General features: G+C 45.1%; 1 protein-coding gene across 2 annotated transcripts; it reads right to left on the reverse strand.

Annotated features, from left to right (window-relative positions):
* Positions 1 to 62,531: 62,531 nt before the first annotated feature.
* On the reverse strand, positions 62,532 to 226,767 carry STON1 (stonin 1). 2 transcript variants are annotated; one of them, XM_077485601.1, is made up of 4 exons: positions 192,896 to 193,095; positions 87,694 to 89,622; positions 80,317 to 80,519; positions 62,532 to 63,262 (listed from the first exon to the last, which is right to left on the reverse strand). In XM_077485601.1, the coding sequence occupies exons 1-4, from the start codon at positions 193,002 to 193,004 to the stop codon at positions 63,188 to 63,190; spliced, it is 2,316 nt and encodes a 771-aa protein (XP_077341727.1). In that variant the 5' UTR covers positions 193,005 to 193,095; the 3' UTR covers positions 62,532 to 63,187. The 2 variants fall into 2 exon arrangements, with proteins under 2 accessions (XP_077341727.1, XP_077341728.1); XM_077485602.1 differs by lacking the exon at positions 192,896 to 193,095 and adding an exon at positions 226,323 to 226,767 and having other exon boundaries at positions 62,534 to 63,262.
* Between the last annotated feature and the right edge of the window lie 37,942 nt (positions 226,768 to 264,709).

The following is a 264,709-nucleotide window of genomic DNA, read 5'->3' on the forward strand; positions in this document are numbered from 1 at the left end:
AAAAATTACTTCTTCTCAAAATGTTATAACCAAAATTAAGAGATACTACTTTTTCCTTTTTTTTTACATTTTTGGTCTTTTTTCATTTGTTTAGCAAAAAATAAAAAACCCATTGATGAATAAATACCACCAAAAAGAAAGTGCTATTTATTTGAAAAAAAATGATAAAAATATTTCGGTACATGTTGCATGACCGCGCAATGGTCATTCAAAGTACGACAGCGCTGAAAGCTGAAAATTGGCCTTGGCAGAAAACGGGTGAACGTGTGGTTAAATTGAAGTGGTTAAAGGAAGAATACACATGGCTCTTGTGTTTATTTGCTTATTCTGGGTTTCAGCCCCGATTGATGACCGGAAGACAGGTACACGCTAAACGAAAAAGGTCAAAACTATGGTAATAAATATAATAATAAACATGCATTCCTTATGTAGCGGATGACATTTGGGATCAAATGTCATACGCATGTAAATTTAGTTTTTGGCCTCAGAACAATAAAGGTTCTGAGGGTTAATTGTGTACGTAGGCCTTAACACAGTGTTTCTCAACTCCAGTCCTCAAGGTGCCCCAACAGGTCATGTTTTCAGACTTTCCATTATTTTTGCACAGGTGATTTGATCAGTTTCACTGCCTTAGTAATTATCACAGCCGTTTCATCTCAGGGAAATCCTGAAAACATGACCTGTTGGGGTGCCTTGAGGACTGGAGTTGAGAAACATTGCCTTAACACCAGTCTGGCCAGGCTGTATCTGGAAGTTCTGCCTGGTCATGTGAACTGTGTGGTGCACATGACACTTTAGAACCAGGTCTGGCTGGATGTTTAGGTATCGGCCTTCTTGGAGCCAATCAGTGGGAGTGCCGGGGCCCGCTGGAGAGTCTGGGAAGGGGTACTTAAGGGGGTGTTGGTCACGTGTTCGGGGTTCCAGAGTTGTTCGTGAGACCCGTGTGGTCTGGTCTGGTTCCAGGACCGGGGTAGCCCGTGAGGGGTCCCGGTTCACGGGGTGTTTGACACCCCGCAGCATGTTCCTATTAGTTGCCCCTGATAGACCTGCTTGGTCTGGGGTAGGGATCCGTCCATTCCCGAGTCTCGGAACCTGCTGGACCGAGGCGCAGTAACTGAGGGAGGATTCAAAGTGTCCGGGTGTGCTCTCGGCTTGAAGGGACACCGCAGCTCGTGGAAGTGACCGGGGGAGTACTCTTCATAAGGAGGGCCAGCAAGTGGCATCCTGAGAAGTGCCTGGTTACTGAGTTGAGAAGGACATTGATGAATTCACACTTTTCCAGTACCATTGAGGAGACAGGAAACGTTCCAGGTATGGAGGAAAAAGGTTCCTATTCACCCTTAGTTAATTGTTCAAGTTTGAGTCAACGTGCTGACTGCCATGATCTCTGGCTAGAGATCTGTTCAGCCTTGAAGTACCCAGCTGCGAGTGGCTACTCTCTGGGTGGAAATAGAGACTTTTCTAGACCTGCAGTTCAAGGTGCCTGAGTTCTTCACCCGTACCCTCTGTTCCCTAAGAGACTGTGTTAATTGAGAGTTCTTACTGCAAAATAAAACCTTTTAAAGAGGACTTCATCTGTGTCAGTTTTCAAGTCGTTGGGTATCAACCCTGGGAACCCCTAGAAGTGGAAGAGCAGGCCAAGAGAAGTTAAGCCCATAAAGTCAAAACCGCCCTGCAATGGGTTATGGCTGCTACACTTATACCAGTGATGGCGAACTTTGGCACCCTAGATGTTTTTGAACTACATTTCCCATGATGCTCATCTACATTGCAGAGTGCATGTGCATTATGGGAAATGTAGTTCCAAAACATCTGGGGTGCCAGGGATTGCCATTGCTGCCTTGTACTGTAGATGCCCCCTGTGTATGATTGAGTCTACTATATAGACATTTTGAATTGTTGGGGATTTAAATCTCAATTTCCTAGGCGGAAACACTCCTAAATAATGTGCTTTGCGATCGCTTATACTTCTAAGGTTATGTGAGGAATTACCAGATGAAATCTACAGCTTCTCATTGTTTAGTTATTATGCCTTAGAGAATTCTGGTCACACTAATCATGAAAAATTGTCTTTGCGGGTTGCCGCGATCGTCCAGCTTACACTGCATGTTGATTTCCATTATTTCAAGTTTGTTGCGTAGGTCTGGAAATAATTCCTCGAGCTGAGAGCAGTGCTTGTCAGGAGACAGGAATAATACGCTCACATCTTCCGGCACAGAGGCTTTGTAGTCTCTGTATTACGGTGGAATGTTCTGGTTATTATCTTTAGTTCCCAGTACAGTCTACCCTGCTTTATGCCGTGTGAACTTTTCGGAATGGGAAATTTACCGTTGCTCTGCTCCTTTTTATATTCTTCCTTTACAAAGTTACTGCAAAAAAAAAAAAAATTGGAATACCAAATAAAGCTTCATTTTAAATCTTTCATGAAACTTCCAGGCGTTACAGTTAAAAGCAAACAGCAGCAAAAAAAAGAAAAAAAGAATTTAACCAGTTAGAAGAAATTTGTGCTGCGGCAGGTAGAATTTTCCTGCTTATGTAGCCACCGCGCCTTAAAGAGGAGCTCCAGTCTGAAAAAAATAAATAAAAATTAAGTCATCAGCTACAAATACTGTTGCTGCTGACTTTTAACCACTTCAGCCCCGGAAGATTTGGCTGCTCAATGTCCAGGCCATTTTTTTGCGATACACCACTGCGTCGATTTAACGGACAATTGTGCGGTCGTGAGACGGTGTACTCAAAAAAAAGTTACGTTCTTTTTTTCCCCACAAACCGAGCTTTCTTTTGGTGGTATTTGATCACCTCTGAGGATTTTATTTTTTGCGCTATAAACAAAAAAAAAAGCAACAATTTTGAAAGAAACAATATTTTGTACTTTTTGCTATAATAAATATCCCCAATTTTAAAAAAAAGCTATTTTTTTCTTAGTTTAGGCCGATATGTATTTTTTTACATGTTTTTAGTAATAAAAATCGCAATAAGTGTATATTGATTGGTTTGTGCATCTACAAAATAGGAGATTTATGGCATTTTTTTTATTTTTTACTAGTAATGGCAGCAATATGCGATTTTTATTGAAACTGCAACATTATGGCAGACACATCAAACACTTTTGACACATTTTTGGGTCGATTGACAATTATACAGTGATCAGTGCTATAAAAATGCACTGATTACTGTGTAAATGTCACTGGCAGCAAAAAGGTTAAACACTAGGGGGCGATCAAGGGGTTAACTGTGTTCCCTAGTGTGTGCTCTCAAGAGTCTAAAGTGTAAGCGCCGAACTTATATGTATATTAATCTAAAAGTGAAAAAAAGGGGAACAATGAACACCAATAAGTGCACACACCTATAGCAGATGAACACAACGTAACCCCCAAATATGGGGATAATTATGACATATGATTAGAAAACTGGATAGTGAATGTAGTGATAATCAAAACTTATGTGTCAATCCAACTGGACATATACGTATATATCTCCGTGGAAAAATAACCCAAAAGATCACACTGTATCCTAATGCGACCCAAAGACTAAAAAGTGACAGCAAAATATATACCGGTAATAAGAAACATCAATGTGAACACATAAAAATGTAAATAATGCAGGTGATAAAGTCCATTAAATAAAAAAAGTGCATATATAAATCCCAATAAACTTCAGTGTCCACAGAGGTCCCACGTTACTATGACCACTGCCTATTTTCCTCTGATAGCATTGACCGACACCACAAGCTATTATTGACCCTTGAGACATATGCCTACTTGGGTCACGTCCATCTGGTAAGCCTGCGCTTCTTAAGGTGGTGGGAGCTTCACAGGGTGGAACAACATTTGGTCATAGTAACGTGGGACCTCTGTGGACACTGAAGTTTATTGGGATTTATATATGCACTTTTTTTATTTAATGGACTTTATCACCCGCATTATTTACATTTTTATGTGTTCACATTGATGTTTCTTATTATATATTTTGCTGTCACTTTTTAGTCTTTGGGTCGCATTAGGATACAGTGTGATCTTTTGGGTTATTTTTCCACGGAGATATATACGTATATGTCCAGTTGGATTGACACATAAGTTTTGATTATCACTACATTCACTATCCAGTTTTCTAATCATATGTCATAATTATCCCCATATTTGGGGGTTACGTTGTGTTCATCTGCTATAGGTGTGTGCACTTATTGGTGTTTATTGTTCCCCTTTTTTTCACTTTTAGATTAATATACATATAAGTTTGGCGCTTACACTTTAGACTCTTGATACTCTCCCAGCTAAAAACATCCCAGTTTTAGCGTGTTAGCAGCCTTCGTTTTAGTTCTATTTTTTTAATTGCTGACTACTGCGCAGTATTGTTGTATATATTTGGTTTTCCTAGTGTGTGCTCTAACTGTAGGGGGAGGGGACTGACTATAGGAGATGAGAGATCGTGGTTCCTATCTAATAGGAACTCATGATCTGTATCTCCTCTCCTCACAGAACAGGGATTTGTGTGTTTATACACACACACACGTCCCTGTTCTGCCTCTCGTGCCTGCGATCGCGCGCGGCTGGCGTTCATCCCAACCATCGGTCATGAGCATCGGCACCCCCGCAGTGCAGCGGGTGCACGCGCACCTGCTGTCACTCTGAGGCCGCGTACACACGGGCGGATTGTCTGCCCAACTAAGTTCGTCAGACAATCCGACAGACAGTCCGTCCAACTTTTGAATGAACGGACTTGACCACACACGATGAACAGACAGTCCGCTGAAAGCTTGCGCGATGACGTGTACAGCACGTACGACGGGACTAGAAATACGACGTCCAATACACTGCAATGCAACCTTTGGCGTGTAAATCCTTTCTGAGCATGCGCCATACTTAGTCCGTCCAACTTGCCTACACACGAGCGGACTGTCCGCTGAAACCAAGTTTGGACGGACAAAATTACGGAAATTCCGAAAGAAAAAGTCAGCTGAAGCCCACACACGAATAAGTTGGACGGACAATCCTCTCGTGTGTACGCGGCCTTAAAGGAGCTACAACGGTTTGCGGAATCGTGCCGACCTGCTGCAGTATGACAGCGGCTGGTCAGCAAGTGGTTAATATAAGGACACTTACCTGTTCAGGGATCCCGTGATGAGAGCACCCGAGCCAATTTGTCAATCGGCTTCAGGTGCAGGCATTGTAAATAAGGGAAACTGGCAGTGAAGCTTTCTGGCTTCACAGCCGGTTTCCTGTTGCGCATGTGCAAATCACACTGTGCTTTCTAAATGGTGCCGCCATCTTCTGTGTCCCATAAGGCAGCGGGGTGAATGAGGGGCCAGAAATGCACATGAATCTCCAATTGGCGATCTAACCCAGAAGTGGGAGCGGGTACCTGGTTTTGACCCCCCCCCCCCCCAAAAGTGCCAAATGTGGCAGTGGAGTGAGGGAGGGTGTGAACAAACGAAGCTTCCCCTTTTGGATGGAGCTCCGCTGTAATCAGTAGTATCTATTGTGACAGTGAGAGGCCTATCACTGTGAGAATGTAGGAAAATGTGACACGGGATTTGCATTTAGGGTTAATGCGAAGTTCCTGATTGTTGTTTCTGAGCAGAGAAAGCTGTGTTTTGGCTTTCTCTGGATTCTGTAGTTCTGGATCGAAACTTTAAATCCTGTGTCCAGAATTTATCAGGTGCCTTCAATCTGTATGAGTACACAGGTGTCCTGGGTTGTTATATAATCAGGTCTGAGCATAGCTCAGAGCTCCCAGTGTGGGAGACTGAAGGTCTCACCCAGGGGTCAGATTGCCCCGGCCAGAAGACGGGAGACAGAGGGTCTTAATGAGGGATCAGAGGAGCCCCTTGCCAGAAGACAGAGGGTCTCACCCAGGGGTCAGAGGGCCCCCGCCAGAAGACAGAGGGTCTCACCCAGGGGTCAGAGGGCCCCAGCCAGAAGCCAAGAGACAGAGGGCCAAATCCAGGAGACACAAGATCTCACTGAGGGGGTCAGAAGGCCCCAGCCAGAGGACAGGAGACAGAGGGTCTCATCAAGAGGTCAGAGGGCCTCAGCCAGGAGACAGGGTATCACCAAGAGGTCAGAGGTGCCCCAGCCAGAAGCCAGGACACAGAGGATCTCGCCGAGGGGGTAGAGATGCCCCAGCCAGAGGCCAAGAGACAGGGGGTCTCACAAGAGGTCAGCGGTGCCCCAGCCAGAAGCCAAGAGACAGGGGGTCCCACCGAGGGGTCAGAGGTGCCTCAGTCAGAAGCCGGGACACAGTGGTTCTCACCAAGGGGTCATAAAACCCCAGCCAGAAGTCAGGAGGCAGAGGGTTCCACTGAGGGGTCAGAGGTGCCCCAGCCAGAAGCCAGGAGACAGCAGGTCTCACCGAGGGGTCAGGGGTGCCCCAGCCAGAAGCCAAGAGACATAGGGTCTCACGATGAGTCAAAGGAGCCCTAGCCAGAAGCCAAGAGATGGGGTCTCACTGAGGGGTCAGAGGGCCCCAGCCAGGAGACAAAGGATTTCACTGAGGGGTCAGAGGTGCCCCAGTCAGAGGCCAAGAGACAGAGGGTCTCATTGAAGGGTCAGAGGTGCCCCAGTTAGCAGCCAAGGAGACAGGAGGTCTAGTTCCAAGAATCAAGTCAGCTCCTATTGGGGTGTGAGGAGAACCCCCAATCCAAAGGCCAGATGTGGGCCAGGCACTAGGGCACTAGGGCTAAGGCTAAGAGAGCCAAAGTGATCCAGGAGTGCTAGGCAAGACAGTCAAAGAGACTGGTAAGAGGAGCAGCGGTGCTGCAAACAAGCGAGCGTGTGGCTCTGTATTTTAATTGTTTGGACTTTATGTGGAAGAAGCCCCTGCGTGGACAACTAATGTGCATGTGAACTTTCTGCTTATTTAACAAGAGAGCTGCCATGCCCTAAAATACAGTTTGAGACTGGCACTACTCATTGTAAAAGCACCTGCCACTTGCGTATAATCTCCTCAATACTACAGACTTCAAAGTGGTTCTAAAGGCAGAAGGTTTTTTACGTCAATGTACTCTATGCATTAAGGTAAGCAACCTTCAGCATGCAATTCCAACTCCAGCCCCCTCCTTATACTTACCTGAGCCCGATCTCAATCCAGCAATGTGCAAGAGAGCAGCGGCTTTCTTGGCTCTCTCTCTCTCTCTACTCACTGGACAAAAAGGCATCAGCGGGAGCCATTGGCTCCTGCTGCTGTCAATCACAGCCAGTGAGGAGAAAATAGGGGCAGGGCCGAGCCCCACTCTGTCAATGGAGGGAGTATGCTCAAGTGCCCCCAGAGCTAGAAGCTTGCTATGGGGGCATTTGGCAGGGTGGAGGAGCACCGGCGGGGGAGCTCAAAAGAGATCAGGACGGCTCTGTGCAAAACCATTACACAGAGCAGGTAAGTATAACATGTTTGTTATTTTTAAAAAAAAATTTGCCTATAGAATTACTTTAACCACTTGAGCTCCGGACGATTTTAATTGTGTTCTATCATTGGTATAACTGGGCCTCATTGTTGGTGTCATTGGAGGAGTTGTGTCTCGTTGTAGTCACTGGGCCACATTGTTATGTCATTGGGAGATATTTTGCCCCATCTTTGGTGTCAATGGGAGGGATTATGCCCCATCATTGATGTCATTGGGAGAAATTGTGGCCCATCATTGGGGTCGTTGTGAGAAATTGTTCCTCTTCATTGGTGTCAGTGAGGAGAATCATGCCCCATTGTTGGTATCAGTGAATGAAATAGTGCCTCAAGGGACAGTTAAAAGCAAGGAAAGGCTGCATCTAGCCCCCCGGGCCACAGTTTGAAGATCACTGGTATAGAGCCCTGTGTTGTTCATCAATCTCAATCTTCATTGAGTTCCTATTTCCTTGCAGCTGCTTCTCCCCTCCTCTTTCTTAAAGAGGAACTGCAGTCTGTTCACATAATTTGGAATAAAAACATCTTTGCCATTCTGAAGCTTCCCTCCAACCACTAACTATATTTAACTAAAATTTTAAAATACTACTCAATTACTTCTGTAAAGTTTTTTTTTTTGCTATTATTGCTATATATAATACGTAACCAATGTATGGCGCCTATTAATTGAACGCCTGTATATAAACACTAGATGCCCCTTTAAAAAAGGAATTAATCCATTTCTGACATAAATAACATAAAAATAATAAAGGTGTGACATTCATATACAAATATCAGCAATCATATGTGAAAACGATCTTCCAAGAAAATTCCATAAGAAATATAAATTAATTAATGAATTAATCTGTTAAGTGTGATATAATCCCAACACCAAAAAAAAATCTTCCAAAGAAATTTTCCAAATCCTTCACCACTTGTGCTCAAAATATGGATTTACACTCACCAGAGGTGTTTGGCCTCTTTTTAGGTGGGTCAAAAAATGCTTTTTTTTTTTTGCTCTCACCAGCTGTTCCTCCAATTTGTTTGAGGAAACTCGTGCATCAAATAATCAGACGGGAGATAGATGGAAAATATCATAGAGTAGCATTTAATGAAAATGAATTGGTAGTATTAAAAGAGTTGGTTACACTTACAAGTATCGGTGCCCGGAAGTCGGCGCCTACATATACAGCATGTACAGGGATAGGATATCGCCGCCTCTACCAGCATAAAGCCGTCATGCGTTCCAAGCCTCACTCTCAATTTTCTGGGCCAGACGTGACGTCACACAAGACCCGGAAGTGACGGTTCCACACTATGCTCCGACATACATTTCGCCCAAAATAGCGTCTTCAGGAAGTGGGACCTTTTTGTATAATGCCGCATACACACGACTGGACTTTTCGTCGGACTAGGTCCGACAGTCTTCCCGACGGACTTTCGGTGGGGGTCCGATGGACTTTCTGAACGAACGGACTTGGCCACATGTGATCAGACTAAGTCTGTTCGAAAGTCCGTTCGTTTTGAACGTGATGACGTAAACGGGACTAAACAAGGAAGTTCAATGGCCAGTAGCCAATAGCTGCCCTTGCGTCGTATTTGGTCCATCGAACTAGCACACAGACGAACGGTTTTCACGATTTTTAGTCCGTCGGACAGATTTGAAACATGTTTTATTTCTAGGTCTGTCTGACTTTTGGGGGAAAAAAAAGTCCGCTGGAGCCCACATTGAATTGTCCGACGGATTCCGGTCCACCAGACCAAGTCTGCCGGAAAGTCCGATCGTGTGTACGTGGCATTATTAGTACAATGACAGTGCAAATTTTTAGCACTGATCACTGTAAAGTGTCAAAAGTGTCAGCCAGTGTCAGAATGTCAATATCACAGTCCCGCTATAAGTCACTGATCGCCACCATTACTAGTAAATAAATAAATAAATAAATAAAAATATTCCATAGGTTGTAGACGCTATAACCTTTGTGCAAACCGATCAAAATACGATTATTGGAATTATTTTTTTACCAAAAATATGTAGCAGAATACATATTGGCCTAAATTTGTAAAGAAATTCGATTTATTTAATTTTTTTTTTGGGATATGTTTTATACCAAAAATTAAAAAATGTGTGTCTTTTTTTGTTTATAGTGCAGAAAAAAAAAAAAAGCAGCGGTGATCAAATACCATGAAAAAAAGCTCTATTTGTGGGGGGAAAAAAGGACATACATTTTATGTCCTCAAATTACAAAGAGCTTTTTTTCCATGGTATTTGATCACCATTTTTTTGCGTTATAAACACACAAAAAAACAAGCAATTTTGAAAAAAAAACACAAATGTTTTACTTTTTGCTATAAAACATATGCAATAAAAAAAATCAAATTACAGTGTCGTACACTGTACAGTGTTACACGACAGTGCAATTGTCAGTTACAGTAACAGTGTCGTAAGGGGGGGTAAATCTTCCGCAGTGGATAATTAGCAAACTCCACATATTAGATCAAAATACATAGCTCAAAGAAAGAAAAAAAACACAGAAGCGATCAAATACCACCAAAAGAAAGCTCTATTTGTTGGGGAAAAAGGGACATAAATTGTATTTGGGTACAGCGTCACACGACCGCGCAATTGTCAGTTAAAGTAATGCAGTGCCGTATAGCAAAAAATGGCCTGGTTGTGAAGTGAGGTAAATTATCTGGAGGTCAAGTGGTTAGGGGGGTGAGCAATTGGGGGCAGTAAAAACAAGGCTTAACTGCGTTTGTTTATTGCCCCTAACCACAAATGACCGAAAAGCCCTACAGCTGGCGGATTCCATGCATGAAGAATTGTTCAGGTTTTCCACTACTATCCTGTGATTTATAACGGTAATATTTCCCCTTCTTACCTTACTTCATATTTATTCTCTGATGAATACAGGCATTGGTTAACACCCATATATCTTTTTAATTAAGGGAATAAAAGGAAGCTGCTCAAAGTTCCTCGCCCGCCCCGCCACTTATCTTGGCGCTGGACTCATTTGCATGTAACAAAGTCGGGTTATTACATCGTTCATGCAATCACTTATTGTTTGCTTGATAAAGTGCCTACTTTTACATTGATAGCTTTTCTCACCAACCATCAAACATGTACTTGATCAAGCAAAAAATGTGAATACTAAATACATCCCACGCCTTCATTGGGCATGCTGGAGCTAAATGAAGCTGGCAGGAAAGTACGTACTTCAGGTTCCAAGTTCCTTCAATTAGCCGTTCTGGAAGAGAGGCAGACCCGGTGGTCAGCGGTCAGGTACACTTGTTATTACTTGAATCAAGACATTGAAGTTTCTCCAGGGAAATGGAAAAGGAGGATGTTGTTTTAGGAGCAGAAGTTCTGGAAATGACTAAATACAACATGTTGGGGGTCAATTCACAGTTAAATAACCGCTAATAAAATGGGGTAAAATAAAACTTGCGTCAAATCAGTTTTGAAAGTGCAATTCACAAAAAATGTTGCGTTTAAATAACGAATGCTGTATTTTTTTCGAATGTGTGGTAATTACTGCATTTTTTTTATGCAGTAATTTACCGCATTGAGCTGGTTGCTAAGGAGCGGGCTGGGAAGCCGGCCGTCGAGTACCTAACAACGGATGACTCATCACCTGTCAGCGGGTTTCCCGCTGACAGGTGAATGTTAAAAAAACATGACACCCCCCCCCCCCCCATCCTGATCTGCCGGGCTGCATGCTTGGGTAATTGTCTGGTATAAAATTTGGGGGTGGGGTCCGTCTTTTCTTTCAATTTTGATGTGAGGTTCCCCTTAAAACCCATATAAGACCCTTTCTAATCAGATGTAGTTAATCACAAGAATCCCCGTTTACATCAGTGTCAACAGAGTTCCCCTTTAGATCTGAATCCACAGAGTTCCCCTTTAGATCTGAATCCGCAGAGTTCCCCTTTAGATCTGAATCCGCAGAGTTCCCCTTTAGATCTGAATCCGCAGAGTTCCCCTTTAGATCTGAATCCGCAGAGTTCCCCTTTAGATCTGAATCCGCAGAGTTCCCCTTTAGATCAGAATCCGCAGAGTTCTTGCAGGCACTGTTGGATTGGTACCCACAACTTTTTCTCTGGGAGTGGGAATTCCTCCTCTGCCAGCGCACGCAAAAGCATAATGCAGCATTTCTCGAAGCAAGGCCTGGAAGTGCTCCATTCTGACAGCCCTCAGTGACGGTGGTAACATTTCCGCCATTTTGTGTTTGTACCGGGGGTCTAAGTACGTTGCCACCCAGTACTGCTCCTTGACCCTTATGCTTTTTATACGGGGGTCCCTGTTAAAACACTGGAGCATGAAGGCCCCCATTTGCACTAAACTGGAAGCGGTGTAGTGGCCTGGCTCCTGCTCATCATCCAGGATAATGTCATCCTCCTTGTTCTCCTCTCCCCATCCACGCACAACAACAGGGATCCCAGAAAGGTTTAAAGCATGCTCTTCTTGCTCCTGCTCATCCGCCCCAGCACCATCCTCCTCTGACTCCTCTTCAGACTCCTGTTGTTGACTTGTCTCAGGGTAGCCCCCCCTGGGAATTCATCGAGCATTGCGACTTCCTCATCTTCCCGCTCCTGCTCCTTCACGGCTTGATCAATGACACGACGCAATGCACGCTCCATAAAGAAGGCATAAGGTACCATGTCACTGATGGCGCCATGGCTGCGACTGTTTGGTGATCTCATCAAATGGCCGCAGAAGTCTGCATGCATCGCGCATGAGCAGACACTGGCACGGTGAAAAAAAAAACAGCTCCCCAGAACCTGTTCTGCCGCAGAATTCATACAGGTAGACGTTAACTGCACGTTTCTGCTGGAGCAGCCTATCAAGCATATAGAAGGTTGAGTTCCATCGCATCGGACAATCGCAAATAAGACGCCTGACCGGCAGATTGGGTCGCCACTGAATGTCAGCAAAGCGAGCCATGGCCGTGTAAGATCTTCTGAAATGGGCCAAGATTTTCCTTGCCTGCCGCAAGATGTCCTGGACCCCAGGTTATTTGACAACGAATCGCTGCACAACCAAATTTAAGACGTGTGCCATGCATGGCACGTGTGTAATTTTGCCCTGTTTCAATGCGCTAAGCAGATTGGCACCGTCACACACCACTTTACCAACTGTCAAATTGAGCGGTCTTAGTCACTGATCTGCCTGTGAACGCAAAGCTGAAAGGAGTGCAGGGCCAGTGTGGCTCTTGGCTTCCAGGCACAACAGATGCAGCACGGCATGACAACGTCTCACCTGGCATGTCGAATAGGTTCTGGGGAGCTTGGGCGGCGCAGCGGAAGAGACGCTAGCAGCGGAAAAGGAGGAGTCAGCCGAGGAGGAGAGGGAGGAGGATGGAGTAGGAGGAGGAGAAGAGGCAGGCCTGCATGCAATCCGTGGCAGTAAAATCAAATCTACACGGGTGCCACGGGTTACATGCTTGACGGCCATCAGAAGGTTCACCCAGTGGGCAGTAAAAGTGATATACCTTCCCTGCCCGTGTTTGCTAGACCTCGTGTCTGTGGTCAGATGTATCTTGGCACCGACACTGTGTGCCAGAGATACATTCACTTGCCGCTGAACATGGCCATATAGCTCTGGGATGCCCTTCTGTGAGAAATACTTCCTTCCTGGGACCTTCCATTGTGGTGTTCCGAGTCCACCAGTTTATATGGCAGTAGTTGGCGGACTATCAGTTCTGACAAGCCAGCCGTCAACCGTTGGGCAAGAGGGTTATCCGGCATCATCATTTTTTTACGCTCGAACATTTGGCCCACGGAAGCCTGCCTTTTTGCAGAAAAACGTGAGGATGGTGTGATAGAAGGTGGAGTGGAGGCCAATTGTGAGGACAGAGGAGAAGGAGAAGTAGAAGACGAGGCTGGACGGTGAGAGCCGTCTTTGTGTGTGGCTTTGTGTGTTCCGTTGCTCCCACTGGGCTCGGTGATGGCAGCTCATGTGCCTTCTTAAGGCGGTCATCCCTAGGTGAGTGTTGGGCTTACCGCGACATATGTGTTAACTGCAAATATTGCAGATGGCAACACTATTTATTGTCAGCAGCGGACACGTTAAAAAAAGCCCACACTGCGGAGCCATGTGCCGGCGTCCTGGGAGCGCCAGATGTGACTGTACATGGTTGATGCCTCGCTCCTGATACGTTCTGTAAGGATTAAGGGGTGTCAAAATAAAATGTTTGACCTTATGTCTTACTAATTACTTGTATTTCTCTCTGTAAAATAAGGATTCATCATCTTTAGTCACGTACTCATCAAGAAGAGGCCGCATCAGCCCTAAAAAGCAGTCTACGCCCAGAAGATTGTCTTATCAGCTGATAACACTCGGAGAATTGTCTTTACTTTGAAAATGTTGTTTTTTTTACATTTGCTGATGTTTGCCCTTTTCTGTCTATAAAAGATGTAATAAAGAAGCCTCAGAGCCACAGTCAGTCAGAGACAGTCAGAGTTAACGACGGACTTCTGAGCAGAAATACTGAATAATATCTCTGTGTCTCTTTGCTTGGATAAGAACTCTAACTAACAATTGGGAAACGGTAACATAACCTGACAAATAGGTGACTTGTTGAGGTCACACCTAACATTTCTGGCGCCGCGAACACGGACTCGCTGAAGAAACTACAAGAGGCGAACGAACATAAGGACGGAACAAAGAGGCTGGGCACATCAAAGAACCACAGACAAATCCTGCGCAGGTAAGAAAAGCTTTATTTTCTTATAAACTCTGTGCTTCTTAGATTTGTGCCCACCTGATCTGTCTGAATTGTTCTTCAGGTAAACACCAACCTCTGTAGTAAGTGGGTCTTGAACTTAATATTTTGGCTTATGTTACCGTTGTTTCTTGTCTGTCTACTTGTCATCTGTCTGTTGTGACTGAGATAAGCTCTGTTTGTATGGTGTGAATTGAAACATATATCATCCCAATGGGTAACGGAATGCGCCCTTAACTCGTAAGAGTACTTTGGGGGTCCGACACTTAAGTTTGATATACGCTTTTTGATTCATGAGCCTAAAAACGGGTTGAAAGTATAAGTCCTGACTGCCTCAATAAAGCAGGAATAAGAAACGAATGCTGAGAGATTCCATGGTAATGGGACGGAAATAAGGTCTCCACAAAGTCCCGGAGACCTAGTCATATGTGTTTGGCCACCAAAAGGGAATGCTTGTATATGTTGTAGCCGTCAGTCTGGTCATAATATTTGTCAGTTGGCTAGCATATAAGGTAATTCGATTTCAGAAATCTCATCTAGGAGAGGTTTTTAGTATTTTGGCACCCTAGGAGGAGAAGGCAACGAGACACTTAGTAAGTGATCCAAACGCCACCTAGGCAGGACTGTCAAAATGGGCCAGACACATGGTAAACCCCAGGAGGAATCTCAGAAATGTTATGCTGTTAAAGACATAATTACAATGTTGTATGGGAAGGATAAGGCACAGGGCACAAATAGGATTCTCAAGAAATTGGGGATGGATGGAGAAAATGGGCTAAGTGTAGAAGGTTGGGAAGAAATAAAGAAAGACAGACAGGGAGAGATATTGCAGAACGGATGGGTATCACAAATACAATGTTTAATTAAGGTTTCCAACAGGGCTAAAGAGGAGGGATGGGAGTATTGTCAGGAAAAGGGTGGATGGGATATGAAGGTCCGACGCAAAAGTCTTCCTTCTGCTCCCGGCGATAGGGTAAATACGGGAGATACTCCACCTCCTTATAACACTACCACACCAGGTAATGAAAGACCAAAACTTTATCCTTCCTTAAGAGGAAGAGGATGGGTATGCCGAGTATGCGGTATCCAGAACCCAGACTGGGCACAGGAATGTGTACATTGCGGCGCTCAAAGACCAGAGCCCGTAGCTCCAGTCCATAGTCGGACTAGGGTAATACAAGTAAATAATCCAAATGCGGGTCAAGCAGGACAGCCACCTACAGTGACCCGACAAGTCGTTCTGAGGACATGGACACCTTGGTCGGCTGACACTCTTATGGCATTAATACAGAATGCTCCTGATCCCGTAGCAAAACCTGCCGCATTCTGTAGATTCGTGACACAATTACTAGACACACATAAAGCAACTTGGCAAGATGGGGAAGATATATGTAGACATAAAATGACACTGACAATGTTTAATCAATTTATGAATGAAATTGCTCCACATAGACCACAAGGGGATCCAGCGGCAGATCCGCCAGGAGTACATCCTCGTCATATAGACTCTAGACCCCTGTTTATTGCTCAGTTACGAGAATTTTGCCAAGGGAAACAGCAGGAAAGGGGTTCGACAGCGCCCATAAAACAGGCCCCAGGTCAGACTGTTACAGAATTTTACCTCAACATGGAAAGCATGATGGCTGACGAAGGTCTAGATTTAGCCTTACCCGTCACCATTAGGGCTTTCAATCGACAGTTTATGGAAGGACTAGTACCCCAAATAGGTGACAAACTGAAGGCATGTACTCCCGAATGGAGAGCCATACGGGACAGAGGAACATTGTTGCAGAAAGCACAAGGCATAGAGGCTGATTTAGCAGAAACTAAACCCAGAAGGACACCGGGAGTTAACACTGTTGCCCGGGTCAATGAAGGAGGGAATTCCTCCCGTAAACCTCTTACCTGTTATTACTGCAACAAGGTGGGACATATAAAAAGAGACTGTAGGAAAAGGATAAAAGACGAACAGGAAGGAAACACGGACAGAGACACGAGGGACTACAGACAGAGGCGTACCAATGATAGGGACGATCCGACCGCATGACTTGCCCCAGTCCTAGCTGAATCAGAGAACAAAATGCTCCACATGTTGATGAAGGTGGAAGGTAAACATATTCCTTGTTTGGTTGACACAGGAGCGTCACGCAGTCTGTTGTCTGATTCAGTAGTCCCTCCACACATGACGTCCCGTGACACCATACCCATAAGTGGTTATGACGGTCTTTTGTCCGATGCCCCACTGACTAAACCTTAAAAAGTAAAAATAGGGGGAATGGCAACCGCCTGACACTTGTGTATTGTTGCAATATGTAGATGACCTATTGTTATGTTGTCCGGATAACGATACTTGTTTAAAAGCCACTCTCTCATTGTTACAATTCCTGGCTGAAAAAGGGTGCAAGGTGAATAGAACTAAGTTACAGGTATGCCAGAAAAAGGTTGTCTTTTTGGGCCACTGTATATCCCAGGGTACTCGACATCTCACTGAAGACCGAGTCCAGGCCATAAGACAAATGAATATCCCACGCAACTTTAAGCAACTTCGTATGTTTCTGGGAATGGTATCATATTGTAGACAATGGATACCACATGCCAGTTCTCTGATGCAGCCATTATATGATTGCTTGAAAATAGTACCCTATGTACTCACAGAAGCAGGTCATGAATCTTTTAGCACCTTAAAAAGGTTACTAATTTCGGCACCTGCGATCGGGATCCCTGATTATACCAAAACATTTCATTTTTACATTGCTGAAATCACGGGACACGCAACAGGGGTGTTGACACAACAACACATCAAACAAAGGCCGGTAGCATACTTCTCGGCGGCTCTCGATCCTGTCTCTAGAGGATCACCGTCCTGTGTACGAGCAGTTGCAGCAGTGTCAATTATCATTGACAAATCCTCAGAAATTGTCTTAGACAATCCTGTAGTGGTACATACCACACATGACATACACGCCATCTTATCACAGGTCCAACCAAAACACATATCAATGGCAAGGCAGCTGCGTCTACAATGCACTTTGCTCCTACCCCCCAATGTTACCTTTCAGCGATGCACTTCTTTTAACTTAGCACAGCTTTTACCATTACAGACAGATTTGACAGGGGGGAGTAATGATGATAATGGTGTAGACACAGCACAAGATACTCAGGATTCTGACACACTTTCATTTCATGACATAACATCTGATGAACACGATTGTTTCCAACTTATGGAACAAGAAACCACGGGGTTCCCACATGTCACAGACATACCCATTGCAAATGCAGAACACACACTGTACATAGATGGTAGTAGATTTGCCGATGACAAAGGTAAATATCACACAGGTTATGCTGTGGTAACGGACACACAGGTAATTGAGGCAAAGTCACTACCAGCACACATGTCGGCATAAGAAGCGGAACTAACCGCTCTAGAGAAAGCCCTAGAACACTTAGAGGGACAAGAAGGGAACATTTACACTGATTCCGCATACGCCTACGGTGTGGCACATGATTATGGCCACATATGGAAAGCTAGAGGTTACCTTACAGCAGCAGGCACACCTGTTAAACATGGTGAAGGAATCAAAAGAGTCCTGAACAATCTTCAAAAGGTTATAAGAGTAGCCATCATGAAGATAGCGGCACACACGAGCGCAAAAACAACTGAGGCAAAAGGAAACGCATTTGCAGATTTAACTGCAAAGAAGGCAGCTCTAGGGGAAGTAAGCCCTGAGACCTTAGCCACGGTACAGGTGAGTATGCCCGAAACCACATGGCAGCAGCTAATGGAACTACAGGAACAAGCAGGGGCTATTGAGAAGGACCGTTGGGTTAAGGAGGGAGCTGCACCAGGCCTTGACAATGTATGGAGAGAAGGAGACAAAATATGTCTACCCGCTTCTCTATACCCCGCAATGGCAGCGGCTGTTCACTTACCCACTCATGTCAGCTCCAATTCTATGTATAGGATTGTAAGCCAAGGATGGCTAGCCCCTGGATTCAGTAGTACTGCAAGGAACTACTGTGCTGCATGCCAAATCTGTCTGATTAATAACCCAGGACAGAGAGTGAAAACCCCACGTAAACATCAGGTCCGGGCCCAATATCCTTTCAGAGACTGCAGATTGACTACATACAAATGCCTAAGAGCGGCCCCTTTGAATTTGTTCTCGTGTGCATCTGCCTATTTTCAGGCTGGTCCGAAAGTTATCTTGTGAAATCAGCTACGGCAAAAGCCACCGCCAAGAAACTGATTACTGAGCTGATACCTAGGTTTGGTCTCCCAGAAACAATAGAATCAGATAGGGGGACACATTTCACGGGAGAAATAATGCAAAATGTGATGGCAATGTTAGGGGTTCAACAAAGTTTTCATACTCCTTACCACCCACAGAGTTCAGGATCAGTAGAAAGAGTAAATGGTACAATCAAGCTGAAAATACAAAAAGCTATGCAGGAGTTGAACAAACCATGGCTTGAGTGCCTAGCTTTAGCTTTGTTCTCTATTAGGTACACCCCAACAGGAAAAACAGGGTTATCCCCATATGAAATACTGTTTGGAAGTGCACCTAGATTAGGTTTATATTTTCCTCAAAGTATGCAATTACAATGTGATAGTTTAACTACGTATGTAATACAGTTGCAACAGCGTCTGACTAAAATCCACAAGAGTGTGTATTCTTCTCTTCCAGACCCTAATTCTGTCACAGGTACTCACGATCTACAACCAGGAGACTATGTGTATGTAAAGAAACATACCAGAAAGACACTGGAACCAAGGTTTGAAGGTCCTTTCCAGGTGCTATTGATTACAGCAACCTCAGTGAAATTGGAAGGGAAACCTACCTGGATCCACGCTTCTCATTGTAAAAAGGAGCCAGTTGGCAAATGACAACATGTATCTTTTTATTGTTTCAGTAATTCTGGCTAATAGTTTGGTTACCTCACAGAATAAAATACACAAGGATGAAGGATTTTCTAAAAAAAATGTTATTACTGAAGTTTAAATATGCTTATGCCCAGAAGTCAGGATATGAGAAATGTTGGATTTGTAGCAAATTACACCCCAGCACAGCAAGTATACCACTGATGGCAGTTCCTATAAACTATACTGATCTTGCTAACAGTAGCATTAACATAATTAAAACAAATACCAGTGAGACAGTAATGTTTAAGTCAAATGGTCTCGCCTTTTTCCCTGATTGGTGTTTCAACTTAGGGAACACAACGGGAGGAAATGGAGAATGCCAAGACAGCAAGTTTAATTTGTCCATTGTCGTATTAAATGGAAGCTTCTATCCCAGTAATTCCAGCACACACCAGACATTATCTGACTTCCTCACTAACATTGTGGATAATAATGTTAGGTGGTTAGTATCCAACTTATCCCTCTATGGATACACCTCTCGTTATAGAAATGATATCAGTTCAAGATCAGTAGCTCTAGGAAATAATATATATATCTGTTGTGAGGATAAATGTTATACTTGGATACCTAGAAAAGCTCAGGGATGGTGCTACCTCGCAAGTTTAGTACCAGTAATGGGAGTAGTAGGTGATGAACGAGGTGATCACCTATTAGAAGCTAGCATGCATCCTAGATATCCCCTCAGGTATCGTAGTAAAAGAGAAATATTCCTGAAGAAGGACATGGCATGGGCTTGGTTCCCATCCTGGACAGGATGGGGTATAGACTTAATGAAACGACTAAATAACTATACAGGAATTATTAATGATGTTTTGGAGAAAAACTCTGATGACATTACTAAGTTAAATCTGGAGACCAGAGCCATCAGACAACAATTAGAATTACATGAATTAGCAATTGAAAGTATGAGTGCAGCATTGACAGGACTCTGTGAAACTACTGAGGACTATGAGTGCTGTACTTGGATACATAACACCAGCATTGAGGTACCTGATTATTATGACATCATTGCACAACACCGTACGGAAGTAAAGAATTTACAAGAGAAGGCCCGAAATATTGGTCGCGACTGGGATCCGTTTGGTGGAACTTTTAGTTTCTCAGGGTTATTCTCTTGGGTTAAGAAGGCAGCAATGACGATTATAGTGGTGCTCTTATTCGTATTTTTCTTTTATGCATGCTTTAAACTGCTCATATGCTTTTGCAAGAAAGCCAAGGTAAATGATGCGGAAAAGATGTAACTTTTGTGAAGATAGGTAGATTTAGTTTCTTGACATCACCCATCTGTCAGAAAAGCCACTCTTCCTGAATTTTAGATGTTGGTACTGTCCAGGGGGATGGGTGTATACCCCTCTGACAACTCGCGGTCAGGGAGAGTACTCTGGATATAGGCTGACTAGAACTTGTTCAGGTGGACCCAGGGCAAGAGGGAGGGGTGATGTCAAAGGGGGAAATGTAAGGATTAAGGGGTGTCAAAATAAAATGTTTGACCTTATGTCTTACTAATTACTTGTATTTCTCTCTGTAAAATAAGGATTCATCATCTTTAGTCACGTACTCATCAAGAAGAGGCCGCATCAGCCCTAAAAAGCAGTCTACGCCCAGAAGATTGTCTTATCAGCTGATAACACTCGGAGAATTGTCTTTACTTTGAAAATGTTGTTTTTTTTACATTTGCTGATGTTTGCCCTTTTCTGTCTATAAAAGATGTAATAAAGAAGCCTCAGAGCCACAGTCAGTCAGAGAAAGTCAGAGTTAACGACGGACTTCTGAGCAGAAATACTGAATAATATCTCTGTGTCTCTTTGCTTGGATAAGAACTCTAACTAACAATTGGGAAACGGTAACATAACCTGACAAATAGGTGACTTGTTGAGGTCACACCTAACAGTTCGCAGTCTGCTTTGTCCTTCCTGTGCAATCTAAGTTCTTCCTGCTTCTCCTCCCTATCTGCTGGTCCATATCTCCCTCTGAACTCCCCTCCTCTTCCTCTCTTGTGGGCACCCACGTGACATCACTAGACACGTCATCATCGACGTCACCTTCCCTACCGCTGTAATTAGAGATCTCGGAGTAGGCAGCAACAGCGGGGACCAACCTCTTCCTTGGGCTGATCTGAGTACTGTAGTCAGACTGCTGAGTGGCAGTTGTTGCTACCTCCTCTTCCTGATCCAATACCAAGAGTGGCTGCGCATCGGAAATGTCTTGATATGGATCGGAAAATAATTCCTGTGACTCAAGCGGAAGGTATGTAGTGGTGTTGATAGTAGTTTCTTTGGGGGTGCACATAGCAGAGAGTGAAGAAGAGGGTGCAGATCGAGAGGATGAGGAGGGTTTAGAAGAGTAAGACTGAGTGAGCCACTCAACCAAGTCTGGTGCGTCCTTTGATGTAATCGCATGCCCCTTCTGCAATTTGCCACTTTGGCTCAAGCCTGTTGCTCCTGCCCTACCCCTACCACCCCTGCAGAAGGGCCTGCCTCTTCCTCTGCCTGTCATTTTTTAAATGACCCTGTGACAAAAGTCTCTAGAGAAGTGCAGTATGTATGTGGAAGAAGGTATATAACACCCCGCTTCAATCTGTCGTTTTTGGGGGCCACTGGTCTATCACACCAGTTATAATACTTTTTTTTTATTGCGTTTGTCACTCTTTGTAGTATGGCTGCAGAACTGCTCAGCGGTCACAATGCTGCACAGTGGAAATGCACTATACTATGCTTTCTATATGTGCAAGTATTTTATACGTGTATTACACCCCTATATACTGCACACCAAATAGTACACCTATACCAGTCCTTACAAGGACCTTTGTGGACTTAGTAGCTAGTGATTTGCAGACTGTCCCTCAGCCCCTACACTGATAAAAGACTGCTGCAGAATAGGGCAGCAGCAGTGCACCACAACCCTATATATATCGTACACCTATACCAGTCCTTACAAGGACCTTTGTGGACCTAGTAGCTAGTGATTTGCAGACTGTCCCTCAGTCACTACACTGATAAAGGACTGCTGCAGAATAGGGCAGTAATCTGCAGCACAGCCCTGCACCAGCACCCTATATATTGTACACCTATACCAGTCCTTACAAGGACCTTTGTGGACCTAGTAGCTAGTGATTTGCAGACTGTCCTTCAGTCACTACACTGATAAAGGACTGCTGCAGAATAGGGCCGTAATCTGCAGCATAGCCCTGCACCAGCACTAGGGTTGCCACCTTTTCTTCAAGCCAAACCCGAACACTTTAGCGGTGCATGGCAAATTTTTTTGTGCTATACTCTATAGGATTTTAAAGACCAGGAGGAGAGCAATAATGCGTCGCACTTAGCACTCCGAGGCAAACAGTTTGTGTGGCCAATTTTAACAGGTGGCAATGGATTGGTGTCCGACTATCTTGGTAACTTGCGAAGCCACAGTTCGATCTGAATAATGTGACTGGGTCTTAGGCAGAAATTCAGACACAATTGAAAACCTGAGCTATTCAAGTGGACCCCACACAGGTGGCAATCCTAGGCGACATAATACAGGGGTCAGTATCACCCCCCCCCCCTTTTCAATACAGGGGACAGTGTTAACCCCCATAACATAGGGTCAGTGTCACACACTTAATATAGGGGTCAGTATTACAACCTCCATAATACAGGGACCCCCATAGAGGAACCCATTAGATCAGAATCCCTTTATATCAGTCCTCCCCTTAGAGACCCAAAAAATATAAAATTGAAAAAAAAATGCAGCACAACCTCAATAATTGTGAATGATGGTGGAAACCCCCAAGGATAATCCAAGTATTAATACACTCCAATCTTTAAAAAAAAAAAAACATACGTATTGTTAATTTCCATACACATACAATAGTGTATGAATAATGGTGTAAATCCAGTCCACAATGTGTTGTGCTAATATCCAATTTATAAACACCTTTTGAGTTGGATACGTTGTATATTAGCACAACACCTTGTGGAATGGATTTACACCACTATTCATACACTATTGTATGTGTGTGGAAATTGAACAATATGTATGTTTAAATAAGATTGGAGTGTATTAATACTTGGATTATCCTGGGGGGTTTCCACCATCATTCACAATTTATTTTTTCACATTTGAATTGATATAATTATAAGGGGAGGTTGCACTGCATGTTTTATTTTTATTTTTTTAGATCAGGGTCCCCTATATCAGATTCCCTTTAGAGACCAGTCTCAGAGGAGAGGGGGGTCTGGCAGAGAAGAGAGGGGGGTCTGAGAGAGAAGAGAGGAGGGTCTGACAGAGAAGAGAGGGGGGTCTGACAGAGAAGAGAGGGGGGTCTGACAGAGAAGAGAGGGGGGTCTCACAGAGAAGAGAGGGGGGTCTGGCAGAGAAGAGACCAGTCTCTAAAAAGGGGGTTTATATAAGGACACTGATCCTTATATCATAATGTGGGTCTCTAAAGGGGGTGCTTATATAAAGAGAGTTCCCCTTATCTAATAGAGGTCTCCAAGTAGGGGGAGGGGGTGCTGATATAATAGGGGGTCTCTAAGTGATCAACAGCAGTCAGAACCCCCCTCCCACAGACTCCCTCCATTAGCTCAGATTCCCCTTCCCTTATATCGGTCCCCCCCTAGATAGATCAGGGATCCCCACATCAGTGTCCCCTGCCCTGAAAGACCCCCATTAGACTGCCTTACCGAGAGCTGCTTCGAGCCAGGAAGTGTGGGAGCTGGAGCATTCACTCACAGGCTGCTGTTAAATGATTAGGGTCCCCATCACCTGAGGAGGGAAAGAGGTGGGGGGAGGGAGGTAAAAAAGGGGCAGGAGAGAGATAGAGATACAGGAGAGAGGGGGGTCTGGCAGAGAGGAGAGGGGGGTCTGGCAGAGAGGAGAGAGAGACAGGAGAGGGGAAGGGGGGTCTGGCAGAGAGGAGAGGGGGGTCTGGCAGAGAAGAGAGGGGGGTCTGGCAGAGAGCAGAGGGGGGTCTGGCAGAGAGGAGAGGGGGGTCTGGCAGAGAGGAGAGGGGGGACTGGCAGAGAGGAGAGGGGGGACTGGCAGAGAGGAGAGGGGGGACTGGCAGAGAGGAGAGGGGGTACTGGCAGAGAGGAGAGGGGGGTCTGGCAGAGAGGAGAGGGGGGTCTGGCAGAGAGGAGAGGGAGGTCTGGCAGAGAGGAGAGGGGGGACTGGCAGAGAGGAGAGGGGGGACTGGCAGGGGGGACTGGCAGAGAGGAGAGGGGGGACTGGCAGAGAGGAGAGGGGGGACTGGCAGAGAGGAGAGGGGGGACTGGCAGAGAGAGAGACAGGAGAGGGGGGTCTGGCAGAGAGGAGAGGGGGGACTGGCAGAGAGGAGAGGGGGGACTGGCAGAGAGGAGAGGGGGTCTGGCAGAGAGGAGAGGGGGGTCTGGCAGAGAGGAGAGGGGGGTCTGGCAGAGAGGAGAGGGGGGTCTGGCAGAGAGGAGAGGGGGGGGTCTGGCAGAGAGGAGAGGGGGGTCTGGCAGAGAGGAGAGGGGGGACTGGCAGAGAGGAGAGGGGGGACTGGCAGAGAGGAGAGGGGGGACTGGCAGAGAGGAGAGGGGGGTCTGGCAGAGAGGAGAGGGGGGGTCTGGCAGAGAGGAGAGGGGGGACTGGCAGAGAGGAGAGGGGGGTCTGGCAGAGAGGAGAGGGGGGTCTGGCAGAGAGGAGAGGGGGGACTGGCAGAGAGGAGAGGGGGGACTGGCAGAGAGGAGAGGGGGGACTGGCAGAGAGGAGAGGGGGGTCTGGCAGAGAGGAGAGGGGGGTCTGGCAGAGAGGAGAGGGGGGACTGGCAGAGAGGAGAGGGGGGACTGGCAGGGGGGTCTGGCAGAGAGGAGAGGGGGGACTGGCAGAGAGGAGAGGGGGGACTGGCAGAGAGGAGAGGGGGGACTGGCAGAGAGGAGAGGGGGGGCTGGCAGAGAGGAGAGGGGGGACTGGCAGAGAGAGAGACAGGAGAGGGGGGTCTGGCAGAGAGGAGAGGGGGGTCTGGCAGAGAGGAGAGGGGGGACTGGCAGAGAGGAGAGGGGGGTCTGGCAGAGAGGAGAGGGGGGTCTGGCAGAGAGGAGAGGGGGGCCTGGCAGAGAGGAGAGGGGGGACTGGCAGGGGGGTCTGGCAGAGAGGAGAGGGGGGACTGGCAGAGAGGAGAGGGGGGACTGGCAGAGAGGAGAGGGGGGACTGGCAGAGAGAGAGACAGGAGAGGGGGGTCTGGCAGAGAGGAGAGGGGGGTCTGGCAGAGAGGAGAGGGGGGACTGGCAGAGAGGAGAGGGGGGGTCTGGCAGAGAGGAGAGGGGGGTCTGGCAGAGAGGAGAGGGGGGTCTGGCAGAGAGGAGAGGGGGGACTGGCAGAGAGGAGAGGGGGGTCTGGCAGAGAGGAGTGGGGGGAACGGCAGAGAGGAGAGGGGGGACTGGCAGAGAGGAGAGGGGGGTCTGGCAGAGAGGAGAGGGGGGACTGGCAGAGAGAGAGACAGGAGAGGGGGGTCTGGCAGAGAGGAGAGGGGGGACTGGCAGAGAGGAGAGGGGGGACTGGTAGAGAGGAGAGGGGGGACTGGCAGAGAGGAGAGGGGGGTCTAGCAGAGAGGAGAGGGGGGACTGGCAGAGAGAGAGACAGGAGAGGGGGGTCTGGCAGAGAGGAGAGGGGGGACTGGCAGAGAGGAGAGGGGGGACTGGCAGAGAGGAGAGGGGGGACTGGCAGAGAGGAGAGGGGGGTCTGGCAGAGAGGAGAGGGGGGTCTGGCAGAGAGGAGAGGGGGGTCTGGCAGAGAGGAGAGGGGGGGTCTGGCAAAGAGGAGAGGGGGGACTGGCAGAGAGGAGAGGGGGGTCTGGCAGAGAGGAGAGGGGGGACTGGCAGAGGGAGAGACAGGAGAGGGGGGTCTGGCAGAGAGGGGAGGGGGGTCTGGCAGAGAGGAGAGGGGGGACTGGCAGAGAGGAGAGGGGGGACTGGCAGAGAGGAGAGGGGGCACTGGCAGAGAGGAGAGGGGGCACTGGCAGAGAGGAGAGGGGGCACTGGCAGAGAGGAGAGGGGGCACTAGCAGAGAGGAGAGAGAGACAGGAGAGGGGAAGGGGGGTCTGGCAGAGAGGAGAGGGGGGTCTGGCAGAGAGAGAGACAGAAGAGGGGGGTCTGGCAGAGAGGAGAGGGGTGTCTGGCAGAGAGGAGAGGGGGGACTGGCAGAGAGAGAGACAGGAGAGGGGGGTCTGGCAGAGAGGAGAGGGGGGTCTGGCAGAGAGGAGAGGGGGGACTGGCAGAGAGGAGAGGGGGGTCTGGCAGAGAGGAGATGGGGGACTGGCAGAGAGAGAGACAGGAGAGGGGGGTCTGGCAGAGAGGAGAGGTGGGTCTGGCAGAGAGGAGAGGGGGGGCTGGCAGAGAGGAGAGGGGGGACTGGCAGAGAGGAGAGGGGGGACTGGCAGAGAGGAGAGGGGGGTCTGGCAAAGAGGAGAGGGGGGTCTGGCAGAGAGGAGAGGAGGGACTGGCAGAGAGAGAGACAGGAGAGGGGGGTCTGGCAGAGAGGAGAGGGGGGACTGGCAGAAAGGAGAGGGGGGTCTGGCAGAGAGGAGATGGGGGACTGGCAGAGAGAGAGACAGGAGAGGGGGGTCTGGCAGAGAGGAGAGGAGAGGAGAGGAGAGGGGGGACTGGCAGAGAGGAGAGGGGGGACTGGCAGAGAGGAGAGGGGGGACTGGCAGAGAGGAGAGGGGGGTCTGGCAGAGAGGAGAGGGGGGACTGGCAGAGAGGAGAGGGGGGACTGGCAGAGAGGAGAGGGGAGTCTGGCAAAGAGGAGAGGGGGGTCTGGCAGAGAGGAGAGGGGGGTCTGGCAGAGAGGAGAGGTGGGTCTGGCAGAGAGGAGAGGGGGGGCTGGCAGAGAGGAGAGGGGGGACTGGCAGAGAGGAGAGGGGGGACTGGCAGAGAGGAGAGGGGGGTCTGGCAAAGAGGAGAGGGGGGTCTGGCAGAGAGGAGAGCAGGGACTGGCAGAGAGAGAGACAGGAGAGGGGGGTCTGGCAGAGAGGAGAGGGGGGACTGGCAGAAAGGAGAGGGGGGTCTGGCAGAGAGGAGATGGGGGACTGGCAGAGAGAGAGACAGGAGAGGGGGGTCTGGCAGAGAGGAGAGGAGAGGAGAGGGGGGACTGGCAGAGAGGAGAGGGGGGACTGGCAGAGAGGAGAGGGGGGACTGGCAGAGAGGAGAGGGGGGACTGGCAGAGAGGAGAGGGGGGTCTGGCAGAGAGGAGAGGGGGGACTGGCAGAGAGGAGAGGGGGGACTGGCAGAGAGGAGAGGGGAGTCTGGCAAAGAGGAGAGGGGGGTCTGGCAGAGAGGAGAGGGGGGACTGGCAGAGAGAGAGACAGGAGAGGGGGGTCTAACAGAGAGGGGAGGGGGGACTGGCAGAGAGGAGAGGGTTGTCTGGCAGAGAGGAGAGGGGGGTCTGGCAGAGAGGAGAGGGGGGTCTGGCAGAGAGGAGAGGGGGGTCTGGCAGAGAGGAGAGGGGGCACTGGCAGAGAGGAGAGGGGGCACTAGCAGAGAGGAGAGGGGGGCACTAGCAGAGAGGAGAGAGAGACAGGAGAGGGGAAGGGGGGGTCTGGCAGAGAGGAGAGGGGGGTCTGGCAGAGAGAGAGACAGAAGAGGGGGGTCTGGCAGAGAGAGAGACAGGAGAGGGGGGTCTGGCAGAGAGAGAGACAGGAGAGGGGGGTCTGGCAGAGAGGAGAGGGGGGTCTAGCAGAGAGGAGAGGGGGGTCTAGCAGAGAGGAGAGGGGGTCTGGCAGATAGAGAGACAGACAGGAGAGGGGGGACTGGCAGAGAGGAGAGGGGGGACTGGCAGAGAGGAGAGGGGGGACTGGCAGAGAGAGAGACAGGAGAGTGGGGTCTGGCAGAGAGAGAGACAGGAGAGGGGGGACTGGCAGAGAGAGAGACAGGAGAGGGGGGGCCTGGCAGAGAGGAGAGGGGGGGCCTGGCAGAGAGAGAGACAGGAGAGGGGGGTCTGGCAGAGAGGGGGGGGGTCTGGCAGAGAGGGGGACAGGAGAGGGGGGTCTGGCAGAGAGGGGAGGGGGGTCTGGCAGAGAGGGGAGGGGGGTCTGGCAGAGAAGAGAGGGGGGTCTGGCAGAGAGGGGAGGGGGGTCTGGCAGAGAGGGGAGGGGGGGGTCTGGCAGAGAGGGGAGGGGGGTGTGGCAGAGAGGAGAGGGGGTGTCTGGCAGAGAGGAGAGGGGGTGACTGGCAGAGAGGAGAGGGGGTGTCTGGCAGAGAGGAGAGGGGGGTCTGGCAGAAAGGGGAGGGGGGTCTGGCAGAGAGGGGAGGGGGGGTCTGGCAGAGAGGGGAGGGGGGGTCTGGCAGAGAGGAGAGGGGGGGTCTGGCAGAGAGGAGAGGGGGGGGTCTGGCAGAGAGGAGAGGGGGGGGTCTGGCAGAGAGGAGAGGGGGGGTCTGGCAGAGAGGAGAGGGGGGGGTCTGGCAGAGAGGAGAGGGGGGGTCTGGCAGAGAGGAGAGGGGGGGTCTGGCAGATAGGAGAGGGGGGGTCTGGCAGAGAGGAGAGGGGGGTCTGGCAGAGAGGAGATGGGGGGGTCTGTCAGAGAGGAGATGGGGGGGTCTGTCAGAGAGGAGGGGGGGTCTGGCAGAGAGGAGAGGGGGGGTCTGGCAGAGAGGAGAGGGGGGGTCTGTCAGAGAGGAGAGGGGGGGGGGTCTGGCAGAGAGGAGAGGGGGGTCTGGCAGAGATGAGAGGGGGGGGTCTGGCAGAGATGAGAGGGGGGGCTGGCAGAGAGGAGAGAGGGGGTCTGGCAGAGAGGAGAGAGGGGGTCTGGCAGAGAGGAAAGGGGGGGTCTGGCAGAGAGGAGAGGGGGGGGTCTGTCAGAGAGGAGAGGGGGGGGTCTGGCAGAGAGGAGAGGGGGGGGGTCTGGCAGAGAGGAGAGGGGGGGGGTCTGGCAGAGAGAAGAGGGGGGGGTCTGTCAGAGAGGAGAGGGGGGGGTCTGTCAGAGAGGAGAGGGGGGTCTGGCAGAGATGAGAGGGGGGGGTCTGGCAGAGAGGAGAGAGGGGGTCTGGCAGAGAGGAGAGAGGGGGTCTGGCAGAGAGGAAAGGGGGGGTCTGGCAGAGAGGGGGTCTGGCAGAGAGGAGGGGGGGGGTGGCTGACAGAGCAGATGAGAGAGACGGACAGGAGACAGACACACAGCATGGGTTAGAACTCCGGAGCATGCAGGGCTGTCACGATAATCCAGACACAGTGCAGCCCTGCATCCACATGTGACCAGCAGCTACGGCTTGAGACAAATTCTTCAGGGACCCGTCACCTTCATGTTCCCCATCCGGTCCATCCCACACATGACCTGCAGCCTACTCGGCCAATCACAGAACACCCGCTGCTGCCCTTTGCTGAGCTGGGCTCAGACTCGGAGCGCACCGATGTTTAGGCAGTGTGAACTGAACATTGATAGCATTGATGTTTGTTGCGGCCGCGCCGGCCGGAGCCAGAGATCCGGCTGCCACAGGACGGTTGATGTGTGCCCGGGTTTCCGACGGGTGGAAACCCGGGCACATGTGTCCAAACCCGGACTGTCAGGGTCAAAACCGGACAGGTGGCAACCCTAACCAGCACCCTATATATTGTACACCTATACCAGTCCTTACAAGGACCTTTGTGGACCTAGTAGCTAGTGATTTACAGACTGTCCCTCAGTCCCTACACTGATAAAAGACTGCTGCAGAATAGGCAAGTAATCTGCAGCACAGCCCTGCACCAGCACCCTATATATTGTACACCTATACCAGTCCTTAAAAGGACCTTTGTGGACCTAGTAGCTAGTGATTTGCAGACTGTCCCTCAGTCCCAACACTGATAAAAGACAGCTGCAGAATAGGCCAGCAGTCAAGTATAATATTCTTTCTATATTTGTAAGAAAGTATATTATACGTGTACAACCTTATATACTGTACACCTATACCAGTCCTTAAAAGGACCTTTGTGGACCTAATAGTAATAGCTAGTGATTAAACTGACTGTCCCTGCTGCACACAGCGTCCTGTCCCTACACTGACAAAAGTCAGGCTGCTGCACAGCAGTGCACTGAACCCTATATACTGTACTACACCTATACCAGTCCTTAAAAGGACGTTTGTGGACCTAATATCTAGCGATTTGTGTCACTACAGTCTCTCCCTGTTCCACACAGCGTCCTGTCCCTAAACTGACATAAGACAGAATGTAAAATGGCCACCAGATCCCAGATTTTTCAGACTTCATTTTTTCAACAGGATTACGCTATGGGCACCTCTCTCTCTTATTTTTAACTCGCGCTATCAAATATATCAGTGAAGGAAGCTACATTTACCACCAAGAGGGATCCTCTGAAGACAGCTGCCTGTGATCTTTCCATGCTGTAACTGTATGGCAGTAAGGCGAGGGGTTTGCACCCACATAGGTGCTATCAAAGAGGATTGGCCAGGCACCGCCTTTTGTTTCACAGTGGAGAGATCTACTATTCATTTTGAAAAATATTTTCAGACTGTCACAATATTTTTTTTGGATCACATTTTTTAATTGTTAATGAGTATTACAATCTTGCTTGGATTGCACTTATATATTGTATATTTCATTGCGCACATTGGACTTTTGCCACTTTGTTTCACTTGTTTACCATTTATTTGTTGGATGTTCATCGTATGTTTTGAATTTAGCTTTACAACTACCGCTGTCTATTGATTTTAGCAAGTGTATTTGTGGTATTCCCTACTTGGCACTATAACACTTATGCAGCTTTCTACTGCACATACCTTTATTGCATCAGCATTTGCACAGCGCTACACCACCATTTACTCATAGCACTCAGAGTTTAGACAGACAGCAGGCATGGAAAGGGGGTGATTGAGGCATGGTTCTAATTCTGCTCTAAAAGCCTTTTAAATCTTTCATCTAAGAGATGTTCATCATCGTGGCGGGCCAGATGTTGCTCTCAACATTAATTTCTCAATATTCCTGCTTCTTTCTTTCTACTGGCTGTGGCATTGCTGCCAAGTAAAGAGCATATATTTAATTGATCACCTGGCACTTGATTCCTTCCATTCGCCCACACTCCTCAAGTTGGGTGGGTCCTACTTGTAGCACTCACATCCAAAGGGGGTACCAAAAAGTTATTTCTCAAGCTAGTGTATCTGGAGCCATGCACACAGTCTGTCATTCTCCTGGCTCATTAGACAATCTAGGGGTATCCTTTTCTTATGCTTTATTAAACTTGAACTTGGATAGGTGCAGTGTAACTGTGGGATACTCCTGAGGAACAAAGTAACAACCTAAGGACTACTCTCACTTCTTCAAACTTCCAGAACAATCCTATAAGTAGCAAATGTTGAACTGGGCTACACAGGGACACTAAGGAACAGGGGCGGACTGACCATTGGGCCACTCGGGCAGTGAGGGCCCCATGCCACTAGGGGGCACCATCAGGGTTGCCAGCCTCAGTAAAACTAGGGACAGTATGTAAAAATTAGTGGGGTTTTTTTACATCTGTCTCTGAAATGTCCCTTACCGACATCCTTTTGGTCTAAAAATCCTGAGATTATAGCTGCCCCACCTCTCCAGTACCTTCTCAGCCAATAGAAACATGTCTGTGTATACTGTGTGATTGTGTACTGTGTGTGTGTGTTTGTGTCTACTGTGTGGCCCCATAATCTCTGATTGCCTGGGGGCCCCATGAGTTGTCAGTCCACCCCTGCTAAGGAATATCTACTTTTAAGCACTGGCTGACATTTATTCTAGAGGGATAGTGTAGCATACCTGGTGATGGATTCTGAAGCGCAGAGGTAGGCCTCTCTGACAGCTCTGGTTCAGGAGCCCTGGTAAGGTAACGGGGACCGCCATAGCACAGAGTGGCACACGTGCTTGTAAAGTCTCTTGCCAGCATGTGCTGATGTGTGTTAGGGTGCGCAGAGATGACTGGCTGGATGCACATAGGCGGAAAGATCAGAGCTGGAGGCAGGCACGGGTCAGCTGATGCAGGTGTGAGAGCCAAGGCAAACAGTCCAGGTCCGCAATGTGCGGGCAGATCAGGGTACAGACAGCGGGTAGCAGAGTGGTCGGGAACAAGGCTGGGGTCGGTAACAGCAAGGCAGATCATACAAAAGAGCAGGCAATAGTCCAGAGACTAGCCAGGGGTCAGGACAGGTGACATTCAGGCAGAGTCAGGTACAAAGGAGGTCTGCATCAGCACTCCGCACTCACCAGAAAAATATGACCTTTTTTCTCGAAGGCCAAAATCGCTTATGTTACGTATATTCCCAGTTAGATATCATGTCCACCAATGATATCCAAACCGTCTGGAGAGCTGAATACCATCATCATCTCCTCTAAAGTGCTCCTGTGCCTTTAGGAGATCCTGTGTATATCTCGTTCACAAGGGGAAGATGTAAAGGAACTCTCATAGTGTAGTATATTTGATTTTTATTAAAAAAAACAATTAAAATTGCACTTACATCCATCAAATCATAATCGGGCATGGCATAGAAACTAAAAATGCCAGTCTGTGTTCCAGCTGCGCTTCAAAGACCGGAAATGAGGTGTCCCAGAAAGTCCCACCCAATGCGTTTCGTCAGCACCTGGTGTCTGATAATGTTAGGCATTGCTGATGAATCGCGTTGGTTACCTTTTGGTTATTTCATTTGCAGCAGGTACTTTATTGTGACTTTCATGAACTTTAATACACATGATTTTTTTCATTTATGAAGTTTGAGCATGATTTAGTCTTCTTAATATTTAAAAAAAAAGTTCTCAGCTTTTTTAACACCTTCCCAACTGGTCTATAGCAGAATGACAGCCGGGGTGGTGGCTTTACCAGCCTGACTGAATGTCATATGACATCTTTCACATTTCGCCACCCATGTGCGCCCTCCAAGGGTGTGCAGCGTGGCGATCGTAGTGAACCGTGTCCCTCGAACACATTGTATCACCGATCAGGGTAAAGCGCTAATGATGTAGGCTCTTTACCAGCTGGTCACATGTAAACAAATGCCAGTTATCTGCATTTCCTTTCCTCAGCGCTGTCAGTGTCTAAGGAAAGGAAAGCCAATGATGACTTTCCAGGTACAGGGGACAATTACACTGATATTCAGTGCCCTGAGTATCAGCGCAGCCCCATCAGTGCAGCTAATTAGTGCTCATCAGTGCCACCTCATCAGTGCCCATCACTGCAGCTAATTAGTGCCCATCAGTGCCACCTAATCAGTGCCCATCAGTACAGCCTCATCAGTGCCCAACAGTGCAGCTAATTAGTGCCCACCTGTGTCACCTTATCAGTGCCCATCAGTGCAGCCAATAGGGATGAGCCGAACACCCCCCGGTTCGGTTCGCACCAGAACTTTCGAACGGACCCCAAATTCGTACGAACATTAGAACCCCATTGAAGTCTATGGGACTCGAACGTTCAAAATTAAAAGTGCTAATTTTAACGGCTAATATGCCAGATACTGTCCTAAAAAGGGTTTGGGGACCTGGCTCCTGCCCCAGGGGACATGGGTCAATGCAAAAAAAAGTTTTAAAAACGGCCGTTTTGGCGGGAGCACTGATTTTAATGACGATTAAAGGGGAAAAAACAAGTGAAATATTCCTTTAAATATGGTGCCTGGGGGGTGTCTGTAGTATGCCTGTGAAGTGCCACGTGTTTCCCGTGTTTAGAACAGTCCCTGCACAAAATGACATTTAACGGAAATAACGTCATTTAAAGCTGCTTGCGGTTTTAATGTTATATCTGGTTCCTGCAATATGGTTGAAAATCATTGAGAAAAATGGCATGGGTAGCCCTCCCTGCCCATTACCAGCCCCTTTGGGTCTTGTACGCATATTAAGGGGAACCCCGTACCCATATTAAAAAAAGGAAATGCGTGTGGCCCCCAGGCCCTATATACTCAGAACAGCAGTATACAGGCAGGGACTGTGTAGGTTTGTTGTGTTAAGTTGAATCTGTTTGTAATTTTCAACTGGTACATTTTTAAAGTGTAGCTCCAGTCAAAAAAAAATTTTTGAAGCTTTTTGGAAAACATAGGGAAGGGTTATCACCCCTGTAAAATTTGTTTTGTCGTCCATCTTTTTTCATCTTACTTGCTGTTGTCTCCTTCCGTTTGCAAGTAGGAGATGTTTGTAAGTTGGATGTTTGAAAGTAGGGGCCTGCCCTATATGCTCTGCAGAAATGGCGGAACAAGGTGTTGGTTTTGCCACAACATTGTAAGCCCTCAAAGTGACTCTTGGTGGGCGCTGGAGTGCCCTGCTGTGAACTATTATATCAAGAATTGTAATTAGATGCCATTGTTGAACAGTGGTAGAAAAATTTACCTTTGGTGGTTGTGGTGCTGGTGCCACAACACTATAAGTCCTCACAGTTACTCTGGGTGGGCACAGGAATGGGCCCTCCTGTGAAATATTATATCAAGAATTGTAATTACATGTCCCTGTTAAACAGGGGCAGAAAAATTGGGCCTTAGGCACTGGTGCTGGTGCCACGACACTGCAACCTCGCCCATATACTCTAGTTTTATTGCAGGAATTAGCCCTGCTGCAAAGCATTGCATCAAAAATTGTAATTAAACGCCCCTGTTAAACAGAGGCAGAAAAATTGGGCCTTAGGCACTGGTGCTGGTGCCACGACACTGCAACCTCTCCCATATACTCTTGTTTTATTGCAGGAATTAGCCCTGCTGCAAAGCATTGCATCAAAAATTGTACTTAAACGCCCCTGTTAAACAGGGGCAGAAAAATTGGGCCTTAGGCACTGGTGCTGGTGCCACGACACTGCAACCTCTCCCATATACTCTTGTTTTATTGCAGGAATTAGCCCTGCTGCAAAGCATTGCATCAAAAATTGTAATTAAACGCCCCTGTTAAACAGGGGCAGAAAAATTGGGCCTTAGGCACTGGTGCTGGTGCCACGACACTGCAACCTCTCCCATATACTCTTGTTTTATTGCAGGAATTAGCCCTGCTGCAAAGAATTGCATCAAAAATTATACTTAAACGCCCCTGTTAAACAGGGGCAGAAAAATTGGGCTGATGGCATCACCCAGAAACAGAAATGTTCTTCCAACATATCATCGGAGGAGGAAGAGGATAGACAATCAACATAACAGGACAGTCACTCAGCATCAGCATAGGCAGTCTTGAAGGGATGTGATATTTCAAAAAAAATTATTCGGTTACATCAGCTTCAGGTGCTTGGTAGCTGTGGGTGATCCAAGACTGATTCATCTTGATGAAGGTCAGTCGGTCAACTGATTCGGTAGACAGCCGCACCCTGTGATCGGTAACAAAGCCACCAGCAGCACTGAAGGTGCGTTCCGAAAGAACGCTGGATGCAGGACAGGCCAGTAGCTCAATTGCATACTGTGCAAGCTCTGGCCAGTGATCCATCCTCAAGACCCAGTAAGCCAGAGGATTTTCGGTGGGAAAGGTGTCCAAGTCTGACCTTGCCCCTAGGTATTCCTGCACCATGTAAATCAGACGCTGGTGATGGTTGCTGGAACCGATCATACCTTGGGGCTGCGGACTAAAAAATTGTCTGAAAGCATCAGTCAGACGGCCACCTTCTCCACCGCTCCTTCTGACCGATGCCTCAGCAATAGGTTGTCCAGGACCAGGAGTTTATAACCTCCCAGTCTCTGGGAACGCGTTGCACAGACCTTTCTGCAAGGCCTCCCGGAGATGTCTCATTCTCTGCTCCCTCTGCGATGGCAAGATAAGGTCGGTAACCTTACCCTTGTACCGTGGATCAAGGAGAGTGGCCAGCCAGTAATGGTCCCTCTCCTTGATCCGAAGAATACGAGGATCCTTCCGCAGGCTTTGCAGGATCAGGGAGGCCATGCAGCGTAGGTTAGCTGAGGCATTCGATCCGGAGTCCTCTGGGTCACTAAGGACAACATGATCTGCAGCTACCTCCTCCCAGCCACGTACAAGTCCACGTGTTTCTTGGGACTGTAAATCATCCCTACAAGACTGCTGCTGCTGCTGATGCTGAGTGCCAGCCTCCACCTCCATGCTGACACAATCATCCTCCTCCTCCTCTTCCTCCTCCTCATCCTCTTCCTGTGTGATGGGTGGCACAGCAGGAACACTGTCTGGATAAAGGGGGCCTTGAGAGGCAAGGAAGTCCTCCTCTTCCTGCCTCTGTTCTGCCTCAAGTGCCCTGTCCATTATTCCACGCAGCGTATGCTCCAAGAGGTGGACAAGAGGTACAGTGTCACTGATGCATGCACTGTCACTGCTCACCATCCTTGTGGCCTCCTCAAACGGTGACAGGACAGTGCATGCATCCCTGATCATGCCCCACTGGCGTGGTGAGAAAAAACCGAGCTCCCCTGACCCTGTCCTGGTGCCGTAGTCGCACAGGTACTCATTGATGGCCCTCTGCTGCATGTGCAGCCGCTGCAGCATGGCCAACGTTGAGTTCCACCTGGTGGGCATGTCACATAAAAGGCGGTTCTTGGGCAGGTTCAACTCCTTTTGGAGCTCAGTCAGCCGAGCACAGGCATTAAATGATCGGCGGAAATGCACACAGACTTTCCTGGCCTGCTTCAGGACATCCTGTAAGCCGGGGTACCTGCCCAAGAACCGCTGCACCACCAGGTTAAGGACGTGAGCTACACAGGGCACATGGGTCAGTTGTCCCTGTCGGAGGGCGGAGAGGAGGTTGGTGCCATTGTCGCAAACCACCATTCCTGGCTTAAGCTGGCGTGGCGCCAACCACCTCTTGGCCTGCCCCTGCAGAGCTGACAAAACATCCGCCCCAGTGTGGCTCCTGTCCCCCAAACAAACCAGCGCAAGCACGGCATGGCATAGTTTTGCCTGCGTACTTGCGTAGCCCCTGAAACGCCTACGGAGCACCGCTGGTTCTGAGGACAGAGCACTGGAAGAGGCCATGGAGGAAGAAGAAGAGGAGGGGGTGGAGGAGAGAGGTGTGTCACAACCAATAGTAGCATTTTGGAGGCGTGGTGGCAGAACAACCTCCAACACTACTGCACCTTGTCCTGCATCCTTCCCAGCTGCCAGAAGAATGACCCAATGGGCCGTGAAAGACAGGTAACGTCCCTGTCCATGCCTGCTGGACCATGAGTCAGCGGTAATATGCACCTGACCGCCCTGTCCAGCGAGGCAAGGACATTGCCTTCCACATGCCGGTAGAGAGCCGGAATGCCTTCCGTGAGAAAAAGTGGCGTTTGGGGACCTGCCACTGAGGAACCGCACATTGTACAAACTCACGGAAGGGGGCCGAGTCTACCAACTGAAAAGGCAGCAGTTGAAGTGCTAGCAATTTAGCCAAGCTAGCATTCAACCGCTGGGCATGTGGATGGCTGGGAGTGAACTTCTTCCGCCGGTCCAGCAGCTGGGGCAGGGACATTTGCCTGCTATAATCGGACGTGGGTGTACTGCTAGCAGAGTGCCCGGAAGCACTTGGCTGTGACACACCTAATTCTACACCTTCATTCCTCTCAGAGCAGGTTTCAGAGAGGACTGAAGGTCTAGTGGGGTTGGAGATGCCAGCTGATGAGGAGCAAGGAGAGGGCCGCTTTGTTCTTTGGTGTGGGTCTTTGAGGTACGCTTGCCAACGAGCTGCATGGCAGGTCAACATATGTCTGGTCAAGCATGTGGTGCCCAAGCGGCTGATGTTTTGGCCACGCGAGATACGCTTGAGACATATGTTGCAAATAGCAGCGGTGCGATCTGATGCACTCGTCTCAAAAAAGGCCCACACCAAAGAACTTTTAGAATAACGTGCAGAGGCAGCGCCCTGCACAGGCGGAGCTCTGCGGTGTGATTCAGTCGGTGTGCTGCCCCTAAGCTGGCCCCCGGAGGGCATCCTGCCTCGTTGGACATGTGCCTCCTCCTCCTCCTGCTCCTCTCTCCTACCAGGCACCCCCGTGGAGTCAGTGCCCTCATCATCCCCTCCCTCTTCATCGCTGTAGCAAACCTGGCAGTATGCTGCAGCTTGTGGAACATGACTGCCAGATTGCTGTCCTTCTTGAGCATCCCCTCTCTCTGCATTCACGCTACTGCCTTCCTCTAGCTGAGTGTCATCATCAGAGGCTACAAAACACCGGGCATCCTCCTGGAGCATGTACCCAACACTGTGCTCAAAGAGTTCAGGAGACTCCTCAGGAGGACGTGGTGGGTCTAGGGAAGGAGTCACTGATGATGACATTGAGAGGAGGGAAGACGATGCGTTGGCAGCTGCTTTGCTAGTACCCTGAGAATGGGTGAGAGAGGATGAGGAGGATGAAGAGGGCTTGGTCATCCACTCTACCAAGTCGTTGGCATGTTGCGGCTCAACATGTCCAGCTGCCGAAAAGAAGGACAAGCGTGTCCCATGGCCACGTGCTGATGACAATGCACCGCGTCCACGACCAGCACTGTTGTCTCTAGACACAGAGCCTGCTTGCCCTCTTTTATCGGCTCGCGCCTGTCTGCCTCTCCTTGCTGGCCTTCCAGACATGGTAATGGCCTGAAGGGAGTTGGGTAAAAAAGCAGTTGGGTAGTGTATATTGTGCTAGAGGCACACAACACCCACTAACTCCTGCAGATGCCTTTATTATAGAACACCAGAAATAATTTTTTTAGCAAAGACCCTAGAGAATACAATGGTGGTCGTTGAAACTTTTTATCTCGCACGGTATTTGCGTAGCAATATTTTTAACACGTTTAAAAAAAAAACAGTTTTGTGCTAAAAAAAAAAAACAATAAAGTTAGCCCAATTTTTGCATAATGTGAAAGATGAAGTAAATAGATACCTAACATGTCACTATTCAAAATTGCACGCGCTCGTGGAATGGCGCCAAATGTCGCTACTTAAAATTCCCCATAGGCGACGCTTTAAATTTGTTTACTGGTTACATGTTTTGCGTAACAGAGGAGGTCTAGGGCTAGAATTATTGCTCTCGCTCTAACGTTCACAGCGATACCTCACATGTGTGGTTTGAACACCGTTTTCTTATGTGAGCTGGACTTACGTATGCGTTCGCTTCTGCATGCGAGCACATGGGGACAGGGGCGCTTTAAATTAGTTTTTATTGTTCATTTTACTTGATTTATTTTAGTTTGACATTTTTTTCCCCAAAAATTAATTTTTTGATCACTTTTATTCCTATTACAAGGAATGTAAACATCCCTTGTAATAGGAATATGGCATGACAGGTCCTCTTTACAGTGAGATATGGGTCAATAAGACCCCGCATCACACCTCTAGGCTGGGAAGCCTGAAATAAAAATAAAAAAGATTAATGCCTTGATCGTATTGGCGAGTCGGTAGAAACACCGGAGGGCGGCGGGGGGGGGGGGGGACGTCTATGGCTGGGTATTGCAGGGTATCACCGAGTATGGCTGGGTATGGCAATTTATGGCAGAGTATTGGCAGGGTATTGCAGAGTATTGGCTGGTATTGCCAGAGTATTGGCGGTATGGTATTGCAGACTGCAGAGCATTGGCTGGGTATTGCAGAGCATTGGCAGGGTATTGCAGAGCATTGGCAGGGTATTGCAGAGCATTGGCAGGGTATTGCAGAGCATTGGCAGTGTATTGCAGAGTATTGGCAGGGTATTGCAGAGTATTGGCTGGGTATTGCAGAGTATTGGCTGGGTATTGCAGAGTATTGGCTGGGTATTTCAGAGCATTGGCTGGGTATTTCAGAGCATTGGCTGGGTATTGCAGAGCATTGGCTGGGTATTGCAGAGCATTGGCTGGGTATTGCAGAGTATTGGCTGGGTATTGCAGAGTATTGGCAGGGAATTGAAGGGTTAAATTCGGTGAGCAGCAATGTAGGCACTGCAGATGCAGCCCACAGCGCTGCTGACACCGATCTCTTCTCCCTCTGCTGTACCGATCAGTAACATGACATGACGCCGGTTTGTTTACAAGTGATCACTCCGTCATTTGACGGAGCGATCATGTGGTAAACGGCTGCGATGTGGACCTGTGGACCCGGCGGTCACGGATGCTCTCGAGTGCGTGCCCCAGGGGGCGTGCGAGAGCGAAATTCTGGGAGGACGTCATATGATGGCCTCTCAGAGTTAAGAAACCGCCCTGTAGCCGTCATTCGGCTATGGGGCGGTTGTTAAGTGGTTAACATTGAATCAATTCGTATTGCTAATATTATTCAATAATATATATATATATTGTGGCAGCACGCAGGTAAAGTCACCTGGTTGTATCCAGGATGGGAAATATGTGTGCCCTAGATTCAGGCTTTATGCAGACTTGTTTAATTAGAGGGGAAGAGTTAATGAGCCCAGCTGAAGTAAGTGGGCTCATTAAGACCTCTACAAAAAACCCCAGCATGCTTAGGGAGATGCTCCATCCTGGAACCAGTTTTGTGTTTGTATAGACTGGGGAGTGTGACACCTAGGGTTGCCACCTTTTCTTCAAGTCAAACCCGAACACTTTAGCGGCACACTTTTTTTTATAGTATAAACTATACATTTATTTTGCAATTAAATAACATTTCTAATCATATGAAGTTAATCACAAGAGTCCCCCTTTACATCAGAGTCCACAGAGTTCCGCTTTTACATCTGAACCTCGCAGGGGAACTTGTAAGGGGGAACACTGTGGCCTCTGGTGTAAAGGGGAACCGTGTTATAAAGGGTGCTCTGAGAACCCTTATTTACCTTAGTGTACTCACTCAGAGGCAGAAGATAGAAGGGGGAGACTTCAGTCACAGACAGGGATGGATGGTGAGCTCACTCACCCCTTGCCAGTCAGCACCTCTCATCCAGATGTATCTGAGGCTGCTGGACTTCAAATTTCCAGCCTCCCACTTCCCTTTTCCGAAGCACAGCACTGGGGATTGGAGTGTGGGCAGACACATAGGGGTAGGGGAGGGAGGAAAAGGAGCAGATCAAGCCCTTTCTCCTCTCCCGTCTGTATGTGGTGGGAACTGTTAGTGTTGGCTTTGGGCAGTGTGAAAGAGAGTGTAACAGACACTCTCAGCTTAGACAACTGCAGCCAGCAACCTTGCTGTGAGGCCATAGTCCAGTCTGAATAATGTGTCCGGGTTTCAGGCAGTCTGAAACCTGGACGCATGGTTCCAAACCCGAACTGTCCGGGTGAATCCCGGACAGGTGGCAACCCTAGTGACACCTGTTCTGTGCGGTGAGTTAACGCCTGTGTGGCAAACCTCTACAACAGAGACAGGGACTGGTGCAGCACAAGGCTGCACTCAGTTGGTAGACAGGGAATCTAAGTGTGTAATTAGAGGTCAAGCTGACCAGGATTTATTTTCATGTTTTATTTTTGTTTGGCTGTTATATGTTTCACTGCATGTAGCATAAATAAACCGCATCTTTTGTTTTTTTGCACCTACAACGCTGTCTGCTGTGCCTAATTTTGTGTTGTGAACCCATCCAGGGGGTCACACACACCCGCTGCCGAGCTAACCCCCTCACAGTTGGTGGAGAATTTTGGCAGTTTTTTTTTAATTTATTTTTTAAAGCCAGCATGGAGGAGATAATGAGACAGCTGGCTCTAGCAAATGCAAACCAGCAGCAAGCAAATGCAAATCAGCAGCAAACAAATGCAGGTTTACAAAAGAGCCTTGCAGCTCAACAACAGAGCCTTGCAGCCCAGCAGCAGACAAATGCAACTTTGCAGCAGAGTCTGGAAGCTCAGCAGAAAGCTCACCAGCAGAGTCTGGAAGCTCAGCAGAAAGCTCACCTGCAGAGTCTGGAAGCTCAGCAACAAGCCCAGCAGCAATCTGAAGCCCACTTCATAGACCTGTTGCAGAAGCAAGAGCAGTGTTTTCAACAGCAAATAGAGACATTAATACAGCAACGTCCGCAGACCAATGAGGCAAGTGGTTACAATAATACCTCATCCTTTGGTGTGAGCCGTTTACTGACAAAAATGACTGGAGAGGATGATCCGGAGGTGTTTTTGACCACATTTGAAAGGACTGCTGAAAGGGAAAAGTGGCCTAAGGAGCAATGAGCTGGACTGGTGGCCCCTCTGTTAACTGGGGAATCGCAGAAAGCTTATTATGACCTAGAGCCTGACCAAGCAAAAGACTATGTGGTGCTAAAAACAGAAATATTGGCACGGCTGGGTGTCACCCTGGCCGTCCGGGCTCAGCGTGTGCATAATTGGACTTTTCAGGTTGGAAAACCCCCCAGGTCTCAAATGTATGATCTCATTCACCTGAGCAGGAAGTGGCTGCAGCCAGAGACTTTGACCGCACCAAACATTGTGGAATGTGTTGTTATGGATCGTTTCCTGAGAGCTCTTCCTACTGCCATCCAAAAATGGGTAAGCCATGGAGACCCAGAAAATGCAGATAAACTTGTGGATCTGGTTGAGAGGTACTTGGCTACAGAGAACCTGACCACCTCTTCCAGGGACTCACGGACTTTCCACCCTAAGACCAGATCATCCCCAGTGGCAGGTAAGATGACTCCAAGGGGTGAGGGTGGAGAGAGTGAGAGGGTGGGAGTTCTACCTAAGGTCTGGCGGGAGCAGCCCGGGAAGCCCAGGCTGCAAGAGGCAGCGAAAAAGATTATTTGCCACCGCTGCCGGCAAGAGGGACATATTGCAGCCAATTGCCCAGTTGTGGATGAGCCTATACAATGTGACTTTATAAGGGAGAGACGTCAGTCGCTGTTTGCGACAGTTGCATGCACTGCCATTCGGGGACCTGAGAAACATTTATGTAAAATGTGTATTAATGGTAGAAATGTTGATGTGTTGCTGGATTCAGGTAGCCTGGTAACATTGATAAAAGCTGAATTAGTTACTACAGAGGTCTCTGGGAAGAACAGGGTGGCTGTTATTTGTGTGCATGGGGACACCCGAGAGTATCCTGTAACTTCAGTGTTTTTTGAGACCCCCAAAGGTAACCTCTCTCATCAGGTGGGGTTAGTGTCTCACTTACCACATGATGCTATTGTGGGAAGGGATTTTCCAAAATTCTGGGAACTCTGGGATTGTCCTGAGCCCCCCATTGGTGCCCCTATAAACCAGGAAGATGACCAGAGTTCCTCTGGGAGTGGTGAGGACTCTCCTGAATTTCCCTTGTCGGTATTGGCGGGGGAAACTCGAGAAACTGGGGAGGAGCCAACATCCTCAGATGAAAACATGCCGTATGTGGAGTTTTCGGATCTTGAGGTTCACAGGGAAAATTTTGCCACAGAACAGTTAAAAGACCCCACCCTAATAAAGGCACGGGAAAATGTGGTGAAAATAGATGGCGAGTTAGTGAACCCAGATAAGATTTGCACTTACCCGTACTTCACTATGGAAAGGGACCTGCTGTATCGAGTGGCTCAAAGGGCAGAAGAAACCATTGAGCAACTTGTGGTGCCCAAACCTTACAGGAAGTTGGTGTTAGAATTGGCCCATGGGCACATTCTGGGAGGTCATCTGGGGACCGAGAAAACCAGAGAGAGGGTATTGCAGAGATTCTATTGGCCTGGGGTCATGAAGGAAACAGAAAATTATTGTTCCTCCTGCCCTGTGTGTCAGAAGTCGGCACCTATGCCACATTTCCGTAACCCGCTGGTACCTCTTCCTATCATTGAGGTCCCCTTTGAGAGGATCGCAATGGATTTGGTAGGTCCGATAATGAAGTCTGCTAAGGGGCTTCAGTACATTTTGGTTATATTGGACTATGCCACCCGTTATCCGGAAGCAATTCCTCTTCGAAATACCTCGGCCAAAACCATAGCCAAAGAGCTATCTCTTGTTTTTAGCCGCGTGGGTATTTGTAAGGAACTGCTTACGGACCAAGGTACACCCTTTATGTCCCGGGTTATGAAAGAACTATGCAAGTTGTACAAAGTAACACAAATGCGTACATCTGTGTATCACCCCCAAACAGATGGGTTGGTTGAAAGATTCAACAAAACCCTAAAACAAATGTTAAAGAAGGTGGTGGATAGAGATGGAAAGAATTGGGACTGTCTAATACCCTATCTAATGTTTGCCATTAGGGAGGTACCCCAATCCTCTACGGGTTTCTCACCCTTCGAGTTGCTCTATGGGAGACACCCAAGAAGGCTGCTGGATATTGCCAAGGAAACTTGGGAAAATTAGAGTTCTCCTCACAGGAGTGTGATTGAGCATGTCGCCCTGATGCAAGATAGGATTACACAGGTAATGCCAATTGTAAAGGAACATTTAACCCAAGCGCAGTTAGCACAGCAGAGGGTGTACAACTGTGGGGCCAAGACCCTTACTTTTTCCCCGGGGGATAGGGTCTTGGTGCTAGTCCCTACAGTTGAAAGCAAATTTCTGGCCAAATGGCAAGGTCCATATGAAGTAATTGAAAAAATTAGTGAGGTGAACTACAGGGTTAGACAGCCAGGAAGGCGAAAGCCGGAGCAGATCTATCACGTCAATCTGCTGAAAGCCTGGAGGGATAGGGAATCCCTAGTCGCAGAGACTTTGTCACAAGTACAGCCTGATTGCTTAGTTCCTGAGGTTGGAAGAGCAGACACCTTATCGAAACCCCAACAACAGGAGGTTAAAGAGTTTGTACTTCGTAACAAAGAGATTTTCTCTGAGCTGCCGGGACAAACATCTGGCGTAGAGCATGACATTATCACCCCGCCAGGAGAAAGGGTAAAACTAAAACCTTATAGAATACCAGAGGCCCGACGGGAGGCAATACGTGGGGAGGTTCAAAGGATGCTGGAATTGGGTGTGATAGAGTAGTCCCAGAGTGACTGGTCCAGTCCCATCGTACTAGTGCCCAAACCTGATGGGAGCTGGCGGTTTTGTAACGATTTTCGACAATTGAATAAAGTTACAAAATTTGACACCTACCCCATGCCCCATATAGATGAGTTGATTGACCGGCTGGGAACAGCCCGATATATGACAACTCTTGATCTCACCAAAGGGTATTGGCAAATTCCCCTGGCCGAGTCGGCCAAGGAGAAAACTGCGTTTGTAACCCCAGATGGGGCATTCCAATATAAGAGAATGCCGTTTGGGTTACAGAATGCACCGGCAACATTCCAGCGGAAAATGGACAAGATTTTGAGGCCCCATCAGAAATATGCTGCAGCTTACTTGGATGATGTGATTATCCATAGCACAGACTGGGTCTCACATTTGCCAAAAGTACAAGCAGTCCTAGACTCTATCCGGGAAGCTGGGTTTACGGCCAATCCAAAGAAGTGTACCATTGGACAGGAGGAGGCCAAATATCTTGGGTACAATATTGGGAGGGGGGTGATAAAACCCCAAGTCAATAAAGTCGAGGCCATACAGAGTTGGCCACGTCCCAACAGCAAGAAACAGGTACGAGCCTTTCTGGGAATCGCTGGCTATTATCGACGATTCATTCCCCATTTTGCTTCTCAGGCGGTGCCCCTCACCAACCTGACAAAAGGGAAAGAGTCTGTCATGGTTAAATGGTCCCCAGAGGCTGAAGAAGCATTTCAGTCCTTAAAAACAGCCTTATGTAGCCAGCCAGTGTTGTACTCACCAGACTTCTCTAAGGACTTCGTGGTACAAACTGATGCATCAGACGTTGGGTTAGGAGCAGTGTTATCCCAGGTCTGGAACGGGGAAGAGCACCCAGTCATTTACCTCAGCAGGAAGTTGAAGTCCCATGAGGTAAATTACGCCACGATTGAGAAGGAATGTTTAGCAGTGAAGTGGGTTCTAGATTCCCTTCGGTACTATCTGCTAGGTAGGCACTTTGACCTGGTGACTGATCACGCTCCTTTAAAGTGGATGGCTCAGAACAAGGAGACCAATAGAAGGGTAAATAGGTGGTTCCTGGCCCTACAAGAATTTAACTTTACAGTTAAGCATCGCCCTGGTGTTAAAATGGGGAATGTGGATGCTTTGTCTTGGATACATGCGTGTCTGACTGCTTGTGTTACAACCCCAAGGTTGAAACAAGAGGGGGGGGTATGTGGCAGCACGCAGGTAAAGTCACCTGGTTGTATCCAGGATGGGAAATATGTGTGCCCTAGATTCAGGCTTTATGCAGACTTGTTTAATTAGAGGGGAAGAGTTAATGAGCCCAGCTGAAGTAAGTGGGCTCATTAAGACCTCTACAAAAAACCCCAGCATGCATAGGGAGATGCTCCATCCTGGAACCAGTTTTGTGTTTGTATAGACTGGGGAGTGTGACACCTGTTCTGTGCGGTGAGTTAACGCCTGTGTGGCAAACCTCTACAACAGAGACAGGGACTGGTGCAGCACAAGGCTGCACTCAGTTGGTAGACAGGGAATCTAAGTGTGTAATTAGAGGTCAAGCTGACCAGGATTTATTTTCATGTTTTATTTTTGTTTGGCTGTTATATGTTTCACTGCATGTAGCCTAAATAAACTGCATCTTTTGTTTTTTTGCACCTACAACGCTGTCTGCTGTGCCTAATTTTGTGTTGTGAACCCATCCAGGGGGTCACACACACCCGCTGCCGAGCTAACCCCCTCACAATATATATACACTATTCTATAATATACCATATTCAATAATAGGGTTTGTGCAGGGGTTTATTATTGTTTTTAGGACATCACCTGAGGCAAGTCATTTCTTTGGGTATATGTAAGGGTTTACAACCACTTTCAGTACCCAGGCTGAGAGCGGGCACCCGTTCTCCTTTCCCTCATTTGTCAGGGCAGACTTTGTGGGAAATGTAGACCTTCTCATACGCTGAATATGTCAGATTTGTTCTCGGAGGTTTAAAGCACCTGCAGCTCTGGAAGTTCATTGTTCTATGTGACAGTTTTGTAGACCTGTCACAATACAACTTTGGCGTCACTAATGAATCACACCTGTGGTTACTAATTGCTACAAGAATAGAAGGGAACATTTTTAGCTTATCTAGAAAACTGACAGTAATGACTCTGCCTGGATATACACAATCAGAGGACTGGTACAAACCTCCAGGAACAAAAGCGGACCTGTCCTGGAAGAAATTTGGCTGTTGCCATTGCAAGCTTAGACAATGTTTTCTGGCTGTCGTGTCTATGATCTGATTTTATTAGTTAATCACTTGACCTTCGGAAGATTTACCCCCTTTCATGACCAGGCCATTTTGCAATACGACACTGTATTATTTTAACTACCAATTGCACGGGCGTGTAATGGCTGTACCCAAATAAAATGTATTTTTTTCCCCACAAATAGAGATTTCTTTTGGTGGTATTTGATCACCTCCTGCAGTTTTTAATTCTTGCGCTATAAACAAAAAAAGGCCAACAATTTAAAAAATATATATATATGTTTTACTTTCTGCTATAAAACATATCCAATAAAAAAAAATCGAATTTCTTCATCAATTTAGACCAATATGTATTTTGCTACATATTTTTGGTAAAGAAAATCACAATAAGTGTATATTGATTGTTTTAGAGGCTACAAACTATGACATATTTTTTTATTTTTTTTTACTAGTAATAAGTGGCAAGCGACTTATAGCAGGACTGCGATATTGCCACGGACAAATCAGACACTAACCGACACTTTTGACACTTTTTGGGGACCACTAATCACTAATAGAGTGATTAGTGCTAAAAAATATGCACTGTCACTGTACTAATGACACTGACAGAAAAAAGGGTTAACATTAGGGGCGATCAAAGGGTTAACTGTGTTCCCTGGGTGTGCTTGCCAACTGTGGGGGATGTACTTTGACAGGGGGAATGTAAAGATCCGTGTCCCTGCTTAGCGGGAACACAGGGCTAGCACATTCCCCTCTTACAGAACGGTGGTCTGCCTTGTTTACATAGGCAGAATGCCGTTCTGCCTTTCTCCAGAACGATTGGAGGGTCCTGGCGGACATTGCGTCCCCCGGCAGACATTGCGTTCCCCAGACCTGCTGATTGGCTTCCGCTGTGTCCAATCACAGCTGGAGTGGGTCACTGGAGGCATGCACACCAGACCTGGATCACGTACTAGGTATATAACCTGGCACAGAGCGGTCGCCCTGCCGTAGTAAATGTACATGGGGCGGCCGCTAAGTGGTTAAAGCTAAACCCTAGGATAAGCAAATATTGTCTTCATATAAGAGGCAAAGGCATTCCTAATTTAATCTTGGCATGCTTTGTATTTATTGCAGATCTGGGCCAGAAGTTTCCTGTAATAAAGACCGGTCACTGCTGCGCTCTCTCCTTGTACAGGGTGACTGGTCTTGTCTCCACCCCCTCCTGTAATGTTCTGCAGACAGCCTGTAGTGGGTGGAGTCTCCTGGGTCCCTCCCACAGCTCTGCTCTCTGCCCAGGCTATATACAGCACAGTGATGATATCACTGCTACTTTTACAAGGTAATAACTGGGCTTGCAAGTGCATTTGGTGCTCACAAAAACCATTTATATCCTTGGCTGAGAAATATATGAGAATAAAAGTTTTTGTCACCGAAGCTCAACCTTAAAGTGTTACTAAACCCACAAGAGTAAAATCAGTCTGTATATGCAGTAAAGCATGCTTATTATACTTACTGTGGAACCTAAGGGGTTAATCTTCTGCATTGTGTAAAAGGGTTGCTTGATCCTGTCTTCACTGATCCTCCCCTTCCTAAACTGTCCCCAATCCATCTTCTGATAAAACAGAGCCTTGGGGGCACTCTGCACATGCTCGGTTTGGTGTGTATTGCTAGAATGTTTTTTTTTTCTGGGGGGTGATCAGCACAGGGCCAATCAGCACTGTTTGGAGAGAGGGTCAGGGGTCATGCAGTCTCATAGGACAATTGTGGGAGAATGAAAACTACTCCTACAAGCTTAAGGCCCCTTTCACACATGCGGATGATATGTCCGTATTTCATCCATCCGTTTGCGGATGAAATACGGACATCCATTCATCCCTATGGGATAGCGGGTGTCTGCGGATGAGCATCCGCAGACACCCGCTATTGTCCGCCTCCGCAAATGTCCGATTCTGCAGACGGAGGAAAATCCTATTTTTCTGTCCGTCTGCAGAGCGGATCGGATGAACACGGACACACGGTCCGTGCTCGTCCGATCCCCATAGAGGAGAGCGGAGAGCTGACAGGGCGGTCCCCGCACAGTGTGCGGAGACCACCCTGTCCGCAGCCGGCTCAGCGGGGACAACGGAGCGATCCCCGCTGAGCGAGCGGATCATCACGGGGTGGATCTTTACTGATCCGCCCCGTGTGAAAGGGGCCTAAAGCGGAGGTCCACCCTAAAGTGGACCTTCCGCTCATTGGAATCCTCCCCCCCCCCTCCGGCGCCACAATTGGCACCTTTCAGGGGGGAGGGGGTGCAGGTACCTGTACAGTACAGGTATCTGCACCCACTTCCGACATAGCTATCTGCAGAAAGGGGCGTAGATTCTGCAGAATCTACGCCCCTTTCCGAAAGTCCCCCGCTGCCTGCTGGGAAACACACAGATCCCAGAGGCAGCGGGACCATCCTTATTGCGCAGCGCGACTCGCGCATGCGCAGTAGGGAATCGGGAAATGAAGCCGAAAGGCTCCACTTCCTGATTCCCATACCCAAGATGGCGGCGGCAGCACCCGAGAGACGATCGGGTGCCAACATCGCGGGCGTGCTGGGCGGGTAAGTGTCCTTATTTTAAAAGTCAGCAGCTGCAGTATTTGTAGCTGCTGGCTTTAAAAAAAAAAAAAAACGGTGGAACTCCCGGCGGACTCCCGCTTTAACTTAACATTGATAGAAGGCACAAGACTGCTCTAACTGCTGATGAGAAAAGGTATTTAGCAGTTTATATTTACTAAATAATTATTGCATTTCCATGTTCTGTGTACTGTGGGAGACCAGATATAGTGAATGTCGGGTCCTGGGTTTAGTAACACTTTACCAGACCTGATTTATTAAAGCCTAATTTTGTTACAAAATTGTGCTGACGGTTGCTGTCCTAATGAAAACTTTCCATTCTCTGCCACCAAATTCATACCACTGCATCAGCAATCTATCAGCGCTGCAGAGGTTAATACAGTTCTTAAACTTGCCATAGGCACTTGTCAAGAGTACTAACTGTGCCCACCTTTTTTCACCCCCTCCTCCATTCACAGAAGCTGTAGTATAGCTTCTTGCAATGAAAAGCACTCGATCAATGGAAGAGGTGGACCTTTTAGACACTAGACAGCACTCTTGATGAGTCCTTATGACTGGCCCACAGGCTTAAGGAAAGAAAATCATTAGATTTTCATAGAGTCCCCCATTTACGCAAACAGCGTGGATGACGTAATCGCCACTGCCAGCTACTGTATTCAGGCAGTTACAGTTCCCTTGGTTGCAGCAGATCCCAACAAAGGCAAACACAACAGTTTTCAAATGATCTCCAACTGAGTTCCAAAGAAATGTTTCACAATTTATATCATAAGCAAAACACAAGAAATCTTTATGCATGATCAAATTAAACTGTCAGGAGGCCCATAAACTAAGAACAGCCCAGGATCTAAGATACAATAATCCAATTCTGGCTGGCCCCATATTATCCTTCCCGTGTCATAGTAGGCAGTATACAAGTGTAGCCGGCTGAAAAAGGAGTCAAATTTAGTGCTGCAGGGTGGTAGAAGACCTAGCTGATTTATAGTTTACTTGTTCATTTGGTTTTTCCCCTAAATTCAGTGTAGCCGTGGTTTCTCCCTTTGGCCAGTAGGTGTCACTGGTACCTCTGGTATTAGTATGAGAAGCTAGAGTAAAAAAGGCTTATGAATATTCAACCAGTAGGTGCATGCTGGGGAAGGGTTTAAATATGTGGGGGAAGGTCAAGTGATCACTCTCTTCCACCCAGGCCCTGGCTTGGGATGGGTGTACTTGGAGTAGCTTTGTGATTAGCCCTGAAGCCTGAGGTCTATACATGTACTTGAGGCTTGGAGTGGGGGGCCTAGCCTGAGGAGCCATGGAGGACATCCAGATGTTATGAGTTGCTGGAAGAAGCTCAGGAATGGAGCTTGGACCTCACTGAAGTAGGTGCTGTTGGCTGATCTTTTAAGTGCTCTACAGTCAGGAGCTGCTATCACAGATTGTCAAGTTGGTTTAAAGCAGGGATCTGCAATTAGCGGACCTCCAGCTGTTGCAAAACTACAAGTCCCGTCATGCCTCTGCCTCTGGGTGTCATGCTTGTGGCTGTCAGTCTCGCTATGCCTCATGGGACTTGTAGTTCTGCAACAGCTAGAGGTCCGCTAACTGCATATCCCTGGTTTAAAGGCGCCTCATCTGTGAGCATTTTGTTCTACTTTTGTGGAGTCATGCACATCTGCTTGTTTTGGGATGTCCTATACCTTATCTCTCTCTCCCTGAGCAATAAACCTCCTTCTGTTTTCATCTAACCCCATCCCATCTGTTCACATGGTCTAAGATACCTACACCCTGAGATGAAATGTCAGCCCACCCTGTCTTTGGGGGTTACCACCATGCTTCCATGGGTCAGGTTGGTGCTACACAAAGCAAACAAGAATTAGGACTTGGAAATCCCACTGGTTCGGTACACGGCGGTGCTACCCCCAAATTAAATGGGTGGGTGTCGCCAAAAAAAACACTGTACCAAAAAAGAAAACAGCAAGGCATATACACCATAGCAGCTACTGCCCAAAAATAGTTTATAAAGATAAAAAATCTCAATACAAACAATCTAAATAGCAAAAAGGCTGTAAACCGGTGCTCACAAACCTACTCCAATCCCCCCCAAGAACCCTTTCCAACCATCCAACCACTAGTAAACAACCTGAGATCCCAGGGAAGAGCTACACAAACCATAAAGGTAAACGAGTTTCCTGTGTTCCTCTTCTTACATCTCCTGCACACCAGATCCGTCTTATGTCAAGCCTTCCAAGGTTCTGCGTTGGTATTAAGTTTGTAAGTGATTATAAACACTACACCCAGATAGCCGTGAACGTCTCATTTATCTTTTACCTCTGAAGTTTCCAATCTGCTTTCAAATCATGTCTTCTAGCAGAGACTAGAATCCATCCACTCAGCCAGACAATTCATGCATCAAGAGGAGAAATAAAGATTATTTCTTCAAGATATTTAAGAGCTCTGGTACCAAGGAGCTCATGGTGTGCCTAAGTACTGCCGGCTCCGGCTTCTGTTTGAAGTAAGAGCAATTGTCTAAGGTTCCTTCTGAGGGGCACTCTACCCACTGAGTACATGGGCACCATGAAATACGGAGGTTGCAAGAGAATAGGGTTGGGGAGGGGAAGGTTCACGATACACAGCCTTTAAAGGGAATGTTCTGTGGTAATGTACTGTATATATTTAGTCAGGACGTGAAAAAAAAAAAGTAGAATTTATTATCTGTATTTAACTAAAGTGGCCTTTCCCAACTTCTTCAACACAGAAGAAATAACTTGAAATAACTTTCCAGTCTCAGGGAACCCCTGCTAATATTACTATATCTACAACTCATTAGTGTGATGGTCAGTGGGAAAAATTCTCCTTACACTTGTGTACATTGGGAAGAATTACCCCCTTACAGATAGCTAAAAGATGGCATTACTAGGAACTTATCTAAGAGGCAGAAATTATTATTTGCTCAAGGAACACCTAGAAACCTCTGGAGGAACCCAAGGGTTCCATGGAATCCTGAATGAGAAACCCTGATCTAAAATATATCTCTGGGCTGTTTTTTTAGTTTTAGATAGAATGGGGAAGGGTTATTATGCCGCGTACACACGATCAGACTATCCGGTGGACCTAGTCTGACGGACAAACCGCTGGAAAGTCCGCCAGACTTTCCGAACGAGCGGACCTGCCCACACACAACCGGACTTTCCGCCGGACTATGGTGGGAGTCCGTCGTACTTTTGAAAGGAACGTTCTTGCCCACACATGGAGGAAAGCCCGTTCATTTTGAATGAGGCACCAGGTAGATGGGACTATCGCAGGAGGTCAATGTCGCCGCCTCCATGGGCGAGATTGACACCTCGCTAGCCCCGTCACCTGGTATGGACTTAAAGGGGAAGCCCTACACCAAAAAAAAAACGGCGTGGGGGTCTCCCCCAAAGTCCATATCAGACCCTTATCTGAGTACGCAGCTCGGCCAGTCAGGAAAGGGGGTGGGGATGAGCGAGCACCCCCCTCCTGAGCCGTACCAGGCCGCGTGCCCTCAATATGGGGGGGTGCTTTGCGGAAGGGGGGACCGTGTGCGCCCCCCCCACCTCAAAGCACCTTGTCCCCATGTTGATGAGGATAAGGGCCTCTTCCTGACAGCCCTGGCCGTTGGTTGATGGGGTCTGTGGGCAGGGGGCGCATCGGAATTAATGGGGGGCCCCCAGATACCGGCCCCCCACCCTATGTGAATGAGTATTGGGGTACAATGTACCCCTACCCATTCACCTGGTGAAAAAAATGTAAATAAAACACAACACAAGGTTTCAAAATAATTTATTGCACAGCTCCGGGGGTCTTCCCGCCGGACTCCTCCGCTATCTTTCGCTAGCTATTTTACTAGCGGAGGAGCCCGGCTTTCTTTTTCGTCGCCGCCCAGGGGTCTTCTTCTGACTTTGGGGGTCTTGTCCCCCTCTTCATTTCTTCTTGCCAGGCCTCAGCTTTCTTCCTTTAGCTCTTTTACTAGCGGTGGCCCAGTCTTCTGTTGCCGCCGCCTCTTCTTCTTCCTTGAGATGTTGACTCAACGCTCTCTCTGGCCACAATGGCAGGCGTGCTCCAGAGTCCAGCATTTGCGTCCACAGACACGAATGCCGCACTCGGCCCCGCCCCCTCGGTGCCCACATCATTGGATTTGATTGACAGGGAGCCAATGGCTGCGCTGCTATCAATCTATCCAATCAAGAGCCGGGACCCTGTGGAGAAAAAGACAGCGCATCCATGCTGAAGAGATGAAGGGGCTCAGGTAAATAAATGGGGGGGGGGTGGGCTGATGACTGCCAGGTGTTTTTTCACCTTAATGCTAATGTTGATTAATGCTGATGTATATGTATTAAGGTGAAAAAACACAAGGGTTTACAACCCCTTTAAGGGCCTCATGGAACTGCTTGATTTTGTGATATCATTATTTGGCATGAACAGTTTTCCTATACCAATTGTGAAGCCTTAGGCCGCGTACACACGCGCGGACTGTTTGCCCAACCTTGTTCGTCAAACAGTTTCGTCAAACAGTCCGCTCAAAATTTGCATGAGCGGACTTGCCCACACACGAGCGGACTGTTTCAACGAACTGTTTGCCAAACAGTCCGCTCAACTTTTGAAATGAACGGACTCGCCCACGTAAGGAGGAGGCAAATCCGCCCATTTCGAGCGCGTGTACAGGTAGGCGGGGCCCGCGAAGGAGACATCGCGGGCTCCGCCGCCTGGAATGGGCTTAAAGGGGAACCCCAACGCCGAAAAAAATCGGCGTGGGGGTTCCCCCAAAGTCCACACCAGACCCTTGTCCGAGCACGCTACCCGGCCGGCCAGGAAAGGGGGGCGAGCGAGCGCGCCCCCCCCTCCTGAGCCGTACCAGGCCGCGTGCCCTCAACATGGGGGGGTGCCTTGGGGAAGGGGGGGCGGCGCGGCCCCCCCACCCCAAAGCACCTTGTCCCCATGTTGATGAGGACAAGGGCCTCTTCCCGACAACCCTGGCCGTTGGTTGTCGGGGTCTGCGGGCGGGGGGCTTATCGGAATCCGGGAGCCCCCTTTAAGAAGGGGGCCCCCGGATACCGGCCCCCCACCCTATGTGAATGAGTATGGGGTACAATGTACCCCTACCCATTCACCTGTGAAATAAAGTACAAAAAAAAACACAACACAGGGAAAAAATATTTTATTGCACAGCTCCGGGGGTCTTCCGTCTTCGGGGGTCTTCTCGCCGGACTCCTCCGCTATCTGTGTGTAGCTCTTTTACTAGCGGAGGAGTCCGGCTTTCTTCCTCCCCGCCGCCGGCCTCTTCTCCCGACTTCGGGGGTCTTGTCCCCCTCTTCGGTTCTTCTGCCGGGCCACCGCGCCTTCTTGTAGCTCTTTTGCAGGCGGTGGCCCGGTCTTCTGTCGCCGCTGCCTTCCGTTCTTCTGTCGCCGCCTTCGGTTCTTCTGCCGGGCCACCGCGCCTTCTTGTAGCTCTTTTACAGGCGGTGGCCCGGTCTTCTGTCGCCGCTGTCGTCGCCGCCGCCGCCGCCTTCCGTTCTTGTTCTTCTTCTTGTTCTTCTTCTTCTTCTCCTGGAGATGTTGACTCGACGAGCTCTCCGGCCAGAATGCCAGAGCCGCGCTGTGCGGTCACTTATATAGTGACAATGGGGCGGTGTCACATGGTATATGTCACATGTCACGCCGCCCCCCCTTCCCCAAGGCACCCCCCCATGTTGAGGGCACGCGGCCTGGTACGGCTCAGGAGGGGGGGCGCGCTCGCTCGCCCCCCTTTCCTGGCCGGCCGGGTAGCGTGCTCGGACAAGGGTCTGGTGTGGACTTTGGGGGAACCCCCACGCCGATTTTTTTCGGCGTTGGGGTTCCCCTTTAAGCCCATTCCAGGCGGCGGAGCCCGCGACGTCTCCTTCGCGGGCCCCGCCTACCTGTACACGCGCTCGAAATGGGCGGACTTTCCGAGCGGGAACAGTCCGCTCATTTCGAAAGTACAGCGGACAGGCCCACACACGGGCGGACTGTTCGCTCAAACACAGTTTCAGCGGACAGTTTTTCGGAATTTCCGAAAGACTTTGTCCGTCCAACTGTCCGCTGAAACTGTCCGCTGAAAGCCCACACACGAGCGGACTGTCCGCCCAAACACTGTTCAGCGGACAAGGTTGGGCGAACAGTCCGCCCGTGTGTACGCGGCCTTAGGCAAAACTTAAACATGAGGCCCCACTCACACCACAAAATAATTCAAGCGCTAAAAATTAACTGTATAAATTGCATATATTAAGAGCATTAAAGTGCTGGTGTCAGTGTCCTCTATCTCAATGCTGGTGTCAGTGCTGGTGTCGGAGCACTCTCGGTTCACTCTATCTTGGTGCTGGTGTCAGTGTACTCTGTCTTGGTGCTGGTGTCAGTGCTCTCTATCTCATTGTTGCTCTCAGTGACCTCCTTCTCTCTCCATGATGGTGTCAGTGCACACTCTATTAATGCTGGAGTCAGTGGTCTCTAGGAATGAGCCATGAACATCGGGTGTTCACCGAATAGCCAACAATTTGGTGTGCGCAGCAAATTCCAAAAACCGTGGAACACCCTTTAAAAGTCAAGAGAAATCAAAAGTGCTAATTTTAAAGGCTTATATGCATGGTATTGTCAAAAAAAGTGTTTGGGGACCTGGGTCCTGCCCCAAGGGACATGTATCAATGCAAATTTTTTTTTTAAACGCCCGTTTTTTCGGGCTCAGTGATTTTAATAATGCTTAAAGTGAAACAATAAAAGTGAAATATTCCTTTAAATTTCGTACCTGGGGGGTATCTATAGTATGCCTGTAAAGAGGCGCATTTTTCCTGTGTTTAGAACAATACCACAGCAAAATGTCAACATTTTTTAAAGAAAAGTCATTTAAAACTACTCACGGCTATAATGAATTGTCGGGTCTTGGCAATACAGATAAAAGTCATTGAAAAAAACGGCATGGGGTCCCCCCAAAAAACCCATACCAGGCCCTTTGGGTCTGGTATGAATATTAAGGAGAACCTCGAACCAAAATGAAAAAAATAAATAAGTGGGGGTCCCCCCAAATTCAATACCAGGCCCTCGTGCTGAAGCATCGTGCTGAAGCATCATAAGGCGGGTGCCTCCCAGATCTTTTTTTTTTTTTTTTACGTTACGATGGTGGAGCAATTGAAGAAGATGAATGGCTCTCGTGGGACATTTTTATTTTTTATTTTTTAATAAAGGACTTGTCCCAAGCTGTGTCTTGTGGTTTTTTAACTTTTTGACACTTTTTTTGTGAAATGGTAGGGGTACAATGTACCCGTTACCATTTCAAACAGGGGGACCGGGATCTGGGGGTGCCCTTGTTAAAGGGGGCTTCCAGATCCAATAAGCCCCCCACAACCACCGGGCATGGGGGCAAGGTGCTTTGGGGAGCCTGATGGCATGTGGCCTGGTACGGTTCAGGAGAGGGGGGCGCTCTCTCGTCCCCCCTCTTTTCCTGCAGGCTGCCAGGTTGTGTGCTCAGATAAGGGTCTGGTATGGATTTTTGGGGGGGGGCCCACACCATTTTTTTTATTTTGACGGGGTTCCCCTTAAAATTGGTCTGGTATGGATTTTGAGGAGGACCTTTACGCCATTTTTTATAACAAATTTGGTACAGCGTTCCCCTTAATATCCATACTAGACCTGGAGGGCCTAGTATGGATTTTTGGGGGGCCCCATGTCGTTTTTTTTCAATTACTTTTATCTGTATTGCCGAGACCCTACAAATCATTATAGCCGTGAGTAGTTTTAAATTACTTTTTTCCTTTAGAAATGTCATTTTTTGCAGGCACTGTTCGAAACATGGGGAAAATGTGCCACTTTACAAGCATACTATAGACACCCCCCAGGTACAAAATTTAAAGGAATATTTCACTTTTATTGTTTCACTTTAAGCATTATTAAAATCACTGCTCCCGGAAAAAACAGACGTTTTAAAAACGTTTTTTTGCATTAATACATGTCTCATGGGGCAGGACCCAGATCCCCAAACACTTTTTATGACAATACCATGCATATAAGCCTTTATAATTAGCACTTTTGATTTCTCCCATAGACAATTCATTATAGCCGTGAGTAGTTTTAAATTACTTTTTTGCATTGATACATGTCCCCTGGGGCATGATCCAGGTCCCCAAACACTTTTTATGAAAATAACTTGCATATTAACCCTGAAAATTAGCACTTTTGATTTTTCACATTCGTGTCCCATAGACTTTAACAGTGTTTGCGTGTTTAAACGAATTGTTTGCCTGTACGCTGCTGCGAACCGAACTGGGGAGTGTTCGACTTATCCCTAGTTGCCTCTCTCTTATTGCTGGTGTCAGTGCTCTAAATCTCGGTGCTGGTGTCAGTGCGCTCCATCTCGAGGCTGGTGTCAGTGCGCTCCATTTCGAGGCTGGTGTCAGTGCTCTCCATCTCGGTGCTGGAGTCAGTGCTCTCTATCTCAGTCCTGGTGTCAGTGTTCTTTATCTCACTGTTGCTCTCAGTGACCTCTCTCTCTCAGTGCTGGTGTCAGTGTACAAAATGCTGGAGTCAGTGCTCTTTATCTCATTGTTGCTCTCAGTGACCTATCTCTCTCTCTGTCAGTGATGGTGTCATTGCACACTCTGTTAATGCTGGAGTCAGTGCTCTCCATCTTGGTGCTGGTGTCAGTGCTCTTTATCTCATTGTTGCTCTCAGTGACCTCTTTCTCTCTCAGTGCTGGTGTCAGTGCACACTCTGTTAATGCTGGAGTGCTCTCCATCTCAGTGCTGGTGTCATTTCTCTCTATCTCAGTGCTTGTGGCAGTGCTCTCTATCTCGGTGCTGGTGTCAATGCTCTTTATCTCATTGTTTCTCTCAGTGGTCTCTCTTTCTCTCTCTCAGTGCTGGTGTAAGTGCACAATCTGATAATGCTGGAGTCAGTGCTCTCTATCTCAGTGCTGGTGTCAGTGTTCTCTATCTCAGTGCTGGTGTCAATGCTCTTTATCTCAGTGCTGGTGTCAGTGTTCTCTATCTCAGTGCTGGTGTCAGTGTTCTCCACTACTCTCCATACACGTCTACCACTCTGCATACCTTCACTACTCACTGTACACTTCCGCCACTCTGCATACCTCCACCACTTTCCGTACACCCCCTCCACTCTGAGTATACTTTCTCCACTCTGCGTACACTTCCTCCACTCTGTGTACACTTGCTCCACCACTCTGCGTACCTTCACTACTCTCTGTAAACTTCCTCCACTCTGCATACACTTCCTCCACTCTGCGTACCGCCACCACTCTCCATACACTTCCTCCACTTTGCATACCTCCTCCACTTTCACCACTCTGCGTAGCTTCATCACTCTCTGTACACTTCCTCCACTCTGCGTACCTCCACCACTTCCACCACTCTGTGTACCTTCACCACTCTCCATACACTTACTCCCCTCTGTGTACCCCCACCACTTTCCGTACACTTCCGCCACTCTCCCTGTGTATTTCTACCACTCTCCATATATTATATACCACTATACACAATTACTCTTTAAATGTCAGAACTAAATATCTCCTCCTATACCTGCCCATTATGAAAGCTAGCACTAAGCACCTTCCTATTATACACTTTGCTGTAATGATTTTCTCTTTTTATATAAGTAATGCTATTTTTATCCACTAGGAAAAAGGATGTTTTGCACCAAACTTGGCAATTTCTCCCATTGGTAAGCTGTGGGTGTGCACACCTTCTATGGGGCTCTTTTTGTTGTATATTTTATTTTCTGGAGAATATTAGAGGAAGAGTTGGGACATGTGAAGCTGGACAGGAGACAAGACATCTTCTGAAACATCCTTACCCTAAGCCAAGGTCTCACCTTTGCTCCTTCTGAAGCCCTCAATCCATTCCAACTTTTTGTTGAACTTAACAAATTCACGAGAAACTTGACAGTTCAACGATATTATACCATGAAAGCTAATAAACATGGGACTATTCCATCCACCCCAGCTTCCACCCCTATGGAGGTCACTCCAGTACCCGGTTCTTCCTCAGATAATTATGAATTTACTTCCTCTGAAATGACTGCCTTATCCTATCTGGAACAACTATATACGGAAGATGAAGACTAATGTTGATCTTTTAACCCAACATATGAGAGAAGAGAGGTAGAGCATCACCGCTCTGAGAGTAGTATGTCTATCAAAACATGCTTTATTTATAATTTAAAAGATGTGCACTCACATTTGAGTAGATAAAAACAGGCATAATAGATCTCCGCGGCCGTCCTCAGCTATCATCCGGTGTGTCTTGCTGGACTGTAGCAGGGGATCAGACCCCGGTCGCTTCCAGTGGCGTCCGCCGCTCCGGGGTGTTTGTGTCCTACAATGAACACGTCAGCAGGTGGAGAACGTCAGCAGGTGGAGAACGTCAGCCGCTTGAAATCGGGGGGCATAGCTACAGCGATCGTGTTCGGAGCATGCGTGCTCCTTCTTCTATGACTATGACTGTTCACTAGCAGCTCCCACCAGCGCTCCATCCTCCTCCTTTTAACCCAACATATTCCCACCTCTCTGTCTATCCAACATACCTAATTTCGTCCTTTGTCTATTTTTAATCCCACTTTTGCCAAAGGCCCTTTTATCCAAACCTTTTAACAGATAGTGCATAAAGATATTCTCAGATTATGCCAACAGACCCCCAGAGTTTCTTCCTCTTCTTACAATCTTACTTCATCTGAACACACTGCTCTCATGGGTCTTACTCAAAATCATGACCTTATCATTAGATATGCTGATAAGGGTGGTTGTATTGTAGTCCTAAACAGATCGGACTACATAAAAGAGTTTCTTTGCCTACTCTCAGATACAAACACCTATATCATTTTGCCTCAAGATCCACTCCCAAAATTAAATTTCTGAAGCACACAAAATTATCAACAGGGCCTCTTCCAAGGGTCTCCCCCAAAAAATATATAAAAAAACTAATTTTTTTTCCACAGTTTAGGCCGATATGTATTCTTCTACATATTTTTGGTAAAAAAAAATCGCAATAAGCGTACATTGATTGGTTTACGCAAAAGTTATAGCGTCTACAAAATAGGGGATAGATTTGTGGCATTTTTATTATAAAAATTTTTTTATTAGTAATGGCGGCGATTTGCGACATTATGGCGGACACATTGGACACTTTTGACACTATTTTGGGACCAAAATAGTGGTCCCAAAAAAACATTTAAACAGTGATCAGTGCTGATTACTGTGTAAATGACACTGACAGGGAAGGGGTTAAACACTAGGGGGCGATCAAGGGTTTAAGTGTGTTCTAGGGAGTGATTCTAACTGTGGAGGGGGTGGGCTTCAACTCACATGACAGCGATCACTGCTCCTAATCACAGGGAGTACTGATCTCTGTCATGTCACAAGGCAGAACGGGGAAATGCCTTGTTTACATAGCCACTTCCCCATTCTGTGGCTCTGTGATACGATCACCAGGAGACCGGCGGACATCAAGTCCACGGGTTCCGCAGGCACGGCCATGCTGTACTGATACGCCCATTTGCCCACCGCTGCTATAATGAACCTCTATTGCCCCAGTGATATCTGTTTGGATGAAATGCATAGGGTAGAGCTATCACACCCGCCAGGGTGCTCGATACTGTATACATGTTATGCCTTGTTACTTCTCTTACATGTGAGTAGCTCCTTTTTTTAACAAATTTGGTTTTACATTTTGTACAATGAGCAAACCCCTTTCCTTTTGGATGTGGTAACCTGGATTGATTTGTTTTGTGAGTATACTGTCCATTATCTGCTGTATGATTGGAGCTTGAGGAGTACATAGTGGTGATATGTGTGGCTACCTGGCGCTGACTGATTCCAAACTGGAGCAGAGCTGTGACCCATCCATCTATTCGAGGGTTCTCTCCCTTAAGCGCTGTCAGACCTTCTTTTTATAGCGGTCTTAAGAATCTGGTAAGAGGCTTTGCTATCCCTCTTGGTGGAGCACATTTTGGAGATCACTGGAAGCACAAGAATTTTTGGATTATCCTCTTATTTGTTTTTGTTTCATTCATTTTTTGGGTCATTTGTTATGAAATTTGAAAATCTAAAATTCAATAATTCTAAAACCCGAAGGAAACAAATATTCAAAAATTTGAAATAATAACTAATAACTATTAAATTATAGGTATTGAAATTTCCTTTCAAATTTGGCTGTTAGTAATGAATATGAATGTATCCGAAGTTCAAAATTATCCGAAATAACTAAACAAATGGAACGGAATGCATTAATAATAATAATAATAATAAAAAGGTTTATTATTTGTTAAGATCCATTCATTTAGATACGGCATTTGTTCTTTCGGATAATTCGTAACTTCGGATAAATTTGTATTTGTTACGTTCGTTTGAAAGGAAATTCTAATGCCTATAATTTAATAGTTAGTAATAGTTAAGTTATTAGTTCAGATTTTTGGGTTTTCAAAATTTTCGTTCTTATTTTTGGATTTTCGTTTTTTTTTTTTTTTTCATTCTTATTTTCGGATTTTAGAATTTTGAATTTCTGAAAATCCGATAAACGGGTTTTCGTTAATTTGGATATTAACAAATTTGTCGAAATTCGTTAATAAACTAATTTGGAACTAAACTAATTGCACATGTCTAATATACAAACGTATGTGTGTTTGTGCTCTGGGGTGCACACCCTAATGCAATAGGCTGCGCACCCCAATGATTATATTAAATAGTGCAACACATTTTGTGGGACTTCACTAGCGTGCGCATATGAAATCGGCGGTCAAACCACACGTGAGGTATCGCCGCGATCGGTAGAGCGAGAGCAATAATTCTAGCCCTAGACCTCCTTTGTAACGCAAAACATGCAACCAACCTGTAGAATTTTTTAAATGTCGATTATGGAGACTTTTTAGGGTAAAAGTTTGATGCCATTCCACGAGCGGGTGCAATTTTGAAGCATGACATGTTGGGTATCAATTTACTCGGCGTAACATTATCTTTCACGATATAAAAAAAAAAAATTGGGCTAATTTTACTGTTGTCTTATTATTTTATTCAAAAAAGTGAATTTTTTCCAAAAAAAGTGCGCTTGTAAGACCGCTGCGCAAATACGGTGTGAAAAAAAGTATTGCAATGACCGCCATTTTATTCTGTAGGGTGTTAGAAAAAAAAACAAATATAATGTTTGGGGGATATAAGTAATTTTCTAGCAAAAAAAAACTGTTTTAAACATGTAAACGCCAAAACTGAAAAAGAGGCCTGGTCCTTAAGTGGTTAATGTGTAGATACGATGAGTCTTTTGATTTTTTTTTCTTGATTTTTTTTTTCCACACAAAAAAACTTCCTTCATTGTCTGGAATTGTGCCAATATTAGCGGCGCAGGATATTTCTATTGTTAGAATTAAATACAGACAAATTTTAATTTTTTTATATACGGCTGTAGTTATTGCTATGAATTGTACATTTAATGTTGAAATGTATTAATGCGCACCATCAATCATCAAATCCTAATACAGCACATTTGGATAAATACATAAACAATGCAGTGCGTCGTATATAATAAAAATAGAAAGAATTACGTTTCAAACTGTCATATAGATGACAATGGCGCCATCGCTGTCATCTGTGTATTGGAGGGTAAGTCACATTTATAAGTCTCTACACCTGTACAGAGTACACAGCAATGGAAGTCCTGTGCATTGTACAGACCGCCATGACATGTGTATAGGGAATACAATGTATGAATCGATTTCTCTGGGATCACTGTGTTATACAATCGCCGGCTTTGTCCAGATCTTCTCCACTCACTGGAATAAGTTTCCTCTCAATCTCCACCTGCAATAAAAGAAAAACAGAAACGTTTATCCATGTAAATCACATTACAAAGAGGTTTGTACAGGGAGTAGAAAAATTGTATTTATCCAGTTCAGCTTAAAGTGGTTGTAAACTCTTACAACACACTTTGACCTACAGGTAAGCCTAGATTAAGGCTTACCTGTAGGTCCAAGAAACATCTCCTAAATCTACACGGTTAAGGAGATATTTGCCGAAAGACAGGCACCACTGTTTACAGCGCATGCACCGTAGACAGCGGCGCGCAGGCACACTGAGCATGCCGCGGTCAACAGGGATATGCCGCGAGTGGCGGCTCCCGTGCGCATGCGCGGGAGTGACGTCATCGCAGGTTCGCCGAATGACAGCGGCGGAGCAGCGAGACCCACCGAGAAGATGGAGGCTCCGGACTACAGGGGACAGCGGTGACTTCGCTGGCTCCTGTGTCAGGTAAGTGACACATAATGGGCTACTATGCGATGCTTAGTAGTCCATTATGCTTTACCTTTGCAGGGAATGAAAGAGGAAGTAAACTCATCAGGGTTTACTTCCTCTTTAAGAGCAATTTATTTTATTTATTTTTTCTTCGCATACATGTAAAAATCTGAATTTTTGGCAATATAATGACCTAAACCCCCAGAACATTGTATATTTTCTGAAAGCAGAGGCGACAGGTAATAGTTGCAAATTTTTGTTTCGCATGATATTTGCGCAACTGTTTATTAGCCGTTACAGCCCCAGAAGATTTTACCCCCTTCCTGACCAGAGCACTTTGTGTAATTCGGCACTGCGTCGCTTTAACTGACAATTGCGACGTTACACCAAAACAAAACTGACGTCCTTTTTTTCTCCCACAAATAGAGCTTTCTTTTGGTGGTATTTGATCACCTCTGCGGTTTTTATTTTTTGCGCTATAAACAAAAAAAAGATCGACAATTTTGAAAAAAAAAAAGCAATATTTTTTACTTTTTGCTATAATAAATATCCTCAAAAATATATTAAAAAAAACACATTTTTTTCCTCAGTTTAGGCCGATATGTATTCTTCTTTGTATTTTTGGTTAAAAAAAAAAAAAAAATCGCAATAAGCATATATTGATTGGTTTGCGCAAAAGTTATAGCGTCTACAAAATAGGGGATAGATTTATGGCATTTTTATTATTATTATTTTTTATTAGTAATGGCAGCGATCTGCGATTTTTTTATTGTGACTGCGACATGGTGTACACATCGGACACTTTTGACACTATTTTGGGACCATTGGCATTTATACAGCGATCAGTGCTATAAAAATGCACTGATTACTGTGTAAATGACACTGGCAGTGAAGGGGTTAAACACTAGAGGGTGATCAAGAGGTTAAGTGTGTCCTAAGGAGTGATTTTAACTGTAGGGGGTGGGGGGGCTACCACTGACATGACAGAGATCACTACTCCTGATGAGACGGATGCAGTGATCTCTGTCATGTCACTAGGCAGAACAGGGAAATCCCCGTTCTGTGGCTCCGTGACACGATCGCGGGACACCGGCGGACATCGAGTCCGCGGGACCCGCAGGCATGGTCACGCTGTATGCGGAAGGGCGTGCGCCCACTAGCCCCACCACTTAAAGGGGACATACAGGTATGCCTATTTGCCCACCGCTGCCATTGTGCCAACGTATATTGGCGCGCAGCGGTTCGCAAGTGGTTAAATGCAAATTTTCAGGAAAAAAATATATAATAAAAAGAATTTTAGTGCAAAACCACACAATATATTACCCATTTTTTGGTTAAAAATATAAAAGATGAGGTTGCATCGTAAATAGATATCAAACATTCCATGACTTAAAATTCCGTGTGCCGGGGATATTGCCAAAAATGATGGTACCCAAAAATCTATAGGTGGCACTTTAACAGCTCATTAGTTTAGAGTTAACTAGGAGTTCTTCTGCTAGAATTATTGTTCTCACTCTGACGTTTGCGGCAATATGTCACGCGTGTCACATGCCACAAAAGAAAGCTGTATTTGTGGGAAAAAAAGGACGTCAATTTTGTATGGGTGTAACGTCGCACGACCGCGCAATTGTCATCTAAAATGACGCAGTGCCGAATCGCAAAAAGTCCTCTGGTCAGGAAGGGGGTAAAATCTTCTGGGACTGAAGTGGTTAAGAAAAAGTAGAACACATTTTGGCCACTAGATGGAGCTGACAATCATAGGAAATCATTGTATTAGAGAAAATACTGGATACATTTGTGCAGCCTGGGTGAATGCTTGTGACATTCATCCAAATAATGGTTAATAATGGCCAGTTGATAAACTCCCATGGTTTCCAATATCGCCTCTATGCCGACGACACCCAGATCTATCTCTCCACTCCTCAACTCACCCCCCCGATCTCCTCACAGATCTCCAACTTACTGAATGACATATCAGTATGGATGTCACACCCCTTCCTCAAACTCAATCTTTCTAAAACTGAACTTGTTATATTTTCTCCTTCACGATCCCCCCCCCCCCCGTGACTTCACCATTAATATCAACAACACAACCATTGGTCCCTCCACTCATGCCAGAGTCCTGGGTGTAATCCTTGACTCTGACCTCTCCTTCAGCCCCCATATCCAATCACTGGCTGAATCCTGCCGCCTTCACCTCCGCAACATCTCCAGAATTCACCCCTTCCTGACTAATGACACCACAAAGCAACTTCTTCACTCCTTGATTATTTCCCGCCTTGACTACTGCAACTCTCTCCTTGATGGCCTACCCTTACTCAGGCTCCTCCCCCCTTCAGTCTATTATGAATTCTGCTTCCAGACTAATACACCTCACTAACCGATCCGTGACTGCTGCTCCTCTCTGCCAATCCCTTCACTGGCTTCCTCTACCCCACCGTATAAAATTCTAAATGCTAACCATAACATACAAAGCCATCCACAACATCTCCCCCATCTACATCATCAACCTCATCTGCAGATCTCGCCCAAATCGCCCCCTCCGCTCCTCCCAGGACCTCCTCTCTAATTCCCTTGTTACTTCCTCTCATGCTCGCCTTCTGGACTTCTCCAGAGCCTCTCCCATCCTCTGGAACTCCCTGCCCCAGTCTGTCCGATCAGCCCCTACCCTGTCCACCTTTAGGAAATCCCTGAAAACTCATTTATTCAGGGAAGCCTATCCCACACCCACCTATCCCACACCCAACTAACTGCCCCACCCCCATCAGATCATTCTCCGCATCTATTACCTTTTGTACCACCACCTCCTCCCTTTAGAATGTAAGCTCTACGAGCCGGGCCCTCCTGTACCTTTTGTATTGAACTGTACTGTAATTGGGTTGTCCCCCTATACATTGTAAAGCACTGCGTAAACTGTTGGCGCTATTAAAATCATGTATAATGATAATAAAAATAATAATAATAATAAAATAGATCCCACTATTTACTCAATAACTGCATATTCTGGTATCCGTTTTTGTAACAAGCCATGCTACCAGGGGTGGACTGACAACTCATGGGGCCCCCAGGCAATCCAAGATTATGGGGCCACACAGTATACACACACACACACACACACACACACACACACACACACACACACACAGTATACAATCACACAGTATACACAGACATGTTTCTATTGGCTGAGAAGGTACTGGAGAGGTGGGGCAGCTATAATCTCTGGATTTTTAGACCAAAAGGATGTCAGAAAGGGACATTTCAGAGACAGATGTAAAAAAAAAAAAACATAGATTTTTACATACTGTCCCTGGTTTACTGAGGCTGGCAACCCTGATGGGGCCCCCTAGTGGCTCGGGGCCCTCGGGCAGTGCCCGAGTGGCCCAATGGTCAGTCCGCCCCTGGATGCTACACATCTACAATGTCCAAATGCAATTTTTCTATCGCAGGTGTAACACGGCTCTTTAAAACGAAATGATAATTTTCAGGTGAAGCATCTTATTATGATAATAGTTTATGACTATGGCACCTTCATGCAGACAGACAGAATGCGGGCTTTGCACAGATATATAAATAATAAGTGAACCCCGAGACGAAACGAGTCGTTTTGTAACGGTGATAACAATTCCGCAGTTGTAGCTGTATGAAAACTTTCCTCCCAATAATGCAGAAGGGTTAGGCATTAACATATAATCAGATTTTGGGTCATCGTTAAGCAGCGTCAGCCGAATACTCCGACGCAAGTAGTTTTGCTGAATGATATCATCTTTCAAAAAATGATGACTCAAGCAAGTTTCCAGTCACCGTTTCATTAAGAGAAGCATGTTCTCCTTGCGCTCCCACCGCTACATTTTGTCTGGCTGGACATTCGCTCCTCTACCCGTCTGTGCGCGATCTATTAATGCGTTCTGGAAGCATTACCTTATACGACACCGGCAAGATTCCTACATAACACTCCTACCCTTACAGACATTTTTTTTTAATACTGGAGTTAACCATAGAACAATGAGCCTCATGCAATGATTAAAGTGTTACTAAACCCACAAAAGTAAAATCAGTCTGTATATGCAGTAAAGCATGCTTGTTATACTCACTGTGGAACCTAAGGGGTTAATCCTCTGCATTGTGTAAAAAAAAAAGTCTGTTTGATCCTGTCTTCTCTGATCCTCCCCTTCTTCTACTGTCCCCAATCCATCTGCTGATAGAACAGAGCCTTGGAGGCACTCTGCATATGCTCAGTTTGGTGTGTATTGCTAGAGACATTTTTTTTGGGAAGGGTGCATGTGATCGGCACAGGGCCAATCAGCACTGTCCAGACAGAAAGTCAGCCTCATAGGACAGTCAGATAAGAAAGAAAACTCCTCCTGCAAGCTTGTGCTCAGCTACACACTGATAGGAGCCACAAGACTGCTTTATACAATGATCGGAAAAGCTATATAGCAATTTATATTTACTAAAATAATTAAATTTCCATGTTCTGTTTACTGTGGGAAACCCGATGTAGTAAATGCAGGGTCCGAGGTTTAGTGACACTTTAAGTTAGAATCCCAGACCCTCAACCCCATGAGTACAACTGTCATTTTTTTATTTTTTTTGTACACCACCCTCCTATATGGAAAAATAGAAAAAACAGACTGCGCTTAAAGAGGAAGTAAACCCTGATGAGTTTACTTCCTCTTTCATTCCCTGCAAAGATAAAGCATAATGGACTATGCATTGCATAGTAGCCCATTATGTGTCACTTACCTGACACAGGAGCCAGCGAAGTCACCGCTGTCCCCTGTAGTCCGGAGCGTCCATCTTCTCGGTGGGTCTCGCTGCTCCTCCGCTGTCATTCAGCGAAGCCGCGATGATGTCACTCCCGCGCATGCGCACGGGAGCCGCCACTCGTGGCATATCGCCGTTGACCGCGGCTCGCTCAGTGCACCTGCGAGCCGCTGTCTACGGCGCATGCGCCGTAGACAGCGGTGCCTGTCTTTCGGCAAATATCTCCTAAACCGTGTAGGTTTAGGAGATATTTCTTGGACCTACAGGTAAGCCTTAATCTAGGCTTACCTGTAGGTCAAAGTGTGTTGTAAGGGTTTACAACCACTTTAAGACAGATATGCCCTGTTTCCCCGAAAATAAGACCTATCATGATTGTCGGTGATGGCTGCAATATAAGCCATACCCACCAAATAAGCCCTACCTTGTTTCCCCAAAAATAAGCCCAACCCTGAAAATAAGACCTACAAGGACTTTAACTAGGGCTTATTTGGGGGGTAGGGCTTATATTGCAGCCATCACTGACAATCACGCTAGGTCTTATTTTTGGGGAAAGGGTATATAAATAAATAGCTGCAGCTCAAAATTGTGAGATATACACAAATTACAAATATAGAAAAATAGAAAAAACAGGCTGCGCTTAAGACAAGCACTCTATATGGGCTTCTCTGCAATCAGTAAACATGTGCGTTTCATTTCTATTATTTTTTCGGAAGAAAGTTCAGTTTTCGAAGATTTGGATTCATTCAAATTTCCGGATCACAATAGTAACAAATTTCAACGAATTAGAAATAACGAAACAAAATAACAAATTTGAACTCAGAAAAGAATAGCATAGAATAGAACCGTCTTCTAAAATTTGAATTGAATAAAAATATAACGATTATACTAACCGAATCTGAATATACAAAACAAATTCCGAAAACAAATAATTCTAACAGAACGAGTACGACGAAACAAAATTATTAAAGTGGAGGTAAACCCCATTCATGAAATCAGACCTGGGCACATACAGTGCTTTGAACAAGTATTCATACCCCTTGACATTTTCCACATTTTGTCATCTTACAACCAAAAACATTGTATTTTATGTGATAGATCAATACAAAATGGCACATAATAGTGAAGTGAAATGATGAATGATTTTTAATTTTTTTTTACAAATAAATATCTGAAAAGTGTGGTATGCATTTGTATTCAGCCCCCTTTACTCTGGTACCCCCAACTAAATTCTAGTGGAATCAATTGTCTCCAGAAATCACCTAATTAGTAAATAGAGACCACCTGTGTGTAATTTAATCTCAGTATATATACAGCTGTTCTGTGAAGCTCTCAGATGTTTGTTAGAGAACCTTAGTGAACAAACAGCATCATGAAGGCCAAAGAACACACCAGGCAGGTCAGGGATAAAGTTTAAAGCCGAGTTAGCTTGTAAAAAAATATCCCAAGCTTTCAACATCTCACGGAGGACTGTTCAATCCATCATCCAAAAATGGAAAGTGTATGGCACAACTGCAAAACCTACCAAGACATGGCCGTCCACCTAAACTGACAGGCGGGGCAAGGAGAACATTAATCAGAGAAGCACCCAAGAGGCCCATGGTAACTCTGGAGGAGCTGCAGAGATCCACAGCTTAAGTGGGAAAATCTGTCCACAGGACAACTATTAGTCGTGCACTCCACAAATCTGGCCATTATGGAGGAGTGGCAAGAAGAAAGCCATTGTTAAAAGAAAGCCATAAGAAGTCCCATTTGCAGTTTGTGAGAAGCCATGTGGGGGACACAGCAAACATGTGGAAGAAGGTGCTCTGATCAGATGAGACAAAAATGTAACTTTTTTGCCTAAAAGCAAAACGCTATGTGTGGCGGAAAACTAACACTGCACACCATCCCCTGAGCACACCATGCTCACTGTGAAACATGTTGGTGGCAGCATCATGTTGTAGGGATGCTTTTCTTCAGCAGGGATAGGAAAGTTGGTCAGAATTGGTGGGAAGATGGATGGAGCCAAATACAGGGAAATCTTAGAAGAAAACCTGTTAAGAGTCTGCAAAAGACTTGAGACTGGGGTGGAGGTTCACCTTCCAGGAGAACAACGACCCTAAACATACAACCAGAACTACAATGGAATGGTTTCGATCAAACAAAGCATATTCATGTGTTAGAATGGCCCAGTCAAAGTCCAGACCTAAATCCAATTGAGAATCTGTGGCAAGACTTGAAAATTGCTGTTCACAGACGCTCTCCATACAATCTGACAGAGCTTGAGCTATTGTACAAAGAATGGGCAAAAATGTCACTCTCTAGATGTGCAAAGCTGGTAGAGACATCATCAAAAAGATACAGAAAACTAAAAGCAGCGTATGATGGAAATCGCATGAAAACGTATTAGTCTTTAGATAAGTAACATGATGAATTTATTGCAAGAGTCAAATATAAAAAGTTGCAGCAACAGTCAGTAGTAGTATAGATACTTGTAGATGGTTGCAGAAAAGTCATAAAAGCATATAGCTAAATAAGATACTGGTATAAATAATAAATGATACCACTGCTGAGTCCGGATGAGAGGGGGCTAACATCAACCAATCGGCTTCAGGCTGGACCGTGGAAAGGGCTGTCACAACTCTAAATAGATGGTATGAAAATCCCAGTATGACAGGGGGGAGGATGGTGTCTCAAATGTTGTAGCTGGCAGATGAAAGCGCTCAGCCTACAAACACACATACAGGAACGGTAAGGAGGATCCTCAGATGGGCACAGCAAGCCCTACCGTGAGACGTGGGATGACACTCCTATGAGGATGCTGTGTAGCTGAGCTGTGTAAAGTCTAGACAGCGACAATCACAAGGGGGAAGGAAGCCAAAAAAGCCGAGCAGGCAGACTAGGAGCCGGACGCACTGGGTGACGCCAGCTTTACCACGGAAACAAAGGGAAGGCAGAAACAACAGGAACTCATCAGTAATCAGCAGTGGAACATCAAGGGGTGTGAATACTTTTTCAAGGCACTGTATATCTGTAGTGTTTACTTATCTCTCTCCAGAGCCCTATGTCCTTTGTCTTTTCACTGTTCTGTTTCTCTCTTATCAAAACATACGAAAAGACAAAAATGTGTAAGAACGTGCAAATACCGTTAAAGTCTATGGGACATGAACGTGAATAATCAAAAGTGTTCATTTTAAAGGCTTATATGCAGGTTATTGTGAATTACTACACCACGCTATATGCTAAATAAATATACAGATGACGTAGCAATAATGATTGATATTACATATACATTGGTGACAGTCCCAATTTTGTGATATTTAGTGCCCGTGCACAAAAATAAATCCGGTGCTTCTTATGCCACGTACACACAACCGGACTTTGACAGTAAAGGTCCAATGGAACGAATCCATCGGACAATTCGATCACGTGTGGGCTCCATCGGACCTTTGCTGTCCAAAAATCTGATGGACTTTAGAAATAGAGCATGTTTCAAATTTATCAGCAGGAACTCCGCCGGACCCAGTTCCTATCAAGAAATCTGTTCGTGTGTATGCTAGTCTGATGGACAAAAATCGACAGTAGGGCAGCTATTGGCTACTGGCTATGAACTTCCTTATTCTAGTCCAGTCGTACGTCATCACATTCAAATCCATCAGACTTTGGTGTGATTGTTGACCAAGTCCGTTCATTCGGAAAGTCCGTCAGAACTCCACCGAAAGTCAGTCGGGAAGACCGTCGGAGCTAGTCCAGTCGTGTGACCGCGGCAGAAGTGCTCAAACAAGGTGTCCCCACATGGATGCGCACTCACCCCTCGGTATGGACCAGCTATCTCTAGTTTGGTCAAATAAATGTGTGGGGAGACCCCTGAAGATTATTTTGCAGACGGTTCCTGGAATGAATGTGCCTCATAAAGATAGATATGAAAAAAAAGTGCTTCATTGCGCAACACCGTTTAAAAATGTTATTTTAAAATCATAAGGCCTCTTTCACAGTAATGATCTGCCCCGTGAAGATCCGCTCACTCAGCGGGGATCGCTCTGTTGTCCCCGCTGAGCCGGCTGCGGACAGGGCGGTCTCCGCACACTGTGCAGGGACTGCCCTGTCAGATCTCCGCTCTCCTCTATGGGGATCGGACGAGCACGGACCGTCTGTCCGTGTTCGTCCGATCCTCTCTGCAGACGGATAGAAAAATAGGATTTTCCTCCGTCTGCAGAATCGGACTGTTGTGGAGGCGGACGAAATCGGGTGTCTGCGGATGCTCATCCGCAGACACCCGCTATCCCATAGGAATGCATGTATGTCCGTATTTCATCCGCAAACGGATGGATGAAATACGGACATATCGTCCGCATGTGTGAAAGGGGCCTAAGACACAAAAACAGTCAAACTCACATGTAAGGGTGCTTGTAGCCTGGCACCCAGTGTGAATTAGCAGGTGATTTATTAGGTAAATCGACCCATAGACAATAGTGGACTGCTGCCGCAGTTCTAACTCGAATTCCGTTTGGAAATGGTGGGCGGAAGTGGGTCGCGATGACGCTATTAAGCCTCGATGCGTTTCAGCCAAACAATAAGCCATCACCAGGAAGCTCCCTGATGATGGCCATTGATTGGCTGACATGCTTCAGTAAAAGAATCTTCAGGGGTCTCCCAACACGCTGAATTGACCAAACTAGAGATAGTTTGTCCGTACCGAGGGGTGAGTGCACATCCATGTGGGGACACCTTGTCTGAGCACTAAGGAGCACGGAATTTATTTTTGAGCATGAGCACAGGATTGGGACTGTTACCAATGTAATGTCAATCATTATTGCTACGTCATTTGTATATTGATTTATTTATTTATTTAGCATATAGCGCGGTGTAGTAAATCACATATTGTTTATTTGCACAGCAAATTTTTCACTGCAGCTGTATATTTAGATTTAACAGCTTTCCAACCAGCAGAATAGCACGGCTGGGTGAAACGACGTTATCTTATCGTCGCTTCGCCTTTTGGCCATTAGGAGGGCGCGCGTGACCGAAACACGTGCCCGACCCCGATGCGAGTGCCCGGCGGGTGCAATGACAGAGCGAGAACCGGGATCTGTGTGTGTAAACACACAGATCCAGTTTCTTTCAGGCGAGAGGAGACAGATCGTGTGTTCATACTATGTATGGACATCGATCTCTGTCTCCTGTCTCCTAGTAGTCAGTCCCCTGCCCCCACAGTTAAAACACACACTAGGGAACACAATTAACCCCTTGATCACCCTCTAGTGTTAACCCCTTCCCTGCCAGTGACATTTACACAGTAATCAGTGCATTTTTATAGCACTGATCGCTGTATACTTGTCAGTGGTTTCAAAGATGTGTCAAAAGTGTCTGATATGTCCGCCATAATGTCGTAGTCCCAATAAAAATAGTAAAAAAAAAAGATAATAAAAAGGCCATAAATCTATCACCTATTTTGTAGTTGCTATAGCTTTTGCGCAAACCAATCAATATACATTTATTGCGATTTTTTTTGATTTTTTTTTTATCAAAAGTATGTAGAAGAATACATATACATATGTGATATTGTATTTTGTTATATTTTTGTTATAAATTGTGAATAAATTCTTTTTTTATATATATATCTTTATGTCTATTACTAATTAGGCACCGCAATAATCCCCCTCTTTCCTAACCACCATTTTTTTCTAAAATATTTGGGGATGAGGTGCCATATCTGAAAAGGACCCCGTTGCCACATTTTTCCCATAAATTTGTAAACAACAAATCTCAAAAAGAGGCTCGGTCCTTAAGTGGTTAAATAAGTGTTTAACCACCACAGTACCACTTGCAAGCAACAGGTAGCAATAGATACACCAGAACTTCTACTAGGTACAGTATATAGCTAGGCCTATTATACTTGTAGTGAATTATTTATATTTACATTATTTCAGAGCAAAATGTGCACCAATATATTTTGTGAGCTTTGTGTGATTTGAGTATTGTGCTTCTACACATGCAAGCTGTGACACAATTTTTTTATTTTTTTTAAACAGTGTAAAAATAAAAAATAAAAGGTAAAATAAATAAGAAATTTTTTTTTTTTTTTTAAATGCACCCCGTCCCGATGAGCTCGCATGCAGAAGCGAACGCATACGTAGACATACCATTATATGTCAGCATATATACCTAGATTTAGGGAGTAAACTTGCCTTTAGATAAAAAAAATTCATGAAACTGAATGGGTCACTCGCATTTAAAAAATAAGAGGAAGATTAATAATAGGAAGATTTGGAGTTGCTGCCCTATTGCAAACAGCCAGGTGGCGCTATGTAAATAAAATAAAGTTCCCTTTAAAAAAAAGAAAAGTGTGTGAGATATGAGAGTAGACATGTGCAATTTGTTTTGTTCTGAATTAGTTTTTTAACAAATTTGGACAAATTCCTTAATTCGGAAATATCCAAGTCAACGAAAACACATTTTAACGATTTTTTCGAAATATTCGTAAATTCAAGATGTGAAAATCCGGAAATCTGAAATAATAACTAACTAATAATAACGCAACTATTAAAAACTATTAAATTATAGGTATTGGAATTTCCTTTCGAATTTATCCGAAGTTACAAATTATCCGAAATAAGGAATGCAGTATCTAAATGAATGGAATGGAACGATTTAATAACAATTAATAATAATAAATAATGATAATAAAAGCGTATTATTATTATTATTATTTATTATTAATTAGTTCTGACGGCATTCCTTATTTTGAATAACTCGTAACTTCAGATAACTTTGTATTTGTTATGTTCGCTAACAGACAAATTTGAAAAGAAATTCCAATACCTATAATTTAAGTTCGTTTTTATTAGTTAGTTAGTTATTTATTAGAATATTTGGATTTCTTTCTTATTTTCGGATTTTCGAATTTATGAATTTATGAATTGTGATCATAACGAATGACCTGAAAATCGAAAATAAAAATTAATTAAATAAAAACGAACACATTTTTCAGGAGTGCACATTTCTATATGAGAGCTGGCCCTGTTATTGTTGTACATTGCCACCTTAAGTAAATTTATACTTGGGAGAGATCTATACTATACTATATAAAAAAAAATATATAAAAAAAAAACACTTGGTCTTTTACTGCCGTCCCGTCCCTACTGATCACTACATCACTATAGGAAACTTTGGGAAACCACCCAATTTTGTTTTAAATTTTTTCTCCTAGCAGGGGTGTCAAACTCAATTACATCACAGGCATCAGCATTATGGTTGGCTTCAAAGGGCCAGTTGTATCTGTATGGCTATGTAGCACTTTCCCCATAGGGGCCGCATGATGATGCTTGTCCCCTGTTATTGGCAAGACCTTGTAAGCCTCTTGACCCCACTGATACTCTAGGTTCAAGCATACACTATATTGCCAAAAGTATTGGGACACCCTCTAAATCATTGGATTTAGGTTTTCCAGTCACCTCCATGGCCACAGGTGTATAATAAAATCAAGCACCTAGGCATGCATCTACAAACTTTTGTGAATGAATGGGTCACTCTCAGGAGCTCAGTGAATTCAAGTATGGTGTTGTCATAGGTCTACAATAAGTCCATCTGTGAAATGCCCATGCTACTAAATATTCCACGGTATAACAAAGTGGAAGCAATTTGGAACAACAACAGCCACAAAGTGGTAGGCCACATAAAATCACAGAGCAGGGTCAGCGCATGTTGAAGCCCACAATGCACAGAAGACGCCAACTGACTGCAGAGTCAATAGCTACCGACCTCCAAACTTCCTGTGGCCTTCAGATTATCACAACATTAGTGCATGGAGAGCTTCATGGAATGGGTTTCCCTGGCTGAGCAGCTGCATCCGAGCCTTAGATTACCAAGTGCAATGCAAAACCCTGGATGCAGTGGTGTAAAGCATGCCCCCACTGGAGTCTAGAGCAGGGAAGACGTGCTCTCTGGAGTGAAGAATCACACTTCTCTATCTGGCAATCCGATGGATGGGTCTGGGTTTGGCATTTGCCAGGAGAACAGTACTTGCCTGACTGCATTGTGCAGGGCAGCTGATAAGGGGGGACCACCAGTCCTCCTGTACCGGGCCCGGATCTGCCATCTCGGGGGGGGGGGGGGGCGGAGGTAGAGTGGGCAGGGACTCCCAAATCTTGTCCACCAATAAGCTCACTCCCCACTGTGCAGCTTGTTAGAAAACAAACGCCTCCAGCCCCTTGTTCAGTGGAAGCCAGGGGACAGTAAGCGGACTAGTTCTTCATTTTCGGGTTTAGGCAGATTAATCCGCCGCAGCGCACTACACAGTTGAAGCCCGGCCTCTTCAATATGAATACACCCCGGCCATCTGAGAGCACTGCGGCAGATTATACCGCCTAAACCCGAAAGTGAAGCAATAGTCCGCTTGTCTCCCGGCTCCCATTGAACACAGGGGGCCCGGCGAAGTTTTTTTCTAAATAGCTGCATAGCGGGGGATGAGCTTATTGGTGGACATGATTTAGGTGTCTCCACCTACTCCCGCCCCCCCCAGTTCCCTCTAGCCCTAGTTGCCCAACTCGGTAGTGCACAGGAGGAAGTGAGGACCAGATGTACCAGCAGTACTCCAGGAGAAACCACCTGCAGGAGAAGCATTGCACCCGGACCCCAGGTAAAAGAAGCTGTTCAGACCAGGTACTGGAGGGGGGGACTAATAGACAGTGCTGCATTTTAACTCTTAGGTAATACCAAGCACGTTTGGAGCAACTTACTGAGGGGCATTGCTGTAGATTATGGTACACTACTTTTGCCCTCTGATAGTTAACCACAGTGGATAATTTTTCAGGGGGTGTTTCACAGGTGGCAAGGAAGCATTATATTGACTTCTCACCATCTGATTTAATCCCTAAAAACCTGCACCACCTCGCTGTCAACTGTGTTCGTTGTACATGGTTGTGAGGCATCACCATTCAGTGGATGCCTTTGGCCACTGAAAGTGATGGGAGGATATTTTTGTATACCCTCATTTGCTGCCCCTGCCGTTACCCCCTCCTAACCACTGCATTCTGTACATTACATATCCCAGACCCCTGCATCACCTACTCTTGACCTCTGCACTCTGTATATTAAACACTCCCGACCCCTGCACCGTAAATACCCCTGACTCCTGCAAACTGACATTATATACTCCTGAAACTACACTGTGTAAGTTACATAGTCCTGACCCCTGCCCTCTTTACAGTAAATATTCCTAAAACCTGCATTTTGTAAATTATATACATACACCTGATACTTACTCTCACACTGTTAGTGCAGTTTTGCCACATCCTTATTTCTCCAAGGCACAGTCCACGCTGCCACCTTTTTCTCTGCTTGCTGCCTGCGGGCTAGGGGGAGCGGTGATCGGGCTCAGGCCCCAGGCCCTGTCAGGTAGGCTGTATGGGGTCCCTTGATTTCTAATAGCAGCTCTGGGATTTTGGCAAGTGCAAAGTTTGGTGGAGGGGGATTATGATGTGGGGTTGTTTTTCAGGGGTTGGACTTGGCCCCTTAGTTACGGTGGAGGGAACTCTTAAGGCATCAGCATACCAAGACATTTTTGAACAATTTACAATTACAATTTTGTGGTCCATAAAGTCATGGATGAGCGAGTTTGGGGTGGAGGAACTTGACTGGCCTGACCTCAATTGGATAGAACACCTTTGAGATTAATTACAGAGGGTACTGCAAGCCATGCCTTCTATTCCAACATCAGTGCCTGACCTCCAAATGCTCTTCTGGAAGAATGGTCAAACATTCCCATAGACACACTCCTAAACATTGTGGACAGCCTTCCCAGAAGATTTGAAGCTGTTATAGTTGCGAAGGGTGGGCCAACTCAATATTGGGGTGTCATTAACAGCTTGCCAACCGCCCACCATCATATGACGGCTGTCGTTCTGGGCGGACGTCATATAACGGCCCTTCGGAACGACTGCTCCCGCGCACCCATGGGGGCACGCATCGCAGTGATCGGTAAAAAGGGAGTCTCTTTATCATGTGATCAGCCGTGTCCAATCACGGCTGATCACGATGTAAACAGGAAGAGCCGTTGATCGGCTTTTCCTCACTCGGGGGGGTTTGTGCTGACTGGACCACCAGGTATGCCACCCTAGACCACCAGGGAAATGCCAATCCGTGCCCAGGCAGCTGCCAATCAGTGCCCATCCCCAATGCCTGCCAATGCCATCAGCGATACCTATCAATGCCATCTATCAGTGCCGCATATCAGTGCCCAGCAGTGCCGCCTATCAGTGCCCAGCAGTGCTGCCTATCAGTGCCACCCATAAGTACCCATCAGTGCAGCCTTTCAGTGCCCACCAGTGTTGCCTATCAGTGCCCACCAGTTCCACCCATGAGTGCCCATCAGTGACGCCTATCAATGCCCCCGGGAACCCCAAAGCCAAAGACTAATACTGCAGAGTCAATAGAATCTCAATTTAAAAGAGCCCAACGTCCTATTCATTCCTGATAAGACGTTCCATACCTTTTGCATCCTAATGATATCCAAATAGCATTGGTGTGCGCAGCCTATTGTATTAGGGTGTGCACTCCTGAGCACAAATGCACATGTGTGTATATCAGCAGAGCAGTGGAAGGTGTGAGTAGAGCAGAGATTGGTGCCAGTAGGGCAGTGGACTGTGTTAGAGGTTTTTTATTTTATTCTTTTTTTTAAAAAAAATATTTATTTATTTATTTATTTTACTATTTTTTAGGAGCCCCGTTGGGGGGGTTTTGGTGAAATATCAAGGGTCTAAACTGACCCCTGATGTCTCACAAACAAACATAGTTTCTATTCTTCAGTTAAGAAGGAACACAGAAGCAATCGGTACAGATCACTCACTGTGTTCATCTAGAAAAGGAAGGGGTAAATTAAATATTTACCAGCCCCTTCCCCCGGTCTCCATCCTGAAACATCCCCCCGGAGCCACTGGTGGGACAAGTGAAGAGGGAAGCTGGCATCACTGCAGGGAGGAGACGGGGGGCAGGAGGCGGGGGGGAATCAACACTGCATAGGGTGATTAGGGTGTGCCCAGGCACACCAATCACACCCTGTGCACACTCCTATGAATACAATAAAGTGCATGAAAAGTTTACACGGTAATATATAAATTAATAAATCAAAAATAATTAAAAAAACAAGGTTCCTGAAGGGATCAAGGCTCTGTATAAGTGCATCAGAGGATAATCCTGTACGCACGCCTATGCCAAATAGAATGAATTAAAATATGCATGCTACACAGCATCGGGCGCCATATCTTATATTTTAAGCCTTTTTCATTGTCATTTCTGCTTTTCTATTTGCAGTAGCAGAAATCTTGTACGTGTTTTTCCCCCCATCCATTTTAAACCACCCTAACAATACAAATGCTTTGATAAAATGGCAGAATGTTTCTCAAATTGTCTACCTCTATTGATCCCACACAATGGTTTCATGTTTGTGTTTAAGTGTCTGGAGAGCCGTATCTTCAGCGTTCCTGTGCACATTAAAATTACAGACACTTTCGAGTTGACAGCCTTGTGAGGTTTGTACACATTTGCTGAACTGTATGTTTTGCACTTGTTTTTTGAACATGGAAACAGCTGACACAGGAAAGCAGAGGCGATGATGAACAGCCTATATTTATGCAAAGCATTAAGCGAATGTTTTATATTAGACGGCGTTGCATCGCCATGTCTCCGCCAGAATTGCCTGTTGAGAAGTGGCTGCCGCTGAATCTCCCATTGATCCAAAATTCTCACCGGTAGTAAAATTACAACCGTCTGGATCTAATCAGAATGTATAATGCTCCACCTGCCATTCTTATGACTCTCTCGATAACCATTTGTCTGTAATGTAAACCATTCGAAATAAATGTGCAAATCAATAATACCTGTATGTTGTAGCAAGCTTTCTGCAAGACATGTTTATGAGGCTGGATATCACTCTCGATGCCCATCGATTTCACCTCCGCCCCGGAGACGCATGTAGCCGGCGTGACAAACTGCACCGTCGCCACGGGATTCCAGTTACGGGGGATCTCCTGGTCCGATCCCAGCTCAAGCTTGCAGGATAAACTGTGTGGTTGATCTGGACCTGTGGAAACAGGAAATAATGGGATCCAACAGAATAATTCTTCCTATGGTGATGCACATATGGTAAGAAAACAAGACCAACCTGGAATGATACCAACTATGTGAGCAATTGTTGGGGCTCATAGACACTGGCGCAAAATGTATTGTGTTAAGATCCGTAATGTGAACAGAGCTGTATGTTATGTTATTCATAATCTGGGGCTGCGCTCAGCTTGATAAACCAAATAGAAAAATCTGCATCCACAGTCCTGCATATGGACTGTATTTAATGCTGTATGCATGAAAAAGTTTATGCTAACTTTAGCCTGCCTCCTAGAAACTTAGGACATTAAGCAACCTAGGACACTAGGCGACAGGAGCCTCCTTCATCCTGGTAACCTAGGACACTACGCAACAGGAGCCTCCTATATTCTAGCAACCTAGGACACCAGACAACAGGAACCTCTTGCATCCCAGTAACCTAGGACACTATGCAACAAGAGCCTCCTGCATCCTAGGACAGTAGACAACAGAAGACTCCTCCATTGTAGAACAATAAGCGACAGGAGCCTCTTGCATCTTAGCAACCTAGGACACTAGGCGACAGGAGCCTCCTGCATCCTAGCAACCTAGGACACTAGGCGACAGGAGCCTCCTGCATCCTAGCAACCTAGGATACTAAGCGACAGGAACCTCCTGCATCCTAGGACAGTAGACAACAGGAGACTTCTCCATCCTTGAACTCTAGGCTACAGGAGCGTCCTGCATCAGATAACATGGAGATGTGAATTACAATAACAAGTAATATAACCAATAATTGTATCTTCATCCACCTGGTGTTTGTTAGCATTGTACTTTGTAGTGCAAGAAGGAGGGACAGTGAGTATATACAGTGGGTAAAATAATTATTGAGCACGTCACCATTGTTCTAGGTAAATATATTTCTAAAGGCGCTATTGACAGGAAACTTTCACCACATGTCAGTAACAACCCATGTAATCCATACATACAAAGGAACCAAAACAAATAGGTTCAGAAATTACGTTATGTGTAATAAAATGGAATGACACAGGGTAAAAGTATTGAACACATGAAGAAAGGGAGGTGCAAAAAGGCATGGAAAGCCAAGAGACCAGCAAAAATCTATCAATAATAAGAAAGCAATCTTGCCCCTTGTCAGTGCAAATTAATATCAACTGGTTCAGTCTCAACTGATTGCCTATAAAAAGGGGTCTCATTACCAAGGTGTCACTCAAGAAACATCCCATGATGGGTAAAAGCAAAGAGCTCTCTCAAGACCTTCCCAACCTTATTGTTGCAAAACATACTGACTGATGGCATTGGTTACAGATGGATTTCTGAACTTCTGAATGTTCCAGTGAACACTGTTGGGGCCATAATCCGGAAGTAGAAAGAACATAATTTAACCATAAACCGGCTACAACTAGGTATTCCTTGCAGAGGAGTGAAAAGAATTATCAGAAGGGTTGTCCAAGAGCCAAGGACCACTTGTGGAAAGCTTCAGAAAGACCTGGAATTAGCAGGTACAATTGATTTAAAGAAAACAATAAGTAATGCACTCAACCTGGTGGCCATGGCCGATGGCCTGTATGCTCGCACACTACGCAACACTCCATTGCTGAAGAGAAAGCATATTGAAGCTCGTTTGAAGTTTGCTGCACATCATTTAGACAAGCCTGTGAAATACGGAGAGAGTATAGTCTGGTCAGATGAGACCAAAATTGAACTCTTGGATGCCATAATACACACCATGCTTGGAGGTCAAATAGCACTGCACATCACACCAAAAACATCCCCATACCAACAGTGAGGTTTGGAGGTGGGAACATCATAGTGTGGGGCTGTTTTTCACCATACGGTACTGCCAAACTTCATATCATTGAAGGAAGTATGAATGTATAAATATACCAAGACATTCTTGATAAAAAATCTGCTGCCATCTACCAGGATGATGAAGATGAAAATGAGGGTGGACATTTCAGCAAGACAATGGGGGGTTATTTACAAAAGGCAAATCCACTTTGCACTGCAAGTGCTCTTGTAAGTGTAGTTGCTGTAGATCTGAGGGGAAGATCTGAAATGAGGGGAAGCTCTGCTGATTTAATCATCCAATCATGTGCGAGCTAAAATTATGTATTTTATTTTCCTTACGTGTCCCCTGTAGATTTACAGTGACTGCATTCGATTTTTAAAGTGAAAGCAAAAATTAACATTTCCTTCCAACATAGTGCCTGGGGGGTCCCCTTAGTCTATCTGTAAAGTGGCAGATCTGTACCATGTCTAGAATCTGCTGCAGCAATAATTGCATTTATAAAGCCCAAAAAAAAATTTAATTTTTCCTGCAAGCTGTTTTTATTTTGCTCAGCAACAGCTGGGGAGCCAGTGTGTATGATGAGGCCACAATGTAGCACACTGAGGACAAGATAAGAGATTTTTTTGGTTACATTCTGGTGTCACTTTGACTTTGTATAGAAGTAACGGGTGCGTAAAAATTGGTCTTTGGGTGGCGGTGAAGGTAATCTTGATGAAAGCAAGAATTGGCCTTGCTGTAAACGATTGCAATCATATGCACCTGTCAAACAGATGCAGAAACATTATTCTTTGGGTGTTAATTGTGCCCATGAAACCTATACCAAAAACATTCTTCCAGATGAAATGATTGAACACCCCCAAAGCTAGGCAGCCTCGAAGTCCTGCAGAGATTTCACATCCCAAAAAGACTTAATCATAACATGGGCATCAGAGGCTTCATAGCTGGTAATCCACGACTGATTCATTTTTATAAAAGTCAAACGGTCCACGGAGTCTGTGGACAGACGCGTTCTATGATCAGTAACTAAACCTCCTGCAGCACTGAATGCCTGTTCTGAAAGCACACTGGATGCAGGGCAGTCCAACAACTCAATTGCATACTGGGCAAGTTCTGGCCAGTGGTCCATTCTCATGACCTAGTAAGTCAGTGGATTGTCAGCTGGAAAGCTCTCCATCTCCGTTTTGGCCCTGAGGTAATTGCCCACCATGTGATGCAGACGCTTCCGATAGGATGTGGAAGCTGACAGCCCTGGGCGGTGAGGACTAAAAAAAATTCAAAATGCCTCACTTAGGTGGAATCCTTCTCCAACGCTCCTTTCTTGACCAGCAGAAGACTCAAAACTAAGTTTTTCCACGACACTGTAACCTACTGGAGTCAGGAAACCGTTCAATAAAATCCTCTTTAACGTGACCTCAAGAGATTTTATCTTCTCCACTCTCTGTGGGGACGGGATAAGTTCTTTCCCTTATAATGGTGGTCAAGGAGGGTTTCCAACCAGTAATCATCCTTCTCCTTTATGCCACATATTCTTGGGTCTTTTTGCAGGCTTTGAAGCATGAGGTTGCTCATGCGCCTCAAATTTGCCAAGGCTTGAGAAGCAGACTCCTCTGGGTCACTCAGGATGATAGCATCTGAAACTTCCTTCTCCCAGCCACTTACTACTCCCAAGACTCCTGGGATTGGAAAGCCATCGCTTACAGATTGACGCATGTCTTCCTCTTCTTCGAAGCCTATGAAAGTGCCAGAATACTCCTCCTCATCCTCCTCCCCTCTTTCCTCCTGTGTATTCTGTGACATAGGAATGATGGTGTCTGGATAAAGTGGGCCTTGAGAGGAAAGGAAGTCTTCCTCCTGCTGTTCTGCCTCCAGTGCCTTGTCCATAATGCCATGCAGATTCTGCTCCAGCAGGAACACAACAGGTATTGTGTCACTGATGCATGCACTGTCACTGCTCACCATCTTTGTGGCCTCCTCAAATGGTGACAATACAGTGCATGCATCCTTAATGATCAGCCATTGGCATGGGGAAAAAAAGCAGAGGCGGCCCGAGCCTGTCGTCATGCCGTGCTGGCACAGATACTCGTTGAGGGCCCTCTGCTGCATGTATAGCCGCTGCAGCATTCCCAAAGTTGAGTTCCACCTGGTGGGCATGTCAGAAATCAGGCGGTTTATAGGCAGGGGAAATTCCAGCTGAATTTCAGCCAACCGAGCACTGGCTATGTATGAACGCCTGAAATGGCTACAGACTCTTCTGGCCTGCTTTAATTCATCTTGCAACCCTGGGTACATACTTTGGAAACGCTGCACCACCAAATTCAGGACATGTGCCAGTCATGGCACATGTGTCAACTTTCCCTGTCTAAAGGGCAGACAGGAGGTTTGAGCCATTATCGGACACCACCATTCCTGGCTCCAGCTGGCGTGGTGTGAACTACCTCTTGGCCTGTCCCAGCAGAGCTGCAAGAATCTCTGCTCTGGAGTGGTTCCTGTCCCTTAAACACACCAGATGAAACACTGAGCCCTATCCTGCATCCTTTCAAGTTGCAAGCAATGTTATCCAGTGTGCTGTGAACATAATATTTTGTCCCTGCCCATGCTTGCTGGACCACGTGTCAGCTGTAAGGTGGATTTTACAGCTAACTGCCTTACCCAATGATGCCAGATCATTCCCTTCCACATGATGGTAGCGAGATGAAACGGCCTTACATGCAAAGTAGAAGCAACTTGGAACCTGCCATTGTGGTACAGCACATTGTGCGCATTCACGGAAGGGGGCAGAATCCACCAGGCTGAAAGGCAGAAGTTGGAGAACCAGCAGCTTTGACCAGCTTGAATTTAGATGCTGGGCATGTGGGTGGCAGAGACTGTATTTTTTTTTCCGCTTCAGCAGATGGGGCAGAGAAATTTGCCAGCTACAGTCTACAGCTGGTGGCGTACTGCTGGCAGATGTGCTGCTAGGACCTGGGACGCCCTGTGCTATACCATCATCCCTGTCAGTGGAGGCTGCTGAAAGGTAATGACTCAGTTTTGCAGGGGCAGACTGAAGTGGGTAAGGAGGAGGGACAGATTTGTGCCCCTTTTGTGTGGCTTTAAGATGCTCTTGCGAACAGGCTGAGTGGTTGGAAGTTAAATGCCTTGTTAAGCATGTGGCAATGATATGCATACGGTTGGTGTTTTTGCCACGTTTGATGTGCCTGACACAGTTTGCAGATAGCAACAGTGCGATCTGCTGCAGATGTGCTGAAAAAGGCCCAGACAGCTGAGCTTTGGGGAGTAGGCCAGGAGATAACAGCTGCAGAATGTGATGGAATAGGGAGGCTGCTCTCTACTCTTTCTTGATCTCGACCTCCTTGGGGTTGTGCCACCTCACCTTCAGTTTCCTCCTCTGCTCTATCTGGCACCCAAGTCGCATCAGTGACCTCATCATCATCATCTCCACTTATTTGTTTTGATGTCTTTGTATGTATGGATTTCATGGGTTGTTACTGACATGTGGTGTAAAATTAAACGTCAATAGCACCTTTACAAATACATTAGAAAAATAGCAACATGTTAAATACGTATTTTACCCGCTGTATATACTGTACAGTTTGTGCATGTATGTATGTATATATATATAATTATCATACAGTATCTCACAAAAGTGAGTACACCCTCACATTTTTATAAATATTTTATTCTATCTTTTCATGTGACAACACTGAATAAATTACACTTTGCTACAATGTAAAGTAGTGAATGTACAGCTTGTATAACAGTGTAAATTTGCTGTCCCCTCAAAATAACTCAACACACAGCCATTAATGTCTAAACCGCTGGCAACAAATGTGAGTACACCCCTAAGTGAAAATATCCAAATTGGGCCCAAAGTGTCAATATTTTGTGTGGCCACCATTATTTTCCAGCACTGCCTTAACCCTCTTGGGCATGGAGTTCACCAGAGCTTCACAGGTTGGCACTGGAGACCTCTTCCACTCCTCCATGTGTACACTACTCCAAGTGTACAAGCTGTACACTCACTACATTGTAGCAAAGTATCATTTCTCCGGTGTTGTCACATGGAAAGATATAAAAAAAAAATCCAAAAATGTGAGGGGTTTACTCACTTTTGTAAGATACTGTATATAAGCAATAAAGTTGTTCTTTCTTCAAGCATTGATACATGTAAATATACAGTCAGGCAGAACAAAGCAGTAATAACACATAAGTGAGCACTAAACACACACCATGTGGATCAGCTTGTAGACAGGTGCAGTTTGTTTTCTCCACTGCAGGTGGCGTTCAACCGTAGCGGCTCCTCAGCTGTAGAGGAAGTTACGAGGAACGGGGTTCCATTGAGGTCCTTGGGGAAGCAATCCATTTGGGTTCTGTCACCCTATGTGACTCTGGTGACCATCTTACGTCAGGCAGAGCCTATTTAAGGCCCTGGCTCCCAGGTTTGGTGCACTTTATGCGAGTTGGTAGTGTAGGGAACGGTATACTGTCTGCTAGGGACAGTACTAGCGTTGCCACCTTTTCTTCAAGCCAAACCCATACACTTTTGTGGAGCAAAGCAACTTTTTTTTTTTAAGGGCGAGCACTGTGGTGTAAAGGGGAACTCTGAAGTAAGGTTGTTTCTGCTCACCAAAGCTCTTATTTATTTTAGATTTCCCAGAATTCCCCCTAAAATCAATCAGGGCTCCCAAAGCCCCTCTTACATCAAAGTCCGTAGGATACCCCTTACATCTGAGTCCCCCTTACCTTAGTGTACTCACTCACTCAGAGGCAGGAGAGAGAAGGGAGGGAGGAGACTTCAGTCACAGATATTGGATGGTGAGCCCTCTCTCCTCTCCTGTCCATGTATGGGGTTGGGGCCTATACGAACACCTATGTACTTGGTGGTTGTGGTACTCAGTTACTTGGGGAACTGCAGTCCATTTTGAATAATGTGTCTGGGTTCCAGGCGGACTGAAACCTGGACACACGGTTTAAAACCAGGACTGTCCAGGTCAATCACAGACAGGTGGCTACCCTAGACAGTACTAGCAAAAGAAAGGTCCCTGACGAGAAGGGAAAGCACGGAGTCGCAACTCTCCTAAATGCCTTGCTGATTGAGACAGCCAGGCCGCATTTTGCCCTCTCAACAGACATTGTCAGTCCGGCTGATATCTGCTCTTGTCACATTGCTAGAAACCCTGAGTGCACCCGGTTGGGCATTCCTCCCACCTGGTTTGTGGTGGACTGTTTCCGCATTTTTGCAATACAAGTTTTATACTGCCCCTGACCGTGTGACCTATTGCCGCTGCACCACACCTACAAGTTTTTTTTACATAGATCAATAAATATGACCACCATATTTTTTTTCTAATGAAAATTTACTTACTAGAATTTTTATCTGGGAGTCTGTCAATCTTCCATACAACGGCCTTGTAGGCATACTCGTACTTAGCTGTGCCGATTGTCACTTGTATCACTGGCTCAGATTCTATTTCATATGTGGACCCTAGGCAAGCTCTGCGGTTCATCTTGGTCTTCAGGGACCTCTGTCTCTGAAGACTTGCCGTCCGTAGTGCTTTTACCCACGGTGCGGGAACTGGGAAATGGATGGTTATATTTTCACAAAAATGTATCTGCGGAGAAGCCAAGACACTAGCAGACATGTTCAGGAAAGCTTGGAGCTCCACATAGGCCCCCTGGACCACAACCAAGCTTTTCAAAGAAAAAGGAAGTTCTTCTACTATACAAGGAGTTTTAAACCGCATCAGCTCAAACCTACATCCGTCTACGGGGGTGAATTTAACTATCCTAGACTTACTAAATTCGTGCTTTTTAACGCATTTATGGAAATGATACTCAGCGATATCGATCAGTTTTTCATCATTGTCCTTTCCAAAATAATTTTCAGACACTCTTTGCAGCTCGGAATCGTTCATGGTCAAAAAACACTCAACACCACTGTTAATGAAACAAAGACAGTACACTTGAGACATCACTGCCTTGTCTTGTAGTTTTCCATCTTTGGTGACTTCTGCCCAAAAATTGTCCACTATTTCCACTGACATTTCCGGCTCTTCGTAAGTTCTCTTTTGCTTGAGTACTGGCGAGATCATCATCAACTCTTCCTCTATCGTTACAATAAAATCTGTTAAATCGCAGTAATCAGTGGTGCCTAATTTTAACATCTGCTCAATTTCGGCTTCGTGGACCACTTCGAGTTTTGGATGGTATTTCCTTTTCTCGGCATAAGTTATATTTTCTATCTTAACTGAGTGTATTTTCTCTGAAACTCCTAAGTTTTCCAGCTTGGGTTCTGAAAGCCTGCAGAATTGATGAAGCTGAAACTCTTTGAACGGTTTCTCAAGGCCCTTTTCATAATACATTTGCAGAATTCCACCAGACAGAACTTTCAGGTAAATAGGTCCCCACTGCCTGGAAGACATCATGTTCTTTTTTTCCGGAATCCTCAACATGAAAGGCCACCCATCTTTCTTCTGACTTCTAAAGATGCTTTGCGGAATAAATGAAGGCCTGTTTCTTTCAGCACAAGCAAGATGAGGCTTCAAATTGTCAGGTGGGTCAGTCTTTAAATGCTGAAGCCTTTCACACACGTAGCTGAAAGAACACTGGTTAAGGCTTCTCTGGTTATTAGATGTGTCTTTCTCTGTTGCGTTGTTTTCTTGTTTCGCAGGAATTTTATCTTTTATCTGAGAGTCTATTGCATTACCAGCGTCAACGGAACAAATGATATCTGTGATGTCATTGTTCCAAAACGGGCTTGAAAATGCACAGTCGTTTTGTGATTGCTGTAAATGAGGACTCCTTGAGCTACCTAAATAATTCATCGTTTTCAACTTCGGACTTGAATCAGGTAGACTTGAAAACACCGGTGATGGAATGTTTGATGTTTGATTTGCTGCCAGCAAAGTTGATGCCTCAGACGACGTAGAAGGTTGAACCGGCAAAACCTCTGGAATGGGGTACAAGTTAGAAGATCCTGCCTTAGGTGTGCATGGAGTGGCTGGACTGTCTTTGATGGGTGTGCACAGAGGGGAGTTAAAAGGGGGTCCAGGGCTTGTGAAATCAATGATGGGAGATGTTTGAGGAGTGTTGGAGTTGGAGGAAGACACGCTGGTCTGGTCGTGTGGCAGACTCAGTTTCAGCCCTCTTGATCTAGGAATGTAATGGTTGTCGTGTGGAAGCACCAACGACTTCTGGGGAGTTTGGAACAGATTGTCATCATCAAAGGTCACCCAACTTTCCGGATTAGTTGAGCACATTTTCTTTGTGTTGATAGTCTGAACGTCAGAATTGCCTAGGAAATACAAGAAAATAAAATTAAATCTTTGTAATAAAATGCAAAGTATAAATAAAGGCAAAACTTTTTAAAATGTATATAGAAGGGTGCGCTGTCTCTTTAACGACCGCCCCACATACATCTTAGCCCCTGTACACACGGTCGGAGATTCCGACAACCAAATCCGTCGGATTTTGTCCGTCAGATTGTGTCCGAAACTGTTGCATACACACGGTCGGACTAAGTTGTCGAAAAATCCGATTATTCAGAACGTGATGACGTAATTTAGTTACGACGGGACTATGTTCAGGCTAGTAGCCAATAGCTTTGATGTAGGAATTTGATCTGAGCATGCGTGGCACTTGGTCCGATCAAAATTCTCTACACATGATCGGAGTATGTCCGATCAAACCTGTTGGTCGGGAAATATTTCCAACAAGTTGGAAAATTGGGTCCGACGGATATTCTGACGGAATCAGTCCAATGCATACCACACAACACAGTCCGATAGGACACATTCCGACAGATTCTCCGACCGTGTGTACAAGGGCTAATACAGCTCAAATATCTGGTATGTGATCAGCGCTTCCGGGTAAGGCGTGCATGTGCCCGCCTGTCTGGCCGTGCTGTGATTTGTTCCAGCACAAGCAGATCAGTGGGCCATGAGTGATCGCCGGGACCCGCTGATTCATTCACAGAAGAGAGCTCTGTGTTGTAATCAACACAGAGCTCTGTACACTGACAGGTGATCTTGCTGTTTTTTTATTCCCTACAAAGCAGGGGAAAAAAAGATTGCTTAGTAAAAGCAGCACATATTACACATAGTTAGACACACAGTGAACCCCTTTGATCGCCCCAAGATGTTAACCCCTTCCCAGCCAGTGTCATTAGTACAGTGACAGTATATAGTATTAGCACTTATCACTGTATTAGTGTCACTGTTGATGTCAGTGTCAGTAATGCCACGTACACACGGTCGAATTGTCCTGCGGAATTGGTCCGGCAAACAATCCGCCGGACTTTATAACAAAGGACTTGGCCACACACAGACGCTCCAGTGATTTCTAACACGATGACGTACAGCACATACGACGGGACTAGAAAAAAAAAGTTCAATAGCCAGTAGCCAATAGCCTCCGTCTCGTACTTGCTTCAGAGCATGCATCGTTCTTAGTCCGCCGGACTAGCACACTGACGAACGGATTGTCCGCTGAAAGCCAAGTCCGGCGGACAATTTTTGAGTCAAAACTACTTTCTAAGTCCGCCGGACTTTACGATGAAAAAGTCCGCTGGAGCCCACACACGATCGAATTGTCTGGCGTACTGTGGTCTGGCGGACCGAGTCCACCGGACAATTCGATCGTGTGTACGTGGCATTAGTGTAACCCCCAAGCCAGGGTCAGCTAGTGTCAGATTGTCCGACACACTATCACAGTCCAGCTATAATTCACTGATTACTAGTCAAAAAAAAAAAAAATTCCAGTATATAGTATATACCAAAGTTTGTAGACACTATAACTTTCATGCAAACAAAATAATATACACTTTTTGGGATTTTTTTTTTTTTTTTTACCAAAGACATGTAGCAGAATACATTTTGGCATAAATTTATAAAGAAATTAGATTTTTTTTTATTATTTATTAGATATGTTTTATAGCAGAAAGTAAAAAATATTGGGGTTTTTTTTGTTTGGTTTTTTTTTATTTTTTTATTTGTGGTCTTTTTTCATTTATCTAATAAAACATACTCAGTGGTGATCAAATAACAACAAAATAAAGCTCTATTTGTGTGAAAAAAAAAATGATACAAGTTTCATTTGCGTATAGTGTTGCATGACCGCGCAATTGTCAGTTAAATTAGCGCAGTGCCGAATAGCAAAAAATGGCCTGGTCATGAAGGGGGTAAAGCCTTTCCAGAGGGCAAGTGGTTAAAGTTGTAAAATACCAATAGAATGTTAATTATATAAAACACAATAAAAAAAAAGTGACTATGTCCCATTGGCACATGCAAGAATCCACTTCAACCACAATTGTAGTCTTTAGAGTACGTTGGATCACTAGTGCCAGCAAATCCTTCAAAACCTGCTCATGCTCTACCACCAATATACAGTAAACGCCATCTTCTTACCAGAATGTTGGACCCCCCCAATTACAGAGGTCCAAAACGCTTGAAATTAATGCCACAGCGGTCATGCCAGAAAACACTGATAGATATTTTTTTTACTCCAGGAGTACAGGTGCATTTAAAAAAATTAGAATGTTAGCAAAAAAGATTATTTATTTCAGTAATTCAATTTAAAAAGTGAACCTCATATATTATATAGATTCATTACTCTCCTAGATTGTAAGCTCTAACGAGCAGGGCCCTTTGATACCCCCTTTCTTGAATTGTATTGTATTTTTAATGTCTGCCCTAATGTTGTAAAGTGCTGCGTAAACTGTCAGCGCTATAGAAATCCTGTATAATAATAATAATAATACACACAGAGTGATATATTTCAAGCATTTCTTTCTTTGTTTTGATGATTATGGCTTACGGCTAGTGAAAACCCGAAATTCAGTGTCTCCGAAAATTAGAATTTTGTGAAAAAGTTCAATATTGTAGACTCATGGGGGTTTATTTACTAATTGTAAATTGACTATGGCCCCTTTCACACTGACGATCCATACAGGTCCACCTGTCAGTTTTTCAGGCGGACCTGAATGGATGCTCCATAGAGGTCTATGGAGCGTCGGATGTCAGTGGTGACAAGTCCGCTGACATCCGACCCGCTCCGATCCGAAAAAGTGTGACGGAGGAAAAAGCTATTTTTCCATCCGTCATCGGATCGGGTGACGACGGACACATTCTTTTTTTACATTTTGCTATAATAACTTCCTCAGTTTAGGCCGATACGTATTCTTCTACATATCTTTGCTAAAAAAAAATCGCAAGGGCACGTACAGGCAAAAATCACGTACCTGTACGTTGCCCTTTAAGAGGCAGCGGTGCGCTCACGCACCCGCGGGAAGCTCCGTGAGCTCGGTCGCCCGTGGACTCGATCGCCATGGGGATACCAGGGATCACCTCACGGAGAGGAAGAACGGGGAGATGCTAAAGTAAACAAGCATCTCCCTGTTCTGCCTAGCAACAGTGACACTGATCTCTGCTCCCTGTGATTGGAGCAGAGATCAGTGATGTGTAAAACACAGCCACGCCCCCCACAGTTAGCAACACGCCCCTAGGACACACTTAACCTCTACACGGCCACCTAGTGGTTAACCCCTTCACTGCCAGTGTCATTTACACAGGAATCAGTGCATTTGTATAGCAGTGATCGCTGTATAAATGACAATGGTCCCAAAAATGTGTCAAAAATGTCCGATGTGTCCGCCATAATGTCGCAGTCACGATAAAAATCGCTGATTGCCGCCATTAAAAAAAAAAAAAAAATATATATATATATATATATATATTTATATATATATATATATATATATATATATATATATTAATAAAAATGCCATAAAACTATCCCCTATTTAGTAAACGCTATAACTTTTGTGCGAACCAATCAATAATCGCTTATGTAGAAGAATACGTATCGGCCTAAACTGAGGGAAAAAAATATTTTTTTCATATATTTTTGGGGGTATTTATTATAGCAAAAAGTAAAGTAAAATATAAGTAAAAGTAAAAAATAAAAACTGCAGGGGTGATCAAATACCACCAAAAGAAAGCTCTATTTGTGGGGAAAAAAAAGGATGTCAATTTTGTTTGGGAGCCACGTCGCACGTCGCACGACCGCGCACGACCGACCAATTTGCTGGTCAAAGACCAGACCACTTTTTGCGATTCGGCACTGCGTCGCTTTAACTGACAATTGCGCGGTCGTGCGACGTGGCTCCCAAACAAAATTGACGTCCTTTTTTTCCCACAAATAGAGCTTTCTTTTGGTGGTATTTGATCACCCCTGCGGTTTTTATTTTTTGTGCTATAAACAAAAATAGAGCGACAATTTTGAAAAAAACGCATTATTTTTTACTTTTTGTTATAATAAATATCCCCCAAAAATATATAAAAAAACATTTTTTTCCCTCAATTTAGGCCGATACGTATTCTTCTACATATTTTTGGTTAAAAAAATCGCAATAAGCGATTATTGATTGGTTTGCGCAAAAGTTATAGCGTTTACAAAATAGGGATAGTTTTATAGCATTTTTATTAATAATTTTTAATTTTTTTTTTTTTACTAGTAATGGCGGCGATCTGCGATTTTTATTGTGACTGCGACATTGTGGGGGACCCATCGGACATTTTTGACACATTTTTGGGACCATTGTCATTTATACAGTAATCACTGCTATATAAATGCAGTGATTCCTGTGTAAATGACACTGGCAGTGAAAGGGTTAACCAGTGGGTGGCAGTGTAGGGGTTAAGTGTTCCTAGGGGTGTGTTACTAACTGTGGGGGGGTTGGGCTTTCATTTAGTGTACACTGATCTCTGCTCCAATCACATGGAGCAGAGATCAGCGTCACTAGTTGCTAGGCAGAATGAGAAAATGTTGTTTATACAGCATTTCCTCCATTCCGCCGCTCCGTGAGACGATCGCGGGGATGCCCGCGGCGATCGAGTCCGCGGGTCCCGCGACCGGACTCACGGGGGTCCCGACCAGCGCGGGAGCGCGCCGCCGGCGGCGCGCTCCCGATGGCACGGCGGCAACGAATATTGGACGTACATGTACGCCAATATGCCTGCCCGTGCCATGCTGTCGACGTACATCGTCGTGCGCTGGTCGGGAAGTGGTTAAAGCGACGCCAAATCACAAAAAGTGCTCTGGTCTTTGGCCAGTGAAATGCTCTCGGGCTAAACTCATTTGATTTTAGTACGACTAAAACCAAAACAATTGCAGATGACTAAAATACAACTAAAACTAAATTGTCATTTTAGTCAAAAGACTATGACAAAAACAAAATCAAAATTTAACGCCAAACATTGGTGTCAGGGAATGCAGGGAAGGTGTCAGTAGGACAGGGGAAGACGGGGCTATCAAGAAAGAAATCTCCTTCACTACAAGCAGTAATAGTTTTCTTCTGTTCTATTACTTTGTAGCAGAACTTTATGGTATTATTTTCTATATGTTCCATTTTTCCATCTTCTGTGAATAGGACGGCTCCAGGCGCTTTCTTCATTACACCTTATTACAATGTTGCAGCTCCGGCAGAATCATTCTAGAGGCTTCATACAATTTAGGTCAAAACATTACTTTGATTTTTATTGTTAATGAGGATTTTGCCTTTCTCAGAATAATCCCGTAGATGGGGGGAAAAAAAAAGACCCAGATGAAAACTTTATGCCAAAAATGATCCCACAGAAAAAGTGAAATGAGATCCGTAGATTTCAGTGCCGGTATATCAGCTCAGGATTCGTTTTTTTTTGGTGCCCAACTAATTATGTGTTAGGGCTTGTTTACTAGCTTTGGTCTCTGAAGAGAAATTTGCGTTCAGATCGCTCTTCAGAGAGTATAAGGAGGCATTGTAGTACCGCAACCCTTTGATCGTCGCACTAGGGGTATAATTCCTGCTGCGGCACCTCCAGTAGCAGTTTGGGGGGGGGCAGTAAACGCACAACTCAACAACAGGCTTTTACCACCCACAGAATGTAGCAAGAACAAGCCTTTAAAAGCGCATCTGAAAAGCGATTTGAACGTGGATCGCTTTTCAGAGGAGCAGCCGTCCTTGCCACTAATGTACACAAGTCCTTGAGGCTTGTAAAAGGGTGGGTGTAAAAGCAGGCAATTGAGCAGTGGCGGCTGGTCAGTGGTGGTGCGTCCATAAGAAAGCAACGGCATTGGCCCCTCTCTCCAGCCACCCCACTCTATCACCAATAGATAGATAGATTCATGCATTGTATGAATCCATCAATGGCCGCCGCTGCCACCCCCTGTTCAGGCGCCCGGCCCCTTTTCAGGCACCTGGCGCCTGAATTACAGCGGCGGGGGGGTGTTTTGGAAGCACCCGATTAGAACCATTGGCTCTAATAGGCATCAAAAAAGGTGCCCAGCATTACGCTCGCAGGTCACTCAGCTGTGTTAGAAAAGCGAATTAATATTTGCTTTCCTTACACTAAACTGCCTCTCTGCCAATCAGGTGCTCGGATCTGTTACCTGTCATCTGATTGGCTGAAATGACAGGCGATGTGATTGGGCGCCTATCAGGCGTCCAATCATAGCAGAAGACGGGAAGAGGGGACAGGAGAAGACATTGAGCAGCATTGAGGAGCTGTCCCACCGAGACAGGGTAAGTGCAGATGGTAGGCGGGGGGCACACTGGCAGCATTTGATATGGCACAATGGGAGCATTTGATGGGCACATTGGCATCATTTGATATGGCACAGTGGCTGTGTTTGATGGGCACAGTGGCTGCGTTTGATGGGCACAATGGCGGCAATTGATGGGCACAGTGGCTGCGTTTGAGGGCTCAGTGGCTGTATTTGATGGGCACGGTGGCTGTGTTTGATGGGCACAGTGGCAGCAATTGATGGGCACAGTGGCTGCGTTTGATGGGCACAGTGGCGACAATTGATGGGCACAGTGGCTGCGTTTGGGGGCTCTCAAGGAACTTACAATGTGAGGTCCCTAACTCACATTTATACACACACATACTAGGGCCAATTTGGACAGGTGCACATAAGTTGGGTTCACGCTGGTGAGATGCTGGAAACCATGCGATTCAGTGCTGGTTCCCGCATCACACCTGAATCGCACACTGGTTCACACTGCTCTCTGCGAACCGCCGGGGGTGTCAATGTAGAGTTGATGACCCCCCAGGTCGCTTCGCAAATCGCAGTGCAAGATGTCAATTAGTGCAGGAACCGGATGGCATAAGTGTGAACAACTCTGCACTATCTGTGCTTTTAAAAAAAAATAAAAAATACTTCAATAAAACCTGAATTTAAAAAAAATACTTTGGATGTTATGACGCCTCTATGTCTTTACCTTAATGTGCAACTCTGTACTATCTGTGATTCCAAAAAAAAAAAAAACCTTCACTAAAACCTGAAAAATAATACTTTGGATGTTATAACACCTCTATGTCTTTACCTAAATATACACCTCTGTACTATCTGTGCTTTAAAAAAAAAAAAAAAAAAAAAGAACCTTCAATAAAATCTGAATTAAAATAAAAAACAAATAAAAAAATACTTTGGATGTTATGATGCCTCAATGTACAACTCTGTACTATCTGTACTTCAACAAAAAAATAAAAATAAAAACCTTCAATAAAACCTGAATAAAAAAAAAAAAAATACTTTGGATGTTATGACACCTCTATGTCTTTACCTTAATGTGCAACTCTGTACTATCTGTAGTTTATCACATTGGTATTGGAGCTGGGAGACTCTAATAAATGCACCACCTCCTTTAAATATGACAAAACAATATACCCAGAGAGCACAGAATTGGAGTTTTAAGGTGCAGAAAAATCAATCAAAAGCAATATTTGCAAAAAATCTAGAAAATGTTATTACATAGCTAAAACAATTTGCTCAACCATATCAACCCAATGGTCAAGGTACAAAAGTGTGATTGCCTCTACATGTTTCACCACAAACGTGGCTTCTTCTGGATCTTTTGTGGAACCTTGTTATTTAATATTTACCACTAAAACAGAAAAAAAATTAAATCAGTTTGGCATCTTTAAGGATTATCTATCAGATAATCTAAATGTGATGTTCATAATGTAAATGTACCATTAGGTACCAGTATTGGGTCCCTGTATGGATGTATTATTAACTATTAAAGATGCCAAACTGATTTTATTTTCTTCTGTTTTAGTGGTAAATATTAAAGCGGAGGTCCACCCTAAAGTGGACCTTCCGCTCATTGGAATCCTCCCCCCCCTCCGGCGCCACAATTGGCACCTTTCGGGGGGAGGGGGGTGCAGGTACCTGTACAGTACAGGTATCTGCACCCACTTCCGGCGTAGATTCTGCAGAAGGTACGCCCCTTTCCGCAGAATCTACGCCCCTTTCCGAAAGTCCCCCGCTGCCTGCTGGGAAACACACGGATCCCAGAGACAGCGGGGACCATCCTTCTTGCGCAGCGCGACTCGCGCATGCCCAGTAGGGAACCGGGAAATGAAGCCGAAAGGCTCCACTTCCTGATTCCCATACCTAAGATGGCGGCGGCAGCACCCGAGAGACGATCGAGAGATCGGCTTCGGGTGCCAACATCGCGGGCGCGCTGGGCGGGTAAGTGTCATTATTTTAAAAGTCAGCAGCTGCAGTATTTGTAGCTGCTGGCTTTTAAAAAAAAAAAAACGGCGGAACTCCCGGCGGACTCCCGCTTTAAATAACAAGGTTCTACAAAAGCTCCAGAAGAAGCCACGTTTGTGGGGAAACATGTAGAGGCAATCACACTTTTGTACCTTGACCATTGGGTTTATATGGCCTGAATTTTACAAATTGTTTTATATTAGCATTTTCTATATGTTTTGCAAATATTGCTTTTGATTGATTTTTCTGCACCTTAAAACTCCAATTCTGTGCTCTCTGGGTATATTGTTTTGTCTGTACTATCTGTACTTAAAAAAAAAAAAAAAAAAAAGAACCTTCAATAAAATCTGAATTAGAATAAAAAAAATATATAAAAATACTTTTAAATGTTATGCCTTAATGTACAACTCTGAAATATATGTACCTCAAAATAAGTAAATAAATAAATAAACCTTCAGTAAAACCTGAATTAAAAAGAAAAAAACCCCCATAAAAGTACATATTTTTATTATTACAAAATTATGCTAAAATATACATTAAACTGATCACATTCATACTCAGGATGAGAATAACAACATGGTCCATGCCATTTAAGGCCCAGATATCATTTTCCCATAATTACATATCATGCTTATTCTATGTTAAGCGATATTATATATTCTAACCCTTATTGTTGTACTAAAAACATGGCTATGGCTGCATTTCACAACCATCATTTTCAAAAGGGACAATTTCTAACCCTGCAGGAAAGCGTGTTTAAATGTAGACCGGGGAAAAAAATTTTTTTTTCCAAAGCCCTGTTTATCAGTGGTGTTTAATGGAAAACGAGCAGACACAATAATGAAATGGCCCAGATATACAACCATCAGAAAGAGCCATATGCATAAATATTAATGCAGCTAATGCTACCCCATTAGTGACTAGAAAGTTGATTTTCCTTACAGTCATAATACATAATACCAAAGTGTTTCATTATTTTCACATACATAAAGGCATGTTGCGAGAGCGGAATAACAAGTGCTGAAAATAAATTTTTCAGTGCTTTCTTTTTTTTTTTTTTTTTTTTTTTTATTTGGACTTTTCCATCCAAAATATATGAAATATCTCCACAATCAATTATTTAGAGGCAAATCTCTTTAAATCACAAAGCGATAGGCTAGAAGCTGAGATGGCTGCACCTGGGTCCTGGTATGTAAATAGAAGCTTTTCATTGCCAAGTTTATTAAACCGTGAAGCAAATCTGTAGAACAGTAATACGGAGGATTCCAGGGCAGATACTTTTTTTTTTTTTTTTTTTTTCTCCTTTAGATACTGCATAATATATTTCTCCAAAATGAGCAGTAATGCAAGAACATAAAATAGGTCTTCTAGAAACAATATGCTGAAATAAAAAGTAATTTAAACAGCGGGTGGTGGATACTGTACTTTTGTATTATTAAAAACTTAAAGCTGAACTCCAGGCAGATATACAAAAAAAATATTATTATAAATGATTATGAATGTATTTAAAATATTAAAAAAAAAAATATTTGCTACAAGTTGTGTAGTATGTAAGTGTGTGGTGTAATTTTTAATTGCAACTGGTGCTAGCCTCTTGTAATCCTCTGCACAGCAGCACTCAGACTAGGAGCCGGAGGGTAAGCACTAGGCATAGCTCCCAACTGTCCCTGATTTCGTGGGACTATCCCTGATTTGGAGCAATGTCCCTCTGTCCTTCTCATTTGTCCCTCATTTTGGTCTGATCTATATAGTTGTATATAAAATGCACTATTCATCTTTCAAAACATTTTTTTTTCCAGTGCTAAATCATTCATCCAATTTCTAAATTGTTGCATTTGTAAATTAATAAAAAAAAAAAAAAAAAAAAAAGGCAATATAAAGTAATGGTAGTGGTAAAAAAGTACTTTGTGGGTTTAACAAATCAGGTTTTTTGTTTTTTTTGTTTTTTTTTATTTTATAACGTAAAAACTTTTTTTGCATTGATACCTGTCCCCTGGAGCAGTACCCGGGTCCCCAAACACTCTTTATGGTAATAACAAAAGAAATAAGCCAAAGCGCCAAAGATAAAAAATGAAGATGCATTTAATCACTTCAGCCCCAGAAGGATTTGCCCCCTTAATGACCAGGCCATTGTTTGTGATTCGGCACTGCGCCGCTTTAACTGACACTTGCGCATTCGTGCGTCGCTGTACCCAAACAAACTTGATGTCCTTTTTTTTCCATTTATTTTATAATTATACTATTGGGTTCAGATAGAACCTCTGTTTCTTTATTATTATTCACTATAGCAGGGAGCGCCACAGCTACCTTTACCACTTTCAGTCCTTTTTTTTTCCCACAAATAGAGATTTCTTTTGGTGGTATTTTTTTTTTACCTCTGCGTTTTTGTTTTTTACGATATAAACAAAAAAAGACCGACATTTTGAAAAAAAAAACTAAAAAATGTTTTTACTTTGTGCTATAATACATATCCAAAAAATAAATTAAAAAACACATTTATTCATCAGTTTAGGCCGATGTATATTCTTCTACATATTTTTGGTAAAAAAAATTTAAAATCGCAATAGGCATATATTGATTGGTTTGCATAAAAGTTATCCCGTCTACAAACTATGGGATAGATTTAGGGACTTTATTTTTATTGTTTTTACTGGTAATGCCAATGATCTGCGATTTTTAGCGGGACTGCGACATTTCGGCGGACAAATCTGACCCCAAATTACACTTTTTGGGGACCAGTGACATTATTACATTGATCAGTGCTATAAAAATGTAAAAATGTCACTGGCAGGGAAGGGGTTAACACTAGAGGGTGATCAAGGGGTTAACTGTGTTCCCTGACTGTGTGTTCTAACTGTACGGGGGATGGGCTTCCAGGGACATGACAGAGACCGCTGTTCCCGATCACTGGGAACGGAAGATCTCTGACATGTCATCTGGCAGAACGGGGAATTGCCTTGTTTACGTAGGCAGTTCCCCGTCTTGCCCCTGTGCACCACGATTGCGGGTCGCCAGCAGACATAGAGTACGCGGGCATGCCCCTGCAGCGGCACACACACACCCGATATCTTGTATGCAAAGACCGATGTACACCTACAGCGGTTTGCATCGGAGAGCTGGCCTGCCTCAGTATAATGACGGCGGGTGGTCGGCAAGTGGTTAAGGGGGCATGGCAGGGGGCGTGTCCTATGCCTACATACTTTTGCTAATAGGTGTCCCTCGTTCTCATCTCAGAAAGCTGGGAGGTGTGGCACTAGGAGCCTAGCTGAATGAGAACATGCTGGCAACAGGAATGAACAGAGAGAGTTTATCAGACTGTGGTTGTTCTTGTTGGAAGAACAACAGCATGGTTGCTTATAAGCTGACAATGCTGTATGCATTATACCAATCTGTGCAGCAGATGGCGCTGTAGTATTATAGTGTTATAGTATGTATTCTATGAGATAACAAAATGTATTGTCAGTCTATATTCAGTGCACTTGTTTGTTGTTCCTGTTTCCTGTTCCATGATAAAGACATGCTGTAAGATATGTTCTGCTATTTCTCCATAATAGCAAACAACCAGCTTCCAGCGCATTATATCAATACTCTGCCAAAAATTCCTTCATTGTCATGGAGGTCTGCAGAAGATCAACAGTACTGAGGTGTAACAAAAAATAACATAAGCAGAAAGCAAGGATTTTATTTAACCACTTCAGCTCCAGAAGATTTACCCCCCCCCCCCCACCCCAGCACTGCTTTAATTTAACTGACAATTGTGCGGTCATGTGATGCTGTACCCAAATAAAATTGATGTCCTTTTTTTTCTTTTGGTAGTATTTGATCACCTCTGCAGTTCTTATAAACAAAAAAGGCCGACGACTTTTGAAAAAAAAAAACGACTTTCTGTTATAAAACATATACAATACAAAAATGTAAAAAATGTAATGTCTTCTTCAATTTAGGCCAATATATATTCTTCTACATATAACTTTGGTTAAAAAATCCCAATAAGCGTATATTGATTGGTTTGCCCAAAAGTCATAGCGCCTACAAACTATAGGATATATTTATGGAATTGGGCATTTTTTTTTTTTTTTTTACTAGTAATGGCAGTGTTCAGTGACTTATAGCAGGACTGTGATATTGTGGTGGACAAATCAGACACTAATTGACACCTTTAAAACTTTTTGGGGACCAGTGACACTAATACAGTGGTCAGCGCTAACAAAAATATGCACTGTCACTGTACTAATGACACTGGCTGTGGAGGGGGTAACATCAGGGTTAACTGTGTGCCTTGACAGTGCTAGGTGCTTTTACTAGGGAAAGGCATTCACCCATGTTCCTGCTTTGCAGGAACACAGGAGCAATGCCTTCCCTAATGAAAGAACAGTGATCTGCCTTATTTACATAGGCAGATCACTATTCTGGCTCTCTGCCAAATGATTGGCGGGTGTCGGCAGACATTGAGTTTGCAGTACCCACAAATTAGCTCCCGCTGAGTATAATCACAGTGGGAGTAGGTCAGGATCACGTACTAGGTAGAGCCACCTTGCTGCCGTATATGTAAGTTATAAGGTTGGCAAGCCGTTAAAGGCAGAATGTTATTAAGGTATTTCCAGTGCTGGATCAATGTTTTTCATTGATTTTAAAACTGAAAATACTAAATCTAACCACTAGATGGCTCTATATATAATAAGAAATGTTCTGCTTAGGCAAATAGATCTTTCACTCACTTTGTTCACCATAGCAGATCATTGTATCAGGCCGGTGTCGGAACTATGATTGCTGTGACCGATCAAATTTGTACACAATGAATGGCTGTTTTTCATAGCCATTCATTTCGTACTGTTGTGTTGATCAAACAAACAGGGCCAATCACAGTTCTGTACCATGTGATAGCTTTGGCCAATCACAGCTTCACAATAGTACACAATGAATGGAAACCATTCATAAAAATTATTTCTTATAACCGTGATCATCACTGTTATAAGCAGACACTGTGTGTTAAAAAAAAAATCCTGATCACTTCCCCTGATCACTAACACTGTACTGCTCTGGACACAGTGTATAAAAAATAAATTGTAAATCTGTCCTCACAGGACAGAGTATATAGCTCAGCCTCACAGATCAGGGTATATAGGTCAGCATTACAGATAGGGTCCCTGTAATGCTGAGCTATATACCCTATCTAGGGTTGCCACTTTTTCTTCAAGCCAAACCCGAACACTTTAGCAAAAATATATATTTTATACACTATAAAAGTGGTCTCCAAACTGCGGCCCTTTACTTGCCTTTATCGGGCCCTTGAGTCATTATTCCTACCATTGGCACCAACAATGGGCAGTATTCCTTCCACTGACATCAACGATTGGGCCTCATTTCTTCTAATGACAACAAAAATTGGGAACATTTCCTCCCATGGACACCAACTGTTTCTCCACCTAATACCAAAGATCGGGCAGTGTTTACTCCCACTGGGCACAGTCCGGCCACCCTAAAGTCTGAAGGACAGTAAACTGGCCCTTTCTTTTGAATGTTTGGAGACCCCTGATCTATAGGATTGTAACAGGCCTGGGACACCTTTGGGCACTCCAAAGAGAATAGTAATGTGGCATGCATAGTGCCCCATCGTCCTCCTATCAGGCCCTGTTCTAAGTCACATTCCTGTCTGAATATTGTGTCCGGATTTCAGGTGGACTGAAACCCAAACACATGATTGAAAACCCGAACTGTCCAAGTGAATCCCGAACAGGTGGCAACCCTAACCTTATCTGTAATGCTGAGCTACAGTGCCTTGCAAAAGTATTCACCCCCTTAGCTTTTTACCTGTTTTATTACATTACAGCCTTTAGTTCAATGTTTTTTTAATCTGAATTATATGTGATGGATCAGAACACAATAGTCTAAGTTGGTGAAGTAAATTAGAAAAACATATACATAAAACTATTTTTCAGAAATGAAAAACTGACAATGGGACAATGTTGTTGAGAAGTACAAGTCAGGGTTAGGTTATAAAAAAATATCCAAATCTTTGATGATCCCTAGGAGCACCATCAAATCTATCATAACCAAATAGAAAGAACATGGCACAACATAAAACCTGCCAAGAGATGGCCACACACCAGAACTCACGGACTGGGCAAGGAGGGCATTAATCAGAGAGGCAGACTATTACTAAGGTAACCCTGGAGGAGCTGCAGAGTTCCACAGCAGAGACTGGAGTATCTGTACATAGGACGACAATAAGCCGTACTCTCCATAGAGTTGGGCTTTATGGCAGAGTGGCCAGAAGAAAGACATTACTTTCAGCAAAAAACAAAATGTCACGTTTTGAGGTTGCGAAAAGGAATGTGGGAGACTCCCAAAATCTATGGAGGAAGGTGCTCTGGTCTGATGAGACTAAAATTGAACTTTTTAGCCATCAAAGAAAACGCTATGTCTGGCGCAAACCCAACACACGACATCACCCAAAGAACACCATCTGTGAAACATGGTGATGGCAGCATCATGCTGTGGGGATGTTTTTCAGCAGTGGGGACTAGGAAACTGGTCAGGGTTGAGGGAAGGATGGATGGTGCTAAATACAGGGATATTCTTGAGCAAAACCTGTACCATTCTGTGTGTGATTTGAGGCTAGGACGGAGGTTCACCTTCCAGCAGGACAATGACCCCAAACACACTGCTAAAGCAACACTTGAGTGGTTTAAGGGGAAACATGTAAATGTGTTGGAATGGCCTAGTCAAAGCCCAGACCTCAATCTAATAGAAAATCTGTGGTCAGACTTAAAGATTGCTGTTCAGAAGCGCAAACCATCCAACTTGAAGGAGCTGGAGCAGTTTTTCAAGGAGGAATGAGCAAAAATCCCAGTAGTAAGATGTGGCAAGCTTATAGAGATTTATCCAAAGTAACTTGGAGCTGTGATAGCTGCAAAAGGTGGCTCTACAAAGCATTGACTTTAGGGTGGGTGAATAGTTATGCACATTGACTTTCTCTGTTATTTTGTCCTATTTATGGTTTGCTTCTCAATAAAAAAAAAAAAAAAATCTTCAAAGTTGTGGGCGTGTTCTGTAAATTAAATTATGCAAATCTTCAAACAATCCATGTTAATTCCAGGTTGTGAGGCAACAAAACACAAAAAATGCCAAGGGGGTGAATACTTTTGCAAGGCACTGTATATACCCTATCTGCTTCTTCCCAGTCCTTATCCGACAGATTGGGTATAAGAACCTGCCATTTATCCCGGACCTCTAGAGGCTTTTTATTAATGGAGGTATATAGTAGATGGGAATATACAGTGGGGATCAAGCCTCTAGGACCCTGTGACCTCAGTACACCAATCATCGGGTAGTCAGAAAATGTAGTACCAGAAACACCAAACTGGGTCTGCAGAACATGACGAAGCTGTAGATATCTATAAAAGGCAGTGCATGGAAGAGCACATTTGTTCTGCAAATCTGTAAATGAGGCCAACACATCATTAGAATATATTGATTGCAGAGTGGCGATATTCCTGTGCTCCCAGAAAACATAATCCACAAATTTCTGTAGATGAGGAAACGTGGGATTATGCCACAAGGGTAAAGCCAAAACATAGTGTCTCTGAATTCCTACAGCTGTTTAGCTTCCCTCCAAACAGTACGAGCTAGGGCATGGGCGTCCGCAGCATAGGGCAAGGGGGGGCAATTGCCCCCCCCCCCCCCGGGAATCGTAGGAAGGTGTTAAAGACAGTTACCCTGTGTTGCAATAGCCGCCACCGTGGCCGTTGTGGACTTTTTTTTTCTGGGGCTGCTCTCTTTTCTGACTTATCACAGATACAGACATCCGTCCCTCCCTCCCTCATCCCCGGCCCAATCATCACATTAGCTCTGCCGCTCGGGCCTCTGCTCGACATCTCGGCTGTTCCGTGATTGGCTGCCTGCCTGTGTATGTATGTCGCTATGCAGATCCGGCCGGCGCAGCGCCGGCTCCTCCTACAGGTGCGTGCCATCAGTCAGTGGCCGAGAATACGCTGCCAGTGCCTGGGCCTATCGCATCACAGGAGGAAATCCTGAAGAACCACAGGTAACAGCAGTGCCAGTTAGGAGGAGAATTTATATATATATATATATATATATATATATATATATATATATATATATATATATATATATATATATATATATATATATATATATATATATATTGCTTGGAAAGTTGGACAGCTGAGCTATTGCTGGAAGAGGTATTTGTGTGTTATATAATCTTTTTCACTTTGTATGGAAGTTACTCAGTCTCAGGCATACCATGCCCATATAAATATAGCCTAGAGAATGTACATCTTTGTATATTGCAATGTATTGCAATACATCTGTTGTGGCCATATTTTGATCTTGTATTGCAATATAGAAAGATGTACATTCTCTAGGCCAGTGATTCTCGACCAGGGTTCCATGGAACCCTAGGTTTCCTCCAAAGGTTGCTAGGAGTTCCTTCAGCATTGGGCAATTTCTGCCTCTCCGATAAGTTCCCACCGACACCATTGATCATTTAGCTATCTGTAAGGAGGTAATTCTTCCCAGTGACCACAAGTGTAAGGACCATTCTTCCCACTGACCATCACACTATTGTATCATGAGTTAGATTTCTAAAATTTAGCAGGGGTTCCCCGAGACCAGAGAACTATTTCAAGCTGCTTTAGGCTATATTTATATGGGCATGGCCTGGTACACCTGGCCTGAATAACTTCCAATACAAAGTGAAGCTGAAATATCTTAAGAGCTATTTCACACTGCTGCGTTATCGGTAAAGCGCCACTAGTTTTACCATGGTTTTAGCGGCACTATTTGGTCGCTAGTGGGGTGCTTTTAATCCCCACTAGCAGTTGAAGAAAGGGTTAAATGTGACTGTGTATCATCGCTGCTGAAGCCCCCCCTGAAAAAAGTTCTACAGACGCCCATGAGCTAGGGTCAAGATCAGCACTCGTCTCTTTTCCAGGAGATACAAGGGGGCTTCCAACGCTACAAGCAGATGATTTCCTTTTAACACATAAGCTAAATGCGATTCCACTACATTTGAGGTGACAGGTTCCAGCCAATCTATCAAGTGGCGTAGCTGTCCAGCCAAATAGTAGTGGTACATATTAGGTAGTGCCATCCCCACTTCCACTTTGGGCCTCTGTAGAAGCGAAAGTTTCAATTCCCTCCTATTTTTTGGCCATATAAATGCAATAAACTGTGCCCAAGGTTTTGAAAAACGACTTTGGCACAACAGTTGGTATATGAGAGATTACATATAAGCACTTAGGCAAGAGAATCATCTTGATCAGTTTTATTCTGCCCGCTACAGACAAAGGTAGTTTGGCCCAAATGTCAAGCTTATGCTTGAATATTAAAAGAAGAGGAACATCCAGGTTAGAGTTTAAGGCTTCCATAGGTGATAATGTATCTCCAGATATTTAAAGGAGGACACCATTTTAAGAGGGATCACCAAGTCTGTATGAGAGGATACTTGGGGATGCAAGGGCAGCAAAGCTGATTTCTGCCAACTGATTTGGAGACCAGAGTAGACTCCATGGGTATTAATGATCTGCATAGCAGCCTCTAGCGATGTTGATGCATCTTGCAAATATAAGATAAGGTCATCTGCATATAGTCCTATCACGTCGGACCTTTCTCCTAGGTGACCAAAAATGCAGCAAGCAAGATCTTTAACACCACAAGCGCAAGGGACCAGTGTGAAGACATACATAGAATTTAAAGGGATACATTTTTCTTGAGCTTTTCTTGCGCTAAAGATGCCGATAATGACCGACAATCGATTCCTCAGCCCGATAGAACACCTTTGGGATGAATTTGTGCGGAGATTGCGATCCAGGCCTTCTCATCCACAATCCCTGTTTTTAACACATACTGTTAAGCCTTGTACACACGGTCGGAGAATCCGTCGGAATGTGTCCTATCAGACCGTGTTGTCGGATAATCCGACTGTGTGTGGTATGCATCGGACTGATTCCGTCGGAATATCCGTCGGACCCAATTTTCCAACTTGTTGGAAATATTTTCCGACCAACTGGTTCGATCGGACATACTCCGATCATGTGTAGAGAATTTTGATCGGACAAAGTGCCACGCATGCTCAGATCAAATTCCTACATCAAAGCTATTGGCTACTAGCCTGAATGTAGTCCCATCGTAACGAAATTACATCATCACATTCTGAATGATCGGATTTTTCGACAACTTAGTCCGACCGTGTGTATGCAACAGTTTCGGACAAGATCCGACGGACAAAATCCGACAGACAAAATCCGACGGATTTGGTTGTCGAAATCTCGGACCGTGTGTACAGGGGCTAAGACAACTCAATTTGGTTGTCTGCGAGCTGGTGGTAAGTAGGCTTTGTTTTTTTCCTGGGCATTCCCCAGACTTTGTTGTTACTTGTCATCCACATCAGTGCGTGACCTCACAAATGCGCTTCTGGAAGAATGGTCAAACCTTACCATAGACACACTCCTAAACCTTGTGGACAGCCCTCCCAGAAGAGTTGAAGCTGTTATAGCTGCAAAGGGCGGGCCAACTCAATATTGAACCCTACAGGCTAAGACTGGGATGACATTAAAATTCATGTGTGTGTAAAGGCAGGTGTCACAATACTTGTGACAATATAGTGTAGGTCATGAAAAGCATCCAACGTGTTGCGGGGACAACAACAATCTCCCTTCATCAGAGCTACAAGAATAACCATAAAATCTAGTCATAACGATGAAGGGTTGTTTATGTTTTATGTTTATTCTTGAGCCCTGATGAAGGGAGGTGTGCTGTTGTCCCCGAAATGCGGTGTATTTTATTTTTTATTTTTTTTACAAGTAATTTACCAACAATTACAATGATCTTGGATTCTTTCAGCCGTTTTTGGTCTGGCGCTCCTTTCTGTAACTCAGTGGATTGAGCTGCCTATGACTTCATCAGCCTTTACCTGGGAATACGGTGATCATGCTAACATGCGGTTTTCCTTGATGGTGATTTATTTATATTTTTTTCTCATCAGATACTCACCTTGAATGTTATAGAATAGTCACATGTTTATTAGACTAGTTGCTCTGCATCTAGGGGACAGACACTTTACACGGTAAATCAGCAGTAAGGACTGGCCGTGATAGTACGCCGCGCCTTGTGATTATATCTTCACTGGCTCTCCTTCAAGTCACACTTTTCAAAGACAAAATCCTACATAAATACACATCATCCTAATTTTGAAGACAGTGTAGAGCATTAGAGAAAACACTTGTTGCCTTGGTAACCGCCGTTTGATTTGTAGCCGGAGTTACCCTCTCAGAAACAATATAATTCATGGAGAAAGCCTTAAGAGATAACTAGGGAAAAATGACATCAATATACTCTTCCTATTGGCCAATAAATATTCTTATAACAATGCAATAGCAGTAAAATCGTGTAAACCAGCGCATTATCTGTTTAATGCAAATGCAGGAAATTTGTGCTTAAAGCGGTATTAAACCCAAAACCAAAAATTGGATTTATTGCAGTTTACCACTCATTAGATGTGGTGGCTGCATTCCTTTTCTTAAAGTGTTAGTAAGCCCACAACAGTAAAATGAGTCTGTATATGCAGTAAAGCATGCTTGTTATACTCACTGTGGAACCTAAGGGGTTAATTCTCTGCATTGTGTAAAAAGGCTGTTTGATCCTGTCTTCTCCGATCCTCCCCTTCTTCCACTGTCCCCAATCAAACCTTCTGGTAACACAGAGTCTATGGAGTCAGTCTGCACATGCTCAGTTTAGTGTGTATTTTAGACTTTTTTTTTTCTTGGAGGGAGCATGTGGTCAGCACAGGGCCAATCAGCACTGTCCAGACAGAGGGTCAGGGGTCCTGCAGCCTCATGGGACAGTCAGAGGAGAATTAAAACTCCTCCTATGGGCTTTAATCAGACACTGATAGAAGTCACAAGACTGCTATATACTGCTGATGAGAAAAGGTATTTAGCAGTTTATATTTACTAAATAATAATTGCATTTCCATGTTCTGTGTACTGTGGGAGACCAGATATTGTGAATGCAGGGTCCTGGGTTTAGTAACACTAACCACTTAAAGTGGAGTTCCACCACAAAAAACAAAAATGCATTAATGTGCTTGAAAAAAATAATAATAATTTGGACATTTTTTTTTACTCACCTCTAAATGCTTGTTGCTAGGGGGTCCCTCGTAGTCTGCCTCCTTTGGTGCCTGGGCTCCTGACATCACTTCCCTCTGTGCAGGAAGGGAGATCGTCTCTTCCCCCTCCCTCTTGTCAATCATCTGAGACACGTGACCGGTCCCAGGAGATTGCGCGGCCAGTGATGGCGCACGGCTCGTGCATGCGTGGTGGGTGCCCGGCTGTGAAGCCACAGCCAGGTGCCCACAGTTAAAATGCTGGTGCCGCGGAGAAGAGGGGAAACGAGCGGGACTTCGATCACCCGCATCGCTGGACTCCAGGACAGGTAAGTGTCCAATTATTAAAAGTCAGCAGCTGCAGTATTTGTAGCTGCTGACTTATTTTATTTTTTTTTAAGTGGGAACTCTGCTTTAAGGACCAGAAAAATTTCCCCCCTTAAAGCAGAGTTCCACCCAAAAATGGAACTTCCGCTTTTCGGAATCCTCCCCTCCTCCGGTGTCATATTTGGCACCTTTCAGGGGGGAGCAGATACCTGTATAATCCAGGTATTTGCTCCCACTTCCCGGAAAAGATAGCTGCATTTATGGCATCTACAAACAATGGGATAGATTTAGGGACTTTTATATTTTTTATTGTTTTTACTGGTAATGGCGGCAATCTGCGATTTTTTTTGTGGGACTGCGACATTGCGGCAGACATATCTGACCCCAAATTACACTTTTTGGGGACCAGTGACATTATTGCATTGATCAGAGATATAAAAATGCACTGATCAATGTAAAAATGGCACTGGCAGGGAAGGGGTTAACACTAGGGGGCGATCAAGGGGTTAAGTGTGTTCCCTGGGTGTGTTCTAACTGTAGGGGGGGTGGGCTGCCTGGAACATGACAGAGATCGCTGGAAACAGTAGATCTCTGTCATGTCATCTGTCAGAATGGGGATCCACCTTGTTTACAAAGGCAGATCCCCATTCTGCCTCTGTACTAGGCAATCGCATGTCGCCGGCGGACAGCGAGTCTGCCTGACCTGCAGGCACGCTCCCACAGCGTTCAGTGGGCATGCCCCCGAGCCGACATACAATGATGGCGATTCGCGCAGGGGACCCAATCTGCTGCAGTACAGCTGCGGCGGCTGGTCCTTAAGTGTTTTTTTCCCTCTGTTCTCACCTGATCTGCCCAGTAACACACCTGTATTAGAGTGCCTATACTCTGGATGAAGGAGCACAGCAGGCACCTTTGGACATCAGCGTTGTTAATCTGAGGGGAGGGAGAGGAGTGTTAGATTTAGATACACTAACAAATTGATACCAAACTCAAGCTAATATTTTATAAATAATTACAGCAAATAGTTAAAAAAAAAATTTGTATAAACATTTTACATAAATAAATAAAAGCTGATCATTGCAAGCACCCCTGTCAGTGGTAAATGGTTTGTCACATCCTTATAATGGCTACATCTGCAGGGGAGCTTTTTCTGTTGAAAAACAACAGACCTACTGGCTGGATCACCAGATTAAAGCGGGAGTCCACCGGGACTCCGCGTTTTTTTTTTTTTTTTTTAAAGCCAGCAGCTACAAATACTGCAGCTGCTGACTTTTAAATAGTGACACTTACCTGTCCAGCGCGCCCGCGATGTCGGCACCCGAAGCCGATCGCTCGCTCGGCTGCCGGGTCCCGCCGCCATCTTGGGTATGGGAATCAGGAAATGGAGCCTTTCGGCTTAATTTCCCGGTTCCCTACTGCGCATGCGCGAGCCGCGCGGCGCAATCCGGACGGTCCCCGCTGCCTCTGGGAGCTGTGTGTTTCCCAGCAGGCAGCGGGGCACTTGCTGAAGGGGGCGGGCGCTTGCGGAACGTACGCCCCGTTCCGCAGAGAGCTAGCCCGGAAGTGGGTGCAGTTACCTGGATTATCCAGGTAACTGCACCCCCCTCCCCCCTGAAAGGTGCCGATTGTGGCGCCGGAGGGGGGGGGGGGATTCCGATGAGCGGAGGTCCATTTTAGGGTGGACCTCCGCTTTAAAATAGAAGAAAGAAAGCCTAAAAAAAGAAAACCAATGCAGCCATCACATCTAAGGATTGGTAAGCTGCAATATAATATTTTGGGTTTATTACCACTTTAGGGCTATGCTTAGAAGTGCAGTTGGGGTGGTAAAAATGCTTAGTTAAGCCCTCATAGGCTGCAATTAACAGTGGATAAGGGGGTCTACATGCCGCAGTCGCGATGCTTCCTGCACCCGTAACCCGCAACCATGTGCAATGTGTGTGGTTTCACCATGTTTGTCGGCAAGAATGGCGTTGAAAACCAAAATCACATTGATGCTTCACCACCTGTCAGTGACCTCATTTTTAATAAAGGACTCATCAAAAACCGTCTCATGTTTTTTTTTTACACTGCACTGCTTTTTTGTGGATCAATGAGTAGGGGTACAATGCACCCCACACTCATTCACATATGGGGGGTTGGGATCCGGGGGTCCCCTTTCTTAAAGGGGGGCTTCCAGATTCCGATAAGCCCCCTGCCCACAGACCCCCACAACCACCAGCCAAGGTTGCAAGGAAGAGGTCCTTGTCCTCATCAACATGGGGACAAGGTACTTTGGGGTGGGGGTGAGCCTCGCAAAGCACCCCCCCCCCAATGTTGAGAGCATGTGGCCTGGTATGGTTCAGAAGGGGTGGGGGTGCTCACTCATCCCCCCACCTTTCCTGACCTGCCGGGCTGCATGCTTGGATAAGGGTCTGGTATGGATTTTGGGTGGGGACCCCACGCCATTTTTTTGTATTTTGGTGAGGGGTTTCCCCTCAAAATCCATACCAGACCCAAAAGGCCTGGTATGAATTGAGGGGGACCCCACGCCATTTTTTTTATTTAATTTGTTGTGAGGTTTCATCCATACTAGAACCAAAGAAATTGTTTTGACTGGTCACAGGAAAAGTCACACTCATCTCAAAGTCGGATCAAAATCGGATCCCGTTCATTAAAGTCGCATGAAAGTCGGACGGAAGTCGCAGGGCAAAGTCGAATCAAAAGTCGAGGGACTTTCGTGTTGCACAAGTGTGAAATGGGCCTTAAAGTGCTTTTAAAGCCTTACAACCAACTTTGACCTACAGGTAAGCCTAGATTTAGGCTTACCTGTAGGTCCAAGAAATATCTCCTAAACCTATACGGTTTAGGAGATATTTACCCAAAGAAAGCCACCGCTGTCTACGGCGTGCAGGTGCACTGGGGCAGACCGCAGATCGCGGCGATATGCCACGAGTGTCGTCTCCCATGCGCATGTGCAGGAGTGACGTCATCTCGGCTCCGGCGAATCACAACGCCGGAGCCGCAAGACCCGGAAGTCGCTCCGGGATCCATGGCAGCGGCGAAGAGGAAGACGGAGGACCGCTTCGGGGGGCTTCGTTCTCAGGTAAGTTATTCATAATGAGCTAGTATGCTATGCATACTAGCTCATTATGTCTTTGCCTTACAGGGTGTGCTTTTAAAAAAAAAAAAAAAATAATTGCCTTTACTTCCTCTTTAAAGTATACCTGTCACAGCTCTATAGAACGGATAGCAAATGCACCACCATCATGGAATATTTTTATAATATATCTATACACTGTATATTAACATATTACAATATATTCTAGAAATATATCTATTGCACACAAAAGATGCTTAAAAAAAAAGATGCTTGGAAAAACATAACATCCATCTAGGATGAGACTCGTTCAATCAACCAGAGGCCAACTGTCCAAGTCATTCAGCAACCCATAACTGCTGCTTTAGACTTCTATGCCTTATTACATGTTTCGAGGGCGCACCCTCTTCCTCAGAGCACTTTTCCAAGCATATACGGTGTACTGTATTTTTTAACCAGCAATTTTTTCACACACATGCTAAAATCGGCATGTTTGGTTGTAAAATTACTCATAACCACTAGAACATCATAGATTTTCTGAACGCAGAGGCCCTATAGATTAAAACCACGATAGCTGCAATTTTTTATTTTTTTTTGCATAAAATTTGCACAACTGTTTATCAGAACCATAATGTAAGAATACAAAATAAAATGCTGAACTGTATTTTAGTCTACACAAACAATATCTAATTCTCATTTTTTTTTGCACAAAATAAAAAATAAGGTTGTGGCAAGTTGTGCCAAATTTGTCAAGCCTCGAAACTGCAAATAACAGTATTCTAAACTAACAGCCAACACTTTAAATGTCCTCACAACTTATCAGTTGAGTTGACCGTAAACTGAGGGACTTAGAATTATTGCTCTCACTCCAGCATGCACAGCAATATATAACATATGTGTGTTAATCGTTTACATACACACACCTGCATTCTACACGTGTGTCTGTGTTTGTATTAGTGTGCATGGGGCGACTTGGGTGCTTTTATTTTTATTTTTATTGTATTATATTTTAATTCCTTAAACACTTTTTTGCACTTAACAGGCACTTTTTATGGAGACAGCAAGGGTCTATTTAAGTAAAAACACACCCCTGGCAGTGCTATTAGCTTGTTTATTGGCAATTAAACGTAATAGGTGGACTCATTTGGACCAACGGGAGGCCTGGTTTGCAGAGGAGGCAAGTGCAAAGTTTTACTTTTACAGGAAAAGTGAAAAAAAAAAAAAACTGTAATTCCAAGTAATATGCTATACAAAAAAAATGGCAACCACCTTGATTTATAACTAGCCTTTGCAGTACGGTGTACATGGAAGGCCATTGCACAATACAAACAAAAATTTCCCAGCACGCTTATGCCGCGTACGCACGATCATAATTCCGGGCACAAAAAGACCCATGAGAGCTTTTCATCGGAAAATGCGACCGTGTGTATGCTCCATCGGAATTTAGCTGTCCGAATTTCCGCCAGCCAAAAATTGATAGCATGTTCTCAATTTTCCCGACGGAAAAACTTTCTATCGGTAATTCCAATCGTGTGTATGCAATTCCGACACGCCAAAAATCACGCATGCTCAGATTCAACTACGAGACAGAAGCTATTGGCTACTGACTATTGAACTTCCTTTTTCTAGTCATGTCGTACGTGTTGTACGTCACCGCGTTATAAATGATCGGAATTTGATGTGACCGTGTGTAGGCAAGACAGCTTGAGCCGAATTCCGTCGGAATTCCGTCGGGAAAACCATTCCGACGAGAATTCCCATCGTGTGCACGCGACATTACAGTGCACTCGGAAAGTATTCCCAGAGCTTCACTTTTTCCACATTTTGTTACAGCCTTATTCCAAAAATGGATTCAATTCACTATTTTCCTCAAAATTCTACAAACAATACCCCATAATGACAGCATGAAAGAAGTTTGTTTAAAATCTTTGTAAGTTTATTAAAAATAAAAAATTAAGAAAAACACATGCACATAAGAATTCACAGCATTTGCCATGAAACTCAAAACTGAGCTCAGGTGCATCGTGTTTCCACTTATCATCCTTGAGATGTTTCTACAACTTGATTGGAGTCCATCTGTGATAAATTCAGTTTATTGGACATGATTTGGAAAAGGCACACACCTGTCTATATAAGGTCCCACAGTTAACAGTGCATGTCAGAGCACAAACCAAGCCACAAACTCCAAGGAATTGCCTGTAGACCTCACAGACAGGATTGTATGGAGGCACAGATCTGGGGAAGGGTACAGGAAAATTCTTGCAGCATTGAAGGTCCCAATGAGCACAGTGGCCTCCATCATCCTTAAATCAAAGAAGTTTTGAACCACCAGTACTCTTCCTAGAGTGGGCTGCCCGGCCAAACTGAGCATTCGGGGGGAGAAGGGCCTTAGTCAGGGAGCTGACCAATCACTCTGACAGAGCTCCAGTGTTTCTCTGTGGAGAGAGCAGAACCTTCCAGAAGAGCAACCATCTCTGCAGCACTCAGACATGTATTGTAGAGTGGCCACTACTCAGTAAAAGGAGCCTGAAGGACCCTCAGACCATGAGAAACAAAATTCTCTAGTCTGATGAAACAAAGATTGAACTCTATGGCCTGAATGGCAAGTGTCATGTCTGGAGGAAACCAGGCACTTCTCATCACCTGGCCAATACCATCCCTACAGTGAAGCATGGTGGTGGCAGCATCATCCTGTGGGGATGTTTTTCAGTGGCAGGAACTGGGAGATTGTGGAAAAGATGAATTCAGCAATATACAGAGACATCCTTGATGAAAATCTTCTCCATAGTGCTCTGGACCTCAGGCTGCGGCGCAGGTTCATCTTCCAACAGGACAAAGACCCTAAGCACACAGCCAAGATAACAAAGGAGTGGCTACGGGGCAACGCTAAAGATCTAAAAATGGCTGTGGGCCGACACTCCCCATCCAACCAGGTGGAGCTTGAGAGGTTCTGCAAAGAAGAATGGGAGAAACTGCCCGAAAATAGGTGTGCCATGCTTGTAGCATCATACTCAAAAATAGCAAATGCTGTGAATGCTTATGTACATTTGAATTTTTTTTTTTTATAAATTTGCAAAGATTTCAAACAAATGTCTTTCAAGTTGTCATTTTGCATTTTGAGGTATTGTTTGTAGAATTTTGAGTAAAATAATTAATTGAATCCATTTTGGAATAAGGCTGTAACATAACAAAATGCGGAGAAAGTGAAACGCTGTGAATACTTTCTGGATGCGCTGTACCAGCTAGCCTGCAAAAAAATAAATAAAAAAAATTGACCCTGTCTAATAATTCATGCTAAAGACAGAGAGTTTTGTACACATATACTGTATATGTGGAAATTGCAGTGCCTGGTCAAGACTCCTCTGTATACTGCAGTCCCAACTCTACACTTGAGAGTCTCCAAGTTGAAGCATATATAGCAATGGATAAATTAAAGTGGTTGTTAATCCTTTGCAACACTTTAACCTACAGGTAAGCCTGTAGGTGCTTGAAATATCTCCCAGACCTGCACGGTCTAGATATTTGCAAATCGCCATACGGTGATTTCTTCTGCGCATGCATCGGAGTTAGAAAGGGCACGCGGTGCCGTTTCTAGCTCGGATCATGCTGTTAAAGGCGGCTCCCGCACGTATGAGTGGGAGTGACGTCACGCAACTCCGGCCAGTCACAGAGCCTGAGTTTGCAGCCCTGGAAGGAAGAGGGGTTAAGAATGGACGCTCGCTACTAGCGAGGAAGACGGGGACATTGCGGGCTTCTTCTGCAGGTAAGTGTCACATAATGGGCTACTATGCGATTCATAGTAGCCCATTATGCTTTACCTTTGCAGGGAAACAAAGAGGAAGTAACACCCATTAGGCTTTAATTCCTCTTTAAGGGCAGGTTTGCCTGTAGGTAACCCACTCCTCCTTAAACCTAGAGCTGGACAGAACCACCTCTTGAGGGAGTCTAGTCCACATTTCCACAGCTCTAACTGTGAATAAAACATTCTGTATTTGGAGATTAAAGTGTTACTAATAAAAAAGGCTGCTTGATCCTGTCTTCTCTGATCCTCCCCTTCTTCCACTGTCCCCAATCTATCTCCTGTTAAGACAGAGCCTATTGAGTCGCTCTGCACATGCTCAGTTTGGTGTGTATTGCTAGAGAGTTTTTTTTTTTTCTTGGGCGAGTGCATCTGATCGGCACAGGGCCAATCAGCACTGTCCAGACAGAGGGCCAGGGGTCCTGCAGCCTCATGGGACAGTCAGAGGAGAATGAAAACTCCTCCTACAAGCTTAAACCAGACACTGGTAGAAGTCACAAGACTGCTATATACTGTTGATGAGAAAAGGTATTTAGCAGTTTATATCTCTAAATTTGGGATTTCTAAAAGGCAACCAACATAACAACCATATAAATCTCTTTTCCTCCAGACTTAAAGAGTGCCCCCTTTTCCTTTGTGATGACCTTAAAGTGAACAATGCTACACCAAGTTCACTATATGGACCACTTATGTATTTATACATGGTGAACATATCCCCCCTTAATCTCCTCTTCTCAAGAGAATAAATTCAGTTCCTCTAATCTTTCCTCATAGCTGAGCTCCTCCATGCCTCTTATCAGTTTGGTTGCCCTTCTCTGCACTTTCTCCAGTTCCCCTATAACCTTTTTGTGAACTTGTACCCAAATCCAGGAAACAAGATATACAAAAAGATGGCATCCACCCCAATTTATTACTAGCCTTTGCAGTAAGGTGCACCTGGAAGGGCAACTCACATTACAAACAAAGTAAAATGTTTCAGCACAATACCAGCTAGCCTGCAAACAAACCAAACTGGCCCTGTCTAACAATTTACGTTAAAAAACAAGGGTTTCGTTGAACACATATGCAAATATAAGTGCAAGCCGCAGTGTATATTGTGATCCTAATGCCGCGTACACCCGACCGGACTTTTCAACAGACTAGGTCCGACGGTCTTCCCGACGGACTTTCGCTGAAGGCCCATCGGACTTTCTGAAGGAACGGACTTGACCACACATGACCGGACTAAGTCTGTTAGTTTTGAATGTGTTGACGTAAACGGGACTAAACAAGGAAGTTCAATAGCCAGTAGCCAATAGCTGCCCTTGGGTGATATTTGGTCCATCAGACTAGCACACAGACAAATGGTTTTCCCGATTTTTAGTCCGTCGGATAGATTTGAAACATTTTTTATTTCTAGGTCCGTCTGACTTTGGGGAAAAAAAAGTCCGCTAAGCCCACACACTATCAAATTGTCCGGATTCCGGTTCGCCGGACCAAGTCTGCCGGAAAGTCAGATTGTGTGTACGCGGCATAACTCTATATTTTTGAGAGTCTCCAAGTTGGAGCACATATAGCACTGGATAAGGGCCACATTCAAAGCCCAGCAAGAGCACAATGGCAACTGAAGGCATCCAATGTGTCCCTACGCCAAATCCAGCCAACAAGCTATACCCAAACCTGCCCTTAATTTATCCATTGCTATATATGTTCCAACTTAGGGATTTTCAAGTGTAGAGTTGGGACCGCAGTGTACAGAGGAGCCTTGACAAGGCAGTGCAGTATCCATGTGTATTTGCAAATGAACCCTCTGGTTTTAATGTGAAATGTTAGACAGAGCCAATTTGCTTTTGTTTTTTGCAGGCTAGCTGCTAAGTGTGAAGAGAAAGATTTTGATTGTGATATAATCCAGCTGTCTTTATCTTCAAATTCTTCTAATTATTTTGAAATGCAATTATGTCTGAAGATATCCTCTGCTTATGCAAAAACACAACCACGAGCATACTTATTACTGTATACCGGTATGCAGCTTGGCTGCATTGCAGTAATAATGAATGGAGAAGGTTCAATTTAAAACTCTTTAAAACACATATATTGTTTAAGATGCAGCGCCATTCATTTCAGTATATATACTTGCTGGAAACAACATCAAAGACAGATCAAGAAGGATTTTTTAATCACGCTCTGCAACAAACTCATCATAGTCTACTGTACTCCATGGGGTGCTACAGTTAACAGCAACTCTGTACAAATAGAAATTGATGAAAAGTCCACAAGTAGCTTGGTTACAGTCAACAGCCAAAGTCTCAGAGAGACATGAATCACCCTCAAATTACCTTGAAAAAAGGGTTCCTTTGTGGTACTCACACTTTTATGTGTTGGATTTGTCAGAATTTCCTCAAATTATTGTTGTTTTTATGAAAAAACTTAGAGATGTGAGACCTCCGGATGAACTGATGAGAAGACAGGAAACATGAGAGATGTATGCCTTCACAAGCAAAGCCGCCTGGGGTCTAGGAACCAATAAACCATTATAACATGTGAAGTAAATTACGTCAGGCTTGTGAATTACAAAGTCCTCTCCAGATGGTTTTCTTTAAGACCCCCTGGTCCTCTTTCCCATAGCTTCTAATTGTCCCTCATTTGGAGAGATTTTCCCTCTGTCTCTCTTTTCTCCTCAACTGGCCATGTTTTTGGTCTGATGCTCCCCTACTGAATTGATCCACATACAATATGTGCACAGGTAATCAGATGAGGAAATCAAAAGTTATCACTGTTTGCAAGTGTAGCCACCTTGCCTTAAGCAGGGGTGTCAATTAAGTATTTGCTAGGCAGTCTAAACTGGCTGATAGTTCAGCTTTCTTGGGTCTCTCCTTGGCTTGGCTACTGAGGAGTGCTCCTGGCAAAAATATGTGAGGCTGCACTAAAGAGAGCTATGAATATCTTCCTGGCTAACTACTGGGAGGTTTATTGCCAGTGGTACAGGCTGAAAGAGAGGTAAATATTCAGAAGTGACCTTAAGAAGTCAGCCCCCCAAGACCTGCATAGGGGAAGGATGTAATGGCTGTGGGATCCTCTTAGGCTTGCTGCCTGAGAAGGGTGACAATGTGCCTGGACAGAGGCCTAAGTTTGAGGGCTAGTATGCTGAGAAATGCGAATGAGCACCTTGGAGGAACTTCAGCCCAACTGGGGTACCTGAGAAGCTGTGTGAAGCTTGATCCACAATTGAAGTGTGGTGACTTCTACCCAAGGAGTCAATGGCTGAAACAACTTGTGTCTTGCGGTCAGGAGCCAATTTCACAGAATGCTGGGTTGGGTTGAAGGTCCTCTATCTGTGAAGAAGATAAGCGTTTCCTGTCTGTTACCTAAAGGCCATGGGTGTCTTTTGCCCTAGCCCTCTCTGCAAGGAGTGCTGAATCAGAGTCAATAAAACTCTATTTATTGCACTGAAAGGTGATTGGCACCCATCGGTTTATATTATTCCACTGTTGTCAAAGACTAGACCCTGAGGTGATATGCTAACCCACGCTGCTTATGAGGTACCTCATATGGTTATGAGAACTTTGAGACCCTTGTGTTCTAATGCACCACTTGATTATTTTAGTAAGAACTAAAGCTCAACTGCATTATTGTATTCAGTGTGCAGTTTGCTTTATAAGAAAAAACACTTTACACCTGAATAGACCATGAAATAAGGAAAATAAGAAATGGTTTTGTGCTTCCTGAATTTTCATAAGACTGTCGCAGTCATGGTTCAGGTGCAGAAGCCGATAGCTATAGAAGTGGAAAGGCACACACAGAAATGGGAAGGATAATGCACAAGCAGGTCCCCCTGGCATGTGATGCTGGCTCACTCGACACACAGAGTCTAGTCACTAGCTGGTCTTCACCAGAGCTCCTGATGGTAAAGATGGGTTTCACTGCACGTACAAGGTCACAGTCCTCAGAATCCCCACACCAGGAGGTGAGCCAGCTGGGGTCTGGAAGCAGGTAGGGATCAAGTAGAAGCCTCGTCAGTAAACAAGTCAAAGGTCGGTAACAAGTGGTTGCAGGCTGGGATCAAGTGAAAGTGTGGCCAATAGGCAAGCCAAAGGTGGGTACAAAGTGGTTGCAGGTTTTAATCAAGTGTAGTTGAGGAACAAGCCAAAGTTCGGTAATGAGTGGTAATGAAGATACAGGTGGCAGCAGGAGTGTAAGGAGAAAAATATTGACTGGAGAAGAACACAATAATCTGGCATACAGGAAGTGCAAAGGCATAGCCTAAATAGGAAATTTATGGGAGGAGCAAGGAGTTCAAGGTTCATCAGAGACAAGATAGTAAGTAAAGTTGTCTAAGGGATCAGGCAGGGAGCTGTCCAGCTTCTCAGACAGCACACTAAGAAGAACTACAGTCAGACACAACAGAGGTTTTGGTTTCAGATCTGGGTCCTGACTGAGACTTTCTGAGACATTAAGATCTCCCGCACCTCCTTTCCATGGCTTCCAACTGTCTCTCTTTTGGAGGGATTGTCTCTCTTTTCCAACCAAATCACTCTGTCCTTCATCCCTCCTTAACTGCCCTTCCTTTTTGATCTAACCTATAAAATACTGTTTAACTTCCAAAAGTGTTATTATACAATGAATCTTTCATCTAACCTCTAAATTATTGTATTTGTTGTTTTATGTTGAAAAGGAGTACATGTTGGTTTAACCCAGCCAATTTCAACAAGAGGTTGCTGGGAGTTTATTTAGCTGTGGAAAGTTACATAGTAGGTGAGGTTGAAAAAGACACAAGTCAATCAAGTCCAACCTATGTGAGTGATTATATGTCAGTATTACATTGTATATCCCTGTATGCTGTGGTTGTTCGGGTGCTTATCTAATAGTTTTTTGAAACGATTGATGCCCCCCGCTGAGACCACCGCCTGTGGAAGGGAATTCCACATCCTTGCCGCTCTTGCAGTAAAGAACACTCTACGTAGTTTAAGGTTAAACCTCTTTTCTTCTTTTCTTCTCATTTTAATGAGTGGCCACATGTCTTGTTTAACTCCCTTCCACCAAAAAGGTTTATCCCTATTGTGGGGTCACCAGTATGGTATTTGTAAACTGAAATCATATCCCCTCTCAAGCATCTCTTCTCCAGAGAGAAAAAGTTCAGTGCTCGCAACCTTTCTTCATAACTAATGTCCTCCAGACCCGTTATTAGCTGTTACTCTTCTTTGTACTCGCTCCATTTCCAGTACATCCTTCCTGAGGACTGGTGCCCAGAACTGGACAGCATACTCCAGGTGAGGCCGGACCAGAGTCTTGGGAGAATTATCACTTTATCCTTGGAGTAAATCCCTTTTTTAATGCATGCCAATATTCTGTTTGCTTTGTTAGCAGCAGCTTGGCATTTCATGCCATTGCTGAGCCTATCATCTACTAGGACCCCCAGGTCCTTTTCTATCCTAGATTCCTCCAGAGGTTCTCCCCCCAGTGTATAGATTGCATTAATATTGTTGCCACCCCAATGCATTATTTTACATTTTTCTACATTAAACCTCGTTTGCCATGTAGTTGCCCACCCCATTAATTTGATCAGATCTTCTTGCAAGGTTTCCACATACGGCGGAGAAGCTATTGCCCTGCTTAGCTTAGTATTGTCCGCAAATACAGAGATTGAACTGTTTACCCCATTCTCCGGGTCGTTTATGATCAAATTAAATAGGATTGTTTCCAGCACAGAACCCTGGGGGACCCCACAACCCAACCCTTACCATTCAGAGTATTCCCCATTTATCACCACCCTCTGAACTCACCCTTGTAGCCTGTGTCAAATGCTTTTGCAAAATCCAGATACGCCACGTCTATGGGCCTTCCTTTATCTAGAGGTTGCTAGGAGTTTCTTTAGCTGTGGATACTTACATAGTAGGTGAGGTTGAAAAAAAGACACAAGTCCTTCAAGACCAACAGCACCGGAGCAGCGAGACCCACGGAGACCCATCAAGAAGATGGATGCGCCGGACTACAGGGGACAGCGGTGACTTCGCTGGCTCCTGTGTCAGGTAAGTGACACATAATGGACTACTATGTGATGCATAGTAGCCCATTATGCTTTACCTTTGCAGGGAATCAAAGAGGAAGTAAACCCATCAGGGTTTACTTCCTCTTTAATAAGCTCTTAAAGCGAAGCCATGTCTCCTCTGGAGGATACAGTATCTGGAGCTGTGGGTGATTTGATGGTGCCTGCATAGCTCTAGGACCAAAGCTACTTGGCAGAGCCAGTTGCAAGACACCAGTGATCTTTTTAGCTGTCTGCAATGATGGCATTCTGACCACCACTGCAAAAGAGGCATTCTTCCCACTGACCCTCAGTAAACTGGTTATAGCAGAGGTATCCTGACATCTGAATTTTATGGGTTCCTCTGAGGTAAAAACTTGTTCCACTCTTTAATCTCAGAAAGTTGGGAAGTATGCCTTTCTACTACAGTTCTCTTGCTGAATTTAGCCACAAATGTACACAGGTGGGCAGAATAGTAAATTAAAAGTTATTACAGTTTCCATATGTTGAGGCTTGGTGCAACTCCTTCTTACCTTTCTGTCCTAGGCACTGGTGCTATTATGCCATTATAGTAATCACCAACCTAGGTATAGATGGAGATGGCCCCGTTAAGTACAGTAGGGACAAGGAAGGCGTTTACAAAAGAAGTTGTTAGCCTGGAAAGGTGACAGGAATCAATATCCCCTTTATTAGCTAAGAAAGGTAGAGATGGAGACCTTATTGTGGTGGACATGTTGGGGGTTTAACTTGTTCCCATAAAATTGAACTCCTCCTTTAATTTAGAGACTTTTTGACTTCTGCCAATATACAATATATCCACTTAAAGCGGGATTCCACCCTAAAGTGGAACCTCCGCTGATCGGATCCCTCCCGTGGGAGTCTACGCCATTTCCTGCCCTGCCGCGCTGTCTGCTGGGACACACATGGGTCCCAGTGATAGCGGGGAGATTTCCTATTGCGCAGCGCGGCTCGCGCATGCGCAGTAGCGAACCAGGAAGTGAAGGCGATTCGCTTCACTTCCTGATTCCCTCACCTAGAATGGCGGCGGCAGCAGCCGAGAGCCGAGCGATCGATCGGCCTCGGCTGCCGGCATCGCTGGAACCCGGGACAGGTGAGTGTCCATTTATTAAAAGTCAGCAGTTGTAGTATTTATAGCTGCTGGCTTTTAATATTTTTTTTTTTTTTTTTGTGGAATCCCTCTTTAACCACTTCCCACCCGGCCAATGCATATATACGGCCGGGTGGGAGCCGTCTACTCCTAATAGGACGTTCAGGAACGTCCTTCAGGAGTAGCGGGATCGCGCGCGCCCCAGCAGCGGCGCGATCCCGATGTGCTCGTGTCACCCGGACACGGCACATCTCAGATCGGCAGGAGGGCTCTGTGATTGGCCCTCCTGATCACATGACGGCCGTGTCCAATCACGGCCGTCATGTGATGTAAACAAACAGCCGGTTGCTAGGCAATCGGCTCTCCTCTCCTCACACGGAAGTCACCGCTGAGGAGAGGAGAGCAGAACGCTGCAGCCGGCTGATGATCAGTGAGTATGGGCTGCTTTTTACAGCTTTTTACTCACTGATCATCAGTGTAGTGTAAACACACAACACACCACACAGTACAAACACAGTCCCCCACATATGTCCCCAAAACACACATGTCCCCAAAACATACATGTCCCCAAATAATAAAAACACATGTCCCTAATAATAAAAACATGTCCCCCACATATGTCCCACTAAAATCACATGTCCCAATGATTATCTGCACACATATGTACGTGATCACCTGCACACATATGTACATGATCATTTGCGTACATATGTCCGTGATCACACAAACCAATTATTATACACTTAACGGAATTTTTTTTACCAAAAACATGTAGCAGAATACATTTTGGCTTAAATTTATGACAAAATTTGATTTTATTGGATTTCTTTTCAAATAGAAAAAAGAAAATATTGTTTTTTTTCCAAATTTCCGCTATTTTTGCGCTTATATCGCAAAAAAAAAAAAACGGAGTCGTGAATAAATAACACCAAAATAAAGCTCTATTTGTGCGAACAAAATGATAACAATTTCATTTGGGTACAGTGTAGCATGACCGCGCAATTGTCACTGAAAGCGATAGAGCGCTGAAAGCTGAAAATTGGGCTGGGAAGGAAGGGGGTGAAAGTGCCCTGTATTGTAGTGGTTAACAACCAGTGACATACCCATATGTCGCTGGACTTTCGGTGGTTATACTGGGATGCCTGCCTGCTGGTGGTCAGCTCTCTTGTAATAGCAATCAGAGCTGCTAACTAGACGCTTGATTGCTATAACAAGCAGTGGGAGGGGATGTTACCCCTACCGCCATCTTCAGCAGCTCTCGCGAGCTCTCTCATCCCACCGGGGATCAGCTTTGATTGCCTGTTCATGATAATAAACCAGAAGCAATGACATGACAACAGCACCATATTTGAAAAATTCTTGGTGTTTTGAATACTTTCAAGGGCAGAGGAGGGATTTGGGGTCTTATAGACCCCGGATCCCTCCATAAAGAGTACCTGTCACATGCCTATTGCTGTCATAAAGTATTCCTTGTTACAGTAATAAGTGATCAAAAATATTTTTTTAAGTGCCCAGTCCTGCTGTGCTAGTGCGCAAAGGCAAGCGGCACGGCGGCCCTGCATGCACGCAAACAGTGAAAGTTCCACACATGTGAGGTATCGCAGGGAACGTCAGATCATGAGCAGTAATTCTAGCACTAGACCTCCTCTGTAAATCTGAAGTGGTAACCTGTAATGGCTTTTAAAGTGTTTCCCATGGATAGTTTACATCATAAACGATCCAGTCCCTGATTATACTTGCTGACTTACAGGAGCAATCTGCTGCCCATGGACAGTATCTTTAACCTCAATTTGAAGCAACGTGTAAGAGTCACCAGCAATACAATATGGCTTTTTAAGCATACTTTTTCTCAAAGTCATAAAAGCATTCAAATGCACCATAATAAGTCATATACAGTAATACTGGCAATGACAGTAAATTAAATATTAATACTTTTCTATGTCCTAAATGACCCTGATTGCATCCAGCCCACCTGCTCTGCTACCTGACACATATAGAGACTCAGAGCCCTCTACAAAGGTACAACTTGTACTGTTTGTCCTTCACACATGGCTTTGTATTCAGCAAAATTCTGCAGGAAGGATCAGCTTTGGTAAAATAAATAGTACAGCTCCTCACAAAGCGCATTAGTATGCGCAGTATGCCTTTCTAATTGTAAGCCATCAGTGCAGTATAAGAATAAAGTCATAATAAGAAGAATAATTAAATCTAAATATAAAGACTTAAAATGTGCGCCAGATGTTGTGACTTTGAGAACTGTGAACACAACAACTAAGATTATGGCTCAGTGATTTTAAAGACATAGAGCGGAAATATTCTTTAGGGCTCATCCATACCATAGCGCATGCATTAGCATGCTTATAACACACACCTTGACATGTTTTTAAGTTGTGTTGCACTGCAATGCATTTTTAACAAGTGTTGCAGTTCCTTTTCTTACCCTTCTTACCCTTTCACTTTCATTTCTTTCTTTTTGGATTTCTATATTTTTACCCTATGCTGCAGTGCACTGCGATGCATTACAGCGTGTTGCAACGCCCTGTCCAAAAATCCTACATGTCCTATTTTTTTTTAACACACACCAATGCAGCAAATTGGTGTGAACTAACGGATAAAAAGGAAAATGGTGCACTGTTCAAAAAATTTAAATAAATGAACCCCTTGCTCCATATATATACACACAGTATTTCACCAAAGTGAGTACACCCCTCACATTTTTGTAAATATTTTATTATATCTTTTCATGTGACAACACTGAAGAAATGACACTTTGCTACAATGTAATGAAATGACACGTAGTGAGTGTACAGCTTGTACAACAGTGTAAATTTGCTGTCCCCTTTAGATAATTCAACATACAGCCATTAATGTCTAAACTGTTGGCAACAAAAGTAAGTATACCCCTAAGTGAAAATGTCCAAATTGGGCCCAATTTTCCCTCCCTGATGTCATGTCACTCGTTAGTGTTACAATGGCTCAGGTGTGAATGGGGAGCATTGCTGCAGAGGTTGAAGTGGTGGGGGGTCAGGCTGTCAGTGCTCAGACCATACGCCACCCACTGCATCAAATTGGTCTGCATGGCTGTCATCTCAGAAGGAAGCCTCTTCTAAAAATGATGCACAAGAAAGCCCGCAAACAGTTTGCTGATGACAAGCAGACTAAGGACATTGATTACTGGAACCATGTCCTGTGGTCTGATGAGACCAAGATAAACTTATTTGGTTTAGATGATGTCAAGTGTGTGTGGCGGCAACCAGGTGAGGAGTACAAAGACAAGTGTGTCTTGCCTACAGTCAAGCATGGTGGTGGGAGTGTCATGGTCTGGGACTGCATGAGTGCTGCCGGCACTGGAGAGATATAGTTCATTGAGGGAACCATGAATGCCAACATGTACTGTGACATACTGAAGCAGGGCATGATCCCCTCCTTTCGGAGACTGGGCCACAGAGTAGTATTACAACATAACAAATCCAAACACACCTCCAAGACGACCACTGCCTTGCTAAAGAAGCTGAGGGTAAAGGTGATAGACTGGCCAAGCATGTCTCCAGACCTAAACCCTATTGAGCATCTGTGGGGCATCCTTAAAGGCAAGGTGGAGGAGCGCAAGGTCTCTAACATCCACCAGCTCCGTGATGTCGTAATGGAGGAGTGGAAGAGGACTCCAGTGGTAACCTGTAAAGCTCTGGTGAACTCCATGCCCAAGAGGGTTAAGGCAGAGCTGGGAAATAATGGTGGCCACACAAAATATTTACACTTTGGGCCCAATTTGGATATTTTCACTTAGGGGTGTACTTACTTTTGTTGCCAGCGGTTTAGACATTAATAGCTGTGTGTTGAGTTATTTTGAGGGGACAGCAAATTTACACTGTTTACAAGCTGTACACTCACTACTTTACATTGTAGCAAAGTGACATTTCTTCAGTGTTGTCACATGAAAAGATGTAATAAAATATTTACAAAAATGTGAGGGGTGTACTCACTTTTGTGAGATACTGTATGTGACATCACATACATCACATAGAAGCATGTAGGCTGGATGCAAGGGGTGGATCAGCAAGATAAGTGTACCAGGACAGATAGATGTGTCTCATCTCTGCTTCCTTTCACCACTCTGCATATCATGCATATCATAGATGAGAAGAGGATACAGCAGTGGAGCAGATGAGCAGGAGGATACAGCGGTGGGGAAAATGAGCAGGAGGGTGGGACAGAAGAGCAGGGGGTACAGTGATGGGGCAGAGAAGAAGGGGGTTTAGTGGTGAGACAGAAAAACAGGGGGATAGAGCAGTGGGGCAGATTTGAAAGGAGGTGTATTGGTGGGACAGATGAGCAGGGGGTTACAGTGGTGGGGCAGGAGAGCAGGGGGAACAAAGGTGAGACAGATGTGCAGGAGGTACATTGGTGGAGCAGATGAGAAAACGGGTTACAGTGGTGGGGCAGATGAGCAGATGGGTTCAGTGTTAGGACAGATGAGAAAGTGATTCAGTAGTGAGACAGAAGAGCATGGGGATACGGCGGCGGAGCAGATGTGCAGGGAGTTACAGTGGTGGGGCAGATGAGAAAAGGAGTACATTGATTGGGCAGATAAGCAGGGGGGTTAGAGTGGTGGGGCAGATGGGCAGGAGGTAGAGTGGTGGTAGGATTGAGAAGGGGGTTCAGCAGTGGGACAGAAAAGCAGGGGGAGAACAGTGATGGGGCAGATGAGCAGGGGGTAACAGTGGTGGGAAAGATGAGCAGGGGGGTTCACTGTTGGGGCAGATGAGAAGGGGGTTCAGCGGTGGGACAGAAAAGCAAGGGGGTACAGCAGTGGGGCAGATGTGAAAGGAAGTGCATTGATGGGACAGATGAGCAGGGGGTTACAGTGGTTGGGCAGAAGAGCAGGGGGTACAGAGGTGAGGCAGATGTACAGGGGGGTACAGTGGTGGGGCAGATGAGAAAGTAGGTACATTGGTGGGACAGATGAGTAGGGGGGTGCAAAGGAGAAAGAAGGTACATTGGTGGAACGCATGAGCAGGGGGTTACAGTGGTGGGGCAGATGAGAAAGGGGGTTACAGTGGTGGGGAAGATGAGCAGATAGTGTAAGTTCCGTGTTAGGACAGTTGAGAAGATGGTTCAGCTGTGAAACAGAGGAGCATGGGGGTACGGTGTTGGAGCAAATGTGCAGGGAGGTACAGTGGTGGGGCAGATGAGCAGGGGGGTACAGTGGTGGGGCAGATGAGAAAAGGGGTACACAGGTAGGGCAGATGAGCAGGGAGTTACAGTGGTGGGGCAGATGAGAAACGGGGTACATTGGTGAGGCAGATGAGCAGGGGGTTGCAGTGGTGGGACAGAAGAGCAGGGTGGTACAGTGGTGGGGCAGGTGTACAAGGAGTTACAGTGGTGGGACAGATGAGCAGGGGGGTACAGAGGTGGAGCAGATGTGCAGGGTAGTACAGTGGTGGGGCAGATGTGCAGGGAGGCACAGCGGTGGTACAGATGAGCAAGGGGGGTACAGAGGTGGGACAGATTAGCAGGTGTATATGCGCTGATCTGAGGAGTGAAGGTGCATGAATTGTGGCTGATTTAAGGTGTGAGGGTGCAGGATGTTAATTTCTCACTACTATTCTAGTAGTTCAAAACATTTACTTTATAAAAAAATCCTTTTTGTGATTGAGAGTGTGAAGTTGACATTTTTTTGTTATAAAATCGGCACGATCAATTTCTTTGAAAACATTTTTCGGCACACTGTGCTCAAAAAGGTTGCCTACCCCTGTCCTATGTAATGGCGTAAATGGACTCTGGTCAAGTTTCTTTCCCGGAGGGAACTTATTCATCTGAGTATTCATCACCATATTGAAATCTTTTATCAGGACTGGTACTCTTGGCTTATCAACCATAAATTCCAACAAGTGTTTAATAACTTCTAGTTTAAAGGGGGTGGGACATACACATTCATAAGTATACAAAGCGTCTCCGCTAGCACACAATATAGGAATATATAACATCCCTCATCATCTATCCTCACTTTTCTACCGGAGAACCTCATTGATCTATGCATAAAAATACTTGCTCCGCTTGAATATGATGTAATAATGATCCCTTACATCTTAATCGTAGAACTGTTTATTTTATTAAGTGTGTCTCCTGTAGATGCTCCAACAGTTGAAGCAAACTTAAGCAGAGCTATTTTTTTTAGTGAATCACCTAATGCCCTAACATTCCATGAACAAATCGTCACTCCGCCATTCATTTTTGTTTGAAAATAAGAAAAATTATATAAATTAATACGTCTGTAAATTTGTGAATCACCCTATATAAGTGAGGACCATATTCCTTTACCTCATAACTGCATTATATCTAATATTTAAATGTTATCAAAAATTTTCTCAACGTACCCTCATATTTAGATTCCACTATACCTTTTCCATAAAAAAGTAACTGTGTCTGTTGTTTTCCCCCTACTACCCCCCTCCCTACCACCCCCTTTCCCCATTCCGAGACCCCCTCTCCTCCCAAACACCTCTGGGGCATTAGTCCTATGTTTTAGTATTTTAGAAAACAAATAAATTCCAAGACCATCTGTGTATTAAAGCTCATGCCTCATACCTACCAGAATCAACTACTACTATATAGACTGCTTATTTCTCTCCAGCCAAGAGGCAGCCGCAGCCGGTGCATCAAAAATATGAACCACCCTTTTTGTTACAACTCTCAGTCTTGCCGGATATAACACAGCATTCTGCACATTTAGCTGCCGCAACCGCCTCTTGATATCTATAAATTTCGCTCTCCTTCTCTGCACCTCTGCAGAAAAGTAAGGAAAAAATAAGACTCTCCCTCCTTCAACCAGTTGCAGACAGGCTCGCACCGATATACATCGGCACAATGGCAGCGGTGGGAAAATGGGCGTACCTGTACGTCCATTTTAAGAGCCGGGGATAGCAGGCGCGCGCGGGGACTCGATGTCCGCCGGTCTCCCAGCGATCGTGTCACGGAGCCTCAGAACGGGGAAGTGCCTATGTAAACAAGGCATTTCCCTATGCTGGCTTGTGTGCTATGACAGAGATCACAGCTCCCTGTCATCGAGAGCAGTGATCGCTGTCATGTGACTTGAAGACCATCCCCCCACAGTTAGAATCACTTCCTAGGACACACTTAACCCCTTCATCGCCCCCTAGTGGTTAACCCCTTCACTGCCAGTGTCATTTACACAGTAATCAATGTATTTTTATAGCATTGGTCGCTGTATAAATGACAACAGTCCCAAAATAGTGTACAATGTGTCCGCCATAATGTCGCAGTCCCGATAAAAATCGCAGATCGCCGCCATTACTAATAAAAAAAATAATAATAATAAAAATGCCATAAAACTATCTCCTATTTTGTAGACGCTATAACTTTTGCGCAAACCGATCAATATACGCTTATTGCATTTTTTTTTTTAACCAAAAATATGTAGAAGAATACATATCGGCCTAAACTGAGAAAAAATTTTTTTTTATATATATTTTTGGGGGATATTTATTATAGCGAAAAATAATGCTTTTTTTTCAAAAATTTACACTAATTTTTTGTTTATAGCGCAAAAAATAAAAACCACAGAGGTGATCAAATACCACCAAAAGAAATCTCTATTTTTGGGTACATCAATTTTGTTTGGGTGCAACGTCGCATGACCGTGCAAATTCTCAGTTAAAGCGACGCAGTGCCAAATCGCAAAAAGTCAGGAAGGGGATTAAATCTTCCGGGCTGAAGCAGTTAAACATTACATCTTTCAGTTCTCTTGCCTTTAGTAATATTGTTTCTCTATCCTTGAAAAAAAGGAGTTTTACTAATACAGGTATTGGCATCCCTCCCGAAGGGGGTGCTCTCAATGGGATTCTATAGGCCCTTTCAATTGCAAATAGAGGGGAACGTTCTTCTCCCCAAAGACCTCCCTAAACTATTTCTCCAAAAAGTCTTTCATACTATTCCCTTTACTTCTCTCTGGTAGACCAATTATACGAACATTGTTTCTCCTCATACGGTTTTCCAAGTCTTCCAATATATCATTTTGTTTCTCTACTGTCTCCTTTAGAAGTGCAATCTCCTGCTTCATAGGTGTCATTGCATCTTCGACTCCACTGACCCTACCCTCCAGCTCCATAGTGCGCTCCCACACTTTCTGTAAATCATGTCTGACAAATGTAATTTCTCTTTTAATAGATTTCAGCTGGTCCATCATTTCCAACAGAGCAGACTTACACCCATTAACTGCCAACAATACTTCTCTTAAAGGTCAGTCAGACTGGTTTGAGATGAACGAAAGGCAACAGTAACTCAAACAACCACTCGTTACATACAAGGTATGCAAAACACCATCTTTGAATGCACAACATGTCGATCCTTGAAGCAGATGGGCTATAGCAGCAGAAGGCCACACCAGGTGCCACTTCTGTCAGCTAAGAACAGGAAACTGAGGCTACAATTTGCACAGACTCACCAAAACTGGACAATAGAAGATTGTAAAAACATTGCCTGGTCTGATGAGTCTCGATTTCAGCTGCGACATTCAAATGGTAGGGTCAGAATTTGGCATAAACAACATGAAAACATGGATCCATCCTGCCTTGTATCAACAGTTCAGGCTGGTGGTGGTGGTGTAATGGTGTGGGGGATATTTTCTTGGCACATTTTGGGCCCCTTAGTACCAATTGAGCATCGTTTAAATGCCACAGCCTACCTGAGTATTGTTGCTGACCATGTCCATCCATTTTTGACTACAGTGTACCCATCTTCTGATTGCTCCTTCCAGCAGGATAATGCACCATGTCACAAACCTCAAATCATCTCACCGCTGGACAATGAGGTCCCTGTACTCCAATGGCCTCCACAGTCACCAGATCTCAATCCAATAGAGCACCTTTGGGATGTGGTGGGAGATTCGCTTCATGGATGTGAAGCCGACAAACCTGCAGCAACTGCGTGATGCTATCATGTCAATATGGACTAAGATCTCTGAGGAATGTTTCCAACACCTTGTTGAATCTATGTCACAAAGAAGTAAGGCAATTCTGAAGGCAAAAGGGGGTCCAACCCGGTACTAGCAAGGTGTACCTAATAAAGGGGCCGGTGAGTCTATATAGCAAGGGGTTTATTTATTTTTACTTTTTTTAACAGCGCACCATTTTCATTCATTATTTTTGTTGAGTGGTTTAAGTTCACCATTTATAGTGGTTGCGGCAGTTATTAGCTTTAATGACATGCAGCAGCACATAAGTAGTCTATCATTGGTGTGAACAGAAACTATAAAAATTATGGTTTGTACTTGTCCTTGTGTTGGAACTGCATTGGGCTTTGTTGCTGAAGGATAGTGGCTGGATCTTGTCTTTATCGGGCCAAGACCAGATCCTGCCTGCTGCTGATAAACATTAATTGAGACAAGAGGATACTGATAGATTAATGAGTGGAGGGGAAGATACAGCATTATTTAATAATAAACTTGCTCTATCACCGACACCATACTCACTGCAAGTCTAGCAGTACAGAGTCTTACGGAAAGTTCTTACAATAGAGGTTTTGGCAGAAAGGAAAGCTTGCTGTTGTCAATAAGTGATCCATCAAGGGATTAAATCATAGACGTGCCAAGTGATTGCTGTAAATACTCAGAATGCCAAATATCTGAATGAGGTTAAAAAACTGTTAACCTACATGATGTTTACAAAGAAAAGCACCATCCACCTATTGACAGATGGGCTCTGTTTAAAGGGAATCTATCAGGCAGCACAATGCCTGTGTGAGAAGGCTCTAACAGAAGCATTTAGCAACTCAGGTACCACATACATACCTCCCAACTTTTTGAGATGGGATCGAGGGGCACCTATTAGCAAAAGTACATAGGCATAGGACACACCCCTCCTGCCACGCCCCTTAATAGGACAATTATGCAAAAAAGAATTGTTAAAAAGTACTTTTTATTACTACTACTATTCCTTTATATTGCCTTTTGACATTTACAAATGCAGCAATTTAGAAATTGGATGAAAGGCTTAGCACTGGAAACACTTTTTGAAAGCTAAATAAAGCATTTTATATACAACTATATATATCAGATCAATATGAGGGACAAATGAGGAGGAAAGAGAGACAGAGGGACTTTGTTCCAAATCAGGGACAGTCCCTCGAAATCAGGGACAGTTGAGAGCTATGCACATAATAGTTCTAGGGTTTGAAGTCAAATGTGTTAAAGAGGAACTGCAGTCTGCTCACATAATTTGTAATAAAAGCAGCTTCCCTTCAACCACTTTGCATATTATTTTATATATACTCTGATTCCTACTTCTGTACTGAAATCTCCCTCCACTGAATCTGGCTGCAACCATTTTAACTGTGGGCAGCTGATGCGGCTGCTGCCTGTTCACTTCCTGGATTTACAAAGACACACAAAAGGCACACCTCCAGCTCGTCAGCCCTGCAGCCCTCATTTGCCTTCTTATGACTCATCCCGCCTCCCATCCTGGCCAATTCTCACGACAGTTAGAGAGAGAGCTGTGTATGATGTCATAAGCCTAGGCGTTTTACCAGACAAGAAACAGGAAGTGGGCTGTATAAGGTGTTTACTGGCAGAAAAAAAAAATGTTTTACTACCCAAAGTTAAAACAACAAGGGCAGAAGATTTAATAGATGTAAAGATGAAAACATGACTAAAGGTCCGCTTTAAGTAAATTACTACCTTGTATGCCACATTTAAATCGGGGAAATAGCTGTGTCCATCAGAGCTTCCACACAGAGGAATTTTGCTTCATGTTAATGTCCCTGTTTTAAGATACACAGGTCAAAAAATTTAACACTTATTAATCAGAATATAGCATCAAGTCAGTTAAACTCCTGGGATATTGATCTATTCAGTTAAGTAGCAGAGGGGGTTGTTAATGAGTTTCAGTTGCTTTGGTGTTAATGAAATAAACACAACAGGTGCACTAGATGGGCAACAATGAGACAACCTCCAAACCAGGAATGGTTTTACAGGTGGAAGCCACTGACATTTTTTTTTTTCCCTGCTCATCTTTTCTGACTGTTTTTCACTAGTTTTGCATTTGGCTAGTGTCAGGGTCACAACTGGTAGCATGAGGTGATACCTGGACCCTATAGGAGGTTGCACAGGCAGTCCAACTCCAGGATGGCACATCAATATGCGCCATGGCCAGAAGGTTTGCTGTGTGTCCGAGCACAGTCTCAAGAGCATGGAGGAGCCTCCAGGAGACAGGCAGTGACTCTAGGAAAGCTGGCTAGGACCATACAAGGTCCTTAACCCATCAGCGGGACCGGTATCTGCTCCTTTGTGCAGGGAGGAACAGGATGAGCACTGCCAGAGCCCTACAAAATTACCTCCAGCAGGCCACTGGTGTGAATGGCTCTCACCAAACAATCAGAAACAGACTTCATGAGGGTGGCCTGAGGGCTCAACGTCCTCTAGTGGGCCCCGTGCTCACTTCCGGGAACCATTGAGCTTGATTGGCATTTGCCATTGAACACCAGAATTGGTAGGTCTGCCACTGGTTCCCTGTGCTTTTCACAGATGAGAGCAGGTTCACTCTGAGTACATGTGACAGATGTGAAAGGGTCTGGAGAAGTAGTGGAGAATGTTATGCTGCTTGTAACATCATTCAGCATGACCAGTTTGGTGGTGGGTCAGTGACGGTCTGAGGAGGCATATTCATGGAGGGATGCACAGACCTATTCAAGCTAGACAATGGCACCCTGACCTTTCATTAGGTATCGGAATTAAATCCTTAGACCCATTGTCGGACCCTACTCTGGTGCAGTGGGTCCTAGGTTCCTCCTCGTGCATGACAATGTGTCTTCTTAGTGTCCAAAAATATGGTAATGGCACAAAGCATTCCAGAATATTTTTGACAAACACATTTATCTTTACAGTGTAGGCAATGCAGGAAAGGAAACACACAGTACTTACATAGCATTGTCCAAATAAATCAGGTGACCAATTGTCACCTTTTACTGCTTCCCAATCTATCTCAACTTCGGGGACCTCACTCTCCAATACTTTCCTCTGTAGGGGAAATCTGTTAACCTCCACTCTTTTTCCATCACATACTGCCCAGAAAAAAACTATGCTGCCCACCTCCTAAGGATGGGTCCACCCGTGCCCAAGAAAAGGGGCACCTAAATCCTGGTACAAGTCATAATTCTAGAAAAAGCCATTCAAGCCAGCAGTAAGAGTTCCTACCAGTCTGTGTGAAATTTCCAATTTCTTGTGCTTGCATTTTGTGCTTGCATTGATTGCTGATTCCCCCATAAGTTGACCCTACTGTGTGTCACTGTTTGGCTTAGTAGGGACCGACTGAGGTTGGGGATGATCTGAATGCTTTTGTTTTTCCATTATATAATAACATATGCATGTATATTAAATAAACACTTGTGTACACGTGATAGCACCAAAGAACATCTAAAATAATACTATAACATTAGAAGCCAATGCAACTGCCAGGCAACTTTGAACCCTACAGCAAAAGGGCTGAAAAAAGCAGATTTATGTATTTTTGCTTTAACAGTGTTGGGCAAATGATTTTAGATATGTACACTATATTTTCAAAAGTATTGGGATGTCTGCCTTTACACGCACATTGCCATAAATACATGGATGAGCGAGTGTGGGGTGGAGGAACTTGACTGGCCTGCAGAGTCATGACCTCAACCTGATAGAACACAGTGAGATGAATTAGATTGGAGACTGGGAGCCAGGCCTTCTCATCCACACCGTGCCTGACATCACAATTGTGCTTCTGGAAGAATGGTCAAACATTCCCATAGACACACTCCTAAACCTTGTGGACGGCCTTCCCAGAAGAGTTGAAGCTGCTATAGCTGCAAAGGGTGGGCCAACTCAATATTGAATATATATATATATATATATATATATATATATATATATATTAGTAAAACCTTGGTTTGCAAGCGTTTTGCAAGACAAGTCATTTTTAATAAATTTTGACTTGCTATACAAAGGATGTCTTGATAAGTAGCGTCAAGTCACAACTGAGTATAAAAGAGCAACTTAAATGGTTGGTGATTAAAACAGCAACATCTAAGTATGCAGACATCTGGGGTAAAGCTGTCTACATAGACCATCCTCCGCACCACCATCAACGTAATCTCTTCCATGTTGCGCTCCACAAGCAGTTCAAGCTTCACTTTCAGATCGCTCTACTGCAGGGTAGTCTTCCCGGTCACGATTGCAGACTGACAGCGGTGAGAGCCGGTGGTGTGGAGGATGGTCTATGTGGACAACTTTACCCCAGATGCCTGCATACTTAGATGTGCCTCTTTTAATCATCACCAATATGAGTTGCTAAATGTTGTACCTTCATTAAATGTAACCATATTACTACACTTAGAGGTGCCTCTCTTCTCATTTATACTCTGGAGCTCCTGCTGGATTTTTGCTTCTAATCCCCATTGTGGAGGCTTCCATTTGTGGATGGACATTTTATGGTTACACAACCTGATCACATCCCTATAATCTTTTTATATGGACTATAAACTGAAGGACTTATGTAGCACTAACCCCCAAAGGAGCTGCTGGTTTGATTGGGCTTACCGTCACCTTCTCCTCCTCGATCTGTGTCTAGGGGTTCCCATGGTAGATGGCCCAGTAAACTCAGAGACTGATGACAGATCCGCATAAAGGGATTTTTATTTGCAAAATGTAGACAACGAACAGTCTCTCAAAATGGGATCATAGGGTCAGGAAAGAAGTTCGGGTACTCTTAGTGTCAAAGTCAATAACGAAGGACTTGCTTACTTTGAGTAAATCCAGAGAATAGCCATTCACAACTGGATGTTCACTCAAGTTGGACAGTCCTTCTCTCACAAGGCCTAACAGCCAACAAGGTGCTTTACTCAGGAACAAGTCTCTGCCACAGACGTTGTTGTAGAACATACAGGAATACGTCTCTGCCACAGACGGTGTTGTAGACTTCAGGAAACTAACACTTATGGAACACTCGTGTGATACCTGGATCTTTCAGCCAGCTTGGCAATATCCACGAGACTGGATTTCCTTAAGTACTTCAGCCCTTCCAGGCTCTTGCTAAGAAACCAACCCGTATGTGGTCTTCTTCTGAAGAGTCCTCCCCTGGATAGCTATGAAGTTACTGGGCCTCTCCAACTACCGGAGACTGCACCGGACCACCTCGGAATCCTGCTTTAGTTTCCTTGCCTCAGGCTAGCCAGGCCCGAGACAACAAGTTGGGTGGATCCGCACCCCAGGCCATAGCCTTCCTGGGGGCTGGTCAGGAGGACCAGGACCATGGAGTCAGAACATCCTTCTGGACCGGAACCCCAAACCACGTGACATCCGCATCTTAAGTACCCTCTCCCAGAAAGCACAGCAAGAGTGACACTCCCACTGGGAGAGTAACTTAAAGCACCCAACTAGACTGTGGTTACATGCCTGCCAGAAGAGACAGTGCCCCTTGTGGCCAGGCTGAACATCCTATAGCCCAGTCAGACTGATGCTGAGGTCCAAATTTAGAACAATTGTACCTGAACCAAACTGCAGTTCAGGTGTAACCTTAACTTTCAAAGCTGCACTGGACTGTACTGAAACGCACTAGAACACATCAAAAACACACTGGACCTTAGTATAGGGAGAAAAAAAAAACAAAAACAGGAAAAAAGAAGAAAAAAAAAGAACCTGGAATGCATCCGGAAACGTATCAAAAATACAACTGCTCCCTCTATACCTACAATGGATAGAGTTCTTAGTTTTTGAAGGTCTGACGAGTTTTCAGAGAACAATATGGTTTAATATTAGAACACGGCTTTCTATCTAAGATATTCAAGGTTAATGTAAGCTTTGCAGAAATTCAGTTATGCTTACTTTGGAACAAAAATCAAATAAGAAATAGTTTTCCATTACAAATCTGAATTTAAAAAAAATAAAAAAACACAGATCCTGCATAATGTATAAGGTTACCAATTGCTGGTGCTGTGTGCACACCATAGTGGTATGGGCCCACCTATAACAACTCAATAATGACAAAGTCCTAAAAATCGAGTCATGAATTTGCTTTCATTTGACGGCTTCAGATACATTTAATTGCTATTTTTATGCTTTTTGGTGTATGAAATGCAGCCGTCTACTGCCAGCTAGTGGTTCTAAGTGCAATTATATTGTTACAACTGTTATATGGCTGCTTCTCATATATACAAAGAAACTGAAGGTAAAGTGTGCAGATTGCACTTTCCCTTATCAACCAGTCAGCAATCACCTTTTATTACTTTAAAGTGATGGTACACTCAGATGGGTTGCAGTTACTACCCCATAAGAACTTGCATACATCATACATACATCATACATACATACAGCGTGTTAGAATTTGACCATTTCTGAGTACGTAGAACCACACTATAAAATAAATATGTTTTCCATAGTCCAGCATGCGAGCTGGGCTGGCACCCATTTGGAAGGTGTGTGGGGGTGTTAGTCAGGCATGTACTGGCCATTGGGACTACAGGGAGTTTCCCGGTGGGCCGATGGCTCAGTGGGCCACTCTGATGCAAGGGGGCTGGTGATGGGACACTCTGATGTAAGGGGGCTGCTAATGAGGCACTCTGATATAAGGGGGTGCTGATGGGACACTCTGATGTAAGGGGGCTGCTAATGAGACTCTCTGATATAAGGGGGTGCTGATGGGACACTCTGATGTAAGGGGGCTGATGGGACACTCTGATGTAAGGGGGCTGATGGGACACTCTGATGTAAGGGGGCGCTGATGGGACACTCTGATGTAAGGGAGCACTGATGAGACACTCAGATGTAAGAGGGTGCTGATGGGACACTCTGATGTAAGGGGGTGCTGATGGGACACTCTGATGTAAGGGGGCTGCTCAGGGGACACTCTGATGTAAGGGGGTGCCGATGAGACACTCTGATGTAAGTGGGCGCTGATGAGACACTCTGATGTAAGGGGGCACTGATGAGACACTCTGATGTAAGGGGGTGCTGATGAGACACTCTGATGTAAGGGGGCTGCTCAGGGGACACTCTGATGTAAGGGGGTGCCGATGAGACACTCTGATGTAAGGGGGCTGCTCAGGGGACACTCTGATGTAAGGGGGTGCCGATGAGACACTCTGATGTAAGTGGGCGCTGATGAGACACTCTGATGTAAGGGGGCACTGATGAGACACTCTGATGTAAGGGGGTGCTGATGAGACACTCTGATGTAAGGGGGCTGCTCAGGGGACACTCTGATGTAAGGGGGTGCCGATGAGACACTCTGATGTAAGGGGGCTGGTGATGGGACACTCTGATGTAAGGGGGCTGGTGATGGGACACTCTGATGTAAGGGAGTGCTGATGGGACACTCTGATGTAAGGGGGCTGCTCAGGGGACACTCTGATGTAAGGGGGTGCCGATGAGACACTCTGATGTAAGGGGGCGCTGATGGGACACTCTGATGTAAGGGGGCTGGTGATGGGACACTCTGATGTAAGGGGGCTGCTGATGGGACACTCTGATGTAAGGGGGCTGCTGATGGGACACTCTGATGTAAGGGGGTGCTGATGAGACACTCTGATGTAAGGGGGCGCTGATGAGACACTCTGATGTAAGGGGTGCTGATGGGACACTCTGATGTAAGGGGGCTGCTCAGGGGACACTCTGATGTAAGGGGGTGCTGATGAGACACTCTGATGTAAGGGGGCGCTGATGAGACACTCTGATATAAGGGAGTGCTGTTGAGACACTCTGATGTAAGGGGCTGCTGATGGGACACTCAAAATGTAAGTGGGCCGGTCTGGATGAAGTCCAGGGCCAAATTTCTTTCCCAGTCCAGCCCTGGTGTTAGTAGAATAAGCCTACCTCGAGCAGCGTTCTTTTAGTTATACGTGGAACCAGACATTGTTTTTGTCACGTACCTAGTAGGCGAGCCCGGAATGCAGGGAGCGGCCCCTCGTATCCCCTGGCTAAAGAACCCCTGGAGGTGGTAACAGGGATTCAAAAGTTCAGAGGGCACAAGTGCCTGGCAGGTAGAGGCAGGTCCGAATAGACAGCAGAACACCGACAGCAAGTAGACAGGGCTGATGGCAATCGGCTGGTGTAGGCAGGCACAAGTGGGTAGACTGGCAGGCAGACGATCGTCAGCGGAGACAGCAGTCACAGAAAATCCGAACTGGATGGCAGGAACAGCGGAGTCGGGTACAGGCCGGGTCAGCAGCAAGCGGTCAACACAGTACAAGAGGATGAGGCAGAGACGTGGTCAGACAAGCAAGAAGTCGTAGGCAGGCAGCAACGGATCGAGGTCAAGGAGCAAGCCGGGTAACAGGAATCTAGGCAACAGGTACAGGTACTGAATAGCAGGATCTCCGAACACGCTGTAGACTGGACAGCAAGAAGGGAATGGAGCAAGGACCTTAAGAATCCTTTAGGGCGCCAAAACGGTCGCACGACGAGTCAGCGTGCCCCCGCGAGTGGCCGTGCGCACGTTCGTGACCCCGCGTGCACGCGTGCGCTCGTTCGTGCCGACGCGAGTGCGTCCGTTCGCTTTAACGCGCGTCAACGGGGAACGGCGGGTTCTCGACAACAGGCTTCTGCGGGTAATTCTCCTGTGTGCGACCGAGACGCCAGGACGATCGTGACAGTTTTCTTATCCCAGAGTAAGAGAAGTGCATGATTTGTGACCGAATTATCCTTCATATTTCTTTTTTCAGTCCCTGTGTTTAGGGATCTTATAAAAAGTAATACTGCCCATCATAGCAGCTTGGAACAAGCCATGCAGAGTTCACAAACCTCTTGAAACTGATAACAGGTGCTTCCGAATTCAGATGCTGTAATAAAAAAATGCTTGGGATAAACATAGGTCTATACGCTAAAAAAAAAAAAAAAAATCAAGGGGAGTTTAAATAGCACTGCCACTGACCGCCAATGCTTGGGGTTATTATCACAGTCACTGGCACCAACACTGTGGGGTTATTATCGCAGTCACTGGCACCAACACTGGAGGTTATTATCACAGTCACTGGCACCAACACTGGGGGTTATTATCACAGTCACTGGCACCAACACTGGGGGTTATTATCACAGTCACTGGCACCAACACTGGGGTTTATTATCACAGTCACTACCACCAACACTGGGGGCTATTATTACAGTTATCAATGCTGTTATTATGTTAATATCACAGTCATTGGCATCAATGCTTGGGGTTATTATCGCAGTCACTGGCACCAACGCTGGGAGTTATTTTCACAGTCACTGGCGCCAACACTAGGAGTTATTATCACAGTCACTGGCACCAATGCTGGGGGTTATTATCACAGTCACTGGCGCCAACTCTGGGAGTTATTATCACAGTCACTGGCACCAATACTGGGTGTTTTTATTACAGTCACTGGAACCAACGCTGGGAGTTATATCACAGTCACTAATGCTGGGGGTTATTATCGCAGTCACTGGCACCAATGCTGGGGGTTATTATCACAGTCACCAGTACCAATGCTGGGGGTTATTATCACATTCACTGGCACCAACGCTGGGAGTCATTATCACAGTCACTGGCGCCAACACTGGGAGTTATTATCACAGTCACTGGCGCCAACACTAAAAAAATCAAGGGGAGTGTAAATAGCACTGCCACTGACCGCCAATGCTTGCAGTTTTTATCACAGTCACTGGCACCAATGCTAGGGGTTATTATGACAGTCACTGGCACCAATGCTGGGAGTTATTATCACAGTCACTGGCACCAATGCTGGGGGTTATTATCACAGTCACCGGCACCAATGCTGGGGGCTATCATTATGGTCACTGACAGCAATGCTGAGGGTTATTATTGTGGCCACTGACACCAATGTTGGGGGTTAATGTTGTGATCATTGGTGCCATTGCTGGGGGATATCATTGAGGTCACTGGCACTAATGCTGGGGGTTATTATTGCAGTCACTCTCACCAGTGCTAAGGGTTATTATTGCGACAATTGGCACATGCTGGTGGTTATTATTGCGGTCCCTAAAACAGATACAGTAGGTTATTATTCCATTTACTGACACCAATGCTCAGCATAGGGTGCAGTTTGGCATCTGCTCCCTGGGCTCCAGAATACCTTGTTCCAGCACTGCAACCATACTAAAGAGTCAATTTCTTTTAATCAGATTTTTTTTTTCAACCTCTTCTCAAAGTTTTCTGTGCTGTAAAACCTCCAACTGAAAATTACAGAGGTAAGTGCTCGTAGCCTGCAAAGATTAAGCAAACATTTTTGCTGGTTCTGGTTTAGGATCATTTATAGAACATATGGATAACAATGATAGGGAGAAATTAGTGGGGCAATCAATTATACAACAAAAAGAGGAATACAGAATTGAGCTTCTGAACCCCAGTGTGCATTCAACCACATTAAGATTTGTGTGTTTGAGAAAACTTAGGCCGCGTACACACGGGCGGATTGTCTGTCCAACTTAGTCCGCTGAACAGTGTTTCAGCGGACAATCCGCTCGTGTGTGGGCTTCAGCGGACTTTTTCAGCGGACAATCTGACGAACAAAGTCTTACGGAATTTCCGTAAGACAGTCCATTCAAACTTGGTTTTGTCCGTCCAAACTTGGTTTCAGCGGACAGTCCGCTCGTGTGTAGGCAAGTTGGACGGACTAAGTATGGCGCATGATCAGAAAGGGTTTACACGGCCGAAGGTTGCATTGCAGTGTATAGGACGTCGTTTTTCTAGTCCCGTCGTACGTGCTGTACACGTCATCACGCACGCTTTCAGCGGACTGTCTGCTCATCGTGTGTGGTCAAGTCCGTTCATGCAAATTTTGAACGGACTGTCTGTCGGATTGTCTGCCGAACTTAGTTGGGCAGACAATCCGCCCGTGTGTACGCGGCCTTAGGCTACTTTCCCACTGCTCTGTTGCAAAAATGTGGTAAAAACGCATATGCCTTTGTGCTGTGTTTCCAGTGCGTTCGGCTCCTGTGAAAAAAAAGACATGTAACGCAAGAAACTGCACCAAAAACACAACCGCGGGTGCATTTTTTATGCGGTTTCCATTCACTTTAATAGGGAGGTGTGTTTTTTTACCGCACCAAACATGTGACAAAAATGCAGCTAGCAGGATTTTACAAAATGCAGCGGACCCACAACTGGTCAGTGTGAACAATTCCATAGGATTTTATGGTCATGCATTATTCTTCTGCTTTTCTTTTTACACAAAAGCGAAAGAAAAAAAGAATGTTCAGAGTGAAATAAGGATAAAGCCCCTTTCACACGTTGATACGTTTTTCCTGCATTTTTACTCTGCAAGAAAAACACAAGAAAAATATTTCCCTTTAAATCCTATGGGACTTTTCACTGCGCTGTGGAAGTGGTGCATTTTGAAAGGTCCTGCAGTGTTGAAAACCGCACCAAAAATGTAGCTTCCCATTGAAGTTAATGAAAATTGTGGTAAATGTGCAGCAAAATCACTGTGAAAATGCATAGCGATTTGTGTTTTCGGTGCGTTTTTGAGTTACATGTTCATTTTTAACAGGTGCAGGCAACCCAAAAATGCGTCAAAAACACACAGGAAATGCAAATGAAACACAGCAAAAACGCATATGCATTTTTACTGTGTTTGTGCAACAGAGCAGTATGAAAGGGCCCTAAAATGTAAAAATTGCACCCAACTCGCAGGCAGTTCACACTGCCCTATGCGAACCACTGGGAGTGTCAATACAAAGTTAATCACCCCCCCCAGATCAGTTCCCATATTGCAGTGCGAACTGTCAGTTCCAGGGCTTTTCAATTCCAGAAAAAAAGTAGAATATGCTGCATTTTTCCTGCACTGGACTGTACTGAAACGCACTAGAACACATCAAAAACACACTGGACCTTAGTATAGGGAAAAAAAAAAAAAACAGGAAAAAAGAAGAAAAAAAAAGAACCTGGAATGCATCCGGAAACGTATCAAAAATGCACCGGGACGCATCAAAAACGCGTTAAAAACGTGAATGCAGAAACACTTCCGGAGTGGACCTGGAGTACGTATTTGTGGTGTGAACTGGCCCTTGATGCAGAAAAAAAACCCACATTGGACTGCATCTGATGTGAACTAGCCGTAAAAACGCATACAAAAACATATCCCAGCCTGGGCTGGTTCACACCACAAAAACACACGCCAGATCCTTTCCGGATGCGTTTCAGCATGCGTGTTTTTTTAACACGTTTTTGATGCATTCCGGTGTGTTTTTGATACATTGCAGGTGCTTTTTTTCTTCTTTTTTCCCCTACACTAGGGTCCAGTGCGTTTTTGATGTGTTCCAGTGCATTTTACTGCGTTCCAGTACAGTCCGGTGCAGAAAAAATGCTGCATGTTCTACTTTTTTTCTGGAATTGGAATGCCCTGTAACTGACCTCTCCGGTGTGAACTATGCCATTGGAAATCATATAACCTACTATCCGTGCGTTTTTGATGCAGGACAAAAACGCACTGGACTGCATGTGGTGTGAACTGGCTCCCTGCAGACCTTCACCCAAAAGTAGCACTCAGCATCATTATCTCCCCTCTCTTAGTGTGTCTTAAAGACTCCACATATCTCCATAAAGAGGACCTATCATGCCCCATTCCTAGTACAAGGTATGTTTACATTCCTTGTAACAGGAATAAAAGTGATCAAAAGAAAAAAAATTGAAGGGAAAGTGTAAAAATATAATTTTTTAAATAAAATAAACAATAAATAAATTAAAGCGTCCCCGCGTGCTCGCACGCAGAAGCAAACGCATGCGTAGGCCATGTCCTCATATGTAAACAACGTTCAAACCACACATGTGAGGTTTCACCGCGAACATTACAGCCCAAGACCTTCTCTGTAACTTTAAACATGTAACCTGTAAAAAAAATGTGTTGTTTACGAGATAAAATAATTTTTTTTTTGCTAGCAAATTACTTAGAACCCCCAAACATGATATTTTTTTTTCTAACACCCTAGAGAATAAAATGGTGGTCGTTGTAATACTTTCTGTCACACCGTATTTGCGCAGCGGTCTTATAAGCGCACATTTTTTGGAAGAAATAATCTTTTTTTAATTAAAACATAAGACAACAGTAAAGTTAGCCCTTTTTTATATTGTGCAAGATGATGTTACGCCGAGTAAATTGATACCTAACATGTCATGCTTCAAAGTTGCGTCCACTCACGGAATGGCAACAAACTTAGCCTTAAAAATCTCCATAGGCAACATTTAAACCTTTTAATTTTTACAATGTTCTTTTTAAAAAACAAAAATTGTGCCCCTTTTATTCCTATTACAAGGAATGTAAAAATCCCATGTAATAGAAAAAAAGCATGACAGGACCTCTTAAATATGAGTTCTGGGGTCAAAAAGACCTCACATCTCATATTTACACTAAAATGCAATAAAAAAATAAATAAACTGTAATTTGGAAAAAAAAAAAATGTTGCTTTAAGAGCTATGGGCGGAAGTGACATCGCTTCTGCCCTGCAATGGTATGGAGATGGATGGGGGCCATCTTCCCCTCACTCGTTTCCATACCTAACACTGAAGAGGACCCGATCGCCTCCGCTACTGCCAGCGGCTCCTGTAAGCGCCAGAGGGCACCGGAGAACAGCGGGTCCCCTCTCCCGCCGCGAATCCGCTGCAGAGACCACTTTTATCTGAAGGCGGACCACCTGCTGAAAAAGAGGATACAGGGGTTATGGCAGCTAGCTGCTGCCATAACAACGATATTCCTGTTCAAAATACTTGTGCCTCTTCTAAAGATGATGCACAAGAAAGCCTGCAAACAGTTTGCTGAAGACAAGCAGACTAAGGACATGGATTACTGGAACCATGCCCTGTGGTCTGATGAGACCAAGATAAACTTATTAGGTTCAGATGGTGTCAAGTGTGTGTGGCGGCAACCAGGTGAGGAGTACAAAGACAAGTGTGTCTTGTCTACAGTCAAGCATGGTGGTGGGAGTGTCGTGGTCTGGGGCTGCATGAGTGCTGCCGGCACTGGGGAGCTACAGATCATTGAGGGAACCATGAATGCCAACATGTACTGTGACATAATGAAGCAGAGCATGATCCCCTCCCTTTGGAGACTGGACCAAGAGCAGTATTTCAACATGATAACCCCAAACATACCTCCAAGATGACCACTGCCTGCTAAAGTAGCTGAGGGTAAAGGTGATGGACTGGCCAAGCATGTCTCCAGACCTAAACCCTATTGAGCATCGATTGGGCATCCTTAAACGTAAGGTGGAGGAGCACAAGGTCTCTAACATCCACCAGCTCTTGTCATGAAGGACTGGAAGAGGACTCCAGAGGCAACCTGTGAAGCTCTGATGAACTCCATGCCCAAGAGGCAGCACTGGAAAATAATGGTGGAGACACAAAATATTGAGACTTAGGCCCCATTTGGACATTTTCACTTAGGGGTGTACTGAATTTTGTTGCAGAGGTTTAGACATTATTGGCTGTGCGTTGAGTTATTTTGAGGGGACAGCAAATTTACACTGTTGTGCACTCACTACATTGTAGCAAAGTGTAATTTCTTCAGTGTTGTCACATGAAAATATATAATAAAATATTTACAAAAATGTGAGGGGTGTACTCACTTTTGTGAGATACTGTAGACCAGAGCACTGTGGTAGACAATGTGCATAGATACCGGTCATAGGACCAAATGTATTCAGATTCCTTCTATTAAAGTGTGTTCAAAAACCACAACTCGCAGAAATTTCATGACATCTGGTCTGGCTGGATGTATTATTCTATGGAACTTGATAGCCCCTGACTGCTGTACCATTTAGCAGCTTCCGCTAGTGACTTTGGTTGGTACCATACTATTGCAGCTACTTGACGATACATACCCAGCACGGTATTTAGTTGCATATCACCTGACTATATATATATACCGTATTTTTCGCTCCATAAGACACACTTTTTCCCCCAAATAATGGGGGAAAGTGCCTGTGCGTCCTATGGAGCGAATATTATCCCCTCCCCCGTTGCCACTGCTTAACATACCAGGCCATTATCTGAGGGCACGGCCGCAGATGGGAGGCAGCTGGCACAGTGGGGTCAGAGCGGCAGTGATCATCTTTTTTGGACCCGGCCGGGTCACAGCAGCACGCATGATGATCATATAGCAAGGGAAGGGTGCCCGGCCCGGGAAGAAGAAGTCAGCCCAGGAGGCTTTGCAGCAGGGGAGCAGTCCTAGTGTGCGGAGGTATTGCGGCCATCTTAGTACACCCACACAGTAAGCCTAGAGTTAGAAGTCGGCAAGCGGACATCTTTATACACCCACCGGAGTCTTGCTTTTCACAGTTATTTTTAACAGTAAACTCAGCGGCTTTCTGACAGGACACCTGCAGCCATTAGTAAAACTATGGTATAGTGTACCCGCATTGGTTGCCCCCTCAATCACAGGTCCCAGCAAGCCACAACAGAGCCAGTCAGACCAGCAAGCCACAACAGGGCCAGGGACCAAGTGCCAGCCAAGCCACCCACTGCAGGGACCAGGTGCCAACCCATTTGGTTTAGAATATTTTTTTTCTAGTTTTCCTCCTCTAAAACCTAAGTGCATCTTATGGAGCGAAAAATACGGTATATAGACCTTCGATCTTTTGATTATTTTTCATACCTCCTCCATGGTCTTACTTCTCTATGGAGCAATTTTAACCCCGTGATCACAGTTGTTTTGTTTTTTTACTTCTCCCAAATATGGTTACTGCCATACCCTATATACTTCTGTTCATCTGTGTCCATTCCTCTACGCTATGTTATGCTACTGGGCATCAATCATTTTCTACTTTGTTATACATACTGTATTATGTTGCAACTCGATTGCCCTACTAGTACACACTGGTTTTTGCACAGAGACATTGCTCCTGCATGACTATTGGGTCCCCATACAGTAATTTGCTACACACTAATCCCAACAGGTGCTAGACTTGTGCACAACAGAAATTTTCATTTAGTTTCGGTTCGTTGTCATTCGTAAAATACATCATTTTGTTCTGTTATATTCGTTATGTTACGTTAATAAGTTTTCGGATAATTCGTTATTATTCGGAGAGTGTCGAATTAATTTGTTCGTATTCGTTGAAATTCGCTATTTATGTATGTATAGACATTCGTGATAATGAATAGTAGTTTGAAAAGTCGTTTGTTTATTGAATCTTTTAACACACACAATGACAACGTCTCTTCTCCTCGGCTCAAATACAATACAACACCCTTCTAACTCAGTACTCAGGAATGCACTTTGCCAGTAATCCAACCTCCGGCACAAAATGAATTAGCTAATTGGACTATAAGATTTATTTTGAGCTGCCCTTTTGTTTCATTAGATCTTTAAATAATTACCAAATTCATTTGAATTCAATCGAATTCATTTGTTATATTTCTTTCGTATTCGTTGTTATTCGTTATTTTTTTATTCGGACATTCGAATGTCCGAAAGATGCAAAATTCGGCCGAATTTCGATTCGTTACGAAACGAATTGCACAAGCCTAACAGGTGCTGAAGCGACCACCAGCTGGAACCGTGTCAAGTCAGAGCAAAAGAATGTCACTGGTATGCCTGATGAAGGGGTCCTGCGTGGCTCCAAAATGTTGCAATCTGCTGTAATGATGCTATCGCAGATTAAAAGTTCTGGACCAACTCTGAAGATTCTTGGTGTGCTGGTAACATTCTTTTTCTCATACGGTAATTTGCTAGCCTTTTCCTGCTGTTCATAGCTGTGGATTGCTGACAAATTGGCGATTAGATTTATGGACACAAATTTTCTGTTCTTTGTTTACTGTACTGTTTTTTCATTCCATTGTGCTGAAAATTATTACTTCAATAAAAAGAGATTATACAAAACAAACATAATTCTATCTCTATACATGCATACCCTGCTTTTCCTACTCACACTTTACGTACACTTGCGAGTACGGACACATTGGCGTCTATGGGAAATCTTGGTCAGCTTGACAAGTGACTGCTCCCGAACCATAAGTGACAGGGGCACCAAACTTGGGAAGCACCGAGGGGGTACCCAGGACTACAACATATCCGATTTTGAGGTCGGCCAGCTTGTCTAGGTAATCTACCATGTCTCAGTCCTGGGTCCCCAAGTTTGATGTCACTGACACTTATGGTTCGGGAGCAGTGCCATGTCAATTTAACCAAGATTTCCCATAGACGCCACTGTTAAATGTTAAAAATCAGGAGCAGTGCAATATCAAGCTGACCAAGATTTCCCAGAGAGCTAATGTATTTACATGCATTGAGAAGTGAAAAAAGGTATTGCTTCACTTGAAGTAGATTTTTATGTAGCACCCTCTACCATAGGTAGGTGCTAAAGGTATAGTGTTGTAGGTTCTGTCAGTACAGGTAAATTTAAGCAGGGCTATGCTGCAAGCTAGGCCTGTTTGTTTTTGATCTGGTGGCAGGGAATGGTCAGTGGGTGTGACCACCTAGAACTGGAGTGGCAGGCAGCTCATGTGAGGAACCCCGACCAATCCCCAACTGGAATTGGCAGGGGGCAGGCCTCCCATATAAGCTGAGGTAACAGGCCACTGGGAGGAGTTGTCGGCCAGGAGAACCCACTGGCACCAATGCTGGGGGTTATTATCACAGTCACTGGCACCAATGCTGGGGGCTATCATTATGGTCACTGACAGCAATGCTGAGGGTTATTATTGTGGCCACTAACACCAATGTTGGGGGTTAATGTTGTGATCATTGGTGCCATTGCTGGGGGATATCATTGAGGTCACTGACACTAATGCTGGGGGTTATTATTGCAGTCACTCTCACCAGTGCTAAGGGTTATTATAGCGACAATTGGCACATGCTGGTGGTTATTATTGCGGTCCCTAAAACAGATACAGTAGGTTATTATTCCATTTACTGACACCAATGCTCGGCATAGGGTGCAGTTTGGCATCTGCTCCCTGGGCTCCAGAATACCTTGTTCCAGCACTGCAACCATACTAAAGAGTCAATTTCTTTTAATCAGATTTTTTTTTTCAACCTCTTCTCAAAGTTTTCTGTGCTGTAAAACCTCCAACTGAAAATTACAGAGGTAAGTGCTCGTAGCCTGCAAAGATTAAGCAAACATTTTTGCTGGTTCTGCTTTAGGATCATTTATAGAACATATGGATAACAATGATAGGGAGAAATTAGTGGGGCAATCAATTATACAACAAAAAGAGGAATACAGAATTGAGCTTCTGAACCCCAGTGTGCATTCAACCACATTAAGATTTGTGTGTTTGAGAAAATTTAGGCTACTTTCACACTGCTCTGTTGCAAAAATGTGGTAAAAACGCATATGCCTTTGTGCTGTGTTTCCAGTGTGTTCGGCTCCTGTGAAAAAAAAGACATGTAACGCAAGAAACTGCACCAAAAAGTTTCCATTCACTTTAATAGGGAGGTGTGTTTTTTTGCCGCACCAAACATGTGCCAAAAATGCAGCTAGCAGGATTTTACAAAATGCAGCGGACCCACAACTGGTCAGAGTGAACAATTCCATAGGATTTTATGGTCATGCATTTTTCTTCTGCTTTTCTTTTTACACAAAAGCGAAAGAAAAAAATAATGTTCAGAGTGAAATAAGGATAAAGCCTCTTTCACACGTTGATACGTTTTTCCTTTTTACTCTGCAAGAAAAACACAAGAAAAATGTTTCCCTTTAAATCCTATGGGACTTTTCACACCACTGCGCTATGGGAGTGGTGCATTTTGAAAGGTCCTGCAGTGTTGAAAACCGCACCAAAAATGTAGCTTCCCATTGAAGTTAATGAAAATTGTGGTAAATGTGCAGCAAAATCACTGTGAAAATGCATAGCGATTTGTGTTTTCGGTGCGTTTTTGAGTTACATGTTCATTTTTAACAGGTGCAGGCAACCCAAAAATGAGTCAAAAACACACAGGAAATGCAAATGAAACACAGCAAAAACGCATATGCATTTTTACTGGGTTTTTGCAACAGAGCAGTATGAAAGGGCCCTAAAATGTAAAAATTGCACCCAACTCGCAGGCAGTTCACACTGCCCTATGCGAACCACTGGGAGTGTCAATACAAAGTTAATCACCCCCCCCCCCCCCCCAGATCAGTTCCCATATTGCAGTGCGAACTGTCAGTTCCAGGGCTTTTCAATTCCAGAAAAAAAGTAGAATATGCTGAATTTTTCCTGCACTGGACTGTACTGAAACGCACTAGAACACATCAAAAGCACACTGGACCTTAGTATAGGGAAAAAAAAAAAAAAACAGGAAAAAAGAAGAAAAAAAAAGAACCTGGAATGCATCCGGAAACGTATCAAAAATGCACCGGGACGCATCAAAAACGCGTTAAAAACGTGAATGCAGAAACACTTCCGGAGTGGACCTGGAGTACGTATTTGTGGTGTGAACTGGCCCTTGATGCAGAAAAAAACCCACATTGGACTGCATCTGATGTGAACTAGCCATAAAAACGCATACAAAAACATATCCCAGCCTGGGCTGGTTCACACCACAAAAACACACGCCAGATCCTTTCCGGATGCGTTTCAGCATGCGTGTTCTTTTAACACGTTTTTGATGCATTCCGGTGTGTTTTTGATACATTGCAGGTGCTTTTTTTCTTCTTTTTTCCCCTACACTAGGGTCCAGTGCGTTTTACTGCGTTCCAGTACAGTCCGGTGCAGAAAAAATGCTGCATGTTCTACTTTTTTTCTGGAATTGGAATGCCCTGTAACTGACCTCTCCGGTGTGAACTATGCCATTGGAAATCATATAACCTACTATCCGTGCGTTTTTGATGCAGGACAAAAACGCACTGGACTGCATGTGGTGTGAACTGGCTCCCTGCAGACCTTCACCCAAAAGTAGCACTCAGCATCATTATCTCCCCTCTCTTAGTGTGTCTTAAAGACTCCACATCTCTCCATAAAGAGGACCTATCATGCCCCATTCCTAGTACAAGGTATGTTTACATTCCTTGTAACAGGAATAAAAGTGATCAAAAGAAAAAAAATTGAAGGGAAAGTGTAAAAATATAATTTTTTAAATAAAATAAACAATAAATAAATTAAAGCGTCCCCGCGTGCTCGCACGCAGAAGCAAACGCATGCGTAGGTCATGTCCTCATATGTAAACAACGTTCAAACCACACATGTGAGGTTTCACCGCGAACATTACAGCCCAAGACCTTCTCTGTAACTTTAAACATGTAACCTGTAAAAAAAAATTGTTGTTTACGAGATAAAATAATTTTTTTTTTGCTAGCAAATTACTTAGAACCCCCAAACATGATATTTTTTTTTCTAACACCCTAGAGAATAAAATGGTGGTCGTTGTAATACTTTCTGTCACACCGTATTTGCGCAGCGGTCTTATAAGCGCACATTTTTTGGAAGAAATAAACTTTTTTTAATTAAAACATAAGACAACAGTAAAGTTAGCCCTTTTTTATATTGTGCAAGATGATGTTACGCCGAGTAAATTGATACCTAACATGTCATGCTTCAAAGTAGCGCCCACTCACGGAATGGCAACAAACTTTTAGCCTTAAAAATCTCCATAGGCAACATTTAAACCTTTTAATTTTTACAATGTTCTTTTAAAAAAAAAAAATTGTGCCCCTTTTATTCCTATTACAAGGAATGTAAAAATCCCATGTAATAGAAAAAAAGCATGACAGGACCTCTTAAATATGAGTTCTGGGGTCAAAAAGACCTCACATCTAATATTTACACTAAAATGCAATAAAAAATAAAAATAAACTGTAATTTGGAAAAAAAAAAAATGTTGCTTTGAGGCCGCGTACACACGCGGGGACTGTTCGCCCAACTTTGTCCGTCCAACAGTTTCGGCAAACAGTCCGCTCAAAATTAGCATGGACGGACATGCCCACACACGACGAACGAACAGTTTGCTGAAACCGTGCGCGATGACGTGAACGGCACGTACGACGGGACGAAAAATACGACGTCCTATACACTGCATTATAGCTTTCGGCGTGAAAATCCTTTCTGAGCATGCGCGCAACTTTGTTTGACGAACAAGCCTACACACGGGCGGACTGTTCGCTCAAACAAGGTTTCAGCGGACAGTTTTTCGGAATTTCCGAAAAACCTTGTCCGTCCAACTGTCCGCTGAAACTGTCCGCTGAAAGCCCACACACGAGCGGACTGTCCGCCCAAACACTGTTCAGCGGACAAAGTTGGGCGAACAGTCCGCGCGTGTGTACGCGGCCTAAGAGCTATGGGCGGAAGTGACATCGCTTCTGCCCTGCAATGGTATGGAGATGGATGGGGGCCATCTTCCCCTCACTCGTTTCCATACCTAACACTGAAGAGGACCCGATCGCCTCCGCTACTGCCAGCGGCTCCTGTAAGCGCCAGAGGGCACCGGAGAACAGCGGGTCCCCTCTCCCGCCGCGAATCTGCTGCAGAGACCACTTTTATCTGAAGGCGGACCACCTGCTGAAAAAGAGGATACAGGGGTTATGGCAGCTAGCTGCTGCCATAACAACGATATTCCTGTTCAAAATACTTGTGCCTCTTCTAAAGATGATGCACAAGAAAGCCTGCAAACAGTTTGCTGAAGACAAGCAGACTAAGGACATGGATTACTGGAACCATGCCCTGTGGTCTGATGAGACCAAGATAAACTTATTAGGTTCAGATGGTGTCAAGTGTGTGTGGCGGCAACCAGGTGAGGAGTACAAAGACAAGTGTGTCTTGTCTACAGTCAAGCATGGTGGTGGGAGTGTCGTGGTCTGGGGCTGCATGAGTGCTGCCGGCACTGGGGAGCTACAGATCATTGAGGGAACCATGAATGCCAACATGTACTGTGACATAATGAAGCAGAGCATGATCCCCTCCCTTTGGAGACTGGACCAAGAGCAGTATTTCAACATGATAACCCCAAACATACCTCCAAGATGACCACTGCCTGCTAAAGTAGCTGAGGGTAAAGGTGATGGACTGGCCAAGCATGTCTCCAGACCTAAACCCTATTAAGCATCGATTGGGCATCCTTAAACGTAAGGTGGAGGAGCACAAGGTCTCTAACATCCACCAGCTCTTGTCATGAAGGACTGGAAGAGGACTCCAGAGGCAACCTGTGAAGCTCTGATGAACTCCATGCCCAAGAGGCAGCACTGGAAAATAATGGTGGAGACACAAAATATTGAGACTTAGGCCCCATTTGGACATTTTCACTTAGGGGTGTACTGAATTTTGTTGCAGAGGTTTAGACATTATTGGCTGTGCGTTGAGTTATTTTGAGGGGACAGCAAATTTACACTGTTGTGCACTCACTACATTGTAGCAAAGTGTAATTTCTTCAGTGTTGTCACATGAAAATATATAATAAAATATTTACAAAAATGTGAGGGGTGTACTCACTTTTGTGAGATACTGTAGACCAGAGCACTGTGGTAGACAATGTGCATAGATACCGGTCATAGGACCAAATGTATTCAGATTCCTTCTATTAAAGTGTGTTCAAAAACCACAACTCGCAGAAATTTCATGACATCTGGTCTGGCTGGATGTATTATTCTATGGAACTTGATAGCCCCTGACTGCTGTACCATTTAGCAGCTTCCGCTAGTGACTTTGGTTGGTACCATACTATTGCAGCTACTTGACGATACATACCCAGCACGGTATTTAGTTGCATATCACCTGACTATATATATACCGTATTTTTCGCTCCATAAGACACACTTTTTCCCCCAAATAATGGGGGAAAGTGCCTGTGCGTCCTATGGAGCGAATATTGTCCCCTCCCCCGTTGCCACTGCTTAACATACCAGGCCATTATCTGAGGGCACGGCCGCAGATGGGAGGCAGCTGGCACAGTGGGGTCAGAGCGGCAGTGATCATCTTTTTTGGACCCGGCCGGGTCACAGCAGCACGCATGATGATCATATAGCAAGGGAAGGGTGCCCGGCCCGGGAAGAAGAAGTCAGCCCAGGAGGCTTTGCAGCAGGGGAGCAGTCCTAGTGTGCGGAGGTATTGCGGCCATCTTAGTACACCCACACAGTAAGCCTAGAGTTAGAAGTCGGCAAGCGGACATCTTTATACACCCACCGGAGTCTTGCTTTTCACAGTTATTTTTAACAGTAAACTCAGCGGCTTTCTGACAGGACACCTGCAGCCATTAGTAAAACTATGGTATAGTGTACCCGCATTGGTTGCCCCCTCAATCACAGGTCCCAGCAAGCCACAACAGAGCCAGTCAGATCAGCAAGCCACAACAGGGCCAGGGACCAGGTGCCAGCCAAGCCACCCACTGCAGGGACCAGGTGCCAACCCATTTGGTTTAGAATATTTTTTTTCTAGTTTTCCTCCTCTAAAACCTAAGTGCATCTTATGGAGCGAAAAATACGGTATATAGACCTTCGATCTTTTGATTATTTTTCATACCTCCTCCATGGTCTTACTTCTCTATGGAGCAATTTTAACCCCGTGATCACAGTTGTTTTGTTTTTTTACTTCTCCCAAATATGGTTACTGCCATACCCTATATACTTCTGTTCATCTGTGTCCATTCCTCTACGCTATGCTATGCTACTGGGCATCAATCATTTTCTACTTTGTTATACATACTGTATTATGTTGCAACTCGATTGCCCTACTAGTACCCACTGGTTTTTGCACAGAGACATTGCTCCTGCATGACTATTGGGTCCCCATACAGTAATTTGCTACACACTAATCCCAACAGGTGCTAGGCTTGTGCACAACAGAAAATTTAATTTAGTTTTGGTTCGTTGTCATTCGTAAAATACATCATTTTGTTCTGTTATATTCGTTATGTTACGTTAATAAGTTTTCGGATAATTCGTTATTATTCGGACAGTGTCGAATTCATTCGTTCGTATTTGTTGAAATTCGCTATTTATGTATGTATAGACATTCGTGATAATGAATCGTAGTTTGAAAAGTCGTTTGTTTATTGAATCTTTTAACACACACAATGACAACGTCTCTTCTCCTCGGCTCAAATACAATACAACACCCTTCTCACTCAGTACTCAGGAATGCACTTTGCCAGTAATCCAACCTCCGGCACAAAATGAATTAGCTAATTGGACTATAAGATTTATTTTGAGCTGCCCTTTTGTTTCATTAGATCTTTAAATAATTACCAAATTCATTCGAATTCAATCGAATTCATTTGTTATATTTCTTTCGTATTCGTTGTTATTCGTTATTTTTTTATTCGGACATTCGAATGTCCGAAAGATGCAAAATTCGGCCGAATTTGGATTCGTTACGAAACGAATTGCACAAGCCTAACAGGTGCTGAAGCGACCACCAGCTGGAACCGTGTCAAGTCAGAGCAAAAGAATGTCACTGGTATGCCTGATAAAGGGGTCCTGCGTGGCTCCAAAATGTTGCAATCTGCTGTAATGATGCTATCGCAGATTAAAAGTTCTGGACCAAATCTGAAGATTCTTGGTGTGCTGGTAACATTCTTTTTCTCATACGGTAATTTGCTAGCCTTTTCCTGCTGTTCATAGCTGTGGATTGCTGGCAAATTGGCGATTAGATTTATGGACACAAATTTTCTGTTCTTTGTTTACTGTACTGTTTTTTCATTCCATTGTGCTGAAAATTATTACTTCAATAAAAAGAGATTATACAAAACAAACATAATTCTATCTCTATACATGCATACCCTGCTTTTCCTACTCACACTTTACGTACACTTGCGAGTACGGACACATTGGCGTCTATGGGAAATCTTGGTCAGCTTGACAAGTGACTGCTCCCGAACCATAAGTGACAGGGGCACCAAACTTGGGAAGCACCGAGGGGGTACCCAGGACTACAACATATCCGATTTTGAGGTTGGCCAGCTTGTCTAGGTAATCTACCATGTCTCAGTCCTGGGTCCCCAAGTTTGATGTCCCTGACACTTATGGTTCGGGAGCAGTGCCATGTCAATTTAACCAAGATTTCCCATAGACGCCACTGTTAAATGTTAAAAATCAGGAGCAGTGCAATATCAAGCTGACCAAGATTTCCCAGAGAGCTAATGTATTTACATGCATTGAGAAGTGAAAAAAGGTATTGCTTCACTTGAAGTAGATTTTTATGTAGCACCCTCTACCATAGGTAGGTGCTAAAGGTATAGTGTTGTAGGTTCTGTCAGTACAGGTAAATTTAAGCAGGGCTATGCTGCAAGCTAGGCCTGTTTGTTTTTGATCTGGTGGCAGGGAATGGTCAGTGGGTGTGACCACCTAGAACTGGAGTGGCAGGCAGCTCATGTGAGGAACCCCGACCAATCCCCAACTGGAATTGGCAGGGAGCAGGCCTCCCATATAAGCTGAGGTAACAGGCCACTGGGAGGAGTTGTCGGCCAGGAGAAGTGGAGAACGGAGTACTAGACAGCAGCAGGAGGGCACCCCCAACTGGGGGGGGTGCACCGATCATGGGAGGAGGCCCGGGAGAGCTATGAGGGAGCTTCGTCCTTACATGATCATGGGTGAAGTCCTCATCTTTACACAGTCATTGATGAGAAGTTCCTGGAGCAGAGGGGCAGGAGAAGCTGTCAGAACATACGGTCCAGTTATGTTCTCCATCATGGACTCGTGACAGAAAACGGTCGGTGAGTGTACTACAATGGAGGGCTGGATGTGGAGACATGCCAGGAAGTCTGGGAGGGAACTTCATCCTTACATGGTCATGGATAAAGTCCTCATCTTTACACGGTCATTGATGAGGAGTCCTGTAACAGAGTAGAGACTGTGGGGAATAGTGTCAAATCAATGCGGCCCGAGGGCACAGGATTTGCAGGCTGGACTAGCTGGGAACAGTAGTCCACCGTTCAGCACATGCTATTAAACTAATAGGCCTCCAGGAGAGGTACTGCAGACCTCTGGCCTAGTAGCAGCATCAAATCAGAGTCAGCATTAGAGACTATTCAGAGTGGGTTCTTTCGCATATAGAAGAGGATGTGACAAGAAACATAATGTGCTACAGAATAAGTTTGTGCAGGAGGGAAGGATTCCTGGGAGCAATGGTCTGCAGGAGTTACGAGGAGGAGGAGCAATAATCTGTGTCAGGGAAGTCGTCCACGGAATACAGCTGACATTCTCAGGCACGCACCTGTGGGCAGGTGCCGACAAAGTACACACAGATCTCCCACAGGCGCATCAGTAGACGCGCGTGCGCGAACGCGTTCTTGTGCACGCGCCTGTCACCAGAACTGGCACCAAACGGCCTATTTAAACACAGGACTCAGTACTGTCTGGTTGCTGATTGGTCTACAGTGTTACCTGAAATCTTGTTACCCTGTGTTGTTCCTGAATACCATTCCGGCTTGCTACCTGACTTCACTCCTGCCTGCTGTAATACCTGATCTGCCTACCTGTTGCCGAGCCTGCCTGTGACCTGGCCACGCTCCTGTCTGCTGTTGTACCTGACCTACCCGTCTGCTGCCAAGACATGCCTGTGATCCGGCTACGCTCCGGCCCACTAGCAGCCAAGGTCAGGCTTTCCACCTGTGTGTTCTTGGCTACTACCTACACAGATTTCAGGACTTATTCCAGGCAATCTTACTCCACCATGTTCCAGCGCCAGCTGTCCCACTACCAGCGGCCCTTGAGCCGGAGTTGCACGGGAGGCCTTCCTCTACACGTAAGGCTCACCACCAGGTATGTGACAATGTGCATGGGGATGCAGGGAAGAGACTGTAGATGTTATACATGTGCATCATTTCTTCAAGGCTCAAATGAAGTTCTAATTTATAAATATGATGGCAAAGTAATTCAATCTATGGGCATCCCATATATCCTTCCCCTCAACCAAGTTATATCCCTCCAATAAACAAAAAAAACAAAAACAAAGCAAATGACTGTTCATTGTCTCAGAAGTGATATATGGTCTCGCAGCAGGGTGATATGGTGGATGTTAGTTACTAGTGGCAACTACACCGTTACATTTGTTTTACATACAAGCTCTGGTCCCATTGTGTACTTAAAAGTGGAGTATTCCTGTATACAACAAAGCAGAGCTTTTTTTTTTTTGTTAAACTGTTACCAAGAGCTGCCCAAAAATATAGACTTTAACTACCTTCCTTCCATGGGCCAACAACACTACTGAATTGAAATACTAAGCAGCGTTGTCTGTAGGGTTGCCACCTTTTCTTCAAGTCAAACCCGAACACTTTAGTGGCGCATGCCAATTTAGTAAAAACTATAGATATATTTTGCTAATAAATAACATTTATAATCATATGAAGTTAATAACAAGAGTCCCCCTTTACATCAGAGTCCACAGAGTTCCCCTTTTACATCTGAACTCGCAGAGTTCATATTCACTGTAAGGGGGGGGATCTGCAGACTCTGATGTAAGGGAGATCTCTGGGGACTCTAACATAAGGGATGCTCTGGGAACCCTGATTTAAGGGGGAACACTGAGAACTCTGATGCATGGTAAGAACTCTGATGTAAAGGGGGGGGGGCACTGTGGCCTCTGGTGTAAAGGGGAACTGTGATGTAAGGGGTGCTATAAGAACGCTGATTTGCCTTAGTGTACTCACTCAGAGGCCGGAGAGAGAAGGAGGGAGACTTCAGTCACAGACAGGGACGGATGGTGAGCTCACTCACCCTTTGGCAGTCAGCACCTCTCATCCAGATGTATCTGAGGCTGTTGATTTAAAATTTCTGGCCCCATCTTTCCTTTTCTGAGGCACAGCACCGGGGATTGGAGTGTGGGCAGACACGTGGGGGTGGGGGAAGAGGTGAAGATTGAGCCCTCTCTCCTCTCCTGTCTGTTTGGGGAGGGGGGGGGAATTGTTAGTGTCGGCTTTGGGCAGCATGAAAGAGAGTGTTACAGACACTCTCAGCTTAGAAGACTGCTGGGAGGCCATAGTCCAGTTTAAATAATGTGTCCGGGTCTCAGACAGTCTGAAACCCGGACACATGATTCCAAACCCGAACTGTCCGGGTGAATCCTGGACAGGTGACAACCCTAGTTGTCTGCTTTGGGTGTTGAATCCACAGATGGTCTACAAGACAAGGAACCAACATTACCTACATCGGCACAGTCCCCTCTGCTCATCTCTCTAACCCCAGTGTTCATGGGAATTGTAGGCCGATGGCTACCTGGGCATCAGGGTGGCACAAGAAGCACCCATGAAGATTATCTGCCCTAGGCAGGAGCAATGATCTGAAAACACTTTGCACACTGATGAGGAACATTGGAGGAAGGAAGAAATGGCATTTGCACTGGTATTTAAGGTAACATGCTACATATGAGAGTTGTTAAAGAGCGTTTACATCTACTTTAAGCCTGGAACACAAATCTCCAGACCACATATGATCCATGTTCTCATTTACTCATCTAATCACAAACATGTGTGGTATTTAGTTTAGCAACGCAACAGGAAATACCATTCTACAGCCGAAAATAAAATGAAGACAGAATCTGCTTTAGGAAATATTAGTTTTTCTTTAGAACATTTCATCCCTTTTTTATAAAAGGCTTTCTGGAATATAAACATGGAAACAGGATATTTCTGATCAATTTGGCACATGCTACTTTAAGATTATACAGCTGGAACATTCTTGATAGTTGTAAAAAAAAAAAATTATTATATGCACCATCTTTTGCTGAATATATATATATATATATTTTTTATGCCATGCAAGAATTTCAGAATTGGTTCTGAGTAATCAGCTTAACATATCCACAGTTAGATCACCTTCAGAACGAGAAGAGAGAAAATTGGAAGAAATAAGCTACATTTTGCTTAAATAGCTTTTCAATTGGCATTTTTCTGGCTTAAGAGCAATTGCAGGAAAAAAAATAGAAAAAAAGTCTACAATTTCAGGAATTCCAGCAATGAAAGGAAGTAAACTGTGGCTTATTTCAGGGATGTCATTACACAGACAGTTGGGGGTAGAATAGATTTAGTCCCTTTCTTATGTTTAGTTTAATTCCTTTTGAAACAAATTACATTGGTTGTTTGATCCAATTCAGTGGTGTGCAGTTTTAAATGTTAAAAATGGGCTAAAATGTAAAGCCCTAAAAAAAAAAAAAAAAAAAAAAAAAAAAAAAAAATAACCTTAATCCAATACACAGTTTATAGAAGCATGAAAGCTGATAGGAAAGATTATGTATTCTGGTATTAATAGAGCTTGGCTGTAATTTTTACATTATTGGTGATCCCATTGCCAGATTACCTAGACCTCCTGAAGAAAGAGTGGACCCCGGTGCACAATTCATCTCTGAATCCTGGGTTGAAGTCTGTACAATCATTTACAGTGGCAGGATAAGTACCACTATTCTTTGGCAAACCAGAAATATAAATTGCAAGCAGATCAACATGGGGTTGCAGGTGAAAGGAATGTCTTCACAACATAACGGAGAACCCAGTTTACACAGTTGAATAGAATAGATGTAGTCTCCTGTTTTGCTTACTTCCCTTTAGAATAAATTACATAGGACAAAGAACTTAAAGAGGAACTTCACTTGGAATGTTGGGTTGTCCATGTCCAGTCCATGGAGTCCAGCACTGTGTTCCCACAGCTGATTCTTCATTGGACTTCAACTCTCTAGTGCTGCCATCTTGAATTTGGGGGGCATCTGTGACTTCCTGTCTCACAGCTGCCAATGGGTGAGGAATGTGACACTGGCCCTGCAGTCTCCTGTGTTGTGTCCCAGAAGGTTGCAGGAGGAAAGTGTGTGTGTGTGGGGGGGGGGGGGGGGGGGGAATAGGCAAGCACATGTCATTATCACTTGGGCAAGGATTGCGGAAGTGGGAGTGAGTACATGTCAAAAAAAGGTACTTACTCCCTGAAAAAAAAGCTGCAAAAGTTTAAAGGCTAAGGGGAGGAAGATGAGCTGCACTCTCCTTTTTGGAAGGAGGTCCACTTTAAAGAAGAACTTAACTCTGGAATTTGTTCCAAAAAGAAGGACAAAGGGCATATACTGTAATTAGTCATCAATATTGCCTGTGATTTTCCTGTAGCAAATCTTTCCATAATTACTGACTTACCATGCCTTTTTCTGCACTGTCTCTGTGTAGAGGGGACCATCATGGTGCAGGCAAAGTTTTGCTTCCTCAATTTAGAGCCTTCAGAAAGATCCACAATAGTGACATCACCAAACCTCACTCCAAACCTCAAAAGACTAGCAGTCGGAGGCAGCGGTGACTTATGCCGCGTACACACGGGCGGACTGTATGGCGTACTTAGTTCGTTATACAATCCGACAGACAGTCCGTCGTACTTTCGACTGAACGGACTTGACCACACACGGATGCACAAACAGTCCGTCGAAAGCTTGCGCGATGACGTGTACAGCACGTACGACGGGACTAGAAATAGGAAGTCCAATACACAGCAAAGCACCCTTCCGCCGTGTAAATCCTTTCTGGGCATGCGCCATTCTTAGTCCGTCGAACTAGCATACTGACGAGCGGATTGTCCGCTGAAACCAAAGTACGACGGACAGAATTACTTAGTTCGCCAGACTGCACGCTGAAAAAGTCTGCTGAAGCCCACACACGAGCGGACTGTCCGCTGAAATGTGTTTCAACGGACTAAGTATGCCATACAGTCCGCCCGTGTGTACGCGGCATTAGATCTCACACTGCAGATATACAGCTTATAGACTTAGGGCAGAGTAGTGCCTAGGCACCCTCACATACTAGGAAGTGCACTGCTATTCTTCAGGAGGCATTTAAGGCAAACTTTTCTAAGGTACTGCTTGTGAACAATTACTATTTTTGAATGGCCCATATAACAAAGCAAATCTTCACTTTTTGACTTCAGGTCCAGTTTAATGCCCTACACTGGCTATACAAAAAAAAGGAAATGATATTGAAGTTCAGATAGAACTTTTAGCGCTTATGCCACGTACACACGATCGGATTATCCAGTGGACTTGGCCCGGCAGACAATCCGCCTGGGGGTGGGCTCAGGCGGACTTTTTGTTCCCAAAAGTCCGGCGGACTTAGAATGAAGTCTTGACTCAAAATTGTCCGCCAGACTCTGCAGTCCGGCAGACAATCTGCCTGTCTGTGTGCTAGTCCACCGGACTTTTGAAATGAACGGAGTTGCCCACACACGGAGTAAAGTCCATTCATTTTGAACGTGGCTCCAGGTAGACGGAACTAGCGAAGGAAGTCAATGTCGCCTCCTCCATCGGCGAGATTGACACCTCGCGAGCCCCGTCACCTGGTATGGAATTAAAGGGGAACCCCTACGCAGAAAAAATGGCGTGGGAGTCCCCCTAAAGTCCATAGCAGACCCTTATCCGATCACGCAGCCCGGCCAGTCAGGAAAGGAGGTGGAGGTGAGCGAGCCCCCCCCCCAAGCCATACCAGGCTGCATGTCCTCAACGTGGGGGGTGCTTTGGGGAAGGGGGGCCTTGCAGAACCGTAGAGCGGGACAAGACCCCTGAAGTTGGAAGAAGACCCCTGAAGTCGGAAGAAGACCCCCAGACGGCGGCAGCGGCGAAGGAGAGAGCCAGGCTCCTCCACTAGTAAAAGAGCTTGCAAAAGAGCAGAAGATAGGGGAGGAGTCCGGCGAGAAGACCCCCGAAGACGGAAGAAGACCCCTGAAGCTGTCTAATAAAGTACTTTAAAAACCTGTGTTGTTTTCTTTTTTTTTTATGTACACTTTTTCCCCCAGGTGAATGGGTAGGGGTACATCATACCTCATACTCATTCACATAGGGTAGAGGGCCAGAATCTGGGGGCTCCCGGATTCTGATAAGCCCCCCGCCCGCAGACCCCAACAACCAATGGCCAGGGTTGTCAGGAAGAGGCCCTTGTCCTCATCAACATGGGGACAAGGTGCTTTGGGGTACGGCTGGGGGAGGGGGCGCTCGCTCATCCCCACCCCCTTTCCTGACCTGGCAGGCTGCGTGTTCGGATAAGGGTCTGCTATGGACCTAGGGGGGACCCCACGCCGTTTTTTTGGCCTTTAAATCCATACCAGGTGATGGGGCTCGCGAGGTGTCAATCTCACCGATGGAGGTGGCAACATTGACTTCCTTCGCTAGTTCCGTCTACCTGGATCCACATTCAAAATGAACGGACTTTACTCCGTGTGTGGGCAAGTCCGTTCATTTCAAAAGTCCGGTTGTGTGTGGGCAGGTCTGCTCGTTCAGAAAAAATTACGGCGTACCTCCGCTGCAAAGTCCGGCGGGTTGTCCGCCGGACTAAGTCCGCCGGATAGTCTGATCGTGTGTACGCAGCATTAGACTGACTTTTCATGTTTTGTGGGTCCTCATTACCATATTACCTAGACCCCCTTTCAATGACAGGATAGACTTTATTGTCCTTCAGACTTTTGGGGGGCTGGACTGTGGCCAGCATCAGTGTAAACTTTCCTGCCCTCAGTGGGCATAAACATCACCACATTTAGTATTAAGGGAGGAGTATGTCCCATCGTTGGTATTAGTGGGAAAAACGGTGCCCCATTGTTGGTGTCAGTTGGCAGAATAGTGTCTCATACCTGTGAGGGACCCAAGGGCCAGATAAAGGCAAGCAAAGGGCTGCATTTGGCCCCAAGGCCACATATTGGAGACCACTGCTTTAGGGTGTTAATGCCCTTTATAAATCATTTTGAAACTTGGATTTTAGCCAGTCGTTTACAATGGCCGTATGGGTGCTTTTATTCTTTGCTAACCCAACAATGTCATTACTATCAGATGAACATACTACATAGAGCTTTAGGATGTGTAAATATCTCTCCAAGATGATATGGGCCCAATTTTACCCAGACCAACCATTCTCAACCAGGGTTTCAAGAAACCCTAGGGTTCCTCCAGAGGTTTCTGGGTGTTTCTTGAGCTGTGACTGATCTACCTACCATTTGATTGCACCTACATAGTTCTAGGGCCAATGCCACTAGAAAGAGCTAGCAGTAGGACACCAATGATCTGTTTAGCTGCCAGTAAGGGTGGCATTCGCTGCCACTGTAAGTTCTTCCCACTGACCACCAATGTAATGTGTATTCTCCCCACTGACCATTCATGTATTGAAGCCACAGTTCCCCTAGAATTGGAAATAGTTTCACATGTTTCTTGAGGGTAACATAGTTGAGAAAGGCTGATGTAGACGTTCTCATATCAGTTTGACAAGGGGATCATATTTTGGAATTCCTCTTTAAAGAGAAAAGTGCTTCTCTATATGCACTCATATTTGTAAAACAAAGCCCAACAAATCTGGCCTAGTGACTTGGAGCCAAAACCAAGTTCGAGTGTAACTGAGTTCCGCAGACTGAAGCTATTGTTGTCACTCTCCGGCTGTTCCTCAGTGGACTTTTACAGGCCTATTTATACATTAAAATTGTATGGGAAAGTGTGCAAATAATTTTCCTTGCAGCAAAATAAATGTGCTTGCTCAAAATGGCTGAATAGATGTAGTAAATTTATATAACAATGAACATACTTACTTGGTTCTATAGTTGATTGCCTTAGTTACTTGGTTCTACAGTTGATTACCCTAGTTACTTGGTTCTACAGTTGATTACCCTAGTTACTTGGTTCTACAGTTGATTACCCTAGTTACTTGGTTCTACAGTTGATTACCCTAGTTACTTGGTTCTATAGTTGATTACCCTAGTTACTTGGTTCTACAGTTGATTACCCTAGTTACTTGGTTCTATAGTTGATTACCCTAGTTACTTGGTTCTACAGTTGATTACCCTAGTTTTATAGTTTCATGAAACCCTTCTATACGAACACATCTTATTTCCAATTGTTACCATTCTAAATGAACCACTTTTATCTGTGCAATTTCTAAAAATGAGAAAAATGAAGAGCACAAAGTTTTGTCACGTAGACTTATTATCCCGTATGATCTAAATGTATCATATTCTTACACTTAAAGATAAATGTGAACTGGTATATTTATATCAAAGTAAAGGTAGCAAGAACAAGTCACATCTTTTCTTTTGTATTCTTTAGCAACTACAGAGACTTTGGAAAAGTAGCAGAACAGAATAGTTTTGGAGAAGGATTTATAATTTCTGAAGCCACCTGAGGCTAGAGTTCAGTGCTTGTTAGGATCCAGAAAAGCCTGGAGCCTGAATGCTGAAGACTCAACGGAGTCTGCACTGGCAAGCATGGAACTCTGCCAAACCTAACCCAACTAAAAACCAGAGCCTAGCAGCAATCACCGTAATTAAATGTAATAAATATGCTAATTTAGATGGCAGCCATCTGCAGATGGCTTTAGCTCCCAACAATGTCCTTTGAAAGGTGATGCTTGCTGTAATCATACAATGAGCTGGGGAACCCTACATATACTATCACTGAGGCACCTCTACCTAGCTACATATCGAGGCTCCTGGTATAAAGTGGATACAAATCAGTTCTAGGAGTCACTACTCTAAATGAAGACCAGTTTGATGACAGTTGTCAGCAAAAATAGTGTCCGCATTGGAAGATGTCTTTTTGCCTCCTGTTCAGGTGACAACTCAAAAATTTTGGTTTTCCTATCATATTCTGTACTTGAGAATATGTACCAGAATTTACCAGAATGTAGAGGATGAATCCTTCCAGTGGGAATACAAACAGCACCCTAAAAGACCCTTACTACTCTTTCTAAAAAGATAAAAAATATGGATTTTCAATATGCTTTAACCACTTGCCGACTGGCCACAGTACATATACTGCGGCAGGTCGGCTCTATTGCACAAAGCAATGTACCTGTACATCATTTCGTGCAATAGCCAGCAGGGGCACGCATGCGCGCTGATTCGCCAGAGGGGGAGCCAATCAGCAGGTCCAGCGGATGCAATGTCCGCAGAGCACCTGCGATCGCTCCCCAGATCAAGGCAAATCGCCGTTCTGACAGGGATGAACACAGTGATCTTGTGTTCCTGCTAAGCAGGAACACAAATCTCTGTGTTCATCCAGTCAGTCCATCCACCACACAGTTAGAAAACACCCCTTATGCCCCATACACGCGGTCAAAAATTCTGCCGGAAAATCCGATGGTGTGTGGGCTCTATCAGACTTTTTCTGTCGGAATCTCCAACGGAAAAAGTTTGAGAGCTGGATCTAAAATTGTCCGACAACAAAATCCGATCTGACTTTTTCCAATCGCGTGTAGAGAATTCCGACGCACAACGTGGCAAGCATGCTCAGTATAAAATTTAGAGATGAAAGCTATTGGCTACTGGCCGCTACGTAGTCCCGTCGTATGTTTTGTACGTCACCTTGTTCCGAATGATCGGATTTTATGACAACTTTGTGCGACCGTGTGTATGCAAGACAAGTTTCGGCCAAAATCCGTCGGAAAAAATCAGATGGATTTTGTGGTCGGAATGTCTGACCGTGTGTATGGGGCATTATTCACACATTTAACCCATTGCTCGCCCCTGATGTTAACCCCTTCCCTGCCAGTGTCATTAGTACAGTAACAGTGCATATTTTTAGCACCGATCACTGTAATAATGTCATTGGTTCCTAAAAAAAGTGTCAGTTAGGTGTCTGATTTGTCCTCCGCAATGTTGCAGTCCTGCTAAAAATCGTTGATCGCCGCCACTAAAATTACTAGTAAAATAAATACATAAATAAAAATTCCTTAAAAATATCCCATAGTTTGTAGACGCGATAACTTTTATGCAAACCAACAAGTATACGATTATTGGGATTTTTTTAACCATAAATATGCAGCAGAATACATATTGGCCTAAATTGATGAAGAAATTAGATCTTTTACAATTTTTTATTATATTTTTTTTCGCAGAATGTAAAAAAAAAATGTTTTTTTATTCAAAATTGTCAGACTTTTTTTTGTTTCTAGCACAAAAAAACAAAACACAGAGGTTAACAAATACCACCAAAAGAAAGCTCTATTTGTGGGGAAAAAAAGGACATCAATTTTATTTGGGTACAGCGTCGCACAACTGCGCAATTGTCAGTTAAAATAACAGTGCCATATCGCAAAAAATGACGTGGACATTAACGAGTAAAACCTTCCGGGGCTGAAGTGGTTTAAGCTGAACTCCAGAAAAAAAAATTGTCCTTGCATATTGTTCTGATGACAACTCAAAAATTTGGGATTTATTATCAGTTCTGTACCAGAGAAAATGGTCACCTGAACATACACGATGGGGGTTATTTACTAAAGGCAAATCCACTTTGCACTACAACTGAACTGCAAGTGCACTTGGAAGTAAAGTCGCTGTAGATCTGAGGGGGATATGCAAAGAAAATAAAAAAACAGCATTTTAGCTTGCACATGATTGGATGATAAAATAAGCCGAGCTTCCACTCATTTCAGAGCTTCCACTCAGATCTACAGCGACTTTACTTCCAAGTGCACTTGTAGTGCAAACTGGATTTTCCTTTAGTAAATAACCCCCTATATGTAGCACACTTCTAGGCTAAGGATACTAGGTAAATTTAGTATGGCTTGCTCTGTAGTCAGAGGAGCTGCATTCTGCTGCCCTGGTCTCCTCTAGCTCTACAGTCAAGGCATTTAAATGATTTGAGGCACAAAATTAACCATTTAGAGAGGAGGACCACATCCAAAGTCCGCAGTCTCCGCTCTAATTCATCCCAAAGGTGTTCTATCAGGTTGATGTGCAGGCCAGTCAAGTTCCTCCTCCCCAAACTCACTCATCCATGTCTTTATGGACCTTGCTTTGTGCAATCATTTGGTGGAGGGGGGATTATAATGCTTTTTTTTTGTTTTTCAGGGGTTGGGCTTGGCCCCTTAGTTCCAGTGAAGCGAACTCTTAAAGAGGAGCTGCACCTAAAAAAAAAATATTAAAAGCCAGCAGCTACTAATATTGCAGCTGCTGACTTTTAATAATATCACACTTACCTGTCCCAGGTTCCAGCGATGTCGGCGACAGATAACAAGCGATCGCTCGTCTCGCTGCAGCCACCGCCGCCATCCTCTGTCAGGGAATCGGGAAGTGAAGCATGAGGGCTTCACTGCCCGGTTCCCTACTGCGCATGCGCGAGTTGCGCTGCGCTTCTCTTATGGTCCCCCGCTGTGTCTCTGGGAACTGTGTGTTTCCCAGAACACAACGGGGGGGCGGAGCCATGCGGGGGTGGGCGGAGCCATGCGGCGGTCTGGCCGGAAGTGGGTGCAGATACCTGGATTATCCAGGTAACTGCACCCCCCTCCCCCCCGAAAGGTGGCGATTGTGGCACCGGAGGGGGGGAGGGATAATACTAGCGGAACTTCCCCTTTAGGGTGAAGAACCGCTTTAAGGCCTCAGCATACCAAGACATTTTGGACAATTTTATGCTCCCAATTTTGTGGGAACAGTTTGGGGATGGCCCCTTCCTCTTCCAAAAGTGCACAAAGCAAAGAAATGGATGAGTGAGTCTTGGGGTGGAGGAACTTGACTGGCCTGCACACAGTCCTGAGCTCAACCCGATAGAACACATTTGGGATTAATTTGAGCGGAGACTGCAAGCCAGGACTTCTTGTCCAACATCAGTGCCTGACCTCACAACTGCACTTCTGGAAGAATGTTCAAACATTCCCATAGACACACTCCTAATTCTTGTGGACGGCCTTCCCAGAAGAGTTGAAGTTGTTATAGCTGCAAAGGGAGGACCAACTCAATATTGAACCCTACAGACTTATGCCCCGCCCACACGTTCGCTAAATTCCGAGGGAAAAATTCCGATTGAATTATGTTGTCAGAAAATCTGATTATGTGTGGGCTCTATCGGAGTTTGAGAGCTGGATCTAAAATTTTCCGACAACAAAATCCGATCGGACTTTTTCCGATCACGTGTAGAGAATTCCGACGCACAAAGTGCCACGCATGCTGAGAAAAAATTTGGAGACGAAAGCTATTGGTTACTGGTCTCTACATAGTCCCGACGTACGTTTTGTATGTCAATTCGTTCTGAACGATCAGATTTTACGACAGCTTTGTGTGAAGGTGTGTATGCAACACAAGTTTTGGCCAAAATCCGTCGGAAAAATTCAGATGGATTTTGTGGTTGGAATGTCCTATTGTGTGTATGGGGCATAAGACTGGGATACCATTAAAGTTTATGTGTGTGTAAAGGTAGGTGGCCCAATAATTTTGGTAATATTGTGTATAAACTTTTAGCGGTTGGCAAGTGGTTAAAGCGGTGTTTCAGCTGTAAATAAAAAAATAATTAAAAGTCAGCAGCTAAAAAAAAAAGTAGCTGCTGACTTTTAATAAGGAGATTTACCTTTACAGGGCGGCCGCGATGTTGGCCGCCGAGGCCGACATGTCCCTCGGCTCACGGGGTCCCAGTGCCGCCATCCTCACTAAGGTAAACAGGCAGTGGAGCCTTGCGGCTTCACTGCCCGTTTCCTACTGCGCATGCGCGCGGCACTTTGTGAATGGAACGCGCTGTGTTAGGGAACACACAGTTCCCAGAACACAGCGCGCCCCATTACCCAGAAGACAACGCGAGGAGGGGAGAAGACCGGAGATCACCACGGAGTAGGAAGGAGGCAGATTAGGAAGACTGCCTAGCAACAGGGATTTCTGGTAAGGTACATTTTTTTTTTTTTCTATTATTTTTATTATTTTTTTAAGAATATTAATGCTTTTTTTTTTTTAGGGTGGCCCTCCACTTTAAGACCGGGGTGCAGCTCTGAATAGAAACCAATCTATGCTTCCAGACTTTTTTTTACATCAAACCAGATTCTGAGTGCTCCAGTTTTAGCCAATCACCCCCAATATTTGCTTATTCCAGAGTTCAGCTTTAATTATGGCTTAGCCAGGAAGTTATATTATCCGGTATCCAATTTCTTAATCTATTCAGAGAACTTTCTACTACCAATTTATTATTATTTTTTGTTATATAAATTTTAAATAAATGCACAAAAGCCTTGAAAATAATAACCGCAGCATCAGTTAATGCGACTCCCCGTAAATCTAGATCTGAGCCCACAACTGGAACAATTGTATTCAATGTTTCAGGGGGAATTAATAGGTTTGTGTGAGTTTCTGAGCCTAGAAGAGCGCATTCTGCTGTCAATGATAATAGTTTCTGAAGCTAAACTTCAGCCTTGAGCTATTACAAAACAGTGGCAGACATAAAGTATTGAACATTTTACCGGATTACGTATGTCTGGAGACTATTCAACTAATAGCACAGCATTTGAAAATAAAGAAGAGAAGTGATGAAGTTTTACTGGGAGCCTGACTACACAATGAGGGTAGGAAATTAGCTGGCTAGCGGCAAAAGCTGTTAAGCCCGCCGCAGCGACGTCACTAATGTACTAGATGCTTAGGAAATGCATTATGAACCGATAATGAGCACATGAGATATCTAAGACTGTATCTGGGCTTCAGGAACTGGAGTAAGACTGCGCTCTGTATTTCAAGAAAGTATTATGCGTCAGCCCATAGCGGAATTCATCTGTTTGCTAAGCTGCCTATACTAAGCTGAAATCAGTTTGGGTGTCACTGCAGGTTTAAGTCGTCATCGCTCATTTAAAGCCCAACTCTGGGCAACAAAAAACGTGTTTTTTTTTTTTATGCGCTGCACAGGTTAACCGCTTCAGCCGTGGAAGATTTTACCCCCATCCTGACCAGAGCACTTTTTGCGATTCGGCACTGCGTCACTTTAACCGACAATTGCGTGGTCGTGCGACGTTACACCCAAACAAAATGGACGTTTTTTTTTTCCCACAAATAGAGCTTTCTTTTGGTGGTATTTGATCACCTCTGCAATATTTATTTTTTGCGCTATGAACAAAAAAAGAGCGAAAATTTTGAAAAGAAAAGCATTATTTTTTACTTTTAAATGTCCCCAAAAATATATTAAAAAAAACATTTTTTTTTCCCAGTTTAGGCCGATATGTATTCTTCTACTTATTTTTGGTAAAAAAAAAAAAAAAAATTGATTGGTTTGCGCAAAAGTTATAGTGTTTACAAAATAGGGAATAGTTTATAGCATTTTTTTTTTTTTTTTTTTTTTTTATTAGTAATGGCAGCAATCTGCAAATTTTATCGTGACTGCGACATTATGGCGGACACATCAAACACTTTTGACACTATTTTGGGACCATTGTGATTTATACAGCGATCAGTGCTATGCATGCACTGATCGCTGTGTAAATGACACTGGCAGGGAAGGGGTTAAACACTAGAGGGTGATCAAGGGGTTAAGTGTGTCCTAAGGAGTGATTCTAACTGTGGGGGGGGGGGGTGGGCTACCTAGGACATGACAACGCTCACTACTCTCGATTACAGGGAGCAGTGATCTCTGTCATGTCACAAGGCAGAACGGGGAAATGCCTTGTTTACATAGGCATCTGCCCATTCTGTGGCTCTGCGACATGACAGCGGACATCAAGTCTGCAATCCCGCGGGCACAGTCATTAAAGGCCATTAAAGGGGACGTGCAGGTACGCCCATTTGCCCACCGCTGCCATTGTATCGATGTATATCCAATGCATTAAGGTGAAAAAACATCTGGCAGTGACTGGCCCCCCAGCCCCCCCCCCTCCCATTTTTACTTACCTGAGCCCTGGAATTTCACCCAGTGGAGATGCGCTCTTTCTCTTCCCAGGGTTCTCGGCTCTTGATTGGATAGACTGATAGCAGCACAGCCATTAGCTCCTGCTGCTGTCAATCAAATCCAATGACTCGGGTGCTGGGGGGCGGGGCCGAGCCCAGCATTCATGTCTATGGACGCAAATGCTGGACTCGGGAGCGCGCACGCAAGGTAACCCCCTCAGGAGAGTGCTTCTCCTAGGGGGTTATCTGATGCAGGGTGGAGCCGTGAGAGCCGCTGAGCGACCCCAGAAGAGGATGTTCGGGGCCAGTCTGTGCAAAACAAGCTGCACAGTGGAGGTATGCATGACATGTTTGTTAAAAAAATGCCTTTACAATCACTGTAACTGCCAGTGGTGGCCCGTCCATAGAGGCTGCACAGGCGCCGCCTCCCCAATCCTGACTATGGATTCCAATAGCAGGGATGTTTTTTTAAGCACCTGATTAGAGCCAAAGGCTCTAATAGGCTTCACAAAAGGGTGGGCTCGGAGTGCAGAGCATTGCGCTCCAAGTCCACCAAGTTGTGTGATGATAGCAAATCAATTTTTGCTATTTTCACACTAAAGTTCCTTCCAGTCAATCGGGAGGCAGGTAGTGAGGCCTGTTTACCGATTGGCTAAAGCATCAAGCAATCCTGTTGGATGCCTAGCACTTAGGCAGAAGAGAAGGGAGACATGCGGCAGAGGAAGCCGCTGGGGGAGTGGACACCGGAGGACACTACAACTTGCCACATAAATCATGTAAGCGCTGGACCGCCAGCCACCCAGGGGGGGTGGTAGTGCTGCAGCGCCGGCCACCAGGAGAGGGATGGTAGTAGTGCCGTGCCACAGGCCACCCAGGGGGTGGTTGTTTGCCGCCCCCAAGAGAAGAATTCCCCAGCCACCACTGGTAATTGCTCATTTTTGTCCAGGGCAGTGGTCTTCAAACTGCAGCCGGAGGGCCAATCTTTATTCTGCCCTTGAGGCACTATTCCTCCTAATGATATGATGTACTATTGACACCATTGACACCAACAGAGGGGCATAATTCCTGCCACTGACACCAATGATGGGGTATTATTCCTCCCACTAATATCAATGATGGAGCACTATTCCTCCCACTGACATCAACAATGGGGCACCATTTCTTCCATAGACACCAACAATGAGACACGACCCAGATAGCAAGCAATTGTGCTGCAAGTTTGAAAATGACTTGCTAAGCTATTGCTAGACTTGCCAGGCTTCGCAAGTTTGTTGCACCATTGCAGCAAGTCCGCATTGCATGTCTCCAGATCAACTTTCTTTGCAAACATTTTGCAAGTTTGCTGCAAGTTCTGATTCAGTTATGTTGTGCAATAGTCATCCCACCACAGGGGTCACTGTGGCTGAATTTTCATGTTGTAGACTTGCAGAGCTCTTGCTGTAGACTCACCACTGCAACTTTGCTCTAGACTTACCACGCAAATTTGCAACAAGTTGGAAAAGTGTCAACTAGAACTTGTGCTTCAAGTGCTCTGCAAGTGTTAAACTTGCCAGTGAAAATGTGCAGCAAGTTGACAGACTTACAATTCAACACTGTCACCAATTTGTGGCAAGTTATCCTTGCTATCTGGGTGTTTCTTCCACTGATATCAATAATGGTGTACTATCCCTCCCACTGATACCAATGAAAGGACACTATTCCTCCTCCTACTGACCACCAAGCCTGATTCCATGTTTATTTTCACTGTACTGGCCCTTAGCTTGAAAAGTTTGGAGACCACTGGTCTAGAGGATTGAAGAACAGAGATATACCTACCTATTCCTCTGATCTTCCCTACACAAGACTGGTCCATGTGGCTGCTGTCCCTCCCCACCCAGCAGTCTAGCGATCTTGTGTGGCGGTGGACTGTTCCTGACATCATCATGCCCATAGCTCTGCTCAGGACATGTGGACGTCAGGAACAGTCCACTGCTGGACGCAGGGGAGCACCATTTGACAGTGGAGTGGTGGATCAGGTGAGTATACAGCTATCTCCTTTCCCCTGGATAAAATGAGCAGTTGACCTGTGCAGTGCAGGCACAACCCCACTGCATGGGAATAAATTTTTGCCCGGAGTTGGGCTTTAAGTGCCTTATTAGGCCAGCATTTATTATATAACTGCATGCAAACAGCAGTGATTGATGCCCACCCATATGTGGCAATAAATGGCATTTCTTTATTGGTTTCGTTGACCCAGTGCTGTCTGGTTTTGCTCATCAAAATGTTTTAAGACAGGTGATAAGCTTACTGCCCTCTAAAAAGTGATCAGTGGGTAGTATAAAAGCAGCCGACAGGCATTCACTGCCACCTCCTGACTCCTGTTTTTTTATTTTTTTATTTCAATGTTTACATTGCGGGACTGCGCCGCAACTGCGAGCGAATTGTTTAATAATCATGATCCCACATTTGTGATGTGATGCAGAGCGGATGGCAAGGCATGCACTGGACCCTGAATAAATGATTTTATTATATATATATATATATATATATATATATATATATATATATATATATATATATAAAACAGCAAGAAACCAAGTCTCACAGTAACTCTGTAAACTTTAAACAAAGTGTCCTCGAGTGTACTCTGTAGTAATACCTGGTGCCTAGCATGAAATGTTAAGCCGGCTGACATTGGGGCCCTTCTGTGAAGTGATGCATATGAAGCTGCCCCTTTAAGAATGTGCAATGGATGGCTGATGAGCTGCTAAGTTAGGAGCAGTCTCTAATGCATTAACTGTGTCAGTGATGAGATACACACAGATGATTCAGCTCACCTCTCCTGGTCCTTGCTGGCTTTCCCTAGCTGTATGCACTCATGGCAATGGGTCCTGTCAAGTCCAACCCCAGCTCAGCAAGCAATCTCTCAGTGGCTCAGCCTCACTGGTGCTATGCTCAGACACCAGCAACAGGTCCTTTCTGGCAAAGGCACAGACACTCCAGTGGTGGGTCGGCACCCTCTGGTCCCCGTGCTGCAAGAAACTCCGGCGCTAGTCTTTACCACTCAGTTATTTTATTATGCCCCATTAAGAACTTCAGTTCTCAGAAATCCGTGATTGTCTTTTAATAGCCATGCCAGATAATTATTACATCATCAATACAGCGACCGTAAAAGTCCAGATGACTCTCCTTTACTTCTGATTGCATACATAATGGTTTTTATATATTTTTGTTTAATAAACTGACTTACAACACGATGTGGCTGCTTGGCAGCCCTCTACCCTTCTTATGTTTGCAAATTTGGGTTCCCCAAGCCTTATGTGAGGAGGTAGCCTAGTTTCAGTCTGTGCTAGTGTTTCTTGTCTAGTTGTTGCTACATCTCTGGGATTTTTTATACATTCAGATATATTGTTACCTTTTGCTTTTATTTTGTTTTTATTTTGATTAATTCAGATATATCGTTACCTTTTGCTTTGACTACAGAGCATTGTGGTATTCTTATGACAAATATCACTATTTGTATAATTTGAAACATTTTGTCTAACCCCCATTCAATCACTATCGGTTATTTTCCTCTGGGGTTTTTGAACCCTTGTTTGTGGATGTGTGCCACAGGCAATTCTCTCTGATCTTTTCTGTATAGAGGGGTTCTATTGACACTAATGCCACGTACACACGATCGGAATTCCGGCCAGAAAAAGACCGATGAGAGCTTTTCATCAGAAAATGCGACCGTGTGTATGTTCTATCGCAATTTAGCTGTCCAAATTTCCGCCAATCAAAAATTGATAGCATTTTCTCAATTTTCCCGACAGAAAAACTTTCTATCAGTAATTCCGATCGTGTGTATGCAATTCCGACACGCCAAAAATCACGCATGCTCAGCTTCACCTGCGAAACAGAAGCTATTGGCTACTGGCTATTGAACTTCCTTTTTCTAGTCCCGTTGTACGTGTTGTATGTCACCACGTTATAAACGATCGGAATTTGATGTGACTATGTGTAGGCAAGACAGCTTGAGCCGAATTCTGTCGCAATTCCGTCGGGAAAACCATCAGAGCTTTTTCCAACGAGAATTCCGATCCTGTGTACGCGGTATTAGGAGGTTATTTATTAAAGGCCAGTACAAATGCAAACTACAAGTGCAAAGTGCATGTGGAAGTGCAGTCACTGTAGATCTGAGGGGGACATGCAAGGGAAATCAAAAACAGCATTTTAGCTTGCACATGATTGGATAATAAAATCAGCAGAGCTTCCCCTCATTTCAGTGCAATTTCAAGTGAACTTTCCACTTGTAGTGCAAAGTGGATTGGCCTTTCATAAATAACCCCCTTAGTATTCCATCTCAATTGCATCAGTTGTGATTAAATTACATCACCAAGGGGGTTGCACATAAAGTGATTGTAAACGGTCACCTTGTAAAACAACCCCTTCAGTTTAAAACAGAAATTAAAGGCAAAACATTTTTGTATAGATATAAAAAAAATATATAATTTTTATAAGTGATCACATTCCCTCTGTTCCCGGCTGCATAAGAGCTGGGGGGAGGAGAAGCAGTAGCACACTGAGCTTCCCAGCGAATGGCTGTGCAGCGGGGGCATGTTAGGACAACTCTGATCACTGGAGGAGAATACACTGAGCTCCCAGCATAGCTAGAGAATGGACCACGGAGTGCACTCCTGCTCAGTGTGGTCAGTTTTTAATAGGAAAGCAGAAGGACTGGCAGGATCACCAGGGATTTCACATAAAGGAATCAATACAAAGAGAACAGGAGACTTTCTCATACAAGTACATGGTACAGCAGTCACATATCAGGAATATGAAGTGTTGGGTTAACAAATGCTTTAAAGTGTTACCAAACCCACAACAGTAAAATCAGTCTGTATATGCAGTAAAGCATGCTCGTTATACTCACTGTGGAAGGGGTTAATTGTCTGCATTGTGTAAAAAAAGACTGTCATCTCTGATCCTCCCCTTCTTCCGCTGTCTCCAATCTATCTGCTGATAGAACAGAACCTTGGGGGCAAGCTGTTCATGCTCAGTGTGGTGTGTTGCTAGAGTTTTTGTTTTATGAGGGAGAGTGCATGTGATCGGCACAGGGCCAATAAGTACTGTCCAGACAGAGGGTCAAGGGTCTTGCAGCCTCATAAAACAATCAGGGGAGAATGAAAACTCTTCCTACAAGCTTTAACTAAACACTGATAGAAGGCACAAGACTGCTCAAACTGCTGATGAGAAAAGGTATTTAGCAGTTTATATTTACTAAATAATAATTGCAGTTCCATGTTCTGTGTACTGTGGGAGACCAGATATAGCGAATGCCGGGTCCTGGGTTTATTAACACTTTAACCGGTTCCCGACCGGCGCAGGCATGTATGTCGGCAGAATGGCATGGACAGGCAAATGGGCATACAGGTACGTCCCTTTAAATTTGCCGCCGTAGTGGTGCGCGTGTGCCAGCCGGGACCACCGTGAGTCGGGTCACAGGACACGATCATCGCGGGGATACCCACGATCGTCTCAAGGGAGGAAGAACGGGGAGATGCTGATGTAAACAAGCATCTCCCCGTTCTGCCTGGTGACACTGTCACTGATCTCTGCTCCCTGTGATCGGGAGCAGAGATCAGTGATGTTTCACATGTAGCCACGCCCCCACAGTTAGAAACACGCCCCTAGGACACACTTGACCCTTACCCTGCCCCTTAGTGGTTAACCCCTTCACTGCCAGGGTCATTTACAGGAGTCAGTGCATTTGTATAGCACTGATTGCTGTATATATGACAATGGTCCCAAAAATGTGTCAAAAATCTACCATAATGTCACAGTCATGTTAAAAATCGCAGATCGCCGCCATTACTAGTAAAAAAAAAAAAATTATTAATAAAAATGCCAGAAATCTATCCCCTATTTTGTAAACGCTATAACTTTTGCGCAAACCAATCAATAAACGCTTATTGCGTTTTTTTTTTTTTACCAAAAATATGTAGAAAAATACGTATCGGCCTAAACTGAGGGAAATTTTTTATTTTTTAAATATTTTTGGGGGATATTTATTATAGAAAAATGTAAATGTAACAAAATGTTAAAAAAATGTGTTATTTTCAAAATTGTCGCTCTTTTTTTGTTTATAGCGCAAAAACCGCAGGGGTGATCAAATACCACCAAAACAAAGCTATATTTGTGGGAAAAAAAGGACGTAAATTTTGTTTGGGAGCCACGTCGCATGACCGCAATTGTCAGTTAAAGTGACGCAGTGCCGAATCACAAAAAGTGCTCTGGTCAAGAAGGGGGTAAAAGGGGCTGAAGAGGTTAATATTCAGTTCAAATAGTGCTATAGAAGAGGCTGTTGACATCCTTCAGGAGGTATTCAGAGACTGTAGATGTGCTACAGGTGTGGTTGAAGACTAGAGACATGTTATAGGACTGTGATGGCGAACCTTGGCACCCCAGATGTTTTGGAACTACATTTCCCATGATGCTCACCTACACTGCAGAGTGCATGAGCATCATGGGAAATCTAGTTCCAAAACATCTGGGGTGCCAAGGTTCGCCATCACTGTTATAGGAGATAGTCAAGGACTGTTAGAATTAATCTCATTTGATCCCACTACTGGTTCATGGGGGCCAAGGAATGCACAACAAGTACCAAAGGGCTGTATGCCCCCCTCAAGCTCCTGGTTGGACAATAGGGCATATCCTACTCTGAGCCATGGTGATACCAGAAGTAGCAGAACTATTGCTTTTATTGTTGTACTAAAACTAATAGTACTTTACCATAAGAAATGTTACCCAGATCAGGACCAATACTTACTCAGCGTAACATTATCTTTTACAATATAAAAAAATTGGGCTAACTTTACTGTTGTCTTATTCATTAATTAAAAAATTTTATTTTTTACAAAAAAAGTGCGCTTGTAAGACCGATGTGCAAATACGGTGTGACACAAAGTATTGCAATGACCGTCATTTTATTCTCTAGGGTGTTAGAAAAAAAATGTATAATGTTTGGGGGTTCTAAGTAATTTTCCAGCAAAAAAACAAATCCCAAAAAGAGTCTCGATCCTTAAGTGGTTAACCTCTATTCTAAACGTACTGTATGTAGCAGAATGCACCTAGAGGGGAGGCATCTGCAGAGCTGCAAAGGCAAAGTGCCTGGGCCAATACAGTGCATGAGACCTCTTCCCCATGACATCACTGTTCTTCATTCATTACATGACCAAGCACAAGGAACGAGCAATGAAGGGTTCTTGAGACCTCTTCCCCATGACATCCCTGTTCTTCATTCATTACATTTCCAAGCACAAGGAACGAGCAATGAAGGGTTCTTGCACTCTACAATGGCACACGAGGCTAACTTGCTCATGTCTGCAGGATTAGCTGACTGCATGGCTCCGCACAGCCTGGTATTCTGCTGTATTAATAATGTAAGACAGAAAGCGGGAGGGGGATAGCAGTTGGTAAAAAGGACCACCTGGTCCCAAACTGGCACTGAGGGCCATTCATTTTTAACTATGCCACTGGTCATGGTGTGACCGCTTTCCATTTTAGGATAAAAATCAAAAAGTACGCCTTGTATTCCTAACAGAGCACAGTGAATAACTTGTTGTTGTTGTTAAATACAAAAGCTTGAAGGCAATTTGGGTTCATTGTAATGAGAACTAGAGAAGCAAAGGTACTGTGCAAGTACGATTTGCTTTACTAATCCATTTAGAGTTCATTTATAACACAGGAACACTGTCCAATTATTTTGCCACTGCTGCATACCGCTTCTCTCAAAATGGTGCCATGTTAATTAGCTATAAAATGACTTCAGCTCTATGAGGACATTTTGTGGAATCAGTAGGAGTGAGACAAGCAAAGTTTCCATGGTGTTTTGTAGCGTAATTAAAGTATCACTGCCTTTGTTTCCCCAGGTACAGCACAGAGAAAAGCAGAAAAATGCTTTCAGATCCCACACAAAGCAAACGCTTATTAGATCAGATTTTGTCCAAACCACGAAACTAATTCGATGTGTCTGCTCAGGTGGCCAAACAACTACTTATAAATAGACATAAGGGAATCTTCTTATACATTATAGAAATATTGGGAAATGTAGAGGTCCTTAGTGGTCATACGTGTAGGATCTACATCATTGAGTACTTTATAAGGAGATATTTGCCTGTTAACCCAAAAACCCAAAGAGTGAATTGTGTCAATACATGACGTTTGTAGAGTAGGGAGTGGCGAACGGTTTGGCCCGAGCATGAGTTTGGGCCCAACATAACCCCTTTACCCCATCCAAGTTTAATCCCTCAATAAAATAAAACCAAATCCGATGGACTGTTCATTGTCTGGAGAGTGACTGGAAGTAAATACCAAGCTGAGGCAGGGAGACAGGTGGACCTACTACACTCAGCCGCCCCACGAAGGTACCGCTACACTGTTATGGGACTGAAGCAGTGGTAAAAAATGGCATGGGGTAGTTGGAAACAATGACTAGGTAGGTTCCCCAGTGCACCATCTAAAATGTTTGGGCACCTGCATCACACTAGCCCCAACTGTAGTATTGGCTGAATGTTAATTGCATGTGGACCACCATGGTAAAGTCTCTAGAAAGTGTGCAGTGCTCCTATCCAGGCCTTGGGCCTGCGAAGACATCCAAGTGACTGTATTGGAACATGCTAGTGCTTCAAGAAAGCTATTGAATGAGAGGCCCACTGTAGCTTTGAGGAACTGGCTTAACAATCTGAACACTGGGGAGGGGGTCCTTCTACAGTGATGCCACCCAAAAAGGGAGTCCACAGCTGGATCCATAACTTGACGGTGTTGAGAAGCAGCACCATTATGCTCAGGAGCACAAAGGAAACTCAAGTAAAGTTTCTTAATCCAACTAAGGGGCTTATTTCAAGTTTAAATGGTGTAAACTAGGTACAATGAATAATAAGATGTCCAAAACATGGGTACAATTTTATAGTTGGTTCTACATCCTGAATGATAACCTCTATTTTCCGATTTTCTCTGAGAAGTTTCAGCTTACAGGACAAACTTTCTTTCCTACAATTCTTCTCACAGGGAGATTTATTACATCCTGTATGAACAGGAAACAAACTGTTTAATTAGAAAGATTCATATTGATTTCCTCTGCAAGATAGAATGATAGACACAAGCCAAGCTAAAGTATGCTGTAAATAGACAAGTTAACTTCTTTGCAGGCTATCTAATGCCGCGTACACACGGGCGGATTGTATGGCGTACTTAGTCCGTCGAAACACATTTCAGCGGACAATCCGCTCGTGTGTGGGCTTCAGCGGACTTTTTCAGCGTGTAGTCCGGAGTACTAAGTATTTCGGTTTTTTCGAAATTCTGTCCGTCGTACTTTGGTTTCAGCGGACAGTACGGTCGTCAGTATGCTAGTTCGACGGACTAAGAATGGCGCATGCCCAGAAAGGATTTACACGGCGGAAGGGTGCTTTGCTGTGTCTTGGACTTCCTATTCCTAGTCCCGTCGTACATGCTGTACACGTCATCGCGCAAGCTTTCGACGGACTGTTTGTGCATCCGTGTGTGTTCAAGTCCGTTCAGTGGAAAGTACGACGGACTGTCTGTCGGATTGTATGACGGACTAAGTACGCCATACAATCCGCTCGTGTGTACGCGGCATAAGCCTATAAGAAATACAAGAGATGGAGAGACTTAGTAGGCTAACTTCTTAGGAGAGCCAGCCAATCAGCAACCGTGTCTGAAACCTGGTTTTCTCCCACAGCAGAGATCATTTGATGAGTGCTTTGGCATTTTGTCACCTGGTTGGTTCCATAGGAAGCCTAGAGAACCCGTTTGTACAAGTAATAAAAGTATTTTTTATGTTTCTTTTTACTATTTATGAATTTAGGGTAGCAAGATGTGGTGGGGATATTATTTTAGGCCAGGTCCATTTTAAAGTGGACTGTAAAGGTGTCCAGGTGGAAGTACATGGATGTATGGTTTCGTTGCTAGTTTTTACCAGTTCCTTAATCTCACTCACCTGCTCAATGCAATGGAACCAGTCAGGGAGTCCTGGGGCCTTAGTTTATCTCCAGAGCCTAGGGATCAGTGTCTTGGCTTTAATCGGTAAATGGATAGTCAAGGATCCTTTGTATTTAGAGGAGGACATAACTGTATGGTGTAGGAGAAAAGCAGCAGGTCGAAGGGCAGGTAGTGGTCTGTTTTCTGTTTAAGCACGGAATGTACATCAGTCCAAAAGGGGCGTATCTGAGGGCAGGACCATCAAATCTGTAAAAGCGTCCCTTTTTCAGATTGGTATCTCCAGCAAACGCCTGACACGTCAGGGATGATGGTATGGAGACACATCAGTGTATGGTACCATAGCCTATGAAGTTTATAATTTGTTTCCTAGATGTTTATGTAACCTTTGAGGAGATTGGTGTTTATACAAGCCCAATCCTTGTTAGTTGAATTAGCCTCAAGGTCCCTCATCCAAGATTTCCATGTCACGAGTACCTTTATTTTGACAGGTACCCACTTCATCTTCCTCAACCGTACCTAGGTGAGGATGACGTCAGCTTGGCCTTCTCTTCCCCGGCCCACAGCCTCTTGTCATGTAACACATCCCAGGAGGCTGCAGAGCAGTCTTACGATCTTGTGCATGCACAGTGGGGAACTGACTGTGAGACAGCTGGTACCCACATCCAAAATGGTGGTTCTGGGGATCCGAAGCTGGTTGAAGAATCAGCTCCAGGAAAGGCAGCGATAGACTCCATGGGTTGGTAAGTACCTGTTCGGTAAAAGTCAACAGTTACAGTTTTTGGAGCTGCTAACTTTTAATTTTTAAGAACAGGAGTAAAGCTCCTCTTTAACCTTTAAAGAAAAAAAACGGACAAAATTTGTAGAAAGGTACAAATGTCTGTTTTGAAACAAATGTATTTAATCTGGAAATCCTTAGAAGATCAATCCACCCAAAACTAAAAGTTAAACCAGTGTTTCTCAACTCCAGTCCTCAAGGCGCCCTAACAGGTCATATTTGCAGGCTTTCCATTATTTTGAACAGGTGGTTTGATCAGTTTCAATGCCTTAGTAATTCCCACAGCCAAAATCCTGAAAACATGACCTGTTGGGGCGCCTTGAGGTCCGGAGTTGAGAAACACTGAGTTAAACTATTGGCAATTTACTATATCTCATGGGGTCAGGGCCGTCTTAATAGCATCATGGACCCCTGGGCAAAGTAATGCACTGGGGCCCATACCATCTTGCCCCAAATTATGCACCTTCTCTCAAGAATTAAAGTATAAAAATTTCATAGAGTAAACATATATTTATTAGTACTTTAAATACAATCACCTGAATCAAAGATCAGCAGTGTGTGTAGCTCTCCATGGCAAAATGTCAGGTTGGGCCTAACAGTGAGAATGGCTTGGGGGGGGGGGGGATTAAACAGACCCAGAGCCTAGTCCCTGTATACACTCTACACATATGCCAAAGCCCTTGTACCCACAAAATACTTCTAATTACTGTGCTATAAGTGACAGTCTTGAAAACACGCATAAACCTCAGGACAAGGGATCATTTTATAAAATTAAAACTTTCATTAAGATATGCTTTTCTGCTCACAAAAAGATATAATTTTGCCTTTCTCAGCCTACCTTAAAGTAGAACTTTATTAAAACCAGCAACGTTTTAGATAATGAACATTTTGGTCAGGGCTGTGTAATGTACAGTATATGTATATCTAGTGCAGGAGTCAGGAGTAAAGTTGCCCATAGAGTAATCTTTTAAATAAAATTAGATTAAAAAAAAGAAAAGTGATCCGAGCCCACAAGAGCACCCCCTAGTTCTGGCTATGATGGGACCCCCTGCAACTGGAATCCCTGGGGTGCCCATGTATTAAGATGGCCCTGCACGGGGTCAAATTCCAACGGTCAGGTTTTCAAGTTTTCATACTGTTGCCATCCTTGTTTGATTTTTTTTTTTATTAATGAAGAATGCAGCAGGAGGTGCTGGAAGAAGCAATCATAGCTGGGAACTCATAGAACTCCCAACAGAAAGGAACAGATTGATGAACTATGGCAGGGAGATGTCTCTGTTAGAGTTTCCAAAACATATTAGAAGCCAGAAGCTGACTCGGTCCACCAGACGCAACCTATATCTAAAAATATCACTTTCGGGTGGACTGACCCTTTAATAACACAATGCAAACAGCAACTAACAGTCTCTCTCCGTCAGCACATTCTTTCTCTGGAAGGGAGAACAAAAACTATTGTGGGAACATTTCAATAATTTGGTGTATGATGAATTCTGAGCCAAGTTACGCAAGAAGATCAGACCAGTTCCAAAAGTCATCCATTGGCCCACTATCTTGCTATAATTTATTAAGTTTGCTTTTTTTAATATGAAAAAATCGTCAAGTGACACGACTAGTAAAGAATTGGCTGAAATTCTGCACATTGGAAATGTTTCCTAAAATAGCAAAGCAGCTAAACAGCGCTGAGAAATGAGGGCAGGGATAGTCATTTGCATTCCACTTACAAGAGACACGGAAGGGAAGTTGTTTAGGCAGTGTACTGCAGAACACTATGTTCAGCGCCGTATTTCTAAGACACAGAACAAGTTCTTGAACTTCCAAAGCAGCAGTTCTCTTATCGTATGAATTTTCTCAACGTTTCACTTCTTCTAAGCCCAAAGAAGACACGTTTTTATCTATATAGACCGGGGTTCTCAAAACTTTTTAAACAAAGGGTCGGTGTACTGTCCATCAGACCTGTGGTCAGTGGGGAGGAATAGTGCCCCATTGCTGGTGTCAGTTGGAGGACTTGTACTCCGTTGTTAATTTTTTTTTTTTATTGAATTTTTTCCATTTATATAACGAAAAAGTAAGAAGATACACTATATTACCAAAAGCATTGTGACGCCTGCCTTTACACAGGCATGAACTTTAATGGCATCCCAGTCTTAGTCCGTAGGGTTCAATATTGGGTTGGCCCACCCTTTGTAGCTATAACAGCTTCAACTCTTCTGGGAAGGCCGTCCACAAGGTTTAGGAGATGTGTCTATGGGAATGTTTGACCATTCTTCCAGAAGCACATTTGTGAGGTCAGGCACTGATGTGGACCAGAAGGCTTGGCTTGCAGTCTCCACTCTAATTCATCCCAAAGGTGTTCTATCAGGTTGAGGTCAGGCCAGTCAAGTTCCTCCACCCCAAACTCGCTCATCCATATCTTTATGGACCTTGCTTTGTGCACTGATCCAAATCATTTGGTGAATGGTGTGGGGTTGTTTTTCAGGGGTCGGGCTTGGCCCTTTAGTTCCAGTGAAGGGAACTCTTAAAGCGTTAGCATACCAAGACATTTTGGACAATTTCATGCTCCCAACTTTGTGGGAACAGTCTGGGGGTTGCTCGTTCCTGTTCCAACATGACTGCGCACCAGTACACAAAAAAGGTAAATAAAGACATGGATGAGCAAGTTTGGGATGGAGGGCCTTGACTGGCCTGCACAAAGTCCTGACCTCAACTCAATTGAACAGCTTTGGAAAGAATTTGAGTGAAGACTGCGGGCCAGGCCTTCTTGTCCAACATAAGTGCCTGACCTCACAAATGCGCTTCTGGAAGAATGGTCAAACATTCCCATAGACACTCCTAAACCTTGTGGATAGCCTTCCCAGAAGAGTTGAAACTGTTGGGCTAACTCAATATTGAACCCTACGGAATAAGACTGGGATGCCATTAAAGTTTATGTATGTGTAAAGGTAGGTGTCCCAATACCTTTGTACAGTATATAATATAGGGTAAGCTATTACAGGAACCTGGCCTGTGGAACTGCACCAAATCCTCTGACATTAGACCAGTTGGTGGGCCATCTTAGAATTGGTCATAAGGTAGAATGGCCCTAGCCTAAATTTACAGCATAGCCTACAGAAGAAGGCCCAGAATGGCCCCCAGAACTCAAGTAAGGTGTGGTTTCAGTTTAATCAGGGGCAATTTCATGTAAACTTTAGGGATGGCTTGAAATTCCCTCTAGTTTTTTTATGTTTTCCAGTGTGCCCTCCTCCAGCAATGACAGGTCCATTCACTACCCTGCCACTTAAGATCCCTTTCACCCTGGAGTGTTTTTCAGGTGCTATAGCTTTAAAAATAGCGCCTGCAAAACACCCTAAAACAGCTGCTCCATTCACTCCAGTGTGAAAGCCTGAGGGCTTTTAGAACTTTCACACTGAGCCTCCACTGGCATCAGCGGTAAAGCGGTGCTATTTTTAGCACCGCTTTACTGACGTTTTAGCATCGCTATTCGGCCGCCAGCGGGGGGGTGCTTTTAACCCCCCCCCACTAGCAGCCGAAAAGGGGTTAAATCCGCCTGCAAAACGCCGCCGGGGGAGCAGCGGTGGAGGATCAGTGAGTTCCAAAGAACCTGCTGGCAGGACTTTTTCTGCCGCCCTGCCATCGCACCGCCCCAGTGTGAAAGCCCTTGGACTTTCACACTGGAGAGAATGGAGCAGCTGTATTAGGGCATTTTGCAGGCGCTATTTTTAATGCTATAGAGCCTGCAAAACGCTCCAGTGTGAAAGCAGATTTAACCACTTTTCGGCCGCTAGCGGAGGGTTAAAAAAGCCCCCCTAGCGGCCCGAAATAGCCCCACTAAAACAACGTTAAAGCGCCGCTAAAAATACCGCTGGAGCCGGTGGCGACTCAGTGTGAAAGGGGTGTCACCATCTTCTCCTGGTCTTCCTCCAGGTCTGGAATTTTCTGTCATTAGTTATTGGTTGGCCATGGATGATGCTGCATACAGCAATTACACCATCCAGGCTCTTGCTCCCATTGTTGGCTACTAGGGATGAGCTCCGGCGTGTTCGCATACACCACATGCAGAGCCCACCAGGAAGTCGGCGCAGCGCTAATCACAGGCAGTGAGACATTGCCCGATCTCTGCAGCCACGCATCGGGGCAATGTCTCACTGCCTGTGATTGGCACAGCGCTGTGCCGACTTCCTGGCGGGCTCTGCACGTGGCGCATGCAAAGACGCCGGAGCTCATCCTTATTGGCTACATGGAACGGACTGAAATTGCACATGTGCTGCAGAAAATGTACAAAAAAATTGTTAACAGGAAAGGAGAGCACGTTTGTGGCCGAAGATACATAAAGAGTCTCTTCTGCCACAAAAAGCTACCTGATAGCAATTATAAGTTGAGTTTGACTTTAATAAAATAAGGCAATACTAAAAAGTTGATTTCTAATTGGCTGTCATTGGGTGTCTCAACATTGCAACGTTGCACATTGCTCTGTGGTAAACAAACGCTACCATGTTAACTCAACAGATACATACATCCCCCATTCATTTCTAAAGAACGCTAATGTTATTACAGATCCAAGATTTCATTAATTACCAGACAATCAATAAAGTGATTACTGGGATAAACCAACCAGCACCAATACTGTATAATGTCTGCCCATAGAGCAAACCTGTGCTTTTGCTTCAATGCACCTTTCCTTAGTTCCCCTCCCCCTCACCAGAAAATACCCAGAATCCAGACGCTTGGCTCTCACTCATCTACCTCTCATGTGACCAACGCAGAGCTTTCTTCCTTTGCTTCTCGTGACTGAAGTGTGAAGGAAAGCTGTGTATATACAGTTGTGCTCATTAGTTTACATACCCTGGCAGAATTTATGATTTCTTGGCCATTTTTCAGAGAATATAAATGATAGCACAAAAACTTTTCTTTCACTCGTGGTTAGTGTTTGGCTGAAGCCATTTATTATCAATCATCTGTGTTTACTCTTTTTAAATCATAATGACAACAGAAACAACCCAAATGACCCTGATCAAAAGTTACATACCCTTGTGATTTTGGCCTGATAACATGCACACAAGTTGACACAAAGAGGTTTGAATGGCTATTAAAGGTAACCATCCTCACTAGGGATGAGCTTCGAGTTCGAGACGAACTCATGTTCGACTCGAACATTGCCTGTTCGCCTGTTCAGCGAACAGTGAACAATTTGGGCTGTTCGCAGCAAATTCGAAAAGCCGGTGTTTTGCCGTATAGTGTCCGGCCATGAAATAGTGTCCGCCCCGTACTGCGCATGTGCAGTACGGAGCAGACGAAGCTTCGGAAAATTTCCGAAGCTGAATGGCGCCTGCGCCGTGAGTGGAGGTGGTAGCCCCACCATCCAAGCGGACATAGGGTTGTGAGTATTAAAGGGCCCCTCGCGGGCGAGCTTCGCTCGCCACGCTTCGGGCTCGGCCTCGCTGCGCTCGCCTCTTTTTTATTCCAACTCTATGTCCACTTGGATAGTGGGGATAGAACCTGGACTCACGGCGCAGGTGCCGTTCATCCTCGGCAATTTTCGGAATCTGTGTTGCTGTGTACTACGCATGCGCAGTACACAGCGGACACTATCCGATGGAGGACATTATTAGACAAGACACCGGAACACCCTATACAAGTCTATGGGAGAAATCTAAAGTGCTCACTTTAAAGGGTAATATGCAAGTTACTGTCCTAAAAAGTGTTTGGGGACCTGGGTCCTGCCCCAGGGGACATGGATCAATGCAAAAAAAAGTTTTAAAAACTGCCTTTTTTTCAGGAGCAGTGATTTTAATAATGATTAAAGTGAAACAATAAAAGTGTAATATTCCTTTAAATTTCTTAGCTGGGGGGTATCTATAGTATGCCTGTGAAGGGGCGCATGTTTCCCGTGCTTAGAACTGTCCCTGCACAAAGTGTCATTTGTGCAGGAAAAAAAGTCTTTTAAAATCACTTGCGGCTAAATTGTCGGCTCCCCGTAATACAGAGAACATTCAATGAGTGTTCTCTGTATTAGCCGACAATTCATTCATTCATTAATTTAAAAAAAAAAAAAAAAAGCGTGGGGGTTCCCCTAAATTCAATTACCAGACCCTTCAGGTCTGACATGGATATTAAGGGGAACCCCGTGTCAAATTTTAAAAAAAATTGACGTGGGGGTCCCCCTAAATATCCATACCAGACCCTTCAGGTTTGGTATGGATATTAAGGGGAACCCCGCATCAAATTTTAAAAAAAATTGACGTCCCTTGACACCTGTCTGGCATCCAATCCAACAAGAATCGCTGAAAACAGACATGGCGATATGTTCACCATCCGTCCAGTGGGTCAGCTGGGATTACAATCAGATGGAAATGGACATGCAGTCCATTTCCATCCAACCGCCCAATAGAGGAGAGCGAGCTCCATCCTTGTTCGCTCTGCATAGCGGAGCAGACAGGATCTGTCATCCGCCTGCTCAGTGGAGATCAGCAGAGAGATCTCCCGCTGAGCAGGCAAACTCCGCTCAGACAGATCCGCCCCCTTTGTAAGGGGCCTAAGAAATACATGTAAGCAAACATTTTAAAAGGTATTAACACGTGGACAGTTTTAGTAGGGCAGTGGACGCATCAGTAGGGTACAGGTTGGTGTCAGTAGGATAGTAGTTGGTGTCAGTCAGTAAAGCAGTGGACGTTGTCAGTAGGGCAGAGGACGATGTCCGTAGTCTTTTATTTATTTTTACTATTTATTTATTTTTTAGAATATTGTTTTTTATTATTTTTTTCTATTTTTTTTTAGGGGTCCTGGTGGGGGCTTTGGTGACATACAGGTATCGGGGGTCTAAACAGATCACTGATGTCTCACTTTTGAGGCAGAGAAATGGACTGAGGACAGAGATTCCCCAGTCCCCTTCTCTGCAGTCTCAGCTGCACTGGACAATGAATAAATGGGAAGTATTCTGACAGCGGAATTTTTCTTTTTTTTTCTGTTCAACCCGATGGTTATACGATAAAAAAATACTAATGTACGGGCTGCCTTATGCCGCGTACACACAATCAGATTATCCAGCGGACTTAGTCTGGCAGACAAACTGCCGTAAAGTCCGCCGGACTGTCCGAACGAGCGGACCTGCCCACACATGGGACTTTTTTGGTGTACTTTTGAAATGAACGGACTTGCCCACACACACGGAGGAAAGTCCGTTCATTTTGAGCGCGGCTCCAGGTAGCCGGGACCAGCGAAGGAAGCGTCGCTGGCACCATCACCTGGTATGGACTTAAAGGGGAAGCCCTACGCCGAAAAAACAGCGTGGGGGTCCCCCCCAGGTTCATATCAGACCCTTATCCGAGCACGCAACCCAGCCGGTCAGGAAAGGGGGTGGGGACGAGCGAGTGACCCCCCCCCCGAGCCGTACCAGGCCGCGTGCCCTCAACATGGGGGGGTTCTTTGGGGAATGGGGGGATGCTTCCTTCGCTGGTCCCGGCTCAAAATGAACTGACTTTTCTCCGTGTGGGAAAAGTCTGTTCATTTGAAAAGTACAGCGGACTAGCACACACACGGCCATATATTTTGGTACAAAACTACTTTCTTAGTCCGCCGGACTTTTGGGTAAAAAAAGTCCGCCGGAGCCCACACACGGGGGGGGATTGTCTTTTCCACCGGATTGTTTGATCGTGAGTACGCGGCATAACCGGCCAGATCACTGGGTGAGAATAAAAAAAAAAAAAAAAAAAAAAGCAAACTAAGGAAACTAAAAAAAAAAAGCAAACCAAGCAAACTAATGCAGCCATCACATCTAAAAAACTAATAAGCTGCAATATAACAAAATTTGTGTTCTGGGGTTTAATACCATTTTAAATTGGTTATATCTCCGCCTGTGTTTTATTTCTTACTACACTTGGAAAGAATCTTTGCTATGCACAGTATAAAAAAAAATAAACACAGAATAACAGTAAAACCACAACTAATACAAGGGAATCCTTGTAGCCTAAGCAAAAACAACAACTCCTTAATTCGTTGCAAAAAAAAAGAAAAGAATTTGCAAACATCAGATCTGGGCAAGAACTTTAGATATATATATATAAAATAAAAAAATAAAAAAGAAGGAGGAAAGAAAATAATAAAACGGCATGACTTAAACAAACAAATAAATAAAATAAGCAAATAAATATATAAATAAAAATATCATATAAATAAAATAAAAATTCATATAAATAAAATAAACATATATATATATAATAAATATATTAAATAAAAAAATGTATCTATCTATATGTATATATATATGTATGTATATATATTCTATGCCTAGATTTATCCACCTTTCTTTGGAATTATGTTTTTATGCATGAATGCAAAGAAAATAAAACTTTAGGCATTTAACAAATCTGAACATTATGAGCATCTGTTATAAACAAGGCTCTGAGAAGAAGAAAAAAAGTGGTTGAGAACTTACACAAGCATTTAATCTGCATGCACTCCAGTCTTCCAGTAAAAATGTTCAGCCCTGTGGATACTGAAGTTCTCCAGCTGTGACCGTGAATCACACAACAGCAGAGCTTCATAAAATGGCAGGAGGAACATGAGTTTTATCAGAAAGCTAAATCAGCCATAAAGGCTGTACCAGTGGGAAGGTCATCTCAGGGCTTTGGGCTATAAAGTACTGCCAAGCTTTGTGTGGAGCTTCGCATAACCCAATATGCATGGATTAATACATCCCCCTCGTTTGTGAGCCATCAATGCTCCCAGTAGACGCACACTTCATTAAATCTCTCCGCTCTCTAGTCCTTCATATTTATAGTGTTTTCAGTAGCGCACAATACGATACCCACAGAATTGAGATAACTCCTACTTCGGGTTGTTCACGGCCTGAATTATTTTAGATTTTTTAGATGAAGATACATAGTCTGGTTGGAAAAAGACAAAGTCCATCTAGTTCAACCAATAAAAAGGGGAAAACAAAACAATTTTATTTTTTTTACGGTCCTATATATACAATCCTATACCCATAGTTGATCCAGAGGAAAAAATACCCCAGCAAAGCATTATCCAATTTGCACCAGCAGGGGGAAAAAAAATCATTCCTGATCCCCCATGAGGCAATCGGATATTCCCTAGATAAAGTTTACTTATAAATGTCAGTATCCAGTTATATTATGTACATTTAGGAAAGAATCCAGGCCTTTTACTGAGCTGATGTCAGGGCTGGGCTCTTTTCTGCACTCAGGCTGCTAAGCTGTCAGATAATTGTCAGCACTCATTGATTCCTCTGCGGCTCGCCTGGTTATCATTATCTGCCTGTCAGTCCTGCCCCTTCTGGCTATTAAAACTGCCTTGTTCATTCCTTTCCTGCCTTCGCCTGGTCAACATATCTGGAGTTTCTCTGCTGTGTTCCTGTGAAAGACTTTGCCCGGCTGACATCCCTTCTGGTTCCTGATCCTGTTCTTCTGCCTCCGACTACGCTGATCTCTGGTTTCCAGATTACTGGCTTGTCTGACTAATCGCTTTGGCTTCTGATCCATGGCTTATGTTTTCACTACTTTTACTGATCTGTACCATTTTTACCATTAAATTAAAAGGTGTGATTTTTACTGCATTTCTGTCTCAGTCTGATTCACGGTTCCTGACAGCTGGTCAGAATCACCTCTGGAGGGAGTCTATTCCACATTTTCACAGCTCTTACTGTGAAGAAGCCTTTCCGTATTTGGAGATTAACTCTCTTTTCCTCTAGATGTAAAGAGTGTCCTCTTGTCCTCTGTGATAACCTGAAAGTGGATAACTCAACACCAAGTTCATTATACGGACCACTTATGTATTTATACATGTTGATCATATCCCCCCTTAATCTCCTCTTCTCAAGAGAGAATACAATCAGTTACTCTAATCCAGTCTTTCTCAAACCTTTCAACACAAAGGAACCCTTGAAATAACTTTCCAGTCTCGGGGAACCCCTGCTAAAAAATTACTATATCTACAACTCATGGTACATTAGTGTGGTGGTCAGTGGGAAGAATGTTCCTTGCACTTGTGGTCATTGGGAGGAATTCCCCCCCTTATAGATAGCTAAAAAGATCAACGTATCACTGGAAACTTATTTGAGAGGCAGAAATTGTCATTGCTCAAGGAACCCCTAGCAACCCCTGGAGGAATCCTGGTTGAGAAGCCTTGCTCTAATCTATCTTCACACAGTGGCTGCGTTTAATAGGCACAGTGGCTGCCATTGATGGGCACAGTGGCTGTGTTTGATGGGCACAGTGGCTGTGTTTGATGGGCACAGTGGCTGCAATTGATGGGCACAGTGGCTGCAATTGATGGACACAGTTGCTGCGTTTGATGGTACAGTCGCTGCGTTTAATGGGCACAGTGGCTCCAATTGAAGTTTTTTTTTCCAGAATTTTTCAGTTTGTTTGCACCACCCCTGTTGAAGACCACTCGTGTCGAAACGAGTAGGCCTGCTTATTTGAGATTCCCGCATTGCTTTTTAAAAAAATTTATGCCATTACTTTGTTGGACTATTGTACCCTTTTTTATGTCTCCTTGATTGTGAGAAAATATCCCAATAAAGCATTATTGGTTGATCTGCACTTTTTTCCTATTTTTATTATATTCCATCACCCGTGATTACTGACGAGTTGGATTTCAATGTCCTGGACGAGTCTAAAGACCATCTCCGGCCACGAGTCCACAGTCCTATGGTGTATCCTCTTGATCAGGATATTGTTGCCATACCAACGGGAGAAACACATGCATATTTGACTCACTGCCATATGGTATGTGCGTCCACCACTGTCGGTAAGAGTACCTCATTGAGTGTTTACAGTACCAGTGTTCCCCTTGTTACAAGCAACATATCCCTTTGTAGTTACCATCTCTGCGACATTATTGCTGATTCTTATCTGCATTTAAGCTTTCCAGTCAGATTCTCATCAACCAGTGTCACACTGGCCACTGGACTCCATTTTGTACACTGTACACTATTGTTGTTCTTAGACTTATATTTATTATTGCACATGTTATGCCTCAGCGCTACACATATATTTGTTATTTTTCGTATGACTTTGTTTGAGTGTTAGCTGCTACAGAAAGTTATTTTCGTTATTATTTTTTCTTCGAGTTTAGTGCAGTGTTATCCCCCTTTTTTTCCCCGTTTTATTGACCTGAGCCCTGGAACTTGACCCGGCGGGCACGCGCTGTCTCTCTGCCTCGGCTCTTGATTGGATAGATTGAAAGAAACGCAGCCATTGGCTCCCGCTGCTATCAATCAAATCTAATGATGCGGGCGCCGGGGGGCGGGGCCGAGTCATACATGCGGGACAGCGCTTCTCCTAGGGAGTTATCTGATGTGGGGAGGAGCCGCAAGAGCCACTGGGGGACCCCAGAAGAGGAGGCTCGGGGTCACACTGTGCAAAACGAGCTGCACTGTGGAGGTAAGTATGATATGTTTGTTAATTAAAAAAAAAAACCCTTATGCCGCGTACACACGGTCAGATTTTCCGATGGAAAATGTTTGATGGGAGCTTTTTGGCGGAAATTCTGACCGTATGTAGGCTCCATCAGACATTTTCCATCGGAATTTCCGACACACAAAATTTGAGATCTGGATCTCAAATTTTCCCACAACAAAATCCGTTGTTGGAAATTCGGATTGTGTGTACACAATTCCGACACATAAAATTCTACGCATGCACGGAATCAAGCAGAAGAGCTGCACTGGCTATTGAACTTCAATTTTCTCGGCTCGTCATACGTCACCGCGTTCTTGACGTTTGGAATTTCCAACAACATTGTGTGAACGTGTGTATGCAAGAAAAGCTTGAGCCAACATCTGTCGGAAAAAATCCCATGGATTTTGTTGTTGGAATGTCCGATCGTGTGTACGCGGCATTACAGTCACAGGACTGTAGTGTTCAAACTAGTGGCTTTTCAGCAGGCAGCCAATTGCTTTGTATTCACCTTCAGAGTATCCTTTTTGTCCATGGGAAATGTTCAGGACTGTTTGATGCCATGGGAAACAAAGTTGTTAAGACACGGAATGCTGGGCCAGTGTGACATTCCATAGACACAAGCTGCCAACCGCTGGAAATGATGGCAGGAAACAAAATCTGAGTTTTTCTTTCCTATGTGTTGGACACTAAAACTCCTGTAACAAGTATAAACCAAGCCAAGTAGCTGTCAAATTCAACATTCATTTATGTCAGTACCAAACAAGGAATAAATGACTCTGTCATATGAAAATGACATGGCTGACAACCATTTCATGGTAATCGCATGCCTCATTTGCTATTTTACAAGAATAAGTCTGTACATTTATAACATGGCACTCATGTGAAGGAAGAGAAGGCTCAGCTTTCAGTTAGGCCTCAAGCATATGACCGTACACTGCTGGCAGCAAGATCCTGTGCAAAAAGTGTCTTCAGTACTGTACCTCAACTCATACGAACATACATGCACTTGTGTCTGTACTAGTTGAGATTTGCACTGTAAGGTCATTCTGCAGTGCCATCACTGCCTACACATTGCTGGTGATCACCACCCCCTAGGGTTGCCACATCATCCCTTTAATCCAGGACACATGTAGCGCCGGCTCCTGAAGAACACGCGCTATGTTTTTTTTGAAAGTTAAGGTTACACCTGAACTGCAGTTTGGTTTGGGTACAATTGTTCTAAATTTGGACCTCAGCACCAGTCTGACTGGACTATGGGATGTTCAGCCTGGCCACAAGGGGCACTGTCTCTTCTGGCAGGCATGGAACCACACTTTGGTTGGGTGCTTTAAGGTTATTCTCTCTCACTCTTGCTGTGCTTTCTGGGAGAGGGTACTTAAGATGCGGCTGTCACGTGGTTCGGGGTTCCAGACCAGAAGTATGTTCTGACTCCATGGTCCTGGTCCTCTTGACCAGCCCCCAGGAAGGCTATGGCCTGGGGTGCAGATCCACCCGACTTATTGTCTCGGGGCTGGCTAGCCCGAGGCAAGGAAACGAAAGAAGGATTCTGAGGTGGTCCGGTGCCATCATTGGAGAGGCCCAGTAACTTCGTAGCTATCCAGGGGAGTACTCTTCAGAAGAAGGCCATGTAAGGGTTGGTTTCTTAGCAAGAGCCTGGTGGGGCTGAAGTACCTAAGTGAATCCAGTCTTGTGGGTATCGCCAAGCTGGCTGAAAGATCCAGGTATCACACGAGTGTTCCACAAGTTTTAGTTTCCTGTATGTTCTACAACAACGTCTGTGGCAGAGACTTGTTCCTGAGTAAAGCACCTTGTTGGCTGCTAGGCCTTGTGAGAGAGGGACTGTCCAACTTGAGTGAACATCCAGTTGTGAATGGCTATTCTCTGGATTTAGTCAAAGTAAGAAAGTCCTTTGTTATTGACTTTGACACTAAGCCCTTGTACACACGGTCGGACATTCCGACAACAAAATCCATCAGATTTTGTCCGACAGATTTTGTCCGAAACTGTTGCATACACACAGTCAGACAAAGTTGTCAGAAAATCCGATCGTACTTAACGTGATGACGTTATTTCGTTAGGACGGGACTATGTTCAGGCTAGTAGCCAATAGCTTTGGTCTAGGAATTTGATCTGAGCATGTGTGGCACTTTGTCCGATCGGAATTCTCTACACATGATCGGACAAAGTCCCATCGGATCATGTTGTCGGAAAATTTTATAGCCCAGCTGGAAAACTTGGTCCGTTGTATATTCTGACGGAAACAGTCCGATGGAGCCCACACACCGTCAGATTATCCGACAACATGGTCCTATCGGACATTTTCCATTGGAATGTCCGACCGTGTGTACAAGGGCTAAGAGTACCTGAACTTCCTTCCTAACCCTCTGATCCTATTTTAAGAGACTGTTCGTTGTCTACGTTTTTGCAAATAAAAAATCTTTATGCGGATCTGTCGTCAGTCTCTAAAGTTACTGGGCCATCTACCATGGGACATGGGACAAGGTAACAGTAAGTCCAATTAAACCAGCAGCTCCTTCGGGAGTTAGTGCTACACACATATGAATTACATGGGTTCTGAGGCTGATTAAATGCAGATAAGGCACCAAGTGAGTTTAATTACCACCTTAATCAGCCAGAGAACCTGTGTAATTAATGTGTGTCCTGGATTAAAGGGATGATGTGGCAACCCTACCACCCCCTGATGCCCCGTCTACACTTGGGCGTAGCAGAAACATGAGCAGAAAGCGTTTCTGCCCCCGTTTCTACTAATGCACTACGCATTTGCGCTGCCATTATTTTCATTAAATGCGAGCAGCAGTAATGTGTTTTGTCGTGCGTTTTCCCACTCAACAAAACATGTGAAAAATGCACAAAAAATGCTTGGCTCGTGCCCTTAATTTGGCACATGAGTTTCCTTAATGCGTTTTTGAAACAAAGGGGGACTATTTAAATGAATGGTGCCTCTCCAAAAACATGCTAGAAACAGCAAAAAAGCAAGAACGCCACACGGTTGCTTGTGAGCCACTTAAAGAGGAACTGCAGTCTGCTCACATAATTTGTAATAAAAACATCATTGTTTGCCATTCTGAAGCTTCCCTCCAACTACTTTGCATATTATTTTATATATACCGTGATTCTGTACTTGCCAAATATGCTACAGAAATCTCCCTCCACTGAGACTGGTCACAATCATTTTAACTGTGGGTAGCTGAAGCTGCTGCCTGTTCACTTCCTGGATTTACACAGACACACAGAGGCACACCTCCAGCTCTGCAGCTCTCAATGGCCCTCTTATAACTCACCCCCTCCCTTCCTGGCAAACTCTCAGGAGAGTGAGAGACCTGTGTATGATGTCATAAGCCTAGGCTAATGACCAAACAAGAAACAGGAAGTGGGCTGTATAAGGTATTTACTGGCAGAAAAAAAAAATGTTTTACTATCCAAAGTTAAAACAACAAGAGCAGAAGATTTAATAGATGCAAAGTTGCAAAAATGACTGAAGTTCCACTTTATTCCCCCTTCCCTCTTCCAAACTGCTAGACTGCTTCCGCATCTCCTCATCTCTTCAGTACAGAGTCTGGAGCTGCAGCCTGCTATTCAGGGGAACAGAGAGAGTGGAAACTGTCAGCTTGTGTTGTAAATGATTGCAGCTGGAGAAAAGGTCTTTCATTCACTAAAACACAAGCTGACAAGAGCACAAGCCAGGCACTACACTTGGCTGTCTTGGAGAAGTGTAGTAGCTGTGGTGTGTAGATCCCTACACGTGCTTGGCTCATGCCCAAAATTTGGTACATGAGTTTCTTTAGCGCGTTTTTGGAGCAAAGGGAAGCCTATTCAATTGAATTGTGCCACTCCAAAAACATGCTAAAAAAATGCACAAATAAGCCCCAAATACGCAACACAATAGCATCGCTTAGGAATGAATGGGGCCTGAATGAGTCAGGCGCAGAATAACCTTGGCCTTTGGTCATTCAGAATTGACTGAATCCTTTTTTTAAGCAAAGCTCCTCATAACCTCCATTCTATTCCACAAAATGGCCAGCTGAACATCGCCACCTACAGTGGGGAAGGACAAACTGCACATGCCTACACACGCAGTTGCTGTGTGAACTGAGTTGAATAGATGAGTTTAAGTTGTTGCCGATCAGCTGTCGTTGTTATACAGCATCAGGTTGGTACAGCTGCGCAAACCGCCATGGCTGTGCGCCAGACTCTTTAAGAGCTGTGGGCGGGGCACGTGACCCTGGAACCGATGCGCGTGGCCAGCGTCGGCGATGTTCGCCGGCCACCTGCGATCTCTCCACAGAGAGCCAGAACGGGGTTCTGTCAGTGTAAACAAACAGATCCCCCTTCTGACATAGTTATATAGTAGGTCAGGTTGAAAAAAGACACAAGTCCATCAAGTCCAACCTATGTGTGTGATTATATGTCAGTATTACATTGTATATCCCTGTATGTTGTGGTCGTTCAGGTGTTTATCTAATAGTTTCTTGAAACTATCAATGCCCCTCGCTGAGACCACCGTCTGTGGAAGGGAATTCCACATCCTTGCCACTCTTACAGTAAAGAACCCTCTACATAGTTTAAGGTTAAACCTCTTTTCTTCTAATTTTAATGAGTGGCAACAAGTCTTGTTAAACTCCCTTTTGCGAAAAAGTTTTATCCCTATTGTGGGGTCACCAGTACGGTATTTGTATATTGAAATCATATCCCCTCTCAAGCATCTCTTCTCCAGAAAGAATAAGTTTGGTGCTCGCAACCTTTCCTCATAACTAATATGCTCCAGACCCTTTATTAGCTTTGTTGCCCTTCTTTGTACTCGCTCCATTTCCAGGACATCGTTCCTGAGGACTGGTGCCCAGAACTGCACAGCATACTCCAGGTGCGGCCGGACCAGAGTCTTGTAGAGTGGGAGAATTATCGTTTTATCTCTGGAGTTGATCCCCTTTTTAGTGCCAATATTCTGTTTGCTTTGTTAGCAGAAGCTTGGCATTGCATGCCATTGCTGAGCCTATCATCTACTAGGACCCCCAGGTCCTTTTCCATCCTAGATCCCCCCAGAGGTTCTCCCCCCAGTGTATAGATTGCATTCCTATTTTTGTCACCCAAATGCATTATTTTACATTTTTCTACATTGAACCTCATTTGCAGGGGTCAAGTCCTGGGGAAAAAAGTGTGTGAACTCCCACCCAAGATCCACTCCCCCACCAAAAAAAATAAATTTACACTCATATGCACGAACACTTCAAAAGTGATATTTTTCATCTAATTTTCGTATTGTGTGTATGAAGCTTAAGGGCCGGTTCACACTGCAGGCGAGGCGAGGCGACTCCGACTTGCCTCGCCGCGACCTGCCGCGGCCTCAGCGGCGACTTGCAAATGACTTCTGTATAGAAGTCAATGCAAGTCGCCCCGAGGTCGCCCAAAAGTAGTACAGGAACCTTTTTTCTGAGTCGGAGCGACTCGAGTCGCTCCTCTCAGAACGGTTCCATTGTACAGAACGGGGGCGACTTGCGAGAGTGAGGCGAGGCGAGTCGTGTCGCCTCGCATCGCCCGCTGTGTGAACCGGCTCTAACTGTTAGTACATTAAAAAAAAACAATCCTCAATAAACATAAATACGGTAATTCTCTGAATAATCAGCATTCATTCTATTGTGCTTCCATGCAAATGTGAACATCATGTTCTGATCTTTATTGGGGAATGTTATTTTGTATATAGAGTGTTTATGTGGTGAGTTTACACTTTTCATTGAACAGAGTTTGGATAACACGGGGTTAAACGGTAAGGTCATCAATGAACTGCACATTATCTGGACAGAATGCTTGGGGAGATAGTGATGTGTTCCTACTTAGGAGATATATGTTATCTTGGGGGGGCTGCAAACTCTGCAGGGCTCCAACACACACTCGCTGCTATTCCAACCCTTCACATATTTCCACATAAACTTCCCTCCTGGCATTAAACTTTGCCAGGTATTGTGCTCAGCTTACCACCCCAAACTGATGTTCCTCCCTCAGCTCACCTCTCTCCCTGCATGTCCTGTGAACAGAATAGCTGTGCTCCTCCTCTGGGTTCTCTCATCATATGGCACTGAAGATAGAGGAGGGGGGGATTCAGCGGGACACGCAGAGCAAGTATGCAGGAGACTGGTGGGGGGGGGAGGGGGGAGAAGAGGAGACAGAAAATCAGGAGGGGACGGCAGGGAGGAGCGCATCATGAGAGGTCTGACTAAATACAATCTCTTAGCAGCAGGGACCTGATCTACCCGTCAGCTAGCTGTGATTGACAGGTAGATCGAAGAGTAAGCTGTCATGGGGCCCCCTACTGGCATTGCCTGAATGGTCAGTCCACCCCTGGTGTGCGGCACTTACTATTGGGAGCTGTGTTGGCGGCTGCTGGTGTAGCTGTTCCTGTTGTGGAAAAAGTACAGGAACTCCGTTCCCATGCGTTCCCACAGGACTTGAGCCCTGCTCATTTGCCATGTAGTTGCCCACCTCATTAATTTGTTCAGATATTTTTTCAAGGTTTCCACATCCTGCGGAGAAGTTATTGCCCTGCTTAGCTTAGTATTGTCCGCAAATACAGAGATTGAACTGTTTACCCCATCCTCCAGGTGGTTTATGAACAAATTAAATAGGATTGGTCCCAGCACAGAACCCCTTCCCTGCCAGTGACATTTATACAGTATTCAGTGCATTTTTATAGCACTGATCGCTGTATAAATGTCTATGGTTCCAAAAAAGTGTCAAAAGTGTCCTATCTGTCCCCCGCAATGTTGCAGTCCCACAAAAAATCTCAGATCAACGCCTTTACTAGTAAAAAAATTAAAATAACAATACAAATGCTATAAATCTATAGCCTATTTTGAAGGAGCTATAACTTTTGTGCAAATCAATCAATATATATGCTTATTGCGATTTTTTACCAAAAATATGTACAAAAATAAATATTGACCTAAAGCGATGAAGAAATTATTTATTTATTTATTTTTTGGGGGGAGGATATTTATTATAGCAAAAAATTTAAAATAAAATAAATAAAAATAATATATTAATATTTAAAATAATATATTTTATTTAAAATAATAATAAAATAATATACTACAAGTGCAAACTACAAGTGCAAAGTGCATTTGAAATAGCACTGAAAGTGCACTTGGAAGTGCAGTCACTGTAGATCCGAGGGGGACATACAAGGAAAATAAAAAACAGTATTTTAGCTTGCACATGATTGGATAATAAAATCAGCAGAGCTTCCCCTAAGGCCTCATGCACACGGACGTTTTTACAGCCACTTTTTTGAGCTTTTTTTGCAGCTTAAAAACGGCTGTCCATGTTAGTCTATGGCTTCATGCCCACCTAGGCGTTTTTGAGCTGCAAATGGCATAGGCGTTTTTAAGCTGTACAAAAAACCCAGGACCAGTGCGTTCCGTGGCGTGGAGCTAGAGCTGTAAAAACGCGAATCGCGCATAAACTCGCAAAAACGCGCATAAACGCGCATAAACGCGCAACATATTTTCTTTGTTTTCTGAGTGCTATAGCCAAGAGATGTGTTTCTTAAAAAACGCTGCTTAACGCTAACGCTAAAAAACATGCAAAAACGCGCAAAAACGCCAATGCAAAACATGGTAAAAATCACGTTTTTAACAACGATTTTTCCAGGCATCGGAGCTAGCTTTGCAGCCAGTTTTTTAAAACGTCCGTGTGCATGAGCACTCATTTCAGATCTACCCCCTCAGATTTAGCCTTTCAATTATTATTATTATTATTATTATTATTATACAGGATTTATATAGTGCCAACAGTTTGCGCAGCGCTTTACAATATGAGGGCAGACAGTACACTTACAATACAAATCAATACAGGAGGGATCAGAGGGCCCTGCTTGTTAAAGCTTACAATCTTGCACTTGTAGTGCAAAGTGGATTTGCCTTTCGTAAATAACCCCCATTGTTTCTGTGTTTTTTTTTCAAAATTGACGGTCTTTTTTTGTTTATAGCGCAAAAAAAAAAAAAAAACGTAGAGGTGATCAAATAGCACCAAAATAAATCTCTATTTGTGGGGAAAAAAGGATGTCAATTTTGTTTGTGTACAGAGTTGCACGACCGCCAAATTGCAGTGCCCCATCGCAAAAAATGGCCTGGTCATTAAGGGGGTAAATCCTTCCGGGGGGCTGAAGTGCTAAGCGGCGCTTGTCAACCTCTGAAGCCCAAGTTAAAAATCCCATGGCCACGAAATCAAAGTGTGAAAAAATGGGGCTTTAATGGTGGATACAGACAGCAGTAAAAACAGGATAGTAAAATGTTTTGGCCAGAGTTCTACTTTAACTCTTAACTGTCGTTTTTTGAACGGTCACATTTGTACAACATGCATAGCAAACAAAGAAGAAGCGCGCGCTTTGCATGGGCAACTCGTTGTGATCCGGTCAGATCGCGGCATGAATATTTTACAAACAAGATGCAGACACAATAGAACACAACAGCCTATACAGATCTGCTGCGCACCGTGACTGTCACATGACCTTTGGAGTGAATAACGGGAGTGGCGCTTACACAGCAGAATTCTCTTTTTACATTTGTCCAGGGACCTTTGTGTGATGGATTCCAATTAACATATCCAATACAATACAACTCTGCAAAAACAAGCCAACATAAAACATCTCAGCCAGAAGCCGCATTATTAAAGTCGTCTGTTACAATTAAAAAAGATCTATTATTTCTCTTTTTATTTCGCACAGTTTTTTTTTTTTTTTTTGTACAGATCTCTTGGGCTAAAGGCAATTATCTATTGCATGGCAAATGTACAAATAAACAAATCAATAATGCAGCAAAGATAATCTGAGCACAGCCTGGTAAGGCCTCATTCACACTGGCGGTGATACACAGGACTTTATTCTAAAGGAGTATAAACGCATGTAATAATTTTAATAATATACAGTGGGGGGTATTAATTAAAAAAAATAAAAATAAAATGTTTGCATAGCTGTTCATCCAGAAAAAATGCTGGTGCATTTGTTTAGTGTGAATGGGCAAAATTAAATGTTCTTCTATTTCCTCAACAGGACAAATGTTATTAATTCATAAAAAATAAAGCAGTGTGGGAACATAATACATTATTGCCACCTAAGATGCTTAAAGAGTAACTGTATTTTCATTGAAAAAAAAAAAAGAATAAAGGAATTAAAAAAATAATATTGTAACATATACAATTGCTACACAAGCAATATTGTAATTTTATTATTAGTAGTAGTATTATTAATAATAAAAATAAATTACCTTTCCTTTTCAATCTGCAGCCTCTGCAATTTTTTATAAATTTCAATATAATATAGTAACCTGCAGGTGTTCTCTGCACCCATTGGTCTACAGAACACCCCAGAAATGTAATTAGCTGTTGTGTGATTGGCTCGCTGATTTTCTCAGAAATCTGCACTAAGATACAAGTCACATTTTAGGCATCCTCTGCAACAGGAATTTCAATTTTGGCAAGAAACTCACTAAGGCCGGGTTCACACTGGTACAACAAACACTCCAAAGCCTCATACACACGATAGGACTTTGTACAAACTTTCCCTTGGATTTTTGTACAAAGGGCGTCGGCCCTGAACTTGTATTGCATACACACAGCAGGACTTTTTCAGCCAACTTTCACCAAATCACTTGGTTTTTCTGCTCTTTACCGCCACCTTTGGTCAACTTCTGTATTGTTGTCTGATCTCTTGCATTGGTTCTGAGCATGCCTGTTTGTACTTTGTACAAAAGTCCTATGGTTTTCTGTACACATGATCAGACTTTGCTCCATCGGACTTTTGTTGCCAGAAAGTTTGTCCATTCGCACAGCCAACAAAAGGCAGATATAAACCAAAAAAGTTTGTCCGATGGAGCGTACACACGGTCGGATGTTGCTCCAAAACAGCTAATTTGCATGTTTGTTGTCAAAAAGTCTGATCGTGTGTATGGGCCTCAACATTGGCAGCTCATGTCGCACGACGTGTGAAAATCAATGTTTCCCTATAAGTGCCGTCTTAGCTAGTCCGACACAAGTCGATCCGACTTTGAAAATGCTCCCTGTACTACTTTGGTCCGACTTTGATCCTACTTCAGCCCATTGACTATCATTGAAGTCGGATCAAAGTCGGATCCTTGTCCTAACCATCCGACTTTGGCATCCGACATTGTGTTATTTTCTGTCCCCTGCTGTAGCCCCTCCCATGGACAGGTTGTACTATCTGAAAAGTCGGATCAAAGTAGTATCCTGTTCATGAAAGTCGGGTGGATGTAGGACTGATGTCGCAGAGCAAAGTAGGATGAAAGTTGTACTGCTGTCCTGTAGTATAGTGTGAACCCAGCCTAAGGGTTTAAAACTTATAAAGGGATGCAGACCCTGCAGCTTTTCTCATGAGAACACAGAGTGTTCACCAGCTGATTATCATGAACCAGACCCTCCCCAGTTTGCAAACCACATGGCGAAACAAACATCTGTTTCTTTACTCAACAAAAAGGTAGGAATCCGCCACACAAATTTGTTAAAATCATTGCCGTGTATATTGATCAACCAGAGGGGATAGTTTCTTTCTCAGCAAAAAATCTGCACTGTCACTGTACTAATGACACTGGCTGGAGAGGGGTTAACATCAGGGGGCGATCAAGGGGTTAAATGTGTGCCTAGCCTGTGCTTACTCTCTCTATGGGTAGGTGCTTTTACCAGGGGAAGTCACGAATCGGTGTTCCTGCTTTACAGGGATATGTGATCCATGGCTTCTGTACTGACAAAACAGCAATCTGCCTTGTTTACATACATAGCAAACAACCTGTGGGTCCTGGCCAACATCGAATGGATCCCCTGATCAGCTGAATCTACTTAGCGTGAGCGAGCTGCCGGAGGCGCGCACTCGTGTCCAATACCCAGGAAGTGCAGGATCACGTATATATACGTGATCCTGCGATCACATATATTTATATATATATATATATATATATATATATATATATATATATATATATATATATATATATATATATATATATATACACACACACACATGATACTGCGCGGCTGCCCTGCAGCAGTAGATGTGCTATAGGGCAATCGGCAAGCGGTTAATCGCAAAATTGTGCGTTTTTGGTTCCATAGACTTCAATGGAGAAGCTGCAGAAAGGCATGTAGTGCGTTTTTTGCCGTGATTTACGTCTTTTAACTTGCCCAACAAAAAAACTGGACAAAAAACGCGGGACAAACGCAAAACGCACCAAAAAAAGTGAGGAAAATGCATGTGCAAAAACGCAAAGTACGACTGTAAAAAGCACTGTAGAATCGGATCAAAAGCCAACTGGTAAGGCGTGCACCAGGCCTTAGTGCCCATCCATAATTATGGAAATGAAAATGACCAGCTGCTCAGACCCGACCAAAAATGACCAACTGTGTGATGAATCGGTCTGCCTGCTGGCTACATAAAGATTTCCCTGTGGATCATTATTATGCAGCCCAACAGTGGACACACCCAGTCACAAAATATACAAATCAATCAGTGTGCAGAGTCCTGCCAACTTCAGTGCGAGTACCTTTCACGCTCATGTGCCGCTGATGTTTTGTACATTTACTGGCGATATTTGCCCAAACTGTGGCCCTCTTTTAATTCCTGCTGCAATTAATTTAGACAAATATACAAATGAGTATAGAAAACTGTTGGTGTTGCCCATAGCAACCATTGAAATCCTTACTTTCATTTTCTAATAGGCTTTAGAAAAATGACTGAACTGAAATGTGTTTGCTGGAGGGCTCAGCAGAGTGTGTTCTGTCCCACCGCCAGCATAAATCAGCTCAATCGTTTCCAGCTGTTGTGTCACCTTCACACCCAGCACTCCAGATGATGTCCCCCCCTCCCTACCCAGCCACAACCTGCGCCAGGCCGGGGCTTTGTTCTTTGTTCTGGAAGGAGAGAGGAGCTGAGAACATATGTCTCTAATGTATGAGAAGAAAAGCATCTGCATTGCTTACAGCAACCAATCACTTCCCTCTATTTACATTGCAAATAAACCTCTCAGACAGGAGAAAAGGCTTCTGGGTATACGCCATATGACACAACAGACCTGTAAAGGAACACTTCGCCGTACTGTGCTTTGTAAAGGGACACTAAACGATATCCTTATTCTCCAAAAATAATCCATAAACATCCAATGCCTAATGGCCCTATGGTTTTTTACTGAATCTTTCTGCCTCCTTGTAAAAGCCCCAAAGCATTCCATTGCTAGGACCCAGGTGGCAGAACCGCCTAGCTACTGTTGCTTTGACGCAGGCTGCTTGGTCTATTCATTGGGAAGCTGCTTGGTCCTCCTATTAGGAAGCTGCTTGGTCCTCCCATTGGGAAGCAGCTTGGGCCTTCCATTGAAAAGCTGCTTGGTTCTTCCATTAGAAAGCCACCTGATTTTTCCATTGGGGAGCTGCTTGGTCCTTTCATTGGAAAGCTTTGTGATCTTTCCATTGGAAAGCCACCTGGTCCTTCCATTGAGGAGCTGCTTGGTCCTTCAATTGGAAAGCCACTTGGTCCTTCCATGGGCAGCTGCTTGGTCCTTCCATTGGAAAGCCACCTGGTTCTTCCATTGAGAAGCATCTTGGTACTTCCTTTGGAAAGCCGACTGGTCTTTCCATTTGAAAGCTGCTTGGTCCTTCCATTGGAAAGCCACCTGGTCCTTCCATTGGGAAGCCGCTTGGTCCTCCCATTGGGGATCCATTGGTCCTCCCATTGGGAAGCCGTTTGCTTGGCCCTTCCTTTGGAAAGCTGCTTGGTCCTTCCTTTGAGAAGCTGCTTGGTCCTTTCTTTGGGAAGCCACTTGATCCTTACATTGGGAAGCTGCTTGGTCCTTCCACTCCGGTGGCCTTTTCAAAGAAGCCACCTAGTGTCCTTCCATTGCTAGGATACAGGCAGCTTCTCAAAGAAACAAGCTAGTATGCTTTGCAGTTAGGATAAAGGCGGCTGTTGCAACCCTCTGTTGCTAGAACACAGACGGCTTTTGAGTCCCTCTGTTTCTAGGATACAGCCCGCTTCTAAAGGAATCTTCCTAGCATTCATCTGTTGCTAGGATGCCCTGGGCTTCTCATGGAAGCTGCCTAGCATCCAGGGGCGGACTGACCATTGGGCCACTCGGGCACTGCCCGAGGGCCCCATGCCACTAGGGGGCCCCCTCAGTGTTGCCAGCCTCAGTAAACCAGGCACAGTATGTAAAAATTTGTGGGTTTTTTTTTTACATCTGTCTCTGAAATGTCCCTTACTGACATCCCTTTGGTATAAAAATCCTGAGATTATAGCTGCCCCACCTCTCCAGTACCTTCTCAGCCAATAGAAACATGTCTGTGTATACTGTGTGATTGTATACTGTGTGTGTGTGTTTGTGTCTACTGTGTGGCCCCATAATCTCTGATTGCCTGAGGGCCCCATAATCTCCTATTGCCCGGGGGCCCCATGAGTTGTCAGTCCGCCCCTGCTAGCATCCATCATTGCTATAACACAGGCAGCTTCTTCCCCTAGTTTTTACTATTGCCAGGACTAAGGTGGCTTCTTAAAGTGGTTGTAAACCCTTACAAACCACTTTGACCTACAGGTAAGCCTAGATTAAGGCTTACCTGTAGGTCCAAGTAATATCTCCTAAACCTATACGGAGATATTTAGAAAAAAGACAGCCACCGTAGACAGCGGCGCGCAGGCGCACTGGGCAGGCCACAGGTCGCGGCGATATGCTGCTTGTGTCGGCTCCTGTGCGCATGCACGGGAGTGACGTCATCGCGGCTCCAGCGAATCAGAGCAGCAAGACCCAGAAGTCACTCCGGGATACATGGCAGTGGCGAACATGAAGACGGAGGACCGCTTCGGGGGCTTCGTTCTCAGGTAAGTTATTCATAATGAGCTAGTATGCTATGCATACTAGCTCATTATGCCTTTGCCTTGCAGGTTGCATTTTTTTTTTTTTTTAACTGCCTTTACTTCCTCTTTAAGAAAGCCACCTAGCATTCTCCATTGCTGGGACACAGCTAGCGTCATAGGAAAGCCGCCTAGCATCCTTCTGTGGCTAGGACATAAGCAGCTCTTGTAATCTATGTGCATTAGCACAAACTTTAACAAAGCCTATATGGAGGGCATCCGATGTAGATTTTTTTTTTTTATGGCATGCACCATGGACCCAAAGGAAACAATCCATCTGCATTCAGAACCGTAAATTGAGAGTACATTTAGACATGCACCTATACCTGCTGCTCCTCTGAAAAACAATCCATGTTTGAATCGCTTTTTAGAGGCGATTGACACTGAGGAGAAGGTGCCTGGTTTAACCCCATTTTTGCTGAACAAATGCATGTCAACTGCGATTTGTGGGGCATTGGTGCCACTTTCCTGTTCGCTTGAATGGGTTGCATTTGGTTGCCTTGCCACCCACCAATCATGATATGTTAAATGGTTTTTTGGCACAGCTGTCAAGTGAAGCATTGTGACAGCGAAGTGAACGCCATCATTCCCTGCCATTGCAGCTTAAGGAGTTGAGGTTGGAGGGGGGTGATAAAAACTTCCATTTTTAATGCATGCCTAAACTTAGCCCAAATGATATTTTTCACAGCCCTGCTGGCGAGCCCTAAATGAGCACAATAGGCTTATTAATGGATGCTTACAGTGTAATTATTTTGACATTTGCAAGAGAGCCGGCTAAGAGGAAAAAAGACCGGAAATCTGGGGAGAATATAGTTGCCGGTTCCTGGTACAATGACTTGTCCTGTATTATAAGAACTTGTTGAGGGACGGCATAACGCAGTACAGGCATCCTGACGAGAACGCAGCAATAATCGCAGCAATGACTATCAACACATCCCTATGAAGAAAATGACTTCCTGTTATAAAAATACATCATCGCTCCCACCGGCAATCCCCAGACAGAAGCATTTCTGTGCAAGACTGACAGCGAGGACCATAATAATGCTATTTTGTCCTTCAAATGACATCCTTGATAGACGATTACTTCTACGAGATGTTAGATGAAGATGTATCATTCAGAAGTAAATGTCACAATTAGATTGTGTTACTGTATCCCATACCTGATTTGTATCCGGGATTATGAACGAATGTTACAAGTGCAAAAATAAAATATAAGACTAATGCCTTGTACACACGGTCGGACATTCCGACCACAAAATCCGTCAGATTTTTTCCAATGGATTTTGTCCCAAACTTGTGTTGCATACACACGGTCGGAGAAAGTTGTTGGAAAATCCGACTGTTTGGAATGTGGTGACGTTCGTTGCGTACGACGGGACTACGTAGAGGCTAGTAGCCAATAGCTTTGGTCTTGTAATTTGATCTGAGCCTGCGCGGCACTTTGTCTGTCGGAATTCTCTACAAATGAACGGAAAAAGTCAGATCTGATTTTTTTTTGTTGACCCCACCCCCTTACGATGTCATAGTCCCCATGTGACATCAACCCATGTGACCAACCCATGTGACATAAAGCCATGTGACACCGCCCCTTGTCCCTATATAAGTGGCCGCGCAGTGCTTCCCTGGCATTCCGGCCGGAGAGATCGTCGAGGCAACATCTCCTGGAGAAGAAGAAGAAGAAGAAGAACGGAAGGCGGCGGCGGCGGCGACAGAAGACCGGGCCACCGCCTGTAAAAGAGCTATAAGAAGGCGCGGTGGCCCGGCAGAAGAACCGAAGAGGGGGACAAGACCCCCGAAGTTGGGAGAAGAGGCCGGCGGCGAGGAAGAAAGCCGGACTCCTCCGCTAGCAAAAGAGCTACAAGAAGATAGCGGAGGAGTCCGGCGAGAAGACCCCCGAAGACGGAAGACCCCCGGAGCTGTGCAATAAAGTATTTTATCTCGTGTGTTGTGTTTTTTTTTGTACTTTTATTTTACAGGTGAATGGGTAGGGGTACATTGTACCCCATACTCATTCACATAGGGTGGGGGGCCGGTATCCGGGGGCCCCCTTATTAAAGGGGGCTCCCGGATTCCGATAAGCCCCCCGCCCGCAGACCCCGACAACCAACGGCCAGGGTTGTCGGGAAGAGGCCCTTGTCCTCATCAACATGGGGACAAGGTGCTTTGGGGTGGGGGGGCCGTGCGGCCCCCCCTTCCCCAAGGCACCCCCCCATGTTGAGGGCACGCGGCCTGGTATGGTTTAGGAGGGGGGCGCTCGCTCGCCGTGGACTTGGGGGGGACCCCCACACCGATTTTTTTCGGCATTGGGATTCCCCTTTAAGTCCATACCAGGTGGCGGGGCCAGCGACGTCTCCTTCGCGGGCCCCGCCTACCTGGATACCCGCTCGAAATGAGCGGACTTTTCTCCGGGCGGGAAAAGTCCGCTCATTTCAAAAGTACGGCGGACTGGCATACACACGGGCGGATTGTCCGCCGAAATGCGAGTATGACGGACAGTATTTCGAAAAATCCGAAATTCTTAGTACGCCGGACTGCACGCTGAAAAAGTCCGCTGAAGCCCACACACGAGCGGACTGTCCGCTGAAATGTGTTTCGGCGGACTAAGTAGGCCATACAGTCCGCCCGTTTGTACGCGGCATAAGGTGTCCTTTTATGAAGCAGTGAAATCTATTCACTGCTTCATTCTCCGGCATTCACAGAGGAGATCTTTCTCCTCTGTATGCCAGTTTATAAAGTGGAGTAGATCGCTTCACCCTTGGAGAAGTGAAGCGATCTACAAACACTTCTAACACTGGAGAACGGCCCCTAATACTGGAATCTCGTCAGACTTTACTAGTACTAGAAATTCACCGATACACAGAGATGTCAATTTATTAAGCAGTGATAAATGATCACAGCTCAATACACTGACACATGGTGTGATTAATGTTAGTAAAATAAAGCGTCCCCCTACATAATATATACATGTATACACACACAGACATTATATATACATGTATATACACACACATTATATATATATATATATATATACATATACAAATTATATATATATATGTATATATATGTATACACATAAATATGACAGGGGGACATGGTTACAGTGTTGGGGGGTCTGAACGAGGCATAAGGAAGTTAATTATCTTCCTCTTTCCTCCTCAGATCCCCCCACATTCTCTCTTCACTCCCCGGTTCTCCATCTCTGAGCTGGTGAATCGGGGAGTGTGAATTCAGTGAAGCGCTGAGATCCCAGCTTCATAAACTGTCCGTTGCTGTGTCATTCTATGAGGATTCTCAGTGTGCGGAGATAATCGGCGGGAGAACAAGTTCAAACACTTCTCCCCCGATTATCTCTGGTTTATAAACTGTTTATGGGCTGTGATCAGCGGCGATCCTTCTGGATCTCCACTGATCACTGCTTCATAAACGGACACCTAAACCTTTTTCTGACATTTGTTGGTTTCAAGTTAAAATCATCTTTTTTTGCTAGAAAATTACTGAGAACCCCCAAACATTATAATATATTTTCTAAGTAGACACCCTAGAGAATAAAATGGTGGTTGTTGCAATATTTTATGTCACACTGTATTTGCGCAGCGGTCTTTCAAATGCAATTTTTTTGGAAAAAATTACTTTAATGAATAAAAAAAAAAAACGAACTTTCACTATAATGTGAACGATTTTACATCATGAGAATTGTGATCTTTTTATTTTAAGCAAAAAAAATTGTGATTCTCATTTTTTCCCGGAATCGTGCAGCTCTAATATATATATATATATATATATATATATATATATATATATATATATATATATATATATATATATTGTTTTCATATTTTTTAGTCATTTTTTCTCTTTGTTACCATTTTTTCTTTTTTTGCATAGTGTACTGTGGGGAGTTGATCGGGATTTATTTTATTTTTTTCTTACTCTTGTGATTGTTTACTGTTGTGATTAGCTGTGATTGGCACAGATGGGCTGTGATTGGCCCTGTCTGTACCATGTGATGACTGTGACCAATCACAGAGCTCATCACAGTAGTACACAGTCAAAGCCTTTCATTGTGAACAACTGTAATGTAATCTGCTGTGATTGGCCACATCGATCACATGGTACCGGCAGCAGGACGGTACGGTGATCTGCTATCGGCCACGTCCAGTGGATACGACAGGTGACAGATTGCGACAGTGCTCTTGCCCGACCTTCATTTTACAACAGGCTGGGTAATGAGGAGGATAAAAACCTTCTGGAGGTCAAAAGGGTTAAGATTCCCACCCAGGCAAAGAGTCTCACTCAACCAAAATCAAAATATCCATTTTAGGTGGACAGGTCCTTTCATATTTTTGTTGGTTGTTGTGTTTCATCTTATTTAGATTTTTTTTTTTCAAACTAAAACTTGCAGAGAAACAAACCTGAAAATGTATTCCTATCTACCTCCCACCTTCCTGGATCTCCATTGCCTAATCTACCTCCCACCGCTTAGTGCCCCTGATCAGTGAATTGATTCATCTACCTCCCACCTCCTACTGTACATCCACCATCCACCGTACAGCACATTAGTCACCATCCATCTGTGTATAGTGCAGAGCGCACATCCACCACCCACCACTCACTTTATATCCCATTATAGTACATACAGGTCAGCCGGCCACCTACTGATACTTACTGACAGTTTACTAGAAAGCTGCATACAACCGTTCTTGTTTTATCAGAAGAAACGAGAAAGTGTGTTACCAGTCTGAAAAATGACATTAGAGCTTAACCACTTTCAGACCGGACCATTTTGCTGGCTTAAGACCAGACCACTTTTTGTGATTCGGCACTGCGTCACTTTAACTGACAATTGCGCGGTCGTGCGACGTGGCTCCCAAACAAAATTGACGTCCTTTTTTCCCCACAAATAGAGCTTTCTTTTGGTGGTATTTGATCACCCGTGTGGTTTTTATTTTTTGCGCTATAAATAAAAATAGAGCAACAATTTTGAAAAAAAACGAATAATTTTTTACTTTTTGTTGTAATAAATATCCCCCAAAAATATATATATAAAAAAAAAATTTCCCTCAGTTTAGGCCGATACATATTCTACATATTTTTGGTAAAAAAAAATTGCAATAAGCGATTATTGATTGGTTTGCGCAAAAGTTATAGCGTTTACAAAATAGGGGATCTCTCTCTTCCCCTAGTCAGTCCCATTCCCCCCCCCCCACAGTTAGAACACACCTAGGGAACACACTTAACCCCTTAATCGCCCCCTAGTGCTCCCTGCCAGTGACATTTATACAGTAATCAGTGCATTTTTAAAGCACTGATAGCTGTATAGTTGTCAATGGGGTTTATTTATAAGCTGGAAAATGCAAAATCAGGCTCACTTCTGCATAGAAACCAATGAGCTTCCAGGTTTTATTACCAAAGCTTAATTGAACAAGCTGAGGTTAGAAGCTCATTGGTTTCTATGCAGAAGTGAGCCTGATTTTTTACTTTTCAGCTTTAGTAAATAAACCCCATTGTGTACTTAAAAGTGGGGTATGCCTGTATATCTTGATGAGTCACTTTGATATTTTTATATTTGTGTATATAATAGTTATTGTATTTTATTAACCACTTGCACGCATCGCGGCAATTGGTGGTGCTTGACACTACACCAATCTCGGTAAAGAGCCTCCGACGGACGTGTCCAATCACGGCTGATAATGTTGTAAACAGGAAGAGCCATCGATCGACGTTTCATCACTCGAGTCTGACAGACGCGAGTAGAGGAGAGCCGATCTGCGGCTCACCTGATAGGTGGGTCTGTGCTGATTGTTTATCAGTGCAACCCCCCTCGAATCCCGCTCAGGACCACCATCATGCCACCCAGGACCACCAGGATGGCCATCCACACTGGACCAGCAGGTATGCCCCCCCAGACCACCAGGGAAATGCAAATCTGTGCCAAGGCAGCTGCCAATCAATGCCCACTCACAATGCCTACCACTGCCAGTGCCACCAGGGATGCCTATCAGTGCTGCATATCAGTACCGTGTGTCAGTGCCCATCAGTGCCATGTATCAATGCCCATCAGTGCCCAGCAATGCCACCTATCAATGCCCAGCAGTGCTGCCTATCAGTGCTACCCATAAATACCCATCTTTGCAGCCTTTCAGTGCCCACTAGTGCCACCCACGAGTGCCCATCAGTGCCGTCTATCAATGCCCATCAGTGCTGCATATCAGTGCTTCCCATCAGTGCTTCCTACCAGTGCCCATCAGTGCCCATAGTCGGTGCCTGTCAGTGCCCGCTAATTGGTGCCAAATCATCGGTGCCGCTTTATCAGTGCTCGTCAGTGAAGGAGAAAACGTACTTATTTACAAAATTTTGTAACAGAAACAAAAGCAAAACTTTTATTTTTTTTCAAAACTTTCGGGTCTTTTATTATTTGTTTAGCAAAAAATAAAAACGGCAGAGGTGATCAAATACCACCAAAAGAAAGCTCTATTTGTGGGAACCAAATGATAAAAATTGTGTTTGGGTACAGTGTAGCATGACCGCGCAATTGTCATTTAAACAGCGACAGCGCTGAAAGCTGAAAATTGGCCTGGGCAGGAAGGGGGGTAAGTGCCCTGTATTGAAGTGGTTATTAATATTTTGATCACTTTGAGCCCAAGAACAAAAAAAAAAACACTGGCCCTTAGCTCAGGCATACAGGCCAGAGGGCATGCTTAGCTCAGAGTTCCCCTCCTGAAGACTCCTGGGATGTATGCAGGGCAGGACTTACCATTGGGCTTGACTGGGCTCAAGCCCATGGGCCCCGCCCAATAGGGGGCCCTGCAGAGATACATAGCCAAGTGTGCTCGGCTCCGCTCACAGTCCCGCCCTATGATGGACATAACACAGGGACTGGGCGTGACTGTGAGCCGAGCCGAGTATTCTCGGCTCCGCTCGGGACTGCGAGAGGACCCGCGAGCCTCCAAGATAAACAGGACTCTGTATCTCGGTGGTGCCATTTTTAAACTTCAGGACTACAATGACAAGGCTGCAAATGACAAGGCTACACTGACAAGGCTGCAGATGGATGGGCAAGGCTGCAGATGTTAATTTTTTTTTCCCTTAAACTTCCCTAAAAGTTTTTTTCCTTTAAAATTCCCTCCTAAACTTGGGGCGTGTTATACACTGATAAATACGGTAATGTATAGACGGTAGGGCCCGAAAGTGACTCAAGCCCAGGGGTCCCCACCACCCTAAGTCCTGCCCTGGATGTATGACATCATTAGCCTAGGCCTGGAAACCAGGAAGTAACTAAAGAAATGTAAAAAGTTTAACATAAGTAAATATAATATACCTTCTATTTACTAATGTAAGCAGCATAAGGATTAAAAATAATGGTGATTGAGAAAGTGAAATTCCGTTATAATTTCTGGGCCAAAAATGACGAATATATTTCCAGATAGCCGCGATTTTGCATCATATGCCTTTGCAAAACCAGACATTACCGTGTAGAAGTAGCAGTGACATCATCACAGTGCTGTATATAGTCTGTACAGCGAGCAGAGCTGTGGGAGGGGCCCGGCAGCTCACAGTTGTGAGCTTGATATCTCCTTTAAGCCCTCGTTCCCACCAATGGGATTTGTCATGCCGTTTGACAGTTCCAAGTTGCATGACAAGTCGCACCCTATTTGCGGCGATGGAACCGCTCGAATCGGTGCGACTCAAGACGCAGTGGCTTTGAAAAATATTCCTACGCTACTTTTCTGCGATTTCATTGCAAATTGCATTGACTGCATTGAAGTCACAAGCCGCCATGAAATCAAACATCCAAATCACACCAATCTGTGGCTTTGAAGTAGCGTGATTTCAAGGCTGCATTGGTGTGAAGAAGGGCTTTCCAATAAAAGTGATCGGGTGGCTTTAGAGCCGCTTAATCAATTTTACGGGGGCCCTTAAAAAACAATGATGGCTGCAGAAAACGGCTTCCCCCGGGGAAAGCAGAAGGAACCCGAGGAACATCAGTTCCCTGTTCTCCCCTGCGACTAATGTCCCCGGGAGCGGGAGTGTATTACATCACTTCTGGGGTCGCAGTTGTCATTCCTTGGCTGGTGTAGCTGAGGATGGCGCTATTCAAACATGATCTGTGTTTTTTAATAGTTGCATTGGAGGGCAGGGGAGACATTGGGGGCCTGATAAACTCCAATCTTTCCATAAAGAGAACCTGTCACCTGTTAATGCTATTGGCATAACGGGGGATGGGAGCTCAGTAGTGTGGGGGTTTAACCAGGCACAGCGTTACTGAGCTGCTCTGAGGCCAGAGTGACACTTCGGCCACAGTGTGAACCCCCCCACCTTAGGCAGCTGCCTCAACCGGCCTCATGGGGGGCATGGCCCAAGGTGCGACCAAACTTAACGCCCAACTCTTAGAAACATAAAAGTTCTCCATTGCAGTGCAAGGGTTAAATGCTTGATTATGTCCAGAGGAAAGAAAAGCGCTTTTGCTTACCCGATCCTCCACTTCACCAGCCAATGGCACTCCCCTTTGCTCCAGCAGTGGACTGTCCCTCGGTGTCCCCACGTCCAATGCAGGATTATGGTCCCTCAAGCTGTCTTGATGATGACAGAGGCGGAGGCATCCAACTACTAGAGTGTAGGGGAGCAGAGGCTGCAGGGGAGAAGAGGGGACCGGTTCTGCAGCACACAGTAGCCTGCAGGAGCGGAGAATCAGGAAAGTAAAACTTTACCCATCACCGAGACCTAAAACAACATTTAACCCTTGCAGTGTAAGGACAACCCCAGCTGGAAAGGAAGACTATTGCTTTTCCTGGAGCTGGACTTTGCCTTTGGTCATGGTTTTCCTATAAATTCGACTGCCTATATTTGTGACTCAGCTGATTGTTTTGACATGTGGATTTCACAAAGACCCCTTTAACAGTGGGGCGCTTTGTAGGCGCTACAGCGCTAAAAATAGCACCTGCAAAGCACCTGAAAGAGCCGCTCCATTCACTCCAGTGTAAAAGCCCCTCGGAAAGGCTCGGGAACTGAGTATTTCCGGGTGTTTCCTAATATTTCCGAACGGCTCCGAACCGTTCCGAGGGTCCCCGCTGCCCCCGCACCTCTGGCCAAGTGTGGTACTGCACACCACATTAGCTTAAATTCTGCTTGTTTTGTGAGACAACACTCGTAAACCTCCCACAGCTGTCTCCAGGCTATGAACAGCACAGTGATGTCACTGCTACTTTTACGAAGTAATATCTGGGTTTGCATGGAGGATTTGTTGCACACAAAGTGGATTTATATCTTTCACTTTTTGTAAATCTCTTATTATTATTGTTTTTATACAGGATTTAAAAAGTGCCAACAGTTTGCGCAGCTCTTTAAATATGAGGGCAGACAGTACAGTTACAATACAATTCAATACAGGAGGAATCAGAGGGCCCCGCTCATTAGACCTCTTATAGATCTATGCAGTAATGCAGTATTAACCTCTTGTCGACCACCCCACGTACATTTACTGTGGAGCGGTGGCTCCTCTGCATAAAACAATGTACAGGTACATGATTTTTCGCTTCCGGGTCTGCAGCGTCCGGAGCCGACAAGCCAATCAGTGGGTTCGGTGGACCGGATGTCCTACTGGGACCCACCGACCCTTCCCAACAGAGGCAGAACGTCGGTCTGCCTATGTAAACAAGGCAGATCGCCGTTCTGTTCATAGGGGGGACAGAGATCCTGTGTTTCTGCTAAGCAGGAACACGGATCTCTGCCTTCCCACAATTAAAGCACCTCCCACACAGTTCCTATCACACTCCCTAAGAACATATTTAACCCTTTGATTGCCCCTGGTGTTAACCTCTTCCCTGCCAGTGTCATTAGTACAGTGACAGTGCATATTTTTAGCACTGATCACTGTATTGGTGTCACTGGTCCCCAAAAGTGTGAGTTAGTGTTAGGCCGCGTACACACGCGCGGACTGTTCGCCCAACCTTGTCCGCTGAACAGTGTTTGGGCGGACAGTCCGCTCGTGTGTGGGGCTTCAGCGGACAGTTTCAGCGGACAGTTGGCCGAACAAGGTCTTACGGAAATTCCGAAAAACTGTCCGCTGAAACAAGGTTTCAGCGGACTGTTCGCTCATGTGTAGGCTTGTTCGGCCAACTAAGTCTCGCGCATGCTCAGAAAGGATTTCCACGTCGGAAGGTTGCATTGCAGTGTATAGGACGTCGTATTTTTCGTCCCGTCGTACGTGCCGTTCACGTCATCGCGCACGGTTTCAGCAAACTGTTCGTCCGTCGTGTGTGGCCATGTCCGTCCATGCTAAGTTTGAGCGGACTGTTCGCTCAAACTGTTGGACGGACAAAGTTGGGCCAACAGTCCGCGCGTGTGTACGCGGCCTTAGATTTTTCTGCAGCAATGTCACAGTCCCACTATATGTTGCTGATCACCACCATTACTAGTAAAAAAATGTATAAAAATTCCATAAATCTATCCCGTAGTTTGTAGATGCGATAACTTTTGTGCAAACCAATCAATATACACTTATTGGGATTTTTTTTTACAAAAAATATGTAGCAGAATACATACAAATCTGATGAGGTAATTAGATTTTTTTTTTTTTATTGGATAAATAAAAATTTTTATAGAAGAAAGCAAAAAATATTGTTTTTTTTCTTTTCAAAATTTCTTTTCAAAATGGTCGCTCTATTTTTGTTTATAGCGCAAAAAAATAAAAACGGCAGAGGTGATCAAATACCCCCAAAAGAAAGTTCTATTTGTGGGAAAAAAGGACGTCAATTTTATTTGGGTATAGCGTCACACGACTGCGCAATTGTCAGTTAAAATAACAAAGTGCCGTATCGCAAAAAATGGCCTGGTCATAAAAGGGGGTAAATCTTCCAGAGGGCAAGTGGTTACCTTTTTTTTACCTTTTTTGCAGCAGCTTCCTGTAATTAAGACCGGTCACTGCTGCTCTTTCTCCTTGTGTAGGGTGACTGATCTTGTGTCCGCCCCCTCCTGTAGTTTTCTGCAGGCAGACTGCTGTGGGCGGGGCCTGCTGGGTCCCTCCCACAGCTCTGCTCTCTGCACAGTCTATGTACAGCACAGTGATATTGTCACTGATACTTTTACAAGGTAATATCTGGGTTTGCAGGGGGATCTGGTGCACACAAAGTGGATATTTCTCCTTTGCGAAGTATGCTCCTCAGCACCACCAGTGGCCATAGTGAGCTATTTTCTGCATTCACACATTCAAATTGAATCACATACAGCCGGGGAACATTGATTTTGCCCCATTCACACAGAACAAATTTCCATGTAGCTTCAATGGGCGAACACTATGCTCATTTTTTTTTTTTGTAATGAATAAATACACCCTGAGCTGTGCTTTGTGTATATCTTTTATAGATCTGTGCAATGACCCGGTATTAAAGCGGAGGTCCACCCTAAAATGGACCTCCGCTCATCGGAATCCCCCCCCCCTCCGGCGCCACAATCGGCACCTTTCAGGGGGGAGGGGGGTGCAGTTACCTGGATAATCCAGGTAACTGCACCCACTTCCGGGCTAGCTCTCTGCGGAAAGGGGCGTACGTTACGCCCCTTTCCGCAAGCGCCCGCCCCCTTCAGCAAGTGCCCCGCTGCCTGCTGGGAAACACACAGCTCCCAGAGGCAGCGGGGACCGTCCGGATTGCGCCGCGCGGCTCGCGCATGCGCAGTAGGGAACCGGGAAATGAAGCCGAAAGGCTCCATTTCCTGATTCCCATACCCAAGATGGCGGCGGCAGGACCTGACAGACGAGCGAGCGATCGGCTTCGGGTGCCGACATCGCGGGCGCGCTGGACAGGTAAGTGTCACTATTTAAAAGTCAGCAGCTGCAGTATTTGTAGCTGCTGGCTTTTAAAAAAAAAAAAAAACGCGGAGTCCCGGTGGACTCCCGCTTTTATCTTTACCTCTGTGCAGGAGCTTCCTGTAATAAAGACCTGTCACTGCTGCTCTCTCTCCTTGTGCAGGGTGACTGGTCTTGTCTCCGCCCCCTCCGGTGGTTTTCTGCAGGCAGTCTGTAGTGGGTGGGATCTGCTAGGCCCCTACCACAGCTCTGCACAGGCTAAGTACAGCACAGTGATGATGTCACTGCTACTTTTACAAGGTAATATCTGTGTTTGCAGGGAAATTTGATGCACACGAAGTGGATTTTTATCTTTTGTGGGGATTGAGAAATATATTTAATAAAAGTTTTTGTGTTTTTTTTTTTTGTGTGTTTGGAATTCAGCTGCAAAAACAAGCAGCCAATGTGAGCATCTCCTGCCATGTAGACAACCTGGAAGATCCCGAAGAGCTCACTATTGCACCAAGAACTTTTCTAGCATGTATCAAGTGATAGGCAACAGATTATTATAACTCAGGCCTATGTAAGAGGCTGAAATCCATCAATAATTCCAGGTATTGATTTATTTTACTGGATGAATTCAGGGCTTTTTTTCAGTGGGAACGCTGGGAATGCAGCAAGGGGTTTAGGGTCTATTGACGCTAGCTTAGCTGCTGAGGGATCTATTGTTGCGGGAGGGGATCTATTTTTGCTGGTGAGGGATCTACTGTTGCCAAGGTTGGGTCTTGTTGCTGGGGTTTAGTTGTTGCTGGGAGGGATCTAGTAATGATGGCTGCAGGGAAATCAGTTTTTGCTGCTGGGTGTCTATTGTTGCTGGCGGTTGGAGAGTCTATTGGTGCTGGCTGCAGGGAGATCGGTTATTGCTGCTGGGGATCTTTTGTTGCTGGGGAGGGGGTGTTTTGTTGTAGGTGGTCCATTATTGCTGGGGGGATCTGTTGCTATTGGCTGCATGGGATCTATTTAACTGCTTTCCTTGTCATCATTAGCAATCTCCATACAAATTACTTAGTACCACAATTGTTACTTGGTTCTATATTCCCTAAAAGGGGCGGTACTGGGAGGTGGGTGGGGGGTGGAACTAAAGAATGGTGCAGGAGGTGGGTAGGGGGAGGAACTAAGGAATGGAGCAGGAGGTGGGTAGGGGGTGGAACTAAGGAATGGTGCAGGTGGTGAGTAGGGGGTGGAACTAAGGAATGGTGCAGGTGGTGAGTAGGGGGTGGAACTAAGGAATGGTGCAGGAGGTGGGTAGGGGATGGAACTAAGGAATGGTGCAGGAGGTGAGTAGGGGGTGGAACTAAGGAATGGTGCAGGAGGTGGGTAGTGGTGGAACTAAGGAATGGTGCAGGAGGTGAGTAGGGGGTGGAACTAAGGAATGGTACAGGAGGTGGGTAGGGGGTGGAATCAAGGAATGGTGCAGTAGGTGGGTAGGGGGTGAAACTAAAGAATGGTGCAGGAGGTGGGTAGGGGGTGAAACTAAAGAATAGTGCAGGAGGTAGGTAGGGGGTGGAACTAAGGAATGGTGCAGGAGGTGTAACTAAGGAATGGCTCAGGAGGTCGGAATGGGGTGTAACTAAGGAATGGTGCAGGAGGTTGAACTAAGGAATGGTGCAGCAGGTGGGTAGGGGATGGAACTAAGGAATGGTGCAGGAGGTGGAACTAAGGAATGGTACAGGAGGTGGGTAGGGGGTGGAACCAAGGAATGGTGCAGTAGGTGGGTAGGGGGTGAAACTAAAGAATGGTGCAGGAGATGGGTAGGGGGTGGAACTAAGGAATGGTGCAGGAGGTGGGTAGGGGGTGAAACTAAGGAATGGTGGAGGAGGTGGAACTAAGGACTGGTACAGGAGGTGGGTAGAGGATGGAACTAAGGACTGGTACAGGAGGTGGGTATGGGGTGGAACTCAGGAATGGTGCAGGAGGTGGGTAGGGGGAGGAACTAAGGAATGGTGCAGGAGGTGGGTAGGGGGTGGAACTAAGGAATGATGCAGGAGGTGGGTAGGGGGTGGAACTAAGGAATGGTGCCGGAGGTGGGTAGGGGGTGGAACTAAGGAATGGTACAGGAGGTGGGTAGGGGGTGGAACTAAGGAATGGTGCAGGAGGTGGGTAGGGGGTGGAACTAAGGAATGGTACAGGAGGTGGGTAGGGGGTGGATCTAAGGAATGGTGCAGGAGGTGGGTAGGGGGTGGAGCTAAGGAATGGTGCAGGAGGTGGGTAGGGGGTGGAACTAAGGAATGGTACAGGAGGTGGGTAGGGGGTGGAGCTAAGGAATGGTGCAGGAGGTGGAACTAAGGAATGGCCCAGGAGGTCGGAATGGGGTGTAACTAAGGAATGGTGCAGGAGGTTGAACTAAGGAATGGTGCAGCAGGTGGGTAGGGGATGGAACTAAGGAATGATGCAGGAGGTGTAACTAAGGAATGGTACAGGAGGTGGGTAGGGGGTGTAACTAAGGAATGGTGCAGGACTTGGAACTAAGGAATGGTACAGGAGGTGGGTAGGGGGTGGAACTAAGGAATGGTACAGGAGGTGGGTAGGGGGTGGAACTAAGGACTGGTACAGAAGGTGGGTAGGGGGTGGAACTAAGGAATGGTGCAGGAAGTGGGTAGGGGGTGGAACTAAGGAATGGTGCAGGAGGTGGAACTAAGGACTGGTACAGGAGGTGGGTAGAGGATGGAACTAAGGACTGGTACAGGAGGTGGGTATGGGGTGGAACTCAGGAATGGTGCAGGAGGTGGGTAGGGGGTGGAACTAAGGAGTGATGCAGGAGGTGGGTAGGGGGTGGAACTAAGGAATGGTGCCGGAGGTGGGTAGGGGGTGGAACTAAGGAATGGTACAGGAGGTGGGTAGGGGGTGGAGCTAAGGAATGGTGCAGGAGGTGGGTAGGGGGTGGAACTAAGGAATGGTACAGGAGGTGGGTAGGGGGTGGATCTAAGGAATGGTGCAGGAGGTGGGTAGGGGGTGGAGCTAAGGAATGGTGCAGGAGGTGGGTAGGGGGTGGAACTAAGGAATGGTACAGGAGATGGGTAGGGGGTGGAGCTAAGGAATGGTGCAGGAGGTGGGTAGAGGGTGGAACTAAGGAATGGTACAGGAGGTGGGTAGGGGGTGGAGCTAAGGAATGGTGCAGGAGGTGGGTAGAGGGTGGAACTAAGGAATGGTACAGGAGGTGGGTAGGGGGTGGAGCTAAGGAATGGTGCAGGAGGTGGGTAGAGGGTGGAGATAAGGAATGGTGCAGGAGGTGGGTAGAGGGTGGAGATAAGGAATGGTACAGGAGGTGGGTAGGGGGTGGAGATAAGGAATGGTACAGGAGGTGGGTAGGGGGTGGAGCTAAGGAATGGTACAGGAGGTGGGTAGGTGGTGGAGATAAGGAATGGTACAGGAGGTGGGTAGGGGGTGGAGATAAGGAATGGTGCAGGAGGTGGGTAGAGGGTGGAACTAAGGAATGGTACAGGAGGTGGGTAGGGGGTGGAGCTAAGGAATTGTGCAGGAGGTGGGTAGAGGGTGGAGATAAGGAATGGTACAGGAGGTGGGTAGGGGGTGGAGATAAGGAATGGTACAGGAGGTGGGTAGGGGGTGGAGCTAAGGAATGGTACAGGAGGTGGGTAGGTGGTGGAGATAAGGAATGGTACAGGAGGTGGGTAGGGGGTGGAGATAAGGAATGGTGCAGGAGGTGGGTAGAGGGTGGAGATAAGGAATGGTACAGGAGGTGGGTAGGTGGTGGAGATAAGGAATGGTACAGGAGGTGGGTAGGGGGTGGAGCTAAGGAATGGTACAGGAGGTGGGTAGGTGGTGGAGATAAGGAATGGTACAGGAGGTGGGTAGGGGGTGGAGATAAGGAATGGTGCAGGAGGTGGGTAGAGGGTGGAGATAAGGAATGGTACAGGAGGTGGGTAGGTGGTGGAGATAAGGAATGGTGCAGGAGGTGGGTAGAGGGTGGAGATAAGGAATGGTGCAGGAGGTGGGTAGAGGGTGGAGATAAGGAATGGTACAGGAGGTGGGTAGGGGGTGGAGATAAGGAATGGTACAGGAGGTGGGTAGGGGGTGGAGCTAAGGAATGGTACAGGAGGTGGGTAGGTGGTGGAGATAAGGAATGGTACAGGAGGTGGGTAGGTGGTGGAGATAAGGAATGGTACAGGAGGTGGGTAGGGGGTGGAGATAAGGAATGGTGCAGGAGGTGGGTAGAGGGTGGAGATAAGGAATGGTACAGGAGGTGGGTAGGGGGTGGAGATAAGGAATGGTACAGGAGGTGGGTAGGTGGTGGAGATAAGGAATGGTACAGGAGGTGGGTAGGTGGTGGAGATAAGGAATGGTACAGGAGGTGGGTAGGGGGTGGAGATAAGAGGTGACTCGGAAAGGGGGAGTTCCTGCACCTATTGTCTGAGAAAAAAAGTCCTGTATGGATTTAATAAAATCGTATATGTTTTATTTTTGAGACATCGTGGTGCCGGATATTTTTCTCTTCGATAGGCAACAGTTGCCTTTGCCATGGAACGCATTATGCGGCACCTACCCATCAAATGAACAGCAAGCCCATCATCACACCCATCATCCAAGGACGGGGCAGATGTTTTACTCCCTCCCGGTCATTTCTGGTGACACATCAGGTCTATAGTCAGCCTAAGTTAGAGTTACTAAACTTTCCCGGCAGTAGTTACTTATCGCATTGGTCTGAAGCGTGGCATCAACTCACTTGTTTGCAGTATTGGGATGATGGGGGTCCAGGCCGGTATGGATCAGGGTCCTCGTATCCCGGTAGAGGGTCTCCTTCCCATCGGCAGGGACTGAATGCTGCTCTCTTCTATGTGGAGGGAGGCAGAGGAAGTCCAGCTCTACATAAACAAGACAGCCGGGGAGAGGGGAAGGGAAGAAAAAAAAAAAAAAGAAAACTTTCAGGCTGAGCCGGTGAACTCTGCAGGAAGCAGAGACTTTCCAACATTCGTCTGATGTCAGCCCTGATGTGAGTGAAGCTGGCCCAGGCTGTAATATAAGCTGCTCCACTAGGCTGGCCGCCTGCCAGCTCATCATCATCATCATCATCATCATCATCATCATGGCTTCTCTCAGACACGACGCAGCTCTGCCGGCTACAACACAGGCGACCGCACGGTGAACTGCGAATCAGCCTTCTGACTTACCGAGAGTCCCAGTTTCTTGCTAAAGCTTTATGGATCAGGACTGCTGGGACTGTAAAGAAGGGAACACCCCGAACTCTTCTCCTGAAAATGGAGCTGTTATTGTAAATAAAAAAAAGTATCAGGGACAGTACTCAATTGTTTTGTTGCAAGCGCTCTATTACGGCTACAGTCACCTTAAGCCTGATTTATTTGTAGCAGAAAGCTTGGCGTTTCAGACTTTTACTAACTTAACCCCTTTGTGCCTAAGAGTAAAACAAATATTAATGAGTAAGCACAAACTTTGACATGTGTTAGTAAAACTGTACATATCATCACAACTACTTTGTGCATCCAGGTGGATTATACCATACCTCCCAATATATTGAGATGGGAGTGAGGGACACCTACTAGCAAATGTATGTCGGCATAGGATACGCCTCCTGCCACACCCCCTTAAAGGAGAATTAACCCCCAAAAAAAGGTTAATTAAATCCACAAGGCCTTTTTTCACCACTACTATTCCTTTATATTGGCTTTTAAAATGTACAAATGCAGCAATTTAGAATTTGGATGAAAGGTTTAGCACTGGGAAACACTTTTTGAAAGATAAAAAGTGCATTTTATATACATCTATATCAGGGATATGCAATTAGCGGACCTCCAGCTGTTGCAAAACTACAAGTCCCATCATGCCTCTGGACATCATGCTTGTGGCTTTCATGCTTGGACTTGTAGTTCTGCAACAGCTGGAGGTCCGCTAATTGCATATTCCTGATCTATATAGATCAGACCAAAATGAGGGACAAATGAGGAGGAATGAGGGACAGAGGGACATTGCTCCAAATCAGGGACAGTTGGGAGGTATGATTATACCACTTTTTTTTTTTTTTCAGGACAAATTGGGTGGTAATTGGAAATGGAAATGGATATCTCCCTGATTTATTTTTTTATCAAAGGAAAAATGGCCCAAAATAGTAAAACAAAAAACATTTGTTTTAAATGTAGCTGTATATTTATTGTTACTACCAAAACTTACCACCAAAGAGCAACCCAAAATAAATTCTCCTGCTCCTGACGATTGCGGTGATACCACATATGTGTTTGTCAGTTGTTGTTGTAGTACAGCCCAGAAACAATAGTGCACAATTCGATTTTTTTTTTTTTATCCTACCTAAACCACACTAACTGATACTAATTTAAAAAAAAAATCCTACCCATAATATCCTGACCTTGACATTTGACCTTGACTTTTGACCCTGACCGTGAACCAAACACTAATCCTGGCACTGACCTAAATCAAACGATCTAGGTATTTTTTTTGTATTTTTTCTATTATTATTATTATTATTATTATTATCATTTTAAATTTTACATTGTTTTTTTTTCTCTCTGCAAGGAGAGGGAGAGATACGATGCATCTCTCTCCTCCATTCAGAGAAAGAAAAGACAGGGGGCGGGCTTCACAGTGTCTGATCACTATGACAGTCAAGCAGAGGCCATCACAGGGATCATGTGACCCGTTCTGGGAGTGTGCGGTGCGGCGCGCTCCCAGCACAAAGATATGCAAATATGCCACCCTACAAATAAAAGGCAAGGGGTTGAAGGGTAAATCAATTTCTGTGAAAAAAAAAAGCAAATACCTTTTATTTTTTTTTTAAAGTAGCATATACAATTGCTACACACATCATATTGTCATTTAATATTTTTAAAAGTTACTTTTCGATTTAAATCTGCAACTGCTGTAAATTTCTGTAAAATTCAATGCAACATGGCAACTTTTCGGTGTACAGAACACCCCCAGAAATATTATTTCCTGCTTGTGTGATTGGCTCACTGATTTTCCCAGTCTGCACTAAGATTTAAACTCAAATTCTAGAATTAAATGGGAATTCCAGTTTTGTTGGGATACTGGGTGGCACAGTGGTGTAGTGGGTAGCGCTCTTGTTTAGCAGTAAAAAGGGTCACTGGTTTGAATGCCAACCATGGCACTACCTGCCTGGAGTTTGCATGTTCTCCCTGTGCCTGCGTGGGTTTCCTCCAGGTACTCCGGTTTCCTCCCACACTCCAAAGACATGCTGGGAGGTTAATTGGCTTCTGTCTATATTGGCCCCAGTATATGAATGTGTTAGGGACCTTAGACTGTAAGCTCCTTCAGGGTAGGGACTGATGACAATGTATATGTAAAGTGTTGCGTAAGTTGGCGGTGGTATATAAGTACCTTAAATTAAGGTTAAAAAAAAGTACAGTATGATACCCCAAAATAATTAATGTTCCCGCTGTACCATGAAAAAGTCTCCTGTTCTCTATGTATTGCTTCCTTTGTGCTAAATCCCTGGTGATCCTGCCAGTTCCCCTCATTTCCTATTTTAAACTGACCATGCTAGGCAAAGAAACACATCCATCCCAGCATGGTCAGTTTTCTGTGTGTGCTAGGCGAACAGCCTGACTGTTGTCCAATGATTAGAATTGTGCTGACCCCTCCCCCACGTAGCTATTCACTGGGAAGATCATTGTACTGCTCTTTCTTCACCCCCACTTCTCCAAGCCCCTTATGCACTTAAAGAGGCGATCCACCCAAAAGTGGAACTTACACTTTATGCACTCCTCACCCCCTGACATGCCACATTTAGCATGTCATTTTTTTTGGGCAGGGGGAGTGTGTACCCTCTTTTTAGTGTGACTTCCTGTCCCACTTCCTCCTTCCTGTTCTCGGCCACCGAGGCAACTCCTCCTCTCGCCCTAGGCGGCCTCTCCCTGCCAGCGATCTTGCGGGACACAACTCAGGTCCCAGAAGGTTGGCTGGCCAATAGCAGAGCGCATCGCGACTCGCGCATGCGCAGTGTGTGCCTGGATGTGAAGCCGTAAGCTGTCATGGCCGGGTGCCCACAGTATCAATGGAGGCGCTGAGGAGAGGAGGGGGAGAGGAGTGAGGCTCCGGACGGCTGCGCTACTGGACCGCGAGACAGGTAAGTGTCGGTTTATTAAAAGTCAGCATCTATGCTTTTTGTAGCTGCTGACTTTTAATAAACTAAAAACGGGTGGAACTCCGCTTTAAGAACAGAGATTATGTGATCACTAAGAAAAAATGTATTTATAATGTGTGTATGTATTATATATATATATATATATATATATATATATATACGCACGCACGCACGCACGCACGCACGCACGCACGCACGCACGCACGCACGCACGCACGCACTATAATGCCAAAAGTATTGGGACGCCAGCCTTTAAAGTGATTGTAAACCCTTTACAACTACTTTAAACTACAGGCAAGCCTATAATTAGGCTTACCTGTAGCTGCACTGGATATCTACTAAACCTGCACTGTTTAGGAGATATCCCTGTATTTTCATGTGCCGACGTCATGTGGCACATGTACACTTAAAGAGGAAGTAAACCCTGATGGGTTTACTTCCTCTTTTTTTCCCTGCAAAGGTAAAGCATAATGGACTACTATGCATCGCATAGTAGCTCATTATGTGTCACTTACCTGACACAGGAGCCAGCGAAGTCGCCGCTGATCCCTGTAGTCCGCCGCGTCCATCTTGCTGGTGGCGTCTCGCAGCTCCGACCAATGATAGCGGCGCAACCGATGACGTCACTCCCGCGCATGCGCACGGGAGTCGCGCCTCGCAGCTCCGTTGCTGTCATACGGCGAAGCCGCGATGACGTCACTCCCGCGCATGCGCACGGGAGTCGACAAATTTGCCAAATCCATTCTTGGATTTGCCGCATTTAGTGCGCCTGCGCGCCGCTGTCTACGGCGCATGCGCCGTAGACAGCGGTGCCCATTTTCGGGCAAATATCTCCTAAACCATATAGGTTTAGGAGATATTGCTTGGACCTACAGGTAAGCCTTAATCTAGGCTTACCTATAGGTCCAAGTTGTTTGGAAGGGTTTACTTCCCTTTTAAGCTAACTGAAGCAATGGCATGTATGTGTCGCTTCAGTTGTACTGTGCTTTTCCTGGCGGCTCCCGCTCATCACAATCACAGCGCCTGAGCCGTGATACCCAGAAGTAACCTCCGGGATAGATTTTGCCGGCCGGAGGGGGAGATGAGGACGGCTGCGGTGTCTTTGTTTCTTGGGTAATTAATTCATAATGAGCTAGTATGCTATGCATATTAGCTCATTATGCCTTTATCTTGCAGGGGTTTTTTTTTTTTTTTTTTCAGGAGGGTTTAAAATCACTTTAAATTCTTCCAGAACTGCATTTGTGAGGTCAGTCAATGATGTTGGATGAGAAGGCCTGGCTTGTAGTCTCCACACTAATTCATCCCAAATGTGTTCTATCGGGTTGAGGTCAGGACTCTGTGCAGGCCAGTCAAGTTCTTCCACCCCAAACTCACTCATCCATGTCTTTATGGACCTTGCTTTGTGCACTGGTGCGCAGTCATGTTGGAACAGGAAGGGGCCATCCCCAAACTGTTCCCACAAAGTTGGGAGCATGAAATTGTCCAAAATGTCTTGGTATGCTGACACTTTAAGACTTCCCTTCACTGGAACTAAGGGGCCAAGCCAAACTCCTGAAAAACAACCCCACACTATAATTCCCCCTCCACCAAACTTTATACTTGGCACGATGCAGTCAGGCAAGTACCGTTCTCCTGGCAAAACCACCAAACCCAGACACATCCATCAGATTGCCAGACGGTGAAGCGAGATTCGTCACTCCAGAGAACACGTCTCCGCTGCTCTAGAGTCCAGTGGTGGCGCGCTTTACACCACTGCATCCGACGCTTTGCATTGCACTTGGTGATGTAAAGCTTGGATGAAGCTGTTTAGCCAGGGAAACCCATTCCATGAATTGTTGTTGTGCTAATCTAAAGGCCACATGAGGTTTGGAGGTCTGTAGCTATTGACTCTGCAGACAGTTGGCGACTTCTGTGCACTGTGAGCTTCAGCATGACCCCGCTCTGTGATTTTACGTGGCCTACCACTTTGTGGCTGAGTTCCTTCCACTTTGTTATAATACCACTAACAGTTGATCGTGGAATATTCAGTAGCAAGGAAATTTCACGAGTTTGGACTTATTGCACAGGTGACAACCTATCACAGTACCACACTTCAATTCACGGAGCTCCTAAGAGCCACCCATTCTTTCACAAATGTTTGTAGAAGCCGTCTGCATGCCTAGGTGCTTGATTGTATACACCTGGGGCCAGGCCGGATTGGCCATAGGGCAAACCAGGCAATTGCCCGGTGGGCCGGGGCCGCTTGGGCCGCCAGGCTGCAAGTCTATGCAGGGCACAAGGCTCTTTGAACCCGCGCTGCTCATGCAGCCTCTCCGTGGCTGCCAGTTAAACTCAGCCCACTGGCGCCGGGGGCACGTAAACATAGAGGGGGTGGAGCTAGATGAGAAGCCTTTGGCCTCTCCGCGGCTGCCCGTATAGGTAAGCCATCAGTACCAGGGGGGCGTGACTGCGAAGGGGGAGGAGCCAGAGCAGACACCTGCTGCTGAGTCCTGACAACTTGAAGCCGGATAACAGAAAACGTGAATGCAGCCCTGTTGCTCTGCGCTCACCTCCTGTAACCTTGATAGGAGGAGCGGTGGGGGCGGCTGCATATAGAACAATAATTTTCTTCATCTTCCTTCTGAAGTATCAGAATGCCTGCGAGAGGTAGAGGAGAAGCAGGAGACTGCAGGAGGAAGATGGAGAGAATGATTGTTCTATAAGCAGCCGCCCCCACAGCTCCACCTATCCTGCTTATTTCTGCTGCCCCCCGGGCTCCCCACACCACCCATACTCTATGCCTGCTCGTGCTCTCTCTGCCACCCCCCGTGCGCTCCACCTCCCATATGCTCTCTGCCACCCCCCATGCTCTCTCCCACCCCGTGGTCTCTGACACCCCCCCCGCCCAGTGTGCTCCACCTCCTCCATGCTCTCTGCCACCCCCTATGCTCTGGGCTCACCCCCCTGTGCTGTTCATATCCCCCCACGCTCTCCACATCCCCTCGTGCTCTCCACCAGCCTCCCTGTGTCCTCCACCTCCCCCCATGCTCTCCACCAGCCCCCCTGTTCTCTCCACCTCCCCCAATGCTCTCCACCTCCCCCCATGCTTTCCACCAGCCCCCCTGTGCTCTCCACCCCCCATGCTATCTACCAGCCCCCCATGTCCTCCACCTCTCCCCACCGCCCCCCGTGCTCTCCACCTGCCCCCGTGCTCTCCACCTTTCCCCATGCTCTCCATCAGCCTCCTTGTGCTCTCCACCCACCCCCCTGTGTCCTCCACCTCCCCCCATGCTCTCCACCGCCCTTCCCGTGCTCTCCACCACCCCCATGCTCTCCACCAGCCCCCCTGTGTTCTCCACCACTCCCATGCTCTCCACCAGCCCCCCTGTGCTCTCCACCACCCCCATGCTCTCCGCCACCCTCCCTGTGCTCTCCGCCACCCTCCCTGTGCTCTTCACCTCCCCCATGCTCTCCACCAGCCCCCCTGTGCTCTCCACCTCCCCCCATGCTCTCCACCAGCCCCTGTGTCCTCCACCTCCCCCCATGCTCTCCGTCGCCCTCCCTGTGCTCTCCACCAGCCCCCTTGTGCTCACCGGTCCCCCTGTGCTCTCCACTAGCCCCCCTGTGCTCTCCACCTCCCCCCATGCTCTACACCAGCCCCCCTGTGTTCTCCGCCTTCCCTGTGCCCTCCACTGCCCTCCCTGTGCTCTCCACCTCCCCCCATGCTCTCCACCAGCCCCCCTGTGTTCTCCACCTCCCCCCCATGCTCTCCATCTCCCCCCTGTGCTCTCCACCAGCCCCCCTGTGCTCTCCATCTCCCCCCATGCTCTCTGCTGCCCTCCCTGTGCTTTCCATCTCCCCCCATGCTCTCCACCACCCTCCCTGTGCTCACCGCCTCCCCCATGCTCTCCGCCGCCCTCCCTGTGCTCTCCATCTCCCCCCATTCTCTCCACCACCCTCTCTGTGCTCTCCATCTCCCCCATGGCCTCCACCAGCCCCCCTGTGCCCTCCACCGCTCTCCCTGTGCTCTCCACCTCCCCCCATGCTCTCTGCTGCCCCCCTGTGCCCTCCACCTCCCCCATTCTCTCCGCTGCTCTTCTCTTCCTCCCTGTGCTCTCGCCCCACCCCATGTTGTCAATGTTCTTCCCTATGCTCTCTATCCCCCCATGCTCTTTCCTGGTCCCACTTCGCCCCCCCCCCTCCCACGTCTGCTGGGTTCCCCGCTCCCCTCTCTCAGGGGATCTGTCAGGGTGGAGAGTAGGGAACATGTCATGGGCTGCTCAATCCAAAATGCCCGGGCCTATTTTTTGTCCCAGTCCGGGCCTGCCTGTGGCCATGGAGGTGATTGGAACACCTGAATCCAATGATTTGGAGGGGTGTCCCAATACTTTTGGTAATATAATGTAGATAGATAGATAGCTATCCTAATTCTATCTATCTATCTAGCCATATGTATACATATAAATCTCCATATTTATTATACAGATTGTTAGCATTACTTATGCGCTGTGTGGGAAAAGGACACATATTCATGATGAAAGTGTAAAATATGGATTTTATTCCCTGACACGCAGCTCTGAGATTTGTTGACACAGCTGGAAGGGCCACACAATGTTTGCTCCATAAAATGAATTACTAATGTGGTCATCAATATTGTTATAGCAGATTTTCAGATGTATTTTTCTGTATTTTGTATTACTGGCGGACTAATGTGTGACTCCAGGGTGATTGCATGCAAATATCACTGATAAATGAACAGTACGTGACGCAGAAAGAATAAACATAGGTTAGTAATAAGTAACACGAGTGTCTAACACGATAAATGGATAGGTCCGGCCTGAATGTGTAGATAATATAGTGATGGTGGTCATGGCAATGATCAGTTATGTTGCTCTTGCATTCAAGCTTACACCGGGATTCACCAACCTGTAGGCAGATGCAGTCTATTTTCTCCACTGTAGGTGGCGCTTGACCACAGCAGAATTGCAGTTGGAGGGGAAGTCAAGAAGAACATGGTTCCCCTATGATTTCTTGGGTCACTGGGGAAGCGATCTGGTTGTGTGCTGCCACCCTATGTGACTGCCATCTTGGGTCAAGCAGATCATATTTAAGGCCCTGGATCCTAGGCCTGCTATGCATTTCACATGTCGGTAGTGTAGGAACAGGGCCCTCTTCTGACGGGGACAGTGATTTGCATTAGAGAGAGGTTCCAGATGAGTAAGGGAAGAATAGGGACGTGCCATCCTTCCTGAAAAACCTTCACATTTGGGCCTGGCCACATTCCACCCCGCAAGAGAGACACTGTTGGCACATCTGAGACCTGTATACTACACACTGCTGTTATATATAATGAGTGCTCCCGATTGGGTGCCTTTCCATTGGGTTTGTTGTGAACTACTGGATTCTACATTAATAAGTTCTATTCTCTACAACTGGACTCTGTGTTTACTGTCACCACACCACACCTCCCCAAAAAACAGTGGTATGTGAACCCAGGGAGTAGGTCTGCCACACTGGGGTTTCTTCTAACATATACAGCTCCAGAACCAACAGTAGTCTGTTCCATAACTTTTTCAGGACTTATGGCAACTCAACCAAGTTTTGTTTTCCAGAAGACGTTCCCATCATGAGGTTAGGAGAAGTAAAAGTCCAAATATTGACAGCCTTTTACCTCTTTTACTGGAATACATTGCATAATTAATCGCTTTCAATCTTCCCAAATGGTGATGGCACAATCCTTCAGTTGCAAACAGATAACAGCAGAGTTACCTATAGGGGTTTGCCCGATTCCAACATTCTAGCCATACTAAAGGGATGAGAGTGGTCCCATAAGTCCTGCACTTTTCCTACCTTACTTCTCCCTAAGGGGAAGCACAGAGAAGCTAGATCCTGGTCCTTGCACTGCTTCCCATAAACAACCAAAGATCAGATGGGCTCCTGCCACACAGATACAGATCCCCTTTTCCCCAGGAAGCCCCACACTGGCAGAGCTGGCACTTTCTAGCAATCTATGGTACACCCTATTAACTTCTCTGGGGACTTCTAGCAGCTACCATGGCATATCACTTAAAATGCCTACTCTTCACTTCAAGGGTTTCAACCTCAATTATGGTGATATTTAGTGGCCAGTTTTGGGAATTACACCAAGCACCTACGTGCCCCAATCCAACACTTGGATCAGGATCAGGGGGCACTTCCAGCATACAGGGGGTACTTTTAAGAGGCTCAGAGGCTACTTCCAAATACACAGGGGGTACTTCTACCAAGCTCGTATGGTACTTCTAGCATGTACAGGGGTTACCTTTAAAAGGCTGAGGGGGTACTTCCAACATACACAGGGCAGGGGTACTTCTACCAGGCTCAGAGGGTATTTTCAACATACACAGGGGGTAATTCTACCACACTCAGGAGAACTTCTACTTGATTTAGTATTTACTTCTACCAGGTTCAGGGTCTTGTTTTACTTGTTACTGTAAATTCATGTGTATTAAAAAACAATTTTTAGCCACATCCAGGTACAGTTGCCTCCCATTTGTTCACATTAGCCCTCATCTTTTACAAGATCTGATTGGATTTCTGGCAGAAGCTGCATAACACAAATGAAGATTTTGGCCCAAGCATTTCCTCCTACAGTGCCTTGAAAAAGTATTCATACCCCTTGAAATCTCCCACATTTTGTCATGTTACAACCAAAAACGTAAATGTATTTTATTGGGATTTTATGTGATAGATCAACACAAAGTGGCACATAATTGTGGTTTTCACATTTTTTTTTACAAATAAATATATGAAAAGTGTGGCATGCATTTGTATTCAGGGCCCCTGAGTCAATACTTTGTAGAACCACCTTTCACTGCAATTACAGCTGCAAGTCTTTTTGGGGATGTCTCTATTAGCGTTGCACATCTAGAGAGTGACATTTTTGCCCATTCTTCTTTGCAAAATAGCTCAAGCTCTGTCAGATTGGATGGAGAGTATTTGTGAACAGCAATTTTCAAGTCTTGCCACAGATTCTCTATTGGATTTAGGTCTGGACTTTGACTGGGCCATTCTAATGCCATATACACACAGAATTTTGGTCAGAAAAAGCTCTGATTTCGTGCAAGCTGTATTGCATACACACGGTCACACCAAATTCCGACCATCAAGAATGCGGTGACGTACAACACGTATGACGTGACTAGAAAAAGGAAGTTCAATAGTCAGTTCAATAGCCAGTAGCCAATAGCTTCCGTCTCGTAGTTGAATCCGAGCATGTGTGAGTTTTTGCACGTCGGAATTGCATACAGAAAAATTGTGAACCTGCTCTCAATCTTTTGCTGGCGGAAATTCGGCCAGCAAAATTCCAATGGAGCATACACACGGTCGCATTTTCCGAAGAAAAGCTCTCATCGGACTTTTGCTGGCCAAAATTCCGACTGTGTGTACACAGCATTACACATGAATATGCTTTGATCTAAAACATTCCATTGTAGTTCTGGCTGTATGTTTAAGGTTGTTGTCCGGCTGGAAGGTGAACCTGCGCCCCGGTCTCAAGTCTTTTGCAGACTCCAACAGGTTTTGGCCTGTATTTGGCTCCATTCATCTTCCCATCAACTCTGACCAGCTTCCTTGTCTCTGCTGAAGAAGAGCATCCCCACAACATGATGCTGCCACCACCATGTTTCACAGTGGGGATTGTGTGTTCAGGGTAATGTGCAGAGTTAGTTTCCCCCCACACATAGCGTTTTCCTTTTAGGCCAAACAGTTCAATTTTGGCCTCCTTCGACCAGAGCACCTTCTTGGCTGTCCTTCCACTTCACAATTATGGCCACTTTGTGGTGGTCTATCACATAAGATCCCAATAAAATACATGTTTTTGGTTGTAACATGACAAAGTGTGGAAAGTTTCAAGGGGTATGAATCCTTTTTCAAGGCACTGTATATACTGCACTTAGTTGCGACCTCTGCTGCTTCCTATATATATATATATATATATATATATATATATATATATATATATATATATATACTGTATATTGCAGAGATTATTTCAGTCTCATTGAGGAGCTGACACTGTTACCTTTTGGACGTATAGATTTTGTAGTATGATCCTACAACCCTACAGCACATTCACAATTATGTTGTAGGTTAGGTTTATCCCTACCTGTGCCATTCTTGATGATTCTTTAGCCGCGTACACACGGGCGGATTGTATGGCCTACTTAGTCCGTCATACAATTCGACGGACAGTCCGTCATACTTTCGAATGAACGGACTTGACCACACACGGATGCACAAACAGTCCGTCGAAAGCTTGCACGATGACGTGTACAGCACGTACGAGGGGACTAGAAATAGGAAGTCCAATACACAGCAATGCACCCTTCCGCCGTGTAAATCCTTTCTGAGCATGCGCCATTCTTAGTCCGTCGAACTAGCCTACTCACGAGCGGATTGTCCGCTGAAACCAAAGTATGACGGACAGAATTTTGAAAAATCCGAAATACTTAGTACGCCAGACTGCACGCTGAAAAAGTCAGCTGAAGCCCACACACGAGCGGACTGTCCGCTGAAATGTGTTTCGACGGACTAAGTAGACCATACAGTCCGCCCGTGTGTACGCGGCATTTGTGTTATATAGACTTGGTCAACAAACCTTTGAAGACAAGCAATGATTTGCTAAATAGAACAGTTAGCAACAGCAACTAGATTTCTGTTGACCAAAATCAGATAAGTGAATGATTAATTCTGATTGGAAGTTTAAGGATGCAGATCCTGCATGTTACTTTATTGATAATTCTGACTCTGCAAGGAAAGCTCAGTGGCCTAATGATCTGTCACTGTCTATAACTCACAGTCATTATGTCTTTATCTCAAACGTCCTAGCACTGGGAAGAATCAGAGCTACGTAAATGAATGTAAGATGATGGAGGTCGCCGCTGATACGAGGACAAAGATATTAAGCGCTCCTCTTTTCCTCTCTCAGCACAAATCATATTACCTGCTCTCAATCAAGCACATTACTTCCCTGACCTATGTAAAGGAAATAACAAGCGATAGCTTAGCGACAATACATGAATCATAATCATTCAGTTTGTCAGCCGACCTGACATCCATCATAACTATGCAACAGTATTGGGCTGCGATGTCTCCTGAGCTTTGTCAAGGAGAGTCAAGATTTTTAGTCATCAGCCAGCGAGTTCTGTAATAACATATATTTACTTAAATACTTACTGTGTGTATTGCCCATAGGCACCAATCCGAGACAAGCAGCATGGTGACTCCGTTTTTAGGACAGCGGTCTTGAATTACTTAGATCCTGTTTTCACCAGTTGTTTTTAGTTAAACATTTTATAGATACCCAACTATAAGTGTAGGTTTCTTACTGGTCCTGCTCTCCAAAAACATATTGGTAGGTTATTCAGTTTCCATGGTCTGTGTATGAAATTTAAGTTTCCTTTAGTGGTGTGAATGAGTATACACGTGTAGGCGGGTGCAGTGTATTTTTCTACACTGTAGGTGGCGCTCGTCCATAGTGACATGGCAGTTGGAGAGGAAGTCAAGAGGACCATGGTTTTTCTATGATTTATTGAGTCACCGGGGAAGTTATCTGATTGGATGCAGCCATCTCATGTGACTTTGGCAACCATCTTAGGTCAGGCAGAGCCTATGTAAGGCCCTAGCTCCCAGGTTTGGCGCACATTTCGAATGTGGGTAGTGTAGGGACCTGTGTTGGCCTGTCCATTAGGGGTGCCCGGGCACTGTCCCATCTATCCAAGGCTGCCACATCCTAATTAATGCTCTATGATCCTATTCATGCGTCTGGTCCCTTTCAGTCCGGCCCCAATGCCTGATGTGCCCGCCATTGCTCGATGTGCCCGTCGCCTAGATGGGGTAAGTGCCGGTGGACAGGCAGATAGCGAGGGGGGGGGGGTGTTTGAGGTGCTACAGGGTGTTGGTTGTTTGCCACCCCCCCAAACAAAAAAACACCAGGCGCCACTGGTAGTGGCAGGTCACCCGTCTGACAAGAATAGTGACTAGCGGACGGGAGAGCTTCCAGGTGAGTAGGGAAAGGATAGGGACATGCCATCCTTCCTGGACACCTCTCTATTTGGGTATGGACCAGCCAGGCCGTATTTTGCCCCTCAAAACAGATGCTGTCGGTACGACTAGACCTGCTCTGCTACACACTGCTGCTGCATTCTGTGAGTGCTCCAGGTTTTGGGCACCTTCCCACTGGGCTTGTTGTAAACTGCGGAACATTTACTTTAATACAAGTTCTGTTCTCGGGAACTGGACTCTGAGTATTTACTGCCACCGCACTACACTGCACCTCCCCACACACGGATCATCAATATTAATATGCCCACTGACAGGTAAAATGAGTAACGTTGATTATCTTAAGTCACATAATGGGGAAAGGGGAAAGGGGAAAGTTTGGGACTTTAAATGGTCCTTTACTGTCCTTGCAGCACTGGCTTGCCATCCCAGGACAGAGTAAGATATTACAGCGGTGATGCCTGTGCCAGATGGGCGCTATAAGCAATACTGATTGACAATTGTGGCCATCCTTTTTTATCTTTGTTATCTGAATAATGACTGTCCATTCTAGGCTTTGAATAAATTCTTTCATGTTTTAACATACACTATATTGTCTAGTATTAGTAAAGTATTGGAACGCACATGAACTTTGATGGCATAGTATGTAGGGTTGAATATTGAGTTGGCCCACCCTTTGCAGCTATAACAGCTTCAACTCTTCTGGGAAGGCTGTCCACAAGGTTTAGGAGTGTGTCTATGGGAATGTTTGACCATTCTTCCAGAAGCCCTGTCTTTATGGACCTTGCTTTGTGCACTGGTGCTCCGTCATGTTGGAACAGGAAGGGGCCATCCCCAAACTCTTCCCACAAAGTGGGGAGCATGAAATTGTCAGGTCAGGTCAGGTCCTAATGTTGGACAAGAAGGCCTGGCTCGCAGCCTCCGCTCTAATTCATCCCAGAGCTATCAGGTTTAGGTCAAGACTCTGTGCAGGCCAGTCAAGTTCCCCCACCCAAACTCGCTCATCCATGTCATTATGGACCTTGCTTTGTGCACTGGTCCAAATCATTTGGTGGAGGGGGATTATAGTGTGGGGTTGTTTTTCAGGGGTTGGGCTTGGCCCCTTAGTTCCAGTGAAGGGAACTCTTAAGGTGTCAGCATACCAAGACATTTTGGACAATTTCATGCTCCCAACATTGTGGGAACAGTTTGGGGATGGCCCCTTCCTGTTCCAACATGTCTGCACACCAGTGCACAAAGCAAGGTCCATAAAGACATGGCTGATTGAGTCTGGGTTTAAGGAACTTGACTGGTCTGCACATAGTCCTGACCTCAACTTGATAGAACAGGGGATGAATTAGAGCAGGGACTGTGAGCCAGGCCTTCTCGTCCAACATGAGTACCTGACCTCACAAATGCACTTCTGGAAAAACGGTCAAACATTCCCATAGACACACTCCTAAACCTTGTGGACGGCCTTCCCTGAAGATATGAAGCTGTTATAGCTGCAAAGGGTGTGTACCAGCTCAATATTGAACCCTAAGACTAGGATGCTATTAAAGTTCATGTGCGTGTAAAAGCAGGTGTCTCAATACTTTTGACAATATAGTGTATACTGTGGTACGGTTATACAGCACTGGAAGTTTTGGACTTAGTGCGGTGACAACACATTATACAATAGTACTCCTGAGTGACTGTTTTCTGGAATTTTTTGGGGATGTTAGGTAAGGAGCTTATAAGCGCAGGGGGATTACCACAATCTCCCCGAGATATGAAGACAATGTTTGGAACTGGTAACTGAAAGCCACACAGAAATGTTCAGAGTCCAAAATTAAGTTTCATTCCAAAACTGTATTGGGTACAAAAAGGAGGGATTATGCACATGTGGGGTCAGACCGTAAGAACTTGGGCAGTGATTTGATTTCTGAAAACTGTACAGAACATTGACACAGACACAATCAGCAGCTGGTTTAAGCCCTGATGAAGGTGTGGTATCTGACCCTCGAAACGTGTTGTTCTTTTGTACAAGCTGTCCAACAAAAGTGTCAGTTAGAGGGTTGAGACAAACCATTTAATACGGACAGGAAAAACAGTTTCTGTAACTGCTTAAAAAAATAGTATCCGGCTTTAATTTGTAAGTGACTTATGTAAAGACCATCTAAATCTACTGGTCCAACTAACACCACCTTCTCCAGACAATACTGCTGTGCAAGGATGACTCCATTGCTCCCTCATAGATAGAGGAGCCGCCCTAAGACAAGAAGTGTGTTACTAACCTGATCACCAGGTGAAAATAAAGAAAAAACCCTAAAAATTTTGAATGCATACACCACATTTTAGGATTTCTAACAGTGGCGGCTGGTGCTGGAGGATTTTAGGGGGGTACGGGGGTGCCCCTCCAGGTCTGCACTCACTGTACAGGTGGAGCCCTCCAGTGGTCACGGCTCCCCTGGTGCCGCGGCTTCTGTGTTGGCATGGTCTTCTTTCTGGGTTTTGGGTCTTTGGCCTCCTGTCCTGATTGGCCGGGTGTCAGGGCTGGGCTCAGCCCTTTCTTCTCTGAGCTGGCCGCTCAGCTGTCGGCTAATTACCAGCTCCTCTCTCTCCACAGTGACTCAGCTGTTGATGATATCCTGCTCGTCAGTGCTGCCTACTTAAGCCGTCCAGTCCAGATGATCTCTGCCTTCTCCTTGGTCACATCTCTAGAGACCTTCTCCTGTGTTCCTGTTAAAGACTTGCTTGGCTGACATTCCTTCTGGCTTCAGATCCTGCTTGCTGTTCTACTACGCTCTTTTGACTTGTCTGACTATCCTGTCCAGTTCCTGAACTCTGGATATGTTTTGACTACATTTACTCTGTTTAGTTTTTTTTTATTATTATTAAACAAGTGTGATTTAACTGTACTCCGGTCTCTGTCTGATTCATGGTTTCTGACACCGGGATGGGAAGCCGGAAGCCGATGGGTCAGTACCTCACACCGTGGACTGTCGCTCCTCTCTGCCCATACTCTGCATGGCAGCAGCTCCTTCTCTGTACAGCTCCACTCTCTCCCGGTGGCCGCGAAACTCTTCAGCAGCTCCAGAGCCCGCTGCCTTAGCATCGCAATCCTCCTCTTCCTAGGCCAATGGGCTCACTTGTCCTTTTGACCATTCGGGACACAGGTCCCAGGACCCACTTCCTGATTGGCCAGGAGGAGAATCAGTGTGATAATAGCGAATATTCATTTGCTATTGTCACACAACTGGGTGGGCTTAGGGCACAGTGCTCTGCGCCCCGAGCCCACCCTTTTTTTAAGCCTAATCGAGCTCTAATCATGTGGTTAAAAAAAAAATCTCCATTGGAAACGATGCATTCGGTGCCCTGCAGGTAGATTAGGGGGCTGGATGCATGTATGGGGGGGGGGGGGGGGGCGGCGCCCGGGCGCCCCTAATGGATGGGCGGCCACTGGTGGGAGGGTTCGAAGTGCAGTGCTCTTCGCCCCAATGACCACATGAAACAGATCAATTGGGGCCTTGGGCTCTGGTCACAGTGCATGGCCACACACATGAAGCAATTGATTTTTGGATGAATGATGGTAGAGGGCGGATTGTGTGGGCTGGGGGCAGGGGCAGTGCCACTGTGCCCCTTGTGGACTGGCTTCCCCTGATTGCTATACTACAATGTATTTTTGTGTTTAATACGGCTTTAAGGAGTGGTGAACCCTCTTGATAAAAGTGTTCATAGAACATTGCTTAACAGTAGCATTATTATGCAGCTGTGTCCAGTGCTATTACACATATGTTGGAACAGCGGACTTGTTCCAATCGTATTACTAACTCTTCTTCCAAATATTTTTGGTAGCTGTTCTTGGTGTTGGCAAATGAACTGAAGGGAGGAGAGTCAGTCCAGGTTTTTAGGAAACAGCCACATGTGGGAATTGTCTAGCTGACTGCACATTCCAATTGTCCTTTCCAGGCTTGGAGCAAGATGGAACAAAAGGCTCCATAGAACAGAGCACTGTAACATATGTTACCATCCCAAACCCAAAGGGGGAAAAAAATGTTAAAGTGGCTCTAAAACCTTAAAGAGGAAGTAAACCCTGATGGGTTTACTTCCTCTTTGTTTCCCTGCAAAGGTAAAGCATAATGGGCTACTATGCATCATATAGTAGCCCCATTATGTGTCACTTACCTGACATAGGAGCCAGCGATGTCACCGCTGTCCCCTCTTCCACAGAGCATCCATCTTCTTTCCGGGTATCGTGGCTCCGGCGCTGCGATTGTCCGGAGCCGTGATGATGCCACTCCTGCGCATGTGCATGGGAGCCGCCACTAACGGCATAACGCTGTTAGCAGCGGCATGCTCAGTGCACCTCTGTCTACGGTGCATGCACCGTAGACAGCAGTGCCTGTCTTTTTGCAAATATCTCCTAAACCGTGTAGGTTTAGAAGATATTTCTTGGACCTACAGGTAAGCCTTAATCTAGGCTTGCCTGTAGGTCAAAGTGGTCTGTAAGGGTTTACAACTACTTTAAGGTTTTTTACCTTCATGCATTCTATGCATGAAGGTAAACAGGCCATGTTTTGGGAATTTCTCTTAGATAAAATAGCTGTCCAAAATACCAAGCCATTGACTGATTTAAAGCATATGTGCAAGATAAAGGAAAACCTGCAAACACGGTCCGTTGGGGGTACAGGACAGGGTTGAGAAACTCTTGCTTAAGGAACTGGTTGAGAAAGGTTGCTCTATTCTCTATTCCGAAGAGGGGGACAAGACCCCCGAAGTCAGAAAAAGACCCCCGGGCGGCGACGAAGAAGAAAGCTGGGCTCCTCCGCTAGTAAAAGAGCTATCAGAAGATAGCGGAGGAGTTCGGCGAGAAGACCCCCCCAAGACAGAAGAAGACCCCCGGAGCTGTGCAATAAATTATTTTAAACCCTTGTGTGGTGTTTTTTTTTTTTCATCAGGTGAATGGGTAGGGGAACATTGTACCCCATACTCATTCACATAGGGTGGGGGGCCGGTATCTGGGGGCCCCCTTATTAAAGGGGGCTCCCGGATTCCAATAAGCTACCCTGCCCGCAGACCCCGACAACCAACGGCCAGGGTTGTCGGGAAGAAGCCCTTGTCCTCATCAACATGGGGACAAGGTGCTTTGGGGTGGGGGGGCCGTAGGGCCCCCTTTCCCCAAAGCACCCCCCATGTTGAGAGCACATGGCCTGGTACGGCTCAGGAGGGGGGGTGCTCGCTTGTCCCAACCCCCTTTCCTAACCGGCCGGGCTGCGTGCTCGGATAAGGGTCTTATATGGACCTTTGGGGGGACCCCATGCCGTTTTTTGGGCGTAGGGCTTCCCCTTTAAGTCCATACCAGGTGACGGGGCCAGTGACATGTCAATATCGCCGCCGAAGGCGGTGACATTGACCTCCTGCGCTAGTCCTGGCTACCTGGAGCCGCGTTCAAAATAAACGGACTTTCCTCCGTGTGTTGGCAAGTCCGTTCATTTCAAAAGTATGGCGGACTCCCGCCATAGTCCGGCGGACCTAGTCCGCCGGAAATGACCGGTTGTGTGTGGGCAGGTCCGCTCGTTCGGAAAGTCCGGCAGACCTCTGCTTCAAAGTCCGGCGGTTTGTCCGCCGGGCTAAGTCCGCCGGACAGTCTGATTGTGTGTACGCGGCATTCGTGTCAAAGTCAAATATTGAAGAACTTGCTTACTTTGACTACATCCAGAGAATAGCCATTCGCAACTGGATGTTCACTCAAGTTGGATACTCCCTCTCTCACAAGGCCTAGCAGCCAATGAGGTGCTTAACTCAGGAACAAGTCTCTGCCACAGACGTTGTTGTAGAACATACAAGATAAGTCTCTGCCACAGACGTTGTTGTAGAACACGTAGGAAAACTAAACTTGAAGAATACTCGTGCGATACCTGGATCTTTCAGCCAGCTTGGCGATATCTACGAGACTGGATTCTCTTGGGTACTTCAGCCCTTCCAGGCTCTTACTAAGAAACCAACCCGTACGTGTTCTTCTTCTGAAGAGTCCTCCCTTCGAATGCTTGAAGTCACTGGGTCTCTCCCAAACTGGAGACAGCACCCAACCACCTCAGAATCCTCCTTTAGTTTCCTTGCCTTGGGCTAGCCATACCCGAGACATCAAGATCGAGTGGATCCGCACCCCAGGCCATAGCCTTCCTGGGGGCTGATCAGGAGGACCAGGACCATGAAGTCAGTACATCCTTCTGGACCGGAACACCGAACCACGTGACGTCCGCATCTTAAATACCCTCTCCCAGAAAGCACAGCAAGAGCGCCACTCCCACTGGGTGGGCTCCGAGAGAGAGTAACTTTAGCACCCAACCAGACCATAGTTCCATGCCTGCCAGAAGAGACAGTGCCCACTGTGGTCAGGCGGAACATCTCATAGTTCAGTCAGACTGATACTGAAGTCCAAATTTAGACAATTGTACCCAAACCAAACTGCAGTTTAGGTATAACCTTAACTTTGAAAAACGCATAGCGCGTGCTCTTCAGGAGCTGGCGCTACATATAAATACACATTTCCAGTAAGGCCCCATTCACATATTGCTCGTTCCCGCTACGCGATTTTTAAAGCACGACCGTCACGCGATTCTGTGTGTCGCACAGGTCCAGCCCATTCACTTGAATGGGCTGCCCCATGCACCATGCACATACACGCACACCCACCCCCCCCCCCACCCCCGAAAAGAAGCTTCTGCTTCACGCAATTTTTAAAGGTGCAGTTTGCCGTGCAACAATCACGACAGAATCGCACCGCATTTGGGGTGTCATTGAAGGCTAGTGCCCCCCCCCCCCCCGAAGCGCATCACGTAATTTGCACCGATTGCCACGTGTTTTGGAATTCTAAATTGTGACATGTGACAAGGGGCCTAAGGGGAATAGAGGGACGTTGCTGTAGGTGACGACATTTATGTTGGGAGCAGCCCCAGGATGTCATTGGTCCAGGGGACTGTTGGTGCATCACCAGCCCAAGTGGTGTCAGGAAGTTCCACAGCAGTTCCAAACTTTATCCAAAAGGTTTTTGTTGGTATTTCATTTTACACTTTACATGGACATGCTTAAAAAAAAAAAGTCCAGCTAGATTTACTTCCAATCCTGCCCAGGAAGAATGATTTGTAATGAAATGACTGCTGGGAGTGAGAGACGTGTCATGCCCACCCCCCACCCGTCCCGTCTTGCTGGATCCCCAATGGGAGTGAATATCAGAATATCGTAATATCGGTTATCTCCAAACTGCACCTTCTATTTCTGAAGATTAAATACCCAACAAATCCTCCTCGCTGGTATTTAGCAGAGAACTGCAGGCGAGACTCACAACTCGTCATAAATATGTAAAGTCCAATGCTGTTTACTTCTGCTGGCTTTTTGTTCTTGCATGCAATACAAGGAAAAGAATCTTCCATGAAATTTTGGCCCAGGAAAACGGAAGCAGCACTCTAATCATAGAGATTTATATAGAAAAGGTGATGTGTTGCAAATGTTTTACCGGATTTGCAAATTTTGTCCAACAGCGTCACAAAGTGCAGGCAGAGGGTGACACACCACCATTCACCAACACGGAGGAGGTCTTCCCAGGCTGCTATGTAAAATATGTAGAGGGGGAGGGGCATAGGAGCTGGGCCAACACCGACAATAATTAGGCCTCCTCAAAAGAGGCGACTGCTATGATGTGCAAAAAAGGAGAGGATGAGGTGGTGTCGGGGGAATCCTGTTTTCATATGCCCTGAACACGCGGCCGGACTTTCCGACGGAAAATGTGCGATCGGATCTTGGTGTCGGAAAATCCGATCGTGTGTGGGCTCCATTGGACTTTTTCCGTCGGAATTTCCAACACACATAGTTTGAGAGCTGGATCTAAAGTTTTCCGACAACAAAATCCGATCGTTTAAATTCCGATCGTGTGTAGACAATTCCGACAAAGTGCCACGCATGCTCAGAATAAATTACGAGGCGAAAGCTATTGGCTACTGTCCTCTTTATAGTCCCGTCATATGTGTTCTATGTCACCGCGTTCTGAACGATCAGATTTTCCAACAACTTTGTGCGACCGTGTGTATGCAAGACAAGTATGGGCCAAAATCCGTCAGAAAAAATCTGACGGATTTTGTCATCAGACTGTCCGACCGTGTGTACGGGGCATTAGACTGGGGAATTTCCCAAGCAGGTTTAACCCTTTCATGACTAAGCCTATTTTTGACATTTGGTGTTAAAATCCATATTTTTTGCTAGAAAATTACTTGGAACCCCCAAACATTATATATATATATATTTTTTAGCAGAGACTGAAAACGGTGATTGTTGCAATATTTTATGTCACACAGTATTTGCGCAGGGGTGTTTTAAACGCCACTTTTTGAGAAAAGGGACACTTTCATGAATTTAAAAAAAAAACGAAACAGTAAAATTAGCCCAATTGTTTTGCATGTCACACTTTATAATTACACGTACTCGTGCAATGACAACAAACTACGGTACCTAAAAATCTCAATAGGTGACGCTTTAAACAAAAATTCCGGTTACCAGGTTAGAGTTACAGAGGAGGTCTAGTGCTAGAATCATAGAATTATTGCTCTCGCTCTGACGATGTAAACATCCCTTGTGACAGTAATAGGTGGTGACAGGTACTCTTTATGGAGGGATCGGGGGTCTAAAAGACCTCTAATCCCTCCTTTGCACTTCAAAGTATTCAGATCGCCGTTTTCAGCGATTCTGAATACTGTATATATTTTTAAATCCGGCGCCATTGGCAGCCGAGTAAACGGGAAGTGACGTCATGATGTTGCTTCCCTGTTTACAATTAGGAGACTGGAATGAAGCGCTTACGGCTTCATTCCAGTCCTTCCCTAGCCGCTGGAAGCGGCGGATCGGGCATCGGTGCTTCCGATTGAACAGGAGCCCTCGGTAAGAGCGGCGGGAGGCCGCACCGGTTGTTATGGCTGGAAAGCCAATCGCCCACTCTGAAAAACGGTACCGGGAGGATGCCTGCAGGTGCGGGCATCATCCCGTTATAACCCCCGGAAGCCAAGTACGCACATCTGCATACGCTCGGCGGCAAGGGGTTAAAGTGATTGTAAACAATCACCTTGTAAGACAACCCATTCAGTTCAAAATAGAAATAAGAGGCAAAACATTTTACGCGTTTTGACCCTTCTAATTGTAGTCTTCTTCAAGGGGCCATTTTATTCTATGCAGAAAAGAAATAATTATTTTACATTTTAATAATCATTAGATTTATTTGCCCATGTATTTAATAGACATTTATTTAGTTACTCCCGAAATTAGTTTTTATTTTGTTTCGTTAAAAAATGCATTTGTCTGAAAATCCGAAATAATTAAGGTCGAATGTGCCATTGAAGGCTTATGGTGTCTGTCGAATGTTCTAAGAAGATTAGACGGAGCAGCTAAACTGTACGACGCCACAATCGTACATTTCTGGTCGAATGTTCCCCCTACAAGCTATAGTAGAATTCTAATGTTGTATGACACTAGTAATATTTATATTTATTAATTATTATTACTAGTCCAGCAACATTAAAATTCTTCTATAGCCTATGGGGGAGCATTTGACCATAAATGTCCGCTCGCGGCGACTGCTTCGTCGAATCCTCATGTCGAATCTTTCCTCTCTATGCCGAATAATCTTGGACTAATAGAGTTAAAGCGGGAGTCCGCCGGGAGTCCGCCGTTTTTTTTTTTTAAAGCCAGCAGCTACAAATACTGCAGCTGCTGACTTTTAAAATAATGACACTTACCCGCCCAGCGCGCCTGCGATGTCGGCACTCGAAGCCGATCTCTCGATCGTCTCTCGGGTTCTGCCGCCGCCATCTTGGGTATGGGAATCAGGAAGTGGAGCCTTGCGGCTTCATTTCCTGGTTCCCTACTGCGCATAAGGACGGTCCCCGCTGTCTCTGGGATCCATGTGTTTCCCAGCAGGCAGCGGGGGACCTTCGGAAAGGGGCGTAGATTCTGCGGAAAGGGGCGTACCTTCTGCAGAATCTACGCCGGAAGTGGGTGCAGATACCTGTACTGTTCAGGTACCTGCACCCCCCTCCCCCCTGAAAGGTGCCAATTGTGGCGCCGGGGGGGGGGGGGCTCCAATGAGCGGAAGGTCCACTTTAGGGTGGACCTCCGCTTTAAGGTTAGGCACATTCGACCACAGGTTTGATGGACACAGATCGCTACTGTCAGCGTCATGTCGAATCTCCTATCTATATCGAACTGTTGTGGCAACGAAAACGAAAATAAAGCATTTGGTTATGTCGGATCTTTTGGTTTCGGATTCTGCACGTTCATTATCGTTTGTTAAAACGATAACGAAAATACCCGAAATTCGGATAAAAATGCATTAGGACGAAAACGAATGCACATGTCTAGTATTTAATCACACAAAGAAATGTATATTTACCAATCAAGATGATGGAAGAGAGAAAAACTTGTCCTATAGCCAGAGATTTCTTTTAAAAGCAGCTCATTCCAACAATCCCAAAACACATATGTGTGTCGTCTTCACCTCCCGTGACATGGACCCTGCCCTCAAGGAACGTACAAGAGACCATTTCTTTGGACCCCCGGAGAAGGAGATGAGGAGGGGAGCGAACAGGCACCATTATAAATACCCTTTTTCTCTTTTTTTAGTAAGTTTTTTAATAAGTGATCACATTCCCTCTGTTCCCCTCTGCGCAAAAGTTATAGTGTCTACAAAATAGGGGATAGTTCTATGGCATTTTTATAATTTTTTTTTTTTTTACTAGTAATGGTGGCGATTAGCGAATTTTATCATGACTGCGACATTATAGCGGACACATCGGACACTTTTGGCGCTATTTTGGGACCATCGTCATTTATACAGCGATCAGTGCGATTAAAAATGCACTAATTACTGTGTAAATGTGACTGGCAGTGAAGGGGTTAGCCAGGAGGGGGTGCTGTAGGGGTTAGGTGTGTCCTAGGGAGTGATTCTAACTGTGGGGGGCTGTGTGTGACATAACACTGATCACCGCTCCCGATTACAGGGAGCGGTGATCAGTGACAGTGTCACTAGGCAGAACGGGGAGATGCTCGTTTACTCATTTAGCATTTCCCCGTTCTTCCTCTCCATAAGACGATCGTGGGTATCCCCAGGTGCCTGCTATCCAAGCCTCGGGCGATCACATGCAATAACGTGATTTCGGACAGTGGAGCCAAGGTGCCACAGTAAAACTGTGATGACTGGTCCGCAAGCTCCTGTCCCTTTTCAAAAATGCAATGGCTGAAAAATACATACATGTGAACGTGTCCCATAGGAAACCATGTTAAATGGACTGTAGTGCGCTTCTGCAAAATGCACTAAAAAACACACAGGTGTGATTCACGCCTTAAAGAGGAAGTAAAGCCTCTTAAGAAAAAAAAAAAGACACCCTGCAAGGCAAAGCCTTAATGAGCTAGTATGCATAGCATACTAGCTCATTATGAATTACCTACCTGAGTTCGAAGCCCCCACATCGGTCCTCGGTCGCCACCTCCGTTGCCGCCATGATACCCAGAGTGACTTCCGGATATCGCGGCTCCGGCGCTGTGACTGGCCATAGCTGCGAAAACGTCACTCCCACGCATGCGTGCTGGTGCCGCCACTAACAGCATGATCACCGTTAGAAACGACACACTCAGTGCACCTGCGTCCGATGTCTACGGTGCATGCGCCTTAGACATCGGTGCCGCTATTCTTGCAAATATCTCCTAAACCTTTTAGGTTTGGGAGATATTTCTTGCACCAACAGGAAAGCCTTAATCTAGGCTTACCTGTAGGTTAAAGTAGTTGTAATGGGTTTACAAGCACTTTAAGGCTGCAAAAGTCCATAGCAGAGTCCATAGCTTTACACTGGACTGGAATAGTCCACTACCAAACTGTAGGGGAGGAGAGGAGAGCGGCACCTGCTGGTGTCACAGAGGATCAGGTAAGTACCAGTGCTTTTTGCACTCCTTAGCCCTCGTTCAGATGGAATGCGACTTTGAAACCGCACGTTTTCATCTAAAATCGCATGATTTCAAAGCCGCAGCGCAACTTCAGGTGCGACTTGGAAGACATCTATGCGGGTTCATGTACCGATGTCTATGCAAGTCGCACCCAATAACTACCCAAATTAAATACTATTATATTATTAATTTGATGCGGCACAACAAAGTTGGCGTCACTCCGATTTGAATGCTGCCATTGCTGACAATAGGGTGCGACTTGACATGTGATTTGACCAGTCAAATCGTATGACAAGTCGCTCCGGTGTGAACGGGGGCTTAGACCTAAACTAGCATTTAACCCTTGCAGTGTTGGAGCAGCCTGACTACAAGGGAACATTTTTCCTTCCCCCGGGAGCTAAAGGCACTTTTTTGTAGTGTCATATAGAGTGGAGAAGGGGTTAGAACACCTGTCAGATTTTTATTACTGTCTGTGTCCCCGCTAGGAAGATTCACCCTCTTTGTAAGTCCTGTTTACAATTATCATTGAAAGTGAAAGAAAAGAAAATCCCAAAATGTTGTCACTAGAACAGGAATAGAGGGGAAACCTTCCAATGGGGACATTGGTTCTAATAGCAACCAGTGTTGGTCATCTTTCTCCCAAAAAGTAATTGCGTTAGTATCTCGGTTACTACATTGGAAAAGTAATTAGTTACTCAGAAAAGTAACTGTGACAGGGGTGGCAGCGGTGGTACTTGGGGGGGGGGGGGGTGGCAGTGGTGGTGGTGTACTTGGAGGGGGGGGGGGGGGTGGCAGGCAGTGGTGGTACTTGGGGGGGTGGCAGCGCTGGTGGGGCCATCCTCTCCCACCACCACCCCTGCCTCTTACTGATCCCATCCCCCACCACCACTGATCTCATTCCTACCGTATCCCCCCCATCACCTCTGTTGTAGAAGTGAGGGTGGGTGGGTAGGGATCAGTAAGAAGCAGACGTGGTGGAGGACTTGGTATGGATCGATTGCACTGCAATTCAAATCGTCAGACAGTAACTTACTTGAATGCCTCCAGGGATGCCTTTCCTCATGGGGAGAAAGAGAGACCCTCCCCTTCACCCGATTGGTGTCAGCTGTTCAGCTGACTTCATTTTTCAGTGTTCCCCCTGCCTCCCCACATTCTCTCTCTCTGGATAGGTGGGGTGGGATGGGGTGGTCCAGACAGTCTTTCTGAGTCTCAGCCTCTTCTCAGCTCAGCGGGCGAAAGCCCCCCTCCCCGCGGTGGAACGAACGGCCAGGCGGCGGGGGCCTCCCGGGCGGTAAGTGTAATTGTGGTAATGCCGCCCAAGTAATGGGAACTGAGTTACCATGAGGGGAAGAGTAATCAGTTTGATTACTCGTTACCCTCTAAAGTAACTGTGTTCCGTAACTGTTTATTTTAACTCAGTTACTTACATAACTGATAGCAACCAGGGATTCCCTCACTGTGGAGGGATTTTTGCTTACTTCTTGTTTTCAGTGAGAGGTCTTAGAGCCCCAAAACCTGGAATTTTGGGGCTCAACTTCTCACTCTAAACACACCGGTATCCTGAGGGGGCAGAGAGTAGGATCATGGAGTGTGACCTTTCTCTGTGCAAGGACAGTCATATTCCCTGCAGGCTTTTACTCCAGGTTGTCTGATTCCCCACTAGGGGGCGCTCAGCAACCTCACAAATGCCAGTACACCATTGTGTGTGACCTTCTTTTCCTATTATCTACTGAACCTGACTACACTCTCCCGCGTCTTCTGTCACTTTTTTTATTTCCTTATCTTTGGAGGCTTTTTAAAATGAAATCTGGGGAAATATTTATTTTTTTATTTGCAAATGGTAAACTATTTTATAACCATATTTTCTTCAAATAATTTATGCAGTGTATGTGGTATGTGTTTATGGAATGATTGTATGATATATACCTTATTTCTCACATTTTATCCACGAGATAAATGAAAGATACTTCTTAGAATTTTTGGGGATATGACTACCAAATGTTAAAACGATAAGATAGAGGAAAAAAAACTTTTCAATGCATATTTTGTATTTCATTCTTAACAAAGTGCAGAGTTCAGGAGTGTGTTGTGTACAAAGTGCAGAGTTCAGGAGTGCGTTATATGTACAGAGTTCAGGGGTGGGCTATGTACAGAGTGAAGAGTTCAGGGGTGTGCTATGTACAGAATGCAGAGTTCAAGGGGGGCACTATGTACAGAGTGCAGAGTTCAGGAGTGAGCTGTGTACAGAGTGCAGAGTTCAGGGGTGCTTTATGTACAGAATGCAGAGTTCAGGGGTGTGCTGTGTACAGAGTGCAGAGTTTAGGGGTGCGCTGTGTACAGAGTACAACGTTTAAGGGTGCTCTGGACAGTGTCAGAAGAGCAGTGGACAGTGTCAGTAGTTTATTTTTTATTTATACATTTTTTACAAATATATTTCTTTTTTATTTTTTACAATTTAATTTCTTCTTCTTATTTTTTTTTGTACATTTTTTTCACAATTCTTTTTTTTGGGGGAGGAGTTTGGCAGTGGTTCGTATCAGTAGGGCAGTGGACGGTGTCAGTAGAGAAGTGGGCGGTGTCAGTTGTTTTTAATTGTTTTTTTTTTTTTGTACAATTTTATTTTATAATTATTTTTACTATTTATATTTTTTGTTATTTTTTTTTTTACAATGCTCTTTTTTTTGGAGGGGGTGGATGGTGTCAGTGTTTGTTTTATTTTTTAAATTTAATTTTTAAATATTTATTTTTTACAATTCTTTTTTTTTATTAAACCCTGTTGGGGGGCTTTGGTGAGATATCAGGGGTCTAAACAGACAAATGACATCTCTACTTCAAGGCAGGGAAAGGGACTGAAAGCACAGATTCCCCAGTCCCTTTCTCAGCAGTCTCAGCTGCAGTGAAGCTGAATAGACAGGAGACAGAGGCTCCTCTCCATTCAAAAACTGAAGTATTGTAAACACATTTTACGATCCTCAGTTTTGAATGGACAGTCAGCGATCACTGACTCTGCTCATTTAGAAAAGGAAGGAGCTGGTAAATGACATATATACTGGCTCCTTCCTTCGCTCTCCATCCTGACACATCCAGAACGAAGGGGGAACCGGAGGAGCAAAAAGGGCCCGGAGGAGGACATAGGGGGCCAGGAAATTAGGGACATATAATGGGAAATCGGAGATGATCGATGCAGCGGTGGGGGAGTTACAAGCACCAATCTCCCTGTGTGTCATTCAATGAAGCAGCTGCGGGAGGGAGAGGAGGAGAAGTGGCTGTTAGCTGCTTCAGTGAAAGCCGCACAGGGAGATCGGTGCTTGTAACTCCCCCACCGCCATACCGATCAGTGCGGGGGACAAAACCGGGGACAGACTTGGTTCGGGGACTGTCCCTGGAACCCGGTGATGTCTGGTCACCCTACTTTAAATCCTGCCCTCTCCTTCCGTATTTGGCATATAATTGTGGGGGCGAGGGGGAGCGTGTATCTAGTTTTAACAGATACCCGTTCCCACTTCTGCTTAGATTGCCTAGGAAGTTCTCCTCTTCCCTGCAGTCTTTGGGGACACATCACAGGTCCAAGGAGACCACAGGACCATTCACAAAGCACAGCGCCTCTCACACATGCACAAGTGGGAAGTCGGCTGCCCGCAGTTAGGATGCCGGCGCCTGGACCCAAAGCCTATTGAGAAATCAGCTCGGCTGAGGACAGGAAATGGTCTAGAACCCATGGACAGGTAAATGTCCTGTTATTAACAGTCAGCAGCATGTTACGCCAAGTAAATGGATACCAAACATGCCATGCTTTAGCACAAAACAGTAATTACTGTATTTTATTACATTTTTTTTTTACACTGCACCTTTATTTTTAATCAACTTTATTGCTATCACAAGGGTTGAACAACATCCCTTGGGATAGCTTGGGCTGTGACGGGTCCTCAGGTCCATGCACAGAACACAGCGTTACTCCCCACAATTAGGATTTTGGTGCCTGGGCCCAAAGCCGATAGAAGAGTTGGCTCGGGTGAGGACAGTGCTGGAACCCATGGTCAGGTAAATGTCCTTTTATTAAAAGTCAGCAGCTACAGGATTCGTAGCTGATGACTTTTATTTATTTTATTTTTTATCCTGAGTGGACAATCGCTTTCATTTGTCTGTGCTTTCAGCTGAAAAAAATGTTTTTTTTCACCTTAAAATATATATATAATATATATATATATATATATATATATATATATATATATATATATATAAAAAGTTCTACAAAAAAAATGATATTTGAAGAGAAGCTGCTAAAACTGAGGCAGCCTTTCCTACAGATCTACAGAATTCATTAGGAGGGAGTATTGATAAATCCGGGTCACGTGACGCCTTTCTGCGGTTTGGGCGGCGAGCTGCATTTCAATCAGATGAAGGGACCAAACATTCCGGCGTTCATTAATTTTCCAATTCTGCACCTTTCACAGATCTGTTTTCCCATCCCTCCCGCTTAACAAACAACGCCGCTCAGAGAATGATCTCCCTTTAAATGAACTGCACACCAATTATATCCATGATTCATGAGTCCGGAGAGGCGGCAGATAAGACTTGTTAGTGGGCGCCTCGCTGTAATAGAGCGCCAGGCGTTCTATTGTCTTATTATGCCACCTTCTGGAGTCTGGACAATGAAAGGGACATCAAAGAGAAACAGGCAAAAGGAGAAAAGCGATATAATATGCACTATATTACCAAAAGTATTGGGACGCCTGCCTTTACACGCGCATGAACTTTGAAGGCATCCCAGTCTTATGCCCTGTACACACGGTCGGAAATTCCGATGGAAAAGTCCGATCAGATTATGTTGTCGGAAAATCCGATCGTGTGTGGGCTCTATCGGACTTTTCTGGAAGTTCTATCGGAATTTTCCGACCAAAAAATCCGATCGTACTTTTTCCGATCGTGTGTAGAGAATTCCGACGGACAAAGTGCCACGCATGCTCAGATCAAATTAGGAGACCAAAGCTATTGGCTACTGGCCGCTACGTAGTCCTGTCGTATGCAACGATCGTCATCAGGTTCCGAATGATCGGATTTTCCGACAACTTTGTCCGACCGTGTGTATGCAACACCAGTTTTGGACAAAATCCGTCAGAAAAAAATCAGACGGATTTTGGGGACAGAATGTCCGACCGTGTGTACAAGGCATAAGTCTGTAGGGTTCAATATTGAGTTGGCCCACCCTTTGCAGCTATAACAGCTTCAAATCTTCTGGGAAGGCTGTCCACAAGGTTTAGGAGTGTGTCTATGGGAATGTTTGACCATTCTTCCAGAAGCGCATTTGTGAGGTCAGGCACTGATGTTGGATGAGAAGGCCTTCATCGCAGTCTAAACTCTAATTCATCCCAAAGGTGTTCTATCGGGTTGAGGTCAGGACTCGGTGTAGGCCAGTCAATTTCCTCCACCCCAAACTTGCTCATCCATGGTGGGGAGTTGTTTTTTAGGGATTGGGCTTGGGCCCTTAGTTCCAGTGAAGGGAACTCTTAAGGCTTCAGCACACCAAGATATTTTGGAAAATTTCATGCTCCCAACTTTGTGGGAACAGTTTGGGGATGGTCCCTTCCTGTTCCAACATGACTGTGCACCAGTGCACATAGCAAGGTCCATAAAGACATGGATGAGCGAGTTTGGGGTGAAAGAACTTGACAGGTCCTGACCCCCAACACCTCTGGGATGAATTGGAGCGGAGACGCGAGCCAGGCCTTGTTGTCCACATCAGTGCCTGACCCCACAAATGCTCTTCTGGAAGAATGGTCAAACATTCCCATAGAGACCTTGTGGACAGCCTTCCCAGAATAGTTGAAGCTGTTAGAGCTGAAAAAAAAAGAAAAGGGTGGGCTAACTCAATATTGAACCCTACAGACTAAGACTGGGATGCCATTAACGTTCATGTGCATGTAAAGGCAGGTGTCCCAATACGTTTGGTAATATAGTGTAAATATAATAAAGGTTCTGTGTTCTCACAGTAAATTCACACACCTGCGAAAAACGGCAGATGGCTTTTGATTATTCGATTATAAGGAACACGTGTGCTGAACTAAACTCATTGATTTAACGGCTCTCCAAAGCAGGCCATGAAGGACAGCTGTCATAGTTGCTTGTGCTCTTAACCAAACTAAACTATCAAGCCATTAGTTAGCTGGTGTCATAACTGATCACATGTGCAGCATCATGTCACTTGCAGATCAAACACAGGTAGCTTCCTTGGCTGTAAAGGATAGGTGGTTTTATTTCCGCTGTAACCCCCATTCACACCTGAGCAATTTAACCACTTCCAGTCTGGGCCATTTCTGACATACATGTAAAAAAAAAATCTGCTTTTTATTGCTAGAAAATTATCTAGAACCATTATACACATTATCTCACAAAAGTCAGTACACCCCTCATATTTTTGTAAATATTTTATTCTATCTTTTCATGTGACAACACTGAAGAAATGACACTTTGCTACAATGTAAAGTAGTGAGTGTACAGCTTGTAAAACAGTGTACATTTGCTGACCTCTTAATATAACTCAATACACAGCCATCAACGTGTAAACCGCTGGCAACAAAAGTGAGTACACCCCTAAGTGAAAATGTCCAAATTGGGTCCCTATTAGCCATTTTCCCTCCCCGGTGTCATGTACCTCATTAGTGTTACAAGGTCTCAGATATGAATGTGGAGCAGGTGTGTTAAATTTGGTGTTATCTCTCACTCTCTCATACTGGTCACTGGAAGTTCAATATGGCACCTCATGGCAAAGAACTCTCTGAGGATCTGAAAAAAAAAAGAATTGTTGCGCTACATAAAGATGGCCTAGGCTATAAGAACATTGCCAAGACCCTGAAACTGAGTACACCCCTCACATTATTGTAAATATTTTATTATATCTTTTCATGTGACAACACTGAAGAAATGACACTTTACTACAATTAGCCATTAATGTCTAAACGAATGGCAACAAAAGTGAGTACACCCTTAAGAGGGCTTTCACACTGGGGTGGTGGATGTGTCGATGGTAAAGCGGCGCTATTTTTAGTGGTGCTTTACTGTTAATTTTGCTGGGCGCTTTTATCCCTCTAACGGCCAAGAAAGGGTTAAAACCAGCACAAAGCGATGCTGCAGCATCGCTATGCCGGCGGTATAGCAGCGCAGCCCCATTGATTTCAATGGGCAGAAGCAGTGAAGGAGCTGTGTATACACCGCTCCCAAGATGCTGCTTGCAGGAGTTTTAACGTCCTGCAAGCGCACCGCTCCAGTGTGAAAGCCCTCGGGTTTTCACACTGGAGAGACAGGAGTGGCGCTTTTACAGGCGCTATTTTTAGCACTGTAGCGCCTCAGTGTGAAAGGGGCCTAACTGAAAACGTCCAAATTGGGTCCAAAGTGTAAAAATTTTGTGTGGCCACCATTATTTTCCAGCACTGCCTTAACCCTCTTGGTCATGGAGTTCACCAGAGCTTCACAGGTTACCACTGGAGTCCTCTTCCACTTTTCTATGACGACATCACGGAGCTGGTGGATATTAGAGACCTTGCGCTCCTCCATATTCCATTTGAAGATGCCTTACAGATGCTCAATAGGTCTGGAGACATGCTTGGCCAGTCCATCACCGTTAACCTCAGCTTTTTTATCAAGGCAGTGGAGGTGCGTCTTGGAGGTGTGTTTGGGGTCATTATCATGTTGGAATACTGCCCTGCGGCCAATCTCCGAAGAGAGGGGATCATACTCGGCTTCAGTATGTCACAGTACATGTTGGTATTCATGGTTCCCTCAATGATATGTAGCTCTCCAGTGCCGGCAGCACTCATGCAGCCCCAGACCATGACACTCCAACCACCATGCTTGACTGTAGGCAAGACACACTTGTCTTTGTACTTCTCACCTGGTTGCCACCACACAAGCTTGACACCATCATTTATTTGGTCTCATCAGATCACAGGACATGGTTCCAGTAATCAATGTCCTTAGTCTGCTTGTCTTCAGCAAACTGTGGGCTTTCTTGTGCATCATCTTTAGAAGAGGCTTCCTTCTGGAAAGACAGCCATACAGATCAATTTGATGCAGTGTGCGGCGTATGGTCTGAGCACTGACAGGCTGACCTCCCACCCCTTCAACCTCTGCAGCAATGCTGGCAGCACTCATACATCGGTTTCTCAAAGACAACCTTAGCCTAGGCCATCTTTATGTAGAGATAGTTCTTTTTTTCAGATCCTCAGAGAGTTCTTTGCCATGAGGTGCCATGTTGAACTTCCAGTGACCAGTATGAGAGTGAGAGCTAGAACACCAAATTTAACACACCCGCTCCCCATTCACACCTGAGACCTTGTAACACTAACGAGTCATGTGACACCAGGGAGGGAAACCGGCTAATTGGGCCCAATTTGGACATTTTCACTTAAGGGTGTACTCACTTTTGTTGCCAGCGGTTTAGACATTAATGGCTGTGTGTTGAGTTATTTTGAGGGGACAGCAAATTTACACTGCTATACAAACTGTACACTCACTACTTTACATTGTAGCAAAGTGTTATTTCTTCACATGAAAAGCTAGAATAAAATATTTACAAAAATGGGAGGGGTGTACTCACTTTTGTGAGATACTGTATATGATTCTGCACAGAATGGCAGTAAATCTGCTGTAGGGTGAACATAAACAAGAGAACATAAACAATATAATACCCAAGTTTTTTGGTAAAATATAACAGATGATGTTTTACGCTGAGTAAATAGATACCAAACATTTCATGCTTTCAAATTGTATATGCCTGTGGAACGGTGTCAAACTACAGTATTTATTTTACATCCATTTTTTTTTTTTTTTACATTGTACCTTTATTTATTTATTTTTAATCAACTTTATTGCTATCACAAAGGGTGAACAACATGCCCTTGTGATAGTGTGGGCTGTGACAAGTCCTCTTTATGGAGAAAACCTCCATAAAACCTATTAGACTCCAAGATCTCTCCACTGGCCTCCGAAGGATCTGATAAAACCTCTGATCAGATGCTTGTACAAGCCAGCAATGGCTCGTTTACATGGGACTGTAACCAGAAGGGACTAAATCCTCGTCACTTACAGTTTTTCGCACATCACACAGTGGAAGGAAAACATCAGTTCCTCTCAATGTGTCCCAAGAAGTGGATGCCATTGGTCACTTGCTATCCAATCAGGTGGTCCCTAGCAAAACATAGTAGTTGGTAGAGCTAAAGTAGATTGTACCGACTGCAACATGTCTGGTTTCCACGTTGCACTGGCCCTCTGTGGATCACTTTTCAGAGGGCATTTTGCAGGTGGCGAAGGGGCGTTTTCACTTCTGACAAATTTTCCTGACACCAAGTGAAAGAAGGTGACAGCAAGGGGCTTCAGCACACAGCCTGTGATTGAGAGCCTTAGCTCTAGTTCTATGCGGGGGGGGGGGGGGGGTGTGTCCTTTCCCTCCAATCAGCACTGCGGAATGTAACTTCAGTTCCCGCTCCCTGCTTTCCAAAAGCTCAGACAAATCTAAATAAATCATTGGACTTTGAAAGACTGTTGAGAAGACTGCAGATAAACAGATACAACGTATGTAGGAGGCTTTGTTTCATTGCTGTGTATCACCTGAGGCCATTCACTTCAATGGGTATACGTGAGGCCCGTGTGTCAAACACAAAGTCCGTGGGTCAAATCCCACCTACCAGGTCATTTCATGTGGCAACTCTCCTGCAGCTGCAACACTCGGTTCTGCCCCCACCTTGTCTCAGCAGCAGAGAGGACGACAGAATTCCTCTGCCAGATCCTGCACTTCTCCGTGCAGCCATAGAGAAGCTCGCCTCTGACCCCCTCCATCTCAGCAACCAGCAGCAGAGAGGAGGCGTGAACTCCTTCTACAGATCCTGTGCCTCTATGTGCAGCGGCAGTACCCCCCTTCATCTCCACCTCCCCTGGTCTCAGCATTCAGCAGACTCTGGCAGCCAACACCAGTCCTACTCTGGTCCTCCTGCAGACCCCACACCTTCTGCTTCCCATCTCCTCCCCAGCAGCAGCACAAGGTAAGGGGGTGCACAGTGATGTAAGGGAGGGTGAGGGGCTCTTGACATCTGATGTAAAGGAGGGGGGGGGAGGGGGTGCTATAGACATCTAATCTTAATGATACAACTGGCAGGTTTGAGGGCAACCATATTGCTAGTGCGTCCCGCAATCAAATGGAGTTTGACAAGTCTGATGTAAGGGTCTAGAACCACTTTTAGCCTCCCGTTCACACAGGTCCAAAAGGCATAAGTCGCACTTTTTTGTCGGCAACGGAACTGTGCAAATCAGTGCGACGCTGACTTTGTGGTTCCTGCACTATTTTTGGGGATTTCAGGTAACTTGCATAGACATCTGTGCATGAAGTCGCACTGATGTTGTCAGCCAAGTTGAACACGGACATGCGGCTTTGAAATTTGTGCGATTTCAAGTGAAGTCTCACGATTCCAAAGTCGGATTCGATGTGAACGGGGGGGCCAAAGGTGCATCTGAGTGCCAAGGACCTTGTTGCTCCCCTCCCCCCAAAAAAATGTATATATATATATATATATATATATATATATATATATATATATATATAAATAAATATTATAAAATAAATATGATAAAATATATATATAATATATATATATATATATATATATATATATATATATATATATATATATATATATATATATATATATATATATATATATATAAATCAATCAACAGGTTGCATGTTGGTTTCATAATAACCTAATAGATAATGGCCGAATATTTATAAATTCTATAGTCTTAAAATCAAGAGTAGTCAATTCAATTTTTTAACAATTTATTGATAAACTCAATTTCTTTAATTTTTTTTTTTTTGTCATATTATTTTATAGACATTAAGGTTTAAACCACTGGAGGCATTTTTGTTCATTTGCAAGTAAACAGACCTTGAATGGAATTAAAATCCCTTTAAGCCTCTGTAAAATGAGGTCACAAAAGAAGGACACAACGTAATATAAATTGTACAAAAAATATACAGTTACAGACATTAAATGTGTTTTTTTTTTTTTTTTTTATAAACGAAAAATACAAAAACCTTTAAAGCCAGAGTGTAATGAATTAAAAATTTGGTTTAAAAAAAAAAAAGTGCAATGTAAAAAGTTGTCAAAAAGGAATCGAGAGGTAAAATAATGGAGTGGTGATATTATTAGACATTTCCTATCAGGTCATGTATGCTTTAAAACTGAACTCCAGGCAGATATATAAAAAAAAAAAAAAGACAAATATGAAAATAGGGATGTATAAAATAAACAAACACTCCTCATGCTTGAGAGCACAGGCCTGAGAAATATTCTGACTGATCAATCTGGAAAAAGTGGAAGATGATGACACATGGGCCATCCGTCATAACCAACGAGTAAATTGGTCTTCCTCAAAGGAAGTTGTAATCAGGTTTATTCTTTTGACTCTAATCATATCCATATTCTAATCCAAGGAGTGCAAGACAATCTCCTTGGGATGAACCAGAACAAGACCACACTTTATGGCAGTTATGGGGTTTGGCCACTAGATGGTGCCATCAATTTAGTTGCTTTTTACTTGCATCTAGCACCCTCCTCCTGCAGGTGCACCATAACCCATCAGTAATGGTTTTTGGGCAGTGTTCCTCAATGAACGACAGAGAAATGTATGTTTATATCCTAGTGAAAGTACCAAAATGCATCTTGATATCGACCTCCTGTAATACCCTGTAAGAGTGGGAGAGGGAAAGCCAGCAATAGCAGCCAGACTCTGCTGCAGTGCATGAGTGAGCCATGTCATGCTGGTCCTTCAGTGGGCTGGTTGAGTGTTCTTGACCGAGCAATGCTGTTACTGTTGCAATGGTAGTCATGGATCTGGCTGTAATGTCTGGCAGAGGTGCGGAGATCTCAAGACTGGCTGCACAAAATTTACAAAGCCTCATTCCCGTAAATATATTTCAAACTGTATATTCAGATGCTTGCCAGGAGTTCAGCTTTAAGATTTAAAAAAAGGACATGTAAACCCTTTAACAGACTTCATCACATTTTAAAGAGCTAAAACCACCCATCACATTTTGGTATATAAACCATCCCATATCTGTAGAGGACCAATGATACTTCTCACTTTACTTCGGACGTAAGCTGCTGAGGTCCACGATGTTCCAGGTGACCAGCTATTGAAGGTTGTGAAGGGGCAGACGTTGAGGTCTTTCAATACACCAAGAAGTTAAAGGTGCAATGTACATTTTTATTTTTTTTACTCTCAGTTGACAATGTTTAATTTTGTATATGGCCAAAAGTGGGCACTTGCCTACCACACCTATAAGAGCATGTTGGACATAGCATTCCAAAACCATGAGCACTAATACGAAGTTGTAAAAACACACAGCAGTGGGCACCATCTAAGTGCAGCATTAATAGTGTATGATAAAATAAATTAATCGGCATCCCACACAAAGTAAGTTTGTGAAAGCACATAGAGCTTAAGAAATTAGGACATTCAGGTAGAAGAGGCATCCAGTCCAGGGATTGTGCAGCACTTTGAGGCATGAGTGCCTTAAAACACATAGCCATGGCATCTAACATCATCCACTGGGTTCCTCTGGAGTCTCCTCCTGACCAGGAAGTGCTCTGAGGTTACATAGTTAGTAAGGTTGAATAAAGACACCAGTCCATCCAGTTCAACCTGAGTGAGTGTCTACAATTGTCCCTATCCCTGTACATTGCACACTCACATCAGTCCCTACCCTCAAGGAGCCCACAAGCAAAGGTCCCCATTCATATACTAGGGCCAATTTTGGACAGAAGCCAATTAACCTACCTGTCTTTGGAGTGTGGGAGGAAACTGGAGTTCCAAGAGGAAACCCACGCAGGCACAGGGAGAACATGCAAACTCCAGGCAGGTAGTGTTGTGGTTGGGATTCGAACCAGTGACCCTTTTTACTGCTAGGCGAGTGCGCTAACCACTACACCACTGTGCCTCCCGGTTCTTATGCGTACCCAACCGGC

Source organism: Lithobates pipiens, unplaced genomic scaffold (genome assembly GCF_037356315.1).
Source record: "Lithobates pipiens isolate NorthernLeopardFrog02 unplaced genomic scaffold, aLitPip1_a1.2 Scaffold_18, whole genome shotgun sequence".
NCBI classification, from domain to species: Eukaryota; Metazoa; Chordata; class Amphibia; order Anura; family Ranidae; genus Lithobates; species Lithobates pipiens.

Coding starts and splice junctions, on each gene's coding strand:
- STON1 (XM_077485601.1), bottom strand. CDS start 193,004: ATGAAGCTCTGCTGTTGTGTGATTCACGGTCACAGCTGGAGAACTTCA. Junction 89,623..192,895: donor CATGCAGATTAAATGCTTGT/GTAAGTTCTCAA, acceptor TGTATTTCCTAG/GCAATTCTGACGTTCAGACT. Junction 63,263..80,316: donor AAGCTTGCTACAACATACAG/GTATTATTGATT, acceptor CTTTTATTGCAG/GTGGAGATTGAGAGGAAACT.